Source organism: Pholcus phalangioides, unplaced genomic scaffold, assembly GCF_987345545.1.
Source record: "Pholcus phalangioides strain wild (caught in Gottingen) unplaced genomic scaffold, Ppha-v1.0 ptg000001l_1, whole genome shotgun sequence".
In the NCBI taxonomy this organism is placed as follows: domain Eukaryota; kingdom Metazoa; phylum Arthropoda; class Arachnida; order Araneae; family Pholcidae; genus Pholcus; species Pholcus phalangioides.
In genome coordinates, this window is record NW_028301594.1 from 2,180 (window position 1) to 220,296 (window position 218,117).

Consider the following 218,117-nt stretch of genomic DNA (forward strand, 5'->3'; position numbering starts at 1 on the left):
TACAAACAATCATGTATACATGTTAGAATATTATATACAATGCCCATAAAGGATACTTATGGTTATCTTGTCTTATTGTACAACACAATGAGTGTAATGTCCTTTCACTCTCCTTGAAGTGATTGGTGGATTTAATATATTTTATATGGCATCGCGAATGCTGCCAATGCATGGCTGAAGTGTGAACACGAGTTTGTTAAAGTAATTAATCCTTGCACACACACCGTGATTTCCTGCTCGTAATATGTAGATGCGATTTCTGCTACTTCGCGGAGAAAAAAATCACAGTATAGTGCGCACTGATGGTGATGCATTATCCACCATATCGAAATTTCATCCATCAATAATATAAATAAATATAATACAGTCAATTTCAAAAATAATGAAAGCAATGTAATCAATGCATCAACAATGGAAGGGGTTGTTTGTCAGATTTTGTGGGAAAATGCAGATTTTTCTCTCTATACTCAGGGCCGGATTAACCTATACGAAGGCCCTAAACCAGGACCGCAACTAGATGTTCGATCACCCGGGGCAAGTGCGCATTTTGACGCCCCCTTATAATGTTGAAGGAGAGGTTTGAGAATAAAATTTGCGCCTCCTCTGGTCCAGTGACCGGGGCACGAGATCCGCCTGCGCCCCCTACCCCTAGTTGCGGCCGCAAGGGCATAGCGAGGGGGGGGGGACTGAGGTCCTGGTTCCCCGAAATGTGAGAAAATGACCGAAAAAAGGAAAAAGATGGCCAAATCTATTGCTCTATCACTTTGGTCCCCTCCCCCCCCCCCCGAAATGAAAGTGGTCCCCTCCGAACGAAATTTCTGGCTACGTCCCTGTGTGGCCCTGCACTAAGCATTCAAGGGATTTTTGTTCTTCTCCCCGTCCCTTTCACTTTTAACCCTTACGCGTGACCTGGGGTCTTATAACAATTATTAGGTCTGTTTGCAATTTTCGATAATATCTATGGTAAGTGGTAGGCAGGTATTTTTAGGTCGGGAGGGGGCGGGCCGAAAAATCATTTTGCTCGAGGACTCAGATGCCACTGCTCGTGAGCTTCAAGTGCCGTTGAGGCCTCATGTGACAATTCTATGTGGTTAAAATGTTGGAGAGAAAGCGTGGAATTTGTGGGCAGGCATTTATAGCAAGATGAAGGAGGGGGGGGGGGGTCAGAAAACTATGGCGCTGTAGAGACGGCTCTGGGCTTACTTTATGGAATTTCAATTAAAAACTGAGTATTAACACGAGCTCTTGTTCGCAATTTTTTAACTTAGCTCCTCTGCTATTTTTTCTTCTGTTTTCCTTCCCTCACGGCCGCAACTAGAAACGAAAATTTACTGTCACTTGCGAGATCTGTATCCATTTCGGCGTCCCCCACGCAATTTTTACCGGAAAAAAGAATATAATCAGCTCCCTTCCAGGTCCAGCGCCGCGGGACATCAGACCCCCCCCCCCACCCTTCCCAGCTGCGGCCCTGGTCAACCTTTCGATATAGATCTTCGATTGTTCGATCAAGAGTGCTCTCAAATTTTAGGATTTCCCACCGGATGGTTGATGTTACGGAAAAAAAATACATTACAAAAAATTGCACTAATTGATCATTTTTGTGGTGCCCTTTTTCTGCTGATGCCCTAGGCACGTGCTTTTTTTTCCCTTTATGATTAATCCGGACCTGTCTCTACTTATACCAATATACACAAGAAAGAAAGAATTTAAGAAATTTTTCACAAAAATTCAGTTTTTTAAAATATTTCTGCGTATTTATTCCTACGCTTCAGAAAAGAAGCTTCATAGAAGTCACAGTGGTAGGTAATCTCGCTGTCGTTTGGTGGAGGGGGGGTAGGGCCAACTCAGCTGTGATCTTAGGAGGCTTTTTCCCAGCAAAAAAAAAATCTCCTCCTCCCTCAAAAGGGAAAAAAAGAGAAATGACCCCTCTACGTCTCTAGACCAGCGGTTCTCAACCTTCTATGATTCGCGAAGCCCTTTCTGGTATAGAATTTCTATGACGGAGCTCCGTAGGCCTATTTTTTATGTATTCCACAGAGTTACTGATTTTTACTATTTAAAAATATTTACAATTATTTTTTTTTTCAAATTTACTTTTTTTCCCTCCGAGTGGCCGCGGAGCTCTTAGATAGTGCACACGGAGCCCCAAGGGCTCCGCGCAGCACCTGTTGAGAACCGCTATACAACCATGTGTGCCGATATGATGCATGCTGCGCTTGAATTTGATACTTTCGTAAGCAGGAAAAAGAAATTATCAGGTGCTAAAAATACATATGGAACATTATTGTTTGGGCTGAAGTCAATAAGTGAAGAAAAACTCATTGAATCATTTTCTCTCGAATTTTGACAAATGTTAAAAAGTAGCAAGTCGTTTTAGTTTGGCTTTTGAATAGATTAAAGAAATAGAAGCCCAAAACCATCGGCAGAAAAAGGAACTACAAAATATATAAAAATATTAAGAAAAATCGAATTAATGGGTAATTAATGTAATTACAAAGAACTAAATTTTAAAAAGTTCATTATCCAAGGGGGAGCGAGAAAGTAAATGTTTTTTTGCACAGGGAGGGCGAGATGGAAAAAAAGGTTAAGAACCACTTCTTCAAAGGCTCATATCTCAAAAACCATCCAGAATATATCCATATTTTTGATTTCTGCGAATAGATCTCGTGAAGACAAATCCTTAGGCGAAACTCTGGTAAAAAAGATGCAATACACCGTGTGTGTTTCGTTTTTACCGCATCGTTTACCGCATTCGTAATGAAACGTTTCCGCAATATTTCGAGAGGTTCACAGCGCAAGTGAAAGCCAGTGGTATCGTTTGATAAATACGCGATCCTGTGCATAAATCCGATGATATCCGTTTGATCAAGTCATTATCTGCCACGCAATTCAATGCACAAAGAACGTATTCACGTCAAAACTTGTGGTTTTGTTTATGACACAGCCTTACCACAATTTTTCTCATTAATTTTATTGATTAAATTAAAAATGTACCCCGTGAAACCGAGGAAAACAAAACGTAAATGGGATGGAGGAATAAAATCGGGTGGAGGTAGCACCGCCGACATGAAGGAAACATTGGAAGAGCTGGAAGTTTCCGGTAGTCTCGAATATACGGGACTCAAACACGTACGCAGGAGGAGAAATGGAAATTGCGTTGTTTTTTTCACAAATTATTGGGGGTTCAGCCCCTCACAAAAGAATTGTTTTTTGGGGCTGGGGCGGAAATTGTCTCAACCCCTAAGTTCAGGCACCTGCGGGTGAAAGGGAGTAAATTAGTACACAGAAGTTGGCTGGCAGATTTTCTGGATCTGTTTCCAATGAGATTGCTGTGAAAATATCGCGAATATGAATTTTGATTTTTAAAATTTCATATGCATGAGAAATGTGACTTGATGTTTAGACGATTCACAGTAAATAAAATGCGTTCGTGACTTTGCAGGTGATGAATCGCACTAACAGTTCAAGCATGATGATTTATTAGAGAGGAATTACGAGGAAGAACGATTTCCAGCAACCAGAGAAGAAGCTTCATTTGCCCGTACGTACAGCAATGGTTATATTGATTTTATTACTCTTCATTCTCTAATGCATGCGGATCGCCCTTTGTAGTAGAATTAAAATTAAAGCAAAAAGAACCAATAATAAATGTTTATGATAAGTACTTTTTTCTGTTTTCTGTTCACCTTCCAAATTCAATATTAGAGCCATCCATTCCTAATGGTTACTTATTGGTAGTGCCGTCTACTGTATGTATGGGTTCACCCGTTGACGGTTCGGGGGGCTAATGATTACGAGACCTGATATAAATTTCAGCGATCAAGCATATATAAATTAATAATAACATATTTCTAGTCAATGGGGAGGGGAGCGGGAGGGTCAGAAAAACAACTTTGCTCGGGGCCTATGACAGCGAGCTGGATTTGCGAAATAAAACTAAATGTCCGCTGAAATCACAGGAACAGGTAAAAATTTAAATACCCATTTTTTCACAGACACGAAACATTCAAAATTCAGATAATCATTGAGTTTTCGAAATGTTTTTTTTTTTTTTTTTGAAGTTTCACATAAAATAATCCCATTCCCTTTCTTCTTATTTCACTGTTGTTTTAGACGAGATGTCGTCCGTACGAAAGGCTAGCGACATTTGGTATCACTTCACAAGAGAGGATGGGAAAGCAAAATGCCGTTATTGCAAAAGAATAATTGCCGTGTCAAACGCATCAACCGGAAATCTGAGGAGACATTTGAAGCTGAGGCATCTAACCGTTTCTCTCGATAGGGCAAATCCAGCTATTTCCAAAACATCATGGCAGACGATTCCCGATGAAGCTGCAGCTACTTCCAGTGTTCAAGAAGCAGCAGGTTGTGGTGCATCCGCAACTGAGGCAACCAGCTCACTAAACTCACAAGAACTTGCATCTTCATCATCTTCTATGCCTAGAAGTCAACAAACACTAACCAGGTTTATGGATATCACCAGACCCATCCCGGCAGATAAGAGCCGATTAATAGATTCGCAACTACTAAAAATGATTTGCAAGGAGTACCAGCCGTTTTCCCTGGTAGAGGACGAGGAATTCAAAAAATTCGTTAATCTGCTCTGCCCAATGTATGCATTGCCTAGCAGGAAAACTTTATCGAACGCTTTATTGCCAACATTGTACAACGACCTTTTAGAAAGAGTCGAACACGAACTAAAACAGGCAAAAGCGGTATGTTTGACATCTGACGGTTGGACGAGCCCAAACAATGTGAGCTTTTTTGCGGTAACTGCTCATTTTATTAATGAAGCCGCATGTTTAAAGTCCTACCTGTTGGAGTGCAATGAATTTGAAACAAACCATTCCGCACAAAACATTTCGACATGGATAGGACATTTAACCAAAAAGTTTGACATTGACCTTAAAGTAGCTGCAATAGTTACCGATAATGCCGCAAACATGAAAGCTGCAGCCACTTTACTGAATTTGCGGCACGTATCGTGTTTTGCCCACTCCTTAAATCTTGTGGTACAGAACGCGGTCGCTAAATCAATACAAAAGACCGTGGACAAAGTGAAGCAAACAGTGCAATATTTCAAAAAAAGTCCACAATCGTTATCTAAACTGTATGATATGCAGGATAGTCTTAAAAAAAAACGCATTAAACTCAAACAGGACGTACCCACTCGATGGAATTCCACGTTTGACATGCTTGAGCGTTTTTATGTTAATAAGGAACCTATTGTGTCCACGATGGCCCTATTAGGGTCTAAAATTGGAGTGGCTTTCAGTGAAGGAGACTGGGACACAATGAAATATAGTATAGAACTTCTAAAGCCATTCAACGAAGTAACGGTTGAAATATCGGCCGAAAAAAATGTGACACTGTCCAAAACTATTATTTTGGGACGTATTTTGGCCAGACTGACCCGTACGTACATGGAGAAACATCCAAGGGTCGACGAGGATGTTAAACGGCTGGCACTAGAACTTCTTGAGGGCTTAAATACGCGTATCAGGAACAAAGAGCAAAATGAACTCGTTACACAGGCAGTTTTGTTGGACCCTAGGTTCAAAAAAGAGGGCTTTCCGGATGGGAGTAGTTACAAATATGCTTACCAAGGTCTAGTTGGAAAGATGAGAGCAATCATTTCCAAACAGCAGAACTCTCAGCCGGAAACGGCCCATTCCCTAGTCTCGTCTACCGTCATCCAAACAGGCTCAGTTTGGCAGGAGTTTGACGAAGCAGTGACTAAAGTACGAACTAAACACGACCCATCAGCTGCTGCAATTGTCGAACTCGACAAATATATGGCAGAACCTTATCTTGCACGAACAAGTGACCCAATAGTTTGGTGGAATTCAAAAAAAACCGTTTATCCCATTTTGTATGAAATGGTGTTAAAAAGGCTCTGCATTCCTGCTACTTCCGTGCCCTGCGAAAGAATATTTTCGAAAGCAGGACAAATTTGCACGGAAAAAAGAAACCGTCTATCGTCCAAAAACATTTCAGCAATTTTATTTCTGAATCAGAACTGCGAATTGTTATAAAGACAGTTCTATGTGTATATTGCTACCAAACCCATTTTTACGAATTTCAACAAATTGAACATTACCTTTTCCGAATTTGCAAGTTTGGTTTAATGTGAATGTGTTATGTCACGTGTTATTTTAATTCAATTATCTGATTTTATCTGTATCCGATGTCTCGAATGAGAATAGTTTAAACTGCTCGGCTAATAGATCCTGGTCATAAGCGGAGATAGACTTGGAAGTCTGGAGGGGGGGGGGGGTGATTCATCTATACATATATGCATTAGATCAGTCGACTTCTCCTTTGATGCTGGAGGTACCTCCGCCCAAGGTCGTGGTCAGAAATAACCATATCCCGACGTGTCTCAAAGCAGAATTTCTTGCTTTGTCCTGCAGCAAGCCCTCTGCTGACTGGAAATTTTCTGCGGTAAATCCCGTAGAAGTGTTGTCCGCATTTTCTCCTAAAATTCTTACATATCGTTCCGCGGTAGCACCAATTGATCTGCGACGTAAGTCGAGAATTTCAGCATATTCTGCTTTGGGGGCCAACATGGGGGGGGGGGGGAGAATACAGTTTACAAACAAAAAAAGTATGTGCAACATGGTTTAGCATATCACAAATTGAATTCCATTGAGTGAGTGCGTGCTGTTAGCGTTTAATGTTTTATATTATTAAAATTTTCTCATGTTCATGTGTTAATTTAAGCAAATTATCATATTTGTATCCAATGTATCGAACGAAAACATGTACAACTTCTGGGCTGATAGGGCGTGGTCCGAAAAATCGACGTCGTGACAAGGGTAGAAAACACAACCAAAAATTTTCAAATTGATTATAAAATATCAGCAATAGTAACTGGTAAAGCTGCAAACATTGAATCTGCTGCCACTTCATTGAATTTGCGGCACATTTCTTGTTTTGTCTACTCGTTAAATCTTGTCGTCGCTAAGTCAATACAGGAGACCAGCGATAAAGTGAAAAAAAAAGTTTAGTGTCCAATCACGATACCCATCCCCGCAAATAAGGGCAGATTATTAGATTCGCAAGTTCTAAACATGACTTGTACGGAGAACCAGCCGTTTCCCAGGCGGAAGATGAGGAATTCAAAATTTGTTAAATCTGTTCTGTCCAACTTAGATATTACCAAGCAGGAAAACTTTATCCAATTCTTTGTTGCCAGCATTGTGTAACGTGTTTTTAAAAAGAGTCGAACACGAGCTGAAACAGGCTAAAGCGGTCAGCCTGACATCCGACGGTTGAACGAGTCTAAATGTGAGCTTTTTTGTGGTAACCGCTCATTCCATAAATGAAGCCCCCCCCCCCCCCATGTTTGAAGTCTAATCCACTGGAATGTAATGAGTTTAAGCAAATCATTCCTCACAAAATATCTCGGCGTGGGTAAGGCACGTAACCAAATAATTTAAAATTGACTGTAAAGTATCTGCAATAGTAACCGATAATGCCGCAAACATGAAAGCTGCAGCCACTTTACTGAATTTGCGGCACGTATCGTGTTTTGCCCACTCCTTAAATCTTGTGGTCCAGAACGTGGTCGTTAAATCAATGCAAAAGACCGTGAACAAAGTGAAGCAAACAGTGCAATATTTTAAAAAGAGTCCACAATCGTTATCTAAACTGCATGATATTCAGGTTAATCTCAAGAAAGTGCAGCAGTGCCCATTCGGCTGCGGTGCTTAGAAGCACACTAACGTTTTTGCAAGTTGTTGAATTCTGATGAGTGAGCACAAAAATACTGTTTCAGTTTGATATTTTATTACTTTACAATTTTCCCAAATAGTGAAATATTGAAGTAGAAATGAAAATGTGCAATTTGGCTGTTAGACCACTCCACGAGCGAAATATCAATGGGAAAAAAAGAACAGACAAAATTAATTTCAACACATGTTTTAAAGCGCTGAGCGTAAGGGTGAACTTAATGTTTAATATGTGCTGAGAGTACGCGTAAACTGAATGTTTGATAGGTGCTGAGCATCACCCCAAACCCCCCAGCAATATTTATTCTATCTCTGTGATTCCTAAATTTCTACCCAAATATTGGGTTTTGAACACCCCTCCCCAACCACTATTTACTGCTCCCGACATTTCCTATTATTTTACGCCTATGATGATGTCGTACTGACTTAAATTCTTCACGGTTGTAATCGCAACAAAATGTATAATGCATAACATGATTCTATTCCGAACACATTATTCGACCTCACCTGGTAATGCATAATTTCTCAAATTATAATATTTTGTTTCGAAATTCATGGGTACATTTTTTTCAAGTGAGCCAGATTAGTTCGCAAGCAGGGGTTTGTTCCTCCATGTATTTCATTTCATTTTTATGTATTTTTTATTTATGAATTATGTGAAAAAAGTTTGCCGATTGCCCACAACTTCTGTAAATAAATGTATAGAAAAAAAAGGCTATGGAGTGTGTCTGTGTTGTGTTTTCGTTGGTGTTCACATTTTTCTAATGATTGACCAATTTTTCATGTACCAAAACAAGACTCAACTTGAAAGATAGAATTGCCGAAAATATCAAAAAAGTAATAATAATAATGCAGCATAGTATGCCTATTACCTTGTTTTTAACAATGGCTTTCTGCACATTTTATGTCAGTTACGTGGTTTTCAATACGGTTTTCTCACGGTCGTTATTGATTTTAAAATTATTATTATTATATATTTTAAAAATGATAGCATGATATATTAGGAATTATAAAGGCGTGGTTCGTTAAAAACTTTGGCTATTCTAACTTTCCAGGATGTCTGTACTCGTTAACAGGGCCGGCCGTCTTAAGAGCTTCATGGGCCCCTGGGTTTTCTGAGGCCCAACATAATTAAGGATCTCTGGGCAAACGCCCCTCTCGTCAATGCAGAAATCGGCCCAGACTAAAAGATGTTTCAGACACGAATTATACGTATTCATCAAATGGACTTCAAATCTGGGAGATTGGAGGTATGAAAAGATTGGGGGAAAAAAGGGTGTCAAAAACCATAAATCTGTCTGTCATCATGAACCCCCCCCCTCCTGTAGCAAGCCCCCCGACCGGGACTTTTCAAGGCCCCCCCCCCTTCTAGTTAATTTATAGTGTTAGAAAGTAGAAAACTAAGAATCAGGGCCGTAACTATGATTTCTGCCGTCCGGGACAAACATCATTTTCGCTGCCCTACAACGATTTATAATGATAAAATTCGACTAGCTTGTAATGGTGTTCTTTGTACCCACCTAAAACTACTGCCCCCTAAATTCTGCCGCCCGGGACCGTCACCCTCCACCCTGCCCCCCCCCCCAGTTACGGTCCTGGTAAGAATAACTGCGAACTCAGCCCTCCCCCAGTGTGGGAGTATCGCTCTGATTTCAAATATTTATTAAACTGATAAGTGACTGCTCATGAGCGGAATACGAACTTTTCGCTCATATTGCAGGCTTTTTTCGGCTACAAATGAACCGTGACAAGCCGAGAGCCGCAGAAATGAAAGTGAACCGTTTCCCATTGAAACGCTTCTTGTAATTGGTCAGAAATGAGCCGTGAATCGCTTCTTTTTTCGCTTGTGTTGCCTGCTTCTATTGGCTACAAATGAACCGTGAAGAGCCGTGAGCCGTAGAAATTCAAGTGAACCGTTGCCTGTTAACACGCCTCCTGTAATTGGTCGAAAATGAGCCGTGAATCGCTTCTTTTTTCGCTTGTGTTGCCTGCTCCTATTGGCTACAAATGAACCGTGATGAGCCGCGAGCCGCAGAAATTCAAGTGAGCCGTGTCTTTTTAAAAGGCCTCCGGGAGCCGCTTCGCTTGCCACTGTTCTGCGGAACTTAACTAGTCTCTTCCCAAGTCCCCACCCTCCCTTCTAAGAAGGGGTTGGCCACGCTTTCTTTTTTCCTCCTTTTGCAAGGTTTTTTTTTGCACAAAAGGCTTTTACAATGCCCCTTTCGCTGCGTTCTTTTTTATTTACTATTATTTTTTGCTCTTTTACCTCGGATTGAATGCATCTCTTGAAGGGAAAGGAATCTCATTCTCGGTGTTAGTATTATTGTTATTTGGTCTACTCACCAGTGCAGCCTTACGCATGGGCACGTCCGCGGGGAGGGGAGGTGCAGAAGAGGCAGACCTCCTGAAAATAAGATGTTCAAATTTCCAAGATTCGGAGTACTTTGAATTGATAGGCAGTAATTTTTAGCCAGATAGAGAAGAGCCGCAACTAAAGGGGGGGGGGAGTACACGGGTCTGGGGCTCGGGCGCTGGACTAGTGGGGGAGGCGAATGCACCTTTTAACTGCTCCTTCTACATTATACGGGGCACAGAAATGCAAGTTTGTTCCGGCTCAAAAAGTATCTAGGTGCATTGCGTATCCTTGGATTGGGGGGGGGGGGTGCTCTCATTACGGCTGTGCTCTTCAGCTCGGATTTGTTGCTCCTCCTAGAGATGACAGAAATCGTTTTCCCTGATTTTTCTTTTCTTGACCAGTACACATTTTTTTTAGCTCTTCAACGTCGGATTTGGCTTCCAGCAAAAATCATTTTCCCCAATTGTTTTTTTGGTCAATAAATCTTTTCTGCCCTATCGTGACAAATTTGCCCCAACCCCTTCCTACAGTGGACGGAAATCATGTCCCCTAATTTTTTTCGACTTTTCACTTCAGATTTGATGCCTTTCCTACGAGTAGACAAATCATTAGCCCTAATTTTTTTTTGGTCAATAATATTTGTTTTTGCCCTCTCATCATAGATTTAGTACCCCACCTAGAGCGGACAAACACCATTTCTCTAATTTTTTTGGTTACATAAGATTTTTTTTTTGCTTTTTAATCTCTCTAAAGAGCGATATCCCATGTGGACGTACGGATCACGCGGCTGAACAGTCGCCCCTGCATTCATAATTTTCAACCGCAATGTAATTTGTTGTTTCAGTTGTGATTTTTCAATTAAAATTTCGTATGTAATTTCAGTCGTTATTATAATGAATAAAAGAAGGGGGGGGGGGATGATTGTCCACCTCTTCCTTTGCGACTATACCAGTGATTCCCAACGTGGGCGATGGCATGTTCCAGAGGGCGGTAGAAGCTACAGGTATAACATAGGATCCTATGGGTTAGATTGCGTTGGGTGGGGGGGGGGGGGGATGGGAGAACAAAATTTCTGAAGAAGGGGCCGTTGGGACAAAAAAAGGTTGGGAACAATGGCCTATACCAATACATTTTTTTTTGTGAACTGGAGGGGGACTTGTTATCACTCAAGTTTATCAGCGTAACCCCTTGGGAACCCAACCCGCACTCTCGAAGTATTTTTTCCTAATGTGTCGTAGTCTACACCTTTATACCTAGCTAAGTACAAAGGTGCTGTATAAAGGCTGTATTCCCAAGGGCGTAGGGAGGGGGGGGGGGGCTAGGGCAATGCCCCCCCCCCCACGCCTCCCGTATCTCCGCCCATGAAGACGACACAGAAGATGAATACAAATCGTTTATCGATTGTTACGTGAATGAGAACATGGATGTTCATGCAAATACAGTAATATGGAGATTTTTTCCTCACCATCTTCAGGGCCATCTTAAGAGCAACATGGGCCCCCGGGCCAAATGACTTTTCTGAGACCCTTTTTTTTCCTGAGACCCCCCCGGGCCATGCCTTAAGACGGCACTGACCATCTTATGTGTCTGTTTTAGTGCACAAAACCATCTTCTATAAGGGGCCATTCAAGTATTACGTAAGCAGATTTTCAGCCATTTTTGACCCTCCCCCCATTTGTCAGCAAAAGTCGCAAAACACTGACGGCCCCCCCCATCTTCAGAAACGGGTGGTTGATGACGTAAGCAACCTTCAAACCCCCCCCCCTTGTCATCGAAAGTCAGCAAATCCGACCCCCCCCCCCTCGATGCTGACGTTATACTTGAATGACCCCTAAGGGAAAAAGTTTATTTTTATTATTTTTGGAATGAGAGAGAAAAAAAAAAGCTTGATTTTTTACATATTTCTCTGGTTGATTTTTTAATTGAAACGCAACGCGTGTCCATCAACTAAAGCGTAAACGCAATGTGCTGTAATTGAAAAAAAAAATCTAGGTATTGTTTGTGGGGAAGGAGGGGATAAATCACAAGAGTTTACAAAACTCTTCGCTAGATGGCGCTCTTCATCAACTCTTAAAAAGAGCTGAAGAGCCGTGAAAGAGCTGCGGTTCATTTTGGTGAGCGAGCGGTTCAGAGCCGCTCACGGAAAAGAACCGTTTTGCCCATCACTAACCGGCAGCTCAAGCTGATGTAGTTGTTTGCTTCGTTTGGAGGTGATTTTCCAGCGGCGACTTTGACTGTGTCGCTCTCTTGTGTTTCAATAGCCAAACACTCAAACGATGAAATCGATACATTTTATGTACAGAGTGGTCGTAAAATAACTTTGTGGATGTACGGGACCCTAATGAGATTTTTTTTGGATCACGTGATATTTCCCTTTCTCTTGAGGGACATACAAGGTAATGATATGGCGACTTCTTGTGCGACTCATGAAAGAAAGAAATCTGAATTGAAGAAATATATACAAATACAACGCCACAACAGGCAAAATGCCCAACGAGGTGGCTGATAAAAAGATGCCCATAAAAATATGGTTGTCATATGTTTCAAAAATACAGCAACCCAATTTTTCTTTATAACTGGAGCTAGATACAGTCGAATCCCGTTTTAACGAATACCATTATAGCTAAAATCTCGTTTTAACGAACACTTTTCTGATCCCCCAAATAAGTTTACATAGTGTAACCTGGAATTCCTTTATAACGAAATATCGTTATGACGAAGTGATTCTTCCGGTCTCTTGGCATTCGTTATAACGGGATTCGACTGTATTTCGAAATTTTTTTTTTTTACTTCAAGTAATCGATCTAATGTTTTTTTCTTCAAAAAATGCTTGATTAAAGCTGGGTAATTTCTTCAATGATTTATATGGGCCCGTAATTAATTTCAAAACATCATAAACTATATGGATTGATGCAATTGGATAATATAAAAACAATACGAAGACATTAATTCTCCTTTTCGCGCTTGAGAAGATATAAATAAAAAATTTAAATCAATGTTATTGCATGAATATCCAACTCAAAAGTGGGTCTGGCTCATTATTTTATATTTACGGGTTTCAGCAGCATCTAAGTCATCAAGCAGCATCATTTAAGTTTGGATTTCTTGTTGATCTTCGGACAAATGCCTCTTTCAGCTAACATCATGCTAGAAGTATCTCTAGTGTCCTGTCAGGGGCGTAGCCAGAAATTTCGTTCGGGGGGGGGGGAACACTTCATTTCGGGGGGGGACCAAAGTGACAGAACAATGGATTTGGCCATCTTTTTCCCTTTTTTCGGTCATTTTCTCACATTTCGGGGGGGGACCAGACCCCTAAGTCCCCCCCCCCTCGCTACACCCTTGTCTAGTGTAGTGCTGTTTCGGCTGTTTTGGAATGTTCTGACTGCCCATTTCTTGGTACCTATATCTGTTCCGTATATTAGAATTTTCCAACGTGATGTTCCACGTGAAACCCTTGATAATAATGAGGCTGTTCTACAGAACTCACACAAATTTTTCATTTATACCCAAAAAACAGTGTACCCTATTGCCGTCTCAACAATTTTTTGTTTGTTGAGACGTTAATCAAACAAGTGTTTGTTTAAATTTTTTTTTTGTCTGTTTTGTCCATTGTGCTGTTTGCTTAATAAAAAAAAATTGAAAAAAAAACAACATCATAGCCCTCGCGCAAAATGAAAGAGGGCCTAAGCAGCACCTCTTGATTTTCATATTTATTGTCATAATCATTGTGTCAGATATTATCGTGGAAGCTCCTTTTATTCAACTGAGGACCCTACATTTCCCCCACAAATGGAGTGGGTCTGGCAGAGCTCCTGCCTGGGGAGGGGGGGGGGGGCACAAAGATGATTCTCATCAGATGTGATTCACAAGATGTGTGCTTTTTACACTACAAATTCATGTCAGAGGAATCCGTAAATAGTCTGACCTGGGGAACCACCGAAGGTCTCAGTTTCTACTGCGGGATGTGGATCCATGGGTCTCCGTGCCGTGCCCGGTTCAACTCATGAAACTTACGAGGTTGAATCCCTATTGGGAGACATATTCGTGAATCAAGAGCTTTGATTATACCTTTAGAGGAGAAATATAGATTATACCCTTTTATATATATATATCCTCGATGATTATACCCATCGCCAGAAGAAATGCTGCCGTACGAGAACTCTGACATACATGTGGGGTATGGCAAAAAAATCATGCTGCCCTATACAATATGGGAAGAGTTTTTTTCTGTAAAGCAAACAAATTTATGTACATGCTAGCATTTTCGGTCATTCTCAGACTTCTAAACGTCAATATTCTGTAAATCTGTTCACCATGAAAAAATGGTGCCTTTCTTAAGCACTTTTTTCGGTTCCCTTCCAACCAATAAACGGTTAAAAATGAAATTTCATCAGCAAAAAAATTGCCTTCCAGAAAATATTGAAAACAATTGTACAGTATAGTATTATATAACATATGGAAATACATCAATTAAGTGTAGAACAACTTCCTTCACCTATCAAATAAAACTGTTACAACTCTTTGATTTTAATTATCGGCCAGATTTTGATTGATGTGCCGTATGAAAATAAAACAGTATCATATTACTCGATATTTTATAAGCAATAATATTAGTTAAAATATCAAGTTTTCTTCGAAATTTTAACAGTTGTTATTTATGCTCAGTAAAATATATTATAAAAATTCGCAAAATATAGTAGTCATTACTTATCATATTGTTTTTTATAACAATTACAGAAGGTTTAAGGTGAACCGAAAACCATGAGACAAGGTTCCAATGGGTAGTTATAACCTATGAAACCACCTTCATCATGACTCTGCCATTTCCTGTTGCAGTAGTGCGCTTTGCAAATGAAAAAGAAAATAAAGATCAACGAGGTGGGTGAAAGACTTAAGTTCACCTGAGACCCAAAGGGTAGCAAAAAAATTTTTTTTTGATAAATAAGTACTCTAGAATATTCCTGAGTATTACACTGTTCCAGTGCAATTTGCTTTCGCAAGACACCTCATAAAACACCTAAACAGGCATTTTTGATCATAGAATGTGCAGTCGAGGGTGTTTTTGGAGAGAGCACAACAGCACTTAACAAAAAACAAATACAGGGTTAAGAGCACCATGGGCCCCGGGATAAGTTGGTTTTTTCTGAGGCCCTACCTATTAAACTCTAGAAAATTTCAACCGGATCTCATTTTTATGAGGTCCCCGGGTCATGCCCGGGTGGGCCCATGCGTTGAGACGGCTATGTGTGGGAGCCATGTGTCCAGTTGCATAGGGATTTCCCCGATAAGTTATGGCACAATAATTTATGACAATAAATATGTATATTAAGAATTAAGAGGGGATGGTGCTTAAATCCTCTTTCATTTTGCCCTGGGGCTATGATGCTGCTGAGACAGCATTAGAGGGGACACTTTTTTGGAAAATATTCAAATATATACATATATATACATATTTATATATATACATATATATACATATATATACATATATATACATATATATACATATTTATATATATACATATTTATATATATACATATATATACATATTTATATATATATACATATTTATATATATATATTTCAGTTCCGTGTGTGTGTGTGGAAAAATCACATTATCGTGAAGGGTTCCGTGGAACAGCCTTATAACTAGGCGTTCCGTGAGAAGCTTCACGTTGGAAACCCCCGGTCTAAACACATGGCCTACCCGAACACGGCCCGAGAACCTCATAACAATGAGATCTACTTAACCATACACATACAGCGACGCAGGGGCGGCTATTAGTCTGAGCGACCCAGGCCGCCGCACGGAGTGTCGCTCTAGGAGGGACGTAAATACAAAGTCGAAGAGCGAAAAAAAATGTATTGATCAAAACATTAGGGAAAAGTATTTCTGTCCGCCCCGGGAGGGGGTGGGGAGTGCCACAACAGGAGTAAAAAGAAAAAATAACTACAGAAAAATTTGGAAAAAAACAGTTGGATGGAATTAGTGAATTGTGCCTCCTCCCCCGTTCACTATGCACACCCTTTGTGACCCTCCCCTCCCCGTACGAAGAGCCTGTATCCGCTTATATGGTTTAGCATGCATGGTTTATATAGTACTAGTAAATAATTCTAGTCGATTTCTCACTGACATAAATAAATGGCAGAATGCAATCGTTTGTAGAATGCATGCTGGACATCGCAAAATTATTGCGATGTTCTGAGAATAAGGTTGAAAAGGAGGATCTCTGTGTTTGGTTGTCATTTTGTATTGAAGCAATAACACAATTTACCGAATATGGCTTTTCACAGCCAATTCATTAACGTTTGCTTGCTGCCATTTATATTTTATGAGAAATTTTTTAGTCCTTGACACATTAACCAATTCTACGACTAAACAACACATGCACCTCATTCATATTGCTCTGCGGAACTTCTAACAAATTGGTGAATGTTGGAATGTGCGTGTATGTAATGTGAACCTGGCGTGAAGTTTTTTTCTGCGTAATGCTTATTATATGCAGTGTTGCCATCTGCCATAAATGTTTCTAACTATGAGTGAAGTGTAATGACTGAATAATTGTATCATTGCAGGCCTGTTGCTTTCTATGGGGAGACTTTCTAATGGGGAAATCGGCTGGCGATCGTGCCTCGAAGTTGGGAACGATAGAAAACCAATTCTGAAAACAATGATGTAGGTCCATCAAATCAACTTCAAACTGTACATCGTTTGAAGTAGAAAAAATTCTGTCATATTGCCTATATGAATGACAAATTCGTTGCATGAAATTGAAATTTCAAAAAAAAAAAAATATATATATATATATATATAAATTATTAATGTGTGTGGTTTTTCTCTCTCTCTCTCTCTTAAAAGAAGTTATGAGCTTATCGCGCTCTAGGAGAAAATGGCGGATTTTTTTTTTTCCATTCATGAATGAAAATCTGAGACCGAAACTAGACCCAGAAAAACATTTTTCCATTATCATCATCACTGTACAATACATAAATGATAACGAAAAACCATTGTCAGTGATATAATAATGAATAAGCCCTGATAACATACTTTTGATTCGCATTGACTAGTGCGTTTGAATCGATCGAGAGGATCTTTCGATTCGAACATCCCATCTTGCTTACGAGTAAAAAAAAACAAAGAATATGAAGATTAAACACAATACCAAACAGTTTCATCTCTCATTTTACAATTTTATCTGAACTTATCAGCTTCCGTATTTCCCTTTTCTTTGTTACGCATTTCGTAAACAAACAGGACGAGTAGAATATTCTCTACATCGTTTTGACGAACGATTAAATTATTATTGTAAACATTGATAAAATCGTTGGTAATTGTTATTGATTTCAAATAGAGGGCATTTCTATACTTCATCCATTTATGCAAACAACTCCTCCTGCTGAGGCAGAAATACGCACATAGAATGTTGATATTAATAAAAACTGCAAAAACAAATCGTAAACATCGAATGCTATAATGTTTAACACCTAGAGCGATAATAAATAACATGGTAATATTCAATTTATTACCATAATATTGATAATTAAAAAATAATGATCAATAAATAATATAAGCTGCGCGTTCCCCTCCTCCCGAAGATAAAAAATTAAAATATTTTTGTAATAAAAAAAACTTCTGCTGTGGACAAACCCCCTCGCCTGACATGCCAAGGACGTAAAAGTTTCGCCCGGGCATGTATCCTTTTCTTCAACATGCCCGGCGTGGGCATTCAAAAAAATAAATTTAAATACTCTTCAGTTTTTTTTTATTTCTTTTCATTGATGACGATTTTAGGTCGTCTTTATACTTGTTTATTTGCGATGTGCATGAATGGTCTATGCACCTGCCGATGTTCATAAATTTTGTTCGGGCTACAATAAATGTCCATGTTCCCGGAGGCACCCGAGTCTTCCCTGAGAGAATATGCTTACATCACCTAGTGCATAGTTTCCCAAATTTTTTGTGTGCTCCCCCCAGCGCCCCCTCTTCTTCAGAAATATTCTTCTCCTATCATTCCCCTCCAACTCAAGCGATTCCATGGGATCCGATGTTGTACTCATAGCTTTTATCGTTCCTCCTAGACCATTCCAGCACCTCCGGGGGCGATACTGCCCACTTTGGGAAACACTGACCTAGTGTGAGAGAGCTTGGGTGTCTCTCGGTTCCTATCAATATCATCGACGGTGATGCGAGTGTTTCTACACTCGGTGAGAAATTCTACCGAATGTAAATGTTACTACCAAAGCCCGAAGTTGAGCCACTTTGTGAACTGGCAGGCCGATGTTCGAATTTCGGGCTTTTGCTGGTCCCTTATGTCGATCCCTATATGTCCCTATATATGGGTCGCTAAGATATTGATGTTCAGATTCCTTTGATCATTAGGGTTGCCGTAGCTAACATAATAATTATAGCTAATTATAAATGGCCATAATTATTACAAAAAAATGCGCAAACATGGTGGTGACCCCCGAATAATAGGGATCGATTTAGGGACATTTGGAGATCTATATATATATAGAAGCCAAAGTCCGATCCAAATTTCGGACATTGGCTTGGTCAACTGGGCCGGTCAGTTTGTGAACTGGCCAACTTCGGGCTTTATCAGTAACATATACATAGTTAGGCCTATATAGCTTCAGAGCAGCGATGTGCGACATAAAGACGCTAGTTAACTCTTTTCGTTACCCTTTAAGTTAACCCTTTCGCTTACAAGCGAATTGTCAAGAAATTTGGATGCTTTCTATTTGACGAATCGGTAATTTATAAATATAATAAATCTTGTGTCCTAACCAAATCGCACATTAGAAAAAGGAAATTTAAAAAAAAACCACAAATAAAAGAGTAAGACAGTATAAAAGATAAGGTGATAAAAAAGAATGTAGGTACAAAGTTATATATAGATTTCTTTTCACCCCTACCTATTCTCTTTTACTCTTATAAGAAAGAAACGTCGTATTGAGGAAAAATAAATCCATCAGGGTACACAAAAAACCAAATAGGAAAAAAACTCCAAAGGTTGCAACAAAGCTTTTTTGGGATGATCAGGCGAGAGGAAAGAAAACACAAGCGAGCTTGTTTGAATTCATTCCACTGGTGTTAGGACGCAATATCACATCCTTTGATCGTAAAGTGGTTAAAGATTACTCCGAAACTGCGTCAGAAGGACAAATTATGTTGTCTTGAACATTGATGAAAATGAGTTCGAATTCTATTCGTTTTCCCGTACCAATAATTTTGGTGTAAAAGAGAAATGCACATGAATGTTGCTCGAATGCTGGGACTCATTTTTTGTTTTTTCACGCTATAAACTTATCATAAAGGGGCCCATGAAAGTCTGGTCTGGGACCCCAGCCTAGCAACCCTAGTCCAGGATTTGGGAACCATGCCGGGACTCTTGCTCCCGCCTATTGGATAAAAACAAATATCTGTTATAACACTTAAAACTGAGATTTAAAAACAATGTGCAGCATAGAAGTGAACAACATCTGGTATGAAATTAAAAATTTTATATTTTTATGTTGCATACGGTGTAAATTTTGTTCGCCAAAATATCGATTACTATGTATTTAAATCTGCTGCAGGAATCGATTTTATGGCAAACTTAAAAATAAGGTGATCAATATTATGGTGCGTACAACTTATAACAGTATGCAGCATAAAAATATAAAACTTATAAATTAATACCATATGGTATTCACATTTTCATGCTACACGTCGGTTTGAAACCAACATTATAACAAAAATTAGAAACTTTGCCTGGTTTTAATGGCCTGCGAATGGTCGAAACGCGTTGACCATTCGACCAATTGAATTTATTTGTCTTGAAAACGTGGCAATTTTTGTAAAAATTAAAACCAACATCTTTATTTTAAGAATTATATAACATGGTTTGGGTTTTTTTTATTCAATTAGTGACAGCAGGTGTACCAACTTAACGCGGGGTTTCTCGTACTTATTATAGTAAAGTACGTGTAAATATGAAATACAGTATAATCAGTCAGACGGTCACTAAATTTCCCTCCAAAAATTTTTTTCGCCGGTTCGCAAATTATTTCCCCCATTTATAACGGTTTGCGAAAATTTTTACTTAATTACACCAATTCGCAATTAGAAAAAATTTGAAGAGCCCTGAACTAAATTTAGTTCAGTGTTCAACCGCACACTGAACCAAAGTTTAGGCTTTGGGGTGTCAATAGATTATTTTATCCCTTTGCCGACACTATATAATTTGCTTTTAAATTTTTTTTTTCAAGTTGTCCAAGTTTTTATCAGGGAATTCGCATCATGTGTCCCAGTTTTTTTCAGTCGATGATATGATCGCCCCATCCTAGGGCTACGTCTGCCCCGTACCGTAAATTGGCTGTGATTATATAAGCGAGATGAATTCTAACTTGGTGACTTCTTTTACGACGAAAGTAGCGAGGAAAATTACATATAATTTCTGCAGAATATCATGGCATTTCATGGTTTGGCTAATTTTAGATTTTCAATTGGTGACTACATTCTTTTTAAATGTTCGTATTTATTTCAAAAAAATTATATCACTTTCAGAAGTGGCAACTTTTGGAATTCAGAAATCCGGAGATTCTCTGCGAGGGGATACCCCCCCCCCCCCCCATAGTCATAGACTCGATCAAAAAAATTACAAAAAAAAAAAATCGAATTTTTTTTTAATCAATTAAAAAAGAGTTTCATTCTCCCCCAGGCAGGTTCTGCATTGCCCCCTGAGCAGAATATAATTCTATGCAGAATAGAGAAATCACATTTACATTCTGTTCATAAAACATAAGTGTTTCCTTTCGTGGATTTTCGTGATAAATGATTGCCGATAAACAAAGCCATGTCTTTGCCAGTTGCCTAGACTTATTTTACTGCTGATAGAGATGGAAGTGACCACGGCTGTCTTCTATGGGTGTTTTCCCTAACGACAACGGCAGTCATTGACTTCACGACAACGTGAAAGCTCGCGTAAAATCTAATTTTCTGCCAAAATCTGGAGAAATTTTAACAAATACGGAGAGCATGAGGAATGATGAAAAATCCGGAGAGTTGGCAGGTCTGCACTTTAAATACTTTTTATGCAAATAAAATCAATTTGTTTTTCATTTTTTTAAAGTAAATTCATTGATAATATTTTTTTTTTCCGGGCATTATTTTAAGTTACATGTTTGGAACTTTCGGAGATTTGTACAGCCCTGTTGTCGTTTTAACAAATTTCTATTTATTTAAAAGTGTTTTTTTGAAGGCAACTCAATTTCTCTGGAAGACCCCCCCCCCCCCCCACAAAAGGTGGATCTACGTACGCTCGGTATGTTGTTGAATTATCTGTAATCCTTCAATAACCTATTTATCATGGCAGTGCCATTTCAACCATTTAAGTGGCATTGACGCGATATCTCGCCTACTTGAAAACCTCTTAATTTAGCATTGACAAACCCAAATATTTTGTAAAATGGATTTTTCAGCAATACACTTTTTCCTACACACCCCTTAGTTTCCACTTGCTGAAATTCGGAAGGAAGCTTATTAAAAAAAAAAAAAAAAAAAAAGACATTTTGAAGGGGGTTTAGTGATTTTTCTGCTGTGCTGCTTAAAGGGTTAACGCATGGACCTACCCGGGCACGGTGTAAGGCCTTCAAGAAAAGAGTGCACAAAAATGAGATCTGGTTAAAATTTTAATGAAAGTAAGCGCGTAAATTTTCCGGGTCAGTCCTGGAAAAAAAATCACTTAATCACTTGATATTGGGGGGGGGGGGGATACAATGATGTTTTAAAGAAGGCCGTGTATCATGTTAAGCAGACAGGACTACTTGGGTATTTTGCGGCCCTGTGTACATGAAACCCCGAACGGGTTGTGACAGCACTTTAGTGCCCTTTTTGTATATAATTTTTATGGCGGAACCCCGTAGGCTTCTTTTTTTTCATTTATCTGTCAAATTTACTCATTTATTTTCTTTTCCTTGAGTCACCGCGGAGCCCCTGGGAAGTGCACGAGGAGCCCCAAGGGCTCCGCGGAGCACCGGTTGAGAACCGCTGGAAGAGGTTCCTGCATGCGGAGCCGTCTAATGCATAAACCTACGAAGTAGGACGTGTGAATGAGGGGGCCTCTTAATAACTAACTGTAATTCCTGATATTTACGTTTCGGTATAAGCCAGAAGACCAGCCAATCGTAGGTTCTACCGGTAAAACCTATGTTATTTACCGATACGAACTGGTAACCGAAAAATACTCGTGCACGTTCTTATTTTGCTCTTTAGGTTTTTAAATTCAGATAGCTGGCAGTCTGTTAAATAGACAAGTCTTATTTGCCCAGGGTATCATATGGTGCTGTTAAGACCATAGCCGCATGGGAGGCCCTATATTGATCAATCTTCCAGTCCTGATGTAAAATATCGTCCTAGAAAGTTTTGTGGCATTTCGTGGTTCCTCCCTAACATCTCTGAGCTGCCCCACTTATATAGATTTAAAAAGTGACAACCCCCCCCCCCCATTATAAAGATATAAACTATTATACTAATAGTGGCAGCATAGAAGTGACAGACCATTGTAAAGGCATGTGCATGTCCCAAACGCATATATATATATATTGTTTGGCAACCACGGAACATGTGTTGTGTTTACCATACATAATGAAGTGACTGTTGGGGACCCTGGAACCATTGTTGCCCGACGGTTTTCCTCCCATTTTGGGAATTTGCGCAGCTCTGATGAACTTTTAAAGTAGCCCTATGATTCAATCCCGGTCCTGTTTGATATATATGCAAAATTTGTCAACGATCGGTCTAAAATTGTAGATTTGTATATAAAGAACAAACATGCATACATACTTTCACATTTATATACAATAAAATTATCATCTAGACCCCAATTTGCAGATACATTACTTATATTCCCAAATCCTGAGCTGCAGAATTTTTTATTTTCCATTAAAATGATTAAAGCTCAATATCACTGGACTTAATATCACTATCATCCACTGGAAATCATTATTCATGAGAAAAACTACAAGAAATTTATTGAATCATTCGCCTCTTCTACTTCCCCAACGTTCCCTTAAATTATTTTTTTCTACTCCCCCTGCAGAACCTTCTTCCTTCTCTACGATATGATAATACGGTAATTATTCGCCACCATATATGACAACAGAGATATGTTACGTTTTTGCCATTCACGCTCGCACAGCTTAAAAGGAACATAACGTGGGTTGTTACACTTAATTATTTTGGCATTTAATATCAAGGGACTTTATGGTGTATTAAAAAAAAGAACAGTGATATGAGAGCTATGAGCATAAACCTATAAGGAATTTTTCGGTTTCTAACTTGAGATCCAAGTTCACTTCAAGTTCTGTGAAAGACAAACACTAAATCAGTGGTTCTGAACCGGTGCTCCACGGAGCCTTTGGGGTTCCGTGTGCACTCCCCAGGGGCTCCGCGCACGACTGCTCGAGGGAAATAAAATGAATTAGTAAATTTTATAAATAAAAAAAAAAAAAAAACGAGGCCCATGGGGCTAAGCCATAGAAATTATGTATTTATAATATATATTATGTATATATATATTTATGTGTCTACGTACGCTCGGTATGCTGTTGAATTATCTGTAATCCTTCAATAACCTATTTATCATGGCAGTGCCATTTCAACCATTTAAGTGGCATTGACGCGATATCTCGCCTACTTGAAAACTTCTTAATTTAGCATTGACAAACCCAAATATTTTGTAAAATGGATTTTTCAGCAATACACTTTTTCCTACACCCCCCCTTAGTTTCCACTTGCTGAAATTCGGAAGGAAGCTTATTATAAAAAAAAAAAAAAAAAAAAAAATTTGAAGGAAACTAGCTTTTGAGATTTACAGCCGATACTTCAAATATATATCGTCCAAATCTGTTTTCAAAAGCGTGTAAGTGAAGTGGTTAATAGCCTAAAACTGTATCGTTACAGCATGACTTGATGTATGATGGTTTCTCGGTTACACATTTTTGAAGAAATAATGATACATAAACTATCGCCAAGCCCAGATTTAATGCATTGGACAGGACCGACACGTTTACTCATGAAATTGTGGTGCAGATGACCACAATGATTGAAAAATAAGTATCAATAACACTTCACGATAATAACTCAAAATAAATAATTTAATATGAAGAAACAACACTAAAGCTCACTGTTTTCAAATATGAATATACAAAAAACTAACGTGAAATAAATATTACATTCAAAATACATAAAAGCAACATAATATTATACAACTTTTTCAAATTTTGAGATGAAGAGCTTCTTTGATTCGTTTCACACACACATCTGATCCATCGTGGGCTTCTTGACAGAAAGGCAAAAAGTTCAAGAAGCCATGAGGCAGTCCATCCAGCACATCAACCACAACTGGCTTTCCCACTGACTCCAGCCGCTTCGCAAAAGTTATAGAATCATCCAGACATGGATCAAAATTTAATGCCTATAATAGAAGAATGGGAAATCATCTTTACTCAAGTATTTGCATTAAGCATGAGATCTTACACAATTAAATATTCTAGTCTTGTGATTCAAGGTATACAAAATCTTTTAATATCATAACACTTTGCTATAGGAAAAACTATGATATTCTCATATACACATACAGAATAACAAAGATACAACAAAAGGACACTAACCAGAAAATAGACAGGAGGCATCTCTTTGAGAACATCATTAGAAACTAGTAGAGGCGAAATATAAGGATTGCTGGTGACCAATTTCAACCTTTTAATTTTGTCTGCAATTGATGATTCAGACTCGCAGCACACTGATTGTCCTACCTTTGGCTGCAGGCTTGAGGGAATCCATGGCGATACTAGTGTTTTGTACCACTTGTTTTGTTCAACATATTCTGCAGTTTTCTTAGCAGCCAGAGTAAGCACTGTAGTAAATTTTTGTTTTACGTCAAATAAAATATCACCAGGAAAAGTGTAAGAAGAATCATGCCAGCGGTCTACATCACCAGCTTCATAACTTGATCTTCTAGAAAAGTTTCTCATAAAGTTTGTGACATAATCTTGTTGTAATGACCTGTCCTGATAGTGAATATATGAACTGATATTACTGAATCTGACTCTTTGTTCAGCGAATTCATCTTTTTTAATGTTCCCACCAATAATATCTGGACTTTTGGCTTCAGGTTCATTTGGTCCTACTTCTGCCCATTCATTTTCTTTGAGAAATGACATACTGGAGTCTAGAATTTCACTTATAGATGATAATTTGCGTTCTCTCGAAGAACTAGACACTTTTGGTTCAGAATATTCATCATGATCTGTCTGCATAGCTCCAACATATGCTGAAAAAAAAAAAGAGTATGTAGTAGAATAATATTAGAATAATATTAATGGATTGCAATGATGAAACACAGAATGAATTTAATATTTAAAAAAGAAAGATAATAATTGGAACAATTTCAACACATTCAAAAAATTATATGAAAGGTGATTAATAAAATATTGATAAAAAATGAAGATAGAAAAATATAAAAAAAAAGTTTATCATAAAATTTCGCAGAACTTAATCCAGAGGTTCTTAACCTTTTTCAGATGTGATCCAAAATCAACAACATGACCAACTTTACGACCAATTAGTCTATTTTTAATTTACAAATTCTTATTATATATTCTGGATTAACAAATTTTTAGTTTCTTAGAAATTAGTGAAACTAGTCCAGGATCCTAACAGGTGGGCCTGATCATACGAACCCTGAATCAAACAGGCGACCCCCTAAATTATTGAGTTTCTTTGATTCCGAAATTATTTCTTTCATAAATTATGAAATTAATTCATTCATTATTTTTCACAGGTAGTCTTCATTAGTTTTGAACTATGTTTATTTTTAAATTACAGGGCTCAGCACGGATCATGGCCTCAAAACTAGTGAAAATAGTGACCAAAATATTTAAAAAGGTGACCAAATAGTGACCAAAATGTTTAAAAAGTGACCCAATAGTGACCAAAATAATTTTAGAAAGAGACCAAATGGACAATGAATTTTGATTATTACCAAATTGAATGAATTGAATTTAGTTTTCACTAAACTTTGTATTTCAATGGAGCTCATCGAAATTGCTTTTTTTACATAATAGTGTGAAATAAATCAAACTCGAATGCATTCTGCTAACCAGAAAAGTTTTGAATAACTTATCAAATTTGTCAACAACTATGTGTGAGAGAGTAACATTACATCCTTTCTAAGTAACAGTAGCAATGCCTATCCCCCCCCCCCATAGGGGCCGTTCAAGTATTACGTCATCATAGATGGGGGGGGGGTTTCCGATTTGCTGACTTTTGATGACAAGGGGGGAAGTTGAATAACGCTTACGTCATCAACCACCCTTTATGAAAATATGAGTTAGGATTCAGGGGGGGGGGGGGGCAGAGCTTTTGACGAAATTTTGCTGACAAGGGGGGGGGGGGAGGGTCAAAAATGGCTAAATTGAATGGCCCCATATTGCTATCCACAACCCATCTTAAAATCAATTTAAGCCGGAAAAACTTCAAAACGGGAAAAAATTTTCACATTCAAAGAAGGAAAAAAAAATGAAATAACACAAAATTTGATGAGAGAATTTGCCCAATCTACATTCTAGTGGATTTTTCATTCATGTTATGCTATGAATGACAGTATACAAAATGTACTCAAACTGTTTTTAACTAGTACAAATTGATTTACATACCTAGGTTTGTATAATATCTTCCAACAAATTTTAAGAAATTTACTATAATGATTGATTTAAAAAAAAACTAAAATTACATTTCTAACAATATTTTAAATTATTAAATTAAAATATTACTCAAACTACTGAATTAAATAAATTATTTAAATTATTAAATTAACTAAATTATTTTAATTGTTAGGGGCCGTTCAAGTATTACCTCATCATCGATGGGAGGGGGGTTTCTGACTTGCTGACAACGGGGGAGGGGGGGGTTTCGATAATGCTTACGTCATCAACCACCCTTTATGAAAATATGAGTTAGGATTCAGAGGGGCAGAGCTGATGAAGAAATTTTGCTGACAAGGGGGGGGGGGTCAAAAATGGCTAAAAATTTGCTTTCGTATTACTTGAACGGCCCCTTATACGTTGAGGGAGGGCAATCCATCCTCCCCCCCCAACGTCAATGGCAGAGCCTACTGATGTATACATGATGTATATCAATTGTCATCTGCCGCACCTCTAAGACCTTCAAGTCTATCTGCACCAATGGCTGGACTGGGAAGGGTGGGTGGGTGGGTCTACTCTTTTACAGGCGGAGGGGGCTCCAAAACAATTGGTTTTTGAGAGAAAAATTTGTAAATACATATTTTTCTTTTTTTTTTACACACAACATACACCCCCAGCAAAAAAAACATTTACTACTTTACCCAGAAACAATATAATTTTGCCCCCCCCCCCCCCGTAATTTTTAACAGAAAAAGACTCCGCGGTCTTCCCCGGTAAATTTCCCATGAACCGTGTAAGCACCAACGTGGCGACTTTTTTCCGCGCCAACCAATCGCCGTTTTGCGGCGGTCAATTCAAGATGGCTGACAAAGGCCACATAAAATTACAAACAAATATATAATTTATAACATGAATCAACCAAATATGCGGCAATATGCGAAAATCGATAGAAATATATCGGGAAATACGGAAAATTAGGATAAAATGAACACAAAATTCGAATCAACGACATACGGGGTTTATAAATGCGATTGATAGAGTTTATGGATGCTGCTGTCAGGGCTACCTATTTTAACGCGAAAAAAAGTCGCCACGTTAGCTCTGACTCCTCCCGTAATTTTCAACGAACAAAAACAGTGAATTCGCCCCCACCCGGGGCACCCGATTTACCATGGCCGTAATACGATATTTTTTCTGGAGGGGAAACGTAATTTTACTGCCCCTTGACTGTGAAATTCGATAATTTTGCAAAGGAATTTATTTCCTTTTCTTAAATATACCATTCCATCAAAAATTCCATTCGAGGCATTGCCCCCCCCCCCCCCCCAGTTTTGGATTTGATCACGGTATGTAGCAACCCGCGCCGCAAGTACGAACGAAAATTTACTATCGCCCGGAGCCGGTATCCATTTTTTTAACGGAAAAAGAGTAAACTCGGCACCCTTCCTCGTTTAACACCCGTGGAACCAGACCCCGCCCTCTCCTATTGCGGTCATAACAGCGACTCGAGACAAAAACGTTGTAATAACTTCCGAGGTCTAAAAAGGATTTTTTTACACAACACCGAGAATGGAGCGCAATATGTCGATATTAAGTCAACAATCAGCATCGTGAAGATGCTCTAAATTAAGTTACTGCCACAGGCGGATAAAGGTCAGTTGTTGACGGCCCGGTCATAAAAAAAAATTAATATTACGCCCCTTAAATTAGGAAAAAAGTATAAAGTAGGGGCCAAAGGCGCGGTCGCTGTACCCACCGTTAAATCCGCCTCTATGCACGGCTCGCATGCACATTAACTGAGTTTTCATCAGCCTGATGACCAATTTTCATCTTATTTGGTTAAACTAAACGTTGAATCCGAAGGTTTTAACAACTGGCTGTTGCGAAGATATATTTTGGAAAGAGAAAATTCAACTGCCCCTGCGGGGAATCGAACCCACTAGACTACAGAGGCAACGAATCTCTCAATCTTTCCTTGGAGCTCGTGTACACTGAAAAGGACCGTACATGGACGGCCAGACCAGACTCAGGCCAAGCTCACAACTGCTGACGCTGCCACCAGATGGCGACTTATGGAAGGATGACGTCACTTTCCGCTACCACACGAAGGTTTTTAACAACTGGCTGTTGCGAAGATATATTTTGGAAAGAGAAAATTCAACCGGAAATGGACGTGGGTTCGATTCCCAGCAGGGGCAGTTGAATTTTCTCTTTCCAAAATATATCTTCGCAACAGCCAGTTGTTAAAACCTTCGGATTTTAACAACTACTTTGTAACCAGCTACAAGAGTATTCTCCAAAGCGTACTAATAATACGCTTAATACGTATTAATAGTACGCATCTTTAATCCGCGCGCTTTAGTATTCTCCCGCTGCGCGTAAGTTAGTTTCTACACGGGCTCTCTTTATAAACTCGCTCAATGTAAATGAGCCTTTAAATCGTCATTTCAAATATTAAAAAAAATTAATAAAAGTAACGATAGAACAAACAAATGTAACTTGCTCGATGCTACAAGAAAGGAATTCGGCCCTTAGGACTAAAACTTTTTAAAACAAAATAAAGGATCAATTTTAAAATAAGATGAAAATGAAAGAACGAGTGGGGAAATAAGAAAGAATGGTAGTAGAAGAGGGGAAAAAATTCTTTGTTGTAAATACGCCTTTTACGCTATTTTTTTCCGACCGGCTTTTCCATAAAATGACGACTCTTAACTATAAGGAGCTTTCTTTCCAAGCGCCTTGAAATCAAGTTATGCTGACGTCACACGGTATGCTCCGGGGCTAACGAGAAAGAGAGGGCTACGGCACTCGAAAGTCACGTGACCAACTGGGTCCTACTTTTTTTCGTTGCTCGTTCGTGTTGCTGCTTGTTTTAGCTGAGAGAAAGGCATTTTTTTCAGTGCTTCGAATATGCGATCCAATAATCTCAAGCTTTATAATATTTTATCTTTGCCAATTTTAGCTTCTGAGAAACATCCAAATGCAGGTGAGTGTTAAATCCATTTTTTACCATCTTTGTTATTATTAATTTAATATATTTGTCTGTATAAAGTAAATCAAATTGTGTATGCTACCACATGTGAAGCTGTTCGTATTTCTGTTATGGAAATTGCATGATTTAACTAATCAGTAAATCACAATCCTTAAATCACAAATTTAATAAATTTGCGAAATGATGAACAGCTTGGCTAACGTAACTGATAATTGTTATTCAAATCATCTAGAAAAGCGTTGATACACATGTATGGTGCAAATTTTTTGCCTATGATGAGAGTATAATGTAAATAAAATGCACGTATACACTCATATCACTTAAATAAAATTATGGCTATGGTTAGTATAATGCAAATAGAATTTTACAAGATGAGTGGGTATATCAATTTAAAATGTAATGGTATATTAAGGAAAGTAAAATCGTTTTCTTTGAACAATACTTTTTATTAGCATTGTGTATAATTTTTTTATTATTGCATATTTCAAGAAACTAAAAAAGAAATTTTTCTTTAAATTCAATATTGGCTAATAGGTTTTTATTTTTTCTGTTTATAGATAGATTGCACTGCCCAAGCGATGTATGTGGCAAGTTGGTGATCAACGATTTGTTCGCCAAGCGAGGAGCCTCTGAGGTCACAGTAAAAAAAGTAAGCAATTTTCCTTCAAATTCAATATTGGATAAATTTTTTCTTCTTCTGTTTATCCGTATAAAGTCGATCCCGCTTATAATGTTTTCTTGCTTATAATGCTTAATAAGAATTACTTAGTAAGAAGTACTAAGATTTCCCACATTCAAAGCGTTTTCCCACTTACAATATTTTTCAATGCCAGATTTTTTAAAAACTTTATAAGCGGGATCCACTGTATATATTACAATGCCCCAGCAATGTTGTGTAGCAGGTTTGCAAATGTTATGCATTAGCAGTCTTCTCCCAGAAGCACCAAGGTGCTCAATGCTCATGTCTGATTTCATGCTCGCGAGCACTTCATCAACGCTTCAATTGAACGCCCTGTAAAAGTTACTCAAGTATTATATTCATGCAGATTTCATTGATACACATTTGTGTAATCATTTATTAATGAACAGTAAAATAAGTTTGAATAGTTTTTGTAAGAACTTAGCCTACATTTTATATGCTTATTACTTTGTTCATTTTGAAAGTGTATGTATTTGTACTGTAGAGCGTGTTTCCCAATCTTTTTGATGTAGTGGACCCCTTAGTGAATGTCAAGACACACAACACAGACTCCTGTAGCGAAGGGCAAATTCCATGTTACCTTCCCGTGAAATCCAAAATGTGTTTTTTTTAATAATTTATATATCAAAAAAATTGAAGTACTAAATTACAATTGCACAGCATTAAATGTGTTATTTGTGTAATAATAGTAAATAATTGTCACAGGGCCCATGGAGGCCCATTGAAAAACACTGCTGATTTTGTTTCCTGCTGTGTATTGTATCTTTTATGACAATGTTTTAACATCTGTAACAAATCCTGGAGATTTCGCTTAATTTATTTTTAATGTTTTTTAGGGAACTTTCTGAAGGTTTGAATGCATCTGAGAATAGTTTTGTCTCGTCAGAAAGATATGCTGGTTTCTTCTATGTAGTTGTTCTCGCTGACGTGTTGCTGTATGTTTCTGATGAGCCTGTGATCGAGTGTGGGTTAAACAGCTGGAGTTACTATGACTCTCCTGTGGTCTCTTGATGCCTTGTCATCTGATTAGTGATGCACGTGGATTGATTGACGAGATTCCCAATGGCCCTATCTTCGACTAGGGCATGGCAAGATGTTTTAGATTCATTCCAGTGGTTCCAAGTATTACGTTTCTAATTGATCCCAGTGTTTCGAGTGGTGATTTCGTTCCTGTGAGTGTCAAATCGTGCACATCAATTTCTTGATGTCATTACGGTGATCTGCAATTTTTGTGATACTGTTTCTTAAGATGACATTTTATTGTGAGTGAGTTGAAGGCCCTTTATTTCAAGTAAGTAATGTTTATTCCAGAAAGAAAGTGCCGTAGTTGACGTTTTCCTCTTCTGGAAAAGATTCTGTATTTTTCATCCATGTTTATAAACGTTAAAATATTATTCTGTATTTTGGTGTGCATTTTTCATTCAATAATTAAAACAACTTGAAAGATTATTATTACTCTTATTTGGTTTTTGAGCTTATCAAATTTACTGATTTATTTTATTTTCTTCGAGTCGCTGCAGAGCCCTTAGAAATTGCACACGGAGCTCCAAGGTTTCCGCGGAGCACTGGTTGAAAATCACTGATTTAAGATATCAAGGTGGTAGTATGCTCCCACAAAATTATTTTATTTCTAGAAAAATTTAGTTAGAAAAAACTTTCTTTTAAAAATGATATTTGATCAAACTCATGTTTAGAAAAATTTTCAAAGTAGGTTGCAAAACTGCACACAATAAACAAAAATAAATATTCTCCATGTTCAAGACAAAAATTATAGCATTCTATCATTTTAAAATCTAGAAACCCACCCACCCGAGTGGTTTTTTTTTGAGGGGGCGGGGTGTGAGGAAAATTGGAGCAACTGTGGTTGTTGCGAAATTGTTGTTTACATTTGTAGTATTTTTTAGCTTCAACACTTTGGTGGTTTTTATTTCTTGCGAAACTTCAGCTTTGTAACAAATTATGCATTGAATTATTGAAAAATAAAAATTTTGTACACATCTGTCTGGTTTTTTTTCTCATATTTCAGTATTTTTTCACAGTGAATAAACAGTTTACAAAATTTCTTTAATGGGCAAAAAGTTGTATTTTACTGCATAGAATTAAGCTATAGATCTTGAATCGCTAATGCAAATTTACTTTATTTCAGTATGTGTTTGACCAATAGATTGCAATTTGAGGGTTATGAAAATGCATTGGAATATAATACTTAGTGAACCTGATAAAATTTACTTGAAGGGTTCTTTTCCAGATATTTCTAGAGTTTATGAAGTGCGTATGAGCTATTGAAAGCAGGTAAATCGGTGCAGTGTATTTTCAGCAGTTTGTTATCCCAATTTTAAGGGTAAAAAATTTTTTAATATTCTTCCAGTGTTTATCATTTTTCAAAAAACAGTCTTATTCACAGGTTTTTGCATAATATATTGCGTGTATATATTAGACCAGTCGACTCAACCTTTGACATGGGGGGCCCCATATCGCCTAGGAGCCTTGCTCCAGGATGTGGGGGCCATGAGATTTGTATACAGTAATTGTCTAGTAAGAAGAAAATATATCCAATAATTGAGGGAAAATGACATTCAAATTTGTGTAGAAAGACTTGAAAGCTTAATATTTCTTTATATGAGTGTTATATCATTTTTTCTCTTTAAACTCCTTTGGGCAGAACATATTTTGCAAACAGAATGCGTATTTATATGCTGCGAAAGATCGCAGGGAATGTTCTGCAAAGTTGGAAGAACTTGGCTATTGCAGAGGATGTTTTGCAAGAAAGCCATGTTACGGGGGAACAGGGAAAAAAAGTTAGGACCCAGTTGGTCACGTGATCGTCGTTTCTGCTCGGAGTGCCATAGCCCTCTCTTTCTCGTTAGCCCCGGTATGCTCCCGGGAAGATAAAGACGCCTTCATATATATATATATAGGGGTTCCTTGTACGATCGTAGTTCAATGAAGGGAGGGAGAAAATTAGTGACCTTGAACCGGTAAAGTTCCTCCTTGAAGAAAAGAAAAACACTGACAGCCGAAAAGCGCGCGAGACCGAGGTTTTTTTGCTAAAAAAAGTGGAAAAAGTGACCTGGGCCCGAAAATAGGTAATAAAAGTGACCAGCTTCTAAAAAAGTGACTTTTAGGGAAAAAAGTGACCCGTGCCGAGCCCTGAAATTATCAATTCTGAATTTTTGTTCAGTGCGTTCATATTTTTGTACAATGTTTTTCAGCATTCCTGCGTGCATTCGATAATAATTTTATACCTATTCGAGATAATAATTATACATATATATATATATGGGTACAGACTTTTTCCCAAAAACACCATATACAGATAATGAAATTATGGCTCAAGAGGACCCCAAAAATGTCAGGATTCCAGCCCCACATTACAGAAGTTGCTAAGAGACCCCCCTACAACAAGTGAAACAACAAATGGATTTATATCCAAATATGGGCGTTGACCCATTGCTTAAGAACCACTTTTTTAATCACTATGACCCAACCTGGCAATTATATAACAGTACAAAAAAAAGGCAAAGGAGTACCATTATATCTTTTTTGCTCCCTACTGGTTGTGCAACTATGATCAGTTAAAAAAAAACAAACAAACAATAATAATAATTGATGATTATAGATGTGACAGCCTCTAGGAAAGCAGTACGAGCTATAAAATCATATTGAAAAAAAGAAAAAAAAAATCAACATCACTCTGTAAACAGAAGCTATTCGTAATATATCAACTAACTTTGAATACAAGTAATAAAGTTGTTTAAAGAGTAATAAAGTTATGTGAGCATGAGATTGGGAACATAAATTTCAACCTCTTCTATTTCTCAGCATAGAAGACACAAAGTTCATTCTTTGAGTATAATACAATTTTGCAAAATATCATAAATGATAATATATCATAATTGCAAATTATCATACTCAAAACAGAATAATAGTTCAGTACTGTGAACCAAATATAAAAAGACCTAAATGCAGAGATTTAGGAAAATGTAGAGATGTGTAAAAAAATCATAATTCTACAAAATTTATACTATTATATAAACTTGGTTAAACAGAAAAGAAAAAGAAAAACTTACAATCCAAGCAACTTAGCATGAACCCAAATGGCAACAATGGATCCAGCCAACATAACAATCTTGATGGAGATGGGACTAGATCAAGAATCAGGGGACTGTAAGCACAGAGTATGGCATCAGGCTTCCTTATTCTCATAGATATAGTTTTTAGGACTATCCCCATCAATATGTTTCCTCCTGCACTGTCACCAGCAAAGCATATTTTTTCACCAGTCCAACCTACAAAAGTTATATATATATAAAAATTATAGCAAGACTAAAAGGGCATAATAGATTGATTCATAATAAACAACATATTGCAATAGTTAAATCCCTTGTATCTAATTAAATAAAATGCCAATTATTTTGAAAATATACAGAAATTTATATAATTGAACTTTACATTATGCAGTGATTCACAAATGATGTGTCACAATGTATTTTTTGAACAAACACATTAGACATTCTAAAATAGAGCTGTGGTTATCAATCTCATATCTTGATATATCGAGATCAGACGGGTGCTGCAAATAAATAATACTCCCTAAGGATGTTGTGAATTTTAAAATTTTGAAAATTCTTGTATTATGACAACTAATATTTTTTTTACCATCACCATTTTAACATGAATGCCACAACACAACCATTGCTGTTATTTCCACTCGAAATCCACAAACTCTTTAAACACTAATAAAATTAAGACTAAATGAAGAAATACATTTCAGCTTCATATTTTTTTAGAACTTGTTGAAAAAAAATTAATCAGGATTTTTACCTAATTTCTTAGGATTTTTCACAACCCAAGCATATGCTAGAAAGACTTCTTCTAATGCCCTTGGGAAAGGAGCACCGGGAGATAATGAATAATCAACAGAAATAATAGGAATATTCAAGTCTTTTGCCCAGTGACGAAGATAAATCTGTGGGGGAAAAGAAACCAAACAAACAGAACTCAATGACTACATTATGGAAAAAGAAAAGATAGATTTAAATTTTTTTTTTTTTTTGGAATTTATCGATCTACAAAAACTATGTTATATGAATCGTTCATAATTACAAACTCACCTCATGACATTCAGGTTTTTGGGAAACAAATCCTCCCCCATGGCAATGAAATAATAGCGAATCAGATGGAGGCAAGGAATTTACATTTTTCTCATTGATGAACTGTGATTCAGAAAAAACATACTGAAAATCAACTTAATAATAATAAAAATATAAATCATATAATAATGATCATAAATTGTAATCATATATCAAATTTTTTCATAACTTTGTTAGAAACATAGATTATGAAACCATTTTCATGAATGTATTTTAAGAGTATATAAAAACAATATTGAACTGAGTACAATAATAAAAAAGAGAAATGATGCATGACAATTATATAATATTGAGTTTCACAATAAGTAACTTAATTCTGAACTTTATTTAAAAATATACAAACAAAAATACATTTGAATACATATATCTAATAAATAAAATAAATCTGTTGCAAAAAATATTTAATAACTATTCCTTTAGGCCTGTCGAAGGATTTCCACCCCTTGAGGCTACAAAGTGTTTGTATTATGTGTGTATGTATTTTGTTTATTATATATTGATATTTGTACATTGTATGCTTGCATTTGTGTAACATATGCTTAAATTTGTGTGTTTGTATTTGTGTGATGATAATAATAATAAAAACATTCCATTACATTAATTTTTATACAAGTTCCTATCACAAAATTTAACAGCAGCAGAGCAGTCAAAAAAGATAAAACAACTGCACAAAAAAAGCCTTTATTTTATTGAATTCATTACTTAATCTTTTTCAAGTTACGACTAGCTAGGACTCATGGAATCTATTATGAATAGGGAAATAAGAGCATTCATATTTAGCAGGCATTTAAACCTAGACCAGTGCAGTCCAGATCTAGGGAAATGTGTGAATGTGGAAATTGACTTGGCACAGTGACCTAAGTCCCATGTGCATTTTTGCTCACGTATAGAGACAGCTCAAGAAAAAAAAAATCCTGGCCAAAGGAAATAATGCTCTAGAATGAGGTCCTTAGCATCTAGATAAAAAGGATAAAAAAAGTCATTCACCTATTTACAAAGGTTTGTATTTGAAACAGCTTATTAATTAATTAAAAAAATTTAATATTAAGTTTATACAGACTTACTTGTAATAAGTACAATAGGCATATATATATTTGATGAAATTTATACAAAAACAAGTACCTGTCCTTCTCTATGTACATGCGACATCAGAAGGCATCGAACAGGTGCAGGAGGGACATGTGAGGATGGTACAGGTACAGTTACAGCTTTCAAGCCATCCTCCGTTCTCAAAATAACTGGTTCAGCAGGAATGAAGAGCTCTTCTAAAACTTGCAGTTTCGGACATATCCATTTTGGAAGACTCTATATGGCACATAAAATATAAAGACCTTGAAAATAAATGGCTACAAAAAGAGAGAGACCAGATTAACAAAATGAAGTTGAAAATCTTTGATAAAATATTGTATTTATATTACCTCCCTCCTAAAAAATTGAAACTGCACAATTTAAAATTTTCAATAGATAATTTTTTTCCATGTAAAAGGGATATTTTCGTAAAAGCACATCAGAGTAAATTTGACTTTATGTGACTATCTAAGTAATAACAATGATTGGCAAAAACAATGGCAACCTTTGATGTGAATTTTCCAGGAGAACAAATATATTTACCAAAAAAATGATACTATTGGTGAGGATTCCGAAGTCATGAGGAAAACCTTCCCAGCGTTAATGAAGGAAGAGTCACACACACCTACTAGGTTTAAATCAGCAAGTTCGATTCACTCAATTTGAATATCCTAATCTTATAGGATATTCAAATGTGAACTATTTAGAATCTGAATTATATAGAACGCAACCAATTACTCACATTACCCATCACACCAAATTGACCCTTGCTGTTGATAGGTGTGCTGGTTTACACAGAAGAATACGGTATGAAAAATATACAGAATATCCCCAAACATACAGCATCAAACTTTGTATTTTTTTCTCTCGGAACTGACAGACTGTCAGTTAAAATTCAAAATCTTTTAGATGCTAAAACAGTAGAACTTGGTTAATTCAAATTTTGGATGTTTCAAAACTTTTACGAACTCAAACTTGAGAGAGTTTTTAATTATTCTATGTGAATGTTGATGCTTAAGTTGAAATTTTTAGCCATTTTACGAATCCAGGATAGATAAATTTGATAATTAAAACTTTTTTTCCAGTTAATTTGGACTTCCAATTAACTAAGCTTGACTGTACATTTGTCAGAGATGAAGCAAGCACAATAAATGTTATTTCTTTACATTACATGAAAGACTTACCTCAGAGCACTAGAACATACACAAATACAAGATTTATATAGAAAATATTGTTATAGTCTGAAAAGGGTTTCATGCTGTTGGACCATTTAAATTTTAAGACTTTTGAAGATGCATGTTACTCATGAGGGAGATTTTTTGCTTATTTTTAATGGTCGAACAGCCCGAAACCCTTTAATTATAATACGATGACAGCCGAAGAAGCCTGATAAGCTTAATTACTATAGACCAGGGCTGGACTAATCACAAAAAACTTTTAGGCAACAAAAAAATTTTCACCTGGGGGAAAAAGATCAAAAATAATGGTTCTTTTGACGTTTCAGGGCATAGTGACCCTTTTTCATGATATTGGCAGATATGATGCTATAAATTCCAAACACTTTGTGCTGCTCTCAGCTCGCAGTTTTGTAACTACACAAAGAAAATTTCATATAAGCACCAATACCAACTTTTTAGTCACCACGGAAACTTGGCACCTGGGATTTGTCCAGCCCTGATATAGATGCATGCATTTATTAACTTACCATCATGAAATGTGTTTCACTTAGACTCCAGAAAGCTTTGAGAAACTCAACAGATGCATTTTGAGCAACATTAACTATTTGTTGGGCTCTTAACTCAGGATCCATGATGTATTTCAAGCCATTTACAACTGCAAAGACAGCTCGAGAAAAAGGACCACCTGACTGTTGATAAAGATCGCTGAATGAAGCAACAAGCACACCTACGCCCCACATTATCTTCTGCATAGAGCTGCAAAACTAAATTTGAAGGAAAAAAAACACAGATGTTATATAGGCGTATTATTATATTATAAGATATAGTCATATGTTTTTTCTTGGAATTATATAATTTTCCTCACTATTTATTCCAATTTTACACATATGTGATATACAGTAAACTCATCTTATCTCTGCGAATGAATATGCTTAGAGAACCCAACATTTTTAATAAAACAAGATTTGTGGTAGCAAAATAAAACATAAAGCTCCAACTATTTGAACGTAGTTCGTAGAACATAAAAGATCTTAAAATGATAAACAAAGAACTACAACCTTCAAATGAGTCAATTCAATATATTTATACAAATACAACACCACAACAGACAAAATGCCCAACGAGGTGGCTGATAAAAAGATGCCCATAAAAATATGGATGTCATATATTTCAAAAATACAGCAACCCAATTAAAAATGCAATTAACACAAATTATAAACAATATATACACATGATAAAATATTATAAATGCCCATAAAGAATACTTATGGTTGTCTTATTTTAAGAATGGATAGCTTCTCGATTTACCCCAACATGTTTATTGTATTTCTTTTTAAACGTGTCAATTGTGTTACAATTTACTACCTCCAGGGGTAAGCTATTCGATTTATTCCAAGGGTTTATTTATTCTTAATAAAGTGCAGATCAGGATAGTAGCTTGCTTTCTCAGGGCCCTACCGCAGACTTTTTCCTGGGGGGGGGCTCATGTAAATGGTTATGCTTAGAAAAAAAAAGAGGAGAATGTTCCTCCTCATTTAGCAGATTATTTCAAACAAGAAACTGCCAAAATTTCTAATAAATTTGCAATACAGTCGAGTACCATTATAGCAAAAATCTCGTTTTAATGAACACTTTTCTAATCCTTCGATAAGTTTACGTAGGAACAATGCAAAAACCTGGAATTCCTTTATAACGAAGTAGTTTCTTCGGTCTCTTGGAGTTTGATATGCCGGGATTCGACTGTATATAAGTATGAATTTTTTTGTGGAGGTTTCTCCCCATTCAGCTTGGGACAATGGTTGCCCCAGTCTAGTTACAGGCCTGGTTTAGGTAGTCAAGAATGATCCGGAATCTGTGACCTGAATTTCTCTGTCTGGTCTCCCTCACTGTTTCCCAGCATGCCAGCTAATGTGGAGGTGGGGATGCAGTATATTTAAGATTGTGAGCACACCAAAGCAGAATGTTTTACATTGTTCTGCAATGAGCACTCAGCTGGACTGAGAATATTCAGCGGTAAATTTGTTATAATAGTGATAATAGTGTTTTCCACACCAAAGAGGTCTTTTCTTAAAGGCCCGTAGACTGGAACATGCCAAATCAAAAAAAAAAAATTTAGGATGCAGCCCAATTTCTTATGAGCAAAACATGGTATTTTGCTCAAGAAAAGGTGCAAGAGTGATTTAGTAGTAGTATCAATGTTTTTTCTGCAACGTACATAACAGTTTTCAAACATCCTGCTTTGGGGATTGTGAGTGAAGAGTAAGCTATGATGACTGAATATTTGTACCATTGCACCTGTTGCTCTTTGTGGTGAGACTCTTTAGTGGGAATATCGGCTTGCATTCTGACCTCAAAGTTTGATTACCACCTTCAGATGACTATAATGTTTGCACCACTGCACAGAGACTTCGATAAGTACTTTCATGTCTTCCATACTGGAAGTTAAAATGGCAAAATGCCTGAATTTTCATGTTTTATGTAGGTATTTATGTTGAAAATTTACCTACTCTCGAGAAGAAATTTTCTTTTTAATGAAAGACTGGCTCTCACATTCCCACCTAAAAGCTGAGAAACTACAGAAAACAAAAACTTCTCCCATGAGAAAAACACTGTACACAGAGGGTGCCCAAACTTTTGCGGAGGGGGGGGGGGATTGCCGGCCATTCCATTGGTTTAGAGATGTGTCACAGGTTTTTTTTTTGAGTTATCTGGAAATGTGCCTCAAACCATTTGAGTTTAGGAAATTCACTGAGAGCTACTCCAGTCATTTGGAAATATGTCGCAGGCAATTTAATAGATTTGGAAATGTGCTAAGAGCCACTTAGGTAATCTATAAAAATGCAGCAGGCCACTCAAGTGAACTGTAAATGTGCAGCGAGCTATTCAAGTATTTTAGAGCATACCGCAGGCCACTTGAGTAATCTGTAAATGTGCTAGCCACAGCCAAAGTAATCTGAAAACGTATCCCCTCTTCAAGTGAACTGTAGGTGTGCTTGGAATCACTCAAATGATCTGAATATGCACAGTGATTTGATATTATTTTGTGGGGCCCCATGAGTTGTTTGATTATTAGCCGCATCCTATGGGTTGAGCACGCATGCTGTATGCTACATTAAACAAACACTACAACAACAACAAAAATTGCTCACGTAAAAACTCTGGCAACGCCCATAAAAGCATTTCTGATCCAGGAGCCCATATTCTTCAACCAGTTCCTCAGCCGTGACGTTCTTATTGATGACCAGGGGCTGATTAGACTTGTTTTCCCGCACCATCTTCAACAAATGCATCAGGGCCGGTTTGAGTCCTTCCAGCACAGCAACGTGAGCATCTAGTTTTTTAAAATACGAATCCGCGAGGAAGAAACTCGAGTCCCTCTTGCAAGAGAGCGCTTTGGAGAACCTGTAACAGTTCGTGAAGAACCTCTGGAATATGAGGTCGAAACTGCGATAGCCATTGCCTAGGATCTGGTCGCTGATGTCGAACCTATCGACCTGCTGGCTCAACTCACACAGGTTTGACTCGAACCATCGGACAAGATCCAACATACGCTGCAGGGAACTCACGTATTTCTCGGAATACCAATACCTGGAGCCACTGTAACAGAAATAGTCCAAATTGTTCAGCAAAGACAACGACAGGACTTCGAAATTGTAGCGAAATGTCGAGGTTTCGGATGAGCGCTCCATCGTGACATTACATTGAATAACTCATCACCGATCGGTTATTATATCCCTTCGGACTGTATGAAAAATTTCCGGAACTACGAGAGACAATCAAATTATTACGAAAGTCACGATAACTGCTGTGATGTCACTCATTCTTTCGACGATAACGCGATCGATTTGCTTTCGAAATTTCGCGGATATCAGTAATTTCTTTTTTTTACGAAATACTGCTACGCAGCTATAACTGAACTTGTTGATAACTGGAATGAAAACAAAAAGTTCAAGAAGAACGTGGGGGAATTCAAGGAGCAGCGGAGGTATCAGAAATCAGTTTTCCGGCAGCTTTCGTCATGGTAATCAATACAGCCATCACGTTGAGGGGCAGGTGCTTTCTTGGAACCCGAGAGTAGACTTTTTCTTATGGGGGTGGCCCGAAAGCAGTGACATCGGAAGTGTTTTGAATCTGTGGTTGCTCGTCATGAGTATTATGTTGGGAAATTTGATTTCTGATTCATTTCTGTGGGGCTTGGAACCGTGTCACGAATTGGAGTTGGGGTGCTCGACATCCCAGACACCAACGCCACTGTCTAAAACTGTGTCGCGGGTCACTAATGTGTGATAATTTGAGAATTCTGTGGGTGCTCAGACCCACTTCACAAATTACCGTGGGTGCTAGAGCACCAACAACCCCCCCCCCGGCTACGATGCCACTGCCCGAAAGGGCTGAGCACAGAAAAAGTGAGATTTGCTCTCCATCCTTCTCTCATTTTGAAGGTTATTTTAAACATCTAAGTGTAAAAACTTCTAAGACATGTGAGAAATAATTGACTTCTCTTTGTTGGCCCTCATCCCATTCGGTTCAGGAGACCCAGGGCTTTACCCAGTCACCCCAGCCTGGTTGCGAACCTGTTGAGTGTAAAAACAGGATGAACATCTAAGAAATAAATGTTAAAAGTGCAAATTTTAACACTTAAATTTCCAGTGATCCATGAATTTCACTGAAGGAAGTTCACAACTCTTCAATTGAAACATTTTTTGCTTATGAAACAGACATGTCGATACCGTTGAACTCTACATTTTTCCGCAATATCCAATATTTATTATGAACTAAAAAGAAATACGTTCATTTTCTACATTTCTCTGAACCAATTTTGTTTCCTCTTGATCATTCAAGGCAGTCGCCATGTTGGTTACCATGGATACCGTTCTCTTGTCCTTCAAAACCACCTTGAAGAAGAGGAAATATTAAATGATCCTCGAGATCTCAAAATACAAAGAAACTAAAAACGAAACAACTTTATTAACTTTAGTAAATAAATAAATTCACAAGTTTTGCAGTCATATTTTATAACAAAAGTTCTCGAGAGGTGAAAAGGCCAAAGCAGCTGTCACGGAACGTGTGCGGTTGTGTTTGTTTATTGTTTTAATCGCGGTCAATCCAGACATTTTTACATGGTGTTAAGCATCGATATTTTGATAGATATGAGTATCGAGCGTGTTTATTTTAACCCCTGAGCCGAACAATCAAGTTCCAATCCACTGCCGATACAATATCAATGATAATGGTGCCCGTGATCGTATAATCGACCAATGAATGAGGCCACAGTTCTCAACGGGATGAATTTAAATCACCGATTCTTTTATTAATAAGGTTGTTATATTATCACGGATACAATTCTTCTCCGAATTCGTTTATCTATTTTGTAAATATGTATGTTCATAGCCGCACAAACAATGCTGTATATATGTAATTCGGGCTATCGTAGCCTACGTACCTAGGATAAATGATAAATGGTTGTATCATTTGATCATTTTTGTCGCACCACGGTCATTTTCTTCACACAAGGGCTATTTAGACCGGGACCTACAATTTGTTGCCGATTCCGAACGGCAGGCTTGTTTTTTTTTAATCATCGAGAGGTTGGTGCGTTAACCCCTCGATGGAGGGCTCCCTGCGGTCATGTCGCCGGGATGAATGGTTGCATTCATGCTCATTAACGGTTTTATCCAGTTAATTGCAAATGTATTGCGATAAATTTTATGTAATTAAGAAAATTTGTGAAAACCTCTGAGTAGTTTTCTTTTCTAGTTGAGTTTGTGAGAATAAATTGTATATCCTCGAAGCAAAATCGTCTTTGAAGAGATTATCACAATGATGTTTCAGTTGTTAACCTTTAAGTGGTTCTTAACCTTTAAATAAATTACATTTTGATGCCCAATGAACATAAATTCATATTCTTTTACCGCCCAGTGTTTCCCGAAGTGTGCATCACAGCTATTGGGGCTGCAACCAACCTTTGTCAGGGGAGTCACAACGAGCTGGATATATTGATTTGTGTTTATGTTTACGCTTCAAAGTTGTTGTTTTATAAGTGAAAATATCTATATATCTATATATATTATCTGTTTATAAAAACTATTCCTGGGAGCTGCCAGGTACAGATCCATAGGACCCCAAAGCAGAATGTTCGGCACTGTTCTGCGACGAGCCCTCAGCTGACTGGAAATGTTCTGCTGTAAAAATCCCCATACATGTAATAATGTTTTTTCACACTTTTTCTTAAAATTCTTTCAAATTGTTTTGCGACGTATGTCGCAGATTTTAGCACATTCTGCTTTGGGGCCATAGGAGGCGATCGCCCCTCCAAATTGCTGAATATTATGAGAAAATATGTCTGGTAAATTATGGGACGATCCATCAAACCTACACAATTGTTGCCTCTGCACACACATTGTCCTGAATATGTGCCTACCTTCACTATTTCGCAGATGAAGATGTCTGCATCATATTCATTTGTGGCTGAAGATGTCTGCATCATATTCATTTGTGGCTGAAGATGTCTGTCTTTGCTCATGCATGCATCCAAAAAAGGGAGAGCTATCGCTCATCATAAGATTAAAATAAAAGTATATAAAAATTTGTATGTCCATAAATTACAGAATTATCCTATGAACCTACTCAATGAGTTGTCCCTTCTGACACATTGCTCTGGATCCATGTCTGGGAGCTGCAGATGAGCCATGAGTTGAGCAAGGGAGCTGCGTGTGACAAAAGTTTGAGAATTACTGTTTTACCCTCTCAAACAATCAATATACAGTAGAGTATCAGTTATCCAAGTACCAATCAACTGAAACATCAGTTAACCCAAAGCATTTCAGTTGGGAAATTCCAATATGCTCGGTATGTAGAAGTTCCGCTTGTGTCCCCAAATTCTTTTCAGTGATATATTTCCAAAACTGATGCAAAATATATACAGTTTTGTGCTTAATATCACTGTTTTTTGTTTCATATTGCACCTATGATATTGGTACTATTTTTTTCCATAAATGATCTTTTATCCGAAAAATCAGTTATCCGAACATCCCCAGTCCTCAATTGTTTTGGATAATCGATGCTCTACTGTACATATAAACTTTGGTTCAAGAGCATAATTCATTCCATCAACATGCTCTTAATCCAAAACACTCGCATATCGAAGCAAACTTCCCCATAGGAAAGAGCAGAAACTTAAATGATTTGTTCCATAGCTGTCCCCCCACCAGTCACAATTCCCCATCAAATATATAGTTCATATATATTTGCTGCATATGGTTCAGGTTAATTTACTTTAAATTATTATTATTTTTATTTATTTTGTATCAAAGTCTTGAATGTATTCATTTTATTTGGGCTTTGCTTTGAAATTCCACTAGTATTAACATGCAACCAGAGGGTAAAAAAAGTTTTTCATGGACTAGTACCAAAAATTTTATTCCTGAGTCAGTGGCATCTCAACGAATACTTCCATTGGACCCGAGAAAGAGAGGAGCCTTCAAATTGGATAAGGGTTCTAAACTATTGAAGGTTTTTGTTAATATGGATATGCATTCAATATTTTTTTTTAAATTTGATCTGTCATTAAAATAATGAAAGCCGTCCTAAAGAATGCTTGGGCTTAGCTACTGGACTCATTAAGACAGTTATGATCATGTGACACTCTATACACAATGTATTAACTGTGATCTCCCTAGCAATTTTTTTGCCTATTGTCATTATTTTCTTCCTCATCAGATAGATGATGCTGGAAAATAAAACACCAACCCACTTTTAATTTTAAATCATCTTGATCTTTATGTGTACCATACGTATGCTTTTGCAACCACACAGGTGGCTTCAATGTTTTACTTCAACCATGTATATTGAAATGGTTCAAGAATTGTATAAAATATGCTACTTATTGGTACATTTACTTGTACGATTTCGGTTACATTTGTAGGCTCAAAGCTTCAAATATGTGTTCATTGTGTACATCAATAAAGGAGGAGGATATGATTAAGGAATATCAGGCTGTATTGTACCTATATTAAGTTGTAGTGTTCCATCATATGCTATAGCCTAGGGCTTGATAAATCTGAGGTGTTAGGTTGCTATGGCAGCACCAAAGTTTTGCTGTGGTAAGACCCTCATCTGCCACCGTGAAGGTTGCCGCCATGGTTCAAGGTTCAAACCAGGGTTTAAGCTGGATAAAAAATTCTTTTGCAAAAAAACGAAAATGGGGGAAAAGCTTTAGTAAAATGCCACAATGCTAATGTAATGATTGATGGTTGGATGTCTACTCCTTTTGTACCTCCTGTATGCATTTTTGCAAAAGTGGCTACTACTTCTTTTGCATTCTACGATTTTCTTTCGCATTTTGCAAAAAATACGACCGTAGCTTAAACCCTGGATGTAGATAAGATATTTTCCCCTTATGAGCTTGAGGCGATCACTGATAGAACTGATAGATAGCACCTTCAGTTCCAACCCATCTCATTAATGGCAGTAAATTGCAATATAGATATATGATCAGAGTTAGTGTTTGGTAAAGTCGGTTGCTATGGTGACTAAATACTGTATATAATCATGTATAGGCCTATAAGCCAATTTTTTTTTTGTTAAAAATTTTGGTCCTTAATTTGAGGGAGGCTTATACATGGGTTCTGAGGAGAAAATATGACTCCCACTTTACCAAATCATATTGCTACATGGCCTTTGTAAGGCTAGCTTGAAGATCTGCAACTTCATTGGACTATTTTAGATGTCACTAATGAGTAGAGTAATTTTAGCTATATAGTTGCATTACTAATCAGTAGAGTGATTTTTGTATCTATGTTCAAACCCCACAGAACTGATGATATTAAACCCAAAGCAAAAAGTCAAAAATGTCGTTGGTTTTGATACCCTGTGAACTAACGTCGATTTTAAAACCTTTGGATGTGAGCATCAACTAGCTTTTTTCAAAGATTATTTAAGGAATTTATTGACTGAATGGATGAGTTCCGAAGATAAATGACAAAAAAAAAGCAGTGCCTTAACAAAACCTGTCATTTCTTAGTGTGCCAGTGGATTTACAAGGCATGGAATTCTGTTTCCATCGAAATCATACTCAAATATTTAAAAAAGTATTGTATCAGTGAAATGAATGGAACTGAAGACAACATGAAAATATAAAAGTTTTTCCCTGCTCTAAAATGTACTAATTTTTTAGGGCTGTACACCGGTTTTCATTTTATTGAGGTTTTGGTGGTCCTGAAGTAGTTGGGGGGGGGGGGGGTCGGCTTATACATGAATCTGAGTCTGCTACTACATGAATAGCCCATGTATCTAGTATATAACATATACTGTATATTACCATAATGTACTAAAATCAATATTGGTGTCTAAATTTTTTTAAATTCGATTGCTGAACTCAAGTCCAAGGATGACATAATGTTTTCGGATTTCATGACAATAATGGCGACTTCCGACATAGGCAAAGGGCTTTAAGTCCCAGAAAAGTCAAAAACATATTTAAGGATAACTTTTTTTGATGGGGAAAAACATCTTGGCTCCTAAGAAATTTGTCTGGTGGCTAAATTTTTTCTTGATTTGTCAAGCCCTGCTATATCCTTTAAGATCATTCTTCACATTTTTCTCTGTCAATGATAGTAACCTAGCAATGGATGGTCGTCCAATTTGAAAACTTTTGGTTTTTCCTGTGGCATGTATAGGGAATGAAAGCTGTTTGTTCAAAATGTTACTATATATTTTTTTGTGCATCTAAATAAATATTTATATATCTAAAATTAACCATCATCATTTGCATACTGTCACCTTCAAAGTTATATAGAAAACATATTCGTTTTAACAGGAATGGAAAGTGATGAGTCTTCAGAAAACAACAGCTGTAATGATGATGATGGCGGTTGCGAAAGTGAACCATTTGAAGAAATTCTCTTAGGAAAGACTGTGATAGATGTTCCAGAGTCATTTTGTTCACGGGTAATTGTGCAAATGTCATTTTCATTGATACCGTATTTTCCTGCATATTATCTGCAGATGCAAATTTTGCTACTTTAAGAATAAAATATCATTGAACAGTTCACAGTGGGGTATAATCTGCGTGTGGAAATCTCATTTAGCAACAATGACATAAAGAATAGAAGTTACTGGTCATGTTTATGTAAAAAAATGTTGGTTTTTCTATTCACATCTATTATATATGCCATCTATAAATCTTTAAAAAAGTTAATTGCCAAAATATTTAATTCTATTCCTACCTGTCAGAAAAAATATCTAAAGATAAGACACAGGAGTAGGCGTATGTAATCTGTACTGAGAAATTCCAATTTTTTTTAAATGTGTAATTAGTGGATTATATGCAGGAAAATATGTTAATTGCAAATTAATATAAATTCCTTTCAGTATGTTAAAATAGAAGTTATATCTGTATTTTAGGTGCATTCGATTACAGTGTCCTAACAGAAACCATTCAGAATTTGTAAATTTTTTTGCCTGTTATTTTTATTGTTCTTTAAAGCATAAAAAATAAGAAATATTTTGGCATTTGTCGTGTTATGCAACAAATATCTTATTTTCATGTAATTTTTACTTACTTTAATGTATTTTTTTTTTAATTTTAGCATTTCGTGTGAAGGCTTGATTTTGCTATTTTCATTGAATATAATAGAAAATATACCGTAATGAACCTCTTTATACCTGAGCCACCCTTAAGGTGTGTGTGACAGGTGCGGTCACACCAGGCCCCGCATTTACGGTGATAGAAGTGAAAAAATTTACATGTGTGTATAAAAACATTTATTTTGTAATAAATAAGAAGTTTCTGCTTCAACTGATTTAATTATGAATTTTCATTAATTCTGGAAGTATTTCTTTCATCAATTCTTGAGTTATTTCTTTCATCAATTCTTGAGTTATTTCTTTCATCAATTCTTGAGTTATTTCTTTCATCAATTCTTGAGTTATTTCTTTCATCAATTCTTGAGTTATTTCTTTCATCAATTCTTGAGTTATTTCTTTCATCAATTCTTGAGTTATTTCTTTCATCAATTCTTGAGTTATTTCTTTCATCAATTCTTGAGTTATTTCTTTCATCAATTCTTGAGTTATTTCTTTCATCAATTCTTGAGTTATTTCTTTCATCAATTCTTGAGTTATTTCTTTCATCAATTCTTGAGTTATTTCTTTCATCAGTTTTGGAATTTTTTCTCCCATTAATTCTGAATTTCTATATATTATGGAATTACTTTTCTCATTAATTCTGAATTTTCATCAATTCTGGGATGTTTTTTTTTATTAACTCTGAATTTTCATTGGTGAGTAGATATTTTTCAGCATTCCTGTATATTTGCGATAATTCATAAATCTTTGGATGCCAATTCCTGTCCCCCACAAAGTATATTATATCTGGGCTAAGGTGCCCCCAAAACTATTTTTGCACTGGGTTCTGCATCGGACAAGGGCAGTCCCTCTTTATACCATCACTTTTTTATAGTCACTCCATTCATACCATCAGTTTTTGGTAGTTCTGGCTTAAAAATAAGGCAATTAACAGCATCCCAATATGCTGTAACCAAATTTATGCATTACCTTTATATAGTGTCATTTTGTGTGAAAAATAATTCTTCGCTCTTCCCATTTAATCATTGAACAATCATGTTTGGTTAAAATATTTCTAAATTTTTCTATATTTTGACTCTTGCTTTATGATAATAACGGAAGATAGCTTTTTCATTCACTGTGGAAATGCATCAAAATCATTTCAAAATTTGCTCCCTCCTGTAGCTATTTCAAAGGAAATCTATCTCGTTATCATATAAAAGTACAGAAAAAAAGAGAAAAATTTACCAAGGAGACAATCAATAAAATAACCCATTGTGTAAATGCTATTAAAAATTAGTATGGAAAACAAAATATTCAACTAAAAAATTCAAATTAATTAAATTAAAATAGAAATTCATGGCAACAGAGGAGTGTAATTTAAAAACAGTTCTACATGCTGCATCTAAAAATGTATATTTTTTTGATGTTGGGATCAAAGCAAAAACAACTAGATGCAGCATGTAATTAAATTAAACAGTTACGTTATTTAAGAACTATATGAGCAACAAAAACATTAAAACAAATTTTCTATACCATCAAGTGAGAACACATATTGTTTGACACATTTTTTTGAAATATGTTAAATTAGTTAGTGCTTTCTGGTGGTAATGTATTGTAAAATTTTGGGATAAGTAAAATGTTTCTTCAAAAGTTTTTTATGAGGTAACGGAAGTGAATACATGTTATTTAGTCTATTTGAAGATGGAGATGTATTAAAGGTAAGGAGAATTGACCTTTGAATAGAAGGAGAATGGATTTATAGAAATATAATTGATGTAATGTAAGTATTCCAAGATGTTGATGAAGTTCTATTGATGGTGTAGTGAAATTATTTTTGATGATTTTAATTCTCTTATGAAGACTGATTATAGGGTAAAGGGTTGAAAGGTAGTCAGAACCCCAGACAATTAGACTATATAGCAGGAGTGAGTCAGTATCTATCTTCTGCCCTCAAAACCTTCAGTTAGTTGTGGTTTAGTTTTTCTCATTGTTCTTTACTCAGTAGGATTCTTAAGTAGTATCTGGTAAGAAAGGGGGTGACCAGTGTGGTTGTTAATCATTTATTAATTTTTTTTGCTTTGTTCATTTAAAATCATGAAGATGTTGACTGAGAAAAAAAAAAAATTCCAATGTATAGTAGTTGATGTTGATTATAATAAAAACTCAGTATAAAACGATAATGCAAAATATATTTTTCATGGGTTATATATTTTTTTCACAAACATTTTATTCATCCCTTTTAAAATGAATTTTTTAATCTACTTTTTCTTGCAGAAAGATGTATTTTCACAAGTTCTGAGTTATGATACGTGGGAAAATGTATTGTCCTCTGAGCAGTGCCAAAGGTTATCCGTAAGTGTCATTCTGCAAATGCTATGTAATGGTATAAAGTATTTACAGCATTACATCCACATACATGATGAATTTCAAAAGTTTTGTGAATGTTATTAAATATAAAATTAGGATAGGAAACTTGAATAATTGTAATTTATTATTTGCCATTTAACTTCAACTTGGCGGTGAGAAATTACCAAAGAGTAAATTTGCAACAAATGCATTATTATATTGTTTGTTTTTCTGCCTTAAGCTGAGCTCAGACTTTGTCAAAATCTATGAGGAGATTTAATGCAGGACCATTACCTGCATATCTAATTCACTTCTCAGCAGCTATGTCTAGAAGTTAATAGTGTTCTAGATGTTCCAAAGATCTGACTAAAAGTGTATATGCAGGAAATTTTCATTTGTGTATAATGGGGAAAATCTGGTTGATCATTAAATAAGTCTAGATATTATGCATAATTATTTCCATTTTGGAATTTTATATGGAAAAATGAATTGAGATAAATTTATGTTCTTTTTTTTACAGCAATTTCTTCCAAATTTTCCTGAGAATGATGAAGAAGAAAAGAAGAAAACGGTGAAGTAAGTAAAATAATGAATGTGAACTGCAGTGCAGATTCATTTAATCTGCCCCACATTCAAAAAATATTGCATGGGAAAACTAAAATAAATAAACTGCATTATTCAGTACAACCATTCAATATATTCAAATTTACTGTGTTTGTCTCCATGTTAAATACACCCATATGCATCATATTACTTCCATAATAAACTAAGTAAGTAACTAAGTAAACGATTAGAACATTGTACTTTCTCAGCTGCACTCTTCAAACGGTTTAACTTCAGTCATAAATTTTTAGAGAACCAGAGAGTGTTTCTTGTAATGACTTAAGCGTAACATATACTATTTTCTGTGGTTTTATTGTTCAACATAAATAATGTATGATTCTTTTCGTACATCATCATCATGATTTAATAACATGTATGACCAGTTTATTTTTTTATCTATTGTTGTAATTTCTCAAGCTCTAGTTTTATCAAACCTCACATAAATAAAAACACTAGAGCAAAAATTGAGCCTTAAGTATTTATTAATACTGTGACTAAAATTTTGAATATTGAAAAAAATCAGTTTGAAATTTTTTTTAAATATACACTCATTGCCATAAAAATTTGCGAACCCAGAAGAAGTTGTGAAAATGAAACGAAATTTTACACACGTAAGTACTACGTTGATATAAGTAAGTGATTAGAAAATCCAAGAAAAAGGATCATTTATTGCAGAAAAAAGTACAGATGAACAGAAGTTTTAGTACTCTGTTGGACCCCCCTCTAGCGCGAATGCACGATGCGATACGAGCGGGCATTGAGGCATACAAGTTCCATATGATGTCCTGAGACATCTCGTTCCACAGTTGCTGTAAATGCGCCTCTAGTTCGACCAACCTCGTAGGGTGTCCAACTTGCCGTCCCAAATGATCCCAGATATGCTCGATTGGTGACAAATCTGGTGATAGAGCAGGCCAGGGAAGGGTGGTAATGTGGCGGAGGCAGTCTTGTGACATCCTTGCTGTGTGTGGCCTAGCATTGTCTTTTTGAAAAATGGCTCCTGGGAGCCCTGCCATGAGTGGCAACACATGTGGCTGAAGGATTTTATGGACGTACCGCTGGGCTGTCATTGTGCCATGGATCAATATTAGGGGTGACAGTGTATCGTAAGCAATAGCACCCCATACCATGACACCAGCTGTGGGAGCGGTGTGTCGCTGTAAGGCGAAGGCAGGATTGAAGCGTTCACCATGGGGCCTCCACACACAAACACGATTGTCATCACTGCTCAAGTTGAATCTCGATTCGTCGCTGAAGACGACCTGGTTCCATTCCGTTGCAGTCCAATCCCGTCGTGCTCGACACCACTCCAAACGGAGGCGTTGGTGGGTGGGTGTCATTGGCAGCACACGTAATGGGCGCCGCGATACCAGATGTCCTTCAGCCAGGCACCTTGCGATGGTTCGGGAAGACACAGAGGCCCGTAGTGAATCTGCTGCCTGTGTCTGGATAGCGGCCAATGAGGCAGTTGGCTCTACGCGTGCGTTTCGGATGATGTGACGGTCTTCTCGACAACTGGTCTGCCGAGCGCGTCCTGAACCTGGTCGCCGTGTAAATGACGTCTCTTCTGTCCACTGGTCCCAACACCACCTCACAGTAAAATCAGAACAGCCTAGTTGACGAGCTACTCGCCGAGCTGACCACCCAGCTTCCATCATCCTGATGATTCTTCCCCTATCGAACTCTGACAACTGCTCATATGGTCTTCGACGGCGGCATAACGGCATGTCTACCTCAGCATTTCCTTTGCAAACGATTAAATACACTCCAGCAAGCTCTCCTTACCTCTTTTATACTCCAAGGAGAACGAAGTTCAACGCCCTCTAGTGGCATTACGCAATGTGCAATCACGCTGCATTTCTAATCATTTGCATATCTGCCCGACATGTACCTTCAGGCCAACTTTCGTTTCGATCCCACAATTATTTCTTGGTGCGCAAATTTTTATGGCAATGCATGTATTATTTAAAATGTTTTATTCATTTAACTATATTGCTGCTTTCTTTTTTTAAATTTAGGAAGTTATTTGCCGGTGAAAATTTTAATTTTGGAAATCCGCTGATGCAATTTTATGAGCAACTAGAAGGTAAAAATTATATAAAGATGTATTCATTTTATACTGAATTTAATTTCATAAAATAATGATAAACCCAGTGAAAATTGGTCTAGTACTTATGTTAATTTTTATTTTTCAGCTTGCTTTCTTGCACCAGATATTACTGTTGCTAGAGCTGCTCTTAAAAAAGCTTTGTATAGAGAATATAAACATCAGCAGGAACTGCACCATGTCCGCTTATTTGATAACATCTTAGTTTCACGTGAAGTATGTTTTCATTGCATATTTACATATTCATATGAAGTGGGACAGTTAGGGTTAAAGCTGAAATTAAGTTAATATACTAAGTTACATTTTTTTTTGCCAATTATAAACATACAAACAGAAAATAAAACTAATAGGGAGGAATTCAGAAATCTGAAAATCATTTATGCATGCTATATGTCTACAACCTCTGACAATAAAGTTCGGTGAATAGTCCTGTAACATTAACGTAGATGAAATGTTAACGAAAGTTACCTTAGTGTCCTTCGAAATAGTCACCTCCCATTACTATGCACCGCTGAGATCTCCTATACATGTCCTGGAAACTTTGCAAGAAGTCTTCTTCTGGGATGGAGTTCAAAAGCCTCGTCATGTTTCGTTGGATGTCAGGAATATTGTCAAATCTCTTTCCTTTCAAAGCGAGTTTGAGTCGTGGGAATAGGAAGAAGTCTGGAGGATTGAGATCTGGCAAGTATGGTGGATGTTCAATTTGCACCACCCTCTTTTGTGCCAGGAACTGTTTGACGATATTGGCTGTGTGAGGGCGAGCATTGTCGTGAACAAGAAACCATGAACCTTGTTGTGCATACTGAGGTCCCCCAAAGCAGAATGTTTAGCAATGTTCTGCGACAAGCCCTCCTGACTGGAAATGTTCTGCATTAAAAATTCCCATACATGTAATAGTGTTTTTTGGTTTTTTTTTTGCACTTTTTCTTAAATTCTTCCAAATTGTTCTGCGACGTATGTAGCAGATTTTGGCACATTCTGCTTTGGGGCTGAGGTCGTACCCTGCGTAGACATTTCATGAAACGGGTCAAAATTTCAATGTACCTTGCAGCATTCATCGTCGTTCCCTCAGGTAGAAATTCTTTGTGGATAATGCTTTGACTATCAAAAAAGGTGATTAGCATCGTTTTAATGCGTGATTTTTCTGCTCTGACCTTTTTCCGACGAGGTGATGCAGGAGAACGCCATTCCATGCTTTGCCGTTTCGTTTCAGGGTTGTACCTGAGACACCAGGACTCTTCCTCAGTGATCTTTTGTTCGTTCATTTTCCTGTTCTCAGTTAAGAACCAACGCACTAACGAAGCACTTTGTAAAACAAGTCTTTCACGGAACACAAACGACGCTCAACTGAACAATGGTATGTGCAGCGTTTTGCTTTGCCAGTGTTGCCAGATCGGCCGTTCTGACTTCATTCACCGAACTTTATTGTCAGAGGTTGTATATCAGTTAGTTATTATTGGAAGCTGTGATGTGCCCGAGGAAGCTGCCAGTTTCCCGAAAGAGGCACAGGAACTTCTGAATCTTTTGAACTACTCAGTGATAAGTTTCATTTTAAGTATTATTTTAGTAGAAACAGAGCCTGGTAGACATGCCTTCATATTCAGAAAGCTCTGGGAATGAATATGCAGATTTTGGAAGGTTACAAAGGAGCTGTTCCAGCAAAAAGTTTTAAATTACCTTCTATATGTACTTGCGGTGGGACCTCAATTATTCAAGCTTTTATTAACAGAGTTTCGCATTATCTGAGGTGCATTTATAAATAGACTAGCTGTTACCTACAGCTTTGTTTGCATGTATTTGATAATTTGAAAATTACTCGCCAATGATTCTACATATAACATTTGAACCCCACATGACTCCCTTCTGAGGTTGAATTTTCAGAAATCCTGTCTTAGTTGGTCTTTACATCATTAAATAAATTTACTGACCAAATTTCATATGTGTTTCTTAAGTGGTTTTGGCTCGGTGATGATGAATTAGTCAGGACATGCTATTTTATAGATTTTAAAAAAGTAGGTACAATGAAATGGTGAAAAAGTGCTTAGGGTCAGGGCAAACTAGTTCAACTGAAACCACAGTATGTAATGTGAGCTTTTTGTGTTATGTCAAGGTGAAAGGTAGTTTAGGAAGCATTGAAAAACTTTTTCAATGAACAGTAGAACCTCAGTTAACTAAGTTTTCGATTATCCAAAATACCTTCTTTAAGTTGATTGACAAAAAATCAGATGTGCAGCATACACAAAAGGCTTTTCATCATGACAAACTGGTTCATTTACCTGCTATCTCAGCATTTAGCAAGGGGTTTTCATGCATTACCTGAAGGGAGAGAATTTTAGAGCTTTACTTATTGAACTTTTTTATTTATTTACTATTTTTGTTGCATTGATCAGTAATTTAAAATTGTTTTTGTGCTAAAGTATTTTTCATCATTTTCATCTTTATTTTATTTAATAAATTCTGATAATAATTCTAGTGCAAAGAACTTGAGATAATCGTTTTTTTTTAAGAAACACAGTTTGGTGAAGGTATCCTATGGTAGTTGTGTGTGCAATTGTAGTTCATAAGAAAAGAAAAAAATTGCATTTACATTCTGTCCCAAAAGTTTATAGAATCTCAAAAAAGTTGTTTTTCAAATGAGTGAAAAATAACTTTAGACAAGTCAATAAACAACGAGTCTATAAAATTTTGGGACATAGTTGTCAATGCACATGCAAAGAAGTTGTAATCAAGTGTTTTTGAGAGACAACTAATAGTTTTTCTTCTTGTATTTGAAATCGGTCTCATTTCAACTGTCAAGTAGAACCAAGAGCATTGAGTAACTTTTTTCGTTACTACAATTACTGTTTACAATCAATCTATAAGTTTCATTGATTTTTATAATTTTTTTTTTTTTTTTTTTTTCAGAAACTTATCAAGTCAGCTTACAAGTTGCCTCCTGGTGAGCCTGTTAAAATGCAGCAATTCACAGCAAAACCTAAAAATGCCATACTTAATGAACGCACAAGATTACGTTATTTTGCTACTTTACAGCATGTAAGAGAAGAATGTGGTGAACCTGAAACTTCATCTGAAGATGAAAATTACCCCGGTATGAGTTCCCATAAACTATTACGATTATGACGACAATTTCAACATAATATTATTCTATCTGCACATCACCTTACTTTATTATATTTGAGAATTAGAATTAGACTTTGGTATATGTCTATCTTGATTTGCTAGCAAGTAGCAAATCAAGAACTTTGGGTATTATTCCCATTTAGTTCTTCTCATGTGATTTTTTTTTCTGGTTACTCATACGTTAATTGAATTTCAAGCGATGTTCTCCTGCACTGCATTAAATCACATCTTGTCAGCATGTGTAGAGGGCATCATGATAATCTAGTACTGCCATACTGATATCAGTTTTTAGCCCCAAGCACACATTATTTTGCCCATAGACATCCCCAGTAGCACAACGATATCGATATTGTTTACTCATTATTAAGTCACCCCACTTATAAAGTCTTTTCTAGGTCTGACTGTATATGTAGAAATTACAAACTTTTTTTTAGCATTGTTTCAAGGTCTTTGAAAATTTCTCATTTCCTGTGTAGATTTTTTGTTCATCATTTCTTGCATTTCCCCCTGCCAATTTCCCACAAAAAATTCACATTTTTGTAAAATTTGGATTAATTACTGCACAATCTTTGACCTAACACATACCAAAGAGGTTCCCCAATGATTTTTTCCTCTCCTAAGGAACTGACTGCATAAGCACATTTGTTGCTTATTTGCTACTCATGAGTTCAGATCAGTCTCATGCTGTGCTGTTATCATGTTTGAAATAATTTTAAAATATCTAAGAGCAAAATATTATGCATTACTTCAAAAATTGAAGGCGTACAGACAGTTGGAGTACCATGATGTGTTGTACCAAAGAAATTCAGTACAGTACAAATTCAGTTCAGTAGAGTTTTGATAATTTGAAGTGGATGGGACAGAGGCCACCTCTGATTATCGAAAAAGACTTGTGAGCAATTTTTCGACAGTGGATAATTTGTGTGCTAATAAAAAGAATACTAATATTATTAAAATTTATACGTCATGCACACAAATTATATTTAAAATCAGCTGGTTTGCATACAACAAAGTTTGCTCAACAAATATTTTTCTTTAAATTTCATTATAAGCAGTATCCATTCTATGTTCAGTTTTTTTTTAAAAGAAGTTTTTTGTAATTTTTTTTCCAGTGTTTTAATTATATTATTTCTCTCAGAGAGTAATCCTCCTAAAATGACAAAGAAACACAAGAAACAGTTACAAGTGTTAGAAGCATCTCTCAGTCCAGAGATTAATCGTGTAATGTCTACAACTGCTCATCCTCCTGGTCGTTCAGGTAAATTTTTAAGATTCACTTTTCAAGATTTCATTTACTCTAGCTTAATCAATTGAATGATAAATTTGCAAGTTTTAAAATAAACTCACAGTAATAAGTTAGAAGAATTTGTCTATCTTGTATATAAAATTCTGTTTAAAAAATTGAATTTTATATTCATTAAAGGGTTCTTATTACTGATTAACTAAAGCTTCTGGGTAAAGTCACTAATATGGGTTCTTAGTAACTTGCTTCATGATGATATAATACTGCATTGCATAAGTATTATATCATCATGAATTTTCTTCTGTTCAAGACACTGTTCCATGGGACTACTCATTACCAATTCTGAAAAACCAGTATTTTTATGGCAAAATTTATACTATATTATTAATGCATAAAATATTTAAATGTATTTGGATTTATATAAAATCTGATTTTTTTACAGGTTCAAGTAATTTTTTGAACAGATGTCTGGATATGGAAATATCTGAAGAACGTTATCGAGAAATGTTGCTGAATCACAAGCGCAGAAAAATTCATGAACCAGTGAGAAAGTTTATTATTCTTAATATTAGTTTTAGTTCTTTGAATCAAGTTTTGAAAATTATTTGCTATCTTGTCTGTCTGTATATTATAGAATGCAACATCCAATTATTCAAACCATTTTTAGATTGTACTTCCTTAACTTTTACAAGCTGTGATCCATCTTGTTTTCCAGAATCATCCTGAATTGGATACATCAAAGATCACTTTTGATTCTATAGTAGCACGAGCCAATCTCCCTAAAAGGCCTTGTATCAAATCTGGTGAGTCTGTATTAGCATATACAAGGGTCATGAAAGAAGTAATTCAACTAGTTTGAAATAGGAATCAATCAATTGATTTCATTTTGATAAATGTTTTCCTTCATTGGTGATGGTTTTCATTCTGTCCATGAGCATTTTTTTTAAGCTCGATTAAATGTCTAGCTCATTTTAGATGGATAATGATGCTATTTTAACATTTATTTTGCAAGTAGCTTTTTAATTGAGTCTCTCTGTATTAGAATCACATCCCAAGAAAAAGTCAAAACCACCAGAACCCCCTGAAAAAGCACCCAAAGTGGAAGTTGAGAAAGTGATACCTGATGTCAAACCCATTATACCTCATCTGAGGTCAAATCTTGAAGATATTCTCAGCATAACCAATGCAGAAAAAGGTTCTGGTGCTCCACTGCCAATTTTGCAAGAAAAGGACCTCCAAGCAGAACTTAAAGCTATCAAATTGGAAATGGAGGATGAGGAGGAAGAAGAACACATGTCTGATGCAAAGTAATTTTTTTTAGTCTATTGAAAAAAAAAAGTTCATTGCGCCACATAAAACCAAGATTTTTTTACTTATAAGATTATGAAAATATTAATTTTTATTGTAAAAATTAACTGTTAATTAACTAATAATGACTTAATTCAGTTAACTTGGTTTATTTATGGCATTTTCTTAATAATAAATATTAATACAGCCAAATGTTACTGAAACAAAATGTGACATATTATGAAAGAAGAAATTTTTTTCCAGCAAAAGGGCTATCCTTGGTTTGAGGTACTACATATTTCTGAATTCATTGTTGTTATCATCAAGAATTGTTTGCTGATCTTAAATTCGCAAAAAATAACTGAAATGATTTTTACGTACTGGGGAAAAATCAATACTCCTCCTGGCTAACAACCAATAGAAATTCTGCATACAGTTGGACTAAAAATATTTAACAATAACCTGTTAAAGTAATAACATTATGTAACAGTGGTAATCTATGAAAGCAAAATTATTCCACTGAAAGATAATACAGTAAAACCTGTCTTCAATGGAATTGCAAGGGACCAAGATTTTTTTCTGTTGAACACAGGTTTTTGCTTAATAGAGGTTCAATTATCATAATATGTAAAATTATGTAATGATCTTTTATGAAATTTCAATAAAATAAAACTAAATTAATTGAAATAAAATAAAAATAAATTAATTTAAAATAAATTAAAATAAAGTAAATAACTTGAAAATAAAGTAATGTACATAATTTTGCTTTTTAATTGTTAAATATTTATCACTTGATATGATGCATTATTTATTAAAACACATACATACTGTATTTAATTTAAAATTACACTATATACAGTCCATTACATACAAGTACATTAGCTATTTGCATCGTCAAATAACAAGAAAAAAGCATAAACAATATTGTAAATAAATAAATTTTAATTTTCTCCAATGGTCAATAAGAGAGTTTTCTCAGTGCTGTCTTGACGCATGGACCTACTCAGGCCGCAAAAGAAGAGGTGCCTCAGGAAGATGAGAAATAGTTGAATTTTTCGAGAATTTTCCATGTAGGGCCTTAGAAAAATGACTTGTGAATGTTTTCTGTATGCAGTTTGCACCCCCTTGCTGCCTGACTTTCAGTAAACAGTTTTGTTTCACAAATCATACAAAAAAAAAAAAAAAAACATTAGTCATTATATATGCTGTAAAGCAAAATTAATTGCCACAGTTCTCTCTAGGTTCTGACAGCATCTGTATAAAACTTCATCCTACATTGTTTTTTTTTTCTGAAATGACATTTATCTCTATTTCATCCTCTTTTTTTTGACTTTTTCTAAAAATTTTCACGAGAGTGTCTTTATTTGTCGTGTCAGATTTGTGTACATTGACATCTATGTTTATGTAACCCTCAGCAATATGATTATGAAAAGTGGCTTGCATGCAATTTTGTAAGTCTTGCATATCTTTCAGAAATTCAACCTTTGCACTAATTTCTCCTGTAGAAAAGCCTGCTTTTCCGAAAAAAAATTTGTAACAGTTTCAGGAAGCAATTACCTGACTACATATGGCTTATGAAATCACATCTTCAAGCACAGAAACAGTTTTCGATAATGTAGGGGCGGATGATGCAGGACTCACATTTGCAACCAGAGATTGCATAAAAAAAAATTGGTTCAGCACTTCAACGTTTTGAGTGATTCCCTTGGTTTGGGAACCACTTGTATTGTTCGTGTGAAATTTTCAGTTAAGAGAGTACAATTTTCCTTACCGTTTCCATGTTAGACAGGTTCTGTTCAATCCAGGTTTTTTAATGTGTATTTTAGCATTGAAATCACAGGACCAAGATTTTTTTCCATTAGAGACAGGTTTCCTCTTAATACAGGTTCCGTTAAAGACAAGTTTTACTGTAATTGGAAAATTTATTGCTCCAAAACTCATTTTTTGTACAAAATATAACCACTGTAGACAATTTTATGATATATACAATAATAAAATTTTCTTTTTCTTAGTTTTTCAAAAATATATTTTTTTATTTTTCCTATTTCCTGCTCAGAATGTAATAAAGTTTTAGTTATTTACATTTTTGAAATTAAATGTGTTTTCCTTGCATTGATTTTGATTATTGTAACCTCATTTCATTTTTCTTTACCTGACAGTTTTAGGATATCTCCAACAGTTCCTGATGTGCCACAACTTCCATCAAGTTTCTTCTCTCTTCTCAGGGACATGTTTTGTGAAATACCAGAACAAAAACTTTCAGCTGCAAAGGTAAGTCTGATTAGTTCTGGAAGCTGGATGTGGCATAAGAATATTATTTGCCTTGATCATTGATTCAATCATATGATTATCATTTGTTTATATCTTTTCAGTTGGAAGAGAAGGTGAAAGCATGGCAAGAAGGTCCTGCGGCAGTTCTTCATGACTGGCTGTACTTGCAAAATACATGGAATGATATTGTCCCATCAGCATTAAAGTTTTTGGCTGGGGATCTCATTAGTGAGTTTCTACTTTACTTATATACGTTTGTCAATACTTGGTATAGATCTGTGTGTTTTTCCTTCAATACAAATATACTCTATCTTGTACCAATCTCTATTAGATTTTGCACATACTCTTAGATAACTCCAGACAGTATCTGACTTACATGGATTAATTTTTTTCCTTCAAAATTTCATTCATTCACAGGCAAGGGGTTAGCATTTCCAGAAATAAGTTTTTTTACCAACGAAAACTTCCACCCATATCAACTTAATTCAGAAAGTAATGAATTGTTCTTTAAATGATGGCAGTGAAAGTTTTGTGTTTCATAAGTAATTACAACTTGTATATTTTTTTAGTCATGCAGACTTGTTCAGTGTTTTATAATCATATGTTATTTTATTTATTTATTGTATTATCTATCAATATAAAAGTTCAGGATCATCCCGTGTCTTCTGAATTACCTTGTATATTAACGCAGTAAACTTCCATATTGCAATACTCTATATAATGATGATTTTGTATATGATAGCATTACTGTTTGATCTAAGGAGATTTTTTTATGGCCATAATTAACATTCTGTTAGATTATTGTCCATGACAATAAATCCTTTAAAATTATTTTTTCCCAGTCCTTCAAAATGTTTTACACACACTGCAAATTTATAAGTTTGATATGTGGATGAGAGAAGGTAGGCTCTAATAAATGCTTATAGTTTATGTTTTCTTTTTTAACACAATATTTACTAGAATAAACTATTATTTTTGTAGGTATTCTTCCAGAAAACTTTGTTCCCTTTCTCGATTACAAAGAAAAGCAGCAACAGTGGCAATGGATTGGATCTGGACGTGATTCTGAAGAGGAATTGTTGGTTCTTTGTCAGCATTGGCTTGAAAATAAAGATGACGTATCCCTTGAAATGCTAGAGACATGTCAAGGATCACCCCCTCCTCCTAGAGTGTAATTCTTTTTTCCAAATTTCTACAATATTAAGATAATGACATTGATACAAAAATTGGGGGGGGGGGGGAACTTGGGAGAATTCAAGCAAATTACTATTTTAAGTTTTTATTCCAATTTTTCCTCTATAATATCAGTTTTTTTTTTTTAACAGAGGCCATTGCTGTTTACTCTGAAATTTCAATTTTTTTAAAGCATAAAAAAAGGGAATTGATGAGGCTTATATTATTATACCACTCAGCCTTATTATGTCACTAGCTTTTGGTGCGCAAGTCTAGGTTCAAAGTCTTGTGTGGCATAGATATCCATTAGCACTAGCAAATTCTCTGGACAGATCATACAGATCTCGGGAATATGTGAGGATCACATTAATATTTTTAAAAAAAACCGCTGTTCTATGGACTGATTTTTTACAAATTGAATTGACTCAGGAACTATGTGTATTTACACAATGAGTGTAGGATTTTTCCTGTGTGTTTATTTTGAACCAGTCTGTCAAATCACATGCTTAAAGATTGTGTAGAGAAAAATGCCTGTAGGGCAGTTTCAAGTTGTTTAAGAGATATAATTCATTAATTTATATGAAGTAAAATGATTTGAGAGGCAAAATTCTCATTATTTTTATTTCTTAATTTTTCCTCCTTCATATATAAAGTATATTAAGATGAGTGAATTACTGATTCTTTATGTACTCCTCACACAGAACAACAGAATGGACTGTCAGAGCTACATCAGATGGTGAAAAAGCAGCCTACCAAGAGCAGGTTGGTTTGCAAATGATTAAGTGTAAATTATATTAAATTACACATGTCCAAGAAATAAGGATGGAACAATTTTTTATACATGTTGGAAAAAACTACACACACATTATAGTGACAAACTTATGAAAATACATGATATGTAATTTTATTGATAATGCTATTAGAAACACTTCAAAACTCTATTGCCGTTGCTATTGCAATTCTACTACACATTTCATGATAAAACATGTGTGTTTTATGACTATATGAATGCCGCGAGACTAATTACCGTATATACTCGTGTATAAGCCGAGTTATTTTGTGGAAAAATTCGTTCCTCAAGTGGGGGTGTCGGCTTATACTCGGGTCAGTTTCTGATGAGAAAATATCGCCCCCCGCAATCAGTAGTCATTTTTGTAGCAGTGTTCGAGAGACCAGCATCATTGGTATGGGATATGTTCAAACCTCACAGAACCGATAATGTCAAAGCCGATGTAAAGAAATTGAAAACATCATTGGCTTTGATACCAGGTGGGCTAATGTCGATTGTACAGCCTTTAGATGTGAGCATCAACAAGCCTCTCAAAGACTATTTGAAGAATTTGTGGATCAAATAGATAAGTTCCAGTGATAAAGAAACTACAAAAAGTGGTGCCTTGAAGAAACCTGAGATTGGCCTAGTGTGCCAATGGGTACATAAGGCGGGGAATTCTGTTTCCACCGAAATTATCATCCGATCCTTCAAAAAGTGTTGCATCAGCAATGCGATGGACGAAACTGAAGATATCCTCTTTGAAAGTGATGACAGCCCAGATGAAGATAAAAATGAAGATGCCGGACCCCCTATGATAATCTGATGGATTATACGATGAGCTTGGAGACTCAGAAGAAATGGATTAAACAGTTTGAATCATTTTCTATTATAAATTTCCATAAGCTATTCATTTTGCATGAAAATATAAGAATTTTTTTCTCTAAAATACAAGGATTTTTTGGGGTCGGCTTATACACGAATTTTCAATTTATTGCGGTTTTGGTGGTTCTGAAGTTGGGGGTTCTGCTTATGTACGAGTCGGCTTATACATGAGTATATACAGTAAACAAAAAAATAATGAGAAGAAAATGTTTGATATTAAACAACTTTTATTTTTTAATTGCTATGTTTCAGGAAAGGGTGAGGTACCAAAATCCTCATCGAGCTTTTACATTCAAAGTTCATGGCTATGAATCAGTTGTTGGACCTGTCAAAGGAGTTTATGGTAAAGAAAGCGGTGTCAACAAAGCAAGGGAACATTCCCTTCTGATATCAGATCGTCCCCCGTTTGTAACTATTCTTTCATTGGGTGAGAGTCTTTGCTTCTATCTCAGTCATTTTTTTCCTTATGTTTTAATAATTTATTTATTTTTAGTATAATATATGTGCTTATTTTAATTAGATTTTTTTCCTAATAATTTTTTAATTTTTATATTAAAAATTTAAAATGTTTTATAATTTTTTTTTTGTCAAATTTTATAGGATTAAATCTCTTTCTTGACATTTTTTGAATAGGCATTAACTGCAGAAAAATTTCAAGCATCCCGGATATGAATTTTTTTCCTCACCCTCTAAGCCTCTGACTTGATGCTCTTTTTTTTTCATTAGTGCGAGATGCAGCTGCTCGACTACCAAATGGTGAGGGAACCAGGGCAGATATTTGTGAGCTATTAAAAGATTCCCAATATTTGGCTCCTGCGAGCGATCAGCAGGTAAAAAAGAATGAAAATGTACACAAATTTTTTTTCTTACTTTATTCTTATTATTCATTGTAAGTTACCTTCAGTTTAAAAATAAATGTTAATTTATAGGATAAATTATAACAGAAAAATAGGGAGGGAGTTGAAGGATTTCAGAACATGTTAAACTGACAATGTATAATTAATAGGATAATATGTATACACTGTCTGTACAAAAAAAAAACACACACGCACACACACACATTCGTGTTTGTATTTTTATTATATACCTTTATTGTTCTAGTCATTGAAAAATGTCATTGCAGTTTTTTCAATAACACTTGTTTGCCACAACATGAACTTACACGTCTTTTAACTGTTAGAAAAATATTGTTCCATGTGTGTACCATTGTTCCTACCTCTTTTATTAATTGTACCATTTTGTGTAAACAGACAAAAAATTTGTGGCCAGAAGGAGGTGGGGGGGGGGGAGCTAAATCCACATGCTATGAACATTGACCAATGGACACTTCTTTATTTGTGTGAATTTAGTTTTATTTATTTGTCTGATAACATTTTGTTGCAATGGCATCTTGCACAATGACGATCCTTGTAGCAAGAACCCTGATACATTTAGTGGAATTGATGAGAACAAGAACGGTGTAAGTCTAACTTCCGCTTTTTGTAAAAAATGAATTGGTTCGATAAATATAAACATTGAGTGTAAGAGCAGTAAGTACTATACATCCTCCCCTCATTGGTTCCAGGCATGTTTTAAATTTGAATGAATATAGACGAACAGTATCTTTTGAAACTTAAAACTTAATTATCTTGAATTGAAAATTTTGGACTAGTACTATTATTCTTCCCACAATTAATTTTGTTTAAGCTAAAACTTTTCTTTGCACATATAATCCTGAAATGCATGAATTTTTGCCTTTGTGGTAAAAAATAAAATCTGTTTGATTATGCTATTGCTTATTAAAGCAAACAAACAATTGACAGCAACTCTATCTATATTAATGAGTGGAGAAAAGCAGTGACATGCATAGAAAGTTAGTGCATATTGTTCCCTTTATGCCTTTATGCCAGAAACATGAATGTGAGAATTTTTTTCAAAACCTTGGGAAATGACATTTGAAAATTTACTCAACCCATGTTACTCTATGAATGTTATTTTCCTAAAATTTTTGGTAACGTGTTTCAATAGAGGGATACACATTCACGTTTTGGGCAATACTTAGATAGCAAAATGAGTGATTCAACCAACCGATAAACCAAAAAAGTGAAAATTTTCACATTCCATGTCTCTGGTAGGGGGGGGGGGGTGATATTATTTTTTCCCCCCTGAAATGTTCATTTTACGGGGTATGTGCATTGCAGGGTTAACTCTTCTGTATTTTGCATAATACTGCTATTTTTACTATATTCTGTGTAACATTGTTATTTTTGCAAACTGAATAAATAATAGTAATGTGGTCAATTGAAGCTGGTCTCGCCAGACTCCTCTTCAAAGAGTTTTTTCCTTCCCATAACATAAAAATTCTTGTATTTGCACACAATCCATTACTTCTGACACTTCCAAATTTGGAAGATAGATGGCATCATCTTCATCATACATAGCATCTTTATGCATAATAGTAGACATGAATATTAATTACTGTTGAGTTTTTAAAGTGTACCCTTGTGTAGCCCCCTGCTTTAATCTGCCAGTTTGCCTTTTTTTACAGCTAATGATTTTTTAACAGCCAGACTTAGGAAAAATAAATAAATAATTGACCTGTTAATTCACTTCCAAAAAAGAAAAGGTGCATACCTCTTTGAACTTTTTAGTGATAAGACATATTGAAATCTTATTGTGTTGGTCTGTTGAGATATAAATCGACAGTAAGATAGTAATTTTCTTTTACAGTGAAACTTATATGAAACAGAACATCGTGGGCCGAAATAATTTTCAGTTTTAGACAGGTTTCGGTTTTATAAAGATCCACATCAAAGCAATTATCATCGACTGGGACAATCTTTTGATTCCATTCAAGACTTAGACAGGTTTTGCTGTATTATATTTTATTTTGGCTGCTATAAAATCTATATTCATGGAGTGGATAAAGTTCGAAAAAATTATTCCAATATTTTTCACTGGATAGATTCGTGAAGAAAATGCAATTTTTGATCAAAAATTGAAAATCAGTCCAGAAGATTCCTTATTTTTGAATTTTTATAACATGATGGAGGTCTACGTATGTACATTTTTCCAATGACTCAGTGATGTAACTACAAGTTTTATGGTTTTTCTGCATTCTTGTATGATATCACTTTTGACCTGTCGCCACCACTGCATTTTGAATTTCATTGCCATAGTTTTGACTGATTTCATTTTTTTTCTCTTGTAGAAGTTGTAGTGATTGCTATTATTTTAAAACAGTGTGTTAAAGTTGAATTTCACTTTACATAGATTCATACTGTTGTCAGTGGGGCATTGGATAGACTTCATTATGAAAAGGATCCTTGTGTTAAATATGATGTCAACCGAAAGCTGTGGATATATTTGCATAGAAATCGTACAGAAGGAGAATTCGGTAATCAAACAGATATTTTGAACTGGGTCTTAAATGAAAATAACTTAAAAATAAAAATCACTCTTCAATTTATGTTTTCCATTTTGAGAAACACATTATGATACGAAATGTGAATTACAGGAAAACTAGTATTACTTTCATAAACTAAATTTAGAGTAGTGGCAACAGTATATATAATAAAGCCTTGATTAACCAGGGATAATGAGTTCAGCATCACCTCATATTCTCATCATCTTTTAATCACAGGTACATGCATATTTAAAAACAACATATAGATAAAAATCATACATAGAGATGATGACACTCAATTAGCTGAGTTGTGTTAGACCGTCCATTGCACTGCCCTGTTCAGCATATATATATGTGCTCCAAGAAAGAAAATTACCACTGCACTTCTATAGCACATTAGTGAGTGAAATTGCCCTGGTAGTGAGGTAATGGTGATTAGATTCTCCATGAAAGCATTATGCAAAGTACATGCGACCGGTTGACCTTTATCTGGCTGCAGGCAATGGCTCTGTTAATCAAGGCTCTGCTTCAATTTTTTTTCTTCTTTTAGTAATACAGTTTTTTTCATATTATGGTAGAAATTATGTGTTTTAACAACTTAATATAGTGAAACCATAAATTGATATCGTTAAATTGAGGATTTTGTTATATTAAAAAAATTTGCAGTTTTGCCATAAAATAACTGTAAATAAGATTATTTTTATCATTACTTAACTATCAATATACAGGCTTGGGTTCACAAAAGTAATGCAAAAGAAGTTACTCTTGTGTTTGTGTTTAAATAATGTGTTTTAATCAGTGTATGTCTATCATCAGTACTTTATCAGTTTTGGTGTACATTAGAACTTTGTAATGGTGGGTTCAGGGTTTCTCCAGTGGCTGAGAATTCATTGTTTAAAATAATGTTACTTATGCCATTCTTTGCTTATTTATATGTAATTCTTATGCTTACATTATTTACTTTCTGAAATTGTTCAATAGGAAGCCATTCTCCCTAGAAATAACCGGTTTTGTCAAAATAATAATATTAAAATGCATAAGCTCATTCATACATTTTAATTGTTTCTCAAATTATTATGCTGTTTGGAACTACTCATAGTTTCAATTTAAATTTCAGTTTTATGGGTAAAATGACTAAAATTTCAATTTTTTTGTTTCTTTTAGTTGATTATAACTCAAATTATTCTATCTACATATTATATGCCTCCATAATATGTAAAAACACTTTTGTATTTTCATTCACTATATCATTTCAAAAAAATGTTTCATACATAAGTATGTCAAGGACTAGTTTTTTTGTTTCTGTAAGAACTTCAAAATAATTCAATTATTTTGAAGTTCTGAATAGTGTTGTAATTGTAATTGATTTAAAAAATTAAAATTATAATTTTTTTTCTTTAATTCTCATATGTAACAAAGGTATTTCTTACCTGTCTTTTTAGAGAGGATACACCAGGCTCAAGCTGCTGCCGCCAAAGCGAGGAAAGCTGTGCAGAAGAGCAAGCCTCCAAAGTCTGTAAGTTGTTTGATGCACCTTTAAAACATATACAAGAGTAAATGTTTAAAAGAGAACAATTCATGAGCAAAAGTTTTACCATCAAACTCTTCGTAGATGCTTATCATTGTAGGTCCTGTTTGAAGTATACACTGATGCTTATTCATTGTGGTTCCAAGGGGAAGTTACCCAACAGTAAATTTTCACTAATATATATAGGTGCTATCACAATAAACGAAAGTATGAAATTAAAAACAGAAGTATCAAATATTGAAAATGAAATGGGAAGGATAGTCATTTAAAGAGTTCATAGGAATGCTTTTGACAGATAATATGTTTCCTATTACCTTGTCGAAAATCGCTTCCTAGATAAGTAGCAAATTATGTTTAAATAAACTGAATAATTAAACATGAAAAAATATTTTGTGCATTTTGTTACAGATATTCTTATGAAATATGCTCTGTTATTATTTTTTTTTTCAGAAAGTTAGAGATGTTTCTAGAACTCCTCCCACAGCTACTTGTAGCTCTGTTGCTGAGAGTGTAGCTGCAATTCTGAATGTTGATGTGAATGCTTCAGTTAGTTCCAGTTCTGTAACTCACAGTCCTAGAGGAAGTGGGAGTCCCAGAACACAGGTTTCTGATTTTGTTTTTTTATAGTCTGCTTTGTAATGTTGAAAGTATCAATATGGATTGAATTAGAAAAACTAAGCATTAGCCATGTGGCGAAATTTTCTAATATACCCTTATAACAAAGTGGCCAGCCCAATAGACCCAACTAGTGTCAGAAATTTGGGGTTTCACCGGCCTCCATATGTTGATCTCTATATATATATATGTATCACCAAGATACTGATATTCAGATTCCTTTAATGTTAAGGTTGCCATATGGATAGCTGTGGCTTATTATAAATATCCATAATTATCACAAAAATATATGCTAACACAATGTTGGCAACAAATCATAGGTATCATTATAGGGATATATATGGATCGGCAAAAACTTAAATTTCAAGTATTGGTTGGGTCAACTGGGCTGGTCACTTTACGAAGTGGCCAACTTTGTGCTTTGGCAGTAGCATATATATGTCATAGCTCCCATCAGAACATACTGTCATGACACATACAATTTATACCTAGAAGACTGATTAATGAGTTGCAGGAGTTCTTTTTCTGTATGTGTGCTTTTTGATAATCTCATTTGTGTGATCTAATTTTTTTTTCAATTTCAGAATAGTCCAAAACAGGGTCATCCATCAGCTATGCGCCACACAGCCCGGACATTGCCTTCAATAAATCAAGCATTTGCAAAAGTTGCTCCTCAGTCCCTTGTGGGTAATTGTGGAGTTTCAAGGAAGGTAGAATATGCTGCATCCAATCTGATGCCCATTCTTGGACATGCCTCTGCTACTTCACCCTTATGTGCTTCTAGTCCTCAACATTCCATTATTCCTGGTATTCTACCTCAACAGTCAGAGGGTAGTAATTCAAGGCCGCCTTCACAAGGCTCTGTGCAGTCCTTGCCTAGTCCAAAAACTGTTATTGCTAATGTGAATGCTGCACAGTTTGGTGTTAGTGCGCTTCAAGTTGGTGCTACATCTGAACAACCTGTCTCCGTGGGTAACCCATCGTGTATCAGTGTACTTAGTGTTGACATGAAGCCGTCGTCACCTTCGTTCTTTGGTCAACCTCCTGTTTTACAACCTGTTCTTAGTCGTCAGACCATGGCTACTACTCCTTCATACACATCAGCTCCAGTAAGTGTGGCTATTTCTGCCCCAGCAGTTGCTGCTGTAAGAAGTACTCTCAAGCAAGCCAAGTCTGTGACACCAATATCTGCCCCCAAGGTTTTGCCTAGCTTCCAAACCATTGTCATAAAGCCAGATACATCATTGAATTCATCTGGACTTTCTTCTCTACCACTTTTATCTGTGGAAGATATCCCCTCTACATTGGATTCGGCAGCATTAAGCAATAATCCTGTTGTTGCAAGGTTGCTTCAAAGTTCTCACTTGATATCCTTGGGAAACCTCATGGGTGAAGCTGTTTCTTCTGCTACAATCAAACCAGCAACTGGACAACACCAGAGTTTTAAAATACATGGTGCCAACATGGGGCAACAACTATTTCAACCCTCTGGTACTCAAGCAACATCTGTTACTATCGGTAATCCACAGACAATGCAAGTTTCATCTGGATCAGATGTCAAGTAAGTTATTCCAAAGTGCCATTGTTTCGACCATGCATTGGTTTTCTTACACAATCAGACCTCAATATACTATCACCTGTTGACAAAGTAAAAGATGATCTCATAGTGGAGAGGGAGGCTTGATAAAGAATGTGTCCACTTTGCTAATTATGCTGGGAGAGGCTTTTTAAATACTGATGTTATCAGTAGAGTGACATTAAGAGTGATAGACCCTATATTGAGGTCTGACTGTATCTTCAGAATTTTTATAGCCCTTAAAATTTTTTTTCAAATATGTGTGTTACACAAATTTTAATTGCACTGATAAAAAGAAATATTTACACTCAACTTTCAGTCTATCTGAAACAATCATCAAGTCATCATCATTTTTCCCTGGACGGATCATGCAGATCCCTTGGGGATATGTGAAGATCACATTATTATTAAAAAAATATATATAAATAAATAAAAATATAGCATAATAATTTTAAAAGGCTTTCATTCTTTTTTTCTTTTAAGGATTCCAAGATTATCCTTGGTTACCCAAGATATCAACAGAGAAGACCCTGCTATGCTGGCCAAAAGAAGACAGGAAACAGCAACATTAGTATCTTCCCTTCCTTTGATTGGTCAAACTCAGTTGTTCTCCTCTGCCGCACCTTCTACCATATCAGCAGCTGAAGCAAGAGTCACCTTGGCACAGAGAGATGCTACCACAGAAGTGAAAAGAATGAATGTGGCATCCCAAACTTCACAGGGCATTCGGCGACCCTCGCTTGCAGATCTCAGTCACATTCTTGATTGTGGCGGAGCTCCAAACCAAACCATCACATCTTCAGGTGCAATAATCTCAGCCCCTTCAACAACACCCCTTGTGTCATACAGTAAAACTCCTCAAGCAGTAATAAGAGGTATGCACATTAAGTTAGGACATCTCTTTGGCATATAACATTTTCTATCTGGGTTTCTGTAAATGTCTTGCTATAAAGTTAAATTTTATTATTTTTCCATCAATTGTCTTACATTCTTATGCATATATAAGCAGTATCATAATATCTGAGGCAGGTAACAGTTGAAAAGAAAATTATTTTGATATCCACTGTTAAATGAATATGATAAAACTGGTATGGTGCATCAATGCTAGGTAAATTTGAGGGCATTTTTCAAGAAGTTTTGCATTCTTTTCCAAATCAGCAAACTTTTCAACTTTCTTTATCTGTAGATTGAATCGAGATTTTACCAATTTTTCCACCAATCAAACAAAAAAGTCTAAACGCCAAAAAAGAAAAAAAAATGGTCATTAAATTCTTGATAGACAATAATAGTACAGAAAAAAACCTATTTATGTTTCAAAAAGTTAACATCATTCGATAAGATCACTTGGGTGCACTCTGATGTAAGTTGATATTTCTTTTTATACCCCATATTAGGAACGCAAGATGCCTTAAAGCATTTACCGTCAACATACGTAATGACAACACCCATCACTAACGCTGCTGCATTGACTGCGCAACATGGGTTACGAACAGCTTCTCCCTTAAATATGAGAGCTTTGCAGAGCATCAAGGTGATTCCTGTTCCGCAGTCACTTGGTGCGAACAAAAATTTGAGGAACGCTCCTCTTCTTGCTCATATTATCAGTCCTTCAACAGGAGTCACTGTTCGGGCTGGCGTGCCAACTGCAGAATTCATCCACTCGGCACATCAATTGAAAGGTGCACCTAATCTGAACATATTGCACGGTTTACAGACTATAGCTGCTGCAGCAGCAGCTTCTTCACCAGGGCAGCTTGCAAAACAGTCATCTCATCCTTCGACAAGTCAAGAGGTGCCAAGTAGTCAACCCTTCATCATTCAGGTTCAAGCACCAAAGCCTCCAGAGGAGGATCCGAGCTTATGAATGAAGCGTGAATATTTTCTTGTATTAGGGTATGTGATGTGTATTATGCAGTGGATCCCGCTTAAGACATTTTTATTGGGACCATGGAATGAATGTATATTGAGTGGAGAAATTTAAAGATCTGTTAAATATTTTTTTTACTATATAAAATAAAAATTTTACATTATAAACTTTTGTTTTAGTTTAAGGCCAGTATTAGACTATAAAAGATTGATAAAAGTTTTTATACAAAACTTGGAAAAAAACAACTAATAAGTCTATTGGTTACATTCTCTTGAATGTAACAATACCTTTATTGGTTGCATTTTTCAAGTCTTATAACAGAACTTTATCAAACTTTTATGGTGTAATTCGAGTCTACATATGTATAAAAGTTATGTACAATCTCTCTCAAAAGCTCAGATGATGTATTTTTTGACAACTAAAAAGAAAAATATCATAAATATCATTGACGGCATTTCAGCCAGTTTGGATCGAGTTCTATTTTTTACTTTAACTGATTAAACATTTCACAAGTCTAAATAATAACACTGTTCATGAAAAATTGTTGCCTTTTTCCATTATTATGCATCAATATATCATGGCAACTAATAATTGCAATGTGATTGTGAATAGAAATCACACATTTTTGCACTCAGCCTTGACTGTATGCTGTTCTAAAAAACAGATGCTGGAAACAGAATAACAAACTTCACCAAACGTTCTTAGTTAAAAAAAAACAACCTCATATTCTATTAAAATTAAAAAATTGGGACCCTGAAAATAAAACTTTTTTAATGGAAAAACAAATGTCTTAAGCGAGGTACACTGCATGTGCAGTTGGCCCTATTTGAATGAATATGTAATGTTCCTGCTAAACAGTATTTAGCATATTTTTTTGAAATTTTCATGTACATTGACAGAGTTACTGAAAAAGTAGTAATAATTTGAACTGAGCACATAATAAACATTTTTAAAAAAATTTTAGGGAAGCTCATTTAACAAAATTAGGTTTCCTAAATTGCATTTTTTTAAATTGTAAATTTTTATTTATTTATTTTTGGCAGACTGTGTGGCAGTCGGGGGACTAATTTCCTCTATGCCCCTCTGAAAACGGTGATAATGTATATAAAGTATGCTTTAGATCACACAGTGTTCTTCAAATTTTTTACAGCTGCGGACTAGTGAAAATTGTTGAACAATTTCAGACTGGCAGAAATGAAAGAAATAGTTTATGTACTGACAAAAATAAAAATATATATGTATAAATACAAATACAAAGGCCACAACACATAAAATGCCCAATGAGGTAGCTGAAAAAAGATGCCCTTGAGGGGCACAGAAAATCAATGAATAGGATAAATAATTTTTGTGGACTGGCAAAAAATAAACAACAGGAATTTGCAGACCTGCTGGTGGCTAAGATATAAATATAACCCCATATAGAGATGGTATAATATTTGATAAATGTAAAATTGTGTAGCTGCCATCTGAATTGGTCAAAATTTTCTGCAGACTGGCACCGGTCCCTGGACCAGGAGGTGAAGAGCACTGCTTTAGATGATTAAATTGTGTCATGATCTTATGAAGCATAAATCTTGCTGTTAGAAAAATGAATGCAATAAATTTATTTTTAAAATTAAAAATTGAATACAATCATCATTAATTTTGTGATATATTGTTCTGAACAAATAATAAAAAAAAAGAAAAAGATTCCCTTTGAGTGTAATAAGACTGAAATGCTTTCAAGAGAGAGTTTCTCTGCTCAAAAAAGAGTTTCTTTCCACTATAATATGGTTTTTATTCTAAAATCTTTAGTTTTTTTTTGCAGAGTGTTGAATTATTTGAGACCCAAATGTGCGGGGCCAACTGTGTTTCTGTTTTGTAATTTGTGTTATGGTAGGATCTTGTCAATCCAGATGTTTCTAATCTCATATGGTTTATTTTAATTTCTGTGATGTTTTTGTGTACATATTTTTTTTTTTACTGCTTGAATAGTGTGTTGTTTTTCTACTTAAGATTGAATTTTGATACATTCTAGGATTTCTATTTGTTTTTTATTTATATAGGATTGCTCATTTATTGCCTGTTTTTAGTCATAACATTAACAAAATTCATACACATTCAAAAATTCTTCATCACTTTAAAAAATGCCTAATAGTCTTGAATCATTTATTTATTATTTTTCCCAAGAGCTTTGTGATATGTCTAGGGAAATCTCTAGTTGAAGTATGGGCATGAATGCCCGAACCGAGATTCAAACCCCATACTCCCTTTATCATCCGAAAACTAGCACACTAAAAATACATCATATTCATCAATAAACACAGTACTTTAATTTACTAAATTTTATGGGTATAAACATGAATTAATACTATAATGGTTTTTCAAGTATTATTTCATGTTTATAATATTTTGTCCAATGAAATGATGTTATTTTATCAGAATGCTACACACTTGTATAAAAAAATATACTGCCTCATTTTCTGTATAAATATACAGCTTCCAGAATTATTCAAATTTTTTGATCATTTTAAAAAGACTTGCTGTAAAAACTTATGTAATTACACATTTAAAACTTAATACGGTAAAGAAAAATATGTATGAAAAGAGAATTTTTTAAAATTAAAATTTGCCAGTGAGAATCAATTTAAAAAAAACAATGATACTGTGAATAATTGAATTAATAAACCAAAAATATTTTAATTTTTAAGGGAAATTCAAATTTATTGTGCTGGAATCTTCTTAATGTGTATTTAATTTATTTTATTTAAATTTTCTTCATCACACAGTTTATCAACCCTCTATGATTCACTATCATGAAAACGTGTTGAATTTTTTTATATACAAAAATAGATGTGAATTAGTGCTGGTCACATATTTTTAATTGAAGCAATACTTTAACACAGCAATATAATTAATCACAGTAGATTTTTTATTATCTAAAGTAGTTGATTAAGGGTCAGTTCGCCTTGATTTTACTGTTATCTATAAACATAATTTTGCTTACCAAATTTAAATAGTCATTACCTTGAGCTTTATTTTCAATTCCCCCCTCGATTTGGTGCAGTTTTATAAATCTTTGAACATGTAAAATTTCAGCAGCTCTCAAAAAAAATGAGACCAACAAGGAACCAACGTTTTCTAGATTAAAAAGTATTGTTTTTATATAGTGGTATTTGTACTGAAATGACATTGAAAGATGTAATTTCTAAAATACCAAAAAACTTTAGGAAAGAAATTGGTATAGTGGGTTTTATGAACATACATTTGCAGTGATATTCAAATACAGTGATCTCTCACTATACATCTGTGCAAGGGAACAAGGAAGAAAGATGCATAGGTGAGAATATAAGTGAGAATAACATTATTATGCTATGCATTTGACTGGAAGTGTAGAAAATAGTCTTGCAACTGAGAGAAACGTATAAGTATGGGGGTACGGGTGGTATGAGTGAGAAATCACTATATACTGGACCATAGAGAGTTAAGAAAATATAAATTTAGAAATAATAAATTTATAAAGTGTTATGGTATATATAAAAATTAGACAACAAAACATAAACTATAATAATAATGGAATGATATATATAAATAATACATGCTATATAATAAATAATATATGGAATATTATTCTTATTTCCCCCTATCCTTTTATAATTGTATTACTTTAGCATTTGGGTACTATGTTGAGCAAAACTAAACAAGTGGATCCTTCCACAAACTTGAAAGTGCATATGGTCTTCATCAGACTCATAAGCTCACTCCATGTGATTGAATAAATTTTGCTGCATAAATAATGAAAGAGTAGCGAGGGAATATCTTGGTTCATATGCGATTAAATATTTATAAAATTTAATTCATTACTGAAAAACTGATTTATAAATTAGATTTACATACCATGTTCATGATTATTGTTTTTACATCATATGTTTTGTAATTAAGGTATTTTATTAGTAGAAAATGTGTGTGATAAGGTATGATAAAAATGAGGAAAAAGTAAATATATAAATAAATAAGTTAGGTCTTATTTAAATGAGTGCCAAGCAATAAATAATAATCAAATCATTGAAACACATTTTGTAACAATTGAAAAAAAATAAGGATTTCAGTGAATTCCATCAATGTTTGATGTGTGATCATGTTATGCGTTGTATTTATTTTTGTATCTCGTATCTGGATTGCCAAGTTTCTTCTGTGTTTTTTTTTGTGATCTGGTGATTTTTCTACATATAAGAAGTAAAAAAAATTATGAATATTTAAGCATTTTTGTTCATCTCATTCCTCTACCGAAATCATGACAATGTTTTTTTCTTTTTTTGCTTTAATCAGAGTATATTTGATTTTCAATATAAGAGTAATATAAATCACTCAATAATAGTGATCTTTTGTTAGACTCACAAATCAATGAATGTGTAAATTACTGTGATTTCCTGTGTATAATCCACATATGCAAATTCCATTCACAAACAATGAAGTGAAGGAATGTAATGGGTTGTTGACAACTTTTTTGAGGGGGTCAATTTTTCTATTTGCATCTATACACCATCTATAAATCTTTAAAAAAAATTACTTTTTACAAGTGACTTTTTAAATTATTCTTATTCCAACCTCTCAGAAAAAAAGAATCTACAGAGATTATGCAACAGCCTATAATCCACTTTGAGAAATTCAGATGTATTTAAACATATAATCAATAGTAACAAACCTCCTTTTAAAGGGAGAAAAAATAAAAATCCTAAAACCACATTAAAAAAAAGAAAATATAGGGACAAACCTGTCCCTGAATAGGAACTTTTTTGCCTTTGAATAAGGGACACCTCCATTTAAGGGACAAAAAGTCTGGTCCCATAGATGTCCCTTATTGAGAGGATGCACTGTATACAGTAAAAATAATTAATGATATATCCTCTGCATAATGATAACGCCTATATAACAACACTTTCTGTTTCCGATGCACTTTTCATTATGTTGATGTATACTATCTATAACACCTCTTTTACAACAACATGTTTCTATATTTAAATAGGCGTTTCACAATATATATCATACAGATCATGTATTTGTATAATTCGTCAATTATACGCAGGAAAATACAGTATAATATTTCAGAGTACAAGTTTTTCAATCAATTCTCATTTCACGTCAATTACTTTATTTCACTACAATAATTTGTCATAGTATATTCACTGTGTGTTATTTTTGTAAAAAAAAAATATATTAAATTCAATGTCAATGTAATTTCATGTAATATTTGTAATATTAGTTCTAAAAGGTTCTGGGATAAAGAGCTATGGTCCATAGGAATTTCGTCTTCAAAAATTTTCATCTGCATTGATCTTTTCTGCTGTCCCAAGATGACTGATCACGCTACCTTCATTCCTATCATGATTTAAATGCCTACTGTAGCTATGGACAAAATGCTTGGGAATTGGAACTGCTCAGCTCAGCATTTTCTCATATTGGCATTGGCCATAAAATTTTACATTTTTTGAATGATATTAATGTTAATAAAAATTTTAGTTTCTCATGCAAGTCTTCCAAACATTTAGTAATTGGAATTATTTATCTTAAATATACATGGTATATTCAATATTTGAAAGACTAAATGTATGAATTAAATATTTTATTGATGGATTTTGCTGAATATAATATGTACCATAATTTCCTACAAATAAGCCGCCTCCAAAAAAAAATGAGCAGAGTGAAAACACTTCTCATAAAAATACCACAGCTTTTTGTATACATTCTGCACCAGGACTCCTGGTCAGATTTTTGACTTGCCCCATGGTAGGGAAATACAATGTGAGAAATAAAAAATTATTTGTCCCAGGTTTGAGCTCTGTCAGCCTCACAGTTGGGGGGACATGAAGCTGCATTCAATTTTCATTGAAAAACTAAAAAATCATGAAATTTTCAGATAGAACTCAATTTTGTGTGTTTAACTTACCTTATATTCTTTTGAGATTACCAAACTATTACTGATTGAATATTAAGCATTATCCCGGAGTAAAAATGTTTATAAAAATTCGTTGGAATACCCTGAAGTTAGAATGGCACGAGAAAAACAGTTATCAGATGTGCTATGGCTCTGAATTAGCCGCAAGAGCTAAAAATCTAAATAACTTGCTGCTTTATTATGGGAAATTATGGTACTTTATTGGGTGATTAATAATTTCTATACCAATTTATCTGTCTGACTTAATTAGCTAATGTTATATAATTATATATAAATAATTGTGCTTAATTTTCTGACCATTTTTTGTAGTGAATATTTCCATTATCTTTGAATGGCAGAGCAGCTTTGTTTTTACCTTTTATTTCAAATTTCATAGATTTCATAATTAAATTGTATTTTTTCCCATTATTATTTAGAAATGTTTCAATTTCATATAACATTTATTTCATAAAATATTCAGCAGTATAAGGAATGTGCATATTATGGAATCATTAGAATATTTTTGCTGCACTCTTTTATTTATTAATCACACATAGGTGTTATTAATTGAATAAATAAATCATACCATTAAAGAAAATTTTGAAGATTTAAATGGAGCGGGGAATTTTTTTACTTATTTTTTTTTTTGTTACATGGGTTTGAATATTTCATGTAAAATTAATGAAAATATTTTTTGGTTGATGAAGGTTTTTCACTCACTGATCCCGAGATATGTAATGTGTAAATTTTAAATATATATATATATATGTACATGTTTCATCATCCTTGTAGAAAACAAAAAAAAAAAAAAATGTGTAAATGCATCTTGGCACTGTGTGTGGCACACACAAAAAAGTTATTGTGTAGTTGTTATGTTGTATTTATAAATAATGCATGTGTGATAAATACAGCTTTTATTTTTTTAATAAAAATGTAAAATCTAATGATTGTGTTCATTATTTATGAATGAAGTTACAATTCGGTTGTAATAAAGAATGGATATCTCAGTGATGTAATCAAAATGAGCCTCATAGGAAATCACTATTTGGATGAAAAAGATGGCGGCAACTACTTAATACTTTTTACATGCACACACACACAATGCTTGACATAGAGGGGGGGGGGTATCAAAAGTTCGTTAAAGCTTCAAACATTCTAGTGATGATAAAAAATTGCAGTTTGCATGCATGGAATCAGAGGGAGATTGGATTTTTTTGTAATGAAAAAAAATTATATTTCCAAAAGCCTATGATGGATTTCTCTAATACAAGTTCTTAGATTCAATCAGGAATTCAATCACATTGAGATATCAATTAATATGATTGATGTCTTAGTATAATGCATCTTTGAAGAAATTTATTAATGCTGTTGCATTAAATTCTATGGCAATAAAGAAGCATTTGGTCTTAGAATTCAGTGCATAATATCTGTGAGATGATATTATTAAAAGCAAATATCCATTAAAATTTTTCATAATACTGGTAATACTAAATGTGTGTGTTATTTCCATTAGTAATTTTCCACAATGTGACTTTTCTAGCTGTAAATAGCATGAGAAAAACAATTTAGGTTCATTGTAAATGAGTTCTAAATGCTTTTAGTATAAAGTAATAACTGAAATTATATTTCTCCCCTTTTAAATGTAGCTGGAGTACAGAAATATAATCCAGAGGTCAAAAGAAAAGTATCGGAAGCAATAATATTTTGGTAACTCATTACATCTATAAGTAAAATGGATAACTTCGGGGAAGAAAAAGTACGTAATATTCTCACTCTTTTTGTTATTTCTCAACTGTATCCATTAATATCCCATTAGGTAGCGGTGAAATTCGTGTTTAAATCGCCTTTCTTTCCCTCTCCCCCCCTCGTAACAATATCGAATTTTTATTATTATTTTTCTTTTGAGGGATTAGAGAGCCAAAACTACTGCTATTTTGCTATTTGGCAGAGTCTCAAAAAAAAAATGTTATTGAGAAACTTCGGCACGCAAAGTCCGAAAGAAGCGGAAGCGGCTATGTTATAGCTCTCATCTATAATATTTTTTTTAGCTTTTAAAGCTTCATCATTCGCTGTAAGTGCTTATTTGGGTGTTTCTCTGTCTCATAACTTTCCTCCGTCCATTTTTCAGAGAAAAATATATTTTTCTCCTCCCCCAACATTCATTCTCTAACGTGAAAAAGATTAGAAAATTATGCTCGTGTCGAACCCTCCGTTTTTTTTTTTTTTTGGTGCTCGCGAGACTAATCGGGATTTTTGACTCCCATGTCGTTCAGTTGGTATCGCGTTTGTCTCTAGCAGTAGAGATTGGGAGTTCCTCGTACGTATATATTGTGTGTGTTTAGTGCTGCCTACCTAAAAGGAGGTCCGTTGACGTAAGTCTTCGGGTCGTCTATTTTTAGCGGACTTCCCGGCGTTTTTCAACTTTTTTATTCTCTTCCACATCCTAGAAAGTGATTCCATCTCAACGAACGAATTTCTGAGGTTTCACCTTCTTTTGAAGTGTGTGCGTATGGCTCAGCGAATTAAATTATTTGAATTATTCCTACTCGCGAAAGTCTTCCGTTTTTCGTCTTTAAGTTGAAATTTTAGTATTACCCGTCAGACGAAAGATGTCTCTCGGGCGTGTTGCTCCCTAAACGATTCCGGATGCTGCGAGTCACGTCATTTGAGAATTTTTCCTTACGCATGAAGTTCCTTACTACAACTCGTGAGTAGGCAATAGAATTTTTGAATTATGTATACAACGAGTACCCGGTATGGATTACCCCGTACCACATCCTATTCGTCTAGTTCCAGGTATTCAAGTGTTGCGAGCTCGAGTCTTCCTCCCGTCTCTACACGTTATACGCCTTCCCGTTACTCGAGTTATTCGACATCGACTGTCTCGTTGCCGAGACATTCTACGATCTCATCATTGCCATCGACCCGTTATACGAAGTCACCATCGCTGGAGACGACGACGGGATGGAAACCTTCGACATCAACATTCTCATCGGCCAGTCCGTCGCTGACCAGGAAGTCAAGTGTGTCGCTGTTGACAAGGAGACCGTCTTACAGCAGTTTCAATGACCTGGGCTATTATAGCACTAGCCGGTCGGGGTCCGTGTCTTCCTTGAGCTCATCCTCGACGGATAACTACAGGTCGGGCTCGACACCTGCGTCGTATGTGTCCCCTACGACAGGTGGCAGCGACTTGTGGGTCCCACGATCGCGACGATTGAACTCTGTTTCTTCAACTGATACTCCTGATGAATCCGAGGTTAGTCAAAGTACAATTACTGATTTTTTTTATTCTATCAAATAATTGAGTAGCATGGCCGTATTTCTATTCTGTACACGACGAACTATTCTACTTGAATCAGTCGCTATAAAAATGTAACCCTGAATCGGTGGTTAAACTTAGGGTGCGCAATCGAGTAACATTTGATGTTGATATCGACACTGTGAATTCTTAAGGTGCGGTAGCCCAGGTTGATAAGATGCTACTAAAGTATCAAAGGATGCATCAGAGCCACCGGTTGTGCGACAGGTGCGGTCCATGGGCGTAGATACGGGATGTAGCATTGTCCCCCAGCGTCAATGGGGAAGCCAACTTATCTAATGTACATGCACATATATGAATTCGGACCATCAGCATCATGCTCCCCCAGGCGTTTAAATCTATCTCCCCATATCATTATGGTGCGGTCGCACCGGGCCCCGCGTTTTGGGAGGCCACGCATAATAATAATTCCTTTCATGAATTATGCATTTTCATTTAGAAAGAAATAATTATGAAATTTCTGAATTTTCATCAATTTCTGGAATTATTTCTTTCATTTATCCTGAATTTTCACGAAGTTCTTGCATTTATTCTGAATTTTGATAGACTCTGGGGGGGAATTATTTCTTACATGTATTCATTCTGAATTTTTTATGATTTTCATGTCCCGAATTTTCGATTCCCCTCTTTCACAGAATATATAAAATTCAGGACTAAGAAATCTCGAAATTATCAAGACGTCTCTGGCCCCGCTATTATTTTCTCACTGGGACCAGCGTCTTAAGAGAATCATGGGCCCCGGGCCAAGTGGTATTTCTGAAGCACTACCTCGTAAATTCTAGAAAATTTCAACCGGATCTCATTTTTGTGAGGCCGTGCCTAGGTAGGCAGATGCCTTAAGACGGCACAGGCCCTGGGATGTATAGAGGTGTCACGAGTTTGATACCCGATTCGTCCTTTTCAGAAACTATCTTGACGCATAGGTATAATGGAAAATACGACAACGTGGAAACAGAAAACTATTGCTACCGCAGGGAGTTCCAAACCGACGGGTTAGCACCAGGGCCGTCTTAAGAGCATCATGGGCCCCCGGGCCAAATGATTTTTCTGAGGCCCTGCCAGGCAAATTTTCGAAAATCTCAACTAGATCCCATTTTTGTGAGGCCCCTTTTTCTCTTGAGGTCCCCGGGCCCATGCCTTAAGACGGCACTGGTTAGCACACCAACCTCTCCGTGAGTAAAAAAAATTGATCGAGAGTTAATTCTTACTTTTTTCTTACAAATCAATGTAATATGATCTCCCTACATCCTGCAGTGGGCTAAAAAAACCATTATTTTCTTTAGGCGGAGGAGGCTATTAAGGCGATAGTCTGTTTTTACATATTTCACACTATAAATTCGCACACAAGAAAGAATTAATTTCAGTATAACGAGATCACCCCGCCGTCCCACGGTGGCGGTCGGCTGAAGTAGGTTCTTTGTGGTTCCAAACTTCAATGGGCAAAAGCGGTTCCATCTCCCCGTTAAAAGGTCTCGCCACACGCCTACAACGATACAACTATTCAATCATTACATTTCACTCATAGTTAGAAAAACTTATGGCAGATAGTGGCAATACACGTAACAAGCATTACAAAGAAACACACTTCACGTCAAGTTCGTTGCACGTACACGCACATTCCAACGTGTACCAATTAGTTAGACAGTCCGCAGAGTAATGTAGAAGAGGTGCATGTGTGGTTTAGTAGTAGTGGTACATCGGGATCCCCTCCAATAAATCTGATCCTGGGACCCAACTCCAGGATTGGCTGCAGGACCTGATTGCTGATTTAGCACTGAATTTGAAACTACAAGACGGAGAAGATCTGAGCGAGAGCTCCCTAACTCGAACTGTCAATAAAGCTTTGCGGTACATCGTGTAAAGGTCTGGTGTATTCAAGCTCCCAGAGCTGGAATGTACAGTGCAGCACAAAAGTTTAGTGCCCATAATTCATTAAACTTTTTAGTGATTTGGTACGAACTGCAAATATTTTATCAGTTTGTTAGGAAATCACGCCAAGCATAAATAACACATTTCAAAACCGAAACGACGATTTAAACATTTGCTGCTGTTTAAAATCGGAGATTTAAACATCAATCAACTTTGATTACAACATTTTACGGGGAAATAACGCAAATGATTATGATAAAATTTGTAAAAAATGTTTTCAGTGACATCTATTCCAAGATTTTTTCATGGAAAGTAAAATATTTTGTACGATTTCTGAACAAACATCACATCACGCTTTCTCAGTTGTGTCTTTCTGATTTGAACAAAAAAATATATACATATGCATTTATTTCCATGCATGACGCATGTCAGACCATGTTTTCTGGATATTCAAATCCTTACTGAGATCTTTCTTTTCTAGAATCGAGATGTTTGTAACTTTAAATCACTCTTTTTGTTGATCTTCAGGCAGATTCTTCATTATCATGCGGTGGTAAGAGGTCACGGGAAAGATTGGTGCTACACCACACTCTAGGTCAAATCGGCCAGTATATACCCAGCACCACACTTAAGATATTTTTCCAGTGTGGTATTGGTCTACCTCTCCGCTGTGTTCCCGGTAAAGTGGCCCCACGTCAGCCCGGGGCGAGTGCGGGTAAAAGCGCCTCTCCCGGACGGTGAAGTGGATTTTGCCCAAGGCTAAATCTCTTTAGCCGGTGGCGAGGTGTATTGATAGCCGTGCCACGGGAGATATTGGGGGGGGGGGCACCCTCGAATTTGCCTCCGCCAATAAACCGATTCGGGGATGTATTTTCCGTCTCGCCCTGCCTTATCTGTGTTGGGTAGGATGGCGGCGTCAATACATAAAAATAACTGTATCGCCCTAGGGCTGAGACAGGGTGCATTATCCTGCTGAAAAATTTCATCTTGATACTCTCGGAATTTCTCCAAATGATAATTAATGGTTTGCGTGTTTCTTGGTAAAGTTCTAGATTCTGCCCACCCTCTAAAGCCGAACACACAGTGTTCGTTTTCACCTCGATGTGCGGATTTTCGCTGTCTGCTGATTGGTATGTTCCTCCCCCTTTTCTACGGAAGCATCATCATCATCATCATCCCACCCTTACACACACATTTCAGAATCCCTCAGACCATATATACATTTTCTCTCTTTTAGTGTGTGTGAACGTCTCTTCCTCCACCCCTATGAGTTTTTTTTTCCTCTTCGCAATTCTCGTACCGCTTATCTCTTCGCTTCACTATAACCACAGCCTAAGAATGACAATGAAGTCTGTCCATTACAGCCAAATTTTCACAAGCCCCAACCTAGTTGAATACTGAATGAAAAACTGGCACTCTTTCTTAGATCTTGCCAATAATATGAGAAACCGTCAAGTCCATCCTAATTCCAGTCTTTTCATAACTTACGAGTACATGCAACCATTTATTTGATATGACATATGGTATCGACCTATAAATACCCTGCTTGATTAAACAGAAATTTGAGAAACAGATTTAACACTTTACAGCAGTGTTTCCTCAAAGTGTATGTCGCGGCTCCTAGGGGCATCGCGAGGAGCTGGAAATATTGATGCTTGTGTCTCTTTATGCTTTTAAGCGGTTCTTTTATGAATGCACAATATCTACTAAACTATTCTGGGGAATCACGTATGATAGGATAAGGGAGCCGTGAGTGACAAAAGTTTGAGAGCCACTATCCGTATCTCGAATTGTTCCTCTTTCGCGAGAAATGTGTGGATTCCGAGATTGTGCCTAATCCTGCCAAAAGCATCTGAGGTTCAGAGGCGTCGGAAGTGTTTTGAACTTTTGTGTGTGTGTGTGGGACAGGGGGGGGGGGTGTGCTTGTCTTGAGCTTTATATAGGAAATTTTGCTTTCTGATCAATTCTGGTGTACCGTGGGTGCCGAGCACACCTAGCTCCGACGCTACTGCTGAGGTTTATATAGCTACAACCAGCTTCCCCCCAAGATTGGGGCTTACAGGCTTCCAACTCGGAAGCCCGGACCGTTTCTCACCATTTTTCATCTTTTCACACTAATTAAATGTAAATTCACTATATAGAGAAGGCCCGTGAAAAGTCTGCCTTGGGATCCTACCAATGATCCCAGCCTGGGGCCCTGCTGCAGGATTTGAGGGCCATGGCTACAGTGCAGAACACGTCTCTGCACACGAAATATCCATGAATCCAATTCTATGTATGTTTTTCGAAGCACTTAAGGGTATGATTTTTTATTTTTTTTGTTCTCTCTTCCAATTTTCAGTTTTTATGAAACGTTCGCTGTATATTCAGTCGAACCCCGATGTAACGCCACCATCTGTTTCGCAGGATTCTGGCGCTATAAGAGTTTGGCGTTTACTCGAATTATATATTAACTCGCGTAATCCATATTGTATGAAAGATTTTTTGTTCACAAAATATATTTGGTGCGACATCGGACACGTTATAACGGGATTGGACTATATCTAGAAATTCATGTTGTCCCATCTTGAGTTGTATTATCAACTATCAACAAAATCAATAGGTCACTTTCTATTTTATTTGATTTATGGACGAATAAAAAACAAATCATTAAAATACAAGTAAAATCAAACGAGATTAAAGGAAGAAGTAGAGGGAAAAACGCCGACTTTCTAGTGTTACAGTCGAGACTAATGTAAATATACGGCATGATCAAATAAAAACGAAAATAGATATCGATTTCTTTAATGATCAATAGTTCCTGAAAAGTCGCTATTTTTTGCGTATCGGAAATAAATCGTGATATGGGATTAAAAAAAATACTGTGTATGAGATCAGTTCCAAATTACTTTTTTCTACTTTACAATAAACGCATTCAAAGCAAAAGTTTTCTGCTAATGTTTGTATCAGTTAAGTTCATAAAAAAAGTACGGAAAAATTTTACTTTTCTTTGACTGTCCATACGTACCGTTTTCATCGAGGCGTTACCAACGTATGCAACACGATACTGTTTTATAACTTCCATTGCAGAAATGCTAGTTTTATTTCCAATATACTAAGGGAAAAGCATAGCGATAATGATTTCTGATGAAAACTTGGAACTTACTGAAGCGATGCTGTGTACTAACAAGTATTTATATTTCCTTCGGTATTTTCATTCAGATATTTTCGTATAGAAAAGAAATGCGCACAAATATTGATTGAAATAGAGAAAAAAAAAATTTCGCTGTGAACCCTGCTGCCACCTATTAGATAAGAGCAAAACTATTTGTTATAAATTCTCCAAGTAAAATTGACTGTGGGTTTTATACCAGTGTCAGCTTGAAAATAAATAGTACATGGTATAATAAACATTATTTATTTTCAGGCTACATACCGATGTAAATCTTATGCACCATAATATCGATGAAAATATTTTGATGTTTGCCGCAAAATTATTTCGCGGTAAACTAAAAACGCAGGAACCAGTATTTATGGCACATAAAATTTACGGTAGTCTGTAGCACGGAAATAAAAAATACAGAATATCATACCATGTGCTATTTATTTTCATATTGCACATCTGTTGGTCTTATCAACAATCAATTTTACCTGAAGCGTTATAGCAATTAGTTTTTTTTTTGCTATGTGTCAAAAATATCTAAGTAAAAACATAGTAACCGGTATTACGACGCATAAAATTTACACCATTATGTATCATGAAAATAAAAAATACATGATATCATACCATATACGATTCGTATATTTAGTACAGCACTCGTCCGGCAAACGAGAGACCGGGACTCGAGTCCCCGTGGGGGCAGAGATGAATTTTCTTTCTAGTAATCATCATCTCCAAAAATATAACCGTCAAACCGAAAGATACCCAGGCCACATCACCATATGGCAAAAATATAACCAGTCTTTCGAGGAATCTTGTATTAACAAGTGGAGAGAACATTTCTACATACATGTTGCCATCTGGTGGCCTATGTCATTCACGGGCTGTGAGTTAATTGCTGCCACCGTCCATGTACGGAGCCTTTCAACACATATATACGCTCCAAGGGAGAAATGTTATATCTGTTTCCGTAGCTTAGTTGGTAGAGCACTCGTCCGGCAAACGAGAGACCGGGATTCGAGTCCCCGTGGGGTGCGGGGGGGGGGCAGAGATGAATTTTCTTCCTTGTAATCATCATATCCAAAAATATAACCAGTCTTTCGAGGAATCTTGCATGTACTATTCATTTTCATGCTGCCCCCTCCCCGTTAAAACGAACAACCAATTGTACTTGAAGAATTATAAGTTTTGTTCTTATCTGATGGGTGGCAGCAAGAGATCCCAGTTCAACAGTGTTTCTCGCATTATAAAATATAATCATTTAGAAAGTTAGGAAATTTTACTTCTATTAATATCTTTTTTTTTTTTTTTTGCCGTTTCACAAATTATTTCTCTAACTTATGCCGTCTACGAAAATGTTCACTTAATCTTACCGGTCCATGATGATCTACAAGGCTGTCTCAATACATTGGCCCGAGTGCCTCAAGTGCATAGGAAGCCTCGCGATAATAAGATTTGATACAATGGTTTTCGAGAGTTAGAGTTAGTATAGCAAGTAGTAGGAAGATACAATCGGTCCCACTTAATCGGATATCAACGGTTCCAGTGCAAAATATCAAATGATGCGGGGAATAATTCAATTGCCATTTCACAACGTTAGCATAGTTTGAAAACTGACGAAGGATCAATATTAATCAAGATTCTCGAATAAATCAGACATAAAAAAATTGAAAATTATATTTAATTACAATGATCACAATACCTGATTTTTACTTTTCATTAGGAATGTTAGCGCCCTGTATTGGCTCAACAGAGAACAAAAAATAAAATGATTAAATGTATTTATTGAAGACAACTGAAATATTTGGAGGCCAGAACTTTCTCAAACAGGCCCGTAACTAGGCTGGGGCACCCGGGGCCCCAAGCAGAATGAGGGCTCCTCCCTCAAAAATTTCCCCTCATTTGACATAATAACCCTTTCAAGGGAGGCCAAAAAAAAATTCTGCCCCGTTGGCCCGAGAAGGCACGCTACGGCCCGGATCTCAAATGTATTTATCTTACTCCGTAACATATTTTCCATTAATTCTAAATGTTTCATTCACTAAAAACATTATGTGCATAGTGGTTAATGTGTATTAATGATTCACGTGTGAAGCATAATATTCCATTAAGCGGGAAAGTCGTTGAAATTAGCATATTGAGCGATAAAATTTAACGTTGTCTCTATGGGAGAAATTTTGGTGCCGAAGGATTTTATCCGTTTAAGCGTGGTATTCGTTATAACGTTCGTTATACGATTAACCGGTGCCAACTGTACTTTGAGCTAGATAAGGACCCCAGAATATGACCCCCCCCCCCCCCCCATGATGCTATTAGAACAATCTGGTTGAAAAACCACGTTTTAAAGCCGAATCCTCACAAACACGCTCGCTACACGCAGAATTCTCCGCCGTAAAGGTCTTCACGTTTTCGATTGTTTGAACAGAGATCATGATGGGGGTTTGTCAAGTCGACGTCTTCAATGGTATCTACGTTCGATAAGGAAACATACTTTTATTTTTTGCAGATAAAATTCGTGAACTTTGCTTCCATTTTACTTAATAATATTTTCTACCTTTTAGTTTTTCAACGCATAAGTGCGGGTGCTTCTTCTTCATTACCTTCCTCCTCTCTAGCCTCGAAGATTCTCTCCGTCGAGATCCTGCATTCATTTCAAAGAGGTGCTGGCTGTGCTATTTTCGAATCATCATCTTTTTTCTTTTTCTTGTTCTCATCCCATGACGTAGTCAAGTGTTCAAGAGGCCGCTGTACCCTCAAAACGAAGATCCTTATTCTTGGCACGGGGTCGTTTTATTTTCGAATCGGGGAAATTCATTGGTGTATCTGAGAGAATATATACGTGGTACTACAGGAAAAAAGGTGTGAAAAAATCAACGGATGCATGTGAAATTTGTGACGGAAATTTTCCCATCCAAATGAGAAAAAAATGTTTCGGCGGCAAAAGCAAATGTCGGCAAAACCCACGTTCCAGCCATGCAGGATGGTGTATTACCCTGAAATGTGTTCAAGACAATGTGTTGGAATACCTCGAAATAACGTGGGAGAACAGAATATTCATATACGTTGCCGTGGTCGTGTTGGTTTTGACTATCGCCTTCGTATCTTTTACTTCTCGTACGGCGACTGTAACCATTCATCAAAAGGTAAAATGCATTACTTTTTGTCCCTAAATATTCTTTGTCTCCATATAATTCAGTTTGTTATTCAACCTTTCAGTAAATATGCATGAGCTAGAGCTGAAAGGGGGGCAAAAGATCTAGAAAAATCTCTCTGCTGCTATAGATGTGCACAAGATGTTCATTCTTATCGTTGTCCAATAGCTAATTCTTAAACAGTTAGTTAAGAAGAAACTTCCTCTTACAAAATATGTTTGAAATGCCACACGTACATGTCAACCTTAGGACCAAACCTCTCCGTAGTGGTAATGTTCGTCGACGGGAAGAGGGACCCCCCCCCCTCACACACACACAATTTTTTCCCCATAACTATTTTTTTAAAAATTTAAATCAATTTTCTTATTTTCTTAAACTTGACAATATCAGGCATTTACCCAGTTCTGACGAACATTTAAAGTAGTCTTTTGCTTAAGTTTTGGATCTGCTTGCCGTGAATATATCACGAAAATCAATGAAAACTCTTCAATTTCTTGGAACAGGACGCTATTACTGCTTTAGCATCGCTATCACTGCATTTTATCGGTCATTTTATCGTTCCCCTTCCGCTTTCTTTGTAGATAAATTTATGCATGGAAATATTATGAAGAAACTTGATAAATTATTACATTTCTGATCATTCGTTGTCCCCCCCCCCCTAATTCAGCAATTAAAACGATTAGGTGTATGGGCTCACCTGGGAATTCAACTTGTGGATATACAGCCAAACAAAGCAAACACTCAACAAACGACTATCAACAACAAGGTTGCTTCACTTCACTTCACAAATTGAACTGGACATTCATCATTCTTTGGAGATGTGATGTTTGCGTCACATCATTTTGTACTCGACAAGGATTATAAAATTCTGAGAAATCTCCAATCAAAAACAAATACTTTTAAAAAATAAACAGACTTCCGTAGTTTTTCACGGTTCCACCGTAGTTCCGTATTTTGAGGTAGGAACAGTGCCGTTTTAAGGCACAAAAATGAGAAGTGGTTGAAATTTTCGAGAATTTGCCTTGTAGGGCCTCAGAAAAATCACTTGGCCCGGGGTCCCATGATGCTCTTAAGACGACCCTGGGTAGGAATGGGTAGAAACTACGAACAATCCGTAGTAGTTGGCAAGTATGGCCACACACAACATCCCATAAGCCGTTTAAGTAGAAAAATTAAGAAAAAAAAGTAGAAAAACCAACGACGGTTGGTTTTCTATGGTTCGCAGCTTCTAGGCGCGAATGCGAGCAGATCTCCCCGTTGAAAAGTCTCACCACAGAGAGCAACAGGCCCACACAGCGATACAATTATTCAATCATTACACTTCACTCATAGTTAGAAAAATTGACGGCAGCGGGAGCACTACACATAACAAGTATTACACAGAAACAGACTTCACGTGAGATTCACAATACATACATTCACAGCTGCCAGCATGGTCCAGGCCTTCTTCGACTACCTGCTAAAGTCTTTTCATTTGCGACAGAGCAACGTTCCATGATATGGTTAGGAAGAGGAGGTTTATGTCTCGGAATTAAATTTTCATACATTAATATGTGGAATATAAAAAAAAAAATTCTGTTACAACTAAAAGTGACGCATCTGTTTTGATGGGGGGGGGGGGGGAGAATTTAGATCGTACTTGAAATTATTACAGAGACCGATGATTTTACAATTTTTTTTATGAGGGGCAACCTAACAACTTCTGATGTTATGCACTTGAAATGAAATTCCCAGAAAATTACACTTGTAATTGGATATAAATTTTTATATGATTTAAGCTTGGCTGGAATGATACGTTATTAGATGAGGAATATACCTAAAATTATCAAAATTCAATGTTTCAAGACTCGGTTTGTTTTGGTCATAAAAATAACTTGTTTTTGATTTACACGTGAGTGTAAGAAACTTCTCTTACTACATTTAAGTTTTAAGAATAGATATTAGCATTTCGAATGCTCGAGCGTGTAACACGCACAACCATAACATTCATAAATATGTTAGGAAACAAATTAATTATGTGTAAAATTTTCAGGTATGCATTAATTCATTGGAACTTAAGTTTCTAGTTTACGAGATCCGGTTCGACCAGGCTACCAGACTCACATATCTCAAACTCTGGGGGTTCGATATGAATAATCTAATCATTTTCTTGTTTTTATTACATTATAATTATGGGATAAAAAAATAATGATTTAATTCAGGTAATAGTTCCCCAAACTTTTTGTTCCATCGCCCCCTTCTTCAAAATTTTTTTAAATCTCCCCCCGAACTCAAGTCAACCCATACAATCATATACTGAACCAGTAGCTTTATCGTCCCCGGGGACGATATTGCCCACTTTGGGAAACAGCCATTCCAATGAATAATCCTAGTTTGTGATCTTTAAACAGAGCCGCTGTGCGGTCGTGTGGGCATCATGCTGGACTGTCTTCAGGATCCAGGTTCGAACCCCGTTGACGGCACAGTGGTGGTCGGCTGAAGTTGGTTTTCTGCAGTTTTCCAGCTTCGAGGTGGAAATGGAAGCCGGTCTACATTAGAAAAAGTCTCTCCGCAGAGAGCAGGCAGACCTACAACACGATACTGACATAACATGAAAATAAAGCATTTCCATCTTTACTTCAGAAAATGAAAGACGCATGGCAGCATGAACACTAAACAAGCGCAACTCAACAACATGAATACGCTAGGGGCCACACATACACTCAGAACATACATTCCGGCACGTGCCGATTCGTTAGAAATTCTGCAGAGGAATGTGTAAGAGGTGCATGTGCGGTTAGTTAAGTAGTAGCGGTCTTTAAACAGATTTCGACGTATAAAGCCCGCTCCAGGATGTGGAGGCTGAATCTACTTTTAAGAAGAATGAAGCATTCGAAAGTCTCAAAGCATACTTCACTTCGCCAAGCATGCATATTACCACAGTCCTAGTCTATCGCCACACACAGAGAATATTTACCATAATTTTTATCTTCGAAGAGCCGTCCAGTGGAAGTGAATTGAATGGAAGAGGCCCATGAATTCTTAATTCCCATTTTCATGCGTCCTTCGGGCCTCATGAAAATGAGATCTGGTCATGGTGTATGACCAGATCTTGGAGCAGGCGGGCTCTCAAGCCATACTTTTCACGAGCACTTCTATAGTGAATTTATAGCATATTATAGCAAAAAAAAAACCAAAAGGTGATGGGTATTTGTCCTACGCCTCAGGACTGGAGCCCTGTAAGCCCACCTTTTGGAGGGGGGGGGGATGGATCTGGTTAATAAATTTCGATAGCAACCATGCAAATTGGAGGCATTCATTTCTAGTCAGGTAGCCTCAAAAAAAAAAAAGCTCATATAGCTCAAGATGTGCACCCACAGGCTCTAAACACTTCTGACGCCCACCTCCGTCACTGTCTCATGTTGCGACAACAGTACGAATTCGAAACCTTTTCTTTAAATCAAAACCTTTCCTTCAATGAGGTTGTCGTTTCAGTGATCATATGATCCGCATCTTCCCGCAATTTCGGTCATCCCGACATTTTTATGGGAAAATTTCTTGCTTTTTTTAAATAAAATTTTCAAGGAAACAAACTTGGATTTTTTTTCTCTTCTCTGAATTGAGGATTAAAATTATTATAAATTTCATTATGATAATTATGATATGACAATTAAATTTGAACATTCATCTCACGTGTTTGTTTGTCTTGTTTCAACTTTTAAGAAGATTGAACAGGGCAGGAACAAGAGTAATTAATATAAACCGCAACTGGAGGGAGGGGGGGGGGAGCCGGGTCAGAGAGGGTGCAAATCTTACCTTTTAACCTCTCTTTCAAAAGTGCACAGGGGAGCTAAAATGCGCGCTTACCCCCAGCTGACCAAGCATATAGTTGCTGCTCTTGCTATGAACTGCTCTTGCTAAGTATCCTTCTTTCCTCTTTTGGTGATTTTAGCCGTAATTGGCAACTTTTCTCATCTCTTTTCAATTAAAGCGCTTAGAGCTCTCTTCAAGTGCTTTGTTTTCAGCCACTGTGGTGGTCGAGTGGTCATAGTGACGGACTCGCATCGCGGGGACCCGGGTTCGAGCCCCACCGTCACCACAGTGGTGGTCGGCTGAAGTTGGTTTTCTGTGGTTCCCAACTTCAAGGCGCAAATGTGAGGCGATCTCCCCGTTAAAAATTCTCTCCACAGAGAGAAGCAGTCCTAAAAACAGTACAAATGTTCAGTCGCTACACATCACTCACTTCACTTCTGAGATATAGATGGCAGCGCTCAAAAATCATACACAACACTAGATACACACTCAGACTGATAGGTACACACACACTTACACTTCCTGCACAACTCACTAGGTAGTAAGTTGCATATGGCGACCTGAGTTGTGCTCGGTTTGAGAGAGAGAGAGAGTTTTGTTTTCAATCACCAACCCATATTTTTCTCGAAGAATATAGTCAGTTCACCAAGTTGACATAGATACAGAAAAAAAAAAAACCAATATTTTGGACCGGAATGGAAAAATTTTGTATCAGAATTCACAACGCTTTTATAGTTCCCCGATCATTCTTAAATTTCACAAAAAATAAAATTTCAAGCCAATTTGCGGAAAAAACAACAACAAAATTCACACCTTAAGGCGGAAGGACCATCGGATCCCCGTGAACCATTTCCGGACATGGAGGTTATTTGTAAATAAATTCTTAAAAGTCAGCCGTTCGCCAAATTTTTGAATGTCACTCGATTTTTGTCATGAGGGGAAAAAGTAAATTGACCGGATGAGGATTGATGATGTCGGGGACAACTCAGAGAATAATCAGGATTCCTTCAAGCCAACTCAGAGAAATCTGATGTAAAACGAAAAATTCGAAGAGGTTAGTTAGGATTGTTGTTACAACATTCTTTATTTGAGAATCTCGCTTTTAAAACAATTGTTTATTAATGATAATAATGAAACGGCATAAACACACGTGCAATTGTTATTTCCGTTCTAGTTGAAAGTTATTAACGAGTTAGTTTTTTGAATTTGAAGGACTCCTTTGATGTGGTTATATCTTTACAATAGGGGTTCTCAACCATAGGTCCCCGGACCCGTTGGGGGTAGGTTCTTAGAAAGATTTGGAACAGATGCAGTATGGTCCGCCACGACTTTGGCGACTTTTTCCTCGTTCCAGTATGGAACAGATGCAGTATGGCGCCAAACATGTCTGATGGCCGACGAAGAGTCGCCAAAACCGCCAGGCACTACGGACGCCGAAAAAAAAAACGCCAGCTAGGGATTATACTATAGTTGTAAAACCTTTCGATAGTTTGTGGGCACTTGAATTAACATCGCCCCCCCCCCCCCATTGATAAGTGCCCTACAGAGCCACTTTAGTGATCTCTAAATGTTTTGCAAATCCCAGTGATCTGGAAATGTGTTCGGACTGCTTAAGGGCCCCGGAACTGTGCCACGCATCACACAAGTGATCCGTAATTATATGTTGCGAATCACTTAAATAATTGGAGGATGTGCCGCGGGTAACTTGAATGATGTAGAACCGCACTGGGGGCCACTTAAGTGCTCTAAAACTACGTCACATGCCACTCAAGGGATTTCTAAATGTGTCACGGATCGCTTAAGTGTTCTGGAACTGTGTCCCGGCTCATTTAAGTGATCTGAAAATGTGCCACAGGCCGCTTAAATGTTCTGGAAAAGTACCGCAGGACACTTAAGCAATCTGTAAATGTGGCGCTTAGTTCATTTTTACAAAATTAAGTTTAAGGAGGGCAAGCTGATGGTCCGCGGGTCAAGGGCTTTCATGCGATTTATCATTATATGGTTTAGAGGGTGGGCCGCAATGAATTTATTAAAGATAAATTTTGTGTTCATAGCCTTCAAGTAACATTGGAATTAACAGAAATTAATTATAATAACATAAAGGTATTTTCTTCCAAAATTTCAATTAAAAAAAATATTTTTTCGCATTAAAAAAATGTTTTTGATTGTCTGGGTGACACGAGGCCCCCTATGCCCCCCCCCCATGTATGTCTCTGATCCCACCAATATGCGTTAGGATTCAGAGGGGCAGAGCTGATGACAAAATTGTGCTGTCAAGGGGAGAGGGGGTCAAAAATGGCTAAAAATTTACTTATTTAATATCGCCCCTGATCAAAGCTTTTTGATAGATAAGCAGAATTTTTTTTGTCAAGAACACAACTTTCAATATTGTTTTAAACGTAGAATAATTTATCCTTAGTCATCATTGTTATGATAAATGTTATTTTTAGTAGTTTAGTATATTAATGTGTTTTTTTTACAAGCAAGATCTTTAGAGTTTAATTGTCTACTAGCTATAATACCCGGCGTTGCCCGGGTTTTCTTCAATGGGGCTGTTAGAAACACGTGATATCTCCCTCTTTCTTTGAGGGACATGCAAACCGTGTCTAAAGTTAACCAATATGGCGACTTCCTGCGCGACTCATGAAATAACCAAATCTAGATTTAAAGAAACGTGGAAATGAAGAGTTCCCCCCCTTTTTTTGATGGACGCTAGGTATTTCGATTCCCTCCCCCTGAACTTCAAGTTATCCATCTGCCTGTTTCAGCTTCCAAAAATAGTTAATTAAAGCTGTGGAATTTTTTCGATGTACTTTATGGGTCCATAATTAATGGACGACGAATGAGCTATTAGCTGATCGGTTTCACCGTCCATTGCACGGTTCCGTTCGGCATATATACGCTCTAGCGAAGGAAAATCTCTATCACCTCTGTAGCTTAGTGGTCAGAGCACTCGTCCGGCAATCGAGGGACCCGGGTTCGACTCCCGGTAGAGGCAGAGATGAGTTTTTTCCTTCCTTAAAAAAAAAAAAATTAACATCTGAAATAATAAATATCTTCACAACATCCAGTCTTCTGTATATCTTGTATTAACAAGTGGAGAGCGACATTCATGTCATATATATAGCCCTCTGGTGGCTCGTCGTCCATGAGCTATTAGCTGATCGGTTTCACCGTCCATTGCACGGTTCCGTTCGGCATATATACGCTCTAGCGAAGGAAAATCTCTATCACCTCTGTAGCTTAGTGGTCAGAGCACTTGTCCGGCAATCGAGGGACCCGGGTTCGACTCCCGGTAGAGGCAGAGATGAGTTTTTTCCTTCCTTAAAAAAAAAAAAAATTAACATCTGAAATAATAAATATCTTCACAACATCCAGTCTTCTGTATATCTTGTATTAACAAGTGGAGAGCGACATTCATGTCATATATATAGCCCTCTGGTGGCTCGTCGTCCATGAGCTATTAGCTGATCGGTTTCACCGTCCATTGCACGGTTCCGTTCGGCATATATACGCTCTAGCGAAGGAAAATCTCTATCACCTCTGTAGCTTAGTGGTCAGAGCACTCGTCCGGCAATCGAGGGACCCGGGTTCGACTCCCGGTAGAGGCAGAGATGAGTTTTTTCCTTCCTTAAAAAAAAAAAAATTAACATCTGAAATAATAAATATCTTCACAACATCCAGTCTTCTGTATATCTTGTATTAACAAGTGGAGAGCGACATTCATGTCATATTGTTAAATTAATTAAAAAAAAAAAAAAAGGCATAAACTATTATACATAACTGGCAGCATTAAAGAAGTGACAAACCATTGTAAAGGCATATGCATGTCTGAAACGCATTGCTAGGGAACCACGGTAACCAAAGTAAACGTTCGGAAAGTGATTGTTGAGGTCCAAAAACCATTGTTGCCCGACAGTTTTTTGCCCATTTGGGGCATTTGCCCTGGTCTGACGAAATTTTAAAGTAGCCTATCGTTCAAGTCGGGTCCCATTTGGTATATATGCAAAATTTTCATATACATATACCAATATCGACGATCGATCTAAAATTATAGATTTGTATAGAGAACATACAGACAGACAGAAAATCAATTTTATATATATATAGATAAGTAAACATGTGAGAACTATGCCTGTTATGAAAACTATTTAACACCTCCCTATAATAAGTTAACATTTGAAAATGTGAGGGTAAATATTGAATTTAAATTTAAAAAGATAGAATTTATATTTGATTTTTTTGGAAAAAAAAATTACAATTTTTATTAACCCTGGACTTAAAAGATAAAATTAGCAGAAATTTTGGTAACAATAATTTTCCCTCTACGCATATAAATAAATAAATAAATAAATTTTTGTTCCATGTATGACCATGCACTTATGTTTTATTTATGAAGTTCAATATTGTCTAGAAAATTGGTGTTAGTCTGATTTCTATACTTGAAAAATATACACGTGGAAAATAAAATCCTGGTACCGAGGATAAATTACTTTAGAGGAATGAAATTTAGGCAAAGCAATTGTCTAGGTAACATATTTATTTGATTGAAGTGTGAAGGTCACAGGTTAAAGTAAGGGCGAGAAAATGCATTGCACTTTTGAAATGGTGGTACGCAGGGGCGGATTTAACGGCAGGTGTACCGATTTCTAAAGGGCCCTGAAAAACCCAAACTTCACACTTTTTTTTAATTTAGGGGCCCATTATTTTCTTTTGCGCCCGGGGCCTCAGCCGACTTTAATCCGCCACTGGTGGTACATTAATAACCACTGTAGTCGCCACGATTGTGAATGAAAATGTGCATGCATTGTATCATACAGGTGCCGTATGTCATTTTGTGGGATGGAGTTCCATGCCTGTTGCACTTGGTCAGTCAAATCAGCAACAGTTAATGCTGGTTGTGGATGACGCTGGATTTGTCTTCCAGTGATGTCCCATACGTGCTCGATGGGAGAAAGATCTGGTGATCGCTTGCTGGGCAAAGGCATGGGTGACAGCAGCAGTATGAGGACATCACATGCATGGATCGCATTACAACTGGTTCAATCACCAGTCTGACGTACAAATTTGCTGTCATGGTGCTAGGAATAACGACGAGCTGTGGTGGTCGAGTGGTTATAGTGACGGACTCGCGATGCGAGGATCCGGGTTCGAACCCCACAGTGGTGGTCGGCTGAAGTTGGTTTTCTGTGGTTCCCAACTTCAAGGCGCAAATGCGAGCCGATCTCCCCGTTAAAAAGTCTCGCCACAGAGAGCAACAGTCCTACAACGATAAATCATTCAATCATAACACTTCACTCATAGTTAGAAAAACTGGTGGCAGATGGCAGCACTACACATAACAAACATTACACAGAAACAAACTTTACGTCAGGTTGCACTACACGTACACGCACATTCCCGCATGTACTGATTCGTTGGGAGGTTCGTTGGGGGGTTCCGCGGGGGGAGGGTGCATTTGTGGTGTAGCAGTAGTAGGTAGGGCATCCAAAAAATGGCTCGGGGATCCATGATGATCTTAAGTCAGCCACCTCGTTGGGCAATTTGCCTGTTGTGGCTTTGTATTTGTATTTGTATTTGAGAGTGCTCCTGTTGTCATAGGAAATCTCTCCCCAGACAATAACTCCTGGTGTGGGTCCAGTGTATCTTTTTTTCTTTTTTTTTTCCCCGAGCACAACTCAGGTCTATTGCCATAAGCAATTTACTACCTAGTGAGTTGTGCCGGAATTGTAAGTGTGTGTACCTAACAGTCTGAGTGTGTATCTAGTGTTGTGTATGATTTTTCAGTGCTGCCATCTATATCTCGGAAGCGAAGTGAGTGATGTGTGGTGACTGAATATTTGTACTGTTTGTAGGCTTGTTGCTCTCTGTGGGTCCAGTGTATCTACACCACAGACAGCTTGGTTCCATGCTCTCACCTGGCTTCCTTCTTACCAATGTACAACTATCACTGGCAGCAAGACAGAAACGGCTCTCATCTGAGAACGCAACAGATCCCCACTCCACCCTCCAATAAGCTCTAATTTGATACCACTGACGTCACAGATGGCAGTGATTTGGAGTTAGTGGAATGAATGCTAGATGCTGTCTGATTCGTAGCTGTCCTTCAAGTAATCAATTTGTTACAGTTCGCTGTGTCACTCTGGACACAACAGAAGCTCTAATTTCTGCTGCAGATACAGTACGATGTGCCACAGCAATGCGGCAAATACAGTAGAGGCCCGTGTGCGGAAGGACCCTGGTCTTCTTGAGATAGTGCCTTCCTGTGACCACTGCTGCCAGCAATTATGCACCCTGCCAAGTCTTTTTGCAATATCGCAGAAAGAAAATCCACCTTCTCTTAGCCCTATTACATGGCCTCGTTCAAGCTCAGTAAGCTGATGATACTGCTTTCTTCGTCTCCTTAAAGGCATTCTTGACTCAAACGTAGCTCACAACGTCCAATCCAGACGATAAATAACGCTCATCGCATATTTAAAGCAAACGTGAGTTGCATGATCATAGTGGTGCAACTAGCGCCACTCTTATTCGTCTAGTGCAAAATTTGAATGAGTGTCATCTTTCAGATGTGCAAACACGCCTTCCAAAATTTTGTTTATCTAACACAACTCCTTCTTGGTGTTGGGATTTTATTTTCCGCCAGTGGGTTCCGCCTTTAGGATTTAATATTGTTCGGTCATATTTAGACACAATACTCAAATTTAAAATTTATTATTTAAATTTTAGACAAACAGTATTTAAATTTTCTGTACATAATTTAAAAGTTATGAAAATGATCTCAATCCTTTTTATGAATTTTAGGTAGTCTAATTGATTATAAATGACACGTGTGTGTTTAAAAAAAAGTATTTTTTTTATTGATGTATATCTTTGTTTGCTTTTTGCTAATTTTTTTACGATTTTCTGATTTTTCCCCCAGCCCTCTTATTCATCATATTCACCTTCCTATCGATCACCCACCATTCAAACACCATCAAAACTGGCTGGCAGTCGAGGTCTCCGAAATCTAGGAAACACAGTAAGTTTCTTCCTACACAGCATTAACTTTTTCAATTATTGGTTGTAAATTGTGACTATTTTGTTGACCATGTTGCTAGGTCAAAACTTATGGATAATCTGATATGTATCAATTTAAAACTTCTGTAAGTTATCATTTGCACTATAATAGCAAGCAATGTTCCGAAAGTATTATCCATTTTGCAATTAAGAAACTATCAGTCGCATATGTATAGCAATAGTCTACTCAAGCACTCATAATATCTTGGGGAAGAGAATTTTCTTTTCGCTATGCCGATATGAATGTATGGAAAGAAAAGTTAGCTGTCTCCTCCTAGAATTGAACCTGGTCCTCTTGCACATCAGCGAGCCAAAGATTTATATTGTCAAAACCAGAAAAATCTCTTTCCCAATGTGTTCACAGGCAGAGAAAATATTTCTCTATGCTTCTTATATCATATGAACTTTTGGATACCAGTCTTGCTTTTCTCCGCCACCAGTTCCTTGCTCAATAATTTCAGTAAGTGTGACATGCCAATCAGTACGGGAAATCTGTCCAGCCGAAATTTGGGTCCATTTTCCAGACTTTTCATGAAATTCTAGACCTGAAAAATGGACCCTCCACAAAATACAAATTAACAAAACCATAAATTTGTCATTTCATATCTTTTGTAATAAATTAACTGGATTGTTTTGCTTTCCACAGAATTCTTATGTTTCACAAAATTAATGACATTTTTCGCAAAAAGAGAATTTTAATTTAAAAAAACGGGACCGTATATGAAAGGGTTGAGCCCAGCACCCGTTAGTGCAGAACAATTCCTACACTCCTGATCCATATAATTTTTTATGAATTTGACAATTGAATCTAGAAAATCATCTGTAAAGACAAGCAGGCATCATGTTCATCCATCATAATGATCATGGACATTTCCTCCCCGAGTTAAAATCTGGACATCATTTGATAGATGTCACCCAATAGCATCATGAAATTATTTATCCATAGCATCATGAAAGAAAAGAGTTGTACCACTTTGAACAGGGACTTTTATCTCATTGACATTTCGTTTCGAATATTCAAGTGAATCTAACGTGAACCTCATTTCTAAATTTCATTCACAGTATTCACATACGATTTATTCAACTTTAAAGGTATTATATTTGAATATTTTGTAGTGTTTCATGAATGCTGTCCTCCAGTGCCTGTGTCACACCAAACCTCTTCTGGACTACTGTTTGCGAGGTAGCTTCGACCGTGAGAGAAACTTGAAAAGCCAGAATGGAGGAAAGCTCATTGATGGTATCTAGTTCTGTTCGTGCTCATGAAAAGTGTCTTGTTCTTATTTTTGATGAATAAATCAATGTTACTGTTCCCTAAGAGCAATAGCTCAATTCATTAACTAGGAGAAAAACCATGTAGATATACATGGTGTTTCAAGTCTGTCCATAGGAAACTATAGTCCATAGAGAACGGTCTGCAATCGTTGACTATAGAAGTATACTTCCAATTACAAAATGTTTCCAAATGACATGCAGTTCCTTAACGTTGTAATTTTTTTGAGGTGCCGTATGCATGAAAAAATTAACTTTTTATACAGTCTCTGTGTGCTAAAACTTCCAATCAGTGAAATGTAGACGGCTTTGAAAAGTCATTTGCAGAAATTTACATATTTTTAAATGCAATATTCATTGAGATATTAGAGATAAAAAATCACAATGTTTTGGCAACTTATTGTTCTGTTGGCATGTTTTCATAGGCTTGAGAACCTCCATTTTCAGGGACCGTGCACGAATGAAATGATCTCAACTATTTGTTTAATTTATTAATATTATTTTATTGCACATTTAAAATGCTTTTCATCATCAACTGCTTCAGATATTTTTTATTCCTCTCTCACAAAATTATAATCTAATTTTTCAACCTTTTGAAAACGAAGAAAGTGAAATTCAAAAACTAAAAATGCAATGAGCTTTAAATGTCTCTTTGGTCTTTGGCAGATAGAAGCAAATTGCATAAAACATTGCTGCTTCTAACTTTGATTCACTGGCAAGCACACATTTGAGAGGATTTGAAAACTTATTGTAATTGAAAGTATATTTCTAAAGTTAACGGTTACAGAGATTTTACTCGCAAAGTACCTGATGGGACTTGGCCACATCACATTGAACGATTTTATTTTTTTCTAGAAAAAGAAATCAAAATTGAAAAGTCAATCATTGTCAAGCAATTCTCGATACACAATCACATTTACGTAGAACAAAAAAAATTGAATAGTCAAATGTGACTTGACATAGTAAAGTCTCATCTCATACTTGGAGGACTGTACCCATAATGTTATTGGTATGTTTGTAACCACATTGTAGGTATATCTACATTGTTTTTCTTTTTTATTCATTCCTTGAAAAGGTGAATAAATAAAACCTTTTCTGCTCAATTCATTATTTAACCTGTCCTGAAGAGCTCAAATTCAATTTTTAGTCTTCACCTCTAGGGCTTGACAAATCCCAGGCACCAGGTCACCATGGTGATAAAAAAATTAATATTTGTGTCTAATAGTTCCTATGTGTAATTAGTGAATTGGAATCTGAGAACAATACAAAATTTTTGGAATTTATATCAGTGTATCTATTAATACGGAAGATGGCTACTATATCCTGGAAAAGTCTAAAGAAATATTATTTTTGATAGATTTTTCGTGTAAATAAAGTTTGGCGCCTAAAACGTTTTTCTGGCGCCCTGATCTTTTTGTGATTTGTCAAGCCCATTTCAATCATTTTTATTCCTCAGTGTTGTTTAACACTAGCTTTGAGGTGCAGGCCAGCCAGGTGCAGATCCCCCCACCATGCGCAATATGCAATATTGCCCCAATGTGATAATTCACATGAAAGTTTGGTAACTTCTATATGACAATATTGCATTCTATTAGTCCGTTGAAAATTACCTGTATCAATGTTCATGATTAAATAAAAAAATGCAATAAATCTTCGACTAAAAAACAAAAAATTGGGGAAAACAAGAAAAAAGAATGGGGGGCTTGTCTCAGAAAATACGGGACAAAATGCAGGACACATGGCCACCATATTCATAATAATTTGTAAAAATTACCCCTTCCAAAAGCAATCTCTAGATCCGCCCCTGAGACCAGCTATGTTTTTTGTATACACTTATACATTCGGTACCTATGTTTTTTTAGCAGGTAATAGCTTTTTTTTTCAGTGTTTTTTGTACTTCTAGTTTTCCTTATATCATGTATGTATGTATTGATGTGGTTTTCAAATGAAGTGGTGAGAATGGTTTTTCCCCTAAAAATCACATAAAATTTAAGTGGGGGTTTTCAAGGGACTGTGTATTTACCAGCATCATGTTTTAGTCAATTGTTAAAGAAAATTAATGCATGAAGAAGTTCTCTTTTAATTTTTACTTTAATATTGTGATCCAAATATTGAGAGTTTGAAGATTTTTTTTCAAAATAAAGTGTATTCAGATGTGATTTTTTGTTTTAAGAGGGAAAAACACAGTACACAGTGACTTATCTTACTGACTTATATATATTTTTTCAGGGGTTTGCACACTTTCTAGTTTTAGGTTAGGGGTACCCCCCGAGAGTTGATGGATATTAAGTTGCATTGAATGTTATAATTTTTCAATTTTGGTTCAATGATCTCTCTTTTGCTTTTTCAGCTTTTGCCAAAGTGGTGAATCACATGTGGAAAAATAAAGCCTGTAATGTAAGCCCTCATTATTTGAAAACGGAACTCGAAAGCTATGCCCCCCAATTCCTTGGCTGCAAGTAAGAAAATACTGGCTTCTTATAATTTCATTCTGATTCTTACATGAACGACAGAGGCTTTTACAAATTACAATGTTTTTTAGCTCTGGAATGAGTGTTTTATAAGCAAAAGAAATTTAAAAAATAACTAAATTTTTGAGTTGGATAAATATTTTGAGAGAGAGAGAAAAAAGTTTTTATTGTGTTTGGAAATTTGTAAAACAAATTCAAATTAACAATTTAAATCTGTGCTTAGTGCTTGATAGAAAATTTTGTCAGGGATCCGTGTTAACAGTTTCTGCTGAATAGACTCCTGGTTCAAAAAGTTTCAGTTTATGCTAATGATGATAGTTTTTTTTTTCATGATGCTAATTTTTCTATGATGAAAACTTTTTATTGTGCCTGAATTGCTTAATGATTATAATTTACTGACTTGTACTTTACAGTCAGCAAGATGCCCAAGAGCTGCTGCAATATCTATTGCAAGGTCTTCATGAAGATATTAACAGGGGAAAACCTACAAGAGCAAGTAGTGGCCAAAATATCCACGAAGGCTATACGTGAGTATTTTGTTGTTTCGAATGTTTTTTTCTTTCTTTCTTAAAACAATTTATAGTTTGTAGAAAGAAAAGGCAAAGCTCATTGCAATGTCTTTAAAATAGGTTTCAACTGTTTAAATTTATTTGAAATGAGTGACATACACTGGCCCCCAAAAGTTAAGTGTGTAATGCAAATTATCAATTTTAGAAAGCATAGTTAAATTTGAGTGGCTGAAAATCGCTGCGGATGTAGATGGCAGTATTTAAATATTGTATGTTGCAGCCAATCGCGATTGACAGTGCAAACATGCTAATTAGTCAGTCATTGAAGACCAGCATTCTAAAGGGTTTGAAGAGGTGCATTTAAATTTTGATTATTTTGATGACATTCAGAATTTGAAATGATATTCATGGTTTTATGGTTGAAAAAACGTGAATGTGGCAAATAATATATACATAGTGAGTGCTGGCATGTTGTCTGACACATTGAAGTAGAACAGTGAATCAAAGATGCCACCCTTTTTTTGGCTTTGATCATTCTGTAATTTCTCGATTTTGGAAACAACTCCAAACAAGTCAAGTAGTTGTTCGGAGACCTGTGCCTGGTCGTCCGAGGGTTACCACCACCACCCTCTGATGATCACTTTATAGCTATATTAGCCAAGCAGAATTGACCAGTGACCTCCACAACTGTTACATCTATGGTTGCATCATCACCTAGGTAAGACAATTTCTGCTAGTAAGTACTGTGTTCGCCGAAAGTGCCACAATAAGAAACTGTATAGAGAGATATAGATGGCTTCTTTCTCAGCCGGAGATATCAAGGAAACAATTATTTTCCGGATATTATGCTGAGCTGAGCTTGGAAAGAAAAGTCATCACATCTCCGCCGGGACTCGAACCCAGGCCCTCTTGCATACCGGGCAAGCATGCTATCTACACCACTGGAGACACATGACTCTGCCTTCCTAATTTCACGCACTGTGTCGTGAGGCGCTGAAGTAGAGGCAAAGAAGCCATCTATATCTCTCTAAACCGTCCCACCCGGGGGCCATTTCATGAAGTTAAGAGAGGCTACTAATGCCTCTACTTCAGCGCCTCACGACACAGTGCGTGAAATTAGGAAGGCAGAGTCATGTGTCTCCAGTGGTGTAGATGGTAGCATGCTTGTTTGGTATGCAAGAGAGCCTGGGTTCGAGTCCCGGCGAAGACGTGATGACTTTTCTTTCCGAGCTCACCTTAGCATAATATCCGGAAAATAATTGTTTCCAAGAAACTGTATGTTTGAGTTCCACTAACCGTTCAATTCATAGGGGCAAGATGAAAGTGGTGTCATCGACATGTCGATTGGATTGTCTCCAATTAGCACATTGCCCACAAATCAGTCCAGATTTGTCTTAGAATCAGATGATAAGCGTGTAAGGGTCTGGAGAGAACAAAGCACATGCAAACAAATCAAGTACATTATCAAACATCACATATTCAAAGGTGACAGCATCACAATGTAGGCTGGAATTCTAAGGGGGATATTGCACTAAGCTGGACATCTTTAAAAGTGGTTCTGTGACGGCTGCACAGTGTCTGGATGAATTAGACCCCATTGTGAGATTCTACGCTGTAGCAGTTGGTCCTGATTTCCTCCTTATGGATGATAATGTCTTACTCATCAATCCAACATCATTAACAAATATGTGGAGAGTGAGGACATTTCTCATATAGAGTGGGCCGCTTATTCTCCTGACTTTAATTATATTGAAAATCCCTGAGATGCCCTTTGGATGCTGTCTCTGCTGGTTTACCTTTTACAGCCAGTCTCAGACAGTTGTGGCTATGATGGTTGAGTGGCCAGAATGACAGACTCTCATTGCAAGAACTCCGGTTCAAACTACACTACTACCACAGTAGTGGTCAGCTAAAGTTTGTTTTTTGTGGTTCCCAACTTTGAGCCAATCTCCCTATTGAAAAGTGTCGCCACAAAGTAACAGGCCTACAACAGTACAAATATTCAAACATCAAACTTCACTCAGAATTTGTAATATAGATGGCACCATCTATATACACACACTCAGACTGTCAGGTACACATATGCACACCTCCGTCACAACTCTATCAGTAGTAAGTTTCCCATTTCGATAGACCAGAGTTATGCTTGATTTGAAAGAAAGTGTGTTTCAGAGAGTTGGAAACTGCTCTAATGGAGGAATGGTCATTGTGCTAGCATTGATAGTTTATCACTTCATTGAAGGCCTGGGCAACTGTAAAGTTTGTGTGAAGGTCTGGGGTGGTCACACATATACCTTGTCACTGCAAGTTTTGTTTGTTTTTGTCTTTAAACATAAATTTGTACCTAAATGTGACATCATCATATAATTTATGAAAATTAAAATTTGGTTTGATCTTTGTGCATAAATCTTGTTTTCTTTAATGCATTAAACCTTTGCTACCTTTATATGTAATTTGGTGTTAACTAAAGCTTTTTACTTTAAATTTTTGTTTATTTTACCATCATGTACTTAACTTTTAGAAGCCAGTGTACCTTTGAATGCTCTACAAATTAAAAAATAATAATAATTATCCTAAAGAGCAAGAAATATTTTCATGCTTAGTTAGCAAGGGACATAGCTTTCATACGTGAAAGATAATTTGGTTTCAAGATTTTTTTCCTGTTCATTTCAGTGTTCTTTAACAAATCCTCACCTATGGAAGGAGTTAAAAAGTTAATATATATATTTTACTTTGGTTGAAAAAGTACTTGCATCTTTAACCCGTTGCTATTGAGTGGCCACTGTCAAGTACCAAAAAGTTTTCATGCTTTTGTTTGATTTTGTACTTGCAAGGTCTTGATTGACTTTTCAATTAAACATCCCATTTACGTAGTACTTCAGGATTAGCATTAAGTTGATTTTAGTTTAAGCTTATGTTAGACTTGCTGTAAGGGTGTTTTTTTTCTTATAACAAGCACAAAACATGCTCACGATTAAAAATATGTTGGAAATCACTAGGTGAAAGGAATTAAGTTAATCATTAGATATCAGATAAATTTTCTACATCTTTTTCAACAAAAATTATGGGACTTTATATTTTTATTTGAAATTCATTTTATAGAAGGCACTGTGGACAACATTTGTAAGCTCTTGTTCTATCAAATGAAAAAGAGCTGACCCATTGTATGTATGAGACTTTTTCAGCTATGTCTAGTTATCTAGTAATCTTCACTGGAATCACAAGAAGTGAAAGCTCTTATAAGAAATAAATTTCATGCTAATAACAGTTTCTCAGGAAGCAGAGCAAGTGTGTTAATACATATATTTTGGAATGATTTTCTTAGATCAACGCTTACCATCGTTTCCATCACTAGAGTTATTTGGTTTGATGCAAAATGTGCATATGAAAGTTTGTCATCCCATTATCTTCAGCTGTGTGTAGATCAATGTGACTATCTCTTGTCTTCATAAGTAAGTCTGTTCAGTCACATGGCTGAGTGAAGCTCAGATACTTTACACGATGCTTCATCCAATGTTGTTTCAGTGCATAAACAGGAAATGTTTCACGATTTTAAGAGTGGAATTGAAGTTCAAAGTACTTTAGGAACCATTTAGAAGCTAGAAATATCCAGTATTTTATAATTTTTTTTGCAAACAAGTACACCTTATTATCTCGATATTAACAATAGAAGGTGCAGATAGGAATGATCGTGAATTTGTTTGTTACATGCAATTTTTTACAGAAGAGATTCTATCACCAAAGAAGTGTCCTTGCAGAGTGCAAATAAACCACTTCAGTTTTTATGTGCATTTAGGACTTTTTTGCCTTGGATTTTACCAGCAATCATGTAAGTTTTAATTACATTCCAGCTGTGATATCTGTATGAAATAAATTCTCAGTCTTGAACTTTCTGACATGACTTCAAAATAAGGAAAACACCCAGTGTACGAGGGAATTTAATGATCAAAATAATTATTCGTGATGGTTTTGAAATTTGAAACTTAAATATTATGATGAAGCCAAAGAATCTGATCCTGACACTGTGGAAATATGAATTACAATTGCAACATTGAACAAGATTATCAATTTTTATGAGCAATGATTGTCAAAAATCCAAACATCAGTGAAGGATATACTGTATTCTATGAGGTTAGGCCTGTATAAAAATAATTTAGTTATGTGGCTTAGACAGAAGGGATTCACTACTTGAGATGGTACTTTCAGAAAATGTACAAATGTGTTCCTACTGGCGTCAACATGGAAAAAAACTTGTTCCACATATTTTCCTTAACTGAATAAACTCTCTCTATTTATATGGTCTTCAAAAGTCTCTACATACAGGGTGTTCATAAATTGCTCAGAAAAAATCAGAGGGGTGATAGTACCCATCAAGATGAACAATATTTACAAAGGAAACAAATGGTTGCAATTCACTCTATAGTGTCAGAAAAGCGAAAGTTGGAAACACATCCAACAAGCACAAGTCTTCACTTCTGATGTCATTCCCGTTCTGCAGAAAAAGCAGCACTTCTTCAGAACATAACTGTATGAAGTTCACTGTATGATGTCATCATGTTGGGCATTGCTGCTCGACATATTCTGAATGCCAGATATTCTGGGCGGTGGATTGGATGTGGTGGATCTGTTGCATGGCCTCTTTGCTCACTCGACTTCTTCTTTAGGGTACATTAGAAAGCATTGGTGTATGAGATACCTGTACTCTGCCGAAGATATTGTTGCAAGATTCCTTGTTGCAGCAGATAAGATCAATATGACACCATACTTAAATATAACTGGGCAATGCCAGTTATATTTAATTTTTTATATTTTGGGGGTGCTAAGCAAATTAAAGATATTGAAGATGATTTTGGATGTTTCTCCTGTTGTGGCCTTTGTGTTTGTATTTGTATTTATTTTTTATGGTAAGGTTTGTCTCTAGATAAGTTTTCCATAGTGGAAGTAACTGCTTTTAAGAAGAAATTAAATTTTTGTCTCAAAGTATCACTGTACATAGCTTATGCTTTCCAAGTCGAGAAACGTCTCAAAGAGGCAGAAAAACTCATACTTTTTTGTGCATTCAACCTAATCTACGCACTTTCCTCTATTTCCAATGCCTTTGCAATCATTTTTTGGCCATAAGTAGAGTCTCTAAAGATCGGGTTCTGGATAATATGATGCAAGAAAATCTTCTCTTCCTTAAAGAATGTGAATCTAATTTTTTTTCTAATGTGACCATAATTTATGGCATCCATATTTTTATGGGCAGTGTATTTTATTTTTCTCATTTTTTTTTCAGTTTCTTCATTGTAATCTTTTCAATTTTGAGTTGTTGTACAACTTCTGGAAAAAAGTATTTAATAATTGGATGAAGAGACAGAAGATGATGAAAATAAATGTTTATATTACAAACCAGGGAATAAACAGAATGAAATGAAATTAACAGAATATGATTGTTAGACCCATTAGAACATATTACACGTAGAGATTAGTTTTAATTGAGTTTGTGGCAATGCCCCTGTTCACAACTGCAAAAAGGAATCCAGAAATAGGAAAAAAAACATAGAACTTTGACATGATACTGATTGTCCAAATATTCTCACCAAGACCATGCTTCATCGAAGCTGCACCAGCAAAATAAAAAAAAGGAAGGAAAGAACACTGAACTGGACACCCAGAGAGCCGAGATATATTGATCATTTTTTGTCACACCACTGGCATTTTCTGCACACGAAAGCTAATTAGATACTGGGACCTACAATTTATTGCTGATTCCGAATGTCAGCATTCAACATTTTGCCTTTTGGGCCAAGGTCCATACATCCAACAATAAATAAATTAACACAGTGCCATCTTATGGCACATCTTAGAACTATAAAGAGCTCCAGGGGTTGTGTCAATGCAAGTTATTCGTAATGTAGTCAAAAAAGTTTTTTAGTGTGAAACTAACAGGTTATGTATTTTATATTGTTTTTTCCTGGATGATCTTTCAGTTTAAGCAGAAATAATTTCTGTCCCCCATTCACCTCTGACTATTAAGGTGAGACTCTACTGTAACATGACCACATTGCTGCATGATTACATGCATCAAAAACTAAAATATTTGTAAAACAATTTGTTTCTTTCATATGTATGTACAGGGAGTCTGTCCAGGCTAGCACAAGCTGGCGCCAGTACCTCAGTGCTGAAGACAGTAAAATAGTTGGTGAGCATAATTTTTTTTCATATTCATTCTGTGATATTACTTGGCTGCCTGAAACTTTAAAATCTTGTATCCCTTATTGATTGTTTTATTTATTTTATTTGTCTGCTAATGTTTTCTGTAGAGTCATATGTCTTATGTCATCATTTTTCATATGCATGCCCATATGCTTATAGGAGCCCATTGTTATTGAATCCAAGTAATACAATATTTATTAATTGGTGTGTGCACTCGAGCATTTATAACAGTGTACACTACAAATTCCCTAACTTTTCTGTTCACCCCCCAGTAAGAAGAAATTTTTTTTATCACCTTCCTCCTTCCTTCCTGACCAGTCTAATGTGATCCTATATTGTATTTGTATAGCTTTCACCACCTACCCTAGAGGTACTAAGAGATATTGTCCACTATAAAAAAACATTGGTTTACACTCTTCTGGGAAGAGCATATTTTGACTTTCTTAGCCTGAATTGACTTCTAGCAATATCGATCTTGATGACACATAAGACTTTCACCAGTGATTGGACTGCAATTCTTATAGTTGCAGGAAAAGTGGACTAATGCCTGTCGGAAATATCATATTCAGAATTGCCATCACTCAAGCCTGATTAACTCATGTCCGCCTTGAATATTTTTCCAGATGTACCTCAATTTCTTTTTCTGAGATGTTTTGAACCATTTCATGTAAAATAAAAGATTAAGCTAATAGAAAATGCATTAAAAAAAGGGAACCTATTTTTTCATAGTACACGTTACTTCAGCACAAGTCTGTCATGCCAAGCAGGAGAATTTCCTCACGATTAGTATCTGCATTGGTTGAAAGTACATGATGTGTTAATATCCAGCCTTAAAACTTTTAATTGATGCAGGTATACTTTGTAAGCGCAAAACATTTTGACATGGTGAAATGCCAACATTGAAAATGAAATGACAAACATTTTGCCAAATGAAATGACAAACATTTTGCCAAATGAAATGACAAACATTTTGCTAAATGAAATGACAAACATTTTGCCAAATGAAATGACAAACATTCTGCCAAATGAAATTGATAGACAAAATGTGTTGAATTTGCATTTATGAAAAAAGCTTCAGATTATTTCTCTTGATAAGTTTCAGGATTCTTGAAACAGTGTATTCTATTGAAATGCACGACAGGGAAAAAAGATCAGCTTTAATTGCAAGTTAATAGAGTTCCATATTTGTATCTCAGTATTAACTGATTGTCAACAGCTTCTGTACAGAATATTAAAGACATAAAATGACTTATATTGACATGTTCATCCTTCAGTAAATTTTTGTTGTTCAATTTTTCTTTTAGAATTGTTCTGCGGACAGCTAAAGAGCACATTGACCTGTACACAATGTGGCAATATCTCGATAACATTTGACCCGTTTTGGAATCTTTCTTTGCCTATACCAGAGGTATATATATTTAAAAAAAACTACTAGGACAACACATTGATAGCATTATATGCCTGTTGCAAAGTTTTTTCTCTGAAATAAATTTCAGAAATACAGTTGATGCTCGTTATAATGACCATTATACACTGCTGGCCACCCAAATTGCAACACCAAGAAAGACAAGAGATATCGCAACAATATTTATTTTGTAGATAACATGTTGACCAAGCATCAAATGATTAAATTTATAGATTTCTGTGAAGTGTGGTTCCTGCCAAAATCAGTAGCCAGAGTAGCCGCCATTGTTGGAGATCACCGCTGCCACACGCCTCGGCATTGATTCAAAGAGACTTTGGATGTGTTCTTGGGGTACAGCAGACCAAGCAGCTTCCACGCGTTGCCAAAGTTGATCTGGTGTGGCAGCTGGGGATGTAATCTGGGTCAATCGTTGAGCAACCATGGACCACATGTTTTCTATCGGCGAAAGATCCGGAGAGCGAGCTGGCCAGGGAAGCAATTTAATCTGGCGATTGACGAAGAACCTTTGGACAATGCGTGCCACGTGTGGTCGCACATTATCCTGTTGAAATATGGCTGTGGGCAAGCCCTGAAGGTAAGGAAGGACAACTGGCTCCAACACCTCGGAGATGAAGCGCTGGCTTTTTAAAGTACCGGCAATGCGTACTAGAGGAGTGCGAGAGTGATATCCAATACCGCCCCATACCATAATACCCGGTGCAGGACCAGTGTGGCGGTGCATAACGCAGCTGTTCAGCATCCTCTCTCCGCGGTGTCTCCAGACTCGAATCCGACCATCGTGGTGTTGCAGACAGAAGCGTGACTCGTCAGTAAAGACAATTTCATTCCATTGTGCCATCCACATCCTTCTTTTATCGCACCATTGGCGGCGGAGATGTCTGTGGTTCTGCATCAAGGGTAGACGAAGCAATGGACGTCTTGCGGACAGACCACTCTGCTGTAAACGGCGTCGAATGGTACGCGCAGACACTGGATGATGCGGTACAGACTGAATGTGCTGTGCTATGGTTCGTGATGTGGCTGAGCGATCCGTCACTGCCATACGCACAATACGCCTGTCATCACGTGAAGTGGTGCACTGAGGTGGATGCGATCGAACACGTCGGTCCGTCGTACCCTCCTGCATCCAACGATCACATATTCGCATCACAGCTGTTTGGTTTCGTCCAACACGACTACCGATTTCCCTGAAAGATAATCCACAATCTCGGTAGGCCACTATCCTTCCTCTGTCGAACTCGGATACTTGATCAAAAGATGATTGCTGTTTTCTACGAGGCATAATTGATCGTTTTTTTGAAAAAACCACAAGAAAAACACAATTGCCATACTTCAAATCGTCGAAATCTCCAAGCCTTAAATAGCGCTTTGAAGTGGCGCCACAGGCGCGCGTGATGTGCGTCTGCGCTGAAATTCTAATCATTTGCATATCTCACCTCCGCTAATGCATGTTGTAAATTTCATATTATTTGCATGCTTCCTTCAGGGTGTTGCATTTACGGTGGCCAGCAGTGTAATTGATTATGCCTGTCATAATGACCGTTAGAGCAACCGCGACTGGTAGGCATTACAGCGACTGGTAGGATAAATCCTAAATGTTTTCATATAATGAACAACCTATATGTTTTTCCCCCTTCGATATAACGACCTTCCAATATAACACCCATTTTTGATGGGATGATGGGAGTTGTTATAATGAGCGTCGACTGTACTATTTTTTTAAACATGTTTTTGTGACATAATATGACATTTTATTTTTTAATATGTTTTTAGCATAAGCACTGCAATGCTCTTTCCCAGGAGTTTTTATTTGATTGTTAAGGGATTTGTGAGCATAATTTTGAAATTTTAAGAAGGGCAAGAAATACAAATATTGTGATGGGTATATTCAAGTGAACGCCACGCATATCTAACTGAAATTTTATGCTACTATTACTTAACTTTCTTCCAACCAAGCACAACTCTGGTCTATCACCATGGGCAATTTACTACAGAATGAGTTGTGCCGGAAGTGTGAGGGTATCTAACAGTCTGAGTGCGTATCTAGTGCTGCCATCTATATTCCAAATACTATTATTTAATTGTATATGCACTTTGTATACATTCCTGTGTGGAATTTCAAACAAATAGGTACATGCAAGAATGAGTTTTGTGTGTGTGTAAATGTGTGGCTCTAATGTTATTTATGTCGTCGGATTTGTGCTGGTTTTGTGTTCTTGCTGGTGCTGCGATGTGCCTTCTATATTTTGAAAGGAAGATACATACATCATAGGTGCCAATGCTTCTGATTTACTGGGAAGTCTTCCGATTTTTCAGCCTTATTAAAATTTTCCAATGGGAAACTAGATTTGTCCGATTTTTCATGTATTTATAGGAAAATCCTCAAAATTCTCCCTAAAATTTTTCACAAATTGTAGCTTTGCATATGAAAAACTCAAAAGATAATCCTTCAGTCCTTCCTTGCAATCCTAGGTTGGTCAAGTTGTGTACCACCATTGTGCTGATTGTGGAGACTTTCAAATGGAATACTGGCTTGTGTTCATGCCTCAAACTGCAGCAAACCAACTTCAGTTACCACCATTGTGCTGCCATTGGCTGGGCCTATTTCATGCATGGGCAAACTGGGCATATGTCCAGGGCTCTAAAATTTTTCTGGTTTTTTTAGGCACAGAGCACATGCACCATACTCCCCTATACGTACGCCTCTGTCTCAAAGTACACTATATGTAAGGGATCAGAATGCTTGATGAACAGGCCCTGGCCATGGAGGTTCAAACCTGGATCCTCATAATGAGCATCCAGAAATTTTCTGCTGCAATAGTTAGCCAGCAACTAAAAAATAAAGTTCTTTTGTAATGCCATCACATGTACTGTGTTACATCTCCCATAATGATAAATTAGGCAATTTGATTTTTTTTTGTGGTCCTTTTGAATTTCAATTTAATGAAAATCAACCACAATTTGTTTCATTAGAGAACCTCACAAAACTCGTGCTGAGGTGAAATTTGGAGAGTTATGTTCAAATAGTGTTTTTATGGCTATATATTTTTCATGATTTCTTTCTTTCAAAGCATTAACACAATGTACTTCTTTGTCACAGCTGAAGAACAGAGTAACAATCGAAAGCTGTTTAAGGTTGTTCTCTACTGAGGAGATGTTGGAGGGCTCCGAGATGCCAGTGAGTTCGAATTTTTTTTAAATGTTTAAAAGCAACTGAATTATGCACTAAAATACCCTTTTTTTAGAATGAAAAAGATATTCATTCTAAAAAATAAAAATAAATATTGAAACATTTTAAAAATTTATTCGCTCAATTTTGAGGATCTGTTGTTTATATTAACATAAATGACTGAATCAATTTTAATTTCATTGCATCAGTGTTAAAAAGAAAAGCAGAGAGTGGCAAAAATAAAATTTATTAAAGAACAAATATGAAACTCATGATCATATCAACTGAAACCTCAGCCTCTCTCATTTACTTTGACTATGGCTGACATATCCTGTTATTGTGACTTAAGCTCAGCAACTGTGTGTGGCGGCTGTTGCACAGAGGTGTATGAATTCATGAAACTGAAAATACAGCACATTTTAAATTTTAACATGCTCTTGAGTTAATGTGGAATGGATCGATCCTAAGTTCTCCCATTTTCAGTTTATAGTAGAACTTTTATATAGTGTGGAATTAAATATATTGTGCTTACTATCATACCCTATTATTTTATTTAGTTAATAAAAGCCATTTTTTTACATATACTGTTGTATTGCAGTTAGGTTAAAACATGGGGCGCATAAACCATGCTTCCAAATGCATTTTATTGATAAACACAATGTTTAATAATGGATGACATTTCACAATAGTGAACATCAAAGACAAACACAATATACGCAAATAACCACGCTGGCCTGATCAACTCTCTTCTCTTCATCACTTTCAGACAACGTGTCCTTCGCGCCTGTAGTGTCATCTCTTATCATTAAATTGTTGCGGTGTGAATAATTTTTTTCAGTCAATATTTGTGCTTTAATACTTTTTCATGATGATTTCTACCAGTTGACTTTTTTCTTTATAGGATTGTAGTAGGTGTAAGAGAAAAACACGTTGTACAAAGCAGTTGGTGATTGTCAGATGCCCTAAGATCTTGGTTATTCGTATCCTTTTTTGTTTTTTGTCTGAAAGGGGAGTTCCTCTTTCATTTTTTATAGCATGTTTCCATTCTTTATTTCAGTAGCAATAAAATCTGCATCTCCAGATAAAAAAATTCATAGATTTTGAGGGTAAAGTAAAAGTTGTAGTATGTGTGTAAAAGGATAAATATATAGGTCAACCCAAGTAATAGAGAATCGATAGAATTTTGAATCTTTTTGTTTTGTGTCAAGAACCACAGCTATTCTCTATCTTTCTCTTCCCTGACTTATGTACAGGATCTGTTCCAAGCATTGTCTGTAAGTTGAAATCATGTTGATTTGGTTTGCTTATTTGGAACAGGAGACAATAGAACAGCCCTGTTCCAAACAGAATGTTTGACTTGAGTCGGAGAAAAATAATGCAAAACAAAGTCTGTTCTTATTAATCATGTGGATTCAGTTACTAAGCTATTTAATGATATTTTAATTGTGTTTTTAAAAAATACTGTCCAGACTGTAGATTTTTTTAAAAATTTGTTTGAGACATGAAAGTTCCTTCTGGATTATTCTACCCCCAAAGCAGAATATACCGAAAACCATGACGTACGTCACAGAAAAATCAGTGCTGCTGCGGAACAATCTGGAAGAAGTTTAAGAAAAGTGAATAGAAATTTTTACCGCACAACATTTTCGGTCAGCTGAGGGCTTATAGCAGAACAATGTAAATCATTCTGCTTTTGGACTTTCCACTTTCTCAAATCATGCTTTACTTTTATCCTTTTTTGTATCACCCACTAGTGTTGGTGAAAAATTTCATAGATTCTAGCTCAGTCAAGGTCTTTATGAGTTTATTCTTTCTCACCAATTTGAATGAGTTTAACCGTGTCTCCTAATTTAATCACTCCTAAATCAAACTTGTTCCCCATATTCCAGGAGTTCTATAACTTTTTTCAGCTGTGACCCAACATCAACAAAAATATTAGCTTTGCTACCCATAGGATTGTTTTTTTTTTCGAAATTAGCTGCACATTAAATGCATTTGTAACAGGACTAAGTGTGTATTTGTACCACCCATCTCAGAAGCCCCTACGAATCAAATCTGTGTCGCAACCCATAGCTCGAGAATCCCTGATTGCAAGTGGATTTATGTGACTCTTGGGAAAATCCTCTGCCAATCTAGTTTCAGTAATGACCCAGAGCTCAAGAGCCCCCTTGGCTGTTTGTGGATAAGAACAACCCATCTCAGAAGCCAGTGCAACCCAAGTTTAGGCTGCAACCCATAAGTTAAGAATCCTTGCCTTATTCATTTCAATGAGATTAGTAGATCATTATTTTATCATTATTATTTAAAAAGAAATCAAAACATTTCATTAAATTATTATGGATCTCAAATTTTTTGATTTTACTGTTTGCACTTATATGTATACAAAATTTTACAAATAAAATGTATTATCCTTGATCATGCACTTGTACAGATTTGAAACGTTTTGGTAATCGTAAAATAATGACAAATGTTGAGAGCCCGCAAAACCTTGACATATCTCAGTTTGTTTCCAGTTATGGCAATGGTGATTATTCTTTGTTTGCTTTCACAATTTTATGCATTTATTTTTTTAATTTCATTATATTATAGCGAACTATGTTGTTAAGCTGCACTGATGGCTTCAAACTAATTCTTTTTCTTTTATTTCGTGTATGGAAAAAAAAGGTGGAAACTTGGGCACAGTCTACAATTTGTATGGTGTGGTGGATCATCAGGGAAGTATGTCTGGTGGTCACTATACAGCGAAATGTAAGAGTCCGTATGAGGGCAATTGGAATGGATTCAACGACACGAGGTAATTGACCTTCTGGGCTTATAATAAATGGACATTTTTGATTCTGAATTTTTTGTAATGTTGGAATTTTGCTCATTTCTATCTTAGATATTATTCTGTCAAAAGATCTTGATCAGAGGTGCTCAATCTTTTTCGAGAGTGCAGAGCTCTGACGTGACTTGGCAATCTGCTGCTGGCTGTTTAAATCAGTGTTTTTTTTTCTGAACCCAAGGATCAGTAAAATGCCTGAAAGAATTTTATGGACCACTTGTGTCCTGTATTACAGGACATTCCTGTAATTTTGGTTGCTCCAATGTTTTTATGCATTTGTCCCGTTTTTTCAACGATGCTTGTTTGAATTTTCAATTTCACTAAAGTCATGAATATACAGCTTTTTCATATTACAGTATATAAATTATGATAATTCTGGAAAAATTTAGATATTTAGACCTGCCAGCTCTCCGGATTTAGGCGGAAGACTACAGATTTTTAACCTTTCCTCCTGTGCTCTCCAGATTTGTTAAAATTTTTACAGATTTTGGCAGAAAATTAGATTTCTGCAAGCTTTCACGTTGTTGTGACGTCAATTGCTACTATCATCGTTAGGAAAAGCACCCACAGAGGGCAGCGGTGGCCATTTTCGTGGAGCAGCCATAGAAAAAATTATTTGTGATCGCATTTAAGCAACTGGCAAAGATGTGACTTTGTTTACGTAGCGATCATTTATCATAGGTATGACCTTGGTTGCTGAGATTCCTGTAAAATCATTATTGTATTGCATTAACAGCTATTCCATAAACACAATAAATTTTTCCGTCAGCAGCTTTGTATTTTGAGATTTTTAATTGTTTCCTCTGATTAAATATGTTGTCTGAAAGAAAATATAAAACTGCTTTAAGAGTTCGTATACCCAAGATTATCGATCATTGATAGCATCCAAAAAGGAAACATTTATGTGCAGTATGTTGATGTAATTTCCCTATTCTGCATGGAAAGACTGACATTGAATGAATTGACTGACTGAATGAATTATATTCTGCTCAGGGACAATGCAGAACTTGCCTGGAGAGGGGGGTTGGAAATTTTTCTTAATAGATGAAGAAAAAAACATTTTGATCAGCAGCGGGGGGAGGGGGGGGGGGAGTGGTACCTCCTACCTCAACGAATCTGCTGATTTCTGGATTCCAAAAGTTGGCACGTCTGGATATTCATCTTACATATTTATCAGGTTCAAAGTTTTTTTTTTCCACAATTTTTCAGCAATTTCATTAAATTTTGGTGATTGTACCTACTTTCGGCAACGTTTTTGATCACAATTGGTTATGCTAACATATTTCACCCCCATTTAAGATCCCAATTTTCCATATTTTTTTCAATGAAATATGGCCATTTAATCATTTAAATATTTTTTCGGGAAGTGCATTTTTGTTTATGGTGATTTGTGGAAGCCCTTTATCTCTCCCCCTCCCCTTCAGCAATTTCAGAATTAATGAGAAAATTTCATTTGAGGCAATAAATAGTATTTTTCGGTGAAATTTAGTGATATCGTGTGTTTATGATTAAATGTCCCTCATTTTCCTTGATGATGTATGGTGAACCTAGGTATGAAAGTGTAATATTTATTTGAACCCATGTGACTATTACTAATATAAATTAGAATGGTAGAATAATTTTTCATTATGAAGTAAAAATTATTGAGTCTGCCTGCAGACCATCTGTGGTTCGTGAATCATAGGTTGAGAAACGCTGGTTTTGGTGGGTTGGTGAGGATACACTTAAATGATTTGATGAGAGGTCGCAGGCCACATAGAAAGTTTGGTAAGGGATTGTGGGCCACAATGAAATGTAATTGATTTCAATTCAAATTTCTTTTGCGGTTTTAAAGTATACTGTTTAAACAGGCACCCATTGGTAAAATCTTCAATCGTGACACTTCTCATAGTTAAAAAAATTGATAGCAGATGGCAACACAACACAACAAGCATTATACAGAAACAAACCATGTTAGGTTCACAGCATGTACACGCACATTCCAGCATTTACCAATTCATTTAAAATTCTGCAGAGGAATGTGTACAAGATGCGTGTGTGGTTAAGTAGTAATAGTTTCAAAGTGTCATAATGACAATTGTAAAACAAAAAACCATGATCATAATTTTTCTTTTAACCTATTGGACTTTGATTTTGATGTGGGAGGCCCGTTGATGATCATAGGCCTATTGGCATACTGACTGTTTAATCGCAATCACATGTGTAAAAATGTATAAATGACACTGACTTCACCCATTCTTCACAGTGGGCTGTGTTTCAAGTTTAATGTCAACTACTACAAACTCACGCTTTTATCAATTAATAATCAAATGAGTTTGGAGGCTGTGAATTGCATCAGATGCTTCTCATGGCAACATCTGGGGTCATGGGTTGAGTGTATATGTATGATCTTCATTGAAGAAGAGGAAACAACGTGACATTCAGGCTCTGTGTTGCACAGTCAATGTAAGCATTGTATCCGGTGTCACAGAAACTTTATTAGGCGTATAAAAACAATTAAAAAAATCCCTATTTTGAATATTATGAATATGTACAAAGCTTAAAGTGTTATGTCCTTATGCACCCGTTTTCTTTTGAACTGTTGACTATAGAAACATACTTTTGATAGTTAAAAATATCCTAATAACATGCATATCATTTTATGCATGCCATTTATTTTACTGGGGGCTGTATATGCACTGATAAAATTTAATTTTTCACACAGTTTCCTGTCCTCTAACTTAAAATTAGAAAGTTGTTCTGTTTCTTCTTATCCCAACAAAGAAAATTCCACGTGTTCAAGTGTAATATCAGCTAAAATATTCCTCATCGAAAGTTAAGAGGGCATCCCAGAATTGAAGAGCTTGCAGCAAGAAAGGATTAGCTGCATTTTTCTTCCATTGGTTCAAGAATGAGTCAGCCCAGTTTTTTGGCACCTTTCTTATCCCCCCAATACTATGATGTTGTTAGCTCTGTCTATTTAGAAATGCAGGAACTAACCGCTGGAGTTACCTTTGTCTAGCACTAAATGAATGAAATATTTTTTTAAACAAAGAAGTGTAGGTAAAGTAAACTAAAAAGTGCGAAAATGAAGTTGACCCTTTCTTGCTGGCTAAACATACACATAGCGCCACCATCTTGGTCTCGTTTTAAAGAAAAAGGATGAGTTTGTGGCAATACTGCTCCAACATTTATCGCAGCTGGATGTCGCAAACTGTGTATGCATAAAGTGAACCCACTATTTATCTCTGTAATATGCAGTAATATTTCTGATTTTAATGATTATTCATATCTATTGCTGCCAAATTATTTTTTTTTTGTAGCAATTTATTTATGCTGATGTAGATTTTTGTTTCTGTATCATTTTCCATAGTGTCTCTCCGATATCATCAACGAATCTGGTCACAGAGAACGCATATCTGCTGTTCTATGAACAAAAAAGTTCCTGGAACTCACGATTGTAAATTATGAAGGCACTGACTGTAAATAAGAGGTGAATTACTGTGATAATGATTTTGGTTGGAAAAATTAAATTAAAAAAAGATTCTATTTATATATTGCTGTAGTTTTTGTTTCTTTTCACCTGTGTGAGTGGTCAAACTTCTTCCACTTGTGGCTCCCCCTTAATCTATTCAGTACTTAATTCTGGTTCCCCAAACTGTTAAACAAAGAATCTCTTCGAAAAACCTTTGCCAGAACTGCCACTGCACAGAGCCTCTGACAAAGGTTGGACGTGTACCAGGGTGCCACATCACACAATTTGAGAATCCCTGACCTATGCTATTTTAAATTTATATGAAAATGATTCAGCAGATCAGTGGAAAACCTAGAGCTATAACCTAGCATTCTGACAGCTAAGACAGAAATAAAACTTAATACTTTATATATAGATAGTATTTTATTTAATAAATCTAAAATTAAACATTGCAGTTTTTTTATGTGGATCTGAGATATAAAGAGCAGCATTAACTTCTATGGTCAGGGGGGGGGGGAAGTGAGGCAAAATTGGTATCAAATGTTTTGGTCCGTATTCTTTTGAAAATAAAATTACACAAAACTTAGGCTTCAATGGATATTCAACTACCTGAAATGTATGAGGATTTTTTTTTTGTTTAAAATGTTTTCTTTAATTATTATTCTTTTTTCTAAAAAAGGTGGAAATACCTTGTTTAGCAAGAGCAGGCAGACCTACAACACGATACTGACATAACAAAAAAAAAATACAACCATTTCCATCTTTGCTTTAGAATGAAGACAGATGGCAGCGTGAACACTAAACAAGCGCAACTCAACAACATAAATACGTTAGGGGCCACACATACACTCAGAACACACATTCCAGCATGTGCCGATTCGTTAGAAATTCCACAGAGGAAATGTGTACGAAGTGCATGTACGGTTAAGAAGAACCCATGGCCCCGCGGGCTAGATGTGACCGACCATTTTTAGGAAATAGGTATTTTACATAGAAAAACGAATAAATTATGAAGAAAAAATCGTTAAAAAAGTTTTGGCCACCGTGCATAGTAGTTTAGTTTAGGCTGTGCATTCGATTCATAAAAAAAACCGTCGTAACGAATTCTCAGGGGACCCGAAGCCATATTTTGAGGATAATATAACCTCTTTTTACGGACACCCTGTCCTCAAAAATCTAATTCGGAAGTTGTTGCTCTGTCTTCCCTGAGCTAACTCCCTCCAAAAAAAAAAAAAAAAACAGTACAAATCCATGTTTTTAAATGCAATATTCGCTGAGATATTTGCATTCGAAAACTGCTGAAAAAGAGTGAAAGAACCGCATAAACTTACGGACAAGATCATTCTACACTTTATATGCAATTTTTCCTATTATTGTAAGCTATATTCGAATTAAAATATCAGCAAATAGCATAATAAAAACGTGTTTTTTTTTATGACGGCAACTTTCGGATTGGCTTTTGAGGACAAGGTGGTGAAATAAACAGTTATTTTTATATTTCAAAGTTATACAATCCCTTGAAGCATGAATGACATCCAAGTTTTAAACCTTATTTGGATACTCTTTCCATTTGGAAGTATTCTTCTAGGGTAGGACCAACGGTTCGCGAGTTATTCAACGATAAAGGAACTTATGCTTCCTGCATAAGCGAGCAGTGGCGTCGGAGCCGGATGAGCTACGGCTGCTCGAGCACCCACTGTAATTTGTGATAAGTGATAAGGGTCCAAGCAGCCACAGAATCGATTCAGAAATCAAGAGGGGTGGCGAGATGCAATTGCCCTCCCAAGAGCGTCCAACACATGTTCTATAGGGTTTAGGTCAGGAGATCTGGCTGGCCAATCCATACGCCGAATATCCTTACTTTCCAGATAACCGTTGACCAGGTGAGCCCGATGTGGACGAGCGTTGTCGTCCATGAAAAGGAACCGAGGGCCAACTGCGCCCCTGAAAAATCGAACATAGGCATAGGGCTCTATCTCCTCTCTATGCCTCCTTGCAGTCACGGACCCTCTGCCAAACACATGGAGGGGTGTGCGGCAGTCCAACATGCCTGCCCAGACCATGACACCTCAACCACCATAGTGGTCCATTTCTCTGATGTGGGAGGGATGGCATCGGGTACCAGGCTCTCTCCAGATGAGTGTACGTCGAGAATCAGTGTCCAGGCTGATTCTTGACTCATCTGTGAAGAGCACGGTGTTCTACTGAAGTCTAGTCCAAGGATGATGTTGTCTGCACCATGCTAAACGCGCACTCTTGTGTGCTGCAGTTAGCGGGACGCAAACAGCGGGTTTTCTGGCATAAAGCCTTCGGGCAACAGTAAATCGTGAAACTTGAGTTCCAATGTCAGCATGCAGCTCACGTGAGAGCTGTGATGCTGTAGCAGTCCTGTGGCTCCGCGCTGAAAGTGCCAAATAATGATCCTCATTGATCGTCGTGACTCTTCGACGAACTTGTCCAGGTCTTCTCAATATGGATCCAGTGTCCTGAAACTGTTTTCCCCAAATTGTAGATGACACTGGGCGTGACATCGAGTTCTGTAGTCACCTGCACTTGGGATTGCCCTATCTCCAATATACCGACGATTCATTCCGTCATTCCCTCATTCCGTCATCCATATGTTTGTGGGTACTCATTTTACCTGATAGCTTAAAAAATTTACCAAACTCTTGCGAGAAACACAGCGAATGTCGCCGAGGAGTACGAGCACACGAAACTTGGAAATCGCCTCATGCCTTATCATCCCCTCCGTGGTCACAGCTCCGCCTACACGCACGTGTACGCTTACGTATTCGGGGTGGCATTATTAGTACCTTTGGTTCAGTACTTTTTGTGAAAATTGACACAAATGTGCAAATTATCTTGGCTTATATTGTTTTGCGCACGATTTGATGCAAATAAATGACCAGAAATTCATATCATAATATCTTTTAATAAAACAATATTTTTATTATTTCATATCAAACGTATTTCAGAAAATAAACTTCATTCAACATATATTTTTTTTTTCTTTCATTTTTTGCTCACCGTAAATAAAATGGAATCGATCATCACATTCATAAATTATCAACACCATCATATAAAAAACAGTAGTCACACTTCTTTTTTTTTTTTTACACATAAACATCTTTTTATACACATTATCCTTTTTTTAAATTTTAGATCACATTAATACGCCATTTTATTAGTATTTTTACACGGATTTTTTCCCCCTTTTAACATTTATAGACGGGTTTGACGGGGGGAGGGGAAGGACAACGAAATACATCAACATTGATTTTTATTTATTTTTTTGCATTGATTAATGAAATTTTTTTACAATTTTTCATTTTTTTGTCACATGATATTTTATTTTTGTAAAACAATTAATGCTTACCCTGAACATTGTGCACAAACATTTGATTGATAAACATCCAGTGATATATAACAGGTTTTTTTATACACTCATGATACGATTCAACATGTTACGAATGACATTACATGTTCCCCAAAGTGATTTTTTTTTTGCATAATTTTTTTTTTTACCATAGTCAATGCAATAAAATATGTTCAAAAATGAAATAAATTTTGGCTTTTTTTATTCAACAGCATAAAATTTTTTTCTGTAAATGATTCACTATTTTTAGACTATACTTTGGCACTTCAAATTGTAAAAAAAATGTAAAGGAAAGAATTTTTTTCGAATTTTATTTTTTTACGACGATTTTTAATTGGAATTTATTTTAGAAAAATAGGAAAAGTGTGATCACATATGTACAAAATTGCCGGAATGTATGTACAGATAGATCACCGTTTATGCAGGGTTAGTCAAAAAGAACCTGAACTAAAATTATATCATACTTATATATTTAATGAAGAAATTGTGTTACAACATTATAAGACTGTGTGAATACCGCATTTTGCTCTATAATCTGGAAATTATAGTTAAAAAACAAAAAAAAAATTCTTATGGATTATAAGCTATTATCTGCACATTCTTTTTTGAGATGTTGGAATAGAAATGAATATTCTCTCAAAAACTTAATATGTAGAAAATAATTGAAAAAGGTGGCTTATATACAGGATGCACAGTTAAGAGCACGCACTGCATTTTATTAGTGAACCGTTGATCTTAGAGGCATACTTCCAATAAGAATAAGTATCCAAATAATGTGCAGAACTCAGATACATCATTCATGTTGCAAAGAGTTGTATAGTTATTAAAGTATAAAAACAGAGATATAGATGGTTTTTTTCTCAGCTGAATATAACAGGGAAACAGATGTCCCTGAGCTCAAAAAAGTTGCTACCCTGTCTCTCCTGATGCAAAAAAAAAAAAAAAAAAAAAAAAAAATTCCACGTCTCTAAGTGATATATTCACTGAGACCTTTGTTCAAAAACGGAGAAAAGTTGGGGAAAAAACAGCGTAAATGAGGGTAAAAAGCATTTTCCACAACTTTTCTCAATTTTTCGAATTGAAATATGTAAGAGAATATAGCACTTAAAACTTGGAATTTTTTTTGTTGGCATCAGGAGAGACATTGCAACAACTTTCTAATTGAGTTTTTGAGCACAGGGTTTACGTATAAAAAAAAGTTGGCTTTTATATTTTAATAAATATACAATCCTATACAATACTGTAACTTGAATGAAGTATGTGAGTTCTACACGTAATTTGGATACTTTATCTAGTTGGAAGTATGCCTTTAAGATCAACGGTTCGCCAGTAAAATGTCGTGTGTGCTGTTAGCTATGCGCCCTGTATAAGAGAATAGAAAACTCGAAAATGTGACAAATGACCACTTCCATTCCTTAAGATTTCGTTATCGATGAATGAAATTTGCATACGTAAATTGCATGCTGTCGTGGTCCATATAACGATATTTTTTTTCTGATAGTAGCGAAATTCTGATCTGTGGATTATATGCATAAAAATACGGTAAATATTATATCCCCAGACCCTTTTATTATCAAGTTTTTTAGATCAGACCTTCAGTTCTCCATAAGTATCTCTTTGTTACATTGCATATTCCTTCACATACTGAACTGTATAATTCAATTGCATTCTTGAATCAAATAGATTGGGTTGGTAATGCTGAAATTTCGAAGATAATATTCGATTTTAATGCCAAAAATATTTTTTGCACAGTTGGAATATCCCTCCAGCGAAAAATGAGGTTCGAAAAAAAGAAGAAGAAAAGTAGATGATAAAAAGTTGATGAAATAAAATAAAAAAAATTGATGATTAAAAAAAAAATTGATAATTTCATCATGATCATTTCACGCTGGTGAAAGACAATTTGATCCATAATTTTCTATTTCCTACAACTATTTCCGATTAGATATGCTTCTTTTTCTCTTGTCCAAAATTCTGATCGTTAAAAACCAGAGTAGTTCACCGATCGTTAAACTCTCTTAAGCCGAACACATAGTGAGGCGACCACAAGGTACAAGAGTTCATAAGAGAGACTAGTGACAAAAACAATTGCATTGTTTTGTTCTACACCGCACATACTCGAGGAGCGAGACAAAGAAAAGAAAGAGGCCACCTAAAGAACAATCCTGTTTGTTTTCACCGCGATCTGCTGATTTTCGCTATCTGCTGACTGGTCCGTTTCTCCCTATTTTTTATTTTTCTCTTCTGCGAGGGGATCATCATCATCGCACCCTTACATTTCAGAACCCCTCCGGCCATTTCCTCTATCCTATGATTTAGTATGTGAGGATATATTTTCCCTCTCCCCTATGCATTTTTGTCTTCCTCGTCGCTATTCTTGGAACTCGTATCACTTAGCTCCACTGTGATCGCAAACTTAATGGGCTCTGTCACACATTAAAAGCGGGGCTGGAAAAGATCTTCTCGTGTTCAAGTGGCAAATAAAAGTTCAAACTGACTAATGAACACTATTAATGATTAATAATTTATCAACCTGAAGTAGGAACGCAATAAAAATTTAAGTATATATTATAATGGTCTTTCTTTCTAACGCTGTATAATATACAGGGCAATAAGGAAAGTTTCCAGGTCACATTTTACTGGTGAACTATTGATCCTAGAGACATACTTCCAATTAAAAAAGTATTCAAATAACGTGTAGACCTCAGATACGTTATTCATATTGCAAGGGGTAGTACACTTATTACAATACAAAAACTAACTTTTTATATGGACACCCTGTCCTCAAAAACCCAATTAGAAAATTATTCCCCTGCATCTTCTAAGGCCAACAAAAAACATTCCACGTTTCTTAGTGCGATTTTCACCGAGATATGTGAATTCAAAAATTCGAAAAAACAACATAAATAAGGGATTTCTAATTGAAAGGAATTTAGAAATTGAATTTAGGAATTGAAATTGAATTTCTAATTCTTTTTTGAGGACATGGTGTCCGTATAAAAGTTAGTTTTTGTATTTTAATAACTATACAACCCCTTGCGATATGAATGACGTATCTGAGGTCTACACGTTATTTGGATACTTTTTCTAACTGGAAGGATCAGCGGTTCGCCAGCAAAATGTGGCGTGAGACTTTCCTTACTACCTTGTAAAAGTGTCGGCTGATTGAAAAACTGAAGAAAACAGAATTATAAGAAAAAGAATAAAATTTCACAGGTCATTAATTAAAATACACAGTGGAAATTATGACGGACATCCATGGCACTGAAAACTTTGCTAAAGTAGTATTGAAGTTCTATTTCATGGGCTTCAACAGTGTCACTTAACAGAAAATCCTTCCTTTTATGGTAGGATCTGCTGTATAATAAATTTATATAATACTAATTAGTAAGCACCTAACAAAAAATCACATGCGAGGGAAAACACTGCTGCAATTTTGTTGCACATCAATCAGTGACACACACTAACCAAAAATGTTGGAAAAGAGGGAAAGTGTAAAAAATTTGAATTACGCATTCCATGATACACACCGTGGTAAAGACTGATGGTTTTCCTACTACTGGGTTGAGGGGACACTGATGAGTTACAAGATAGAGTGACTTCACTGCATCATACTGATTATTAGATTTGGAAGTGCTAAAATATATTCTTGATAGCAACATTAATACCATGCATAGCATCATCTATCTATTACATTCAATGAGAGGTTTACACAAAATCAGACCCAATCATGAAAAATCATTAAAATTTCATCACAAAGTTATTTTCAGTTTCAAAGACAGAAGTATAAATAAAAAATATTTTTGTTTTATAAATGAAAAAGCACTGGAAATAAAAGTTTTGCATAGGCATTGATTTGCATTATTACAAAAAAAAACTAATTTATTTCATAAGAATCGAGTCTGATGTCACCAAATTTAATTTAGGAAATTAACTAAGGAAATTTAGTGTCATATCATACATGTCTATATTTCTTGCTAAGAATTCAAAATATGCAAGCAACAAACGTTACATGGAAAAAACGATTGAAGGGAAATGAACTACCATTTACCTGCATGTATTCAAAGTATTTCAGGTACATCCAGTAAATACTCGAGGGACGTCTCATCATGCAAAATAATATATCTTTCTCTTAATTTCCAAGACGTTAATAATTTGAGTATAAAAAACTAACGAAATTTCCTATTTCATTTTGTTTTACTTCCTTATAAAAAAATATAGACTCACATTTGAAATTAAAAAACGAAGATGATGTGAGTGCGCCAGTGGCTAAACCTGAATTCTACTTCATAAATGTACAATCAAGTGTAAAAATTAATTTCTTCGTTTAAAAATATACACAGAGAATTATACTCTAATATGTGACGTTATCTAAATTTTTCCCTTTTTTTTTACACAGAGTGCGATAGTTTCAAGAGTAAATTCCGTAATTTATAATCGTTCTATCTATAGTATTAATACTTGTTACCTTGATGATATTTTAGAATACATTAATTTACATTTTAATATACACTCTGGTTCAAATTGTTTATCCACAGGACTATCTTTGTAACTGTTGGCTTTAGGATGGGGGTCTTCAATCCGTGGCCCGCCAAGAACTGATTAGTGAAAAATGAAATCAGCATTCCATTATCTGAAACTGTGATCGTAAAATTCTCATTAATTTTGGGTATTATTTCTAATCGTGCGAACAGTTGGTATATATCTACAGAAAATCAAATCTCCACCATAATTCCTACTGTGACTAGTTTCAACTTCAAATCATAAGAGAATAATTAATTAAAATTTTCTGAATTTCATCAGAAAATTTAATAAATTATTATTTATAAATTTTCTTATTATTTAAAAATTATTATATATAATCTGAATTTCATCAAAAATTTTTTTATCAGTAGTGGTAGAGGGGAATGAATTTGCTATTTCACGATGAAAGTTTGTTTTTTTTAAACATCGGACTGATAGTTTTGGGTATTATTGTACAAAATTCTCAGAGTGAGCGAACTCTGAATTTGTCAAATTATTTAATAGTTGCTTAATAATTAATGATTGTTTATTAATTAATTATTGATAATCATATAATTTATTTATATTTTTTTTCATTTTTTGGTTAAACAGATTCAAATTTTACCATAACAACTCATGTATAGTCACGGGGAGGGGGGGGGGCTGCCCTATGATTCACTCCTCTCATTAAATGTGACCCGTGTAACTTTATAGAAATATTGATTTTTGGCCCTCGGATGCAAAACGATGAAGACCCCTACATTAGAAGTATGACGGTTCATTTACAAAAGTTTTTAAAGGTGCAGTTTCTTAAAATGTAACTTTTTTGAGTGATCGTAAATGAAAAAAAAAAATTAACTTTTTTTATGTTGTCCCGTGAATGATCCGATAAGTCATTTTCAAAAAATTCCATATTTTTAAATGCAATATCTATGGAGCCATTCGACTTTGAGGCTTTTAGCACTCATCTCCAATGATTTAGGGCCCGTATCTAGGCTAGAGGCAACCTCCGACTACTGCCCTGGTGCGGCTCATAAAGTAAAAGAGAAAACTCAGATTAAATTCAAAGTGTAAAAATTCTGTGAAATAATGTAATTGCCATTATAATCGTAAGTGAGAAAAATAAATTAATTTCACGCTTTAATAATTTCAATTGTAAAGCCTTTCCAGTCAAGTCGTTTCATAACGTAACTACCTTTTCATTTGAGTTTCTCATGTGACCAGAGGCCTTGAAGTTGGAAACGTCAACGCGTCTCCTGCATTTCATGCATGTTCTGAAGAGACATTTCACATATACCTTTTTTTCCCCCTTTATTTTTTTCATTTCACTTCTTGGTTCCCCAAAGGTTGAATAATTAAATTTTATATATATATATTCATAAAACAATTCAAATGAAATAACCGATAGTTGAGAGATCAAACTTCATTTGTGTTCAGATGGCTAAAAATGGAAATTTCAAGCCTCTAAAAACTTACAAACACAGCGATAAGTCACCAAAACATAGCAAATTACATCCCAATATCTCGATAAATATTACATTTAAAAATACGCAGTTTTTTATATTGACTTGAAGGTTTTACATTCCACCAGTGGAAGTTTCAACACACAGGGTCCAGATAAAAATGCAATTTTTGTATTTTTTAAAGTATACAATCTCTAAGGGAAAAATATGACATTTTAAGAAACCGCATGCTGTCTGAAAAGTTTTCGCAATTAGAAGCGTATTTCTGAAGTCAACGGTTGCAGAGATAGTCCTATAGCCAAAAAAAAAAACCAACCTGAATCACCCTGTATAATAAAGTTTATTTCCGTATTCTACCTTGAAAGTTTCGAAACAAATTTTTGCATTAAAAAAAAAATGAAACCGTATTAGTAAATTTAGGATTTACATTTTGATTTCTAATTTGATAGATACGTTACTGTATGTTTTAGGATATAGATAAACTTTTTGTCACGGATCTTCAAGTTGTTACTAGATATACGTAGGTATACCGTAATCTTGATTTTACATTGGAAAATATTTTTGAAAATTACACTTCTCGGAAACATCGGGGGGAAAAAAGCACCAGTTTCATAGTAAGTTTTTTCACTTGAAAAATCAACAATATGATTAAAATTAATATGCTTTTAAAATTCATGCTATTTTTTTTTTTTTTTTGACTCTGCATGCGCAGAAGCAAAAAACTTGAAAGACATTCATCACAAAAACATGTCACAACATCATAATCATGATTCATGTTTAAAAAGACACATGAAAATGGAAAAAAATTAATATAACTATATGTATAATATATATAATTTATATAATAATATATATATAATATATATAGAACGTTACCATAGAAATCAAAAATGGCTCACAAAATGGAGTGCACATCAAAACATTCATAAAAAATATCGAGTATTTTTTTTTTCACCCATGAGCAGTTTGTTTTTAAAAAAATTGCATCATAACACATGCATGCAAACATTTTTTTTAATATATATATATATTATGTGTATATATTTACGACTGAAGCAAAAAACATGTGGCATATCAGTGCGGTAACTACAGCGTCACCTTTCAAATCTTCAACGTAACTACAAAGTAGAGTGTGACATTAGCTTGTCGCTTTTCATCTGGAATAATTTTATATTTTGATTGCCGTTTTTGACAAAGGCATGAAGATTTGTCTAAGGCTTTAAACTTAACAACACACACACATACATATAAAATATATAATAACATGAACTTCTGTAGCTCGAACTGATTCTGTGTATGGGAAAAACCATACTTTGCTTTTTTGTGGAAATTAATTAGTAATTATCAATTTTCTGACCCAGAAACATTTCCTTTGGTGATCCTGGGAGTAGGAGAAACAATAATCGAACACAATAGTATTTCAGCCCATAAACTTAATTTGAAACTTGGATGTGAAATAATTAACTATATAAATCAGGTAAAATAGCTAGTAAGCAAAGACATCTCAACCATAATACAGAGTGTCCCATAAATTCCGTGAATCATTTTAAAACTCATATAAATTGGAAGAATTTGTGTAATTTAAATGTGGATAGAGGAAAAAGTTATTTTCACGAAGGAGAAAAAAACATTTTTAAAGTTTTTGTGTTGGTAGAGGGTTTTGCACGAAAGCAAATCGTCAGTGATTGTACCTGAACTTTTCTTCACTTCTTCGCCAGAAACGTTTCAGACAGTGAAGGCTGAGGTAAGACAACTTCACCAGCAGTGCTTTCCGCCAATGTCGTCACAATGGAAACCTTATGTAGCACCAGTAACAGGAAAATTGAGAAATGAGCTGTTAATCGTACACCCTGCATTTTATAGGACTCTGATTTGCATATTTTCAGTGATTTGTTTTCGTTCTCTATCGACGAAAATTTGAACTAAAGTGTTTATTTGCACCAAAAAATGCACTCTGTGAAAATAACTTTTTCCGCAAACCGCATGCAAGTATACCAATATTTTTTTAACTTCCGTGAATTTTTGAACTACCTAAAAACTTATGGAAAACCCTGTAAATTCTATGGTTGATTTTAAAATTAAATTAAAATAAAATAAAAAAATTAAAAACAAAAAAATTGTCAATTGGTAAAAAGTCTCTTTAACATTGAGAAAGAAATTATATTGCTAACAATTGTTAATGAGAATTCGTTCAGATATCAGTGGTTCTTGATTTTTGTCACTTTTTTAGTGTTAAAACATTGTCTTCAAAATTTTCAGGGCTTCGAAAAGTGGCAAAAATCGAGAATTCTAATCACTGAAGTCACTGCGAATTTGTTTTCTATTAGTGGCAACGTTCCCTCATGGTTTTCTTTTTTAAATGCGCTAACCTGATTTCTGTACGCTTGGCACAAGGCAATCTTTCATATTCACCAATGATCAATTTTTGTATTTTGCGTGCGGGGAATCACTTTCATCGAGCGCAGCTTAAGCCGGGTTCACACTGGCCGCGTCCGCGTTGAGAGGTGGAGCGCTGCTACGCGCGTGGCAATCGACAGCGCTGTACCAACATCAGCGAAAGCTGGTTTTTTATCTGCTTTTGCTGGTGTTGGCTGTACGCAACTGTACCTCAAAAACCGGTTTTTGCGCTGCTTGGAATTGCGTAGCGGGGCGGGTTTGCTCCCGGCTTTGAAGGGAACATTGGCAACTGAGGGAATTTATTTCCGCATTGTAAAGAGAGAATCACAAATTACACTAATTGGTTTTTTTTCCATTAGAGGAAATATAACAGGGCCTTATATAATTGCTAAAATTATGAATTACTATGCGTAAAAACTCTATGCTAATACTAACGTGCCACCTCTTGTAGGACACAATGTGTCACACAATAAAGATTGATTGCATGAAAACAGAATTAATTTTAATTTTTTTTGGAAGAAGGGAGGTTTAATTATCATAGAACAATTCTGCTCACTTTGCTTGTCATTTTTTATATTTTTCTTGAATTTTCAAAGGAATCTTTACAATTTACATTCCTTTCGGAAACTTTTGGCAAAACATCCTTTCCCGAATAGTTATGGAGGAAATATGTACGTAAATGCAAACTTGTGAAGTAGTGTTTGAAAAGAGGTGTGATGAGAAAGGCGTAAGCAGCGAGAGGCATAATCGAACAAAAATTTAAAATGTTATAAAAAAAAATTAAAATAATAAAAAGAAAATATCTTTATATGCTGTTTTAATCGATTTCGGTTAATTAAAATGCTTTTTGAAGGTTAGTAATCCGAAAATTTTCTGGAAGGTTCTCTGTTCCCCCCCCCCCCAAAGGTAGATGGATCTCTAGTTCAGAAGAATTATATAAGGCGTTCATTAACTTGGGGTCCACTGTTTAATGGATTTTCTGTTAGCCCCACCTGTTAAAACACCATGGATTGGGTTTTACTACATTCGAAAACTAAACATTTTGTTAATCATATATACATAACATATTTAACAAGAATTTTCATTGTGATGGGTCATAAAATTGATCATGTTGATTTTTGATTGCGGAACTACTGGCTTAATGGTTAGAAACCTCTACTTTATATGTTCAGCAATATCTTCATATCCAACCAAAAGATATTGTTTTTTGAAACTTTTCTAAAGCTGAACTCTTTCAGATAATGCCGAATACAGAAACAACGGTCAGCAAAAATCACAGAAAGTGAGCAGTTGACGAGAAGAGTTCGAACAAATGCACCCCAGAAACATAAGTACGTTATTCGTGATTACGAAAGGGGAGGGGGGGGGGAAGGCTCCGGTATTTAGGAAGTTCCTGAATTATCAGGAATTTACCACTACGCTTTTTATTATTTTACGTTTGAATGGGGTAAAAAAAAAAAATCTTTAACAAAATCACACATTTTAAAGCTTAAATGCTCAATTTTTTTTAGAGCTGATAATTTTCTTTCATAGCAATGAACAATGAATGCTCATTGAAAGCCGGAAAATGAGTTTTAAAAAAAATCTATTTTGAATATTACTGCTTATACAGGGCCTTGAAAAGGACGTATAAAGCCTCAAAAAATCACCCATAAAATAAATGTGCTGTGGAACCTTCCCTAACGGACACTCCTCGTTAAAACGGACACCTCTCGTTAATGGACACTTTTCTTATCCCCGCTCCCGTGAGTAGGGATTTAATAGATTTAACTCCCCTTTAGCGAACACTCTCGATAGCGTACAGTAAAATCGGACGAACTCTAATTCTTTTGCAAACTCTAATTTATTAATTTTTGGTCATAAATCGAGAATTCATTATATTCAACATATTCAACTAGGATTAAGTTTAATCTCAAGCTCGTATTGGTAAATATAATAAATCATCAATTAATTACTTAATTAACTGAACGTAATCATCGTTCAGGATGGTGAATTCGAATGGTAATGTTGGTTTTTTTGTTGACACACAGGAAGAAAGCCAGCATTACAAGATTGATAATGTTATGAATGTTTTCGCCTTTTCTACACTTATTTTAAGTTAATTTTTTTGCAAAATATGTGTGGAGCACGTATCGTATACGGGTAAAAATAATTAATTGGTTTAATGAAGAGAAGGAAGGTTACAAATTTCTCCGGAAAGTCTTTATCAGACTTTCCAACTTTATTTGCGAATTATGCATAATTGCCGGTAAAAGAGACGAATACAGTGAAATTTTATCAGACTTTCTTTATCGAGACGATTGGTGATTCTGCATAATCACCGGTGTATCACTTTCACAGTAACTTATACATTTTGATATTAAGATATATAGGAACACTTGCAACCGAAGCTAAACGTCGTATAAATGTGAACTTCGTATAAACGAGGCTGCACTGTATGTTGTACTTCCCATTAGCGGACACTCCCAGTTAGCGGGAAAAATTTATGGTCAAATGGGTGTCCGTTGTCAATAGGTTCCATTAAAAAGTAATATTACATTCAATATAATTACTTTCTTTTTTGTAATTCAAACCATAGTAAGAAAAACAATTCGGATTGCAAACTTCGAGGTAAAAACAAGAAATACAAACAAAACATTTTAACAAATTAGAGGAACCACAGCCGCACACATGCTCTGCAATAATCAAAAAATTGTCGATAAGTCGAAGTGGGTCTACAAGGAAATTTGAAATATTAAATGGAAAAATATGAACTCTTATGTGCAAAGACAATTCTGAATTTTTAGCTTCAAACTGGCAGCAGTAATGTACGTTTAAAAATCCATCGGAACAAATGTAAAGCTGTGCATTTAAGGGTTAACACTTCTTATGCGGAGGATTTTCAACTGTTACGGTAAAAGTGTTTTATCCTTTCTTCTGGGGCGTAACCCTATCAAGGACAAAATCATTTCATACATCATACACACACTCTCGCTCGTTTTTGCTTCCCTCTCCCCTCTATTTTACATACTTTTTACTAACTTGAATTGGACAAAGAGGAGGGAAGATAAAAGAGCAAACACCATTCCTCGTTTCGAAACTGTAACAAAAGATTCCACACATGGCAACTTTTTGCAGCAAGTAAGTTTTATATTCCAGTCAGACGAAGTTGGACTGAGATCTCAAACTATTTTCTTTTGTTTGGTCGATTCGAGCCACAGCAGTTCAGTTATACGAACCAACTGTTCACTTTTTCCATATACATACGCTTAAGGGGGAGGGGAAATCAAAACAAATCGCACATCTTTAACACGCAATGAGAACATCGAATGAACATTGAATATCTGCGCATTTTATAATAATTCACAGACACATATATTCATTTTTTTCTCGTACATTTTTTTACATATCGTGGCTGTTGTGAATGAAGTCGTGCATTGTGTGTGTGTACGTCTACAACTACTGAAAGACGTGTAATATAATACTCTGGCATTGGACTACCACACACAAACCCTTATCCAGAAATCGATTTCTTTCTTGAAATGAATTAATATGTGGACACACAAACACAAAAACGCATGTACTTATACTCCAATCGTAAATGAACTTATGCGACCTATGCGAGTGAATTCTCTAATCAATTTGACTGAAGACTGAAACATTCAGGTATAATGTTGTGCGTGAAGTTTGATGACATCCGAGATCATACAATCCGTAAATAATATTTCAGTCCGCTCGAATATATGGGCATTCCGTGCCAAATCAACCAGTTTTCATTAACGATCATCTCCAGTTTAAACTTTGTGCTCAGGTTAAGGCTGAACCATAAACAATAATTTCATTTACTTATTAGTAGGGGGAAACCGTAGTAAACCTTGGAACACTTGACAGTGTTGCTTTTTTAGCCGATGTTTTTGGAGTGGAAGAGATTAGAAATACATAACCTTACACACAACCGAACGTGGTTTCAGCTCTTTGTCTATGGCTGTGTTTCTCAAAGTGGGCGATGGAATTTTCCAGGGGGGCGATAGAAGGTACAGGTATTACATAGGATCCTATGGGTTCGCTTGAGTTGGGGGGCGATGAGAGAAAACAATTTCTGAAGAAGGACGCGATCGCACAAAAAGTTTGAGAAACTATGGTCTATGGCATTGACTATGGTCTACGGCAGAGATTTTGCAAGTAGGCCCATGAAGTAAAAGAATCGTGTTTCTTCTTAACTTTTATAGTTTAGTGAACTATCTACGCGCATTCCCCTGGTGTACTGCACCAAGTGCTCAATAATACCAAGCATCATTTTTCACAAATAATACAACATCGTGTGCCTCAAAACAAAAAATACTGTGCACCTTAGAACAGTATATGAAACTTGAAATTTTCCTAGTTTACCTCGGAATACCCAACTTACACTAATTTTTAATATTTGTTTTTTTGCTTTTAAATACAGTTTATATTTAAATTTTAGTTCTATACTTTTTCCCCTATAAAAACTTCAGCTATATCCATTTGTTCTCTTCCATTAACCTTCGGTTATTTCCTAGTCAAATTTGATGGAAAAGGTTAACTAACAGTAGTTTCATGGTTTTACTTAAACATTCATTGGTAACATTCATATTGCTATGAATGTTCATATATCCAGGCCCAGACGTTTTCTCATTAGTAAAACACAAACCAGATAAACTTTATTCTGAAACAACATTATTTTAATTATTTTATTGGACTTTGGGCAATGTTAAGCACTAGGATGCCTATCATCTTTTCATAGTTGTTGTTGATTGCAATTCAAGATTATGAGACTTCCCGTGTACTACTACCTCTCTCTCTCTCTCAAGGATGTTTCTCAAATAATTCCACCGACTCGCAAATTGTTTCTCCCATTTATGCACTCCCAAAAGCGTTCACTTAATCTCACCGGTCCGCAAGTAGGAAAAAGGTTGAAGAACACGGCTGTAGGAAACCTATCGAACTTATGAATTAGTTGTACGGAAAATAATTATGCTGAATATTTCTGGGGGTTTCCAGCAAGGGGGTGTCCTAATTTTTTCGGTTTTGTAGGCCACATTGGGAAAAGTAGAGCTATTTGGGCAACACTCCAACTAAAAATGAAAGCCGATTAGCAGATTAAAAATGTTTTTACGAAAAAATAATGAAATAAAATAAAATATCGAAAAAAAACCATTTAAATGATGTTTCAATCGATTTTTAAAAATTTGAAATGCCTTTGTAAGTCAAATTTTTTTTTTGAGTTACTCTCTGTGCGCTCTCTCTCAAATCCACCAATCTGCTTTCCCAAAAGGTAGGTTCTGCATACGCCCTTGTCGATAAGAGCACTTTTTGAAGTAAAATTTACTACATAAGAACATATTAAAGTCAGAAAAGAAAGAGCTGAGTTTTTCCTCGTAACTGTTTAATGGTAAAACATACTTGAAATTAAACCGAAACGGGGGTGTTGAAATATATTTTTGTTGGTTTAAAACTGTTTGTTAGGGCATATTAATAGCTGTCTCTTCGTGGAAAACTTCTATTCTTACCGTGTATCTTCAAACTTTGAGGGATTGAACTCGGGAAGCTTTACGTGCGGGTTCTTGCCCTACAAATGAGCACCGAATTTGCCAGAAACTGACGATGATCGCATTACACACTGGTTCATTTGAAATGACTCCCGTGATGACTGAACACGAGAAGAGAATCACTAACAAATTTATGTTACGAAGTAGGTATTAGACTGCACATGCGTATGTTGTGTGTGGCAATAGTTATAGAGGAAGTAGAATCCTTATTGGCTCAGGTGCTGAATTGACAAAACTGATTTCATTCGAACACGTATCCATCGGCGTTATAAGTTAAGCAACTGCCGCATTATAGAATTATTTCACCCATTTAATAGTCTGATGCGTTCACAAAAATCCCATTGAACTACCTTCACTTTTGCTACGAAAACAGTGAGTGATCATGAATACAGCACTGTAGGCCATCATAATGCAAAAATAACATTAATAGACACGTATTCAACACCATTCACTCCACAGATATATAAAATACATCGTCAACATGATCAAACAACACTTTCCAATTAGAATATAACCACAGTTTTAAATCTATAATCAAGCCCAATAGTAGTAGTAATAATAATAATGATCTGAGCATTCATACATTCACACGAACACATATGCACGAATTCGGAAGTACGCGTGATTAAATGAAAATATGGAAAAAAAAACAGTTCAATATATATTTATATATATTTTTTGTTATCACTTATCCATAATCGGTACTTGAATCGAAGGCATTGGAGATTTGCATATAATTGTATGTACGAGTCGGTGGCGACCTCTTTTTTTTTTATCGATTGCTTTCGATTCTGGATTCCAGCAGTTTCCATTCGTCCTCTTCTCCAGCTTCGGCATTCGCACGACACTCTTCAAGGTAAGACGGTTGTATGCGGTACATTCCCGTGTCTGCTTGAAAGAGCAAAGTCTCGAGAATTCTCTCGTTACTGATTGTCTTTGTCGGTAGAATTACCTTCAATAAAGAAGATAAATAAAAACAAAATTAATTATAAGAAAAGTGTGATCATTCAAATTACTCGAAAGAAAAGAGTGGTCAAAGTGAGACTTGGACACAGGCACAGAGACAAGAATATATAGACACCATTCACAATGACAAGGCAAATTTGAAGAATGAGTGGCCAAGAAAGTTAGTGGAATGAGAGAAGGGCAGCAAAATTTATATAACTTTAAATAATTCCGCCTCTTCCGAGACAGTAAAAGATTAGGTCGAGTGACCTAGAGAGTTTTCAAGCACGTGAGTTAGTGAGTTAAAGAGTGATTTAGCGCGTGAGCAAGCATGTGAATTATCAAAAGAAACTGACCTACAGAGCAAGGGAACAAGTCAGTGAGTGACCTAGAGCGTGGGCAAGCATGTGAATGACCAAAAGAATGACCTAGGGCATGTGTAAACGTGTAAATGACCAACCCCCTTCCCCCACCCAGCAACAAATCCCTCGTACAACACTTCGATTTACAGTTATAGAAGCATCGCATCTGTAGTGGTTTTTGTAGTTGTTTTGACCAAGAGTGTTTTCTTCGGACACTTTGGATTAGGAACAAGGAAAGAATAGAAGCCTATATTATCTTTGGTTTCCACCTCCGAGACACGAATGTGAGCCGTTTTCCCTTTGGGAAAAGTCTCTCTGCAGAGAGCAGACAGTGATAGTGATAGGAACAGAGAGACACCCAGGCTCTGTCACACTCGGTGATATAAGCGCATTGTTCCAGGGGACTCGGGTGCCTCCGAGGAACCTAACCATTTATTACTGCAGAGAGCAGATAGACAAATCAACACGATACTTACATAAAATGAAAATTCAAGAGAGAGTATTCACCATTTTCACTTAAAAATACAGGAGACAGGTGGCAGCATCAGTATAACTCGAAACAAGCATTACTACGATAACATAACTACTCTGTTATTGCATGTAAACAAGTCATTAGAAATTCCGCAGAGGAATGTGTATACGAGGTGCATGTACGGTTAAGTGGTAGTGTCTTTAGTTTGTGAGAAGCGGTGACGTTTATCTAAGTATTGAGCCCACGTCACAGCCCGACTGTGATATGGGAGGACTCTGGGCACAGTAGGAACCACTAAGGGGAGGGGGGGGGGGCTCTCTGCGACTTAGATGAAAGATGTTTGGTTAGTGAGTGAGTATATGCAGTTTAAATTTTGTGGTCCCCAAAATCCTGGGCCAAAAGTTCCCAAAGTTACTGGAAAATCCTTCTGACTTAGAGGCCAATCAGGCACTGGGAATCATATACATAATCTTTCCTTAAATTATAGTACACAATGCTGTATAATTCACTACGCTTTTTCGACTATTACTAGTACCAAGCCACACATGCACCTCTTCCACATTCCTCAGCAGAATTTCGAACGAATTGGCATATGTTGGAAAGAGCGTGTACGTGTTGTGAACTGCCATCGACCATCAATTCTTCTAACTATGAGTGAAGTGCAATGTTTGAATAATTCGACCGTCGCGTCTTCTGCATGCTGCTCTCTGTGGCGAGACTTTTTGAAGGGGAGATAGGCTCTCACTGGCGCCTCGAAGTAGGGAACACATTGTTTTGACCGTCCAAATGGCACAGAGGATAACATGTATGTTGGTCTGTATGCAGTTGTATAAGGATACACGAGCTGAGATATATTCACATTTAGGGTAAGGGGTTACCATGGGCTCTTAAGTATCGTTAGGCTGCATTCAAAGTGGAGCGAAGAGGTACGAGTTACAAGAGTTGCGACTAGGAAGAAAAAAAAAATGCGTAGGGGTGGAGGAAGAGACGTGCACTTAGTAAAAGAGAAGGAGGATAGAGAAAATATGGCCGGAGGGGTTCTGAAATGTAAGGTGTGATGATGAACCCTTCGCAGTCTGTGTAGAAACATTAAAAATTCATAAAAACCGGAAAAATAACCGAAATAAAAAACGGTTTGCAGGGTCTAGGTCATGAGAATTTTTTAAAGACAGGAAACAAATAACTCAAAAAACAGCCGATAGGTAGCGCTGGTACGAGCTTTCGGTGGAAATATGCAAATGAGACGGTTATAAGAACTGCGTGCGTGCTCCTATTCCACAACCAATTCACCGTTGTAAACCGTGTATGTGGACCTGCTACACTCTGCCATTGCTGGATTTGTGACTCGCCTGCAATGTGTTATTCCCTGTGGTGGTGGTCATGTGGAACACATATTGCTGTAATAAACGATTTGGAGGCATTCTGCTCGTTATTTGCGTATCTTTTCTTTGACGTGTACGTCAGCTCTTCCTATCGGCTGTTTTTTGAGGTTTTTTCCCCGTCTTAAAAAAATTCCCGTGACCTAGCGATGCTAACCCTGTAAACCGTTTTTAATTTCGGTTATTTTTCCGGTTTTTATGAATTTTTAATGTTTCTACACAGACTTTTTGCCCATCCTGTATTTACATTATTCTATACTGAATATTATTCTGTAAAGCAGTCCATGGCCTTCCTCTTATGGGTGCAAAAGGATCCGTGCAACACAAAAGGTTAAGAACCCTTGATGTAGACAAATAATGAAACAAGAGAGTGTGTCAAAGCGTTATATTACCTTGATTAAATCTTGTGGAGGAATTTTATATAGCTTCAATTCTCTCGTCAGCCTGTTCATTGTGCAATGCAGTTCACGTTGATCTGCAAAAGGAACAATTGAAAAAATCACACACACATAAATAAATATTAAAGTGTTAAATGTTCATTCAAATTTCTTCCAGCAATGGTCTCATAAAAAAAAGTAAAATAAAAACGATTTTTAATATTTTTCTTATAACAGTTATCATCGAGGGCTTTTTTAAAAATTTGTTTTAGTGAAAATGCTATTTGAGAAGTGCTTCTTAACTGTGCTTGTACCAACGCTGGTTTTCATTAAGCTTATGTTAAAATATTTTCTCTGCAGTACTTTTAACTATAACTTGTTCTTCAATAATATTTTCTAAACAATATTTTTTGAAACTGTTTTTTTTTCAGCAGCGTTCTTGCAAGTAACAGTTTTTACGTTATTTGATAAAAAAAGTGTTTTTTTATTAAAAAATCTCCAGACTTTAATTAACAGTTTAACAGAATGAAATGAGTTTTAAAATATATATTTGCCAAAAAATGATTTTCAAACCGCAATTTAATAACAGTTAATAAGTTTTTACACTTATTAGTTTAACACTTTAATAAGTTTTTCTATCGTTTTTTCAATATTGCTTTTAAAAATAGTTATTTTTCAACAGTGTTTTCAAGAACAATTAATTTCATAGAATTCTTTCGAAACAATTGGTTTCAAGAGTGTGTTTTACAAAGCTCTCAAAAACAGTTGCATTCAACCGTGATTTCGACAATGCTTTCAAAAACAGTTGCTTTTCATTTCAAAAACCGTTGCTTTTCATTTCAAAAACCGTTGCTTTTCATTTCAAAAACCGTTGCTTTTCATTTCAAAAACCGTTGCTTTTCAACAACGCTGCCGACAATGCTCTCAAAAACAGCTGTTTTTCAATAGTGTTTTTGACAAAGCTCCCAAAAAATATTACCATCAACAGTGTATTTTACAACGCTCTCAAAAACAGTTGTATTTAACAGCGCTTTCACACACAAAGTCAGTTGCCCTAGTTATTGAAAATAGTAGTAAGGTTTAGTATATAAACGGTTTATATAATAGTTTCTTTTTTTACAAAATCGTGTAAACAGTGTGTAATAATTTTTTTTGGCAACAACTATAACTGTTGTTATAGTCGTTGAATATTATAGTTGTCAATAACTGTTGTTATTTGACAACTATAATATTCTGATAGGAATTTAGTGACATTAGCTCTTTATGACAACAATATCTCATAATGAGTTTTTATGTAAAAAAAAGTATAGAATATATTATTATTCGAAAAGACGGTAGCGAAATCTCAAAAAAAATTCTGATTTTTCCAAAAATAACTATTCTACTGTATGCACATTAAAAATACGACACGGAACATGCTTCAACATGAAGATCGAGCATATATGAATTTAGGACGAACCGATTTTGCCGGTGGAGCCTTTGGTCTTGTTCTTGGCCCATTGCAGCATAACTTGGAACTTGGTGACTTCAGAGATGTTGAGTTCACGGCCGACTATCATCTGGAACATGGACTCGGATAAGCCAAGGAACTCGGATCTACTGAATAGTTGAGCTGCTCTGTTGTCTATATACTGCAAGATGGTATTAACCAATTCGGACGCCGAGTTGTACCGCCAGTAATAGTTTTCCAGCGTGTTCAACATCGAGCATACCTATAGGAGTGATATTTTGATGTCATGTTAGAAAATAATTATATGATGTTGCGTCACAACAGAAACTTCAGTGTCAAAAAATTGACCTTATATTAATAAAAAAGATATCAGTGCTTGACCACAGTGCCATTTTGTGACTTAATGGACAACTCTGCTCTTCCCAAACTGTAGCAACAATTTAACGAGGAGCTTGTTTTCGTTTCAACGTGATCAGGCACCAGCCTCAGTACTCGTGCAACATACAACATTGCAACTGGTTTTTTGGAACGAATATTCAGATATCAGACTAGTATGCCCAGAGCTCAGAATGAAATACTATTGCGCACTTTTGGGATGAATCGGAACGCCACAGCTGTGAGCCAGGTGTAGATTCAGACATTCGAGAATTGGCGGAAAAGCCCGATTAAGGGAGTAGCAGCTGTGATATTTAAAAGTAGACACATATTTTTAAAGGTAAACAAAAAGGTGGACCCAGCCTTTATTAATTTCTGTTTTATGGGCATGTAAAACATTGAAGGGTCCGGATACTCAGGATCAAATACTGCACACAGCGTGCTGACACCATTAAGCCAGTCGTCCACTGGAAGCGATAAACAAGTCGTGCGCAGATGCCTGCATTCGCAAGAATGACCCCATTGCACAGAAAGTATGACAACCTCGTCCATTAGCAGCGATCTTCATCTAGTGATTTCCTGCGAAAGACGAGAAAAATTTCCGATTTAAACGGGATCGTACGCCACTTGCCATATCTGCGTAGGCGCAGTATGGTTGTTTACTTTTTCCTCCTCACTTTGGTTTCTCTCCCTCCTGTCCTTTGTGAACATGGAAGCTGAAAAATTTGACAATTGCCGTTCATGGTTTGTGATGGTAAGTAGTAATCGATTAAATTGTGATTATTCATTTATTTACATCAAGAACGCCTTCTCCGAGTTTGTGGCATTAAGTATGGACTTTAATAAATAAATAAATTTAATTAATAAATTTTCTCAAAAGTTTTAGTTTTTTAATATTCCCTGAAGATTGTTTAACAAACCACACTCGTCTGCACGGAGTGCAGTTGCGAACTAAGTAGCGTATAAAGGTCGCTTTTAGTGGACGACGTCAGACGCCCTTTGTGTCGTCGTACTCAATGTCGGCTATTGTCGCTCGCGTAGCTTGTCATATGTTGTCGCTTCCAGTGAACATGACCGGCCTTATCTCTATAAAAAGGAACTCAAATAAATGAACTTTAAGAGTTTAAAAATGGTGTTTGAAGTTTTAATTTTCAACCCCCACTTACCACCGAAAGCCTTAAGTGCTGTTTCGCATGGTGGAAACAGGCCTGAAGCAATTCTGGAAGATCATAATGTTCCGCTGCGCATATGAGACCCGGCACAGTTTCGCAAGTCAACGGACACGAGCCACTCTGAAGGTACTCTAGCAATATCATAAAGGTATCACTGTCAAACTCAATGATAGTGAACTGGAACGAGAAGCAAAATTCAAAACGTTAATGTCGCAATCTGCCGGAAACACGTGTCATATCTATCGGTCACTTGATTGTGAATATTACATCTGCGTTACATTCGTCTCACTCATTCGGATGTTAGGAAACGTAATTAATAACTTGTTGGTTACTTACCTCTGTCTGGCTGAGTTTGGTCCTGTCGACTTTTCCCGCATCAGCGCACATACTCAGAGTGACTTCAGCCGCCGCGACTGATTGTCTCCTTTCCTTCTCTTTCTCTTTACCTGAAATCAAAGTTGAACAGACATGTCCGATATGCATATTTATAGTACTTATTATTGATGAAGTGGTCTTTCCTCTAACTCGGTGAAACAAACACTCACATGCCTCTCTTTCCTATCCGAATGAAATGAATTCAGTGTAAAACCCAATGAATCGATTTAAGAAGATAGTCTCTAGCGATTTTCGACTACCCCATAATTTTTTATGAATTAAATTCAATAGGGCATTATTGAAAACGTCGTGGGGTATTTCCAAAAGGACTTCGTAACTTTGAAACGACATACCTTGGAAACAGTGATAGTTAGAAACATGGAACAGGTAGTATGTTTGATGGGCAGGCGTTGAATTTCAGATACACCGGCTCTTGTAAAATTAATTAAAACTTTAACTAGAAGATGGATATTTCGTAAATTTTTTTCTGGGGAGCCAGGCCATTTGAAGTTCATTGTTTACAGCGAGGGTTCTCAAATGTTGTATAAGCTTGAATAGCTCATCTGAAGGCATACGCTATTTATATGAAAACAAGAACGTGACTTAAAACTCCATTCTCCTCTCTTGTCATGTCGTTTCTAGTGAAGACAACCTTTTTTAAATCCATCGCAATGTGATTTGACCCATGTTTGCAAAGGACAATATCAAACACTGTTTAAAGGACTTACGGAATATCTAATGAATTGATGCGTGCCAGAATGTGTTTTCGAAGTGTATGGGCGACATGTTGTGTCAGTACCATTTTGTAGGTCTACCTGCTTTCTGCGGAGAGACTTTTTTGAATGGGGAACCGGCTCACATTCACGGCATGAAGTTGCAAAATTGCAGAAATCCAAGTTTAGCCGACCACCACTCTTCGTCAACGTGCGTTCGAACCCGGATCCTCACGATGAGAGTGTTTAAAGGACTGCAGCGCCATTTATTAGCCGAAGTTAGTTTCGCCAATACGCCGCGGCGTATTGAAACTCCAGGGTCTGCTTATAAATGAACAAGCACTTACTTGTTTCGTCTTTTGATCTGTATCCAAAAGTTATGCCATTTCAAAGTTAGGGAGTATTTTCTGAGACATCCTGCACTGTGTAATAGAAAATCAAGATGCTTTCTAAATATTTTTGAAGAGATTGAGTGTTTCATTTCTATTTCTCGTCTATGCATCCGTTTATGGTGATTCAGACTTGCTGAAAATTATGCACTTCATTCAACTGCAAGTAATTTTGTTTGAAACAAAACTCAATATGATGGACATTCATAGTCAACAATCATCTTAAAATGAATGTTTAATGAAATGCTGTAGAGCAGCGTTTCTCACCTTTATGAATCCTAGGACCAGTAAAATGTTTGAAACAATTCGACAGACCACTCATGTCTCGTTTTTGTATTTTTGTTTGTTCCGACTTTTTACACACCATTTGCCCTGTCAAAACTGCTTATTTAAATTTGTGATTTTTACTAGATCGTGAATAAAGAAAGTTTTCAAAGCTTATAAATTATATTAAATAATTATGGCTGTAAAGAGAAAGAGAGATATTCATCTCACATATTTGTTAGGATCAAAGTTTTTTTTTTGTGCACTACATTTTCAAATCGCTCTTTCCAGTAGTCCTTCATTTCCTCTACTAATGTTATTTTTTCAGCAATTTCAACAAAAATTGGAGATTTTGCCGACTTAAAGTAACTTTTTTGGTGAAAATTAGGGATGTTCCTTATTTTAGGGTATTTAAGATCCCATTTATACCCGTATTTTTTCTCAATAAAACTCATTTTTTTACCATTAAATTATCAGATCTGTATGTGCTTGTGGATCAGCTATGACATCGTCACGGACCGCCTCTGATCCGCGATCCAAAGGTTGTGAAACGCTGATGTAGCATGACATGATTTGAGGACTGAACGTTTTCCCTCAGTATTTGGTGCTCGATGCTTTGTTCAAATTCGCAATACGGGACAATTTGTTTGCAGCAGAAGTTTATTCGAGGAAAGTGGCCAGACAGTTTACATGTTCACTGATATTCAAAATGGTTAATATTCATCCTTAGAAATTTATTTTCCATTTCGTCCTAAGTTAGCCTTCTCCATGAGCCTACTTCTATCATAATTTCCTGCTGATTTTCATTCTCGTGAAAAGTTTTGCTTCGTTAAATGGCAATCGCTTCCATTATACCTCCCTTGATTGTTTTCTTTTTCAGTGACTGCGATATGATGTCGTTCACGGTTTCCTCCAAGGAAAGAATATTTTCATTTTCACTCGATATAATAACTCATTGAAACAAGGCGGAAAATCGATCGAGGACTCGGTTCCCCGCCACCTATCAACAACATGGCGTGACATTCGTTCGTGATCCGCATACAAAAGGAGCGGTGTTGGTTATTTTCCATTGATGTCAGCTCTAGTTTCTACGACGAAGAATGGATGAAAGGGAATCACCAGTGAGCAGTTGATAGTTTTTTTTCCTCCCGTTGATGTTGTGTTTTTTGACCCTTACCTCAGGATCATGTTTTTTTTGAAGGTACCAGTGATCGATTATCGTCTTTATGTGAATGAACATTTTTTTTGGGTCTTTTTTTACTTGTATGCTCGATAACTACACACAAAATGTGATCTGCCCGTATTATACGTATGTGTGTCACTCTCTGAAACTTCCATTACGAGGAAAAACTCCCGCGAACCCAATACTAACTTATTTTGTTCATTTATATTTTGTGAGAATTCAGCTAAAAAAATAGCCTTGAACGGTTTTTTTATATGCAGGGTGCCCCAAAACGCCACCTCAAAAATGAGAGGATTGATGGCACACGCGAAAACAAACAACTTTCACGATGGAAACGAGGGCCACCACCGACTTATTGGAGGGATACGTGCATTACCCTACTACAGAAGTCGCCAAAATATTGCAACCTTACTCGCATCATCCACCTCCAAATAATTACACTTTTGCCGCTGTGGTGGTCGAATGGTTATAGTGACGGACTCGCGATGCGAGGATCCGGGTTCGAACCCCACAGTGGTGGTCGGCTGAAGTTGGTTTTCTGTGGTTCCCAACTTCAAGGCGCAAATGCGAGCCAGAGAGCAACAGTCCTACAACAATAAATCATTCCACTTCACTCATATCAAGGAAACAGTTATTTTCCGGATATTATGCTGAGGTGAGCTCGGAAAGAAAAGTCATCACGTCTCCGCCGGGACTCGAACCCAGGCCCTCTTGCATACCGGGCAAGCATGCTACCATCTACACCACTGGAGACACATGAATCTGCCTTCCAAATTTCACGCACTGTGTCGTGAGGCGCTGAAGTAGAGGCATTAGTAGCCTCTCTTAACTTCAGGAAATGGCCCCCGGGTGGGACGGTTTAGAGAGATATAGATGGCTTTTTTCTCGGCTGAGAAAAAAGAGACAGAGTCATGTGTCTCCAGTGGTGTGGATGGTAGCATGCTTGCCCGGTATGCAAGAGGGCCTGGGTTCGAGTCCCGGCGGAGACGTGATGACTTTTCTTTCCGAGCTCACCTCAGCATAATATCCGGAAAATAACTGTTTCCTTGATATCTCCGGCTGAGAAAAAAGCCATCTATATCTCACTTCACTCATAGTTAGAAAAACTAGTGGCAGATGGCAGCACTACACATAACAAGCATTACAGAGAAACAACAAAACTTCACGTCAGGTTTCACTACACGTACACGCACATTCCCGCATGTAGCGATTCGTTGGGGGGTTTCGGGGGGGGGGTGTGTGGGCGGGGCACATGTGTGGTGTAATAGTAGTAGGTAGGGCCTCCAAAAAATGGCTCGGGGATCCATGATGTTCTTAAGTCAGCCACCTCGTTGGGCAATTTGCCTGTTGTGGCGTTGTATTTGTATCATGAAGAGCAAAAGGAAAATTTCATCCTTCCAGTCACAGGAAAACAAGAAGGAAAAAAATATTGTCCATTTTTTTCTCTCTAACAGTATAATGTGTGTACGGGGGAATATTTCCCCCCTCGCACCCAGGGCTATTCTATAGAACCTCTTCTATCTTTCTAAGCACCAGTGGCATAAATTCCATGTTAACAAGAGCTGAATATAAAAGTAATTCTCAATTCTAGACTTCTTTCGGAGATATTAGGGTCACCAAATTTTCTGTAGCACAATATAGCTTTTATTTTAGTATTTTAGAAATCTACTGAATTCCCGGATTCTTGTAAATGACAAAAAAGTAGCTTTTCATTTATTTGCTGAATTTCGTGAAGGCAGAACAAGCCTAGAAGATTAAGGCAAATCAGTGTAATAGAAGAATGCTAATCGGGTGACCAAGCTAAGCATTCCGGGGCCCAGCTGTAATCAAAATATGCTTCGTATAGAAGCCGCGTTGAAAGAGGATCCCGTATAACTTTTGAAGAAATTTCTAGAGTTTTAGACTAGGGCTTTTAGACCGAGAAATGTTGAATTGCAAAACCCATCCCCATAATTTTCTCACGGAGGTCATAAATTAGTTCTATACTCGTTAGTGTATCAGCAAAAAAAGACAAAGATAAATCGATGTAAATTTATGATAAAAAATTTGAAAATGGTGTTTTTAAACAGATCTGGGGCATCTCCACCGCTATTACATTACCTATGGAATTCAATAAATAAAAAAAAATTTAAGGTTTAAAATTAAACTATAAAAAGTTAAAGGTTTGGCCTTCAGCGAATGCTGAAATACCGAAGAATGAAAAAGGTTCTCTAGACGTGTAAGCCACTAAGAAATGTTTCTTTCTTTGGGAAAAAAAGTAACCATTGTGTGTAATTATTTTCATAGGCCTGTATGAAAACTCTTCTCTGTAGTCTTGAAACTATTTTCCCGTTTATGCTATTTTCCCTTCCAACCAAAAGTTCATGTAAACATTTTCAATGTAACCATGCAATTCACGGACATACAGTTATGCAATATATCACACAAATGGTCATACGAAGTACATGCATACACGATATGCAACATTGCAGTGATATAATACATTTTACATGTACAGCAAGCACACGAGTAAACATTTTATCATACACAACAACACGGCGTTACTCCCTTCCAGATAACAAATAATTCAAGTTACAGAAGCATATCTCTGAAAGAAATACACACATTTACATAGAAAAAATAGGTTGGGCACAACCATTTCATTACTGAAAATTTTTCTAAGTTAAAATGTCTTAAATGAATATTAGCCCTTTTACTTGGCAGTGTTGTTATCAAGCACCATAGTTATCTTATATTTTCAAGCAAAAATATTTTATACTTTTAGTTAGTTTCAGCATTGAGGCTTCTAAGCAACTCCTAAATGTTTGATTTTCACTTGTGAACTAAGCGTGAAGTTTCTATAGTCGCCAGCAGATGGCACAAAAGTACACGTGCCTTCTACTTTTTGAGAATGGCAAACGAGAACGATTGTGAACCCTTAGATTTTTGAAGTGAAATATCACGTGTGGAGGAGAAATATTAATGTGTATTGTTAAACAATGATATAAGTTCGTTTTTTAAAACAAAAAATAATATTTTTTTGCTACTATTCCAAACTATGTAATTTATATGCTGCCTGTAGACAACATTCCCAATTATAAGCATGATAGACAGGTCGTATTGCAACGATGAAGCAACTTTTACAATATTTTTTGTCGCTGTCACGTGTTAAATTACTAAAAAATGTTTTATAAATTTAACAATGATAGTGATTTAACATGCTTCTAATGCAGGCTGTTAAGAGCCGTATTCACCGACATGGTTTAAACTATAGTCACAATTTTTGGATAAGAGATGAATATGGATTGGTTAAAAACCTGAATTTAACCAATCCGTGTCGATCTCATCAAAAAATTGTGACTATAGTTTAAATCATGTCGGTGAATACTGCCCTAAGACACTTCGAAGAAAAAATGTTTGTCCAAATTTTGAACCGGAAAAAAAATTTACAAAGAAGTGCTTTTATAATACTACTACTACTATTTAACTCGTGAACATTCCTCTGAGAAATTTCTAATGAATTGGTGTATGCCGGAACGTGTTAAGGTGTGCTTTTATGCTACCGTGTTTACCCGAAAATACGACCCGGTCTTATATTAATTTTTTGCTCCAAAAATGTTCTAGGGCTTATTTTCGGGGTAAGGCTTATATTAGGAGCGTCCTGAAAAATCCCGTTGTTTACTAATGACAACTGCATTCATTAGGTAGCCAAAAATGCGTCATGTATTGCTTTTTTATTTATTGTTAGAAACGCCGTCGCAGTAAATCACTGTTAGCAAGCGATTAACAGGATGAATCCGTAATCTAATGAAGCCCCGAAGAAATGTTCAAGATCTTCAACAGTGCTCAAGAATGAATTAGACTGGGTGGATTGAACTGCCCGAGCGGGATGGGGGTGCTCCTCCTTTCTGTCATACAATCCTTGATTGATCAAACTTCTGATTGTGCCTTTTGCGATTGTGTCGTTTTATATAATTTCCTATGATTGTTTATTATTGGTGCCCGTTTCACACACACACACACTTTGACTTTCAATTGATTCTTCGATTTACATAATTTTAAATACGATGCACTGTATGTGTAATCTTTGACATATAAATAAATTCTGGTTTTGCCAGAGATGTCAGGGTTCCCCCTGGGGGGTCGAAGTGCTTACGTTCCTTCTACCGACAGAGCCTGGGTGTCGTACTTTCTCCAGAAATGTTTTTCATTTTGCTTTGATAAAAGTCTAAGTCTCAAATTTATCTGTTTACGTAGGTGTTCATTTCTCGTCCAACGATGCCTGATTGGGTATTAACGACAATTTAATTATAGTTCATGTTATAATTTATTTTAAGTGCTGTAAAACCCCATCTTGATGAACACCCCTTAGATGCAGTCACCACTGTTTCACGGATGAATTTTCTGGTCCCGCCGGTATTCACGAAAGAGAGGTTTTACTGTATTAATTTGAATGAAATCGTTCATTAACATTTTTGTTTGATAATAAATAACAATAAAATCATCATTTTGTATGGTTCAATACATCCGTCCTGTGTTGCAACGACGTACTAAATGCGTCTGATTGACAATTTTAACTCGGGCTTATTTTCGGGGAAACAAGGTACGTGTGTGTAGAACTACCAAAACTATAAGCTTTAGATTTTTTCATCAGGAAGTAAATAATTATTTTACAGTTCGGAAAGTGATGCAATAGTTCCTGACGGACATGTGTACTGACAAAGAGCACAAAAGCAAAGCAAGAGCAGGAGAATGCCAGAACATTTGAGTGGGTGAAGCTACACAACTCATCCACACTTTTGCAAACTCATCTGAAATTTCTATTGCAGTGAAGGCAAAACTGCTCAGCAATATTCAAATTACACTTTAATCTTGTAAATGAAAGAGTATACTAGATTTACCCGTATTCTGTGTAACCTATAGATTTATGCACTATAAATGAATGCAATATGTATACAATGCACTTGGCAATCGACGTGAATGCAAAGAAACAAACCGTGAGTCAAAAAATTCGAAAGAGTGCATAATTACGTATTAATTAATATCTTATAAATGTTAGCAAGAAAAAAGAAACCGTAGGCAATCTTTGGACCTGGAACAACAACCTAAGAAGAAGTTACCACCCACTCCCTATGCAGGACAATCGATATATGATTCATATGACCACTGGAGTGAACATGGATCAAGGGGACGATGTAAAATAGGTACTCAACTGTGTTTTGCTCAAATTTGCGTAAAAGGGTTTAATGCTTTTTGCCACATAGGAACTATTTCAAAGCTTTTCACATCAAGCAGTAAATTTTTCAAAAAATGTGTACCTTATTATATTTAAATTCTCTGGAAGTACTCAGAGTATATTTTTTCCACGTCCAAAAAAATTTGAATTTTTATTTATGTTTCATGTTGTTTCTTCTTATTTTGTCAATTTTGCTTAAAGGCAACATTCTTTTCGTTTTTGTATATTACTACTAGTTTGGCAATATTGCTTTTAGGCAATATTAATTTCGTTTTTATTTATATTGCTACTGAGTTGGCAATGTTGCGTACAGGCAACAACCAGCATTTTTTTTTAAAATACTAACACAAATTTTTTTCTCCATGTAATAACATTTAAAACATCTCTTTTACTCTATATATAACTCGTCAAAATTTTTTTCAATGCCTATTTCAATGTTTGCCAATTAAAGAGGGTTAAAATGATCCGTACTAGAAATTGGACGTGGTTGGATGAACGGACATCAGAATGAGAGAATTTTGAATCCAACACAGTGTGGAAAAGTGTTTCTTTGGCTGCCTTATGCAAAGACTCTTAGACGCTACCTGTCTGTTGTTCACAGTAGGCATTTTACGACGCAAATTTTTTGAAGAGAATTCACTGAGTTAAAAGACTTTGAAATGGGCCGTGGATGGCTTAATTGATGAATTATCCCCTATACGTTAGAGGTTTCTTGAGAATATTAACTTGGGGAAGTGTCTGGTTTTCCACTGTAAGCGATTTTGAGCGAGCGACAACAGCAGACAAGCGCGATGTAGTCACTTGGAATGGGATTTTCACAACTTGTATTATATGCACACGCGTAGTATGGTTGTTTACTCTTTTCCGGGCAGCGCTCCGTTTTTTTCGCTCCTTCGGTCTTTCTTCTCCTGCAGACGAGTTTACCTACCCTTCTTTCCACGTGTGAGGATGAAAGCTGAAAATTTAATAACTGCCGTTCGTGGATGCAAAATAGTGTGATAGAACAGTCGCGCTAATTCAGTATCGTGTATAAAACCCTTCTTTCAGTGCACGTCGTCAAATGCTCCTTGTGGTCTGACTCAATGTCGATTGTTGTCGTTCGCGTAGCCTGCCGCGTGTTGTAGCTTCCAGTGGACGACCGCCTTATTGTCAGGCCCACCTCACATGGAGATACTGATGTTGCTTAGGTACCAGAAAACTGTATCAAGGCAACCTAACATGCGTATTTCTATGGTGCAACTCCGACGGATGTCGGAGTATTGGTGTAGTTGGTTGGTGTTGGTTATCATTGAAATGAAAATAGAAATTATGGGATCTAAAAATCTAAAGAATATCGACTTATTCAGCCTTATATAACGATCGAAAGAGCATTTGAAAAGTTGAAATTATTTTTTCAATGTCAATATTGAAAGAAGACATCCGAGTGAACCATTGTAACACACACTATTCACATACATTTTTATACCGATGACACACCTGTCCATATTTTCTCCATGCTTACGACGACACCTCATGCAAACAATTGCTGTGCATGCACACATCTCATACACACATACCATAAAATACATAGAGAAAAAAAATAAATTAAATATCGTTTCAGGCATAATAACCAGTGTAATATGTGAACAGGAAAATTCATAAAAATCTTCAAAAGCAGTAAAAAGTATTCAAAATAAAAAATCAATGAATCAAAAAAAAATTTTTTGCATGAAAAAATACCTGATGCAAAAAAAGTTGTGTAGCCACACCAGTGAAAATGCAAAACGTCTAGTAAAAAAATTATGTAAAAAATTCGTAGGCGAACAAAATTACTGTGCTCAATCGAAATGTGCGTTTAATCGGATAAATGATGCATCGAGTTACTAGCGTCGGACTAATATATAGTGTACATTGAGAAATTTTAACCTGGCTATAAATGACAAAAAAAAAAATTAATTAGATTAGTTTATACTGGAATTATAGATCAATAACATCTTTTGTACCATTATATACTCTACTAGATAAATTAAATTATATGAGGGGGGAGGGTACATTTATTAGGTCAATAAAAATTTGCGTTATATCAGCTGGATACGTACAGGGTGATCGTAAACATTTCAGCGGTGATGGTGTACGTTGTGGCGAACAACATTTGCAATAGAACCACTCTCAGTGCCAATAACGATTACCGATGCTTATTCTTCAACAGTCGAAAAAAAATGAGACTCACCTCATTGATGAGTTGTACAATTCCATTTTCAACAGAGAACGATTCGAAATGCTGTTCATTGTAACACAGAGCATGATGGCGATTGAGGATTGCCTGCGTGGTTCTCACTTTTTCGAAAACTGCTGGAGTGGTGTTAATTTCGCTGGTAGTGTTTCTCTTCCAATATCTTCCATTGGAGTCTACAAATATATGTTTCGCACGCTTACTTCACTTCCCTACACGAGGTTCATTCAAAAAGTATTCGACAATTATTTTTCATGCGTGAACAATGAAAGTAGGGAGACGTGGTTTGGTTCACGTATGTAGGCAATCCCAGTGCGTATGCTTGAACTTTTCCCTGCCTGCAGAAGATGCAGTCATCGGAAGACTGGCAATCATGGCGGAGATGTGCCCCCCCAACGTCAAAGGTGAAGTTGACTGATCTAATGTATATAAGCATATATGAATTGACATCATCATCATCATCGTGCCCTCCCCCAGAAGTAACGACCATGCTCGCCCCCCCCCCAGACTTCCAAGTCTATTTACGCCTATGCTGGCAATGAGTGAAGAAGTGTAAGTGAGCGCGTCGCATTTTCGTTTTTGGCAAAACGGCTGGAAAAACTTGAAGCATTAATAGTGATGGAGCTGCCAATTGCGACGCAGAAACTGTTGGAAGTACTCATTGGTGATGGCTGTGCCGTGCGGTGCACACTCATGATGAACCAAGCTATTAGAGTCATAGAAGACAGTCAGCATACCTGTGCCCGAGCGGCATGGTGGTAAGATACACGATGTCTACCATCGTGAAGGTTGTTGTCTGGGTCCCGGGTTCAAACCCAAGGGACATTGTCATTACAATAATTGTCATTACATTGTCATTGTCATGACATAACATTATCTTATCTAATATATTAGATAAGATATTTTCCCTAACGAACTCGAGGCGACCACCGATAGACAGCGCCTTCACTTCCAACCCATCTCACTAATGGCAGTAAATTGTAATATAGCGATATGGCCAGAGTTGGTGTTTGGTGAAGTAGTCGGCATGCCTTTCACATTGCATCTCTTCCAGACCAAATCGTCAGTTGAAATGAGTGGGTACAATGCGAATTTTTACCTCGTCTGCAAGTTCTGTGATCGTGATTCGATAATCCTGCATCACCAAAGTCCTCACTTATTCAAAACCGATCTCATTTCTTTATGTTGAGGGTCTACCAGAACGTGCTTCACTTTCAATTGATGTGCGGCCATTTTTAAAGTGATTGTACCACTCCGTAATCTCGGTGTGGTGTCAATTTCTTCATCTCCAAAGGTCTCTTGAACCTTGTGAATTGTTCCCACTCTGGAATCACCAAGCTTCACGCAAAATTAAATGCAGTAACGTTGTTCAAGTTTTTCCTGCCATTTTGTCGAAAAAGAAAATGCAACAGTGCTCACTAACACTTCCTCATTCATAGGTGGATTGGCAGCTTCTGCAGGCAGATAAAAATTCACGTATGTGTATTAGGATAACCTAAATACGCGAATCAAACCACACCTCCCTAGCTTCATTAGTTTAAGTACGGAAAAATTATGGGCGGAATACTTTTTGAACAAACATCGTATGCTAATCACATCTATGGGAAATACAGTTCTTACTACTGTCGAAGTGGATAAAGGTCGGGAAAACATGGAGAATAAACTACGGGACCGAATTCCGATTTAAACTTGAGAGAGCTCAGGGAAAAGAAAGCATTAACCTTTTCTGACCTGAATCTTTTTTGTCAATTGAAATTTTTTTTTCTATCAATTAATTTCGTCTTTAAGTCGAATAAAACATGAATATCAAATATTTTTCCGAAAAATGCATTTCAGTCTTGAAATTATGAAATGATTCCAATTGGCATCTCATTGAGAATTTCGCAGGCAAGTATTCATATTCCATTTTAAATTCATAAATATATTTCATGTGTACCATTCTTTGAGAAATAAAAATCAACATTGGTGCGATTCAGATACACAATAAACAAAGAAAATGAAGTTGAGCTCATGCAACCGATCGCGATGAAACAGTAAACCACTGCAATTTATCAGTAAAGAATGGACCTGCAACATACAATACTAATTGGCATCATCCTCTCTGAAGTATGATTGTGAAAGCCGAAAAACCTTGGTGGTTCAAATTTGAATCAAATTAGGTCAGAAAGGTTTAGGGGTGCTCTTAAGATCAAGAACCAAAGGTGTTTGATTATTCAGTGATTAGTACCTTGGTTTCCAACTTCTGAGCGCGGATTCCAGCCGATCTTCCAGTTAAAAAAAGCATCGCTACAAAGAGCAACTGATCGTACAAAGGTACGAATATACAATCACAATTCACTCATAACTTGAAATAGAGATGGCGACACTAACTTGACACACAACACTTTGATACACAAGGACTTCCTGTATAATTCGCAGAGACAAAAACGATTGTAAATTTTCCATAGTGGTGATGGACCCACGCTGTACTTGATTTAGAAATGAGTATAACTGATGTAATTTGAATATGGTCCGCCTCCAATTTCCTCAGTTTTATGGTGCCCCATTTATTCATGTAGAAATTAGATACGCATCATTTTCACCATATCCAATACTGATACCATGAATACGATGTTCCATTGCAAATATTGTTCAACAATATTTTTTCTTGAAATAGTCTTGGTTATTACCATTAACCAGATCAGACCAAAATTAATCCTTTGATTACTAACGGGACATATATGCCCCAAAAAAAAAATCCAAATGCTAAATTTGCCCTACTTGTGACTTATTTTGTTCATTTTCTATATATCTTGACCCACCTATTTACAGTAGGTTGTATTTTAGCTACAAAAAAGTTTGAGAAAAAATTATTATTTATCAATAAATTTGAATATATATATTAAATGAATTTAAAATTTGAGCAAAAGGTAAATATTCCTCTTTAAAAATAAAAATTAATATAACATAATTTTAGTTACTAAATTTTCAAAAATAAAACTGGTGCAAAAATATTTTTTTCATGAATTTTAAAAAAAATTTGGAAAAATCTATTATATACTATCACCACCAGGTTGAGCCACCACGTGAAAATATGATCAGTGGCGTGTATGAGAAGAAAAATGCACAAAAACAGGAATATCAAAATACTTTTTGTTTGATGATGAGTGGATGAGAAACGAAAAATAGTTTTGTCTATCAAATAAAAGGATAATAAATCGACATTCCAAAATAAAAAGTGCACGTGTTAAATCGGAACTTAATATAAAAGCGGTTTGGAACTCAAAACTTGTTGAAATCAAATATTAATCGCAAAATCAAAAACAGTGAGACCACATCGAACACTTACAATCAAACTCACTCTGCCATCGTTTAAGTTTCGCCGCTTCCTGGTTCAACTTGGACCTGCTGCCCATGCCCCATCCTGCCCAATTTCCTAAACGCGAGAAGTACCTGAACACTGTCGGACTAGATTGTGGCGTTTTCGGCCGCGTCGTCTCGTACGCATCTGGAACCTGATTATAAAAAAAAAGAAACGATTAGATTTCATGATACGTACACAATAAAAATCATTAATCGATTAATTCCGAAATAATTATGCATATGGTAGTTATATGTTGTGAGAGACGCCGGAACCAGAGATACGAAAAGGAAATTGCCCAGGTTTTTTCTGAAATTGGGGAAAGGAGGTTACGATTGTGATTTCAGTTTTCTATCACCTACCCAATTATTCTGAATCGTTTTGACATGTATCATGCCATGTCTATGTTTTTAAGAACTTGATAAAAAAAAACAACATGTCATTATGTTGGAGTTATTCTGACAAATACCCATTACTAAACTTCTGGTCCCTCTGCTGAATTTGGGGGTGCGTTAGCCCAGGTCGATGAGATACTCGCCTGAACTACCAAAGGATGTTTAGAGGTGTCGCGAGTTCGATACCAGGGTCGTCCTTCTCAGAAATTTTCTTGACACAGGGGTACAACAGAAACGGCGACATGACCGCAGAAAAAATTGCTACCGTAGGGATCCAGTCCCCCATCGAGGGGTTAGCGCACCAACCTCTCGATGAGTATAAAAAAAGGCTGTCGTTCGGAATTGGCAATAAATTTTAGGTCCCGGTCCAATTAGCCCTCGTGTGCAGAAAATTACCGTGGTGCGACAAAAACGATCAAATGATCTCTCTGCTGAATTTCTACCCTTCCTGCTCTTTTTTGATCATTTGATCATTTTTGTCGCACCACGGTCATTTTCTGCACACGAGGGCTAATTAGACCGGGACCTACAATTTATTGCCGATTCCGAACGGCAGGCTTGTTTTTTATACTCGTCGAGAGGTTGGTGCGCTAACCCCTCGATGGGGGACTCCCTGCGGTAGCAATTTTTTGCTGCGGTCAAGTCGCCGTTTTTTTGTTGTACCCCTGTGTCAGGAGAGTTTTCTGACTAGGACGAACCGGGTATCCTCTTTTTTGAAATTCAGCGTCATTGTTTATCTTTTCTAAATTTCTGCCTTTCTTCCCTTTTGTAAATTTGCTCCATTTCTCACCTTTCCCCGAATTTTCGCCTCATTCTTTGTCTTTTTTTAAAATTTCTGTCCCTCTTCCCTTTTTCTAAATTCCTGCCCCCTTTATGAATTTTGAACCCCGTCTTTTTCTGAATTTCTGTCCCTTTTCCCCTTTTTCAAATTTCCGCCTTATTCTTGACTTTTCTAAATTTAAGCTTATTTCCTTGTGTTTTCCGAATTCCCGGCCGATTCCTTGCCTTTTGAATTTCTGTCTAATTCCTTGCCTTTTCTGAATTTCTGTCTAATTCCTTGCCTTTTCTGAATTTCGGTTCGATTTTTTGCCTTTATGAATTTCTGCCTCTCTTTCTTTTTGTAAACTTCTGCCCCATTTCTTGCCTTTCATGAATTTCTAACCCCTACCCTTTTTTCTTAATTTCTGTCTGTTTCCTTTTTGAAATTTCTGCTCTCTCCCCTTTTTTGAAATTTCTGCCCTCTCCCCCTTTTTGAAATTTCTGCCCTCTTCCCCTTTTTTCAAATTTTAGTTTCGCTTCTCTTCTCCAAATTTCTGCCCCTCTTCCTCTTTTTGCAACTTCTTCCCCATTCTTTTCCCCTTAACTAAATTTCTAGCTTTTTCCTTTTTTTTTAAATATTCTTTCTTTGCCCAAAGCTTTTTCGACTTTCTGCCCCTTCCCATTCTTAAACTATTGCATCTCTTTGGCCTTTTCCGGCGTCCCTGTATGTAAGTTTTCCAACCTGCAAAAACTGGCTTGATTTAGCTGTGCTCGCGATGCTGCCTCTCCTTTCTTCTTCGGATTCTGGAGGTGCAAGACACGAACCATATCCCGTCGTGAAACCGTACAGCATCTCAAGAAACACCCTGGAAGTGAGGTAGATATTATAAAATTAAATTACACTAAAAAAAGTTTATCCATTTTCAGCAACCAGTAAATTAGATATAGGCAGGCCTCCACAGCTAGCGTTTGATGGATAGCTAGAACTTCCCGTGCTATTTGGCCATTAAAGAAAAATGAAAGACGACCGACGCATAAGAGTCTGGGTTATTTCCAGCTATCCATCAATATATTAGTATATATTTTCCGATAAAAAACGATTTCCGATAATGCAAAAGACATAGCACTTAAAAAGCAATTTGCATACCTGCTGCGCACTCCCAAAATTGCTCTGACTGCATAGATTCTCGTTTTTTCTTTGCCTGTGAAGATAACAACATCAATTATATCATATGCACTTCTAAGCACACGAGAAGCCTGACATTTTCACACCTATTTCGTCAGAATAACCTAATTTCTATATCTTATCAAATAATAAATGAGGTTATCTTATAAAATAAATCCAATTTATGTCGCCTTTTGGATCTTGGTCCCTTTAAAAGCAGCAGCAGCAACATCGAATATATTTGTAATAGTAATTTTTTTTCGATGGCAAAGAATAAATTTGTTTCTAAAAAAAAAAGAAAGAGAAGAAAATTCTATTCTTAAGTGCACTTTGCATTTAAGTTTTTTATTGACAGTGACTATCAGTGAATGATGTAAAATGGGGTGCTGCTGTGTTTTTTATTACCACAACGTTCCCAGTTACGTCTATGGATGAATAAACTGAAAGCAATTTATTGGCTTAAACCAAATAAGCAATTTGTAGCAAAATGTACGTATAGGATGTCCCATAAGTTCTTAAATAGTTTAAAAATGCATAACAATTGAATGAATTGGTATATTTGAATGCAGTTTGCGGAAAAGTTATTTTCACGAAACGGTATTTTTTCTGGTGTGGGGAAAACTTAGTTCACATTTCTGTTGATAGAGAGCGCTGCGCGAAAACAAAAATAACAGACTTCCAGACTTTTTTCAATCTCTTCTGTGTCTGAGCAGCACCTCCTAGAGATAGAACGCCTCCGTAGACTGCAGTCCGCAGTACGTCAGTAAGTAGTCCATATTTTCTCTCCGAATATTCAGGGGAAAAAAATTCCCTGCTCGTACCAGTATCATTGTTGTTAGGAAAAGAAATGATTGTGCTCAGAATTGGCGATTTCTATGCCCCACATCCAATCACTATGTGGTATTTGTGAGCCAATCAGGAAGGTTGTCCGCCAAAATAAGAAGAAACGAAATAGGATATGCTGTGTTCCAAAATGTGGCAAACTTGCTAGGTAGTCTAAATGACGTTTATGGCAAACAGAGAGGCCTTCTACCTCTAGGAGGTGCTGGTCTGAGTCGTAAAGCTTCAGCCGATGATTCGTAGCTGCGGTAAAACAACTTCACCCCAATAGTGCTTTATCTGCCAATAATCAACATCACACAATGAAAACCTTACATAAATCCCAGTAACAGAAAAATTTAGAAATGGACTGTTAATGTACACTCTGCATTTTATAAAACTCTGATTTGCATATTTTCAGTGACTTGCCTTCGTGCAGTACCCTTTATTACCAAAAAAATTTAACTAAAATTTATTTCTACAAAAAAAAACCCCTTCGGGAGAATAACTTTTCGCAAATCGCATTTAAATATATCAATTTTTATAAAATTTTTGAACTGCAGTATTTACGAATTTATAGGCTATCTATACTTCAGATTTTTTCTCATACTGAATATTGGACGGACGTAAATTTTTATTGTGTTATATAATGTCCAAATTAAACTACTCTAGTTACTTGAGGCACACAGATTCAACTTCATTGATGGAACTTGCGATTATTAATTATACGGAACTTGTTATGAAAGTTATTCATACATGGTGTTTCAGAAATTATTTGATTTCGAAACAGTGATGCACAGAAAGATGAAACAAGTAATTTGTTTAAATGGCATACCTGGAATTTCAAACACACAGGTTTGGGAAATTATTTACAATTTTGATTAATAGATGACACCACAGTCTCGATATAAATTTTTTTTTTTTTAAACTAACTAGTAGCCAATTTTGGAGAAAGAGAAGACTGATTCACACGTGGATCATCCGAATTCCGTACAAAAACCGTACGCAGATAAATATGAAAAGGATCTTTTGAAAAAAAGTAGCGATTTTAATCAATAAAAGTTAAATTGTAGGGATTTCTCCCTTTGGAAAAAACAAGTCACCAATTATAGCCAAACATTAAGGCTTATTTCCTGTCATTCTCACACTTAAATCAAAATCACGCCAACAAAAATTAGATTAAAAAAAATCGGACCATAACAGTACATATAGCCATCCAGAATTACGCTAATCTCTGAAATGACAGTGGTCGAAGTTTTTGTCGTTATTCTCGTCAAAATAAATAATTTCTTAGTTTGGTGCAATAGCAGCAATTTACTTTACACATGTGCGTCATTTTGGGTGAAAAAATGCAACGGACATTTTTTTCGGGTAATTTCTTTAGGAATAATCTTTACCCAAAAACTAGGGTTTATTTTGCCATCCCGATCAAAATTCGGGGAACATGAATTTTTTGGGAGTTCGGGAGAATTGTTCTGGGCAGACATGAGTCAAATCACATTGCGATAGATTTGAAATGGTCGTCTGGCTTATGATGCAGCGTTTGAGGCCTCCCGCTGCAAAAAAATTATTTTCAAATGATCTCACAATAGGGTTACTAGATTTGAAAAGTGAGAGAGGACGTCTGCGCGCACCCTTAGTGACGTCACTTTCCCCAATTTTCACAACAGATGAAGCCACTATTCTGACGGATAAAACCGGCCACAACAATAATTTTTGCCGACTGAAACAGGACCGCAAAAAAAAAAAATCTGGAAATTTTGACGGCTATTAGTCAATAGATGAAAACTACCAAAGCACTCATGTGAATGAAGTTATATGTTTCAAAGTGGGAGAAAAATTTCTAGGAAAAAAAAGGAATATAGTTCCGGAAACACATCTGAAAAGGAGGATAAAAGAGCGAATTACCCGAAACATAGGAGGACGCTTGAAATGATATCAAAAAGGAAGACATGTGCTCTTAAAGTAGGACACCTGGCAACCGCATCTAACATGAAGTAGTGAAATGAAACGAGTGTGCTAGCATCTGCTAGTAAAACTGTAATAAATTTTATAAATCCATGTATTCAAAATTCTAGGCCTGCCCATTGTACGTACCACCTGTTCCATTATTTCACTGTTTCCAAGTGATGTATGTCGTTTTGAAAGTTAAGTTGCCAGGTCAAAGTTAGGTATATCACCGTTGTAAATGATAAGCAAAAAAAAGCATTAAACAAAGCTCTTAAGAATTTTTTTTTTCAATGAATTAACCGAGTACTCTTGGCAATGCTATTTAACGGAAACATCTAAGCAAGATTTCACTCCTCATTTAGATTTCTGGGCGCCATTTAATACTCAGAGATGTCCCCATTAACATCAACGATGACAAATGCTTTGATGCTTAGTCAAAACATTTTCAAGTTTAATTAGTAAATTATTGCATAAGCACAACAGCTGTCATCAGATATTAACCTTAAATCCCTGTTTTGCAGTCTTTATGAAATGCTTAGGAATGATTTCTCTCTCTCTCTCTATAATGTATCTCAACGACTATCTGCAAGATAACCTCTAAATCACATAAAGTTTCGTAATTTACATGCATTTACGAAGAGCTAATTATAGCTAATTCCTTTCGTTAGTACTAGTTCGAGAGAAGGTTATACGAAGTAAGTGCTGTCATTACGAAAAGTTTTCGTCTCTGTATAGTTACATACGCACAGTATATCGAAGGTTAGTCTATCAAAACGGCTTAACAAACATCTGAAATCGTATAAGGCCAGGATTACGCTATAAAAGTTTTGTAAAAGTTCTTTTATAAAACTTGAAAAATGCATATCGATTACATTCACTAGGATGTAACCAACGCTTTTATTGGTAGTTTTTTCTTCAAGTTTTGCAAAAGACCTTTTATTAAACTTTAGTGTAATCCGACTTAAGAAAGGGTAGTGGAGCGTGTAGTAAAATATGAGAGTACTTTTTATATATACAGTCAAACTCTGTCATAACGATATCAAAGATTCCACACAATTTCGTTGTTTTAAACTAGCTATCGTCCTAACCGAGGTTGACATTTATCTAGACCTTTTAGGAATGAAAAACATTAATCAGATGAAATCAAATATTATTACTACTATTTAACCATACATGCACCAAGTACAAACTCCTCCAAGGAATTTCTAACGAATCGGTACATGCCGGAATGTATGTTCTGAGTGTATGTTATGTGTGCTCCCCCCCCCCTAATGTGTTTATGTTGTCAGAGTTGTGATTATTTCGTGTTCTGCGGGTGCTACCGTGTTTCTTCCTATTTTGAAGTGAAGATGGTAAATGCTCGGATTTTCATGTTATGTAAGTATGATGTTGTAGGTCTACCTACTCTATTTATCAAATGGGAGACCGGTTCATGTTGCTCCCTCGAAGTTGGAAAACCGACATAAATCTACTAAATTTTGTCTCAAAATATAATAAGCTTATGCCATAAAATAACATATATAAACTGCTACTGAACAAACTCTCTTTAGAAACAAAGTCTGGAATTGTGATTCCCCCTCCCCAGACCATCCATGATCCCCTCTCTGTCTCATGGGGGGGGGGGATATAAACTGGATACTCCTAGAGAATATGGGTCATGGTGAAACTGATTTTCCGGTAGAAGGGTTTTCATTTGAAAAATAATACCCACCTTGACCAACATTGAATATGACGTCACACAGATGTCTGCTTTCTTGGAAAGCCCTGCCAAAATCCTTTGCAAGTTGTTCGAAACCTTCGAAAGTGTCCCGTACGCTGTCCAGCAGCGGACTCGAAGCTCTCATATGACCTATTGGTCGCCACGAACCTCGCCTGTCAGAAATAATTCACTTGATTATACAAAGAAAATCAAGCAATTGTGTTTTACCGCTGGATGGAATGCTTGGGATATAGACAGAAACAGGGTGAGAATGAGCACACATTCAATGCATCAAAACAGATAAAGAGATATACAGTAAAAGTCCGTTATATAATAAAAGCTCACAAGTACTGGTAAAATTGTCGTTATAACGGACTTCCCGTTATTAGCGAACTTGAATTTTTTCCTGTAAGGATGTAAATGATAATTATATTATAATGGCCGATGATCATTTTGCTGCAATATTAGAGAATGAACAGGACTATCTCCAGTCGTGAAATTGATTACTGGTCTCACAGCGGTTGATGCTCAAAGACGTTTTTCGCACAAATAACAATTGTGCGAAATATTATTTTCAAACAACAAATATTTTTCATTATTGTATATCATTGCTCAATGTCATACCTTTATGGACCATACAAAAACTACCCGCTAATATAGTTCCTTTCAATCCCATGTGATCAAAGGCCTACAAATATGAAAAGGAGGGGCGGAAAATGTGAATTTTCAGTGTCTATCCTTTGTTAGAAGTATCTCATAGTAATGTTTTCGAGGACCATGTGTGCGATGATAAGTGATAATAATCCTTTAAGTCCAGTTCTTGATGGGATAGAAAGAAAGACGTATTTTGGAAGAATTTTGCTGATATTACAGCGAAATTTCATAATTTTCGATTTACTATAATCGGGTATTTTCTGCATTTTTAATAATAACTATTTGGCAATCCCTCGTTTTTGTAAACTTCTGCCCCATTTCTTGCCTTTTATGAATTTCTAACCCCTACCCTTTTTTCTTAATTTCTGTCTGTTTCCTTTTTGAAATTTCTGCTCTCTCCCCCTTTTGGAAATTTCTGCCCTCTTTCCCTTTTTTTCAAATTTTAGTTTCTCTTCTCTTCTCCAAATTTCTGCCCCTCTTCCTCTTTTTGCAACTTCTTCCCCATTCTTTTCCCTTTAACTAAATTTCTAGCTTTTTCATTTTTTTTTAAATATTCTTTCTTTGCCCGTACTCGTTATATCGGACCAGGCCTATTCATGAAGTCATTTAAGTTATTTCCCTTAACAAACTGTTATTATGAATAGCTTTCTCATTCGTAAAATACGGATAATAATGAAAGCAACTTGTGTAAACTGTAATGAAAATTTCCCTCAAATTAACGTATCCAGGGACATTACCGTATCACGCGATAAGCTGACACACCCGTCTCACGAACGCCTGGAAGTTTGTTTTGTGGTAACATGACTATAATTGCAGTGAATCAAGTAAAACGTTTTACAGGCGCAATCGTAACACGTCCAACATGCAATTGGTGCTTAAAATCTAGAAATACACGATTAGAGTAGCCTATTTTAGGAAGCTGGAATTTCAGTATTTTTATGATTTTGACTTAAATTCATAAATATTAACTTGAGTAAATAAGAAAAATGAATATAATGTGTGTACTTAGTATGCAAAAAAAATAAATACCATATAAAGTACGTGTTTGAAATATAATAGGTTATGTAGAAAGTCACACCATGTCAATATGGTGTGATTTTCCGTGAAGTCAGCTTGGGAGATTTTAAAAACCAAATTAATGGCAAAAAATCCTTTGGAATGTTGTTGAAATGAAAAAATAATAATCTAAGGTTTGTTCTAAAGGAAAATACAAAAATGATGTTTTTTTCCTGAAGAATCTACGTTTCGGCCGTATTAAAAAATAGTGATGGTTATACAAGAAACCAAATAATCCATTTACTAATCTTAATCACAAATAATTAAAAATAATTAAAAAAATAGATATTTGCTACTGAACTTTTTTTTATGGATATATATAAAAATATGCAAAATTTGAATTGGGGAAGAGCTGAAAAAATTGAAATTCATAATTTTAAAACCGGAATTGAAGCGCTCAAACGAAAATTGATTTTTAATGAGTTAAGAATAGCAAGAACTCTGAAGAAAAATATTCTGATTATATGATACGAATATATAACAGAAGAAGAAATAAGAAACTTCGTTACATGAACTTTCTTAATTAAAAAAATCGTTTGTACATGCAACTTGAATTTATGCATGGGCCAGGGATATTGTTGACATGACTACATGACTATTGAGCTTATAGTCATGTTAACTTGAATTTATGTCCTGTATGGACAAGGGATATAGCTAACATGACTATAAGCTCAGTTTAACTCGGGGCACATACTGCTACCATGACTCATGACTTTAAAATCAACCTATCAAAAATCATTTACCTAATACCGAAAAATATTTTTTACCGGTCAGTTCTTATAACAAGTCAAAATACTATGAGCGATGTCCGAAAACACTTAAAAGCGTGCATATACAGCCAATCGGGGATTAAAAGTTAAAATAATAGAATCCTAATAAATGCAAACAAAATGTAAGAAAATAGTAATATAAGAACAATATCTAAAACTGCAGTGCCTACATGTCTTCCTACCCCCCCCCCCCCAAAATAAAAAAAATAAAAAAAATAAAACAATAAAAGAAAAAATAAATTATGTCATATACCTAGCAATATAGTTGCACAGGATATGAGAACCATCAGTTCGATTCCGTTCCGATTAAAAAAATGCACGAATAATTTGCCGGGTAAACAACCAAGTTACACCACCATCTCAGCCAAGAACAAATTTGTAGAATATTTTTAATCGGTTCGCTGACGTGAACGAGTGTACTCGTGTTTATCGAATCGAAAAGAATGTATTTTAGTGTTCCTCCTTTTTTTGAGTAACAAAGGGAGAGATTTGAGAAAAAAATATTTTTTTTCTCAATTTATCTAATCTTTCCCCCTTTATTCTCTAATGAGAAATAGGATTGAAGAGAAAAAAATTTACTATGAGCAGTAATTTATATAAAAGAATTGAAAGAAGACGCTTGAAATGCGATTGTTAGCCAGTATAACAATAGAAGACTCCCATCACTCTAACCTTTTCCCATATTTTTCCACATATATAAAAGAAGAAATGATTTTTTAAGATTTATACTGTCAACCTAAACTGTATATCATCGAAATTCTTTTGCCCAAAATCCATCAGGAAAAGGGTTAATGTGCTATCGCTATAAATGTCAAAGCAAAACATAGAAAATGACAAGGCAGACAACAATAAAATGTTAACAATAATCAAAATAAAATATTCCATGAAAGCAAACTTCTAAAATTCCACAGAATAAGAATGATTGTGTCAAATGGGAATCTTTGATTACACTCACCTATAAGGTTTCGGTATTTGGCCTGTTTCTACGTAATTCTGCAAGTTTGTGACTATGTCCTCCAACATCTGACTTCGAGTCCGATCCTGAAATATGCGGGGAGTCATTACACAAATCAAAGCATACATACTAAGAAAAAATTATGGCGTTACTATACACAGGGTGTCCTGTGAGTGCTAATGCATCCTTTATCTTATCAATCGGTCGTCGTAGAAATATGGTTCCAATTTTAAAAATGCTCAAAATGTGTCCAAAAATCCCCCTGTGTCATTTTTGAGAGTGGAAAATACAGTGTGTCACAAAATAAAATATTTTAATTTTTATACTAGTACCATGTCGCCTAACTTCTATATAATTATAAAGTTATTGCCCTGTCTTTTCTGAGCCAAACAAAAAAAAATTCCCATGTTTTTAACTGCAATATTCACTGAGACATTTGAATTAAAAAAAATAGGAGAAAAGTTGTTAAACAATAGCATAAATAAAAGAAAGAAGCTTTGTCTGTTAGTTTATGCTGCTTTCTTTTCCAATTTTTCCTGTTTTTTTAAATTGAAATAGCTTAGAAAATATTTCACTAAAAACATGAGATTTTTTTGTTGGGTTCAGAAAAGACAGGGCAATAACCTTCTAATTTTTTTGAAGTTAGAGGACATATAAAAATTTAGATTTTTTTTTATTTTGTGACACACAGTATTTTCACTCTCAAAACTTGTACAGGGTGATTTTTGAACACATTTTGAGCATTTTTTAAATTGGAACCATACCTCTACGGCGACCGATTGATGAAATAAAGGCTGCATTAAGATTTAGAGGACACCCTGTAACCCTGTGTAGATCAAATGTTTGCATCAAACTAAATTATTTCTAGTACATGTGTTAAGCATATGGACGATCTGGATAACAATAATAATAACTAATTTATCTAAATAGGAAAAAAAAAATGAGTGTAAAAATTTACAGTATTAAAAAGGGGGATACACCAACAATCGTGATTACGTTCCGAGTAGAAGGTAATTACGATTGTCGTGGCTTTCAAAATAGTATTTGTTTATCAAACATGACTTTTTAAATTATTGTTTATTAGCCATGAAATTTGGATTCAGTGCTTATCAATAAAGATTCAGATTGCTACCGCAGGGAGTCCCATACCGAGGGGTTGGCGTACCAACCTTTCGCTGAGTATAAAAAAAAGTGCCGTTCGGAATCGGCAGTAAATTGTAGGTCCCGGTCTAATTAGCTCCCGTATGCAGAAAATGACCGTGGTGCGTCAAAATGATCAATAAAGATTCTTGAAAAGGAATCGTTAATCCACAAAGGTTTGACTAAAAGACACTGGCCCACAAAAAAGTTACTATGTAAAATCATTTTATGATTTTTTAACAACTTGCTTATCAACAATGAATGTGAAATAATTTATTGTAAGCAATGGTTTTGCAATTTTTTTATGATGGTTTTGAAATATAACGTAACAGAACTTTTGCAAATAAAATAACATTATTTTTTTGCAAACCGCATTCTCTTGTGTCAATTGGTTGATTTTTATAAATTTTTAAAATACGTCATGAATTTTTTTTGACCGTCCTGCTTATTCGGAATACTTTTATTTTCCTTATCGAGTATTTTTAAATTAACTTAAAGAGTTTGAATAATATTATGCTATAATAATCTTGCATAGAAAATATCACGCCTTATAGTAAATGCCTCATTTACCAAAACGCCTCAATATTAATCATGAAATGTTGCTAGTCGACAACAACTGCGTCGAGTTATAATTTTTGGCAACTCAGGTGTATTTATACTGTACCTGCATGCGTGCGAACTTGGGCGCAGAGTAACTCGCACGTTCACCATTAACAATTTTCGTCAGGAGCCATTCTCGGAACAGCAAGTCCTATAAGAATACAAATGAATCTATGTAATACGATTTTTGTCCTTGGTTAGCAGACCTTATTTCACAATGGCTTATGATTATGAGGCCTGAATAAAGCAATTTTAAACTTTGCTTTTGCGACCAGGAGAGCGAATGTTTTGCTATTTTGGGGGTGGGGTCAAATATCTGGAAAAAGCAAGACTATGTGAGTTGTAAGGAAATATTATAAAAGTATTATGCGATAACTAACAGTCTTTTCTTATAAATGCCAGTTATTAATCTCATAAATCATTGATACCAAAGAGTGACCCTTATGTCACTGAAGCTATAGCGAGACATACGGCCAATCGTCACCAATCAATCTTCAAAAAAGTCAAATTGCATGCTGCTCTCTAAAGATTCACCAACGAAAAAATATCAGATTTGACACCAAAAACTGCAGATATACGTATTCAATGCTATTATCGCCGTCAACAGCCTCCTTTTATTCTGCATTAATATCGCATCGCACATGCGATATTAAAGTTTTCACAAAACACTAACATTTTCGTCATTTCACATAACTGATTTCCAAAAAGTGCTAATGCCACCATTACATATAAAAGCTGGTAACATTAAATAGTTTATCACAGTGCTTGGTAAGAAATCATCGGTGCTAAAACACCTACAACATGTCCCTTACGTTTTGTATGACAAAGATTAAAAGAGGGATTTTATCATTTTACTGAGTAAAGAATGTAGATTACAAAGAAGATGCTGCGAAAATAAAGTAAAAACTGATAAAGAAGCGTGAAATATATATATGGTCAGAAGCTTAAGGCATCTTCTTAGGTAATCGTTGGATCAAAAACCATTTTCATTTTTGAGAAAAACATAAAAATCTATGGAAAAAAAAAGGAATTTCCAATGTTTCTCTGAATGGCACATCGCGTCCTCCGCACTCATCCTGAAACATTCAAAGAAACCTTGGGTGCTTACCTAAAAGAGCACGCACCTTCACCAAGTGATTCTTAACTTGAAGCATCTTTATAAGTGAGAACACGTCTAGAAAATACCATGGAGATTATTTTTGGGAGCTGAAACGTGAAGATGGAGTGTGTATGGGAATATAAAAATAGGTAAAATATATTCATTTTTAAAATTTTAAATTTTACTTTATCTCTTATTTTATTTTGTGTAAAATGTACAGATACGTATCTTGTATTCTAAAAGTTATTTATAGTTTTTAAATTTTTTATCTGTGCAAAAAGTTCTCTTTCAGTCATTTTCAATATTCCCGTCACCTAATCAATGGTATAAACGAGAAAAACGCAAATATCGATTCCCTTTCCACAAAAGCAAAGTTTGAGAGGCCAAGAAACACAGAAACAACTTTTCCCAAGGATGAAAAGTTTTTGTTACATTGTGTTATCTCGGTATTCAGAAATGTATATATTTAAAGAGAAAGAAAACAATTTTTTATTTCATAATTTTCGGAACAAAAATGAATACGAATGATTTCAATGAAAATGAACAATCATAAGATATTACAGAAAGAATTTTTGAAAGGTTTCTTTATTAAAAATGAAGTTAAAAAATTCAGGAATATTGCGAAACAACATATACTCCGCTGGTTTTTACACAAAGACAAGCAGCATCAGCAAATATCATGCGTTACCTTTACAAAGAAAGACCTGTGCCACAAATAAGGCTTGTAGGCACCAACTTCATCTCTCGAGACTACGGACACCTGATTTGAAACAAAATTTATATCAATTTTTTAACACAATCTATATGATTTACAAATTTATTGATAGCTGGACGGATTAAAGTTACAGTGGCGTAAGCCTAATTTTCAACAAAGTCCAGAAATGCCATACAAAAATGCTGAAATTTTGAAGGAAAAAAATGAACTAAGTCGCAGCTTCACATTAGTTCGCCTCTAAATTATGAAATCCCGGAATGTTTAACATGGGAACCTATGACAACAATATTCCATCAAAACCTTCTTTTCTCAGAATGAAGATTATTGACTTACATCACTGTAACTTTAACCCGTCCAGCTGTGACTTATATTCATCAATTTAGAAGTCAAATTGCATTTTAAGATATAGAACAATAGAGCATTTCTTATCCGACGAAAATAGGTTTCAGTCGGTTTATAGAAAATTCGCTTTATCGAAGCAGAATTTTGAACCAGTCTGTATTACGTGTGTGTTTGATATAGGTATTTCATAGAAAAAAAAATTTAAATTATTTAAAAATTAGGTAAGTATATTGTGGACAAAAAAAAGGTTACGGATTTAATTTTTTTAAGATGAGAAAAACATCGCTCAATCTTTTAGAAATATTTGTGAAAAATATAAAGGAGAAAGATTTTATGTCCATTAACGTTAATTACGTTAATCAATAAATTTATTTTGAAGTTTCTTTTATAAAATTTTTCAATCAAGGAATTTATATCAAGTAGACGAGGATAAAAAGGGATGATTTATTGATGACCATGTAATAACGACGGAAATGTAGAAAACCAAGAACTTACCATTCGAAAATTAGCATAAATTCTAAGTACACCTAAAAGTAATTTACATGAATATTCGGAATAATTAGTTAGAAAATATATAATCAGATTCAAAATACATCTGAAACGCAACGAAAAATCTGAACTTTTAAGGCCTTGCTTGTCGCTTAGTTACTCAAAATAAATTACATGAGATGCTTTCGACTCATTTACATTCATTTCGCTAAAAACTACTAATGTAGGACAATCATTCGCTGATATAGATGTTGTCAAAAGCCTCCGGACGAGCTAAATTTTACGAGTACGGAACATTGTAGGCTCTCGAAAAATAACTCGCGGTGAGGAAAAAAAAATGGAGTAACTGAAACTATAGGAGGTTCTCAAACTTTTTTCTTTTAATAAATAACTTACCACTCGTAAATTTCAATCTGACCCACACTATTTTTCTTACTTTTAGAAAGAAGCAACTGATTGGATAGTACTACTGTACTATCTAAGTACTATCCCGGATAAAATTTTGTAATAATATTAATTCTGGAAAAAAAAGAGCTGTATAACTTACTTCATAGACGCTAGGGTTTGTTTTGGCAGTAGGGCTGGCTCTTACTACGATGAAAGTGTGCAAAAAATGGGATTTTATACAAGCTGGTGAGAACATCGTGTCGTCGGCTTCGAGGAAAGCTACACACACGATGTCATTGCCGATGTGCCTCTTTTTCTGGAGCTGGAATAAAAAAACCATTAAATTATTTTTTAATCATTAATATCCATGTTTACGCAATTTCTAATTTAATGAATTTAATTCTACGAAAACGTTTGGGATTTGTAGCAAATGGCATTAGGTTATGGTAAATGACGTAAGGTAATATGAAGCATAAATAAGAAATGCTTATAACAGGTAAATTGTTATCAGGGGAAAAGTAAAATTTGCACCTTCTGTGGATCATGATCTTCATGTGGCAGTAATGTTGAGACGTGGAACATGATTTCAATGTTGCGCCAGGAAGTATAGACTGATTCCGTTCCTGTTAAGTCATGGACGCAATCTAAGCCTCCTTTATATCTATCAAATCCTATTTCGAAAAACATATAAGGTACCAGAACTTATAAACTCGAATGATCTTTAATTTGCAGTATACGTGGTATTTGGGTATAGATGAATTTGAATGAAAAAATATCTGAAGAGAGAAGTTCATTTTTTTTACGGAACCTTTGAGCCTAATCCTGTCTCCGAGAATAGAAAGGAACTCGTCGAACATAGGCGTATGTTCTCTGTTTTCTAGAATCTGTTCCTCTGATGACTGACCTTCTCGAACATGGATGACACCGACCTTCAACTCCGTTTTGATGAACACCTACGTGAACAAAGAATCAATAATTGAGGTTAATATGAATTTGTAAATCTATTTTTATAATGTCATTGTTTATTATTTTATCATGCAATCAAATCATTTTCTCCATCACTATTCGGGATTTTAAGATTTGTACGTTAGCTAAATTCCCAAATTTTGGAAAAATTGGTATAGGTGCTTATACAGTAGATATCTCTTTTCACCCTCACCTCACGGTATGAGATACATTTAATTATCGTTCAAGTGTATCCCCCAATACATCTGCAAGCATCCAAGACTGATGAAGAGGCTTTCTGACAGATTTGGCCTGTCTTTCGCCACTACAAAAGTCTAGATTCATCAAATCATGGTTTGAAAGATGTTCATTTGAGGTATTGTTCGATGAAACATCAAATCGCGTTCGGAAAATTCGAGGTGATATCGAAGGCTTTGCGGAATAGGAAAACCCAGCAGCCTGGGATTCAAAAGAATTATGTACTGCTCCACGGAGTATATGGTAACTATTATACCAATTGCGTAAAGAATTTTTCCCGTATGCTCGTGAAGTCCATGCTATTTTGTGCTTCAGAAGTTCTGCATGCCAGTATGAGCGATACCGATTTTTTTTATAATTTTGTTTGCAATCGAGCGCATGTTTTTAAGCTATGAATTTTTGAGCACTGATAGATAGAGAAGACACTAACCTGGTCTAGCTTTATAAGCTCATCCGGAGTCGAGGAAAGTTGTCCAAGCACGAGTGGGGGCTTGAGGCCGGCTTCGCTCCCTAAAGATTTTACTACAGCTTCTCTATCGTACCGGTCAGCGCAAATGCATGATGCAGGAACGAGGCCGTGCAAACAGTAGCTGACCGTCCTCAGCATTAGCCTAGAGAAAAAGAAAAAAAAAGTTGAGCATTGTGACAAATTCTGAAAAAAGTCCCTCTTTTCGGTATAAATTAACTTCTTTTTAACGAATCCTAAAAAATAACCAAACCCCAATCAAATCCGAAAGTGTATGTACACCAATAAAAACCAAACTTGTTTTGTTTAAACCAAAGTTTGGTTTTTATTCGTGCGTAGACCATCAAGGTCCAGACCACCAAACAATGACGGGCCAAGCGTGGATCCATAGAAATGTGTTGGGAGGCGATTTATTGTGTAGATTCGTTTGATTTCTGTGTAAAATACTGAACACAGCAATTTTTTTCCACATTATTTAGCTCTTGGGGGGGGGGGGGAGTGATCGACCCATCGTTTCTCTCTGGATCATTGCTGTGACAATTGCTTGACACGCGGTACAATGACTTGCGGTAAATTTTGCGTTGCACTATGAAGAAACCCACCAGCAAACAAATTGGAAAAATTTGGTATTTTCTTTTGGTGAAGTACTATATTGTGCACTCATTAAAAAGCCATTATCGCCTTTGCTATTGCGACTTAACCAAAAAATGATTTTTGAGGTGTCTTTTATTACATTTTAAGGTTTGCATAACAAACCTTAATAATTAATAAGTAATAATTTAGAAATTAGATTCAATAATTAATCTAATTATTTAGAATAATTAGATTAATTTAGAATCACCCTGTATAAATAACGCATAATAATTTAACCATTTTCCTAGTATATTCTATTTCCAATTTCCTTGGAAATTTCACAAAGCTGAAAATAAAACGATGATTTCTCAGATACGGGAAAACAGCTGAGTATATTGTACCTTTTTAAAATAAAACTTTAGAGAAGAGAGAATCAACTTTATATTTATTTCATGAGTTTATCAATAAATTAAAAATATATATATTTGAAAATTATTTGTTCATGCTAGATTACAATCTTATATAGTGATCGCTTATAATATTATTCAATTATACAGCATCTCTTCAGTGATGATGGTAATGCTCAGTCTCCATCAGGATAGAAAGACATTCCATGCATTTCAGTTCATATCTATGAAAACCGCATCGATGCATCGATACATGGTGCAACAACAATGCATGTTGTAGAAATAAGTTTATTTTCGACTACATTTTTCCAGGTTTTGATTTGCACACAGTACATCATATCCAAATTATTTTCTATCTTAGAGGAATATTTTAGTGCATGACTTAAGCAACGTATGCATTTAAATGGAAGTAATAATATATTGAAAATAATGGGACAAAAATCGGTGAATTTTTAAAACTATTTTATATCCAGGGGTATTATAAATGTACGGTAATGTCAAATTTTTATTTTTTCTATTACTTTGAGTAACCTAGTGTAAGTCAAACGTAATTTAAAGTAAAGTACTTCATTTGTGTGATATTTATTTGAAAATTTACGTACGTAGCTTTTGCTTATGTAGTGATCACAAAATTAGCCCGCTTATTCGTGCGTAAGTTGTGCCAAGAGGCTGGACTTGAGTGTAACCCTTCTATCAGAAAAAGAATGTGACCGTATTTCTAATTTATCTAAAATACTTTTATAATGCATCACCGATTTTGTGTCATTCATCTTTTCATCGGACCGAAAAGCATCCATGTTAGCGCCAATCTACTGATGTTGGCGAAAAAAACTAGAAAATCTATTCTTTTTAGTTAAACTATCTCCATTTAAACCAACAGACGTTACCGACTAACAACGACGAGTATTTTTTGAGTTTCCAATCATCATGTATAATAATCAATATCTTTCCACGCAATTTAACTTAAACGTTTTTAGTTCAGCAGATACCTAATTTTAACTGATTTATTTAAGCGAATATTTAACTTGGGAATTACCCCTTTGCTGTACTAACACGCGCCATTATTATATCTATGAAAAATAAGACTTTAATACATAAAAAAAAGAATTTATGAGAGAGGAAATTGCGCAAATACATTTTGAGTAGGTAATACCTATTTATAGCACCATGCGTGGGATAGGTAACGACGATCTCGAGCGCGTACCGCGTGGGTATTTAATTTAATTAGAATATCGAATGTATAATTGGTGAAAAATCTCAAATCCTTTCAAAGCAGTTGAATCGGGTTAATTTTTTATTAATTTTATTGCTAAGTAATTACTTAATTTCCTCTTTTATCCCACGTAATACATTAATTACTTACTAAAACATCATTATGGTTATTATAAACCACTCTGCACAGGATGAAAAATACACGCATTTTCGTCGATGAAGACTTAATGCTATTTTAATAATAAGATAATTGAAATAATATTACAGAATATCAGCCCTTATTAACGAGGCACAGGCAGGGGGCGTATCGCGCAGATTCGACTTTGGAGCGGGGGGGGGGGGCACAAGGAATATCTTTCAAAGAAATTTTGAGTTACTAATCTTCAAAAAGGACTTAAATTAACAGAAATTTATTAAAATAGCACATTAAAGATACTTCCTCTCCATATAATCCAATTTTTTTAATATTATTCAAAATATTAATCATTTTTTCGTTGGCTTATGTGGGACACGCACGAATCCCCGCCTCCCGCCTGATTCCCCGGGGAGCACCTCTGATTAAAGACAGCAATAATAATCAAAGACTAAAATTGTTATAGTACCAATAAACGTTTAGAATAAAAACCTTATTTTTCAATGTAAAAACTATATTCCTTTTTCTGACCTATTTCCTGCGGAATTTCAATTTAAATTTAATTTTTGTATGCGCCATCTGTCGTTGATTTGCTTTGAATTTAGTTTCGGTTTTCGCAAATTGCAATAAAAACTTCAAAATGGTGTCGTAATGGCAAGAACATTAAATTCCTGATTTTAAATAGCAATTTGAGAGGAAATTATCCCAATAAGTGGTTTTGTAATCAATTTAATTAATTTCTCTAAATAAATATTAATCGGTTTCGCTCTCAAGATTAAAATGCTAACAGTATCAAAATGTGATATTAAAATATTATGTATTAGCATTTAATGCTGGAATTCCTGTTGTAAATACATTTAATCGCGTTCTAAATTAACTTTCATACGTGGCTGTGATACTTTTTTAATTGTAAATATATGGCTGTAATAATTTCTAATTGTAAATATATTGTAAAAGAGCCATTGTGTGTATGGTAATCAGAGCAATGGGGGTTTAATAAGTGGAAAAGAAATATCATTTTTCAAGTGCCATTTTTAAAAATTTTCATGTTCGACCATCTCTGGGCCTTCTCCTCCAGCATCGATAATTACGACATAATGTTTTCTGTGATAAATGGGTATCTTGTAGTGTTAGTTTTACTTGCCATGTCTTAAATAAACTAGTCGACTATATAGGGAAAGGGAACAGGTAGGTGAGGGTGAAAAGAGATATCTACTTCGCACCTACTCTCTTATCTGTAAAAAGAGAGAGAGAGAGAGATAGTATAATAGATAAGTGTATCTCTTATACTTATCTATTATACTATTTTCATTTCATTAGGTTTTTTCTTACTTTTCTACTTTTTCCTTCTTTTTTCTAGCATGCGGTTAGATTAGGACAAGGTTACCATATTCATCGCCGATTCGTCAAACAGGGACCATCCGAATTTCTTGCCGATCGCTTGTAAGCGAAGGGATTACATTTCTAGAGTGTTCTTACATGCAGTGAGATGGAAATAAAATTCATTAGGAATTACAATTTGAAATCAAATCAAATCAGATAAGACAAAAATTTCGTCCGGCGCTACGGACTTCCAACCTCACTCTACCGATCTGGTAGAGAACTTGGAAGAAATCTCAAGAAGGATTCTTCAAAAAACCCTTAAGTCATATTCTATGGACTTCTGCCTCTAATCTACTGAGTTAATGGAAAGCTTAGAAGATTCTCCGAGGTTATCAGACAATAGCTATCCAGTCACCAGTAAGCATTTCTGTTGTTGCCAACTTCGAGGCGCGAATGTGAGCCCATCTTCCCGTTAAAAATATCTCACCACAGAGAGCAACAGGCTTACAACGACAAAGTTATTCAATCATTACCTTCACTCATAGTTAGAAAAATTTATGGCAGATGGCAGCACACTACACATGACAAGCATTACACAGAAACAACCTTCACGTCAGGTTCACAACACGTATACGCACATTCAACTTGCACCAATTTGTTAGAAGTTCCTCAAAGTGATATGGATGAGGTGCGTGTGGGGTTTAGTAGCACATTGAACATAACAAGCATTACACAGAAACAAACTTCACGTTATATTCACAACACGTTCACGCACATTTCAACATGCACCAATTCGTTAGAAGTTCCACAGAAGAACATGGAGGAGATGCATGTATGGTTTAGTAGTCACCAGTAATGAGACCGAACAAAGCACGCCACACTATGCGTCCAAGACAGCAGTTTAGCACTCCTCGTAGTTCTGACTTGTTTCTGATGTTCTCGTCCGGATTCGAACCCGTGGACCTTGACGGTAACCTTTAAATCCAAGACAACAGACGGCTGTTTATTCTGACTGCGTGGCAAGTACAAACTCAACTTATGAGATGTTTGAGTTTGTAAAACTATGTTATGAAGATGTCATGAAAATGAGTCCACGCACACAAAAAAAAGTGAGAGCTTACCAACAAATTATTTCTGGAAGCTCGAGATATAGTTTCGTAAAGTAACAAGACTTGAACTCTCCTGAAATTCTACAGGTAAAGTGGAATTAATTTTCGCGAAATTGTGAAATTTCAGGCTGACTTCTGTAGGCATGACCATTACCTCGATTTTGTCAAAAAATTCTATTTCTCATCACACTACACACGCACACACTGATACACTAACTGACTTTCAAAAACACGGTCTGCTTTTTCTTCTTCATAGGTCTGTGGGGCCCATTTATAATCTCACTATTGGCCCCGGGGACGTCAGCCCCGAGCAACAATTTGATTCTGGTCTGGTCTGAAATCAAATAAGACATGGTTTCCCGGGCAAATGTAAGTAAAAATTGTCATGGAGGGATCGCCTAGGAATGCAACGGATATTTAAATGATAAAAAATAGTGTGATCTCTTTTTTTTTTTAAGATGAAATAATTTGAAGTAATTAGTAGTTGTAGGGGAGAGTAAAATCTCCATCGTAATACTTTGAGATGACGTAGAAATGTCTCAAAATCGGACAGAATTTCCATGAGATATTTCAGAGCTAAAATAATTTTTAAATGATGAATAAGAATTCCAACCGACTTGTTGTAACCCACGTGTGTTACCGTTCGTGTGATCCACGTGTGCAGCTAAAATGTGTTGAGACGACATGATGCTGTGATGTGATTGAAATTCAAATTTTGTTCTAAAATTTTCCAAACATTTTATTCAAAATTTTATTTAATGCTGTAAACTTTAAAAAAAAGAATCCTTGGTCTAATACCAATCCATTTTAACACATGGGTTCAGGGCCGGTCCTAGAAATTCTGCCACATGAGGCGAATAATATTTTGCCACCCTAGGACTATCTGAAAAGAGTTTTCTTTCTTCACCTCTATTACCTTGATACAAATACAAATACTATACAATGGTTCCCAAAGTGTTGGTCACGACCGTTGGTCCGTAACGTTGATGATTTAAGATGTCGCTTGAGAATTTCCTAAATAAAAACATTCTGTGAGAGTAAATATATCAATTCAATATAATAACTCTTTTTTGAAGAGGGAGAGTGGTTCCATAGTGTGGGCACACCTTTTTATATTTTTTTCTATGGGTATTGGAATGTGTTGGTTTGAAACTTCTGCCCTTCAAAGGGTTAACTTTGCTATTTAGCAAACATATATCACATAACGCATTAAAATTTTACATCAAATTTATAAAAAATAATTTGAGAAAAAATCTTATTCAATCAAGTATCACAAATGTGGTTTTGCTTACTTTTATATTATATATGAGAAAACATGGGAAATTAATAAATTAGTATTTATTCTGAATCCAAAGACAAAGTTTATTCAATGAAAATCCAAGAATCGCTTACCTCATTTCCTAGTTTTTGAAATCGTAATAATCCACATTATGTTGCCTATATACACGCGTAGCATAAAGCTAAGTTTTTCTTACCTTTTTATTTATACGTTGCTGCGAAATTTTCTAGCGAACTGCCCTCAGTTCATACGTTTGTGATCAGAGACATAGTACGAAGGAGGCCCGTGTCCTCCCCCAAGACGATCAAAAATTAAAAATATTTTGGGCCGCAGAGTATTGTAATAAAGTAGTAGTAATAAAGTATTGTAGTAAACTTGGGTAACACAAATTCTACTACAAGTTATTGTACCGCTTAATCATTGTTTGGTGGAGCATAACCTTGACAGTCTTTGCACCAATAAAAAAACAAACTCCAATTCAATCCGCAGGTTCATATGCCTCCTCGAATGGTTGATGGCACATATAGCGGCAAATCCGTTGGAAAAAATATGATTTTTTTTCGCGAAAGTGCTGTTCTGCTGTAAGAACACCCTCTACCGCCTTCGCAATTGCGATTCGACCGCACATTCTGTGACAAAAAATGTTATATTAGTTGTCTTATATGTCCTCTTGAAGTTTGTCCCATAAACTTAGAATCACCGTAAATTAGTAAGCATTACATACGAGAAACATCAATGAACTAAAACCCCTTGCGTGTTGCATGAAAAAACAATACAACATGATATTAATTATTATTTTATAACCAATAATACTAGTTGAATTATCAAGTTTGTATCGAAATTTCAACAGTTATATTTTGTGCATGGTGAATCAACATTAGTAAAACTCGCCCTTTCGCAGGTTTTACTAACGTTATTTTACCGTACACAAATAACAACTGTTAAAAATTCAAAGCAATATTGATAATTCAATCATGATATTTAAAATTTATATCAACCAATTCACAATTGATTATTTAATAACTAATATTATGTCGTATTTTTATTTTCATGCGACACATTGATGAAAATCCGATCGCTAATTTCAATGGAAGAATTGTAACAATTTTACTTAGGTCCCCCACCTGCATACGCTTCTGATAATAGGTTGCAATGATATTCAATCTGAGACTGAAACTGTAATGGCACTAATAATAATCTAGAATGAAAACGTCCGTATTCTTCAACAGATTACTTTTTACAGTCCATTTCTGCATAGTTCCGGCTTCAATTTGAATTTTTTCGAGCGCAATATCTGCCGTTGTATTGTTCTAAATTTATTCTGGGTTTTCACACATTGCAGTAAAAAATTTAAAAAGGAGTCATAATGAAAACTGTTTTGAATTTTTCGGTGTTTGAAAGTAATTTGAGAGGTACTTATATCTCTCAAATGAGATTTCGTAATTAATATAATTAATTTCTGGAAATGCATATTAACCGGTTATTTCTCAAGATGGAAATAGCAAAAATAATTTATTAACAGTAGCCTACATTATTTGGTTCAATACCGACTGTTCGTTTCAGTTTCAATATTAATTAAAAAAGAGTTTAAAGAGGGTTGATAATTTTTCTTAAGTATTCAAAATATAAATTTGAATTTCTTTCTTTTGTAGTGCCCTTGCATAAAGTGCTATAGCTAATAAAATGTATTGTTAATTCCAATTTGAAATCCAACAAATCAAACAAGATACTTCAAGAGATTTCCCGTATTTACAATGAAAATTAAGGACCTTGGATCGTCTAGAAATTCAACAAGATATTCTAGGGTTAAAATGATTTTGAAATAGTAATTAATGGAAAACAAATCCCCGTCGTAACACTTTGATGTGTCGTTGAAATGTCTCAAAACCGGATAGGATGCTATATTAAGAGCTAAAGTAAATTTTAAATGACAAACAATTGAGACAGTGATTCTCAACTGGCGTATCAAATTCCATTATGATACTACTGAAATTTATCAAGATCGAGCAGGCATTGATGGTGTGTTATAATTAAAATTCAACTTTCACATTCCAACGGGTGATGTGAACGTAGACAAAGGGAATCATTGATCTAAATACCATTCCATCTGAGCCAGTGTGTTGGTAACTTAGTTGTTTTCCAACTAGTTCTAGTCTTTTTTTTCGGCAATATAGTTGGAAAAATACCGATCTAATTTACTAGTTATTTTCTAATCCTTTTAAAAAAAACTTTCCTGGAGAGTTTAAAGAGGTTAAGAGATTGGTCCTTTTCAAATGCTTATTTATCTCCTGACAGTCGAGTGGTTAGGGAGCTAGCCTCCCACTGTGCAGGTCTAGGTTCGAATTCCGGTTTGGGCATGGGTGTCTACTAACGAATTCCCTGGATGGATTATGCTGATCCTTTGGGAATACGTGAGGATCACGTAAGTTTTAAAGAATAGAAAATCTGTGAAAAAAAACAAACTACTCCGATAAGGAGTAATTTTCACTCCGTGGGTCACCCAGGCACGACTCGCGGGACCTCATGTAAGTAGATGATGATGATAAATTTTTTACAGTTCCTTTTTTTGTTCGCTTATGGGAGACGGAGTGACACGAGAACCCTATGCCTTCCTCCTTCCATCTACGCGTATACGCCTTTGATTATAGGTAACAATAATAATCTCAGACTAAAATAGTTATTTACCAACAACAATCCAGAATAAAAACCTCCGTATTATACAGGGTGTTTTAAAACATAGTCACCCGATTTGAAATGCGTATACTACGAAAAATATTGAACATAGACACTTAAGATTAATTTTATATTACATGGCTAATCATAAAGTTTTTTTTTACAAACCAAATTAAAGGTACTGCTCAATATATTCACCTTGGGATGCACGGCATATGTCTATACGGTAGTCAAATTCGTCCCAAACTTTTGCGAGCATGTTTGCATCCGCTGCTTCGACGGCTGCTGTCAACGTATCTTTAGTTCGGCTAATGTAACTGGAAGGGGAGGCACATGAACGTAGCTTTTTGCAACCCAACAAGACGAAATCGTACACTGTGAGGTTCGGCGATCTTGGAGACCAGTGATGTTTAACTGAATCGTCAGGTCCCGTGCGGCCGATCCATCGTTTAGGAATGCGATTGTTCAAAATTTCTCGAACTTCCAAGCTCCAGTGTGGTGGAGCCCCGTCCTACTAGAAAATGAAGTCATCCGAATCAGTTTCTAACTGTGGGAAAATCCAATCCTGACAACACTGAAGTGGTGGCCGAAGGAAGAGCGTTAGCGCTACCTGTCGACAACTGCGTTAAACTCGAGATTTCTCCTCTTTCTACCTATACATAATTCGATCAAAACGGATTAAAAACTGAATATTTATGATTTTTTTTAAATCGAAAGATTCTTTTTGAAACACCCTGTATAAAAAGGGTTTTTTTTCTAGTTCGTTTCCGCGTGGTTTTGGTTTCAATTTTAATTTGTTTCAGCACCATCTGTCTCGTTCAGATGACTCAAATTTGGTTTTTGTTGGCACAAATTACTTACAAAAACGAAACCTACGGGACCTACAATTTATTGCCGATTCCGAAAGGCAGGTTTATTTTTTATGCTCATCGAAAGGTTGGTACGCGAACCCCTCGATGAGGACTCCCTGCGGTAGCAATTTTTTCTGCGGTCATACGTCGCCGTTTCTGTTGTACCCCTGTGTCAGGAAAGTTTTCGGACAAGGACGAACCGGGTATCGAACTCGCGACACTTCTAAACATCCTTTGGCACTTTAGGCGAGTATCTTATCGACCTTGGCTATTATTGGAAAATGGAATTCTCACCGTAACACGAGATGCCGTAGAAATGCTTCGAGATCAGACGGGAGTGCTATGAGATATTTTTTGGAGCTGAAATAATTTTGAAATGATAAAGAAGTGATTTCCAATCTGCTTGTCGTAACCCATTAGCACGCTGCTGAAGTGTATCGAGCAGGCATGATCTACCACGATATTAAAATTCAAATTTCTTTCCAAAGTGCTTTGAAAAAAAAAAAAAAAAGGAATCCTTGATCGACAACCATTCCGTCGCAATGCATGGGTCTCTCCGGGTCATGATGGACCTCACTTGCATGGAGGAACCGTGATAATAATTAATTTCTTAGAGTTGGCACGCGAATTGGTAGGCTGCTTATTTCATACAGGGAACGGGGCCAAACCGGCTCATTCGTAATACCATTTGGTATTACGAATGAGCTATGAAAATACTTGATAATTTTTAGCATTGTGAATGCAGTGGAACCTCAGTTAACGGACTCCCCATTAGCGGACACCTCCCGTTAACGGACTCCCCATTAGCGAACACCTCCCGTTAACGGACACTTTTCTGATCCCCGGTCCCATGGAATAGGGCTTTAATGTATTTCACTCCCAGTTAGCGGACAGTAAAATCAGGAAAACTCTATTTCTTTTCCAAGTTCTAATTTGTGAATTTTTACTCGTAAATTGGAATTTAACATATTCAACGGTGATTATGTATAATCCCCCAAACTTTTGTATTGGTAAATGTGATAATCCGTCAATTAATTGCTTGCTCAACCATATCCGCAGTGTGCCTTCTCAGGCCTCCGGGGCAGATATTTTCCTTGGGACCACTCTTGAAAGGGTTATTATTATGCAAAACAAGTGTAAAGTGTTTTGGTACCCCTATTCGGCTAGGGGCTCAGTAGCAGTGCCCCGGTTGCCCCAGCTAGTTAGGGCCCTGTAATTAATTGAACTAGGTTATGGTCCGAGATGCTGATTCCGGATGGTAATGTGGGGGTTTTTGTTTGCACATGTTGATATGTGTGAAGAAAGCCAACATAACTGATAATGTTGTTATGAACGTTTATTTCTTCTTCAAACTTATTTTAATTTTTTTGCAAAATATGTATAGTACACGCATCATGTTCGAAAAAGAATAATTGATTGGTTTAATGAAGTGAAGAAAGATTATACAACTTTATCGAGACGATTGGTGATTATGCATAACCATCGGTATATAATTTTCACACACAGTAACCTATACAGTAGGAAACAATTGCGACCGAAGCCAAACGTCGTACCTCCCCAATAGCGGACACTCCCCGTTAGTGGACAATTTTTTTGTTCTCAATGGTGTCCGCTATCGAGAGGTTCTATCTTAAATATTTTATTCATATAAAGAATTATTTATAGTATTGTCCACCTGGGATATTCCAATCATTTTTCTTTTTTATGAATTAACAAAAATTAAGAATTGATATTGTTAATAGATGAGGTTGATATGTTAGTACTTTCAGCCATTAAAAGTGTACTCCTCCTCTACCACCAGAACATCATTTTGCACATGATTCTACGTTTCTTTCGTTCTCTCGAACATCCCAGTTCTTGCAAAATAATTCAAAAATTTCGACAGATAAAGCAAACGAGATTGAAACAGGAATGCGGAATTTTTTTGGGGGTTTTTTTTTTCCCGAATTTTTTATTGGTTTTAGATTAATGTTTGAAATTGTTTGAAAAATTAAATTTTTGTTGGCTTGGGGGTAGGAGGGCTTACCACTCATTCCCTCACGCTACTAATTAAAAGTAGCAATAATAGTCTAAGATTGTATGGTACAAATAGCAATTTAGAATAAAAACCTTCGTATTTTTTCAAAGGATTATTTTTTTCTAAGCCATTTCTACGTAATTTCGGTATGAATTTGGATTTCTTTGAGCGCCATCTCTTGTTCGATTGCTTCGAATTTAGTTTCGGTTTTCCCACATTGCAATGAAGACTTTAGAACGGTATCGTAGTGAAAAGTACTTGGGATTTTTCGGTTTTAAAAAGTGATTTGAGATACACTTAGCTTGATGAGATGTCGTGATTAATCTATTTGATCTCTATAAATACATATTAACTGATTTTGCCCTGAAAATGTAAATGGCAAAAATTACTTATTTTTATTTGGTTCCATGCCAACTAATCGTTCGAATTCTCATTTAAAACAAGAGTTAGAAAAGGATTGTTTATTTTTTTTAACCCTCAAAAATATTAACTTGAATTTTGAAATTTTCTGAAGTGGTAACAAAAATGAAATAGATTCGTATCTAAAATATAGGACATAATACTCAGAAGAAAAGTTCCCACGAAACAGTAATAGTGCCATTACATCGCCCAGGAATTCACTGAGATATCTTAGGGATAAAATAATTTGGAAAAAACTAGTAGAGGGGCGTGAAATTCCTGACCAGCGTGTCATGTCGTAACACTTTGAGATGCTGCAGAAAGGTCTCAGGATCTTATAAGATATATTTCGTTCCCATGAGATACGTTAAAGGTAAAATCATTTTGAAGTGATAAATAGTTAAGACAGTGATTCCCAACTGGCATGTCGTACCCATTAAGATGCTGCTAAAATGTCTCGAGATCAGGTATACAGTGATATAATTGAAATTAAAATTTCATTTTCAATTCTGACATGAACGTTAAAAAAAGAGAAAGGAATCCCTGATAAACCACCATTCATGTCTGTCTTTTAATCCAGGCGTCACCGCCAGATACGATAAGAATCCATGATAAGGAGATCTACACTATTATTCAGAGTACGTTCGTAAATTGATGTACTGCTTATCTCACATGAATGACAGATCATTTCTAAACAGCGTTGCAAACGAGATGTGAAAATACTTGATAAATACGCAAAATTGTGAATATAATATTTTATATACGTAAATAGTTATTTATAGTACCGTCAGCCAACCAACGATGCCATGGCCATGTTCCAGTCAACATTACTACAAATAAACATCTGAAAAAAGTAAGAGCTGATATTACCTATGGGTGATATTTCATGAACTTATGGTGGATTCCCCTTCTCCCAGAAAATCTCTTTTGCTGCCATCATCCCGAAAATTCCAATTCTAATTTCTTAGATCTAATTACATTATGATGCGGTTGCAAGTTACATATACTAAGTTTTCTGTTTCATTACTATTAAAATGACTATTAAAATCATATTAGTATTGGCTATTTTAATCAAATCACAAATTACTTAAAACAGAAAATTACAAAGAGCATGGCATCTTTTTATCAGCCACCTCGTTGGGCATTTTGCCTGTTGTGGCGTTGTATTTGTATTTGTATTTGTGTGGGCATTGTGCTGTACAGGTTATTGTAATAGCATATACATAGAAAGCAAGGTGGATAAAAAGCTCATTGTAAGGGTTATTACGGAAATTTTATACGAGAAATTTTCTACTAAATCTGTTGATATACATGATTTCCATCTGAGAAGCAATATAAAAAACATTTAGATTATTTTGCTTAGAAAAAACAAAATAAAATAGGAGATTCTCTCGAACACTCTATCATTCGAGAACATTTTCGCTGATAGATGGCTGTAGATTCTGTTGTTATAAATGGGGGGGGTCCACGGCAGACACTAATATTTTCTGGGTGTCCATGACTGAAACTATTTGGGAACTTCTGTTCTGAAGTGAAAACAATTTTGAAATGAAGAGTAAGTAATTTTGAAATGAAGAGTAAGTAATTTTGAAATGAAGAGTAAGTGATTTCTAACCAGCATGTCGTAACCCATTATGATGCTGCTAAAATGTATCAAGCAGCAATAATGTGTCGTGATATTATTGAAATTCAAATTTCATTCCAAAGGGTGCTGTGAACACAGTGTTATCGAAAATATATTTTTGAGGAGTAATTTAACTCCTCTTCAAAATTTTGAGGGGTATTTTTTTTAATCAGTGAGTAATAACTCTGATAAAAAAATAACCAGTAATTTGAAGGAGTATTTTCACTCTCCAACGAAATTTAGGAGAGTGAAATTGAATTTTGATATTTGAATCACGCATGTAGATGCTTATGTGCAAATACAAATACAACGCCACAACAGGCAAAATGCCCAACGAGGTGACCGAAATTGCAAACACTGTGTGAACGTAAAAAAAAAGGAATCATCGTTGATCTTACTATTCCATCGAAATGGCATGGGTCACCCCGGGCACAACTATTGGGCCCTCAAGTGCATAGAGGACCCACAATAATGATTTATTTAGAGTTGGTACATGAATTGGTGGATTGCTTATCTCACATAAGTGACGGGAATTACCAAATGGTATCACAAGTTAGTTATGAAAATGCTTGATAATTTTTTGGAATTGTGAATAAATATTTTATACATGTGTAAATAATTATTTATAGTATGTTATAGTCACCAGGGATGCTCCAATCAATTTTTTTTAGGAATAAAATCTTCAAAAAGAGTAAGAGCTGATATTACCAACAGTTGATATAATATAGCATGGATTATGCAGCTAAGTTGGTACTTTTATCCATTCCAAAAAAATAAGAACCCTCTCTCTCCCAATCCCCAGAACATCATTTAGCCCTGCGGTCCTATGATAACGCCATTATCCCGAACATCTCAATTCTTATTTCCGTGTTATAATTGTATAATGATGCGGTTGCAAATTACGTATATCAAATTTTCGGTTTAGTTGACAAGTAAATTTGGGTAAAGTCCTGCATTATTTCGTTTTTTGACACAAAATAAAGTGTTCCAGACTCTGCCACGAAGCTGGGCTGGAAGAGATCTCGGCAACGGGATAAGTCCAGAGGCGAAGTTCTGGCGTTCATTCATTCACTGCATTGTTTCGCTTCCGAATTTAGTTTGTGTGTGCGCCATCTGTTGTTCAATTATTTTGAATTTAGTTTTTGTTCACATAAATTGCAGTAAAAATGCTATAGATATTTTTTTGAATTGAACAGTAATTTAAAAACACGTTTATCTCAATAAAGTTTTGTAATTAATTTAGATTAATTTAGTTGGTTTCTTTAAATACATAATAACCGGTTTCGCTCCTACGATGGAAATGACGAATAGCCACCAGGGATGTTCTAATCAATTTTTTTATGAATAAAAGTATAAGAAAATTAAGAGCTGACAGTTACACTAATTGGGGCTATTGTGAATGGACTATTCTCGATCGGTAATTTGATACTTTCAGCCATTGAAGGTGTAGACCAGTGATTCCCAACGTGAGCGTTAACGCCCCCGGGGAGGGGGGGGCAATGGAATGTTCCAGGGGGGTGGAGGCGGTAGAAGCTACGGGTATAACATAGGATTCTATGGGTTAGATTGCGTTGGGGGGCGATGGGACAAAAGGTTGGGAAACTATGGTGTAGACTCTTCTTCCAGAACATCATTTGCCCGGCGCCCACATGATCTCAATTTATATATATGTATATATTTCTTATTTCGAGATCTTATTTCTTTATGATGGGGATGCAAGAAACGTATGTTAGGTTTCCTTTTTCGTGGTTAATTTAAACCATATTAGTATTTGGTCATTTTCAACACATCACAAATTAGTTAAAACAGAAAATTACAAAGAGAATGGGCGTTATGCTGTATAGATAATTGAAATGGCATATGCATAGAAAGCAAGGTGAATAAAAAGCTCACAGTAAGGGAAGTTTTCTACTTATTCTACTAGGATACAGGATTTGCATCTAAGAAGCAATATAAAAGGCAATGTTTAGTAGATTGGATTTATTTTGCCTAGAAAAAATAAACAAAGATTGGTGATGGGAATTTCTACAGATAAAGCAAAGAGGATTAAAGCAGGAGAAGGTGGAATTTTTTTGGGAACTTTTTTTTTTTCCGAATTTTTTTATTGGTTCGAGATTTATGTTTTTCTCACAGGAAACCTACAGCCATACCTCAAAAAATCCCCTTCGCTTCTTCCTCTTGTATTGTTGTTAACCTGTAGGGTTTGTTCATCTTCATTTCGTTCTGAATCGCTGTCCGATTCCAGCAAAGACTCCAGATTCGACATAAAACTGAAATAAATTATTTCTAGATTTTAATTTATGTTATGGTTTCCAAAAAAATATTTTTCACAAAAATTTCAAAATTCAAAAAGTTTTTTTTCTATACAATTTTTTTTCTAAATTTTTTCCCGATAAGGTCAAAAAAAAAGCAAAATCAAAATTCCTTCAACAAAATTTTCGGTAGGCTGTAATGACTGGAGTCAAACAACTAAACTCTAAATCTAATTTTTTTTGGAGTCAGTTATACCGTATCAACCAAAGTCTGTAATTCTATGTCAATTCTTATAGGATTGAGCCAATAAAATCATTTCTGAGAGTTTAAAATTTATATTAAGGCCTATATTGTTGGAAATTTCAACGTCACTTTCACGTGCACATGGGGTGTAAAGTTATCACTCTATCTCATAGAAAGTTATCATATCATTGTGTATCGAAAATATGTGCATACTGTAGTAGGTATCTCGAATACCATGTGGACTTACGAATTCAAGGGAAAAAATTAAAAGGAATATTTTGAGGAAATGGCTGCTATATAGATGTAAATTTTTTTTAGTTAGCGGTGATTTTATTACTTTTTGTGAAGAAAAATTGAATAAATGCTCACGTATTGAAACACTGTAAATATTTAATCACTGACACACTGGATAAAATCGGAACTTTCCGCTTAATTTCAAATCTTTCAAACGTGATTTTTTTTAGTGAAAATTTTCAGAGGGAAAAGAAAACTTTCAGAAAATAAATGAAATTTCTCATAGTTCTTTGTGAAAAATATACATAAAATGGTGCAAGATTCTTGCACGTGAATGAGCAAAAATACAGTATATCATCCGATTTATCTTCAACCTTAACGGTACTCGAAAACGATTCAGGTAGCATCAATCACAGCTTTCTACGACAGAGAACATCTTCAATCTTTTCCGAAACAGTTTATGCTTTCAATATCTAAAGAAGAGCACTCGTATACCAATTTTTATCATATATTTTAACTCACACTAGTGTAATATGAATTATTGGCTGCAACTTGAATAGGATGAATTGATTAGGACGTCACGAGTGTGAAATTCTACTTGCGAGTAACTGGTTCAAGATCCTTTCTTATACGGTGTTAATAAGACGACATTGCAAACTTTATTTGTCTCTTGATGGGTTTTTTAACAAGTCCCGATTTGCTCTCAGTAACTATCAAGGTCCATGTTAAGCCTCACTCAAAGTGGTGTCTGTTTATATTGAAGAAATATGGGGAAAAAAGGGGAATGTGTAAAGTTTTGTATTCTTTGTCACAGACCGAAATTATCTCAAAGACACCCATAAACCTACTTCTCTCTCTCCATTCTCTCGATCACTTTTGTTATTCACTTTTGAGACAGCTCTTTCGTATTATTTCAATTCGTAAAAAAAAATTGAGAAAATGAAAAAAATATTCTTCCAATCATATTATTTCCATGAGCGTTACAAGGAAATTCAGAAGTGAATTTTTCTAAACTGTATTGGACGAGTTATTTCGTGCTCATCAGCATCAGGAAAGAAAACGATTTCAAGTTTTCGAGAAAGCGTAATTATTTTTTAATATTTCGATTCGATTTTTCAGACGTAGCTCGACATACGAATTACAGTTCAAGACCTGAAATTTATTTCTATCATGAATCTCTGTATAAATAAGCGAGATCTTCCTGAAAAAAATTTTCTTCATATAAAAATTGCGTATTCGTTCGATATCCTTACAATACTGTATTTATACTCGTATGAAAACAAAATAAAATAACCTGATACACAATGAAGTGTATTTACGTGGAATATAAAAGTAATTTTTCTTACAATAAAAATACGAGGCACAATAGACTTCGGTGTCGGTTCCAATTTGTTCATGAGCTTCACTGCAAAGTTTCCAAGGGTTTTCTTTGCTGGTTACTCGAATAAACGCAAGTTCAAGCATTTTTATTGAATATATTTCTCTGGTAACTTGAATTGCTTATAAATCGAGACACTTATTAAACGAGTTATTAACATATTTCTTTTATCATCGACCGATTAAAACTTCTGTAGCACTTATTAAGAACATTGCATTGAAATCATATAAAAACACTTTTGCTATAGCTCGGAACTCGACTTGTAATTAGAAAAAACAATTCCACAAAAATAATTGAAATTACATTTCCTTTTGCATATACAAAGAGTTAACTTGCTATTGCTAGTTGCTACTATCTACACCACTGGAGACACGACTCGGCCTTCCTTATTTCGTGCACTGTGGTGAGAGGCACCTGAAGTAGATGCATTAGTAGCCTTTGTTAACTTCAGCAAATAGCCCCCAGGTGGAACGGTAAAGCCGCTGTGGTGGTCGAGTGGTCATAGTGACGGACTCGCGTCGCGCGGTCCCGGGTTCAAACCCCACCGTCGCCACAGTGGTGGTCGACTGAAGTTGGTTTCCTGTGGTTCCCGACTTCAAGGCGCGAATGCGAGCCGATCTCCCATTTAAAAAGTTTCGCCACAGAGAGCAACAGACCTACAAACAGTACAAATGTAATTCAATCATAACACATCACTCACTTCACTTCTGAAATATAGATGGCATCACTGAAAAATTAAACACAACACTACATATGCACTTTGACTTTTAAGTATACACACACACACACACAGTTACACTTCCGGCACAACTCACTATGTAGTAAATCATAGATGGTGATAGACCTGAGTTGTGTTCGGTTTGAAAGAAAGAAAAGGTGGAACGTTAAATAGAAAAATAGACAGTTTTTTCTCAGCCCATTATATCAAGGAAATAGCAGGGTCGTGTCTCCAGTGTTGTATATGGTAGCATACTTTTCCGGTTTGCAAGAGGGCCTGGGTTCGAGTCCCGGTGGAGACAAGGTGACTTTTCTTTCCGAATTCCCTTCGTCATAATATCCAGAAAACGTCTGTCTCCTTAATAAAGGCACATCTTTTTTATTTAAAATTTTATTGAATATGGTCGATTGTGCACCCGAATTATCAAAAACTCTTTGAGTCCTTTTACTTATTTATCATTCACGAAATTATTTTTCAAAACTTTGTACAAATGACTCATACAAATAAGAAAGAAAAAATTCAAAGTCATATTTAGAATTAAATAATATCGGCTGTCTGAAAAATCGGCAAATTTGACAATTATCATGGCCGGGATCATTCCCACATTGATTCATACTAGCGGCTGCTCATTAGTTGGAATTCAAACTCATGCATAATTAAAAATAATATTCTCCACTGCGTCGTCCTCATGAGAAAACATGGAATGTTTTTCTTTCGTAAAGATTAAAAAAAAAAAATTATGCTTCAGGGTTTACGAGAGTATGTCAGAAATGAATTCCGAAAGACAGGAGAAAGGAAAGGAGGGGAAAAAGAGAGAAAATATGCAAATACTTTCCTTATGATAATATTTTCACCGAGATCATCTCGGGTGAGATCCATCGGCGATTATACCTGAAGCCACTAATTACGAGTCCTCGACGCATAAATTCCGGTAATCAACGTTCACCCAGATGGTGAGGTATACTCGCGAAATGCAATCAATTTACAAGCGACGAGCAATTAATTGCTGGCGTAAAATTATTTAACGCCATATGCTATATATATATATATATATGTATGTATGTATTTACCTTGAAGTGATCATCAGAATCCGTCAGGAAATTGTTATGAGTAAATTGTGAATCTAGAACGAAAGATTCGGACTTCGGGTTTATAGAGAATCGGACGGAATATGAGATTAGTTTGGCTCAGATTTTTTTTTTTGCTTTCCCACCATTCCCACACAAAGCTCCCAAGATCTGTAATACCCCCACCCCCTCTTCTTCCTAATGAATGTAATGCCCGAAAAAGAAGCTTTTAAATAATTAAAAATACATAATAAAAAATTAATTAAGAATGCATAATAAAAACACAGCAAATACACCCTAAATATTTTAGGGTGAATAAAACCAAAAATATCAACGTAATTCACGACATTCACCACTTCATACACCAACCAGAAAATTTCAAAGCGCAGGAAACGTCATTGTCATCAACTAAGCGTTCATTGTGTTTTTTAGTCTTTGAGGTGGTAGAGGTGCCCTCAGTGATTTTTTGGGTTCCTTTCGCCTCACATTTCTTTAGTTAATTTTATCCTTTGAGAACAAAACCCATAGCGTTTCGAAACGATCGTAAAGTTTTATCTCATCATTTGATTTCAATTCGTCGAAAAATGTTGATACATCACTGGTTTTATATACAAATACACAAAGTTGCAACGGAGAAATTTACGGAACTGGGTATATCCCTATTACTGAGAAGTTTCAGAAAATTTTTTGTGTCGCTCTAAGGTTTTCGAGACATTTTACACAACCGGATCAATTTCATATTCTACATCTACAGGGTGTCCCACAAATTCGTAAATAGTTTAAAAATTAATAAAAATTCATGGAATCGGTGTATTTCAATGCGATTTGCGAAAACGTTATTCACACTTAAAAAAAATTTATTTTTGTACAGGAGCAAAAAAAATTAGTTCAAATTTTCGTTGATAGAGAGCGCTGCGCAAAAGTCCTGCCGGAGTGATTAAACCTTTCTTTAATCTCTTCTGTGTCCGAAGCTTCAGCCGGCGATTCGTGGCTCAGAGGAAACAACTTCACCAACAATGCTTTATCCACCAACGTCAACATCACAATGGAAAACTTATGTAGAGTGCCAGCATGGGCGAAGATATGGGAGGGGTATGCCCGCTTCCCCAATTTCAAAGGCGGAGCTGATCTAATGCTATATAAATATGAATTGGCATCATCATCATCATCATCTTGCTCTCCCCCCCCACCCCGACTTTCAAGTCTATGTCCGCCTATGACATGAGTGTCAGTAACAAAAAAATTCAGAAATGAGCTTTTAATCGTTTATCCTGCATTTTATAGGACTCAGATTGCATATTTCCAATCTCCCTATGTGAGAATAACTGTTTCGCAAACCGCATTCAAGTACACTAATTCCTTCAATTTTTATGAATTGTTAATACTATTTGTGCGAATTTATAGGACACCCAATGTTTCGAGTCTATAGTGGTACATACACAGATTAAAAGAGGCTTTACTGCCTGTACATAGTGCATAACTTTATCATTTTGGGAAAGAATATCGAGACTGAGAAAGTCTCAACTTGCAATACACAGTAATGTTCTGTTCCGTCATTTCTTTTCCTTAATAAAAGAGGCATATGATTCCAACGGGTCTTCTAGATAAGCTTATCATCAGTCAAATGGATGGTTGGGGGGGGGGGAGGGGGGGGGGAATGCGGTTTATTTGGTCGCAATCTGGGTTGCTAGACGTCCTTCTTTTTAAGAAATAATCCAGTGTACCTAAAAATTCTTTTAGGGACTCTTGTTTGACCCGTATTTAAATTTTCGGAAAAATATACGATATTCGATCACTGTTCTGTATTTCAATTTCCCATCACTGTCCCGTTTTTTTCCAATTTCCATGTTATGTCCTACAGCCTAATTTTCAGACATTTATAACATATTAACCCATAACAAACTCAAGTGAAATGAATAATGATATTGATAATATTATTATATATAAAATAATATATGTATCTTAGTAGTAGAAGAATATTCTAATTTTATGCGTCACCTGTTGAAGAAAGAGGGACACAGTCGAACCCCGTTGTAGCGCCAATCTCGCTTAGCGCCGAAATTTTTAAGTGAACAAATCTTCCATATACAGGGATTACACACGTTAATTTGTAATTCGATATAACGCCAAACTCGTTCTAGCGCTGGAAATCTGTGAGACAAATGGTGGCGTTACATTGGGGTTCGACTGCACGAGAATTAGAGAAATTCTCTGACTAATGCGCATGATTCTGCATGTTAGCTGGCGCTGCCTTCAAGTTAGCAGCTCTAATATGCGTCCCATATTTTTGATTTTTGAAATCTAGCTACCCTGGTATTGATGATTCACACACAAAAAATATTCACCTGAAAAATCTACATGAGGTGGAATAATGTTGGACTATGCTTTTCCAAACCAAATCTCACACTTTTGCAGAAGAAACTCAATAGCAACTTCCAGCTTATTCAGCTCTACTTTTGACAAATTGTTCGAATTTCGTAGATAATGACGACGTGCGGACGGACATGTCAAGATACTCTCCTCAGCCGAGCTTTCTCGAAAAATGTCAAATTGGATACCAACGTAAAGAAGGATAGAAGAAAAAATTCCTCACCTGAATTGATCCCTGTTGAAAACGTTCTCTTGTTTGATACTGAGGATAACTGGTCCTAGAGCCTCGTCGTTAGTGAAATAGTTCCAGTGCTCGGTGCTGTAGAAGTACTTCTCGTAGGTCTCTTCTTCGACCGTGAGCAGCTCAAACTTTCTCTCCAGTTCGGCAGCGGTGTAATTGACGTTCGGAGCCGCAACTGCTTCTCCATTGTTACTGGAGCTTCCACTGCACTCTATCCAATATCCCGGAACAGCTTTAATGGTGTGCGGGTAACGGTCGCAGGACTCCTTACCCGGACAGGCCTGCACCGGCACCGGGAACTGCAGGGTGGTCGAGCTCTTGCGCCTCGCCTCGGCACACCCGAGGCTCTGGCGCTTGTAATCCCTCAGCTTCTGCATGAACTCGTCGCCGCTGCTGAGCCCGGACACGTCCGCGTAATGGAGAGGGCAGTAGATCTTGTTGTGGTATCGTCGAGACCGGCTCGGACCCGAGAGCCTGAGCCCGCAGGTGTTGCATATGAGGCAGTCCTCGTGGTAGGTCGAGCCTCCGATCGCCGTCGTCGAACCGCCGGCGGCCGGTTGCTGTTGTTCTGGTACAGCGATGGCGAGTCCATCCTCCAGCGATTCTTCGCTAGGCGAGGGAGGTGGCCATATTCCATGAGTTTGGTAACTGAGAATTGGAAGCTCGCATACGAAACACAGGGAAGACATCAGAAACAATTTCTTCTTCTTCTTCTTTTTATACAACAATATTTTTTTTTCCTAACTAATGCATGTAAAAAAATGGCGGAGTTCGAAATTGTCTCCAAGGAATCGGTCACAAGTCCGTTACGATAATGAAAACCCTAAGAAATCGACAGCCTCGTCGATCACAAATCGCATACTTGGCAATGATGACTGTTTTTTTTTACAAACGAAAACAAAACAAGGCAGGCTTGGTACGTATTCAATATTTACTGCTTTAAACGCAGTTACTTTAATCTTCTTACTGTAACAGCAAAATGACAGTTATTTTATCTATTTATTTTTATTTCTCCACAGCTTGTACCAAACAAAAAAATTTCACTTATATTTCTGAGATGAGTGAGTTGCTTGCGGACCGCTGTGTGTTATGGACTGCTTTATCTTGGACCTTATGATGAGTTGGTGCGACGTCGTTTTGTTGTTGTTTGGAGGCCCGATAATAATCCATGGAAATGATATGAAAAAATATATAAAACCTTATCTTGATTGTCGGCTCTTTTCCTTATATTCCCCCAAATGTTATCTCAGTTTTTTTTGATCAAGTCTTCAGCTTTTTTTACCATAGCCCTGGCAGAATTTCATCGAATAAGATATCCCTTTGAACGTACTTCGTCCTGTGACTTTCTGAGGTGACCACATCTTCCTGAAATTCCAAATAAATAAACTGATTTCAAACAAATTGAAATTATTTATACTTTATATAAGGAAATAAAATTCAAAACTCATTCAAATATGATTTAACATCAATGCCCTGAACAAAATGTGATACTTATGTCCGGTTTTGTCTACGATATCCTTTTTCTTCTGATGAAAAGTATTTATCATTGTAAAATGCCACATTTTCGTTATCGGTGAATTTCTAAACTATCAGAATCCTTCTTCTGGTGCGAAATTCTAGTTTAATTATGGACACTCTGTATATTAACCGATTGACAAAACATCTTCGTCTGCGAGGCTCTGTAATGAGTGTTCTGAGAAGCGGGGAGGGGGATCTCCTCGTAGGATTCTGCATTAAAAATCGCCCGTCAAAATATCGTTTGTCAAGCCATCACCCTGACGAAAGTATACAGCAAGGCTGTTCCTCAGCTGCACACAAATGTTCCTTCACGTGTGAACGGACATCAATCATATCAGCGCTCTTGGCCAAGTTTTAAGAAAATTATAGCAAATCTCTGTTCACATTATTGTTCCTTTGAGTGTTTATGGGTGAAGAATAAAACCAATAGCTCTTATTCGGGCCGTAAATAGTTTTTGATCGAATATCCACATGGTATCGATCCCCGCAGTACAAGAATCTTTCTTTAACGTAGGGGTTCTCAACTTATTTCTACTGCCTTTTTGTGCCAATAAGAGAAAGGCCAAGGACGCCCCTTAACCGATAATATGAAGCCTACGGATATGCGACTGAGACCGGAAAAACTGGGATATCTTGAAGAAGATTTTCAGAAGGCTTATATATACTGTCGAATCGTAAGGCAATGAATAAAATTACCTACTACCACTAAAAGGTTGGGCCTTGTACGGTTTAGAGAGAGAGTTCAGTTCTCTTCAACCTTTTTCCCTCATTGAAGACCGCTTGAATTAAGAGCAAATTTTCTCAATTCAGCGGGAAAAAAAATGGAGGAAAATTTCCCAAGCACATCCAACTTAATACATTTCATATTTTCTATACATTGCTATTATAAATACAAAAAACCGCTTTCAGCTAGGACTTCTGTTGCCACCTATTGAATAAAAACAAAACAATCTGTTTCAATTGTTAAAATTAAATGATTTATGGATTTAAATCGGTGTGTGTAGAATGAAAATGAATAACCTGTACAGTCGACCCTCGGTTTACGAACTTAACCTTGTAAGCGACATTCACGAGATATTTCGTCTTCATAAAAGACTCTTATTTTAGCACTGACAAGTCCAGATATTTTTTAAAGTTGATTTCTCAATGAAAAACTTTTCCCTATACCCATTAGTAGAATTTTAAACTTCATTAAAAAAACATTGCATTTTGAAGAAAAGTTTAGTGATTTTTTTTAATTGCCGCTGAAAGGGTTAATTCTTTCCTGAAGTCCGTTCGTAAGTAGCATTGTTCCTATACCGAAACAATTTTTCCCATAGGAATCAATGTAAAATGAATTAATCCGTTCGATTATAGTGTGAAGATTTCTAGTTTTTGCAGCAGCTTCAGTGCATAACGTGAAACTAATGAAAATCATTAAAATAATAAGTTACTGCAAAAATAATCACCGTATGAAAGAGACAAAATGGAAACATTGCAAGGGCCATGTGTGGTTTCATTAATATCATCTACAATTTCACTGTAAAAGAATTCAAAATCTAACCACAAGTTAAATTCAAAGTTCTGTAAAATATTTACTGCTAAACTTTGTCAGTCAGAGCAAATGCAATGCGCAATTTGCAATGTGCAATGAAGAATATGAAAATTATATTTTGCGAAGTGATTGAAAGTGTTACTTTTATGTCGAAAATTATTGTAAAATATTTTTGGAAAGTTCTGTGATTTAGAACTTCTTGAAGTTTAAAATGACCTTTCGATAGACGGATCACAGATCGGATAACAAGAGCCATATGTGAAGGCGTGAACATTAATTGGATTAAAATCAAATTTTTCAACTAACTTGCCTCTGAAATGAAAAGAAAACAGCCACTTAGTCACAGACTTCGCCGCTGTGGTGGTCGAGTGGTCATAGTGACGGACTCGCATCGCGGGTACCCGGGTTCGAGCCCCACCGTCACCACAGTGGTGGTCGGCTGAAGTTGGTTTGCTGTGGTTCCCAACTTCGAGGCGCAAATGCGAGCCGATCTCTCCGTTAAAAAGTCTCGCCACAGAGAGCAACAGACCTACAAACAGTACAAATATTCAGTCACGACACATCACTCACTTCACTTCTGAGATATAGATGGCGGCACTGAAAAATCATACACAACACTTGATACGCACTCAGACTGTTAGGTACACACAATTACACTTCCGGCACAACTCACTAGGTAGAAAATTGCCTATGGCGATAGACCTGAGTTGTGCTCGGTTAAAAAAAAAAAAAAAAAAAAAAAAGTCACAGACTTCGCCGCTGTGGTGGTCGAGTGGTCATAGTGACGGACTCGCAACGCGGGGACCCGGGTTCGAGCTCCATCGTCACCACAGTGGTGGTCGGCTGAAGTTGGTTTTGTGTGGTTCCCAACTTCAAGGTGCAAATGCGAGCCGATCTCCCCGTTAAAAAGTCTCGCCACAGAGAGCAACAGTCCTACAAACAGTACAAATATTCAGTCACTACACATCACTCACTCCACTTCTGAGATATAGATGGAAGCACTGAAAAATCATACACAACACTAGATACGCACTCAAACTGTTAGGTACACTTACACTTCCGGCCCAACTCACTAGTAAGCTTACTGCCATAGGTAGTAAATTGCCTATGGCGATAGACCTGCGTTGTGCTCGGTTTGAAAAAAAAAATAGTCACAGACTTCTGAAATATCCTTCCCTCGAGGGATTCAGTCCTTTTTTAGTGTTCGTAACCCGAATTGTTAGCAAACCAAGCCATTCGTAAACCAAGGGTTGATTTAATTAACTTTACATCGGTATGCAGCGTGAAAACTAAAAATTTGTAATTTCATATCACATTTTGCTCATTTTCATGCTGTAGATTGATTTAAAACCAAAAATAATTTTATTTTAAAAATTATGACACATAGCTCTGCTTTTGTTTGATAGATGGCAACTAAAATCCTAAAGCAAAAATGTTTCTTCCGATTTCAAGCAATACTTATGCGCATTTCTCTTCTATACACAAAAATATCAATACGTAAAAACTAACAGAATACAAAGAACAATACGATTATTTTTCCTGTATCTGGAAAAGTGGTCCTGATTTAGTACTGCGCTGACCCCACTGTACCGTAATGATGGGTAAGATACATATGCTGTCCGAACTTGCGGTCGTGTTGATATTACTGCCCTCTCGATTCGGAACCAGAAAAAAGTTGAACACTGCAGTTTGGAGCATAAAAATAAGACAGTTAAATTTTTAAAATAATTTGATTTCATTGAATCTTTGATTAGCGGAGAAAAAACCGGGACAAACAGCTATTCCAAATGCATTTTTTGGGACAATGCATTTACATGTTAGTCAAATACCGAGACTCCCTGAAAACCGGGACGTCTGAGCACGCGATTTTGGCATGAATCTCATTATCATTTTTACCGAAAGTGTTAAATTTACTAAAGAGGTAATATTAACCGAGAAACTTTAGGGGAAAGACCTGTAAAAATGTTTTGCCTGGGAACCTCCCAGCTCAAAGATCCCAGCCTATGAGCCCAGTTGCAGTATATGAGGAGGCTGGCTTCTAGTCCGCTAAGTATTTCAATCAAACACATGTGCTCACCAATAAGGTGTTAAGCGAGATGACTCACTCCGATGGATATTTTATACAGTATTTCACGATAAAATTCTCATTTCGTGGGTTTTTTTGTTTTTTGTATCCTGTGTATATAATATGGTAAAGTGTAAGGTAACAGATGAGGTGGCATGGTCCTCCCTCCCACTGCTTTTAAAACATACCTCCATCCTAATATGTGTACATTCATTTTAACTAAACCCCGAAACTTCTCCAACTCCTAATCCCATCTCGTCTGTAATCACCATAAAATTTGTGAATCGCGACAGTATATACCCATTGTATGTTTTTATTTTTTGACACAAAATAAAGTGTTCCAGACTCTGCCACGAAGTTGGGCTGGAAGAGGTCTCGGCAACGGAATAAGCCCAGTGGCAAAGTCCTGGCGTTCATTCATTCAGTATATGAGAAAGGTCCCATGGCCGAACTGGGCTGCGAAATATTAAGATCGTATAAATAGATCAACATAGGTTTAATACACATTTGCATTATGGCTGCCAAAGAAAGCATTTCTGTGGAATTCCCCTCATGTGTGTAGGAACCACTTGCATCATCATCTATCAAAAATTGAAAAGAAGTGTTTGAATTTTTTTTTAACATGCATCAAGCATGTGGTCGAAAAAAAAAAATGCTTGGCAGGGCGGGAAATGGATTCGTCCCGTCCTGCCACGGAAGCCTTCCTATTAAGCGTGGACAATTTCAACAACTTCCACAATTCCAGGCCTTCATATTAAACGTACTACTTGTTTGATATTTCCATCTATCACTCTTTCCAAGTTATGGAATACTTTCTGAAAAATCCCGTATAAAACATGCACTGTAAAAATCATACATAATCATTCCCTGTTTGAACACATTTTTTTTTGTAATTTCATTAGCAAAAAATGAAGTTCCAAATTTTTCGTTAACTAAAGCCAATTAGGCCATCTTCAAGATAATTATTGACACTAACATCATCATCATCTCATGCAGTGAACACTAAATTAAATATCCAAATGAACCTTTTACCATCCGAATTAAGATTTCAATTGATTTTCTTAATTTTTTTTTTTTTTTGTCTTTTTGTCCTTTTTTTAAATCCTCTAGTTTAGAGAGAGAGAGAGATATCAGCCATAAAATTAATGAAAAAAAAATTCCCATGCGTTTTCTGGACTTGCCCATGCCCATAAAAGCAAAAAAAATTTAACTTTATTTTTCCATAAAAACAGAAAATTTAAAAAAATTAAATTTATGTCACAATAGTGCTGAAATTAATAAAATTTTTGTTTAGTAAATTAAGTTTGGAATCTCACACGTTCAGAAAAAAAAATCAAGTGCTTTTATGTGAGAAAAATGTTCTTTCTAATTAATGAAACTGATGTTCCCAGTGGCCGTTAAAAGGTAAAAAAACACCATGGCTCACAACAGACATATTATTCAATTGGTTCACGTCTCAAAAACTGATTAATTAGAAAACAGTAATACTAAATCAAATTAACTCTATCCTAATTTAAAAACAAAATTGATCCTCGTATAGACACTAATTCAGTACTTATTAAACGGGGAAATAGTTTAAAGTTAGGAAGCGTCTCAGAAATTTTTCCGACAGGACCTTGTCTCTTTTACGCACATTCAGTAATCGGCTTCTGAAAAATTCCAGGATGTCTTTCTCCTCTAACCCACAACCATTCGCGTAGGCACACACACACACATACAGGCAGCCAAGAAATTTCTGGATCAGGAGGTGGAGGAAAATATTGAAGACGGTTACTATTAATAGAAACTCGGGTAAGAAGGCATCTGGAGATGCGTGGGAGAGGCTCAAGAGAAATTGTGGGAGAGAAGAGAATCCACTCTTCCCACGTAGTTTCTCATTCCATAAAGTTCTGCAACAATTTGTGCCCACCTCCTTCTCACTATCTATCTGCGTTTAATAATACATAGATATGTTGTCGATGTTTCTTTTCCTTTTGTGAGCCTCTCTCATCGAAGGAAAAAATCCGAGGTATTCAATGGTGAATTCAATAAGAACTGCATCTGCGCTGACAAGAACCTATCACTTTCCATCCACCTACGATCCTTTTACCCCCTAAGAGGAGATTCTCATCTCTCTCTCTCTCTCTCTTAGATTTATAAAACGAGAAACAAATGTTTCTTTTAGTCTTTTTTCCTTTATTTTATTTTTTTTACTAGAAAATGTGGATTCCCTAGCTATCATAGCTCCTGGCAACGCAAATACCTACCTACTACTACATTCAGCAAAGAACCACAGAGCGTAACGAAAGAAATCCTAGGCGTAGGTGTTGGATTTCAAGTTACCTATGAAACAGTGAAGGAATTTACAAACAAATATATACATAGTTTGCTACTGTGTGTGTGTATGTGTAGGTAGTTTTTGTCGTAGGAGAGGAAGAGAGACAGAGAGACAGAAGCTTGAGGCCTTGTTGTGGAAAATGTTTTTTTTGAAACTCGAATGAAGCGTGTGGGTCGAATTTGTTTAATTCAGAATAATAACTGGTTAGAATTAAAAAGATGCTGTCGTTCACTTTAATTAAATGAATAGAAAATTTGTACTGAATGAAAAAATGACAACAGTTGGTTTTCTCTTTAATTTTTAATTCAAAAAAGGTCTGAAATACACTCTGATTTATACAGGGCAGGTGATTTACATTTAAATACAGTGAAGAAATCTCTAACGAAAAAAGACATCTGTTATTCGTAAATACAATAACATTAGTTTTCTAGTGCCAGCTCTAGAATATAATGTTAAACTTCGGAAAACCAGAAACTTGATTTATATGAGTGTTTCGTAAAAGTTTGCTTTTTTCTTAAAAAATAAATAAATTTTGACTCGATTAACGAGCGATGTCTCGCAATATGTGTGTACATATTTGTATTTATTGTTTTTTTTTCTCTTGTCCATCTCTGTTATTCGGCAATGCTTGCCTGGTGGGGTGTGTTTAAAAAAGTACAAGGTGTCACGTAAATTCGTAAATACAGTAAAAACCCTTTAACCAACAACACTCAGATGCGGTTACCCCTCTTTTACGGCCAAATATTAATTTCCCCTTGTATAATAAAAGTATGCATGATTAATGATCATCCCTCTTTTACGGACGGATTTTTTTGCTCCAAGGGTGTCCGCGAAAGAGAGGTTTTAATGTAGTTCAAAAATTCATAAAAATTGGAAGAATCGGAATGGGTTTGCAAAAAAAAAAAAAATATTATCACGAAAAGGATTTTTCTTTTTTTTTGGTGCAGAAAAAAAAATCAATTCGAATTTTGTCGATAGATAGAGTACTGCACGATAGCAAATTACAGGAAATATGCGCCACAGAGCTATGTGTAAAATGCAGGTAGGTGTACGATTAACAGCTGATTTCCGTGTTTTGCTGTTACTGTCTCTTACATAAGGTTTTCATTACTATCTTGACATTGGTGGATAAACCTCTATTGGTAAAATTGTTTTAACTCATCTTCGAATCACGGACTGAAGCTTTATGAACGTTTCGGGCACGAAAGTGATTGAAGAAAGATTCAGGTTCAATCACTACGGTAGAACTTCCGTGCTCACTCTATAAAAAAATGAACTTTTCATGAGAATAACATTTCGCAAACCGCATTCAAATGTAAAAATTCCTCAAATTTAAAAAAAAAAATTTTTTTGGGTATTTATGAACTTATGGGGCAACCTGTCTGTACATAGGAGGAAAACGTCTCGCGATACAAGCAAAGACTTTAAACAAATTTTGACTGGATAAACGAGCGATTGCTCGCCAAACGAGCAAAAATTGTCAACAAATTAACCAATGGTCGAGCATGGCCCGGCGATCCATGTCCCTAAGAGATCTATACCGCACAAAGTTTGGTACTATAATTTTCGAGGTCAAGTATGTAAATATGTAAAATGTTATTTCCAATCACAAGTACAGGATCTCCACAAAACATCACTTTACCCGGGGGGGGGGGCATAACATTAAGACATCCCGACATAGAACCCCTCCCCAACGAAGATCACGAGAACTGCTCACTGAACCATCAGTGTTTTCCACCGCCGAGCCTTGCAAAGTCGAATCAGGCCGGCAGCGATTCCACTGTTTCATTTTTCCTCATTTATGTTCCATCAGCCGTGTGTATGACCGGGTCTTACACTAACAAAAAAAGAAATCAACTGGACTGACTGCAGGCTTCCAAAGTTGGGAACCACTGCAAGGGTCCGGAGATCGACTATTATTTATAAAAAAATTATTGTTTATTATAAATTTACTCAAATAATCAATTCAATAAGCAGAAAAGGGAACTCGCTTCTGAATGAGGGGGGGGGGAAGGTAGATTTTCTCAGTATAAAACGGGGGAGGGGGGGCACGAGCAGAATATATATATACATATCCATCCTAAGTGGGCCGTGGGAGAAAAGAGGTCTAGAAAAGCCTTGCGTTATTGTATAATCCTTGTTATGAAATGATACATTTAAGTCTTTCCAAGAAAAGCTTTCTCTCTCGAAAAGCTTTCTCTCTCGAAAAGGCTTCATTCGAGTGGTTATTTCAGAAGGAGAGACATTTTAATTTATTTATAGTAATAACAGTTATTTTTTCACTTTCATGATAATCTCTCGAAATTAATGAACCTCACGTTTTCGTTGTAAAAATAAAGATTTAGTCGCTCTATTCTTTCATCTCCTCTGGCTCCAACTGTTAATATCCGTGTAAATCCTTTTACTATTTATGATATACAGTGTTTTCTTTAGTTATTCGAGTATTTATAGGCACAGATAAAATCTTTTATTATGTATAATGAACTTAAATTTGTGAAATTACTGAGGAGAGTAATTTATGAATCTTATTTTTGAATATTTACTTTGTACAGGATGATTCTTAACACTCAACACGGGGGTCATGAAAACAATTATTTAATTATTTTTGTGTGATGTATTTTACTTGTGTTCATGATCGAAGCATCAGTGTGCTAGTGGACACCCGGTTTGAAGTAATACAATACTGACAGTGGCCCACAGGCCACATGCGGTGCCGCTGGGGTGACCGACTCTTATTGCGAGGACCAGAGTTCGATTCGCACAGGCGTTTTTTGTGTGGTTCCAAATTTCGAGACGTGAATGCGAGCCGATCTCTCCCTTAAAACGTCTCGCCACAGTCACCAACAGGCCTACAACGGTACAAATGCTCAATCATCACACTTCACTTCTGAAATATAGATGGCAGCACTGAAAAATCAGACAAATCACTAGATACGCACTCAGACTGTTAGGTTCACACAATTTGGTCCAGTCCGGTACAAAGGTTCACTAAAAGATATCACGGCAACGGGATAAAAAAAGCGGCAGAGTCGTGGCGTTCATTCAAGCCACATGCCGTCTTTAAAGTTTTTTGCACTGGCCCGCACACGAAAAGGATTGCATAATTGAATAATTTATAGAAATATTGAAATGAAACGAATGAAAAAATATGGGCCAGAATTTGGGAAAAAGACGTAATTTAAAAACTATACTCTTAGAAAACATTTCAGAACTAGAGAGAGAAATTATTTCATAATTAAGAATATAATGATATAATATAATGATTCATAATTAATAAGAAATATTTTCAGAGAAAGTGAAAGAAATAATTTGCTGCATTAAATGGAAAAAACATTTCCAGAATTAATTTAAAATATTTTCACAATTTATTAAAAATATTTTCACAATTTATTAAAAATATTTTCACAATTTATTAAAAATATTTTCACAATTTATTAAAAATATTTTCACAATTTATTAAAAGTATTTCCACAATTTATTAAAAGTATTTTCAGAATTAATGAAAGAAATAAAAAAAATTTCAAAATTAATGAAAGAAATAAAAAAAATTTCAAAATTAATGAAAAAAAATTTCCAAAATTATTGAAAAAAAATTTCCAAAATTAATGAAAAAAATTTCCAAAATCAATGAAAAAAAATTTCCAAAATTAACGAAAAAAAATTTCTTTAAAGATTTTCAGAATTAATGAAGATTCATATTCAATGAAGAAATAACTATTTCAGAATACATAAAAATGCCCAATGATATAGAGTCCTCAACCCCCCCCCCCCCGTTAGACTCCTGGACCCTATTCGGCTCACCCACTGGGCATTTGAAAAAATGTTGACGCCACTGTGTGAATTTAGATGAAGAAGATGGAAGTTTTTTTGTTTGTGAAAGGCTAAGTAAATTTCGTTTATTTGCTACGAGTTCATAATTGCTATGTATTAATTAGATAATACTGTAACAACTCTGTATAACAACAATTTTGTATGTAATAATCTTATTCTTTAGGTCTGGAAGATTTCCCATAGCCATAATGGGCATTAAATTATATTTATCTCATGTATTCATCTGTCCGTTGTGGAAATCGTTACATAGAAATTCACTATATTTTTTTATAAACACATGCAAATCATACAACATATATAAATACTTTTTTTTGTGATAAAAATTCTATCTTTGGCAGGAACACATACATTGCTCTCTCTCTCTTTCTATTGAGTTTCGAGTCTAACTCGCTTAAAAAAATTACTCTTATCATAGAAAAGTCATTTGTCGAATTATATTTTCTAATTAAAATAATGGTAACCTGCATCATCACAATATTGATAATTGTATAAAAATTAATTACAATTGAGTCAAGGACTTCGGGGCCCATAGAGGGAGGGAGCAAAGAGACTATTGCCCCGTTGCCTTTTATAGAAGCAATTTCTGAGTCGTTTCTTTTTTTGCTAGATTTCTGATTTCTGTGTGCGATTCGTTTTTTTTTTTTTTTTTTGAATTTCTGACTCCCTTGTTTTTTTTTAATTTGAGCTTGTTTTTTTTGTTTTTGCTGAATTTCAGCCACGCTTGTTTTTTTTTTTTTTTTCTATTTTTTTGCTGAATTCCAGATTCGCTTGTTTTTTTTTTTTAATTTACGATTCTCATGTTTTTCTACTTTTTTGCTTAATCTATGACTCGTTCGTTCATCTATTTATTTTTTTTCTGAATTTCCTATTAGCTTGTTTTTGCTGAATTTCCGACTCGCTTGTTTTTTTTCTGAATTTCTGACCCCGCTAGTTTTTCGATGGATTTCTGATTCGCTTGTTTTTTGTTGCTGAATTTCTGATTCGCTTGTTTTTTGTTGCTGAATTTCTGATTCGCTTGTTTTTTGTTGCTGAATTTCTGATTCGCTTGTGTTTTTTCTGAATTTCTACTCCTTTCCTCTCTCTTTAGAATTTTTTCCACCTCTCCCCTTGCTCATTCCTGAAAATTTCTGTGATTCGTTTTTTTCGTCTTTCCACCCCCCTCTGCTCTTTTCAGCTTCCGTCGTCTCTGAGTGCAGTTTAATAATAAAATATATCTCTGAGATAAAGAAAAGTGCTAGTTTTACATGCAAGCATTACTGCTCGACAATCGCTCTATGCCTCGTTTGTTCAAAGTACCTGAGCTTTCGTGTGTTGAGCGAGCTTTTTGCTCCTGCGTTTCAAAAGCTCGTAAGTAAAATATTTTCTCCCAAGTTGAAGCATTTTTAGCTTAACATTTTTTACTGCTCACTCGTAACATCGATTTTCCAATTAGCAACGTTATATCTCAGACAGGAAACCAACTGAGGACTCAATAGACCGAATACGCAAATTTTCATACTGGCATGAGGCATGATAGAAAATTTTTCAAATACATACTACGTTTTATTAGTTTATTCAATTATTTTACTTGAATACTCATTAGCGTACAATATCAAATGTAGTGGGAAAAAACACAATTTTTATAACACACATTCCCAAATTTTTCACGTTAGTAACACAGCTCAGAATTGGAAGAGAAATACAAGTATGAAGTACAGCTTGTTATTTTTGTTGGTTCAAAATCATACATAGTACAAGTTCTATCACTTTAAGTAATTTTAACCACAATGCACTCATTATCTTACCTACCATAAATTTGACCATTTGTTCGTGGATTAATTACGTTTTAATTACCTGACATGAGCAAACGTATAGTTTTGATCGACTGATTAAAATCTCAGCGGTAGAGATTAAGAGATAATTATTATAAAATCAGTATAAATTAGGCATCGAATAATAGTTATCGTTTCTATAAATTTATGCATATCTTAATTACTTAAACATATGGAGCGTTTCGTGAGGAGTGTCTAAAAGTAGTAAAAATTCAACCTTTAATTCGAAAATTGGAGAAAAATAAGAGAAAATATCAACAAAAGAGGTACCATGAAATCGAAGTTTTGTTAAATTGATAATTAAAATTTTGTTAAATTACAAATTGTTAAAATAAAATTTGAAATTTTTTTAGTTTTCTTGAATTAAGAATTATTAAAATAGAAATTAATTTTTTTTTAAATTTTGGGTTTAATTAAAAAATATAAAATAGTTTTTTTTAATTTTTTGTCGAATTAAAAATTATAAAAATAAAAATGTTTAATTTTGTGTTTAATTAAAAATTATAAATTTAAAATTTTTAATTTTGTTGAATTAAAATTTATTAAAATTAGTACTCAAAAACGTAAATGATATAATTATAGTAATCAAGATTTCAAGATTATATTATAAAACAGTTAATTTTTTAAAATTAAATATTATCAAAGCTACCTGTAAAAAATTAAAATTATAATAAGAATAAGAAAGATTTAAAATATTTTATAATTTTTAAATTTCATAAAAGAAATTAAAATTTTTATATTTCTCAATAAAAAAAATTTCTACTATAATAAAATTTGTGCTTCTTTTTAAAGTAAATTCACCGAGATATTGATTAAAATATTTGATATTTTATACTTTACAAAATTTTTTTAAGACATTTTAGCAAGTAATGAGACAAAAATTAAGATATTTTTTAATGAACGACTTCTCGGTGAATTTTCGTTGAAACTTTAGCGTTTACATTTTTTTCGTTACAATAAATAAGTGCAAAAATTCTAACTGACGCGTAAAAATATTTCAGTTTTTATACATTCCCAAACAATTTTTTTTTACTTAAACGCTACAAATCAAAGATTCAAAGTTTTTCCTGATCATATATCTCAATTTTAGAACCAACCAGAATCATTTTCATTCCTTTCGGACACTCTTCGTGGAGAACCCCCACATAAAAATATCATGCAAATGAATTTATTCTCTTATTTACTACCTGTTGATCGAGTAAGACGTGACTCGAAAAACTCTCGCACTTAACGAAGTCGCTCTATCCAGAAACCCTGAAATTGGTGCTCAAAAAAGCGCCGCACGTAGTAAATACAAATGAAAGAGAAAGAGAGAGAGAGAGGTATATATATACACATTCATATATACAACAACAACACATCCTATAACGGACTGTTACTAAAAATAAAACCTTGAATCGATCAACGAAACCTGGATGGTGGTTGGTAGGGAATGCAAAGAATGCGGCTTTTCTAAGGGGATGAAGATATTGTGTAGAGAGAGTGAAACGTGATACTTCTTCTCTGGAAGGATGCCGTAACGTTAGTTGTCCCACACGACATGGAAGTCCCAAATTCCTACTTGGACACTCGTTCTAACAAACGATGGCTAATGTTGTCGTTTTTTTTAATCATTAATGGTAGGTACGCCATATTTACAGACAAGAGACACTCACCTGTTACACACCTGGGGCCCTTCCGTCCTGGAAAGTATGAGAGAGAGGAGAGAAGAGTACAGAGTCGAGAAGATCTATTTTGGGATGTAGCACCGTCAACGGTGACGGCAGTCCTGGAAGAATGATGATGATAATAATACACGGTTATTTCTCCTGATGATCCTGGGCAGGATCCTCATGAAGGAATTCGGGATGCGTGTGGTGGGGACGAAGAATAATCTTCATGGTCCGTCCGCATCCAGGAGGGTTGCCGTTTGCCGCACAATATGGTCGTGGTGGAGGCGAGAACAGAGACGACGACGACGATGGTTTTGTGCGTCTCATTGTAACAGAAACTGACTGTGCTGCTGCTGCAACATAACAACCACCCTACTCACGCTCGCCAACCAACGTCGTCCTTTTCCAGGACACTCCCTTTTTTCCTGGTTACCATGGCGACTATCGTATCGGAGCGGCTTTGTCCGGAAAAGGATAGAAAGAGAGAGAGAGAGACAGAGAGAAAGAGATCGATAGCTCCCGTCCTAGAAAAGAGTGTCCTGTCCTTTCTGTCCGTCTTCCACCATTTACCCCACATCGCGGATGGAGTCCGTGAGTCCGGCCCGCGCAAGAAACAACGTCCGTCGAGGACAAGACTTGTCAGAAGTAGAGCGAGAGGGATGGAAAGATAGATAAACAACTGATTCGATCACTGGAGGGCTGATATTATATATATTTTTTGGTCCTGGAAGGGTAGAAGTGGTGGTCCCGATGACAGAGAAGATACTGGGGGAGAAGGAGGGTCCCCTCTCTCTTGAGGAAGGACATAAAAAAAAAAAGAAGTGGTAGTCCCGGCAACAGCCTGTTGCTTGCTATTGCTGTAACGTCGTTGGAAAGGAAGAGATTGAGTTACAGGTAGTGGGAAGTGGCCGGGCTATTTGGGAATGGGAAAATTCTCACCTGTTTGATCGCCGCTTCGGTTGCCATTCACGCCGTTCCCATTATAAAAAAAAAAAAAAAAACCTTGAGGGGATCGAAAAAACTTTTATTGCAATCTTTTTTTTACCGTTACTAATTGAAAGAATGGAAATATGCTTACGAAATTTTAGTATTTATAAATAAAAATTGTATACTGTATAATCATTCGTTTGGAGCAAATTAAACATTTTGCATCTTATTATGGAAAATATACCGAGTATTTAATACTGTGATTTTTTATTTTTTTTTCTCAGCCTGAATGTGCGATGGAAATGGAGAAATGGAGAAACTGCGAGACGCGAGACACCCAGGCTCTGTCGCAAGAAGCAACGTAAGCACTTCGCCCCCCCCCCCGGGGGGGTGGGGAAACAGGGCATCTCCGGTAAAACCAAAATTTATTGATACGTCAAAGATTACATATAGTGCAAGGAAATCAAAAATTATGTAAATCGAAGAACCAAATTAATCAAGTTAAAGTAAAGTGCAACGGGCACGGATAATAAATAATCATGGACAGTTGTATAAAAATCGTATCGCAAAAGGCGCAATCAGAAATTTGATTGATCAAGGGTTGTATCAAATGACAAGAAGGAAAGACTTTTTTTCTGGATATTATGCTGAAGTGGTAGGAAGTAGCTCTGAAAGAAAAGTCTACTGGTTCCACCGGGAATCGAACAATCGAACCCAATCCTCTTTCTAACCGAGTAGCGCGCTCGCCCGGTTAGCAACAGAATCCTAAAAGCATATTTACAAATACGTGTAGTGAAATTTATAAATGAAAAAATAACTTTTTATTCGACCACCCAGCTTTAAAAATCCACTTAGAAAGTTGTTGCCCTGTCTCTCCTGATGCCAAGATTTCAATGTATTTTTTTAGTGCGATATCGCTGTGACATTTGAATTTGAAAATAACTAAAAATGAGGGTGGGGAGGGAGGGAGAACAGCATAGGATGCCCGGAATTAGCTTGCTCGTTAGTTTATTTGGGTGTTTCCTTCATTTTCAGTGGTTTTGGAATTCGAATATTTCAGTGAATATTGCGCTCGGAGACATGGAATGTTTTTTGTTGGGTTTAAGAAAAGACAGGGCAACAGCTTTCTAATTGGGTTCTTTAGGATTGGGTGACCAAATAAAATGTGAATGTTGTATATTGAAAAATAACTATATGTTACTGCAAAAGCCCGAAATCGGTCAGTTTGCGAATTGGCCAATTTCGTTGCAAATTGATCTGTCCAGTGTCCGAATTTCCGACTTTAGCCAGCCAGTTCGCAAAGTGGCCGGAGATCCCTGGCCAAAGTTCGATAACAAAAGATGTGATTCGGTGCCATCGGCAAGTTGACGTATTTTTTCGTGATCGTTATAACCACATTAGTTATGGTCCTCATTTTTAAGTTTCGAAATCTGGTTACTCTAAATTGACACGATCAAGAAAGTAAGAAAAATATTCTTTCATAGTGTCAAATTGTTTCATAATGAAAGCAAATTCTTTCATTAAAAATCCCGTGGAGATAATTAATTACTTGAAATTTGTAGTCACGAAGCAGTAATATCCCCCCGCCCCTCAAAATATATATATATAGGCATATATCACACGTTGGCGATGAAAAGAAATGGATTTGGCGCCTATCGGACCGTCTTACTTCAGCACATCGAACTTTGGGAGGAGGTCTTCGACAACTTTGCGAATTGACCTACCAAAGCCGAATCATTTCTCAAAATCGAACTTTGGCCGAAACTCTCGACCAATTCACGAGTTGGCCGCAATTCGGGCTTTGCCAGTAACATATGCATTACAGCACGTTGCAATATGAATCACGAATGAGGTCTATATATACTGTATATACATTATTTGGATAATTTTTCTAATGGGAAGTATGCTTCTAGGAACAACAGTTCGTGAGTTATTTTGGGGTAAATGGAATTTTCTATTCACCCTGTATGCATATCAAAAGCGGGTTCTGTTTTGGTTAGAAAACATTCGTTGTTCTTTGTAGGTATAGTGGCACCATCTATTACACACACACACACATGTGTAATTAATGTGGCTAACATGCACACGCGTCCTCATTTTTAAGTTTCGAAATCTGGTTACTCTAAATTGACACGATCAAGAAAGTAAGAAAAATATTCTTTCACCAGTGCCAAATTGTTTCATAATGAAAGCAAAATCTTTCATTAAAAATCCCGTGGAGATAACTAATTACTTGAAATTTGAATTTGATGAACTTTTTATAGGATTGATTGACTGATGACCGCTCACGTCCAGAGCTTTTGTGCAAGACAACTTCCTGTCTTCACCTCCTAGGAGGCTGGGTCGTGTCAGAGAGCATCTTCTATTTATTCAACAAAGTTGGAAGTTGTTTCCAAAAAAGCTAGTTATTAATTATCATCCAGCTCGTACCGAACAGGGAAGATTATGGGAATCTATAGAGACTCGGTACGCCCTGAGAAAGTGCATCTACCACAGTCGATCATTCTTTACAGGATGGAAGCTGAACTTGCATTGGGCAGTGCCGAGAGCAGGGGCGTACGCAGCAGGATCGACCTTTTGAGAGGGCAAAAGGGCTTGGGGGTTTTAATGTTTTCACCGAAATACAGTATCAATTTTTGTTGGCTTGTGAGGGGGGGGGGGAAGAGAGAGAGAGAGAGGCACAAACATTTTCTTTTCGAGAAATTTTGAGTTACCACCCTTCAAAAAAGAATTTAAATTAACAGAAATTGGTTAATACTCCTATAAAGGGTATTTTCTTTCAATATTTTCATTTTTTTCCCACCGAAATATTAATTTTTGGTTGGCTTGGAGGGTTTCCCCCCCCCCCTCCTCCTCGTACGTCTCTGGCTGACAGCAATTTTCGTGGTCGCTCACAATAGAAGAGTAACATCTGTGCTCACGCGGGAAAGACGACCAAGTTATTGTCCAACGATCAAATACTCGAGATACTCCAAAAAGAGACCGGGTGGGGAGGGGAAGGGGGGGGGGGGGTTCAAGCAAATCTGAACCTTCATACTTACACAAACACATAGATAAGCTGCGGCATTGTGTGGGATTTCACTATGGACATACAAGAACGAAAAACTATAAGTGTAACATCATCACAAAAGGATGTAATAAAAGCACCTCGGTCTTCCCATCTTTGACGGAAACAAAACGACGCGCGTACAGGAAAAGAGGAGAGGAAACTTATTTAATCCACGGACAACACAAAAGCTTTAATTAATTTTCTCGTCGGAATTATGCCGCAGCTGACGTTTATACGTAGCTCAACGTTCGTCATAGGTTTCTATACGTAAAACGTCAATAAGGAGGAACACGGCGTGGGTGTGGAGAGAAGCTCATAATAACTACCTTATTCTATGCAGATGGAAAATCAGTG

At 35.9% G+C, this 218,117-nt stretch overlaps 5 protein-coding genes, 1 long non-coding RNA gene and 3 other non-coding genes across 11 annotated transcripts; 6 read left to right on the top strand and 3 right to left on the bottom strand.

The window, feature by feature from the left end:
• Positions 1-4,118: 4,118 nt before the first annotated feature.
• Positions 4,119-7,278, top strand: LOC149089600 (zinc finger BED domain-containing protein 4-like). Its single transcript, XM_089234416.1, has 2 exons — positions 4,119-5,834; positions 7,156-7,278. The coding sequence occupies exons 1-2, from the start codon at positions 4,119-4,121 to the stop codon at positions 7,276-7,278; spliced, it is 1,839 nt and encodes a 612-aa protein (XP_089090542.1).
• Positions 7,279-23,922: 16,644 nt separating this feature from the next.
• On the bottom strand, positions 23,923-41,819 carry Hsl (hormone-sensitive lipase). The gene is made up of 8 exons (XM_089250358.1): positions 41,020-41,819; positions 38,398-38,634; positions 36,747-36,929; positions 35,586-35,687; positions 35,296-35,440; positions 34,542-34,760; positions 24,746-25,407; positions 23,923-24,549 (listed from the first exon to the last, which is right to left on the bottom strand). The coding sequence occupies exons 1-8, from the start codon at positions 41,557-41,559 to the stop codon at positions 24,349-24,351; spliced, it is 2,289 nt and encodes a 762-aa protein (XP_089106484.1). The 5' UTR covers positions 41,560-41,819; the 3' UTR covers positions 23,923-24,348.
• On the top strand, positions 29,581-32,470 carry LOC149089602 (uncharacterized). The gene is made up of 3 exons (XR_016195167.1): positions 29,581-29,765; positions 30,329-30,420; positions 31,308-32,470. It is a non-coding gene; the product is annotated as an uncharacterized LOC149089602 (long non-coding RNA).
• A 1,102-nt stretch (positions 41,820-42,921) lies between the features above and the next one.
• Positions 42,922-74,876, top strand: LOC149089603 (uncharacterized). Of its 2 annotated transcripts, none has more exons than XM_089252339.1 (23): positions 42,922-43,189; positions 47,688-47,818; positions 50,714-50,791; positions 51,306-51,361; positions 53,407-53,474; positions 53,584-53,711; positions 56,400-56,583; positions 57,754-57,873; positions 58,301-58,401; positions 58,574-58,661; positions 58,901-59,165; positions 61,305-61,416; positions 61,518-61,644; positions 62,398-62,587; positions 63,291-63,351; positions 64,496-64,670; positions 64,970-65,091; positions 67,496-67,619; positions 69,071-69,144; positions 69,607-69,759; positions 70,356-71,332; positions 71,831-72,222; positions 72,742-74,876. In XM_089252339.1, the coding sequence occupies exons 2-23, from the start codon at positions 47,690-47,692 to the stop codon at positions 73,209-73,211; spliced, it is 4,194 nt and encodes a 1,397-aa protein (XP_089108465.1). In that variant the 5' UTR covers positions 42,922-43,189; positions 47,688-47,689; the 3' UTR covers positions 73,212-74,876. The 2 variants fall into 2 exon arrangements, with proteins under 2 accessions (XP_089108465.1, XP_089109052.1); XM_089252926.1 differs by having other exon boundaries at positions 42,926-43,189; positions 64,970-65,073.
• A 6,412-nt stretch (positions 74,877-81,288) lies between these two features.
• LOC149089604 (ubiquitin carboxyl-terminal hydrolase 2-like) lies at positions 81,289-122,861 on the top strand. Of its 2 annotated transcripts, none has more exons than XM_089253284.1 (12): positions 81,289-82,387; positions 101,322-101,420; positions 102,575-102,698; positions 105,081-105,189; positions 105,615-105,728; positions 111,830-111,894; positions 113,213-113,316; positions 116,435-116,512; positions 117,405-117,483; positions 118,935-119,027; positions 119,168-119,297; positions 122,680-122,861. In XM_089253284.1, exons 1-12 carry the CDS (start codon positions 81,863-81,865, stop codon positions 122,768-122,770), a joined length of 1,611 nt encoding a protein of 536 aa, XP_089109410.1. In that variant the 5' UTR covers positions 81,289-81,862; the 3' UTR covers positions 122,771-122,861. The 2 variants fall into 2 exon arrangements, with proteins under 2 accessions (XP_089109410.1, XP_089110003.1); XM_089253877.1 differs by lacking the exon at positions 81,289-82,387 and adding an exon at positions 89,983-90,601.
• Positions 97,329-97,400, top strand: TRNAA-GGC (transfer RNA alanine (anticodon GGC)). The gene has a single exon. It is a non-coding gene; the product is annotated as a tRNA-Ala (tRNA).
• TRNAA-GGC (transfer RNA alanine (anticodon GGC)) lies at positions 97,942-98,013 on the top strand. Its single transcript has one exon. It is a non-coding gene; the product is annotated as a tRNA-Ala (tRNA).
• Positions 122,862-139,710: 16,849 nt separating the features above from the next.
• On the bottom strand, positions 139,711-200,063 carry LOC149089607 (uncharacterized). The gene is made up of 18 exons (XM_089254728.1): positions 199,042-200,063; positions 192,706-192,825; positions 176,920-177,100; positions 176,095-176,239; positions 175,818-175,957; positions 175,447-175,608; positions 174,042-174,113; positions 172,319-172,405; positions 170,515-170,600; positions 167,092-167,252; positions 162,594-162,648; positions 162,189-162,312; positions 160,281-160,446; positions 146,938-147,047; positions 146,596-146,778; positions 145,064-145,316; positions 143,620-143,702; positions 139,711-141,021 (listed from the first exon to the last, which is right to left on the bottom strand). The coding sequence occupies exons 1-18, from the start codon at positions 199,746-199,748 to the stop codon at positions 140,842-140,844; spliced, it is 3,015 nt and encodes a 1,004-aa protein (XP_089110854.1). The 5' UTR covers positions 199,749-200,063; the 3' UTR covers positions 139,711-140,841.
• TRNAT-GGU (transfer RNA threonine (anticodon GGU)) lies at positions 150,206-150,279 on the bottom strand. The gene has a single exon. It is a non-coding gene; the product is annotated as a tRNA-Thr (tRNA).
• Positions 200,064-218,117: the final 18,054 nt, after the last annotated feature.

Coding starts and splice junctions, on each gene's coding strand:
- LOC149089607 (XM_089254728.1), bottom strand. CDS start 199,748: ATGTCTTCCCTGTGTTTCGTATGCGAGCTTCCAATTCTCAGTTACCAA. Junction 147,048..160,280: donor ATGGCAGAGTGAGTTTGATT/GTAAGTGTTCGA, acceptor CTTTGATTTCAG/GTAAAGAGAAAGAGAAGGAA. Junction 141,022..143,619: donor CTCCACAAGATTTAATCAAG/GTAATATAACGC, acceptor TCTTTATTGAAG/GTAATTCTACCGACAAAGAC.
- Hsl (XM_089250358.1), bottom strand. CDS start 41,559: ATGGAGCGCTCATCCGAAACCTCGACATTTCGCTACAATTTCGAAGTC. Junction 36,930..38,397: donor GTGAAACACATTTCATGATG/GTAAGTTAATAA, acceptor TGTGCCATATAG/AGTCTTCCAAAATGGATATG. Junction 34,761..35,295: donor GAAAAATCCTAAGAAATTAG/GTAAAAATCCTG, acceptor TAACTTTTGTAG/GTTGGACTGGTGAAAAAATA.
- LOC149089600 (XM_089234416.1), top strand. CDS start 4,119: ATGTCGTCCGTACGAAAGGCTAGCGACATTTGGTATCACTTCACAAGA. Junction 5,835..7,155: donor CACGAACAAGTGACCCAATA/GTTTGGTGGAAT, acceptor TGTCCAACTTAG/ATATTACCAAGCAGGAAAAC.
- LOC149089603 (XM_089252339.1), top strand. CDS start 47,690: ATGGAAAGTGATGAGTCTTCAGAAAACAACAGCTGTAATGATGATGAT. Junction 61,645..62,397: donor TTTGGCTGGGGATCTCATTA/GTGAGTTTCTAC, acceptor TTATTTTTGTAG/GTATTCTTCCAGAAAACTTT. Junction 63,352..64,495: donor AAGCAGCCTACCAAGAGCAG/GTTGGTTTGCAA, acceptor GCTATGTTTCAG/GAAAGGGTGAGGTACCAAAA.
- LOC149089604 (XM_089253284.1), top strand. CDS start 81,863: ATGTATACAACGAGTACCCGGTATGGATTACCCCGTACCACATCCTAT. Junction 82,388..101,321: donor ATACTCCTGATGAATCCGAG/GTTAGTCAAAGT, acceptor TTTTTCCCCCAG/CCCTCTTATTCATCATATTC. Junction 116,513..117,404: donor TGGAGGGCTCCGAGATGCCA/GTGAGTTCGAAT, acceptor TTTTCTTTATAG/GATTGTAGTAGGTGTAAGAG.